Below are 287,532 nucleotides of genomic sequence, written 5' to 3'. Positions count from 1 at the left end.
CTCTGCTGGGAGAGCAGGCGGTGCCATGGGGAGGGAATTTGGGTCACGAGGCAACCAGCGGCACTAGTAGCTGAGTTGTTCTTATTGCCCCTGCCCCCTTGAGAACTGCCACAGGGCAAATGGGGGCTTCACCTCAAGGAGCCAGGTTCAAACCCTGTCCTGGTCCATCACTGACAGAGATGGCGAGTCTCATGCTACTCCCTAGTGGTCAGATGCCCACCTCCAAGCTGTGAGTGCAAGGAGGGTCTGCACAGCCAGCTCCCCACTACCTGCCAGCTAGCAGCAGCGATTGTTTCTTGCATCAGTGAATCATTCGTGAGTGGATAGAGCCAGGCCTCCACTTGGGAATGATGGACACAAGTTGTAGCTACACCCTTCTCAAGCCTCCTTATTCTGTCCCTTGCAGGGTATAAGTAACCTCAGGAGGTGGGGGAGGAGACAGGCCCTGTGCTAACTTCACTCTGATGTATTGATCATTATGGGAACACCTAGGCCCCATTGTGCTAGGTGCTGTACAGACAGTGAGAGACAGTCCCTGCCCCCAAATCCAGACAGACAGGCTGGCCAAAGGCAGCTGTATTATCGCCATAGGGCTGCCGAAACACAGAGAGGGAGGTGACGTATCCTAGGTCACCCAGGAGTCTGTCAGAGTTGGGACTTGACCTCCAGTCCCTTGAGTCCCAGCCCAGTGGCAGGCTGGTCAAGCCTGGAGCTGACAGTGTCTAGCAGGACTAGTCTCCCAAGTGCCCGCTCCCTCTCCAGCTTCACCAGCCCAGCGGAGGAAGGGCACCATCCACCTCTAGACAAGAAGGCTACTTGCTGCTTCCTGCTACTGATCGCATTTGCTCCTGGCTCCGAGGGGCTGAACAGGTGCTCCCCACCCCCGCACTAGCCCAGGCTCAGCCCTATGCTGCTATCAGGGCAGGTTTTGTTTCCAGAGTTGCTCTGTGATGGGTGGGAGTGGGGGTGGCGTGAGAGAGGCCATTTTCTAAAGCAAATGGAGACTTAGGAATGGTCATGCTACGCGCCCCACTTACACACTCCTGGGTGGGAATTTAATCCTGGTGAGATCTAAGTGTGGGTTGCAGCACCACTGAGTTTTATTAGCCTGGGGAAGGGGAGAAGTCCTTGAGACCGAAGCCATTTGTTGGGGTGCCCTTGTGAGCCAGCCACCTCCACAATAATTACCACTGTAAACCAACCACAACTATCCAATAAACGTGAACAATGTGCCTCTTCCAAATGAAATCGCACAGCTGGGGACTGCAGCGTCATTTGCTGCCCAGCGGCAGTGTTGGCTCAGCTGCAGGAGCCCTGTGCTATCTCTGAAAGGCTGGCGATCAGGGGAGCGCTGGAACAGAGCTGGTGGAGTCAGGGCCAGCCAGACGTCGCCCAGGTGAAAGCAGCATTCACAACACGTCACAAGCCAGAGGGGCACCCAATGGAGCAGACCCAGCTCGGTGGACACTGGAGCTCCTGGCGTGTGAGACCCCATCCTGGGCCAAGCTGCTTTTCTGGGGACCTGGGGGCTGCACGTCTGGGCTAGTTTTTAATCTCAGTGAATTCAGTGCTGGCGAAAGGTGCCGGATCAACAGCCCTGAGGGCACATGAAGCAGGTACAGCACAAATTCTGTCTGCGCAGGCTCCCCCTGCCCTGCCAATGTGCCCCACACCAGAGCCAGAGGGATCCCTGCTAGGGTGACAGGCTAGGGAACACCTGGTCAAAGAGGGACCCTGGTGGCTCCAGTCAGCACCATTGACCGGGCTGTTAAAATTCTGGCTGACAGCACAGCGGGACTAAGGTAAGCTCCGTGCCTGCCCTGGCTCTGTGCAGCTCCTGGAAGTGGCGACATGTCTCTTGGATCCTAGGCGGAAGCACCTCCAGGGGCTTCTGCGTGCTGTCCCACCCCAAGCGCCAGCCCCACAGCTCCCATTGGCTGGGAACCACGGCCAATAGGAGCTGTGGGGGCGGTGCCTGCAGGCGGAGGCACTGTGCAGGGCGGCCTGGACACTCCTGCACCTAGGAGCCGAGGGACATGCTGCTGCTTCCATGGAGCCACCTGAGGTAAGCGCTGCCTGGAGCCTGCACCCCTCACCTCCTCCCATGCTTCAACCCCCTGGCCCATCACTGAGCCCCCTCCCACAGTCAAACTCCCTCCTGGAGCCTACACCCCAAACCTGGTCCCATGCCCCAACACCCTGCCCCAGTCCAGAAGCCCCTCCCACAGTCCGAACCCCTCGGCTCCAGCCCAAAGCCCCCTCTTGCACCCCAAACTCCTCATCCCCAGCCCCACACCAGAGCCCGTACCCCCAGCCCAGAGCCCTCACCCCTCCCCACACTCCAAGCCACTGCCCCAGCTTGGAGCCCCCTCCTGCATCGTGAACCCCTCATTTCTGGCCCCATGCCAGAGCCTGCACCCCCAGCTGGAGCCCTCACCCCTCCTGCACCCTAACCCCCTCCCCCAGCCCGGTGAAAATGAGCAAGTGAGTGAGGATGGGGGAGAGTGAGCGACCGAGGGAGGGGGGGATGGAGTGAGCAGGGGGCAGGGCCACAGGACAGGGGCGGGGCCTGGGGAAGGGGCAGGGCAAGTGTGTTAGAAAGTTGGCAACCCTACATGGGCCTCTCTGCTGAGTCTGCGTTTAACTACAGAGTGGCACTTTCCCAGGCTTGCGATGAGGCAAGAGTCCTGCCCCGCAGCGTTGCCAGGGAGCTCCAACATGTGGGGCGAGGCAGTGTGAGCAGATGGGTGGAGGTGCCTTCCGGGAACAGCTGGGCCTGGCCACCACTAAAACCTCTGGTCAGTATAATAATGTTGCCTAGGGGTGTGAGTTCTCATGACACTTTTATTCCAGCAAAAGCCTAGTGTAGACACAGTTACACTGGCCCAAAGCGTTCTCTTGCCACTACAAGCTGCATCAACACTAGGAATCATCGCAGGCAGAGCTGTTGCCGTATAACCCTATATCTGTATAGCTGGGTAGACCTGGCCTGGCTTTGGAGGAGAGGGAAGGCTTAGCCCATGGGAAGTGGCGTGAAAGGAGGTGCAAAGCCAAGGGCAGAGATGCCCAGAGGTTTGAATGAGGGGTAATGAAATGTTGTTATCCTTCTTGTATGAGAAAAGGGCAGAAGAACTGGACTGAGCTTGTCCTGATTGAGAGGGTCACCCCTCAGCACTTAATTTTTTGCCAGGCCTGAACCCTGGCACATCTAGGCTTGGCAGTTCATAGCCTCAGGACCTCTGGGCTTGCCCCATTAGTTATGAAAGTAAAAAACTTGCTTGAGCCCCAGCACCTCTTTCATTACGAATTAAGCACTGGTCACCCTCAGCTGAACTGCACTCGCTGACCAAGAGGCTTGAATGGCAGATCCCATTGGAGAGAGAGAGAGCGGGTGGAGACAGGGGTTTTGCTTGGTGATGAGAGCTCTGCCTAAAAGTCACAGGCACTATTTGACCTGCCCCTTTCTCCTGTTTAAAGATAGAGCTTATTAGGCTCCATAGAGAGCCTTTTGGTTTGTTAAGTGACCCCTAGAGCTGAAATCACCTCCCACCCTGTAGGGGAGAAGGCACCTGGCTCGTTCCTCCAGCTGCTCGCCACTCTCTCTGGCTGCTCACTCTGGCTGCTGTTGTTTGTTGTGCCACCATTCATTCCACCACTCCATCGCCGATGGCCTTGTGCCATCACCTTCTGCTGCCACCAGCCCCTGAGACCTCTGAGTCGGTCTCTTGACGTTTCACCAGCTCTCAGCAATTTCAGCTCTCAGTGGGGTCGTGATGGGTTGGATCACAGAAACCCCCTTGGGAAATGCCACCTGATGTGTTTTGACAGCCTCTGAGTCTGTTTTCCTGTCAGCTTAGGACTTCAGTGCCCTGCCTGGTTTAAGCAAGACACGCTTGCCTGCTGCAAACACAGCCCCAGGACTGAACCATATCCTCCAACAGCTGCAGGCTTAACTGAAAACAGCTTAAGAAGTGTTCCTGTCTCTAACACTCAGATGCCCAACTCCCAATGGGGTCCAAACCCCTAATAAATCGGTTTTACCCTGTACAAAGCTTATACAGGATAAACTCATAAATTGTTCGCCCTCTATAGCACTGATAGAGAGAGATGCACAGCTGTCCCCCCCCCCCAGGTATTATACATACTCAGGGTTAATTAATAAGTTAAAAATGATTTTATTAAATACAAAAAGTAGGATTTAAGTGGTTCCAAGTAGTAACAGACAGAACAAAGTAGATTACCAAACAAAATAAAATAAAACACACAAGTCTATGCCTAACACAGTAAAAAAGTGATTATAGATGAAACCTTACCCTCAGAGTGTTCTAGTAAGCTTCTTTTACAGACTAGCCTCCTTCTAGTCTGGGTCCAGCAAACTCGGTCCAGCAAACACTCCTACCCCCGTGGTTACTGTCCTTTATTCCAGTCTCTTTCAGGTAACCTTTGGGGGTGGAGAGGCTATCTCTTGAGCCAGCTGAAGACAAAATGGAGGGGTCTTCCAGGGGTTTAAATAGACTTTCTCTTGTGGGTGAACACCCCTTCCTCCCCATGTGTAGAATGCCAGCTACAAGATGGAGTTTTGGAGACCCATGGGCAAGTCACATGTCCGTGCATGACTCAAAACTTATAGGTAGCAGCCATTGTTCCCATGCTACTTTGAACATCCTCAGGTAGACTTCTTATGTGGATTGGAGCCTTCCAAGATCCATTGTCCATTAAGTGTTTCTTGATTGGGCACTTAACTTGCAAATTTCTTTCTAAAGAAGCTGCCCAAATGCCTTACTAAGGCTACTTAAAATCAAACAAGTACAGAGCCCATATGCATAACTTCAAATACAAAAATGATACAGGCACACAAATAGGAGGAATATATTCCGTAGATCATAACCTTTTCAGAGATATGTTACATGGCATATGTAGCATAAACATATTCCAATTATGTCATATATACATTCATAATCATATTCCCATAAAACATTATGAGGTGCAACATCACAGGGGAAAACCTCACAGTGAGTGCAGGCTGGGCCAGCAATGTCTTCCACAGAATTGCTGTCCCGTAGCAGGTCTAAGAACGTAGACCTGATTATCACTTGGATCAATCAGAGAGAGATCCATTGAAAACGTACCGGAAGAAGCAAAGACTTCAGTTCAGAAGTTGACCAACTAAGGCACTTATATTGACTCCTTAAATGAAGAGGCTAGGAAGTGTTTGTTAAGCCAGCTGAAAAAGTAAAGTACACAGACTTGATTCTTACAAATCTAGAACAGCAACTTCTGGATTCTACTTAGCCTCTATGTAGGTTTTACAGATGCCTATCTTATAAAACACCAGCAGTTGAATGGAGTGGAGTGGAGTGGAGCGGAGTGGGGCACTACCTGCAATGGGGCTGCTATATGATCAGGACAGAATAGAGAATTTGAACACAGAGTGGAATATCATAAGAACAACATAAGAACGGCCATACTGGGTCAGACCAAAGGTCCATCTAGCCCAGTATCCTGTCTTGTGACAGTGGCCAATGCCAGGTGTCCCAGAGGGAATGAACAGAACAGGTAATCATCAAGGAATCCATTCCCTGTCATCCATTCCCAGCTTCTGGCAAACAGAGGCTAGGGACACCATCTCTGCCCATACTGGCTAATAGCTATTGATGGACCTATCCTCCATGAATTTATCTAGTTCTTTTTTGAACCGTGTTATAGTCTTGGCCTTCACGACATCCTCTGGCAAGGAGTTCCACAGGTTGACTGTGCATTATGTGAAAAAATACTTCCTTTTGTTTGTTTTAAACCTGATGCCTATTAATTTCATTTGGTGGCCCCTAGTTCTCAGGTTATGAGGAGCAGTAAAATAACACTTCCTTATTTACTTTTTCCACACCAGTCATGATTTTCTAGACTTCTATCATATCCCCCCTTAGTCGTCTCTTTTCCAAGCTGAAAAGTTCCAGCCTTATGAATCTGTCCTCATACAGAAGCCGTTCCATACCCCTAATCATTTTTGTTGGCCTTTTCTGAACCTTTTCTAAGTCCAGTATATCTTTTATGAGATGGGGCGACCAGATCTGCACACAGTATTCAAGATGTGGGCGTACCATGGATTTGTATAGAGGCAATATGATATTTTCTGTCTTATTGTCTATTCCTTTCTCAATGATTCCCAACATTCTGTTCACTTTTTTGACTGCCGCTGCACATTGAGTGGATGTTTTCAGAAAACTATCCACAATGACTCCAAGATCTCTTTCTTGAGTGGTAACAGCTACTTTAGACACCATCATTTTATATGTATAGTTGGGATTATGTTTTCCAATTTGCATTACTTTGCATTTATCAACATTGAATTTCATCTGTCATTTTTTTGCCCAGTCACCCGGTTTTGAGAGATCATTTGTAGCTCTTTGCAGTCTGCCTGGAACCTTATCATACGACGAACAAATGAAGATTTGACTTCAACTTCTTTATCATCACTAGTGATTTGACCCACCTTTGTGCTATGTTTCCTGGGGTGAAAGAAGTAGGAACTCATCCCTGTTATTCCCAGTCACAACAGCTATGGTTGAGCGTTCTTTTTCCTCATTGAATAATGTGAAGAATGAGAATATCCTCTGCTTATTGTGAACAGCTGGGGCCCAGTTCCCCTGCTGGGATTCCAGAAAAGGGAGGACTTGTGGCACCTTAGAGACTAACAAATTTATTTGAGCATAAGCTTTCGTGAGCTACAGCTCACTTCATCAGATGCATTTGGTGGAAAATACAGTGGGGAGATTTATATACACACACACAGAACATGAAACAATGGGTTTATCATACACACTGTAAGGAGAGTGATCACTTAAGATGAGCCATCACCAGCAGCGGGGGGGGGAAGGAGGAAAACCTTTCATGGTGACAAGCAAGGTGGGCCATTTCCAGCAGTTAACAAGAACATCTGAGGAACAGTTGGGGGTGGGGTGGGAGGTTCTAAGGAGGATCCCTTACAGTGTGTATGATAAAACCCATTGTTTCATGTTCTCTGTGTGTGTATATAAATCTCCCCACTGTATTTTCCACCAAATGCATCCGATGAAGTGAGCTGTAGCTCACGAAAGCTTATGCTCAAATAAATTTGTTAGTCTCTACGGGTGCCACAAGTCCTCCTTTTCTTTTTGCGAATACAGACTAACACGACTGCTACTCTGAAACCAGAAAAGAAAGTGACTCTTGGGGGATTGACTGGCAGTGAGTGAGCCTTTTAAGGTCCCCACTTCAAACACAGCCTAGGCTGAGAGAGTCTGACCAGTAGATGGGTGCCCAGTGTGAACTGAGTTGGAGGCTTCTCAGCCCATTTCCTAGGGGGTAAGCATCTAGCTACGGTAGTTATACAGCAGCCCCCATTAGCAGAGTCTCCCAAGTTGTAGGCAAGTACCCAAACCACTGGTCCATCCTTCCTCTGTACAATGGCTACATCACAAAATCCATCATCAGAATTTACACTAATTATCTCTCTTTCTCTTCCCCCATCCCCCATGCCTTTGTTGACAGTCTCAGCTGAGAAGCCAAGGACTGAATGAGCCCTAGTGGCTGAATATCCTTTGTCCCTGGAGGGGGTTTAGGCATGGGAAGGGTGAGGGACACTGCTTTGGGCTGAGGAATGGGAGCTTGCATTGACCTGCCTGCTGCCTGTACTCTCCAGAGCTCTTGAACCTGCACTAACATTCACATCCAAGTGTAACAACCAAAATACATTAATCTGGATCTAAGATGGCATAAATATTAACAATACGGTAACATGAATCTTGTGATTGAAAAGCTGACTAATTAAATCAACTCATTAAACCTCAACAGCCCCATGAGAAAGTGAAGGATATGCAGTGATCATTCACCCACTACTGAAATGCAGCCACCCCTAGTGTGGAGCACATCAGCTATGTAACAGCACACAGCATCACTACACACCAGGTGAGGACGGGACATAGAATCCTGTTTCCAGTCAAAGCTGCAGGCAACTGTAGGTGAGCAGCATGTAGCGACCCAAACTGGAATTTGGCTAGGACACTGAGGTTACAGAAAGCACCATGGGCTTTAATGGCCACAGGTGACAGGGATTCCTGGTATTATGTTTTTCCTGAAAGATGCCTCCTCCCGCAGGAGTGTGCCCTGACCACATGCTGGGGAGTCGGTCAGTACAGGGAACAGCGCTGCCTACTGACCCTCCATCCCACCAGTGCGTTCAACTCTCCGGGAATGGCTCCATCTCACTTCAAGAACTGAAGAATTGTCTCCCAGCCTCTGCCAAGCAGCCCCCGAAATGGATGGTGCAAGTGCAAGAGCAACATCTGCGGAGGAGGGGGACAGGCTATTTTACAGGCCAGGGGTCAGTTTCTGTCCTAGGCACTTCTCTCCTCTTTGATCAGTGCTTTCCCGGCTCTTATTTGCATAATCCTTAGAAGAGGGAGCATCCTCACCCAGCCCTATCAGAAGATCCCCCTCTGGTAGGAAGCAGCCAGGCGGTGGGTTGTCAGTGCTGAGGGGCTGCCTCGCTCCATGGAACTGGGACAGAAAAGGGGCTCAGCTCAGGCTGCCTCCTGAAAGCATCTTGCCTTTTGCCTTTCAGGGGCCGGAAGCTGCTCCCCCTGAAACCGGCAGCAGCATTTCGTATGACTCGCCACAAAGTTCAGCTGTGGACACGAGGACAACCATGCGTCAGCCTCCAGCCCTCCTTTCCCCTGGCCCTGCGTGTGCAATGGTCCAAATCCCAGCCCCTTTTCCTGCAGAGGGCCCTGACCCACATGCAGATTCTGATGCTGGAGAGCTGGAGGGGAGGGATAGAACCCCACAAGGGGTGTCCAGGCCTGCTGCCTGCACTACAGAGCCTGTGTTCAGATGAGGCTCGGCCCCGGGGCAGGGTTGAAATAATCTCCTGAGAGTCAGCAGCAGTGACAATGGCAATGCTCTGCGGCTGAGAATCCCCTGCCCCCTGCTCTCTTGCCAGGCGCCAAGGCTGGTCCCTATGTAGAGTGTTCAGGAGAGAGGAGAGCGGGTGGGGTTGGTGCCCATGATCTAGGATGTTTCTCCCCAAACTTGTCCTGAGTGTCTTTGGTTAAGAATCGCTGGGTTGAGGAGCTCCCGCAATCTGCTCCCAGACTGAAGCGTTTGCCTGCAGGAAACAAGCGCCTTGGCAAGGACAGGCTAATGGACTTGTAACCAATATACCAGTTACTATTATTCTGACGGGCCACCGGATGGTGAGCTTCGTATAGAACGGTGCTTCTCAACCTTGCCAGGCTAGCAGCCCCTTGTTGGAAGTCAAAAATGTTCGTGACCGAGTGGGTACAGCTTGTACGTTTGCTATAAAATCATAATAATGTCAGTCATAATAATGCTTAGCCCACTTCATTTATGTTTGTATGTGTTTCAAGGGGTTGACAGGGAGTACTGGACTTTGAGGGGTCAGGCTCTGTGCTTTAGATTGTAATAAAATGCAGATTTTCTTTGCTTTAGAGTGCAATAAGATGTTCAATACCTAGTAACCTCCTGAATGCCTTTTGTGACCCACCCTGGAGGTCATGACCCACTGGTAGAAACCCTGATATACACTAACTAATAGAGTTGGTTGGAACATTGTCAACTGAAGTTTTTCACCAATATGCTGTTTTGTTGAAAGTATTGATTTCAATTAAGTTTTTGACAGGAAGGTTTCTGGTCATTTCCAGAGAGAGAAAGAGAGGGAGATTGACAACCTGACCTTTTCGGTCCAAAAAATGGATGTTTCGACACAATTCCATTTTGTGAAAACATTTGAAGGTTTTGTTTTCAGTCCAATGCGGAACGAAAACAGATGTTGACATCTCAAAAGTTGTCACAAAATGGAACTGCCATTCTCCCGCCAGCTCTGCTATCTAAAGACACACGTTTCTGTAGAGATACTGCTTATGTTGCAACTCTCTGATTAGCGGTCTCAGAGAAGAGCTCTGAAACTTTTCTTCCTCATGGCTGTGAGAGCGCTGCACTTCACCAGTCTTGCAAGGCCAAATTTTATTGACACAGACTTTTGCCCAATGTAAATGATAGGCTAGCTCAGAGCAGTACATTCTGCAGTACTGATCAAAAAGTCCATGTGGGGCATGACCAGCTTAGTTCACATCTAAAAGTTAGGTTTTGTAAGACTGGATTTAGAAACATTTTCAATAATGCGATTTCAGTGGAAACTTGGTTTTTAATAGTTTTTAATGTAATTTCCCTCATGCTATTTGCAGTGTTGCTAACTCTTGTGATTTTGTCATGATATTTGTGATATTTGCTGTTTTTCTAAAAGATCCAGCCCCTGGAGTCAGGTGATCATGTGAGAATCTCAATTTTCATTTTTTTAAAAAAAAGTTTCTCGCCCTGGTGTGAACTTGAAAACGTGACTCCCAAAAGGCTCAAAATGCAAAAGGCCAATAAAAAGGACACACACACACCCCATATTATTTTTACAATCTCATGATTATTCAGGCAATCTCAAGATTTCTAGGGGGGCTGGCTCATGATTTTGAACATTTAGAGCACAATGCTGCTACTGGAACCGCAAAGGCAAGAGCACTGTGATAGGACAAGGGAACCAGCAAGTGATATTGTCTAGTAACTAAAGTGAAACTGGACACTTCCATGTGTGAGATGGAAATAAAATGAAACAAAGAGTAAGCAGCAGACTTGGGCAAAATCCAGGGTCGTTTTGATTTTGCAAAATCTTGTTAGTTGGGGGTTAGCTTTGCAAAGCCAAAGAGGGAGGGGTAATGGGTGGAAGACGGGAAGGCTGCAGCTTCTCTTGTGAGCTGCATTTTATCTGACATTCCTTCCCTGCAGATACATAAATAAATAAATTCAGGCAGTTCAGAGAAAAGGTTCTGGTTAGGGTCGAATACATTAGGGACTAGAGCCATGTCTGGTGCAAAGCAGCGTAGCTCCAATGAAGTCAATTAGATCAGTTTACACAGTTCAGGTTCTGGTCCTAGGTATTAAAACACCTTTCCAGTTTGCAGTCCAAGGGGCATCGTAACACAGGAAAAGACAATGGATCAAATCCTGCACTGAATTACTCCTGTGGAAACCTCTTCCAGTGCCAGGATTTTGGTGCAGGCAGGGGAATGATTAGACACTGTTAGTATTTCAGTGTCTCTTGACAGCATGTCGAATAGCAGACCCGACTGGAAAGCATCCAGAACCCCTAAATATCAGCCTCTCCTCCTCTCTTCCTGGTCTCTCTGTTCCTTTTAAATTCAGATTCCTGTTGCGTTGGTTCCCTACATTCCCCCTTGGAGCAGAGCACTATACACCAGTCCACCTTGCACGGCTGTCTGGGAGCAGAGATATGTCTTGGCTGTCATCCCAACCAGCAGCAGAGAAATCTCCAGGCATTACAGCAGAAAACTGTTAAATGCATAATCCTGGTGCAGAGAAAATTGTTTTCTTAAACAGGTTTATTCCTTGAAGGGAGGTATTTGCTTAAGAGATTTTCCACTATAAATTAAATCTGTCTTGGGATCCAGATAAACTGCCTTTGTGAAACAGAGCTAGTCCCTGCAGAGACTAGCTGCCGCTATCTCCCTGCTGCTTCAAGGGAGCTGGCTCTTTGTCCAGGATGAGCTGGCATTTCAAACTGAACACTCCCTCTCCCTTGGTATTCTTCCCCCTCTGTTGAGGGGCTGAGTACGGTCCCCGCTAGGGCTGGGTCTGATGCATGCACTGCATATGGGTCACAGTTGGAAAGGTAGCTGGCTTCTGGCCTCCTGGCTGTTCTGTTTCTCATGGGGTGGGCGGTATAAACAGTTCGCCCCATCCTCCCAGCTCAGTGAGGCAGTAACTGAAAGTGCCTGTTGGTTTCATTGCAGTCACCCGGCAGTGCCCATGGCTCCCAAAGGGGAGACTGCAACGGGTCCTACTGAAAGGCGAACTGTCAGGTTGGAGGGAGGTTACCAGTGGAGTTCCTCAGGGATCGGTTTTGGGACCAATCTTATTTAATCTTTTTATTACTGACCTTGGCACAAAAAGTGGGAGTGTGCTCATAAAGTTTGCAGATGATACAAAGCTGGGAGGTATTGCCAATTCAGAGAAGGATCGGGATATTATACAGGAGGATCTGGATGACCTTGTAAACTGGAGTAATAGTAATAGGATGAAATTTAATAGTGAGAAGTGTAAGGTTATGCATTTAGGGATTAATAACAAGAATTTTAGTTATAAGTTGAGGACTCATCAATTAGAAGTAACGGAAGAGGAGAAGGACCTTGGAGTATTGGTTGATCATAGGATGACTATGAGCTGCCAATGTGATATGGCTGTGAAAAAAGCTAATGCTGTTTTGGGATGCATCAGGAGAGGCATTTCCAGTAGGGATAAGGAGGTTTTAGTACCATTATACAAAGCACTGGTGAGACCTCACCTGGAATACTGTGTGCAGTTCTGGTCTCCCATGTTTAAAAAGGATGAATTCAAACTGGAGCAGGTACAGAGAAGGGCTACTAGGATGATCCGAGGAATGGAAAACTTGTCTTATGAAAGGAGACTTAAGGAGCTTGGCTTGTTTAGCCTAACTAAAAGAAGGTTGAGGGGAGATATGATTGCTCTCTATAAATATATCAGAGGAATAAATACAGGAGAGGGAGAGGAATTATTTCAGCTCAGCACCAATGTGGACACAAGAACAAATGGGTATAAACTGGCCACCAGGAAGTATAGACTTGAAATCAGACGAAGGTTTTTAACCATCAGAGGAGTGAAGTTTTGGAATAGCCTTCCAAGGGAAGCAGTGGGGGCAAAAGATCCATCTGGTTTTAAGATTCTACTTGATAAGTTTATGGAGGAGATGGTATGATGGGATAATGGGATTTTGGTAAGTAATTGATCTTTAAATATTCAGGGTAAATAGGCCTAATCCCCTGAGATGGGATATTAGATGGATGGGATCTGAGTTACCCAGGAAAGAATTTTCTGTAGTATCTGGCTGGTGAATCTTGCCCATATGCTCAGGGTTTAGCTGATTGCCATATTTGGGGTCGGGAAGGAATTTTCCTCCAGGGCAGATTGGAGAGGCCCTGGAGGTTTTTCGCCTTCCTCTGTAGCATGGGACATGGTTGACTGGAGGGAGGCTTCTCTGCTCCTTGAAGTCTTTAAACCATGATTTAAGGACTTCAATAGCTCAGACATGGGTGAGGTTTTTCATAGGAGTGAGTGGGTGAGATTCTGTGGCCTGCGCTGTGCAGGAGGTCGGACTAGATGATCAGAATGGTCCCTTCTGACCTTAGTATCTATGAATCTATGAATTACTGCAGGGTGCTCAGTCCTGTGAGGTGTGCTCTGAGTCGCTGCAGGTGGCTTGTCGCAGTTTCCATGCACTGTCCGTTCTTCCCACTGGAACCGCAGTGCAATGTCTATGGTTCTTGCTGCAGTCACTCAACCCAGCCCCTTGGAGCCACAGCCCCGACCTTCAGACCAGTGCAGCACCCCGGCTGCCACCCCCTCCTCAGAGACAGGGAAGGAGAGAGCTGATATGGAGCTTGTGCAGCTGCTCCTGGTTAAAGGAAAAGTGCTGCCTTTGTGGGACCAAAATCTAAACTGCAATGGGCAACCCGGATTTGGAACAGAACCGAGCACCTCAAGTCTGTGCCCATTTAGAGCGAGGTGACATTCCTGTTTGCAGGGCCAGGAGCCCTTTGTGTCATTGGAACTGCTACATCAGAGCAGACCAACCGTTCAGCTAGGCCAGAATCTCTCCCCATTAGTGTCCAGTATGAGTTGCTTCAGAGGAAGGTGCAAGAACTTCTCTGGTGGACAGTTGTGGAATAATCTGCTCATAGAGGAAGTTCCTTCCTGCCCTCAGGCAGTTGTGGCTGGCTTATGTTCTGAAGCAGAAGTATTTATAGCCCTCATAACTATTGACCTATGCTCACAGTGGGTATTATTGTTCATATACTTGTCTCATTCTCTTCAGAATCTTGCTAAATGCTTTGCTTCATTGCTGTGCAGTGGCAGAGAGTTCCACAAGTTCTGTATGTGTATTGTGTCAAAAAGCATGTTTTTACTCAGTTTAAAGTTTGTTGCTGTTCAGTTTCAGTGAACATCCCCTGGTCACATTTCACAAGACACGCTGACAAGGCTCGCCCTTGGCAGTGCCAGTCATTTCTTCATCTCTCCACAGGGGTTTGGTGACAACTCAGCCCCACCTGACTGGCTGAATTGTAAAACTCGGCAGAATGTTAATCTGTAAAAAACATAATAAAAACCTATGACCTCTTGCTGGGGATTCAGAAGTGTTGGGTCCCTTTTCCCCTCCCTCGCACCTCCTCCTTTCTGTGTGGTCCCTGGGCTGTGGCCATGACCAGCTGCAGAATAATTTAGTGCCATGCTGGCAGCCCGTTTCCTTGTGCTGCCCAAGCCCAGCTTGTGACCCAAGAGGTTTGGGGAATGTCCAATCATATTCAAAGCTGGTGCGAGGAGTCGGCCAGCCAGATAGCTGCCTAGGACACCTGGATATTTATGGGGACCTCCCACCCAGCCTCCCCCCTCAACCACACTAGGTAGGAGCAGCAGGGACAGCTGGGAACTGCTGCAGCAAGTAGCTTAGGCCTGGCCCAGTGGCCTGCACAGAATTTCCCTAAGGTGGGGGGAAGCGCTCTGTCATTTTAAGGGAAGTGGACCAGCAACTGCGGCAGGGGACAGGTATCGTCATAGCCAGCCCGCCATTCCTATGGCTCTGTGATAGTCGGCCTGTCTCAGCGCGGCTTTAGGGAGGTGTCTGCCCCTTTCTGGGCTGCTTCCTTTGGAGACACATCAGGTGTGTGGGGGGAGACGGGGTTGTTGCCTAGGGCGACAGAGTGGCAGCCCTGCCAGCAGGTGGGTATTTCCCAGGCTGCGATGCTTCTGGGCTTCGTCTAGAGAAAAGAGCCCAAGGAAGGGTCCACGCCGATAATGCTGTTTTGCCAACGGAGAGGCATTTTCTCCTGTAAATAACTCACTGCACAATCCTACAGGGGAGATGCCAGTGACACATAGCACTTGTGCAGTGACCCTCCCAGCAGCTCTCCCAGGCAAGCGAGTGTTGTTAGCTCCACTTTACAAATTCGGAAACCGAGGCAGAGAGGGTAGGCCATGTGTTCCAGACTCCTAGGTGACTTCAGCAGCAGAGTGAGGACTAAAATCCAGGTGCCCAGCCTACTAGTCTCCTACTGTACTCACTAGACCACACTGCCTGACCATGGAGCTCTGGGAGAAAGGGAGATAAAGTTGGCTCTAAAATGTCCCTTGGAGAAGGGACAAGTGAAAGCCACAAAGGGCACAGCTGAGGTACTCGGTGGGATTGAAAACTGGCCAGAAAAAGCAATGGGGGCCCCAAAGCAGGGATCATGTCACGGGTGCATGGCGGCATGTAGTAGAGCTGTCTTTCAAGATGCCATCTTGAGCTCCAGGATCTCCGCTGCCCATTAAAAAATAACAAAGGAAGTCTCTAGCGGTTAGAGTTGCAAATAGAGAGCCTTAAGGAGAAGTGAAGTGGGTGTGATCAATGCAGTGACATCTGCCTAAGTCTGCAGAGAGCCTGAAGCAAGAGCAGTCAGAGGGATGACCTGCCCTGTTCATCTCAGGTGCCCGGCAATGATAATTTTAATGTCAACATTATTAACAATCTCACTACTGATCACAGCATGGAAGGAGGGGAAGGACAAGGCTGTTATGAAGACATGCGCAGTCTGTTCTGAGTGACAGCTCATTTTAGCAAGCCGATTGAGTGGTGCTTGGGAGAGATACCAGCATTTGTATATTTATCCCCACTCCAGAAGAAGTCAAGTCCCAGAAGCCCTGCAGTGCAGCCAACCTCAAAGTTTCAAAACTCAAGAGGTTCTTTTTAATGCCATGATTTTGGGGTCAGAAAAGACTATCACACTTTTTTTGGACTGTTTTGATTTATGAACTCCCTCGGCCATCACCTGTGTGTGGGTGACAATTAGTGTTGCCCTCTCCCAAATGTATCGGGTAAGGGGATTTTGGCCCCTGCTGCAGGAGCTCTCACCTCACATCTGCCCATCCCATACTCAGCAATTAATCCTGTTCCCCAATCTCCAAAACTATCTTGTCTTCCCAGTCCCCACATTAGTTCTGCCCCATCCCCCCACCCATACATCTGCCCAGCCCTCTATGGCCCCCACATTTTTGCCCCACAGACACCACTCAGTTCCCAGATCAATTCTGCCCTCCCAGCCTCAACTCTGTTTTTCCTGGGGCTCTCCCCTCGCCCCGGGGTGCAGCAGTGGCTGTTAGGAACAGCATGGGAGCGCCGCTCACCTGCTACAAACAAATCTCAGCCGCTCTGCTTCAGGGCCTAAGCATTGCACAGCATATTGCCCTGTGCCTGCAGTGGGCTGTGGAAGCTGATTCAGAGCCATGCAGGTGATCCCGCTGAGAGCCTATTCAGGGATGGCACTACACCAGTGATGGGCAAACTTTTTGGCCCGAGGGGGAGGGGAGAGGAGGGCAGAGGGCTCTGTGCACTGCCCTCACCTGCAGGCACCAGCCCCCACAGCTCCCATTGGCCGAGAATGGGGAACTATGGCCAATGGGAGCTTCGGGTGAGGTTCACGCAGGTGAGAGCAGTGCGGAGCCCTCTGCCCCCCTCAAGAGCTGCAGAGACGTTGTGCCGGCTGGTTCCGGGAGTGGTGCGGGGCCCATCCTGTGGGCTGGATCTAAAGCCCTGACGAGCCTGATCCAGCCTGCAGGCCATAGTTTGCCTAACCCTGTGCTAAGCGTAAACAGACTAAGCAATTGCTTCAGACCCAATCAAGTGAAGGGGGCCCCCAATGTAGGACCCCTTTCTGGGATGCCACCTGATGTACTGGGATTTCACTAAGCCTCCCCAGCTCAACCAGCCTGGGTTCCCTCTCCCTGATTTGCCAAATTAGGCTCTCTGGCTTCTTGCCGCGCACACACACACACACAGGTAGGGCCACACCCAGCTGCAGACACAGACTGAAGTCTGCTCTGTGTGAGAGGACTCCCCCAGCACTCAGGTGCACACTCCTTTTTGGGAGATAAACCCAAAATAATACTGTCTTGCACTGTATAGAAAAATCTGCACAGCGCAAGCTCATAAAAATCCTCCCTCTTCCTCAACGTGAAGAGAGATATGCACACTTCTTGACCCCTGCCCTGTTAGAAATTGCATAAACTGGGTTTTATTATAAAAAAAGTTTATTAACTACCAAAGGTGGCTTTTAAGTGAATATAAGTGATACCAGACAGAACAAAGCAGATTATTAAGCAAATTAAACCAACACCCAAACTAAACTAGTTTCACTAAAGAAATTGGTTACAAATAGTATTTCTCACCCTAGATATTCTTGCAGGCAGATTACAGAGTCTTGAAAGGCTGGTGCACTGGTCTCCCTCTTGAGACCTGAGGTATTATTACTCACAAGCTAGACGACCTTCCAACCCTTCTCTCCTCAGTTCAGTTTTAGCTTCCAGGTCTTTTTCAGTGTTTCTTTGGGTGGAAAGGGAGAGGAGAAGCATGATGATGTCACTCCCCTGCCTTATATAGCTTTTGTGTAAGGCCAGAACCCTTTGTCTTCTAATGGAAAACTACAGGCATTCCAAAAGGGGAGGAAGGGTACCCAGCACCAGGTGACTCGGATTCATGTCTCTGCAGGGTTGTGGCCATTGCTCATAGGCTGTCTCCAGAGTCCACAGGAAGGCTAAGCTCTTTCACAGTCCATTATTTCTGCTAATGGCCCATTAGCCCTGTTGGCTTTTCTGTTGTTGTACCTGAAGGGCTGGCTGGGGTTGACACCCAAAGTAACACATTTAAAATACAGAAACAGAGTTAATATTCCTAACTTCAGATACAGAAATGATAAAGACATACAAATTGGATAATCACATTGAGTAAATTATAACCTTTCCAATGATCTCACATGAACCATCTTGCATAAAGTATATCTCAGTTATGTCATATTCATATCATAAGCATATTTGCCTAGTACTATTCATCTTATTTAACATGGCCATGTTAATGAGTGTAGCAGTCTGTGCTCAGTTGGTATGGTTTTAGTTTGTGGAAATAATGCAATTAGTATTTTTTAGGGGGTGGGTGAAGGGTGAGAGGGACAAAATATTCCTGCTTAAGACCGCCAGTGGACTAATACCACCTCTGCCCCAATCAGCAGAGATCGCCATGGGGGACTAAATTCCCCACCCCCACCCCGCCGCCCCAGTGGACAGGGTGTGGAGAGAGGCCGCCAGTTGTGTTCACCTTGGAACTGCATCACCGCCATCCCTTCACTGGCCTCCTCTCCACGCCCTCCATTATCTTCACCAGCATCCCACCGCCCCATCACCTTTCCCAGCCCCCGTCCACTTCCATCCCTGCTGCCTTCACTGCCTGCCCCTCTATTGCTGAATCCAGTTCAGGTTTGACATCAAGCCCCTGCTGCCCCTTCTCCTCCTGCTGCTCTTCCATTTTTAGGCCATTCCTGTCTCTGTGACCCTAAGAACTCCTCAATGCCAACTGGCCAAGGATTCTCTGATCTGTAACAGCAACTCCTGACAGGCCTGACAAACTCATTACAGCCAACACACTGCTTTCATGGTGTTTATTCATAAATGTCGTCATGTGAGGTCTCTAGGTCATTCTGATCCTCAGTAATTGCTGTGAGATTATAGAATCATAGAAAATTAGGGTTGGAAGAGACCTCAGGAGGTCATCTAGTCCAACTCCCTGCTCAAAGCAGGACCAACCCGAACTAAATCATCCCAACTAGGGCTTTGTCAAGCCAAGCCTTAAAAACTCTAAGGATGGAGATTATACTACCTTCCTAGGCAACTCATTCCAGTGCTTCATCACCCTCCTAGTGAAATAGTGTTTCCTAATATCCAACCTAAACCTCCCCCAGTGCAACTTGAGACCATTACTCCTTGTTCTGGCATCTGCTACCACTGAGAACAATCTAGATCCATCCTCTTTGGAACCCCCTTTCATGTAGTTGAAAGCAGCTATCAAATCCCCCCTTACTCTTCTCTTTCACAGACTAAACAATCCCAGTTCCCTCAGCCTCTCCTCATAAGTCATGTGCTCCAGTCCCCTAATCATTTTTGTTGCCCTCCGCTGGACTCTCTCCAATTTGTCCACATCCTTTCTGTAGTGGGGGGCCCAAAACTGGATGCAATACTCCAGATTTGGCCTCACCAGTGCTGAATAGAGGGGAATAATCACTTCCCTCGATCTGCTGGCAATGCTCCTATTAATGCAGCCCAATATGCTGTTAGCCTTCTTGGCAACAAGGGCCCACTGTTGACTCATATCCAGCTTCTCGTGCACTATAATCTCCAGGTCCTTTTCTGCAGAACTGCTGCCTAGCCACTCGGTCCCCAGCCCGTAGCGGTGCATGGGATTCTTCTGTCCTAAGTGCAGGATTCTGCACTTCTCCTTGCTGAACCTCATCAGATTTTTTTTGTTCCAGTCCTCCGATTTGTCTAGGTCCCTCTGGACCCTATCCCTACCCTCCAGCGTATCTACCTCTCCTCCCAGCTTAGGTTTCAGAGTAGCAGCTGTGTTAGTCTGTATTTGCAAAAAGAAAAGGAGTACTTGTGGCACCTTAGAGACTAACAAATTTATTAGAGCATAAGCTTTCGTGAGCTACAGCTCACTTCATCGGATGCATTTGGTGGAAACAAAAACCAACTTTTTTTTTTCCCACCAAATGCATCCGATGAAGTGAGCTGTAGCTCACGAAAGCTTATGCTCTAATAAATTTGTTAGTCTCTAAGGTGCCACAAGTACTCCTTTTCTCCCAGCTTAGTGTCATCTGCAAACTTGCTGAGGGTGCAATTCATCCCATTATCCAGATCATTAATGAAGATGTTGAACAAATGGTGGTTGAAGCATGAAAGGCAGGGCCATCCTTACCCATACACAAAGCACGCAGCTGTGTAGGGCACCAGGAAAGTTGCACCCAATTTCCTGGTGCCCTGCGCAGCTGCACGCTGCTTCAGCCCCTGCTCCAGCTCTTCCCCAGGGCCCTGCCCCTGCTCCGCCCCCCCTTCCCCTGGGCCTCCGCCCCTTCCCCGGTGAGTGCAGGCCCAGCCCCGCCACTGCTCTGCCCCAGCCCCGCTCCCACTCCCCTGAGCTCTGTACCAACAGCGGGAGTGCAGTGACCCAGCCTCAGCCACACCGCTGGTGAGTGCTGGGGGATGGTTCCTCCTGCCCTGCAAGCCAGCCCCGCCCCCCGTCCCATGGAGCCTGGGGCCTGCCCCCCCCCGCCTTCCCCCCTGCAGAGGTCTGGCCGCCTCCCCCGGCCTGCGGGGGCTGCATAGGGCCCCAGAATTGCTGGGATGGCCCTGATGAAGGGACATATGAATCTTTAGCCCATGTGGCATGTAAATATCTTGCAATGCCAGCTACAATAGTGCCATGCAAACACCTGTTCTCGCTGTCAGGTGACATTGTAAACAAGAAGCCGGCAGCATTATCTCCTACAATTTGTAACCAACCTTGTTTGTCTGAGCGATTGGCTGACCAAGAAGTAGGACTGAGTGGACTTTTAGGCTCTAAGTTTTACACTGTTTTATTTTTGAGTGCAGTTTTTTTTGTACATAATTCTACATTTGTAAGTTACACTTTCATGATAAAGAAATTGCACTACAGTACTTATATTAGGTGAATTGAAAAATAAATTTATTTTGTTTTTTACAGTGCAAATATTTGTAATAAAAATAAATATAAAGTGAGCACTGTACACTTTGTATTCTGTGTTGTAATTGAAATTAATATATTTGAAAATGTAGTAAACATCCAAAAATATTTAAAATAGATGGTATTCTATTGTTGTTTAACAGCACAATTAAATTAATCACGATTAATTTTTGTAATCGCTTGACTGCCCTAGTTTATTTAAAAAAGAAAAAAATAAAGGTGAGAGTTAAATTTGGTTAAAGGAATTAAATACATACAATAATTGCAAAGTTCTTGGATCAGGGTTGAAGCAGTGATGGAATAAACTGATGGCTTGATAAGTTTCTGGGTGCTTCCAGTAATTGGAAGGTCCTCTATCCCTTGGTTAGAATGCTCCCATTAGGGTAAGTCCATAGTCCAGAGATTATAGCAAGAAAGAGGCAAAATGGAGATGTTTCCAGGGCCTTTTATAGCTTCTTCCCTGTAGAGGGAAACCCATTGTCTCAGTTTGTGGAAAATATGCCCTTGCATGCGTTGATGCGTCAAAGCAGAGGCCATTACCCAACTAGAAGGTCCACAGAAAGGTCCATCAGGTATAGATAGGCTTCTTCCATGGTCCACTGTGAGTTAAGTGTTCTTTGATGGGCCATTCAACTTGAATAGTCCCTTCACAATGTGCTCACTCAATACCTTGTTACCCAGAAGCAAAACATTTGAAATACAGGTATAGGGCAAATATTCATAAGTTTAGATATAAAAATGATGCATGCATACAAACAGGATATCATATTAAAATCATAACCTTTTCATAGATACCTTACATGACATACTCTGTACAAGATTTGTTGCAATTATATAGCGGTGGTAGCAACAATGATTTACATGGTAATATTTTGATCATCTAACGTCACAGAACCATTAGGAAAGGGATAGATGATATGACCATAAATTTCAAAACGCTACTATGTAAATTCAAGGTACGCCCACCCCTTGAATATTGCATGCAGTTCTGGTCGCCCCATCTCAAAAAAGATACGTTAGAATTGGAAAAAGTACAGATAAGGACAACAAAAATGATTAGGGGCATAGAACAGCTTCCACATGAGAAGAGATTTAAAAGACACAGACTGTCTTTTGGAACAGCTTGGAAAAGAGACGACTAAAGGGGGATGTGATAGAAGTTTATACAATCATGACTGGCGTGGAGAAAGTGAATAAAGTGTTACTCCTTCACAAAATACAAGAACTAGGGGTCACCCAATGAAATTAATAGGCGGCAGGTTTAAAACAAACACATGCACAGTCAACTTGTGAAACTTATTGCCAGAGGATGTTGTGAAGGCCAAAAGTATAATTGTATTAAAAAATAATTAGATAAGTTCAAGGAGGATAGGTTCATCAATGGCTAATAGCCAAGATGGTCAGGGATGCTGCAGAGAAGCTGGGACTGGATGATGGGGGTAGATCACCTGATAAATTGCCTTGTTCTGTTCATTCCCTCTGAAACTTCTAGTACCACGGTCAGAAGACAGGATATTGGGCTAGATGGACCATTGGTCTGACCCAGTATGGCCGTTCTTATGCAGTGTCCCCTAGGGGATAGCAAACCACGCAATTTCTGTGAGCATCCAGGGACAGGGCTGGACAGGGCAGGAGTGCTCTGAGGACTTGGGGGTTGAAGTGGGCCTTTCACAAGCCTGCACAGAGAGAGTGAGCTCTGTGCAGGCCTGGAAGACAAGGCATGTGTTGCCGAACGCTGTTGGTTTCAGGGAGCTGAACTACACCAGGCACAGAGAAGACTGCTTCATGCTAAGAGCAAGGGGGGTGAGGTGCCTCACAACTGTGGGTACCGTCACTGCCTCCTCTCCCTCTGGCCCAGTGTGGCACTTCTGGGGGAGGGGAAAGCTCCTCCACTTGTGCGATCCTGTATGTCGGGAGCCCTCTTCCCCATGTCACTCTCCCATTTCAAATCTCCCCTTGAAGAGCTTCCTTTCCCTTTGGTTTGTGGCTGGCTCTGCGGGAAGCCAGGGAAGGTGTTCTGAGGGAATCCATGGTATTTCACTCTCTGCTCAGAGTGCCAGTGGATCTTTAATGAGCACAAAAGCTCAGGGATTTTGGTTCTACAGCTCTGTGAAAAGACAGTCCCCAGCAGGACCCAGCAGCTTTGGGATTATTATTAACCCAAAGAGAAGATGGTGATTTCCCATCTAAGTACTAACCCAACCCCAACTCTGTTTGCTTGTGAGTGCTAATAAGAGCATAGCTAACAGTCAGACATTTCAGGAACACAAAGGTAGGAAAGCTTTTTCTGTTGTGATTAGCTACACAACCCCTTGATAGCCTGACACACTGTGAATTGCTTCATCATGTTACCAACTCTGATGATTTTATCCCAAATAACACAATATTTGGTGACATTCCTAAAGCCTCAGCTTCTGGATTCAGGTGACTGCATGAGTATCTAGCGCTCATGGTGGTGGAGAAAAGCATGGCAGTGTGAACAGAGTGCTCCATAAAGGCTCAGACACCAGGAACCAAATACCAAGTGTTCCAACTGGTTTTAAACCTCGAGATTTTTAAGCCAACCTCATGATTTTGGGGGGGCCTGACTCATGATTTCTGAATGTTGGGGGCTGGCAATAGTGCAATGTTCATAAACAGAGGAAGACTGGGAGGTAAAGAAAGAGTTTGGAGATAAAAGGGAGAATTAGGAGGGATGCTGTTCATTATGGAATAATAAATGCTTTGCTCAGTTATGTTTAATGTTGGCTTTATAGTTTGGAAATAGAAACGTCTTTGTTGGTTTAGCCAATACCAAACTTCCTTCTGTTTCTTATGGAGCTTGTGTAAAGATACCCGTGTGGGTTGTCAGAGCAGTTTGAGCTTTCAACTCTGAAAGCATAGACCTTTACCACTTGAGCTGAAGGAGTTATTATTCTCCACCACTTATTCTCGGATGTGGATCAGCCACGAGAGGGACAGGTAAGGCATGAGATGAATGGGGCAGTTTGACATTTACCTATCCACTGCCCCCTCTGCTCTGGGGGATGTTCAGCAGGCAGCTGTGGTGTGGGGAGCCCCTGGGTTCCATTCGCGTGTGGAATAGTGCCCATGGGGGTTGTCAGATCTGGTCCAATATTTTGCTGAACAGAACTTACGGAAACTGGTGTAATGTGGAGCGGGGCCTGTTTCTAAACAAGGCAATAACTCTCCCCTGGGTGGGAAGGGAGTGAAAGGTCCTGTAATGATCTTGGGGTTCATTAAATAACAAACCTGTGAAGGAGAAAAGAATCAAACAAACTGGAGAGCTTCTGTAGTCAGCTGCTGCAGTGCACCCAGCCAAGAATTATTCCTACCCTGCCTCCAGGGCACATCTTACTGAATGAGGGAGGCAAGCTAGTGACAGAGGATGTGGAAAAAGCTAATGTACTCAATGCTTTTTTTGCCTCTGTTTTCACTAACAAGGTCAGCTCCCAGACTGCTGTGCTGGGCATCACAAAATGGGGAAGAGATGGCCAGCCCTCTGTAGAGATAGAGGTGGTTAGGGACTATTTAGAAAAGCTGGACGTGCACAAGTCCATGGGGCCGGACGAATTGCATCCGAGAGTGCTGAGGGAATTGGCGGCTGTGATTGCAGAGCCCTTGGCCATTATCTTTGAAAACTCGTGGCGAACGGGGGAAGTCCCGGATGACTGGAAAAAGGCTAATGTAGTGCCCATCTTTAAAAAAGGGAAGAAGGAGGATCCTGGGAACTACAGGCCGGTCAGCCTCACCTCAGTCCCTGGAAAAATCATGGAGCAGGTCCTCAAAGAATCAATCCTGAAGCACTTAGAGGAGAGGAAAGTGATCAGGAACAGTCAGCATGGATTCACCAAGGGAAGCTCATGCCTGACTAATCTAATCGCCTTTTATGATGAGATTACTGGTTCTGTGGATGAAGGGAAAGCAGTGGATGTATTGTTTCTTGACTTTAGCAAAGCTTTTGACACTGTCTCCCACAGCATTCTTGTCAGCAAGTTAAGGAAGTATGGGCTGGATGAATGCACTATAAGGTGGGTAGAAAGCTGGCTAGATTGTCGGGCTCAACGGGTAGTGATCAATGGCTCCATGTCTAGTTGGCAGCCGGTGTCAAGTGGAGTGCCCCAGGGGTCGGTCCTGGGGCCCGTTTTGTTCAATATCTTCATAAATGATCTGGAGGATGGTGTGGATTGCACTCTCAGCAAATTTGCGGATGATACTAAACTGGGAGGAGTGGTAGATACGCTGGAGGGGAGGGATAGGATACAGAAGGACCTAGACAAATTGGAAGATTGGGCCAAAAGAAATCTAATGAGGTTCAATAAGGATAAGTGCAGGGTCCTGCACTTAGGATGGAAGAATCCAATGCACCGCTACAGACTAGGGACCGAATGGCTCGGCAGCAGTCCTGCGGAAAAGGACCTAGGGGTGACAGTGGACGAGAAGCTGGATATGAGTCAGCAGTGTGCCCTTGTTGCCAAGAAGGCCAATGGCATTTTGGGATGTATAAGTAGGGGCATAGCGAGCAGATCGAGGGACGTGATCGTTCCCCTCTATTCGACACTGGTGAGGCCTCATCTGGAGTACTGTGTCCAGTTTTGGGCCCCACACTACAAGAAGGATGTGGATAAATTGGAAAGAGTACAACGAAGGGCAACAAAAATGATTAGGGGTCTAGAGCACATGACTTATGAGGAGAGGCTGAGGGAGCTGGGATTGTTTAGTCTGCAGAAGAGAAGAATGAGGGGGGATTTGATAGCTGCTTTCAACTACCTGAAAGGGGGTTTCAAAGAGGATGGCTCTAGACTGTTCTCAATGGTAGCAGATGACAGAACGAGGAGTAATGGTCTCAAGTTGCAATGGGGGAGGTTTAGATTGGATATTAGGAAAAACTTTTTCACTAAGAGGGTGGTGAAACACTGGAATGCGTTACCTAGGGAGGTGGTAGAATCTCCTTCCTTAGAGGTTTTTAAGGTCAGGCTTGACAAAGCCCTGGCTAGGATGATTTAACTGGGACTTGGTCCTGCTTTGAGCAGGGGGTTGGACTAGATGACCTTCTGGGGTCCCTTCCAACCCTGATATTCTATGATTCTATGATTCTATGATCTCCAAATTCCCACACTCACAACATTGTCCCTTCTGAGGGAGCATCTCCAAATCAGAATCTTTCATAAACATATCTCTACAGGCCCCTGGCCCCAGCCCTAGGGAGCCTCCCCACTTGGAAGCCTGCTAGGCATGGCCTTCTCTCTTTCAGTCAGCAATCACTCCTGAAAGAAAAGGAGGACTTGTGGCAACTTAGAGACTAACAAATTTATTTATTTTAGCATAAGCTTTCATGAGCTACAGCTCCCTTCATCGGATGAGTGACACCAGATTGCGCCGGCATGTTCCTGCCTGCAGCTGGGGACTGTTTGCCGATGGCTTAGGGGGAGCAGATGGGCCAGCACGGTTGGACACATCAGCCCTCAGCCTCGTGTGCTGCAGCAGAGGCCTGAGGACAGGGCAAGGGAGAAAGACGCCCCACGACAAGCCATTGGGAAGGAGGGGCGACTAGGGATGGGCTCCAGGCCCTTCTGCTGGGGTTGCTAGGTGAGTCCATCTCAGGCCAGTTGCACCCTGTCAGCCTCCCAGGGGAGCTGAATTTGGCAGCCTCAGCGCAGCTTCCAGAGGAAAAGGAATCCAGAGCCCACGTGCCAGCCCACCGCTGGCACCCTCAGCAGGTGCTGAGCTTCCCTAGCCCCCAGCAAGCTCCAGGCCCTTCAGCAGGGCAGCGAGTGGGGGGGAGTGGAGGGGGGAGGCAGGAGCTGTCTTGAGCCACAGCATGTGACTCTGGATTCCAAGCACCCCCAAGTCTGGATCTGGGGTTTGGATCAGGCCCGTCTGCACAGTTGAATCTTAACTTGTTGCTGCTCAGGCATCCTGCTGGAGGGGGCCAGTGTGTGTATATTGGGGGGCAGGGTAGCTTGCCCTGCCTGGGGGGGAATGATGTGGGGAGAGGGGAAGTTGCCCTGTGCCATCCCTGTTTGCGGGAAATGGGCATGTGTAGGGGGGAGCTTGCCTGGCTCTTGCCTGTGCTGTCCCTGCTCTGTCCCCAGAGGCCTGCCGTCTCCAGTCGGCCAGGCACCGTTCACAGGCCCAAGGCCGTGTCCATGAGTGACGTGCTTCACAGCAAGCAGGCTGAAGCCAAGGACCGAGGCCCCGGTGTCTGGCTCGTCTCTGTGTGGGGAGCAGCCAGGAGCCTCGCTCTTGCTGGCTTTCATCATTGCCGAGCTACAGCCGAGCCCCACGGCTCCCGGGCCGGCAGCTCTGGCTGTCAGGAGACTCAGCCAGATCAATTGCTCCATTTGTTTGGTCTTTAAGCTCAATAAGCAGCATTTTCTCTCTGGCCAAGAGGTCTTGTCACTTGCTGGTAACCAGACATTGCGGCTCACTAGCTGGGGCACAAGGGCTCCCAGCTGCACTGCAGAGCGCAGCAGGGGTGCTGGGCTCCTGCTTGGCGACAAGAGGAACCAGCCGCAGGCTCGTGTCTCACAGCAAATCCCTTGTCAAAGCAGCTGCTCATCTCTCCCGGGCGCCCTTTCAGACAGGATTGACCCCAGGGCCTGGCCACTGGACCCCGGCTGTGGGGAGCCACACGGAAAGGTACCCAGCCTCCAGTGGTGGAAGGGGAATGGGAAAGAGGCCTGTACTGCAGCTTTCCATGCACCCTCTCCTTTCCCATTTCTCCAGCTGCTGATATGGGGTATGGCTGGGCACTGTATAGGAGAGAGCGGTTTCCAGGCTCCCCCACACCATCCTCCCCTTCCTGGAATGATGGGCTCTGCAGCCATGTAGGGACGGGGTTTGTCACCTATTACCCACAGCGATAGTTTGTCAGGTACACTCTTTACCCTGGGTGTGAGTGAGAGATCGAGGTACATGGTAAACAGGCCCAGCAAAGGGAGGAAGATGGTCCAGGCGTTAAGCCACTCGCCTAGGACTTGAGGTCATTGCATTTCTCTGCCACAGCCTTCCTGTATGACCTCAGACAAGTCACTGTATCTCAGCTCCCGCCTGTAAAAATGGGGACATTAGCACTGCTCTGCTTCTCAGGGGTGTGTGAGGGTAAATGCACTAAGGATGGTGAGCCATGCAAGTACCATGGTAACAGGGGCCTGTTAAGTACCATAGATCCCAATGGGCCAGGCCTTGTGTTTTTTTGCTCACTCGAAACTGCCACTGAAGCTATCAGAAGATCTGAACATGCCCACGGAGTCCTGGCTTAGACCCAAGGTAGCTTGGCCTTTGCCTCGTCAAAGATTCATCCTGCCTCTTGTCCACCAAACAACCTCTCTCCTCCTTTCAGCACACGTCTGCCACAAATCCTTCCTACTCTGGTCTTTCCACCAGCAATCGCTCCACACCCTTCCCTGACTGAGCTTTGCCTCTTCTATCCTATCCTCTTAGACCATAGGGCCTGTGCCTTGTCCTGCATTTGACAACGTGCTATGAATGTTTTACTGTTCTACATAAACAGCCGTTATTATTATTAAATGATACCACACTTTTCATCGCCAAACTCCTTTGAAACCAGCTACACACAGGGATCCCCACAATAGCTGCCACCGAAATGCAGTCAACTCTGGGGTGGAACATGGTAGTTTAACAGTGCACAGCAACACTGCACAACAGCTTAGGGCAAGAAGTTAGACTGGATACAGTCTTAGAATGCAGGGGGAATTAGAGAGAGACAGAATGTAATTATTCAAGCTGGAATTTAGCCAGGGCTAAATCTACCCTATTGCCAATGTACCACAGCATCATTAATGACTACACATGGTCAGGGCATTGGTTTTAGATCCCATGCAAAGACAGCACCTGCCATGGTGGAGTAGCCCAGGCTGGTGGTCTGATTCAGTATTGTCATAGAACCTGAAGTACCATCTGCTGAGCCACTGCCTCCAGCAATACTGAGGTGTCCCCTACAGGTGTACCACCCAAGCAGTATCCTACGCTGGTGCTGGTGAGGTTAGGAGAGCTGACAGGCTCCTAAGAGCAAGGCAACACAGTCAGTGACTGACGGGGGGCAGCAGTCTGCCCCTTGCTGGTAGCAGCAGTATTTTATGATCTTTCTATTTTCTTTTGTAAAATAAAATTTGGCCATATGGCCGCCCCAATAAATGGTTCACTGGGCAATGAAAGAGTGGGGAGGTGGCATGCAAATCCATCACATTGATGGGGACTGATGCGGTCCCCAACCCCTCTACAATGTTTGTTTGGAGCAGCTAATTGTCCTGAATGAAAGGACGGTAGCAGAAGCTCTGGCTGTCAGGCTGCTCCGGGATCTCCCTCCCCCACCTTCCTTCTCCTGTGCAACTCCCTATGCTCACCTAGCCTGAGGATGGAGTTCTGCCCATCCATTGCCGTTGTTTCTCCAGAGCCCCTGGCATGAGTGCACTTGAACTGTTCTGGGGGATCATTCTGTTCTCTCTTTTTCTAGGCTTTTTACCTGCCTGCTTCAGTGAAGAGCTCTGAGAGAGGAGGCATCAGATGTGTAATTCAATGAATAATGCAGGCCCCCCTCATGAGGGGGCTGGTTGGAAGCTGATATATGAGCCGGCTGTTGGATCTCCCCCCAGACACAGCTGGCCAAAGGGGAGAAATGTGTGCTGGGCCAGCTGGATTAGTAAATCATGGCACTGTGGGTTCTCATCCTTCTGGTATTTGCACAAGGACAGCATGGAGCTGAACAGAAAGCAGCCCACTCTAGCCTGATGGGCAGTGGACAAGGGAGCAGCAGGCCTCCTGGGTTTTGCCATTGACTAAAGGCTTGTCTTCATACAGACTTTACTTGGTCTCAGCAGCTGGTTTCCCCTTTAATACGCTGTGTTCAAGCATCCACACGCCTCTGTCATGGCAAGGCAACCACCACAGCCTGAGCTACCGGGCAGGCCTCCAGGTAGATGTTAATGTGTCTTGCTATCCTAAGGTAACTGTAGTAACAACATTCAGCCATGGGGAATCACATTACTCGAGAAGTGATGGTCCTCGATCCCTCCCCACACCCTTCCCTACACACTATCAGTCTGCCTCTGCTCAGTGTCCCGCAGTTTCTGCCGGTTCACCCACCTGCAGGGTTTGAGGCAGCAGAACAATGCCCGCTACCAGGCACTGAACAATGCAGGGAGTGGTGGCACTATGAATCGTGGGGTACATACTGTACTGCTGGCCACAGCCAGATCCAGCACCAGTGCAGCTGCAGGGAGTGACAATGCAGTGATATGGTCACGCTCTCATGGGTCAGGCTATTGCATGTTGGCTAACCCCACGATTGCTTACCCAGTGGCTAGCATGCAGTGAAGACAGAGCATTAGTATGTGACTTTGGTCACTGAATCTTCCTGGGCTGCAGTTTAATGATATGGAAAGTAGATATCAGAATAATTACTTACCTCCCAGGGTTAATCAGTGTTTGTACTGTGCTTTGAGATTACTGGAGGAAAGATGCAAAAGAAGCACAAAATATTAGCCTTAAAAGCCCCAACAAAGTGAACCACATGGGATTTAAATGCTGGTTCTCAAGTGTATCTGAGAAGACTCCAACAAGAAAAGGAGTACTTGTGGCACCTTAGAGACTAACAAATTTATTTGAGCATAAGCTTTCGTGAGCTACAGCTCACTTCATCGGATGCATTCGGTGGAAAATGCAGTGGGGAGATTTATATACACACACAGAGAACATGAAACAATGGGTTTTATCATACACACTGTAAGGAGAGTGATCACTTAAGATGAGCCATCACCAGCGGGGGGGAAGGAGGAAAACCTTTCATGGTGACAAGCAAGGTGGGCCATTTCCAGCAGTTAACAAGAATGTCTGAGGAATAGTGGGGGGTAGGGTGCGGGGGAGAAATAACAATCTTGTCACCATGATAGGTTTTCCAAAGCAAAACTACTTCCCCATGTTATTTCTCCCCCCCACCCCACCTCCCACTGTTCCTCAGATGTTCTTGTTAACTGCTGGAAATGGCCCACCTTGCTTGTCACCATGAAAGGTTTTCCTCCTTTCCCCCCCCCCCCACTCCTGCTGGTGATGGCTCATCTTAAGTGATCACTCTCCTTACAGTAAAAAGAAAAGGAGTACTTGTGGCACCTTAGAGACTAACAAATTTATTAGAGCATAAGCTTTCGTGAGCTACAGCTCACTTCATCGGATGCATGCATCCGATGAAGTGAGCTGTAGCTCACGAAAGCTTATGCTCTAATAAATTTGTTAGTCTCTAAGGTGCCACAAGTACTCCTTTTCTTTTTGCGAATACAGACTAACACGGCTGCTACTCTGAAATCTCCTTACAGTGTGTATGATAAACCCATTGTTTCATGTTCTCTGTGTGTGTATATAAATCTCCCCACTGTATTTTCCACTGAATGCATCCGATGAAGTGAGCTGTAGCTCACGAAAACTTATGCTCAAATAAATTTGTTAGTCTCTAAGGTGCCACAAATACTCCTTTTCTTTGTGCGAATACAGACTAACACGGCTGCTACTCTGAAACCTGAGAAGACTCCCTGCTTTTCTATGTCTGGCATGTAAAAATCCCAGGAGCCCTTCCCGGAATAATCTTCTGGCTATTCTGAACTAAGTGTGTGATGAGTGAGCTCTCAGATAGTGAGGTGCCCCAGGACAGACACATTTACAAACTGCTTTGGATTAAGCAGGCTTCCCTGTAAACTGCTGCCATTCGCTTGTTCCCATCGCGTGTGAGAAGCCGATTACATGTGCATTGTGATTATATTGAGCTTGTCGCCAGCCGTGCTGTTTTCACAAGGATTCTGGTCCAAACCACTTCCAGCTTGAAAGCCAGCTGAACAGCAAGCCCCGATTCTGCTAACCCAGGTGGCACAAAGGGAGGGCATGCCCCAGACTGAGGGTCTGTCTATACTTGGAGCTGCGGGTGTAATTCTCAGCTTCAGGAGACAAACCTGGGCTAGCTCTGATCCAGTTGGCATACTAAAAGTAGAACATAGCTCCAATGATGTGCCACCTTGTCTACATATCTATCTGAAGTGCTAGGTTGGTACTCAGGGGGGCCAGTCCCTCCTGCCACTGGTACTGCCCTGGCCATACTCCATTTTTAGCACAGTAGGTTGATCAGAGCGGCTGTGGTATGTCTCCTTGAGGTGGGAGTTGTAGGCCAAAAGCCTAATGGAAAGAAATTGTCTCATGTAAATTGTACTTCATTTTGCTTATTTTGCCTTATACTCCATTTTACTAGCTTTGAATTAGTAAGAAGTAATTGTTCTGAGTCTATTTTTTGCTGATTGATGACCCTAAAGCAAAGGCATACACCCCAAGGATGAGCTAAGGAGCTGAGCCAAAGGGACAGACAAGAAACAGTTGCAGATTCTTCTCGTAACAACTCAAAATAATGCTAAACTGAGCAACCTTGAATACCTCATGATTGACAGCTCCAGTGTGACACAGTAAGGTCCATAGACTTGTGGGAATTTATCACTATAAAAGAAAGGTGTATTGCCATGGGACTTTGAGTTCATTCTGCATCAACATCAGAGCTTTGAACGCATTCGACAGTGGCCCAGCTTCTCTCCCTCTTGTGCAGCTTCAACTGGCCACTGAAACTGATGGAGCAACACTAAGGACTGGTAACTATAAAATCCAGCTGCGGAACATTTTGGGAGGTGTGTGTGAGAATGGAAGCATATGCTGATTTTAACGCTTCAACTGTACTCTCAATAAACACAGTGTATTGCCTTATCCCCTTTAAAAGATTCCATGTGCTTCTTATAAGCATAATACAGTCATGCCCAACACTTGAAGCAGAACCATGCTCTGAGACTCAGGAGATGTGGATTCTCCCCTGGCTCTGCCACTGGCTTACTGGGTGACCTTGGGCAAGTCACTTCCCTTTTCCGTGTCTCAGTTTCCCCATTGGTAAAATGGGAATAATGATAGTGGCCTGCTGATGAAGAGCACTGGCTAAGATGTGGGCCCTGAATGCAAAACAGGAGATAGGTGCCTAAGTCCCAGTATTAGGCTCCCCTGCGATGCACAAAACTCCCACTTAACTGTGTAGGTGCCTAAACTCACTCAGTGCCAAAAATTCCCTATGTTTCCACCTCTGGGTATGTGCTCTGCTGCCTCCTTCTAGGCATCCATCTGCCTATCTCCTATCTAGGCCCCAGAGCGATTCACAAACCAGGGGAAGACAGGTGATCTTCGTACACAGTACAAGAAAAGAGCATGTTCCTCCTCCACCCCCTGAGGGGTTTCATTTTAATCCTGGTTCTTATAAAAGCTGGTTTCTTTTGGTAGATGTTTAAGGCACATTGTCTTACCAATGCATGTTCACTACTCTCAAAAACATTATCACACTCCTTATGGTCCTTATAGTCCTCTTTGCTATAGAAAATTCTTTCCTGGGTATCTGGCTGGTGAATCTTGCCCATATGCTCAGGGTTTAGCTGATTGCCATATTTGGGGTCGGGAAGGAATTTTCCTCCAGGGCAGATTGGAGAGGCCCTGGAGGTTTTTCGCCTTCCTCTGTAGCATGGGGCATGGTTGACTTGAGGGAGGCTTCTCTGCTCCTTGAAGTCTTTGAACCATGATTTAAGGACTTCAATAGCTCAGACATGGGTGAGGTTTTTCATAGGAGTGGGTGGGTGAGATTCTGTGGCCTGCGCTGTGCAGGAGGTCGGACTAGATGATCAGAATGGTCCCTTCTGACCTTAGTATCTATGAATCTATGAATCTATGAATCAGGTCCTTGGGCAGCAGGACAAGGTATTTCTGACGCATTCCTCACTCACCTAGGGACCGTCTGAAATGCTAGACATGTGTCACTGGAATGTGGTGTGGCCACCAGAAAAAGGAAGGCCAGGCTTGGCATCTGCCAATGAAGACCCACGGCCCCTCCAGCCACCCCCTCTCCCACAGCTTTGAGTTTTCACACGCTACCTTTCCCCAGCCTCAAGTCCTGTCTCAGAGCACTTAGCAGTGATGCTCTGGGCTAACTGTGGTGTCAAGGTCCATGATAACAAGTGAGCAGCTGGTGAATCATATCAATATAATGGACCAAATTCATCGCTGCCGACATGCCATTGACTTCAATAGCAAAGCTTTGGGGATGAATGGGGACTAATTTCTCTGGCCTTTGTACAGATCTCTACAGCTGCTCCCTCTGTTCTGCTCTGAATTGGTTAAAGGGGCAGTTTCTTTTCCTTGGGGAGTTCTGATCATGAGCCCTCCTCGTCCCTTCTTATTGCAAGCACGTGGCCAGGAGAACATTCTGTCTCTCTCCACCCAACGACTTGGCTGTTTGGACGGGTTGTCATTGGATGTCTGCTCCAGTTCCTCCCCACCACTAGGGGGAATCAAACAGTCTGGGAATGTCCTGATGTTGATGATGCTTCGCCCTCATGTAGCACTTTTCATCCAGCGATCTCAGGGCGCTGCACAAAGGCCGGTCAGTCTTATTATCCTTAGGGGAAACTGAGGCACAGAGAGGCACACAAGGTCACACTGGAAGTCAGTGACAGCCAGGAATAGAACCTAGATCTCCTGACACCCAAGCCAGTCCATGCCGGGAATGGGGTGTGGGGTAGGAGAGGTGGCCTTCGCATGCAGCCCTCTGTTATTATTAAAACAAGAGCTTGCAGTTCATTGTTGTCCATGAGTTAACCCTGGGGAGTGGACACACGCTGGAGCACAGAACTGCTGTGCGTGTTCTCTGTGGTGTAATGGCTTTGCAATGCCCACCCATGCCCCAAAGAGCTGAGCAGCACATCCGTACTAGCCCTATGGGGGCATGAGCTAGACAAAGTGGGTGTTTTGAATCCCGCTATACTGCAGATCCAGCGTCTCTTGTCTTGCTGTTCCTTAAATGAAGTCCGTGTCAGGCAGAAAAGCTCTCCCAGCCTGGGGGAGGGGGCAGTGATGCAGAGCATCTAGCAGCCACCTTACATATGGAAGATGTGGAGACGTTTGGCAGATGGATGGATAACGTGAACATCCCTGCACAGAGATCTGCTAATGTAAAGATAGCAAAGAAAACATCAGCTACCTCCAACCTCAAGCTGCCTGTGGACACTCCCTGGAGGACAAGTTTCCAAGACCCCATGAAATCGGGTTGGCAGCTTATGAAAGATGTAACGCAGTTCCCAAATGGGTCTCATGCGAACACCATAGAAAACTTCCTCTCTGCTCTTTTCCGCTGTGTTTGGAAGCTAACAAAGACTCCCCAGTCAGCCTGGGGATGCCGCACATCAGATGACTGGCCCTCGTCCCTTACAAAGGCCAGATGGGCACCGTGAGCTCTTAACTGCTGAGGAACGCCAGGCACTAAGGAAACCACTGAATACCACCCAGAGCAAGGCAGCTTCCTACAGTGTAACATGCATAAGAAAGGCAGGCAACACACCTGATAGAAATGGCAAAGAGTCCTGTGGCACCTTATAGACTAACAGACGTATTGGAGCATTAGCTTTCGTGGGTGAATACCCATTTTGTCAGATGCATGTAGTGGAAATTTCCAGAGGCAGGTATAAATATGCAAGCAAGATTCAGGCTTGGGATAAGGATTAGTTCAATCAGGGAGGATGAGGCCCTCTTCTAGCAGTTGAGGTGTGAACACCAAAGGAGAGAAACTGCTTTTGCAGTTCGTGAGCCATTCACAGTCTGTTTAATCCTGAGCTGCTGGTGTCAAATTTGCAAATGAACTGAAGCTCAGCAGTTTCTCTTTGAAGTCTGGTCCTGAAGTTTTTTTGCTGCTATTGCTGTTTTTAAATCTGCTATTGTGTGTCAGCGAGGTTGAAGTGTTCTCCTACAGGTTTTTGTATATTGCCATTCCTAATATCTGATTTATGTCCATTTATCCTTTTACATAGGGACTGTCCAGTTTGGCTGATGTACACAGCAGAGGGGCATTGCGTATATTACATTGGTGGACATCCAGGTGAATGAACCAGTGATAGTGTGGCTGATCTGGTTAGGTCCTGTGATGGTGTTACTGGTGTAGATATGTGAGCAGAGTTGGCATTGAGGTTTGTATCATGGATTGACTCCTGAGTTAGAGTTACCATGGTGCAGTGTGTCATTGCTGGTGAGAATATGCTTCAGGTTGGCGGGTTGTCTGTGGGCGAGGACTGGCCTGCCTCCCAAGGCCTGTGAAAGTGAGGGATCGTTGTCCAGGGTGGGTTGTAGATCACTGATGCTGCATTGGAGCGGTTTTAGCTGAGGACTGTATGTGATGGCCAGTGGAGTTAATGTTGGTTTCTTTCTTGGGCTTGTCTCGCAGCAGGAGGCTTCTGGGTACATGGCTGGCTCTGTTGATCTATTTCCTTATTTCCATCATGCGGGTATCGTAGTTTTGAGAATGCTTGGTGAAGATCTTGTAGGTATTGGTCTCAGCGCTTGGCTGTAGACAACGGATCGTGTGGTGTGTCCGGGATGGAAGCTGGAGGCATGAAGGTAGGCATAGCGGTTAGTGGGTTTTTGGTATAGGGTGGTGTTAACGTGACCATCACTTATTTGCACCGTGGTGTCTAGGAAGTGGATCTCCTGTGTAGATTGGTCCAGGCTGAGGTTGATGGTGGGGTGGAAGCTGTTGAAATCATGATGGAATTCTTCCAGGGTTTCCTTCCCATGGGTCCAGATGATGAAGATGTCATCAATGTAGTGTAGGTAGAGAAGGGGTGTGAGTGGACAAGAGCTGAGGAAGTGTTGTTCCAGGTCAGCCATAAAAATGTTGGCATATTGGGGGTCCATGCAGGTGCCCATAGCAGTAGAAATAAGCTTAGGGGGTCTTTCATGTGGGTCCCCACATCTGTACCCTAGAGTTCAGAGTGGGGAGGAAACCCTGACACCACCTGATAGAGAGCATCACGCCCCCCCAGCTGTTACCTGCTCCTCGGAAGATACACAATCACAAAGCTTCAGTTATGAGACAAGGGCAATTCCACTTGCCTATATCGTGAAAAATGCTGGGAAGACAGCCGGGAAGCATTAGAGATATACTTAATCCTGCCTCAGTGCTGGGGCATGGACTAGATCAGTGGTTCTCAACCGGGGATACGTGTACCCCTGTGAGTATTCAGAGGTCTTCCACGGGGGACATCAATTCATCTAGAGATTTGCCTAGTTTTACAACAGGTTACATAAAAAGCACTAGAGAAGTCAGTACAAACTAAAATTTCATACAGACAAAATGCAAAAGTGAGCAATTGTTCAGTAACAGCATGTGGTGACATGTTTGTATTTTTATATCTGATTTCGCAAGCAAGTAGTTTTTAAGTGAGGTGAAACTTGGGGGTTGGCCAGACAAATCAAACTCCTGAAAGAGGTACAGCAGTCTGGAAAGATTGAGAACCACTGGGCTAGATGACTTCTTTGCGTCCCATCCATTTCTATGGCTGTATGATTAACATCCCCATTTTATAGATGGAAAATTAAGGCCCAGATCCTCAAAGGTATTTAGATTCTTAACTTCCACTGGTTTCAAATACCTTTGAAGGTCTGGGCCAGAGAGATCAACTGACCAGCCAAAGGTAACCTTCCTGTACTACAGCCAGGGCCGTCTCTACCCATACACAAAGTATGCAGCTGCGTAGGGCACCAGGAAATTTGGGGCACCATATTTCCTGGTGCCCTACACAGCTGCATGCTGCTCCGCCTCTTCCCCATGGCTCCGCCCCAGCCCCACCGCATCCCACCCCCACTCCACCCCTTCCCCTGAGGACTGCAGCAGGGATCGGGCCTGCCCTGCAATCACTGGGCGGCAGTAAGTGGAGCAACCTGGCCCCAGCCCACTCCGCTCCTCTGGCTCCCAGCCGCGCCACCGGTGAGTGCTGGGGGGCGGTTCCCCCCATCCCACAAGCCCCAAGGCTGGGAGCCAGGGAAGCAGAGCGGAGCGGGCTGGGGCTGGGTGACTGCACTTCCCGCCGCCCCATGACTGTGGGGTCGGTCCTGCCCTGCACTCACTGGGCAGAAGGAAGTGGAGCGGCTCAGCCCCAAACTGCTCTGCACCACCGGTGAGTGCTGGGGGGAAGTTTCCTCCCGACCCCCAAGCCTGCTCCTCCCCCACCTCCTTGTGGAGGCATGGGTATACCCCCAGCCCCACAGGGGGGCTGCATAGGGCACCAAAATGGCTAGGGACAGCCCTGACTAGAGCCAGTACCAGAACCCAGGGGTCCAAGCACCAATATAATCCCCTATCCACCAAGTCTCACTTCCTCCCATTTTTACCCTCCCTCCCTGCTCCGTTCATCAGTAATTACCACAATGCGTGCATTCGGCCCTCTCCCTTTGGATATTGCTCAGAAGGTGCATAATGAATTTGATAGCTACAATGAGTAACTGATAATTTCTAAAATAATGGAAAACAATTATTTGCTCTATTCCAGGATTAGATTATGTTTAGTCGCAATTTAATTGAAAACTAATTAAATTACATGAGAAAATGAATAGATTTTTTTTTTGTTAATTATGAAGTTTGCAAGCTACAAAGGCTAAATGATGATAGATTTTATAATCTGCAGGGCTTTTAGCTACAGGCTGCGATATGACGACAACTGAGAAAGAATGAAGGAGTGAATGCATTTTAATTTTTGTATTGATTCAATAACAACATGCTGAATAATGGTCCATTCATGATGGTCCACAGAAATCCACATTGATTGGGAGATGGGGAGCGAATTATATAAAATCAGTGAAATATTAGTTGGAATATTCATCTGTTTATTCATTGATGATGAAACTGTGCCATTCTGCACAAATATCCAGCCAGATTTTGAAACGTTAGCAGTGGTACTGGTAGGAATTTATAACTTCCTGTTCATAAGCATCTCTGCCGTTGCTGCTCTTCCCACCTCCAGCCCTCCTGGGCTGGGATTCAATGCAGTGTCTCCAGAAGATGCAGAACAGAAGTGCAGCCCAGGGCAAGGATGGCTTTAAGATGCCATGGGATCCTGAGCTGCTCCAGGGGCCAAGCCAGCTTCTGGTGTAAATTAAATTAGCCCCATTACAGCAGCCTTCGAAGAACAGTGTGCTCTGGAGATGACACCTCCCACCCCTGACATGCCTCTCCCTTCCCCCAGCTCCTTGCCGCTCAGTTCCAGCCCCTCTAAGCTTCCAGAGCAGTGAATAGGGTTGAGGGGTGGGGCCAGAACCCCTCCCTTGATGCTGGCTCCTTCGCTGTCTCCTCTAACCCTAGCAGAAACCTTGCCTAAAAGCTGGATTTGTGCTGGCCAGGTAAAGCAGGCCCGAGCATAGAATGGGTAATGAGGTCCTGCTGTATCGCTCTATCATCACTACGGCCAGAGGCCCATTAGCGTGTACTGCCTGATTCAGCAACACAGCCTGCAAATTCTCTGACCTGCTCCATTCATGGAAACAATAGCAGTGTGGGCTTGAACCCTGGGGCTCTTACGTCACCAGCCTCTACTGCTTGTGCTGATGGACTCTGCAGCAGCCTCGGTGCTAGCGGGAGACAGAGTCAGCCTGGCGCCGCGTGGGTTAAACACTCCTGCAGGACATAGACAGTCAATCTGAGCCACTGAGACCGTTTGTGCAGCAAGGCTCTACTCAGCAAGAGGCAGGATGGTGGAAACTGGCTGAAAATAAACCAGCCTCCCCTGTGTTACGAGAGTCCTCTCTACATTAAGATGCTGCTGCGTGTTGCTCCTGCCATGGGCTGTGGCAGCGCAGCAGAAAAATCCCCTCTCAGGAGCTGCCCGAAGAATTGCAGGCAGTGGCAGGATCCTGGAACTACCCGACTGTTTCAATGGCTTTTGTTTTCTGCTCACATTTAAGTGGCAAGGTACTTTGCAGATGGTTACTCTAGGCTAATCTGCATAATGGATCGGAATAAATATCTTTTTGCCATCACCGTAACCCAGAAGGATGGTTTCCCGTCACAGATTGGTTTGCCAATAAATGAGCCAACATTTCATCTTGTTCCAATAGGCTGTTTAATGCCATGTATTACCACCCGTGTTACTCAAATGCCCGTCCCAGCTACTAACCACCCCTTGACTATTGTCTTTCCAGTCAAGTTCCTCCCTCTAAGAACAGGCCTCCACCCTGCTGAGTACAAGATTTCCCTGTGGCTGGCTGCTGGCAGCATTATGGCCACCTAGCAGCCTGGGGGAAAGGGTAGCCACCAGTGACCATGGGATGCTGGATCTGAGGGGCCGGAGGAGGGTTTGGGGACCCGGCTATGAATGTTACTAGGAGTCATGGAGAGATGGTATATTAAGACCTGAAAGCAGAAAGATGATGGCTCCTGCTGCAGTGGGTTATAGCTGAGCATTTGGTTTGTGTCATTTCAGGGACCTTGCTTCTGTAAGCATGGAGGACCCTTAGGCTAGGGGACCAGTGCTCAAGGGGCAGGATCTGGGGGTCCCTGCAGAGCAACCCATGCACAATTCAGAGCTCAGCACGCAGGCAGCTGGCAGGTGTGAGCAATACTGGGAAAGCCACTGAACTGGAGCCAGCAGAGACAGATCCACAACCACTGAAAGGCCTGAGAGGGATTCTCCTTCCTGCATGTCACCCTTCCATCTGCCCAGCACCCAGCCCAGGCTGGGTACTGGGTGGAGAAGTTACCTCTCAATGGCCAGTCTGGTCTCCCTTTAGCAGAGTGAGGAAGGTTTTACAGAGTTGGGCCCTTGTAGTCTGACCCTGTGATCTTCTCCCTGATTCTGCCCAGTGGTTGCTATGTCTTGTCATCCCGCAACAAGGCTGGGGAAGCCAGCAGGGTGGCTTGGGAGCTATTAATGGTAGAAATTGTTGACATCTCTCTGTGGGAGAACTCAAGCCTCTGTGATGAAGGAAAAGCATCTTCTGTCACTAGCCAGTTACTGCCCAGTCCCCAGTTGATTCTCCATGGAGAACATGGTTAAGAAGGTTGGGATGAAACAGCTGTGATGCCATCTGGAGACCTCGATCTGCTGCTGGGCCTGGGTGTGATGCGGAGACTGCACCAGCCTCCTTGATCAACAATCTCTCACCATTATCGATGGACAAAGGTCAGGGGTCCAGACTGTTCTGTCCAGATCCATCAATACGATCGACCAGACAAGCTTGATGACTTGCCCATGAAGTCTGGTAGGAGTGGGTGGAGTTGTGTGCCGCTGGTCCCCTTCTTTCCTTGCCGGAAGAGCTCACAGAACGGTGTCAGGGGATCACTCTGCCACATGGACTCTCTTACACTGGCCTCAGCAGCGCTCTGTCTGCTCAGGGAGATTCAGGACTTTGGGACGCAAGCTCAAACCTGTCTCGCTCGGTCTTCTTCTCTGGGCTTTTCCTGTTCTGCTTTTCTGAGCCTTGTCCAAACTAGGGGCATGGATGAGAGCATGCTGGCTAGAGATGGCAGTGACACTCGTGGGCAGAGCAGGTTGGGAAAGGATTTCTCCTGCAAAAAATTCTGATCAAGATCAACCTTTGTTTGTTTTTGTCAACATTTTTCTTTGATGATTTTCAACTTTTCATTTAACAAAACATCCCCAAAACATCCCTCCCGCCCATTTTCTGCAACCGAAAATGGACATTTTTAGTGTCAATTTCCATTTAGTCAAAAAAGCCTTTTTCTGTCCAAAAAAAAAAAAAGTTTGATGTTTGGAAAAATTTTGACCAGGGAGAAACATAGGGAGGTGGGGGGTAGAGGTGAGATCTCCCCCCTCTATTGTTGGGGGCACACCAACCTATGGTGACTCAGCCGAAGAGCCTGCTTTCTTGTAATAGGCCTTAGATCCCAGTCCTTTGCCACAATCAGCCAGATTAATGGTTATGTATTAACCCACCTCCCAATATGCCTGGTGCTGCACAAGATACAAAACATGCAAAAACTGGGAGAATGGGCATCTTATAACTGTGTGTAAAAGCCTCACAACTTCCTTGGGAGGGACAGCAGAGTAGTATTGTTATTCCCATTGTACAGAGAGCAACACTCAGGCCCAGAGAGGTTAAGGCCAATGTGATATACTGAGGACTGTGTTGGAATTGCAAGCTATCACTTTAAATGGGATTGGAGCGGGGTTCCTAGTCCTGCTTGCAGGCCAGGGTCTCTGCAGGAAAGCATCTAATCTGGGCCTAGCAGCAAAAGGGAATAGGTTGAGTTGTGCCTCACTGCTCTAGGGAGCAGCCTGCTTTGTCTCTCTATTTGGGTTCTTGTGTGTTATCGTTTGGAATTCTAAGAAATAAAGTCATGCTACATTGCAAAGTTGGAGCAAGAATATTTGATGTTTTCATCTAACTTCTCTATGTGTATTAGGGCTGCCACCTGTCCAGGTTTTCCCAGGACCATCATTTGTTGAGGTAGCTGTCTTGGGAAATCTGTCAGGGTGCTCAGTGAACACAGCAAGCTGCCCAGCTTTATGGGCTCAGGATCATTCCAGATGCCTGGGTTTTTTGGACATAAGAAACATAAGAATAGCCATACTGGTTCAGACCAAAGGTCCATCTAGCGTAGTATCCTGTCTTTCAACAGTGGACAATGCCAGGTTCCCCAGAGGGAATAAATAGAACAGGGAATCATCAAGTGATCCATCCCCTGTCTCCCATTCCCAGCTTCTGCAAAACAGAGGCTAGAGACACCATCCCTGCCCATCCTGGCTAATAGCCATTGATGGACCTATCTTCCATGAATTTATTTAGTTCTTTTTTGAACCCTGTTATACTCTTGGCCTTCATGACATCCTCTGGCAAAGAGTTTCACAGGTTGACTGTGCGTTGTGTGAAGAAATACTTCCTTTTGTTTGTTTTAAACCTGACGCCTATTAATTTCATTTGGTGACCCCTAGTTTTTGTGTTATGAGAAGGAGTAAATAGCACTTCCTTATTTACTTTCTCCACACCTGTCATGATTTTCTAGACCTCTATCATATCCCCCCTTAGTCGTCTCTTTTCTAAGCTGAAAATTTCCAGTCCTATTAATTTCTCCTCATACGGCAGCCATTCCATACCTCTAATCATTGTTGTTACCCTTTTCTGAACCTTTTCCAAGTCCAATATATCTTTTTTGAGATGGGGTGACCACATCTGCACACAGTATTCAAGATGTGGGCGTACCATGGATTTATACAGAGGCAATATGATATTTTCTGTCTGATTATCTTTCCCTTTCTTAATGATTCCCACCATTCTGTTTGCTTTTTTGACTGCCGCTGCGCATTGCGTGGATGTTTTCAGAGAACTGTCCACAATGACTCCAAGATCTTTCTTGAGTGGTAACAGCTAATTTAGACCTCATAATTTTCGTATGTATAGTTGGGATTATGTTTTCCAATGTGCATTACTTTGCACTGAATTTCATCTGTTATTTTGTTGCCCAGTCACCCAGTTTTGAGAGATCCTTCTGTAGCTCTTCGCAGTCTGCCTGGGACTTAACTATCTTGAACAGTTTTGTATCATCTGCAAATTTTGCACCTCACTGTTTACTCCTTTTTCCAGATCATTTATGAATATGTTGAATAGGACTCTTCCCAGTACAGACCCCTGAGGGGACACTACTATTTACTTTTCTCCATTCTGAAAACTGACCATTTATTCCTACCCTTTGTTTCCTATCTTTTAACCAGTTACCAATCCATAAGAGGACCTTCCCTCTTATCCAAGACAACTTACTTTGCTTAGGAGCCTTTGGTGAGGGATCTTGTCAAAGGCTTTCTGAAAATCTAAGTGCACTATGTCCGCTGGATCCACCTTGTCCACATGCTTGTTAGCCCCCTCTAAGAATTCTAGTAGATTGTTGAGGCATGATTTCCCTTTACAAAAACCATGTTGACTCTTCCCCAACAAATTATGTTCATCTATGTGTCTGACAATTTTGTTCTTTAGTATAGTTTCAATCAGTTTGCCCGGTACTGAAGTCAGGCTGGGATCACCTCTGGAGCCCTTTTAAAAAGGGCTGAATGTGACCAGAAGCTGCTTTCATCTCCAATTTCTATGGTTCTTTAATTTTTAAAAATTGGCATCACATTTGCTATCCTCCAGTCATTTGCCTCAGAGTCAGCAACCTGAGTGTGTGCTATGAACAGAATAGCCATCGTTTCCACTGCTTCTGAGTGCCCTGAATCCGGGTGCCCCCCAAAACACCTGAGTCTCATTTTCAGAGGTGCTGAGTGTCCACAGTCTCCCTGGATTTCAGCTGTAGTGGAGGGTGCTCAGCATCTCTTAAAATCACATCCCCTGGACCCTGGGGATCCCCATTAGGCCACCCAAAATCAGCTGCGGCTTTTGAAAATGTTGGCCTTGGTGTATGACTGAGGTCACACAGCGAGTCAGTGACAGGATAAGAACCCAAGAGTCCTGACATCCAGTTTGCTGCTCTGACCAGTCAGCAACAATGCCTGAGTCTAAAATGCAAGCCCGTGAAAAAGGAGACAGAGAGACTGGGTGTTGGAGTGTCCCTATGGGCAGCCAAGAGTATGTGGTGTGGGAATTGAATGTGTGCTCGCATGGTCACATGTAAATCTCTCTCTGGGGCTCCGAGCTGGGATCCCAAGACCTGGCATTGGGTGAGTGACCGAGGCACTGCCTTAAGCACAAGCCATGCCAAATGGAGGGTGTGATGAACTCTATATGATTTTATAAAAATATGCTAATGAGTGTGAATATAATGTAACTGGAATATGCCTCATGCAAAAGGTCTCTTGTAAGGTATCATTACAAATCTTATAATCTACTGAGTGTGGTCATCCTGGTTGTATAAATGCATCATTCTTGTATCTGAAACTAGAAATATGAAATATAACTCTGAGGGCCTATTGTAATTGTGCAAAGTGTGGGCCATTAATGGTGGTTTGGAATCTTGATGGCTCCCATCAACAGGACAATTGACTGTGGATGGCTCTGTTTGCAGGCAGGCCTTCCTGTCAGTCAGGCTGGGAGGAATGAAGGCTTGGGGTCTTACAGTGCCATGTGATCATGTCACCTGAACTGGAATCCATCTTTAACCTGGTGCTTTTCTACTGAGAAGGAGGGGTGGGAACCCAGAGGAACAAAGGATTCCCGCCTTATGAAAAAGATATAGAAGTGGGTGGAACAGAACAAGGGGGAGGCCATCATGAGCTAGCTACCCTAGCTACCACCTGAGCTGGAACCAGGGCTGTACCAGGGAAAGGATTGTGCCCAAACTAGAAAGATGTCCAGTCTGTGAAAGAAACTTATTGAAACATCTCTAAGGATGAGATTTTACCTGTATTCAGTTTTTATTACTGTACTAGATTAGACTTGCATGTTTTATTTTATTTTGCTTGGTAATTCACTATGTTCTGTCTGTTACTGCTTAGAACCACTTAAATCCTACTTTCTGTATTTAATAAAATCACTTTTTACTTATTAATGAACCCAGAGTATGTATTAATACTTGGCGGCGGCGGGGGGGGGGGGGCGAATCAGCTGTGCATATCTCTCTATCAGTGTTATAGAGGGCGAACAATTTATGAGTTTACCCTGTATAAGCTTTATACAGGGTAAAATGGATTTATTTGAGGTTTGGACCCCATTGGGAGTTGGACATCTGAGTGTTAAAGATAGGCACACTTCTGTAAGCTGCTTTTAGTTAAGCCTACAGCTGTTAGGGGACATGGTTCAGACTTGGATCTGGGTTTGCAGCAGGCTATGGGTCTGGCTCAAACTAGGCAGGGCACTGAAATCCTAAGCTGATAGGGCAGGAAGGCAGGAGCAGAAGTAGTCTTGGCACATCAGGTGGCAACCCCCAGGGGGTTTCTGTGATCCAACTGGTCACAGAGGGTCCTTTCCAGGCAGATCTTCCTTTATTCTAGCAGACCCAAAGGGCGAGCATCATATGCTCTAGAGAGCCGCCCAGGCTGGGACAGAGCAAAGGAGCCCCAGCTCAATCTTCTTCCTCCACAGAATCTGCTGAGCTGAGGACATGGACCTTCCCTAGGCCTGCATTACAAACACAGCTGTAAGGGCACACCCTGAAATCAGTGGCCTGCTGGTGAGGGCAGGGGCATGTGTAACTGGGGCCAGGGCTAAGTGGTGCAGAGTTCTGGCAAAGGTGCAGGACTCAGTTTCTGAGAGGTTCCCTATGTGCTGATGCACAGAGGGTGGGAAGGATAGGCTGAGGGAGGAGCTGGGCCAACTGGTAGGGCAGCGGTAGATTGGGGAAGGGGCTTGGACAAAAGATCTGGGGGCATTTTGCTGTTGACACCAACGGGAGCAGTGTGGGGCAGATGTAAAAGGCATCTGCAAACTGATCTGAAAATGTGTTCCCCCTTCGTGACCTGCCGGGAGCTGAGTTCTCTGATCCCTCTGCAACAGGTGATGACATCACAAATACGCTATGCTATGTGTTAGTGATGTCATCAGTGGCTGTCAGGGAAACACAGCTCCTGGAACTAGGATCCTTGCAGATAAACGAAAGAGGAACTGATCTCCAGAGATTTGAGTTATCACGTGAGGATGAAATTCAGCCTGTGTTGAAGGCCACCGGGGGAATTCAGTGGCACTTTTGGGATGGGGGAGGCTGGCCCTCTGCACGTTCAGTGCACATGTCATTTCAAAGTCTACATACCTGGGATCAGCCTCTCAGCTGGTATAAACCAGTGTAGCTCCTCTGAAGTCAAAGCAGAAGTGCTGATTTACTCCAGCTGAGGATCTGGCCCCTGGAATCCTGTAGTCATTTCTAGGCACGTCACTACCAGAAAGATCTTGACAAACTGGCGAGAGATCACAGAAGTTCAGAAAAACGACCAGGCACCTGGAGGGGCTGATTTATGAGGAAAGATTTGGAGCTTGATCTCACATCCTTGAAATCAGTGAGTTTTGCCATTGACTTGAACAGATCAGGCTTTAAAAGAGCAAAATACGGATGGTTTGGCAGAGAGGCAGCTAAGCCATTTGCAGAGATCTACAAGATCTGAGGCAGGAGAGAGATTGTCTAGGCCAGTGCCAGGGGCTGCACTGAGGAGCAATGGGGCGTGAGAAGGAAGGTTTATATTTAATGGTGCAGAGCGAGATCCATGAGGAGGCTGCTGGGAAGAGGTTCAGATCTTTAAAACTCGGGTGGATCAAGCTGTAGTGACAGGATGGGTAGCTGTACCCAGCGAGTACCTGTAGTGGGTTGCAGACAGCTGGTTGCTCACATGGGCCTGGTTCCTCCTCCTGGTTTCCAGCTGCTAAAAACACAATTCCATGCATCCCCCACCTTACTTCTCCATTGAGGCAATCGCTGCATTTCTGGCAAGGGACATTGTGTAGCTGGGAATGGGAGAGGAAGTGCTCAGAGTCTTCTAGTTCCTCAGAAGCGAGCCACACAGTGAAAAAGTCTGCGTCCCCCTGCTGTAAGCAACAGTCCTGCCCTGGCAGGGCTGGGCTGGATGTGACCAGAGGCTGCTTTCATCTCCAATTTCTATGGTTCTTTAATTCTCTCACTGATGTGGGATCTGAAAGCAACTTTTTTTTAAATTAAAGCTTTGAAGTTCACCTTTAAAATCCACTCCCCGCCCAAGGCTGCACATTCATCACTGCTCCTCCTCCCTGGGTGCATTAGGACTCATCTCCAGGTCTGCGTAGAGACGTGGCCAGATACTGGATCAGAGCATCAGCAAAATTGAGGCTCACCCTGTGGGTAAACTTCTCCTTTTCAATCACCAGAGGTCACTAATGCTACTGTACAGCGCAGCTCGCAGAGCTCAGGAAGCGAGCCAAACTGTACGCTGAGCAATGCCCTTACTGAGAAACTGCACAAATGTGGAGTGTTTCATCGGTCCTGTCTCCAGTGCCTGAGAAAGGAAAACAAACTAATAGCCAACCTCCCCCATCAAAACAGCTCGGGCTTTACCTTCCTACACACTGGCAGGGATCAGAACTAAGGGGTCACCTGGCCGTGGGCAGAAGTTGCCCGAGAAAGACAGGAGAGTGTCCTCCACTTTTGTGTGTAAACGTGTGTGTGTGTGTGTGTGTTGGGAGGATATGAGATTGGGATTCTATTCTTGGGCTTCACTGCATCTCATCCACCCCCAGGTTCGTTCAGGGAAGAATTCATCTCCGTTTCTTTAATCTGTGAGACAGGCTCAGCTACACACACTGTTTAACCAGCGAAAGAGATTGAATCCAGGGACTGTATTTGCCTTCAAAATGGAAAGCAATGGAGCAAAGCGATAAGCCTGTTTCATGGAGAAGGGGCTTTGAAATAAGGCCACAGAGCCACTGCCTTTCTCCTCCATACACAAGCGTAACTAGTTATCCTATAAGCAGTTAAGAGAAATAAACAAGGGGAATATAAATAGATGCCAGGAATAGCAGGTGGCAAGACACATGTTCTATGGACTAACAGGCAGTTCCTTCTCTGGCAGTTTCCATTTCTCAGTCCTCAGGTACATTTACACTGAGTTTGGGGTATTTAGAAGCTGCCATCATTAAGATTGCTGCCCCGTTATTTTGTCCTTTGTAATAACAACCCTAGCTCTCCTAGAGCACTCTCCATACTTAGATTGTTGGCTCTTTGGACAGGGACCATCTCTTGGTCTGTGTTTGTACAGCCTAACACAATGGGTTTCTGGTCTAAGACTGGGATGCCTAGATACTCCAGTAATACATATAATAAATTAATGATAATAATGATGAAGGTATAGCACTTCACTGCCCTCCCTGTGAGACAGGGCACTGGTACTGGTATCCCCATTTTAGAGATGGGGAAACTGAGGCACAGAGTGGGGACAACTGGGTTTGTTGTGCTCTCAAAGTAGTGGGTTTGTCATTGCCATAGAGATGTAATGTCATTTGTTTGTAATAAAGTGTGAACTTAAAAGGCCTCCTCCCCAGCCTCGGACCCACTTCAGAGCTGTCTATTCTTTTGGACCAGGTCCGCAATCCCATATGATACGGGCCACTTTAAGTCTTGGATTAAATGACTTGCCTGAAACCCCACATTGAGCTGGTTGCACTAGGACTCAGACCCCAGGGTTCTGACTCTCGCGGAACGAAGCTCTCATGTTTACCATTCCTACAGCACTGTTGGTTCTGCCAGGTGCTCAGGCAATGGGTTCTAGAGATACAAGTTTTGACCAGGGCCTAAGGGAACAGTCGCCTTTCTCCCCTATATCCTTGGCTTTATTATTGCTGAACCATGTGCATTGTGGCTGAGCCTACAAGGTGCTGAACACCTCCAATTCCCATTAACTTCTACAGGAGCTGAGTGTGCTCAGCACCTGACCCCCCCCACAAAAAAAGCCCTCTCTTGCCCCTTACTCAGCTGGTTTGGTTGTATGGCCATGCAGTGTGGTCACAATGCAGAGAAAGAGGGAGAGAGACAGTTTGTGCACAGTTAGCATGGGGATCTTGGCCAAAGTCTAATATGGGTTGTTACCTTCAGCCAGCATAAACATTTCCCCATAGTTATGGGTATTTGTGTATGTCTAACGTCTTATATAGCGTTGCTGTGAGCTGATAAACAGCTTCTGTGCTTTACCCCAGAGGTGGCTGCCCTTCTGCTGTGGACTGATTTGGGAAGCATCTCCGCATCCTTGAGGCTGAAATTCAAGATGCCCATTACCTTAATCTGAAATGAATCAATGAAACTAAGTAAAGCATCCTGTTAGAAACCCGAGTGAAAAAGTCAGTCCAAAGGTTTTAGGTTTATTTCCTTCTGAATCAGACATTCTCAAGGCGTTCTGCAAATGAAGCATTCTTGTTCGCTGTTGTTACCTGCTTTAAAACCCCTGCCCCTCCCCAAAAGGAGATGGCCTTGAAATTCTAGGGTTCCTTTGGTGCCAGTGTGTGACTGTTCCCCTAATGAGCAGACAGCTGAAAGCAACGCTGTCATCTCCCGTGTGACACATTACCATTTGAAAAAGCCAGCGATATTAAAAAAGAATGGCTTTCCACAAACAATGTGTCTTGTGTACATCAAAGCACTTATCTTCACAGCTTCTTCCCATCTCCATGAATGAATAATGTGACCCTGATTTAATTTCCTCCTATTATTTCCCCCATAATTTGCATGTCATCCATTTTCTTCTTCTCAACATATATACATGTGTGTGTTCTGGAAGGAGGTTGGGGTTGGAAACCAAATGAGCAACGAAACCTGGAGCCCTTTTCCCCTCATTTACAAATGAAGTTATCTCCTTGCCTTCCAGTTAAGTGGCTTGACATGGTATATTGACCTTTTTAATCTAAAATTGATTCCTCACAACACTTTCTTCTCCCTCCACCTGGTTGAGAGCTGGCCAGAAACCGCAGTGCCATTGTGTTGGATTTATCACTTTTATTATTTTATATCAGGTGCCTTTTACATGATGATGATTAGAACCTTTCATAATCTTACAGTGCTGGAGACGGGGCAAGTTGGGAATTGCTCAAGAGGATGGACTCTTCAGTCCTTTTTCACCCATAAGCAGAGGACCAGTGCAAGGCCTATGTACCATTTACGTCTCATGGTCCTCGGCCTGGGGGTGAATTTCCACCTATGAAGTAGTACTTACTCCCATCCCATTGAAATCCATGGGAGTAATAATAATAATACCTAGTGCTTTTCATCAGTAGATCTCAAAGCGCTTTACAAAGGAGGTGAGTATCATTGGCCCCATATTACAGAAGGGAAAACTGAGGCAGGGAGGGGTGAAGTGACTTGCCCAGCGGCTGTGCCAGGTCTTCTGCATCCTAATCTAGCGCTCTATCCATGAGGCAGCACTGTGCCTAGCTGGATGTGAGTTCCAGCTATTTCCCCTGAGTAAGAGTTGCAGAAACAAACCTATAATATTTACTCGCTTTCAGGCATTTAATGAGGAGGCAGGTTGATGGGATGCAGATAAAGTGGCTCTGTGGCTGGGTGATTGCTAAGAAGAGGGATAGTCTTACTGGTATATGTATCAGCGGTCCATTAGGGGCCTGACCCCACAAGCACTTCGTCCTCTGAGTAGTCCTTGCTGATGCAAATAGTTTCCCTGAGGCCAGTGAGGTTGCTCACATGAGTAAGGGTGTGCAGGGTTAACCCTTTGGTGGACCTCAGTGGTGTTCCATGGGATTACAACAGGGGTCTGATTCAAAGCCCCTGGAAGTCAGTGGAAAAACTTCCCTGGCTCCAGCTGAGGATCTGGCCCATTGCTTCTCTGATTTATTAATCCTGGATGTAGGACAGGTGGTAGAAATGTTGTTAAAAAACAACTGTGACATGGACGAACACAATCTTGGTGTAAAGAAGCTATTGCTTGTTTTTTTTTGAAAAGTGTATATGTTCATAACTAATGATTTCCTTTCCACTTCTCATTCCACGGGAAATGGAGAGGAAAGGCAGTGTTTTCACCCACTAAACCTGCCCCCTTGGCCTGGCACTCTCATGTGCCATCTGTAGTTTAGTGCTCTCAGGTTGATGCCCACATGATATTTTTGTAGCCAAGTTTTTTCACATGCAGAAGCTGAGCTTTTACATGCGAACTGCATTTGGGCATGCAGAGTGGGCTGCTAAACCACTCCCGTACACAGGCAAAAACCTGTGTGTGTATGTGTGTAATGGCTCCCTGCACGGGTTATAAGCAGGGAACCTCAGCCCTTACCAATCACCACTTGAACTAACAGAGTAACTCCATTAGCCAGGAGCATTAGTGGGCTGTTATCCTCTAACACACCAGCCACGAGACTCGAGAGTATGACATGACACACACTCTGCCTTTGTGTTACATCTGCCAGCCTGCACGTGAAATGTTAGGCCTCCATCTTGCAAACATCAAGGCACATGAATCAGTTTATGCTTATTAGTCCCAGTGAACTCAGGTGAGTAAAGCTACTGAAGAGCACAAGTCATGTAGCATTGAGACCTTGGCTTGGCTGGGGAATCCCTGAAAATCTGGAGCTAATGGTTTGAGGTGGGCAGAAAGCTGAATTAAACCCAAACCAGCTATTCTGGTGTCTTTATCCCATATGAAGTTTAAGTGAGAGTTTTCTAAAAGGATTTAGAAGCACCATCCTATGGACTCCTTGCAAGACCCATACCCCTAAACCCTACAGCTGCCTTTGAAAACCTCCCTGGCTCCCCCTAAATCCTTTCCTTTTAAATAGGACAAATGACAGCAGAATTGGGTGTCAGACAAATGAGTTTTATTCATCCTGACTGCATGGCTCCCATAACCCAGAACTGGTGGGCTTGTTTTTTTCCCCCAACCATGGTGCCGCACTTTGTAGGGCTGGGAGGGGAGAATCAAGAGCATAAATCAAGAGCATTTTTTTTGCAAACCGTTGCTCAGTGACCTTTGTGAGCTCTGTGTCTCCTCTGCAGGAAATTTACAAATGCAGGGCTGATGACTGGGAAAGGGAGTAAAGTTGACAGGATTTTTCAGGGGGATTTCCATAGATTTCTTTTTAAAGGGCTAACTGGATTTCTCTTACCTACCAATACTGGCCAATATCCATGGTGATTATTTGCTCATAGCACTAACAATCTATTTGGTCTGCACCTCCTTATCAAATAAATCCAGCTCCTGAAACTGACCAGACAGTCCTGCCCCAGGGCTCTGAGTATATGGGGGCAGAATCCTTCATTGTGGATGATGTTTGAGGCAGTTTTAAAAGTCTCTGGGCAAGCTTCTCCTCACGTTTACACCAATGTAAATCCATTGCCCTCAGGGGAGCTACTCCAGCATTACCCCAGTTTGAGATCAGAGTGAGGCCTTCTCTTAGTAATGAAGGCTTTTGATCTCACTATACTCCTTTCTCAATGAGACAGTCACAGCTACATTTTCAAAAACCGGTTGCTGATTTTGAGTGCCTGATTTGCAACACCCAGAAAGCCTCTCACACAAAAACAAGTGGCTGCTTTGGGAAACGTTTGGTCTTAAAAAAATCTCCTTCTTTCCAATTGTGCCAGCTGGACTCAGGATTCATCCTGTGAATGAGGATCTGCACTTAAAAATATAAAGCGAGATAAGCAAACAAACAAAACCTCATATCCGCACCGTGCGTTTCTTTAGTAGCCCAGCCCCCCAGATGCAGACAGGGCTGAAGTTCAAGGCATGCAGAGCTTTTGTTACACAGAATGAAGAAGAAGAAGAAGAAAAAATCCATTCAGGTGCAGAACTCTGGTGTGGTCTCTCCACGCCCTGAGAAGAGCCAGAGCCACGTGGTCCTAGAGGGAAAGCTGCTTGAATGTATTATTTCCCCGGCTTTGATTGTTAATAGAGCTCTGAGCCTGGCTTCCTTCTCTGCCTCTCCTGCCTTTTCCAAGAGTCTTCGTTTTTTGCCCTTCCCTTTCTTTCCCTCTCCCTAGGGGCACAAATCCTGGTTGTGTCGGGGGCTGGAGGGAACAATGGAAGGGGCTTGAGAGCTCCAAGCCAATCTTCCATGCAAAATTGTGCAAAGCAAGGGGAGCTGCTTTTCCCGTCCCCCCTCCCCACCTCGCTCCTCTCTCTCTCTCAGCCATCGCAGAGCAGCTCCTGGGAGATGGATGGCAACATCTGATCATCCGCTGTTGTCCTTGCGTCTTGGAAATGTGGCAAGTCCAGACAGAGCTGTAGAAGCAAGGGGTGGGGAGACAAAAATGCCCCTTTCTGAGCCGCTCCTGCTTCTTTGCTATCCTCGCAGCATGCAAAAGCCAGGAGTGCTGCTCTGAAGCAAGTACTGGTCTGGCAAAGGGCTGGAGACCAAGGCGTGCTGCGGGTTTCTTCCTGATGCTCTCTGAGGGGTATTTTTATTGGCAAAGGGAGGATTGCTGAAGCTGGAGGAAGACAGCGCTCATCCAGTGTGGGGAAAATCCAAGGCTCCAGCCAGGAAACCATGGGGAAATGCAATGGACGATGCACGCTGGTTGGAGTCTGCTGCCTTCAGCTGGTAAGACCAGGGTTTGTGCCTGCTCATCATGCTTTATTGTGCTTTGTGGCTAGCTGTGCACTATCATATTCACCACTCTGTCTGGGATGTGACCTTGCTGCCAGGCCAGGCCAGGGGCGATTAAATACAACCCGCCAAAATGTGACCCTCTTCCCACACCCCGAATCAGAGGCGCTCCGGAGTTGCAGATGGAACCCTCTCGGAAGCAGTTTTCTGTATTGTGTGCTCAGTGCCTTGGAGTCAGTTTGGAGCAGGTGGGATCTTTGTTTGTAACTGAAATCTGGCCCCTTTGCATAACTGTCACCGAGGCTTTAGGTCCCAGGCTTCCATGCTCAGAACCTCTTATTTTTACGTGCCAGGAAAATGACAGGAGCAAAACTTAAGCTAATACTTTGTGAACTCTCTTGCCTGCTGTTGGGATCAATCTGACTGCACAGAGGGGCGGGTAGTTTTGGGAGGCACACATATTCTGGAGAGAGCCAGAGAGCAAATAAACAGATCTCATTTTAATAGGATTGTTGATATTTGCAATAATTATGTGTCGTGCTTTTCACCGTGCGCAGATCAATCTTAATCAGCCTGGTGACGGTGGTACGGTATCAGGGGCCAGCTGATGCAAGCATGTGGGATATCAGGAGGGTTTCTGATGAAAGGAAACTCAGGAAGGTAATAATTAATTACCCAGGCAGTTTCCTGGACAGATGGGAAACTCAAATGGAGAAAAACACCTTAGAATTTCGATCACCTCTGTGGCAATCCTGGGATTAACAGAGATTTGCCCAGGGCTAGGAAAATGGGGAAATTCCAGAGATTTTGGCCAATCTGCCTGCAACATTGCTGTTGATCACAGCAGTAATTTTACAAGATGCCTAATATCCTGCTTGCAGTAGGTATGGTCAATAAAAAGCATTGTTTACAAAGGCAATGTAGCCAATATATATCCATGACAGCAATGTTGTGAGGTTACATTAGCATTCTTGCTGCATTATTAGTTTTTCATCCCAAGAGGTTGTGCAATAGACACTGAAGTAGTTAATGAATTTTAAAATATAAGGGGAAGCCAATGTCTTCATGGTGGGTTATGGGAAACATGAAAGTGAATCATGTAACAATGATGTCTAATAGCTGGTGATTGTCTGGGAGGCTTACCTGGGTATTGTGTGCAATGCTCTGTGACACAATGTAAGACAGAAAAGGGTTTCTCATTAGAGTGGAACTTACCAGTGATGCTCCAATTAAAGTTCTGTCATTTCTATTAGAAACCACCTTTTCTTTCCCAGGCCATGAAACTTCCTCCCTGATGACATTTTGCTCTGCAAAGCCTTGATCTTTGATTTGCCTACATTTGGGCATGTTCATTAGAAAAATTGTGCGTGAATGTCTGTGTGCGGTTATGAAAAGAGTACAAAAAACCCACCTGGATATTTTCTCTTTGCTGGGGTCAGTCCCCTTTTCACCCATCCAGAGCTCCAAAAGAGCATTGCTGGTGTTTGTTTTCGGGTCAAATCTTACAGGTCGTTAAAGGGAGAAGAGGTTATTCATTTTAGAGGGGGAAAAGAAATCCATCTGCTCTCCTAGGGTTGGAAAAGATGCTGCTATGTCTGAACAGTAAAACTTTATGCTGGCCAAATTTGGGCCAAGGTTTCCAGTAGATGTACTTAGAGTGTGTCCCAACGCTGCTGCAGTGAAACCAAGTATCTCCCAATGGTTTGAGGTGAAAATCCACCCATCCCTTAGAAGGAGATCTTCAGTAGAGATTTACCCCACTGACCAAACAGGCTCTGTCTCAACCAACCTCTATTGTTTATTGGGTAATTTAAGAGACTCATCATATATATTTTAACCAGGACCAGGATGGTTTGGGAAGGCATTGTCACATACCTTGATGATACATGGTTTTAAAACTGATCCCAGGGAAAGGCCCCAAACAGGGAGTGATCTTTCTGAGATGCAGCGTTCAGGAACAGTGGGTGAGCTAAGGACAGTGGGTGACACTTATTGACTGTAAAAAGAAAAGGAGTACTTGTGGCACCTTAGAGACTAACACATTTATTAGAGCATAAGCTTTCGTGAGCTACAGCTCACTTCATCGGATGCATCATGAGCTTCATCGTGAGCTGTAGCTCACGAAAGCTTATGCTCTAATAAATTTGTTAGTCTCTAAGGTGCCACAAGTACTCCTTTTCTTTTTGCGAATACAGACTAACACGGCTGCTACTCTGAAACCTGTTATTGACTGTACGGTCTCTGTTGAGATCTTAATGTGGTTGATTTAAGATCTCAGAGAAGGAGTTGGGAAGGGCTGAACTCTACCAATGGCCATCACCAAGGTCCATTGCTGGAAGCCTCTGGCCCCTAGAGACATCCTCTGGCCCAGCTCCTGTTGTGAGCCCAGCCTCCACCTAAGATAGAATTGTTTGGATACACTCAGCTGGCCCTTCGCAGTGCTCTGGAGGAAGATGAAATACTCCTATGTCCTGTGGGGGAAATGTCTTCTCAGCCCGAGTGAGGAGCTACTTGCTGCGGGACGGCCCCTGTAAGGGATGAGCCCCAGATCCTCAGCACGCAGATCAGGAATCAGGGTGCTGTTCAGGAGGCGACAAGCCACGTGAATGGCAGCTGTAGTTTCCAGAGTAAACAGACTTATTAATGTCATGGGAGGTGCTGGGAGCTTTGCTGCCCGGAAGCTGGACTGGTGATGTGGTTGATAAAGCACAGCTGGGTTTGGTTTTGCAAAAGGCAGTCCATTGGGTTTTGGCTCTGGCGGTTCAGACCGGGGCTTTACTCAGTCCGGACCCAAGAGTGCAGGGGGAGGGGCGAGTGCACGCATGGTGCTGGCGGGTGCCCAGCCTCGTTGCTAATTATCTGATCGTGTTTGTTCGTTATCAAAAGGTCCTGAGAGAAGGGGGAATTGGAGATGAAAGCAAAAAGCGAGATGGCTCACTGATGCAGCGGCTCGGCCCTCCTGTGGCAAAGGGTGATGGGAATGTGGAGGTGACGGAGAGCCTGAGCAAGAGGGGGAGATGGAGGAAACCAAGCAGGACTGTGGAGTTGGAGGGAGGATAATGAGGTCCCCTCTCCTTGCCCCCATTGCTGAGACGCTCCTCACCATGCTGAGGTTTCCATTCGCCCAGTTCACAAGAGGGCATGGGAAATTAAACCACCTCATTGTGTTACGATCATACTGCTGCTCTGATTGGCCCAGAGTAAAAGATGGACTGTTTGTCCGGCGCCTAGCACCATGGGGTCCTAGTCCAGGACTTGGGCTCCTAGGTGCTACTGTAATACAGCTAATAAATACTAATCATGGATTGGACGCCTGTTCCCCTCATTGCCGAAGGGGGTGGAGCAAAACCAATGGCAAGTGTCAGATTGCGGGAGTGACAGAAATGATCTATGTGCTGAGGATTTGGGTGCGAGCCCCTCGGGAAGGGACTGTCCATTCAGAGGGAGCCCCAGCACCAAATATGAGCTCAGAAAGACATAGCAAGCTGGCAGACGGGAAGAGGCAGAAGCCGGAGAGGAAGGAGGATGGCTGGGCCATGCGGGTACCCATCGCAGTGCTGCTGATTTGAAGGTATACATTGTCCCCAAATGTGAAATAGTTATGGGTGAGGACAAAGTCACAAAGTTCAGCCACCAGGTTAGCCGTGACAGTATCGGGGATACTGTTCCTGACGGCTTGTAGTCCATCTTTGTGTGGAATGTTGGTGTAGAGGCTTCTACATCCATAGTGCTTAGGATGGTGTTTTTAGGAAGATCACCGATGGATTGTAGTTTCCTCAGGAAGTCAGTGGTGTCTCGAAGATAGCTGGGAGTGCTGGTAACGAAGGGCCTGAGGAGGGAGTCTACATAGCCAGACAATCCTGCTGTCAGGGTGCCAATGCCTGAGATGATGGGGCGTCCAGGATTTCCAGGTTTATGGATCTTGGGTAGCAGATAGAATACCCCAGGTCGGGTTTCCAGGGGTGTGTCTGTGCAGATTTGTTCTTGTGCTTTTTCAGGGAGTTTCTTGAGCAGATAGTGTAGTTTCTTTTGGTAACCCTCAGTGGGATCAGAGGGTAATGGCCCACCTTGATTATCACTACAAAAGGTTTTCTCCTCCTCCCCCTCTCCTCCGCTCCCCTGCTGGTAATAGCTCATCTTAAGAGATCACTCTCGTTACAGTGTGTATGGTAACACCCATTGTTTCATGTTCTCTGTGTATATAAATCTCCCCACTGTATTTTCCACTGAATGCATCCGATGAAGTGAGTAATGAAATATGTAGCCCATCTGAATTCCCTCTTAGCTGCCCCAGCCTGGGTTTTATTGTGTATGATATTAATCCTCCCCTACGGTGTTTTAACCCCTGCCTTGTTTCATTGAGTTGGGTTTGGTGCTGGTGGCCTGTGGTATACAGGAGGTCAGAGAGATGTTCTGATGGGGCCCGCAGGTCTTAAACTCTATAACTCATTGTTGGTATTATTTAAATCTTACTCCCTAACAGATTTTGGTATCGCTATGGTAACATACATGTTGTTGTTATTGTAATTAGATGGGAGTTTGTACCTGACAGCGTTTTGCTCACTTTCCGCTTCCCAAATGACACGGAAGAATTGGACTTTCCATTTGATTAAGCCATCTAACTACTCACCAAAGGTCTAAAGCACAGCGTTTTGTCAGTGGAGGCATCGGGGGTGAGGCAGGTGAGACGCAATGCATGAGGAGATACTATGTGCCGGGGGAGAAGCCATGCCCTGGAAGCATTCACCCAGGCGGTGAAAGTGATTGCCTGGCTTTATCCTCGGATGCCTGTGATGGCAGAGGTCACCAGGTGGCGCTGTCATACCTAGTCTTACAAGTTCTTTCCCTTCAGCATGCCTGCAGGGGACGGTCTTAGAAGAAATGCTGTATTGTTATCAGTTTTGTGAGGTGCAGTTTTTTCATGGGGAGCTGTTGCAAGCAGCAACAGGGCTTGTTCTCTGCCTTCCTCCTTCTATTCAGAGCCAGTTTTTGGGGTACAGCTGCTCCCTGGGAACTAGGCAAAGACATTTGAGCTGAGAGCCCGACAGAAAGAATTGCCTACGATGCAGCGCAAGTCTGTCTACCTGGGCTGGGAATCACACCTCCCAGCTGCAGTGTAGCCAGCTCTCATCCAATGGGAAGCATAGGTTCTGACTTCCACTGTTCCCGGTGGGTGCTCAACCCCACCCCCGCCCCTGCACCGCCCTTGCCTTGCCCCCATTCCACCCCTTCCCGAAAGCCTCCACCCCCTGCCCCCAAGTCCCCACCTCTGCCCTGCCTCTTGTCTGCCTCCTCCCCTGAGTGCGCCGCACCCCGCTCCTCCCCACTCCCTCCTGGAAAGTCCTAAGTGCTGCCAAACAGCTGTTTGGTGACAGGCAGCGCTGGGAGGTAGGTGGAGGAGCGGGGACCCGGTGTGCTCGTGGGGGAGGAGGTGGGGCCGGGGAGAGGGGAGCTTGGCAGCTGGTGGGTGTAGAGCACCCACTAATTTTTCCCCGTGGGTGCTCCAGCGCCTATGATGGGAAGTCCTGACATCTGCTACATAGCACCTTCCACCCAGGCATCTCAAAGCACCTTACAAAGTTCATTAGGCCTATTTTGCAGTTGGGGAAACTGAGGCCCAGAGAGGTGAAGTGACTTGCACAGTTGAAGTTACTGGGAGCTGTGGATGCTTAGCACCTCTGAAAAGCAGGCTGCAGGGTCTCATGTTGGATGCAGAAAAAACAGGCACCCCAAATGAGAGGTCACTTTTGAAAACTGTTATGAAGCTATTTACTGAATATGAACAGTCAACCAGGGCAGAGAAGCACTGTGACTCAGGGGAGGTGGCACAACAGCTGGAGTTAGGACTTGGGTCTGTGCCTAGCTCTGCCGCTCACTTGCTGTGTAACCTTGGGTAATGTTCCACTCCCTTTCTCCCCGTCATTAAGAAGCAATTAATGACACTCCCCCACCTTTGTAAACTGCTGTGAGATCAAGAGGTGAAAAGTACCAGGCTTTACCATGTGGGGGAAAATTTTAAATAAAAGGCAGAGGGCGAGAAAGCAGACAGTTAAGAGTAAAATACATAATACATTGTTTAGGCAGGAGAGGAGATGTGACTGGAGTGGACTGGCTCGAGAGAGCTAAGATCATGATGAGTGTAATGAAATCAAAACTTGTTTTGATGCTGTCCCAAAATTATTCAAGAACAAGGGGTCTATGAAATGAGTGATAAGTGGGAGTACTTCTTGATGCAGCTACTGTCCTGAATTCACTCAAGGGGGTAGGTTTTGCTGGTTCTTTGTTGTTCATTGGATCAGCACTTAGAATTTAAACTGACTTCAAAAAAAAATAAGTTGCTAGCCCTTGTGAATGAAAAGAAAGCCTGTCCACCCTGCCCTGATACTGTGTGCTCTGCACGCATCTGCTCACCAAGACGATGGCTCTGCTGGGTGTGGATGCTCCTTAGCCATTGCAATGGAGTATGTTGACTAAAGCCTACTGGTGGTGATTGAAGGTCAACACCATTGATCAGCCTCCAGGCCGACTGGAATTGTGGGCGGAGCTGAGGATTGTGGGTGGGAGTTTGGGATTGTGGGCGGAGTTTAGGAAGAGTTCCATCGCTTTCCCTCTAATATCCGAATTGAGTATTGTTGAGTCCCGTGCCGTGGCTGGGAAATGTTATCAACATGATGAACTTTTACAGACATTGGCAGATCTGCCAACTCAGGCAAAGGAACTGAATTTCATGCTTCCAGGTCTGTCCTGGTGACAGTGGTCCCAAGTGCTTTTCCACTTGCCCATGTGCTGCTCTTTGTGCTTGTCCAGGTATGTGAGATGAGGGCTTTCATCATCTCCTGAAGTATCACCATTGCTGGAGACAGGATACAGCCCTTGTGTACCCCAAACTCCCAGTGAAGTCACTGAAGCTCTGACGACACCAGGAAGAGGTCTTTTCTTTCTCTAAATTCTAGGATCAGGGCTCCTGCATAGATCAGTGGTCTGCCCAGTCTGGCTAGTAGATCTAACAGCTCAAGGAAATTCTATCTGTTGTTCCTGAAAAACGTCTAAAATCGGGCAGTATTTTGAAAGTTGTTGCCCCATTCTGACTGGGTCACTCAGTGCAGTCCCCAGCCTCTGGTGAGCGGGGTATGCAGCGTTTTTTTGCTTTAGAAGTATCAGTTCCTTTGCCGTGTGAGGAGCATTCAAGGACCAGATTGTGAGCTGTAGTACCAGATAGAATGGGCAGCCCCCCCACTTCCCCCAGTCCTAGGCCCAGACACTGCAGTGTGTCCAGAGCAGCAATTCCATTTCCTGTAGGACATTCCCATAGCATTCCCTGGAGGGTCCCTGGGCCAAGTTACTTCCTGTTCAGATTGATACCAGCAAGGTCTGCAGACTTTTGGAAGCCACAATCAGCTGGTACTTTTTTGAACCCACCCACAACTGAGGGCCCACCCACAAGGTTTGTCCTTAGGGCTTGATTCTGATCTCATGCATGCTAGTGCAAATCAGTAATAACTCCACCAGAGTCAATGGAGATCCATGGGTGTAAAACTAGTGTGAGAGCAGAAGGAGACCATGATTGGGGCCAGTGGAACAGAGCTAATCAGACCTTCGTTGCTAATGAGGAAGTGCATTGTCTGGGTCCAAGGGATGCAGCCTAAGAAAACTCCAGGTACCAGCAAGCCCTGCTGCCTCTCAGTGATACTCACTATAGCCACTGCTCCCATCCCGCCCTGCCCACCAGAGGAGAAAAAAATTACACAAGCAGCCCTCTAATGACCCCCCAATGCCACTCTATTAATCTAGCAGGTGCTCAAATCCTGTGGCGATGGGCATCAGTCCAATCTGTAAAATAAGTTATTAGTAATTGTATTACAGTAGCAACGAGTGGTTGCAACCGTGATCCGGGCCCCTTTATGCAGGGTGCTATACACACACACCAAGTGAGAGACATTCCCTGCCCCAAAGAGCTTACACTTTAAATAGGGAGGGAAGACAGAGGTGAGACGTAACTTGCCCACAGTCAGATGGCAGGAACTGGAAATAGAACCCGGGTCCACTGACTCCGTGGGCAGTGCCCAGTGCACTATAGGATCTGCTGCCTCTAGCTGGCGAGATTCTGGCTGCAGTGAGATGCGCCATTCATGGTGCTGCACAAAGCACAGATAGAACACAGGCTGTATGGCAGAAGTGGGCAAACTATGGCCCACGGGCCACATCGGCCTTCAGGATCCTCCTGCCCGGCCCCTGAGCTCCTGGCCCAGGAGGCTCACCCCCGGTCCCTCCCCTGCTGTTCCCCATCCCGCGCAGCCTCAGCTCACTGTGCCGCCGGCGCAATGCTCTGGGCAGCGCGGCGGTGAGCTCCTGGGGCCAGGCCTGACCCGGTGCTCTGGGCTGTGCGGTGGCGTGGCTGGCTCCAGCCGGGCGGCATGGCTATAGCGCCGCCAGCCACCAGCGCTCCAGGCAGCGTGGTAAGGGGGCAGGGAGCAGGGGGGTTGGATAGAGGGCAGGGGAGTTCAGGGTGGTGGTCCGGGGTGGGGATGTGGATAGGGGTCGGGGTGGTCAGAGGGTGGGGAACAGGGGGGTTGAATGGAGGCAGGAGCCCCGGGAGGAGTCAGGAAGGAGGCGGGGTTGGATGGGGCGGCAGGGGCAGGGGCAGGGGTTCCGGGGTCAGTCAGGGGACAGGGAGAAGGGGGTGGTTGGATGGGGCAGGGGTCCCAGGGGCCAGTCAGGAATGAGAGGAGGAGTTGGATGGGGAGGCAGGGGACAATCAGGGGAGAAGGTTCCGGGGGCATCAGGTGGCGAGAAGCGGGGGAGGGAGAAGGGGGGGGCACAGCCTCCCTTAACCGGCCCTCCATACAATTTCCGAAACCTGATGTGGCCCTCAGGCCAAAAAGTTGCCCGCCCCTGCTGTAGGGTGAGAGGACTTCGGGGGGCAACGAAGCACAGTGTTCTTCCTGGGCAGCTCAGCACGGCTGTGCTTGGCACTTGCCACGCCCAGGGGTAAATGGCCCCACGAGATGAGATGCAAGGCTTGTCCCTGATAAGGGCCTGCAGCACAGCTGCTGCGAGTGCTGTGGGTGCAGCTGGCTGAGTGGAGGCAGGCGGGACATGCTCTTTCCTTGCCAGTTTGTGGCAGCCCCTTGGTGTTGCTTTGATCCAGTGTTTCCTTTGTCTTAGTTTCTTTTTTAGCTGGACAGAAAGAAATCACCCTAGCCAGGCCCCTCCCCGTCCCGGACAGCGCCTTGAGCCCATCCTGAGGCCAGTGTGTCACATGTCAATCACCGGCTGGGACGGGGCTCAGTGAGCTCTTGCGGCTCATGACCTAGCTCCGTTGGGAAGGCCTCTTTGGCCCCGTTCCAGCACATGATCTGCATGGTGAGTAGTCTGTGGGCTGGGCCTTCCCTCCTTTATTCCGTAGGCTCCTGCCCTTGGGAGGCTGGGGGCAGGAGTGAGGATTAGATGGGCCGCGCCTCCTGACTGGCGTGGGAGGGCTTCTGCTTTTGTGGGCACAGCTCCGCAGACAGCGGGTAGCAGAGGCAGTGTGGCCGGCACACGATGCACTGTGACCAGGCCTGCAGAGCTGTCACTGGGCTGTTCGGAGAATAATGCAGCCCACTGAGAGCGTGGACTCTGGGGGTGGATCATGGGACGGCTTGCTCTACGTCACTGGGTGGGAGAAGCCTCATCACTTCTTCCTCCCTCACATGTAATAACCCAGCCCTTCCCCTCTCTCCTGACGCCTGACCCTGTCCGGTCTGTAAGTGCCTCCTGCTCCCATTGCTGTCACCTCCTCCTAAGGACTAATACGACCAGTGGGTGTATAATCCAGGGGAATCTGGCACAGGGCTAGGGAGGTTACTTTACCTCTGCATTTGGCTCTGATGAGACCACTGCTTAAATCCTGTGTCCATTCTGGGGCCCACGACTCCAGAAGGGTGGTGATAAATGGGAGAGGGGTCAGAGAAGAGCCATGGAATGATGACAGGGTTAGAAAACCTGCCTCCAGGAGCTCCAGCTATTTATCTTAACACAGACAAGGTTCGGGGTGACTTGACCACAGTCTGTAAGTACCTTCACGGGGAACAAATATTTGGTGATAGGCTCTTTAGTCCAGTGCAAGTAGAAGCTAGACAAATTCAGGCTAGAGCTAAAGGTTATATTTTTCTAGTGAGGGCAATTAACCATTGGAACAACTTGTCAAGAGTCATGGTGGATTCTCCATCACCGACAAGTGGATGTTTCTCTAAAGCTCTGCTCCAGTCAGACAGCAGTTAACTCCGGAAAGCCTTCTGGCCTGGGCTATATGGAGGGCAGGCTGGATGGTCGCATGGTCCCTTCTGGCCTTACAATCTGTGAACCTTCTCTGCCCTCCCTGTTACCCACATCTCTCCCGTGCCCTGCTGTCCAAAATGATCTCCCGGGCCCAACACTCAGACCCTGCCACTCCCTTCTGGGCCTCCCCCTTTGTCAAGTTCAGACTTTCCTTTGAGGCCTTGCCCAGCTCCGCCCTGGCCTACACCGCAGCCCTCGTCACCTGTTGGGCTCCCCAGCCCTCTCCACTCTGCTAGCAATGCCAGCCTTTCCCCCTGTGCATTTTCTTCCCCACTCCTGTGGCCTTCATTGGGCACTGACTGCTTCTCCCATCCATCGTCACCAATCCTGTTCTCATTCAGACCCCTTCTAAACTGAAGCACACTGCCCGTGTCAGCTAACGGCACTATCTCACCTTTTCACGGAGCCGTCCTGACCTGCGTGGACTGATGCCCCCTTGCCTGTCCTCACCCCCACAACACCCCTGCACATTACTCTCGCTCTGTGGCTGGCTCTGTGACGTGAGCTTTTTGGTCTCCCTTGTTCCATGGGCAAGGGTCCGTGGTCTCAGAAACCACCGCTGCAGCTGGCCCTGTTGGCAAAGTGGCTGGGGCCTGAGCAGGCCGGGCACACTGAACCCAATCTCCCCTTTCCCCTTTTGGGAGGTGCTTAGAGACAGACCAGCGGGAAGTGTGGGGAGGGATAGCTCAGTGGTTTGAGCATTGGCCTGCTAAACCCAGGGTTGTGAGCTCAGCCCTTGAGGGGGCCATTGGGGATTGGTCCGGGTTGGACTAGATGACCTCCTGAGGTCCCTTCCAACCCTGGTATTCTATGATTCTAAGCAGTTGCAGGAGGATGGGAGAGACCTGCTGGGTCACAGAGGCCCAGCTAGAGCCGGAGTCTCCCCTGGGGAGTGTAATGAGCCTGCCCTTTGCCTCAGATCTGCTCTCCCTCTGGGCTATCTGAGCCCATTTCCCTTTCCTCCGGTACCTGCTCTTCTGTGGGGCGAGGTAACCCGCCCCCCCAAGCCCCCGCGCCTAGGATCCACATGGGGATACTGAATGCCATGGTAATTGAGGCATCGGGTGCTGACAGAGGCAAGTGCTGCTGGCCCTGTGGCCCCCTGGGCCTAGCACCCATTGGGGCCTGAGAAGCACCCAGGCCCACAGCTCCAATGACCAGAGAAGCTGGCAAATCCCCTGTGCTCCATGGTTAGACAGCGACTGTTCACACCATGCAGTAGCCCCTGTTGAACACCTAGAGGGCCCCCAAAAGAGGGCTAGGGCTTCTCCAGCCTGGGACCTGAGACCCTTGTCGTTCATTCTTCTGTCACAGGTAGTTGGGTGTCCCAGCAGGCCCCCTGGCCAGGGCTCAGTCTCTTTGGGGGCCCCCTCTTGCTGCCCTTCAGTGCCTGCCAAGCTCCATGGCTGCCGCGTGGCTCCTGCCAACTGCTGCCCCTCTGCTCGTCTGGTGCCCAGCTGTGACGCCATCGCTGGGGCAGCTGCTCTCACCACCGAACTGCAGCCAAGCACCCCATTCCTCCCAGCTCCCTGGCATAGCTAGCCCCACTCTGGCCAGCCGCCCTCCAGAGAGCCTGCCCTAGCGCTCCTCGGCACTGCTCAGAATATGGCCATCACAGCAATGTCAGCATCTCCTCCACACCTCTGTACATCTCAGTCTGTGTCCTATTGCGGGCTCCCTCGCCCTCTCTGTGGGCCTGATCCTGCTTCCACTCCCCCTGGCTTGCTATCACATCCCCCTGACTGCCCGGGTTCACTCCTGAATCAGCTCCATCAGGCGCCACACGGCTCTGCCTCTCCCCCATAGCTCTGGGCTGGACAATGCTCACACCTCGCCGGTCAGAGGAATGTCAGGCTGCCCCCGCCTTGGGCAGCTGGGCAAACGGGGAGCGCCTGCCGTGTCGGTATGGCTGATGCACCAGGAGGGAGGAGACCACCTGCTTCTCGTTTCCCCAGGAAGCTTTTGTCCGCACGCAGTTTCTGTGGCAGCCAGTGCTTGACTGTGGGGCATGAATGGTTGCAAAGAGGTCCTGGCCCAGCACCACCCTGCGGCTTCAAGCTCTGCCCCCGTTGCCTTTCCCCATACATTGGAGGGGGGCAGGGAAGAAGCCCAGGCTGAACTCGGTATGTGGGTTTTCAATTACACAATTAAATGCACAATTAGGTATAATTACCAGTGCTCAGAAGCCGCGACTGTTCATAATAGGCATGTAATCTACTGCAGTCACTGTTTATACTGCTCAGCTCCGCTCCCTAATGATTATGAAATGCTTTCACATTTGCATTGTTGCCATGGAAATTGTGTTGGGAGCTGACAAATGGCATTATGGATGGATGGCCCTGAGATTTCTCCACGCCACATTCTTAGCCGGGCTGGGGTATGAGGCAGGTTTGGGGCTATTCAGAGACCAGACCTTGCAAAGGGCCGAGAGGTCTCTGTGCCATGGTCACTGGGGTGGCAGGAAGCAGAGTTCACACACTTAGACTGGGGAGATTGATGGTACCGTCAGCTCAGAAAGCGGGTTCCCCAGGAAATTCTGAGCCGGAGGACGCAGGGGTTATGTGGAAAGACCCTTAACTTCAGCAGGTGCTATCAGTGTATCAGTGTCATTGGTATTAGCCACAGTTGGGGTTACAGTGCCCAAGAGAACATACAAAAAACACATGGCCGGCCATATAGACAGGACTACAATGTGTGTGTATAGATAGACAGATAGATAGGGGTGTATGGGGATAGACAGATAGGAGTGTATGGGGATAGATAGGGATGTATGGGGATAGATAGATATATACACATTTATGTATGTATTATTTATATACAGATGTCTTGATGGTCTGCTGTAAAGGCTTTATTGGCATGTGTTTGCGAAGGGCTCATTACTCTTGAATGGTGACGGTATGAATGAATATGTAGACCCCACCCCTGCCCGTATGCTGCGTGCTCCAGAAAATCTGTTTTAGAAGCTTTATTAACATCGTTTTTGTCTCCTCTCCCTGTGAAGTCTTTAGACCAATGTATTATTAAGTAACTGTTCAAAATGGCCAAAAATAGCATTTCTCTACCTACTGCTGCCATGGCTTGAGGGTCTCAGAGCCAGGAATCTCCCCTCTCCACTGCGATTGGTAGAAGGCTTCTGTATGTAGCTCTGGGGGCTGTGAGATCTCAGGGTTTAAATCTGCTGCCAGTGCAGGATGAAGTAGGAGGCCGGTGACGTTTGGGGGAAATTTCACTCTTCAAAGGAATAAGGAAGCAGCTGTTGTTATTTGTATTACAGTCAGACCTACAGGCTTTAGCCAAGATCAGGTCCCCACTGTGCTGAGTGCTGCAAGAACCGTAGTCAGAGGCAGTCCTGGACCCAAAGACCTTCCAGCCTCACTAGACAAACGGTTTTCGCACCCACTCCCTGGTGACGGGGATAGATTTTTAAACAAGTGACTTTGCAAGAAAAATGTGTTCACTTTGCCTTAGGGAGCCCGTGCTGTGTGCTGGCTTGAGCAAGAAAGAGAATGTCAGGACTCCTGGGACTCCTCTATTCCCAGCGCTGCCACTGACTTGCTATGTGGGGCAGTGGTGATGGGGTGCTCACCCCACACTAGCCCTGGAGAGGTTAATATAGGCAAGAGAGGCCAGGTAGCCAATGTCTGCACCTGGAGGCTAGGATGCCAGTTCTAGGGGAAGAAGCTCACCTGGGCAGAAACAGGTGGGGCTGCTATGAAGCCAGGGCCCTGCAACAGGGTGTGTGTGGCTGTGATGTGGAAGTAGCAGCCTGTAACAGGCAGTGTAGGAAGCAGTCCAGGGAAGGAGCAGCAAGGGCTGGGAGAATAAAGCCCTGAGCTGCAGGGACGAGGGTCCCTGCATTGGTGTAGAGGAGGGGCCCAGGTTCCCCTTCAAGCCACAAGGGGCTCGCTAAAGGAGCCTATCTGAGGAACTGCTGGAGACATCTGCAAAGGAGACTTTGGTAATACCCCGGAAAGGGGGGAACACTGTGGGCTAGGCCATGGAGAGGAAAGTGCTGTGGCTCCAGGAGCCTGAGAGAGGTGAGTGAGTGGGATGATGAGCTGAGCAACCGCAAGATGGGGCGTGGGACTATGTGGTGAGCTAATCCCCCGACGGGCCACTAGGAGGTAGCAGAGTGGTACGAGAGCGCGCCCTGGTGCAGGTGGCCTGGGAGAAAGCAGAAAAGTGCTTGTCTGAAAACTTTGTGGGCGCTGGAGGCGGGACTTGACAGCTCAGTAGCGAATGAGAGCAGGTAGGTGGGGCAGGGATACACCTGGAAGGACCTTGAAAGGGAAAACAAGCCGCTTGTTTTTGACGTGAGAGGGAAGGGGGTGCCCAGAGACAGGACTGGATTAACCTTTTGTGGGCCCGTGCTCTGCCCTGAGGCTCGCTCCGCCCCCGAGGCCCTGCTCCGCCCTGTTCTACCCTGAGGCTCTCCCGAGGCTCCGCCCCCGAGGCCCTGCTCCGCCCTGTTCTGCCCAAGGCTCCGCCCCTGAGGCCCTGCTGCGCCCTGTTCTACCCTGAGGCTCTCCCGAGGCTCCGCCCCCGAGGCCCTGCTGCGCCCTGTTCTACCCTGAGGCTCTCCCGAGGCTCCGCCCCCGAGGCCCTGCTCCGCCCTGTTCTGCCCTGAGGCTCTCCTGAGGATCCGCCCCGAGGCCCTGCTCCGCCCTGTTCTGCCCAAGGCTCCGCCCCCGAGGCCCTGCTCCGCCCTGTTCTACCCTGAGGCTATCCTGAGGCTCCGCCCTGTTCTGCCCAAGGCTCCGCCCCCGAGGCCCTGCTCCGCCCTGTTCTACCCTGAGGCTATCCTGAGGATCCGCCCCGAGGCTCTGCTCCGCCCTGTTCTGCCCAAGGCTCTGCCCCCGAGGCCCTGCTCCGCCCTGTTCTACCCTGAGGCTCTCCCGAGGCTCCGCCCTGTTCTGCCCAAGGCTCCGCCCCCGAGGCCCTGCTCCGCCCTGTTCTACCCTGAGGCTATCCTGAGGATCCGCCCCGAGGCTCTGCTCCGCCCTGTTCTGCCCAAGGCTCCGCCCCCGAGGCCCTGCTCCGCCCTGTTCTACCCTGAGGCTCTCCTGAGGATCCGCCCCGAGGCCCTGCTCCGCCCTGTTCTGCCCAAGGCTCCGCCCCTGAGGCCCTGCTCCGCCCTGTTCTGCCCTGAGGCTCTCCTGAGGATCCGCCCCGAGGCTCTGCTCCGCCCTGTTCTGCCCTGATGCTCCACCCAAGGCTCCACCCCCAAGGCCCTGCTCCGCCCTGTTCTATCCTGAGGCTCTCCCGAAGCTCCGCCCCGAGGCCCTGCTCCGCCCTGTTCTGCCCAAGGCTCCGCCCCCGAGGCCTGCTCCGCCCTGTTCTATGCTGAGGCTCTCCTGAGGCTTCGCCCTGAGGCCCCGCACCCCCTACGAGGCTCCACTTCTCCTGCTCCCCCCTGCTCTGCCCCACAGACCCCGCTTCCCCCTGCTCTGCCCATGCTACGCCCCAAGGCCTCACCCCTGCTCAGCCTCTTACCCCCGAGGCCCTGCCTGCTGCTCGCAAGGTGGAAGGGCGCGGAGAGAAGTGAGCAGGGAGCAGGGCCTCGGAGGGAAGAGGTGGAGTTGGGCCTCAGGTCAGAGTGCAAGCAGAGAGGGGTGGGCAGGACCAAGGGGGGTCCTGAGGCCCCTTCTGAGTGTGGGCCCGGCACCATTGGTGTCATTGTAAACCTGGTACTGCCCGGAGAAAAATGCAAAGAGATGGGTGACGTGGTCAAAGTGACGGGCCATGACACTGGGCTTTGCAGCAGCTCTCTGAATGGATGTGAGCGGGGCAAGATGGCCTTTGTCCCGGCCAGGGAGACGACTGTTGCTGTAATTGAGCTGCGAGATGATGAGAGCGGGATGGGACTTGTAACTGTGTGGATGTAGGAGAGGCCATATCTCAGACGTAATGCAGAAGGAATCATCAAGTTTTAATGCAGCCAACCCCTGAGGACCTAGAGAGGGACCTGAGTCGAAGGTAATGCCCAGGTTACGGGGCTGAATGCCAGACAGCATGATGTTGTTGTCCACAATGCCTGAGAAAGGAGGTAGCAAGAGGGACTTGCGGGGGAGATTAGGAGCTCTGATTTAGCCACCTTGATCTTGAGCTGATGGCTGGATCCCCCTAAGGGGATCTGACAAAGATGGACTGAGATTTTAGTTTGAACAGCAGGAGACAGGTCTGCAGGCGGGAGGTAGATCTGTGAGCCAGGAGTTGAGCTTGTGTTTGTGGATGAGATTATGCAGAGATAAGGTGGAGAGAGAAGAGAGGGGACCAAGGCCAGAGCCCTATGAAACCCCACCCAAGAAAGCTGGTGGGGGTGAGGAGGATTCTCCCAGGGAGAATGAAGGGATAGTTAGAGAGGGAGGGGGAGAACCATCAGAGGAAGGAGTCATGAAAGCCAAGGGAGGACATGGCTGACTGTCTCAAAGGCAACTGACAGGTCAAGGAGGTGAGGATTGGGAGCACTGGTTCTGGGCTTTAGCGAGAAAGAGGTAACTGGCAACCAGCTGACGGTTTCAGTGTAGGCCGGAGGTGGGAGCTGGACTGGAGAGGGTCTAGGAGGGAACTGGGCGGGAGGAGCTCCAGACAGCGATTGTAGACAGCACGTTCAATAAGTTCAGAGAGGAGAAGGAAATGGGGCGGTAGTTGCAGAGGCCAATGGTGGGTTTTCTATTGTGAGGGGAAGAGCCAGAGGAGAGGGCAAGGTTAAGAAGAAGAGTAAAGGAGGGAGATCAGGAGATGGGATGGGATCACTGGAGCAAGCGGAGAGGTTAGTGGAGGAAAGCAGACAAGAAACTTCTATGTGCGTGAGATGGGAGAAGGTAGTGAGAATTGTAGGGGGGATGGAAATGGGGAATCATCATCCAATGGGGGTGTTGCTAGAGTGGTTCTCAGGGATCTGATCCCAGGCAAGTGCTAGTCAAAATCTTTATGAATGAGCTGGAAGAAATTATAAAACCTGTGCTGGTAAAATTTGCAGATGACACAGAAACTGGTGGAGTGGTAATTGATGGGGACAGGTCAGTTATACGGGACTGATCTGGATCAGTTGGTAGAATGGGTGTTTAGAAATTAACACAGCCAAATGCAAGACCACACATCTGGAACCCATGCATGATGAGGGACTGTATGCTGGACAACGGTGACTCTGAACAGGACGGGGTCACAGTGGATAACCAAGTGAACATGAGTTCCCAATGTAGCTAAGTGGGTGAATGTGATCCTTGGATGTAAAAGCAGGGGAATATCACGTAGAAGAAGGGAGATGATATGACCTCTGTATATGGCATGGGGAGACCATCACTGGATACTGTGTTCAGTTCTAAAGTCCTCACTTCAAAAAGGATGTTGAAAATTGGAGAGGGTCCAGAAAAGAGGGTCCATTTGGGGTTCGACAAACCTGCCTTGTGATGAGAGACTAGAGAAGCTCAAATAAGTTTATCCAACAGAAGGCTCAAAGGTGACTTGATCACGATCTACAAATTCCTATGTGGAAAAAAATTTCTGATAGTAAACGGCAGAAAAAGACAGAACAAGATCCAATGGCTGGAAGCTGAAGTGAGACAAATTCAGATTAGAAATAAGGTGCCCGCTTCTAACAGCAAGGGTAATTAATTAACGGCACAGTTTATCTAGGGATGGGATGGATTCTCCATCACTTGAATTCTTTAAATCAAGACAGCATCTCTTTCTTAAAGACATGCTACCATTCAGACAGACGTTATGGGGCTTGATGCAGAAATCACTGAGTGAAATTCTCTGGCCTGTGCTCTGCAGGTGGTCAAGACAAGATGATCATAAATGCTTCCTTCTGACTTTTAAATCTATGAATCTACATTCCACCTGGTAGTTTTTTCAGCTCTGATTTCTTGGTCCTTAAGGTCCCCAGGGCTTGGGGCCTGGCTAGTTATCACACATCATTACATTGCTGTGAAAGTTAAGTGTAAGGGTTTTAGAAATTAAAAATGTATTTTATTAGTTATTGGCATGGAAGAACAGCAATCATGTTTGTTTGTTTTGCTGTGGAGTAAAGCGGGAACTAAAAGGTTTGTGGATCAATAAACATCTTGGCCTGTATCCTCTGCATTTTATTTATTCACTAACTCTGAACTCTGCCTCCTGACAAACTCCTGAGAAGGAGATAATTACTGCTTAATAAAACTAGATAAGAAGCAACCCCCAAGGCAAGGCCTGATTGGGGCAATTTGAGCAGAGAAAGCTCATTGTCAATGAGCTCTGAAATGCTAGAAGAGGAATTTTTTCCCTTTGTGCAGCTAGTGCATGCAGAAACACTGTTCAGTGGTTAGAAGGGGGTGGGGGGGGGAGGGAGATCAGAACTCCTGGGTTCTGTGCCTGACACTGGGAGGAAGTGAGGACTAGTGGTTAGAATAAGGCACTGGGAATTGTGTGTCTGGGGATCAATACCTAGCTCTCAGGGCAAAGTGTGGTTTACAAGTTAGAGCAGGAGGGAAGGAGCCAGGATGCCTGGGTTCTGACTCTGGGAGGGAGCATAGACTGGAGGTTAGAGTAGGGGACTGGGAATTTACACTCTTGAGTCTTACTCTCAGCTCTCACATTGACTTGCTGTGCAAGTCTTGGGCATGTTGGTATCTGTATGCCTCAGTTTCCCCAGCTGTAAAATGGGGATAATAATACCAGCCCTTCTGTAGAGTGCTTTGAGATCTTGGTGGAGAAGAGGGGCTCTTGCCTATTCCCGCTGGGTTTTTTGAGGCTTGCCTGCCTGCCCTGTTTTGGGAGTGGTGCTCAGTGTTCTGGCAAATACCGATTGCACAGTTGTGGGTGTTTATGTGGGAGGTGAAAAGAAAAGGAGTACTTGTGGCACCTTAGAGACTAACAAATTTATTAGAGCATAAGCTTTCGTGAGCTTATGCTCTAATAAATTTGTTAGTCTCTAAGGTGCCACAAGTACTCCTTTTCTTTTTGCGAATACAGACTAACACGGCTGCTACTCTGAAACCTGTCATTATGTGGGAGGTGCTGTTCCTTCTGACTCCATACTAAACCCACTGGCATGGGCTGTTAATGCGCTTTGAAATGTGGCTCCGGCGCCAGCCAGAGCAGGGATGGTTTTTATGTATTGATTGCTGCAGCGCCTCTCGCAAGCAGGCCGGTGATTTTCAGGAGTGCCGTGTGTAATGATTGCTTCGCCCAGCAGGGAGACGCAGCTGCCTCTGGGGGTTGGAGAGCAGGGCAGGAACCTGTCATTACCCCATTAGTGACTTGGCACAGCGAGTTTAGGACAGGAAGCGAAGGCAAAATATTCTCTCCCATTTACCACAGGCCACTTCATAAGTGCTGAGGACTTTGCTTTGATAGGTCCTCTGAAAGCACAGTGCATCTTACCCTGGCTCAGAATGGGTTCAAGAGGAAGAGCACATCTTACTGCATCACCTGCACTCTGCATCTCCTTAGAATATATCTACACTGCACACTGAGCCCAGGTTCTGACTCTGGTTCCATCCACACACAAATCAGTCTGACTCAGGTCAGCAAGCACATAGGTCCTAGGAGCCTGCTAGGGGAGGAGGGTCAGAGCCCGAGCCATGCTGAAATAAGGGCCCAAGCCCTGCTGCTTTGCGTCCGCAATTCAAGCCACAGACCTGAGTCAGATATGGACACGTTAGCACGGCGGGGAGACCAAGGCCCAGCAGTTGTAAGCCCGGGTTTACAATGGAGTGTGGATGCTGACGCGTGGGGTTGGAAACACCGTGTCCACAAGCCCGGGGCCCCGCAGATCTGGGTTTACGATGCAGTGCAGACACACCCTTAGAGGCCTCCCAGCCAAAAACTGACCACCTGAGTTTTTGCATTGGAAACTGCAGCTTTGGCGATGCAAAACGTTTCCCAGAAGCAGGTCGATCTTGAAATTTTGTTATGAAAAAAAATTGGACTCAAGCACTATGATAAGGCGAAAATGACTCGCCTCGGCCTTTTCTTGGGAACATAACATTTTGATTTTCCCTTTAAAATCGGCTTTCCTTTTTAACAAAGATGTTACACCCCATAATGTAAGCTAAAATGGGAAGGGAACATTTTGTTTCTGTCGAAATGCAGCACTTCCATTGCCCCAAACGCATCGTTCTCCAGCCTTTCCTGGATGTTGTTCTTTTTCCTTCCTGATTAGGAAGAGAAACAAATGTCAAAACCGCAGATTTCCCTGCGTAATGAAAACTCCACTTCCTGCCCAGCTGGATGGCCTCAGCCCAACCTGCTGGCTTGCTCCTGGGCTCCCTCCACCATCCGAGGCTTTGGGAGAGAACAGAGCCTGGGTGTGAGCTCAGCAGGCTGGGCGCTGGCTGCATAGGGAAGGCCAGGTGGCTGGCAGGCTATGGGGCTGGCCCTGGCTGGAAAGTTCGTTGGCAGGGCACCAGCAGCAGCAGGAAATGGGAAGATCTAGCAGGGGGCAGTGGCGGGGACCCCCCCGACAGGCGGCTCTCAGAAGTGACTGTATATGTTGCAGCGTGGGGACGGGTGGCTCTGATCTAACCATGTGACAGTCCCAGGCAGGAGCAGGGCACGTGTGATAGGGATGGTAGAGTTGCACGGCTTGTGTACCCCCCTGTGCACAGCTCGCAGCAGATGGAATCTGTCACACCAAGGGAGAGCAGCACGAAGAGACACCAGGAATCCAGCCCAAGGGAACAACAAGCTGATCCCCTAGTGCCCCCGACAGAGAGACGGATGAGGTTGGGCAGCTGGGGTACCAGCCCTGAGGAGCTTGGGGAACACGCTTACCCCTCCACTGGGCTGCCCCTAGAGTCTGAGTTGGGAACTGCTGGGTTTTGTCATTTGCAGTAAGTGATTGAACCCTTGGTCCGAGGGTATTTGCTCTTTGCGTTCGGCAGCTCTCGTCAACAGTCGTCACACTGACCCATGTGCCTTGGCACATATTGGACCCAAGTCATGGTGCACCTGGCACTAGCAAATAGCTCAGGGAGATTGGGGCCCTGGGACTCCCAGCAGCCCGTGGGCTGGGGCTGGTTACACTGAGATGCTTGTGAGATATGCTGGGGTGTATCTGGGCCATGGAGCCCCTGCACTAACGCCAGGGGGCCTGAGTCTGGCTCTATATGTGCGGGGGGTGTTTTCTTCTGATTATCCCCTCTTCTGTGTCCCCTGGCTTGCATGCCACCTTTGCCCATGGAGCTGCCTGTCTGTAGACTCAGGCAGGCAGCACTGTGCTGGTCCAGGCCGTGTTTGGACCCTTTTCTCCATTGCTATAAGGACTCTCCAATGGAAGCTTGAATTCTGCTAAAATGTCAGGCCAGCCCCGCCTCCTTGGCCATGGGAAGCTTCCAGTTCACCATGGGCAGGGCAGGGAGGGTGCGCATGGATTGGCCTGGACAAATGCATGTGTGGATGGACAGACGGACACATGCACACAGACAGGCACCAAATGGGCTCATTGCAATAATCGACCCAGGCCTCCCTGCCCAGGTCTAACTATTTGCCTTCGGAATTGGGAGCTGATGTGTGGCCCTGTGCATCCCCAGGAGGGCAGCGCTCGTGTCCCCACTGGTGTAACTGGTCTCCAGTGCTCCCTCGGGTAGCTCTGTACAGTAAGGGCAGCCTGGTGTTGGAGCTGGCTGTTGTCCCCTCCCCTTGCTCTCCCGTCAGTAGGGCTGGCACATGGCTCCAGCATGTTTTCCATTTCCCTGACGAGCAGGAGCAGGTGTCGGGGGGAGGGGGGCTGGGCAGGGGACTTGGGGCCCATGCGAGAGGCACAGCCCCACCACGCATGTCTGCCAATGCACCCCAGCTTCTGGCAGCAAGAAGCTGCACCCCTGTAGAGACGGCAGCACCGTCTGACTAGCACTTGCCGCTCCCCCAGTTGTGCGAGGAGAGGCATGGAGGGGTGCTTGCAAGCACTTGGGGGTCATTTGACTTCTGGCCTGGTGGGGAGTTCGAGGGGGTTAGAGAGTGGAGAAGCTGGAGGAAGGTTAGCACCTTGGAGCTCCATGTCTGGGGAAGGACATGGCCAGCTGAGGGCTCGGGTGTGTGTTGGTGGAAGGTGGGAGGGGGCAGCAACACAGACTGAAACGGAGCATTTTTTATTTTTCTCGCCAAAACGATAAAAATCTAGAAAAGCCCCTCGTCTTGAGTTGAACAAAAGATTGTGTTTGACCTGAAACAATTTCTTGGAGGGGGAAGGGGATTGTTTAGTTTCGAGTCATTTCAGGGGGTTTTCACCCTTTTCTTTGTTTTTTTTTAATTCACTAAATTTCACGATAAAGCCTAAATGCTTTCCATGTAGAAGTGGCAGAAAGGAATTGCTTTGACCTGTTTCAAACATTTTTTCAGCCCAAACTGTCAACCGATTTTGACCCGAATTTGCAACTCGTTTCGGAGCCCTGAAAAATGCCTTTCTTTTTGGCAAATTTGCGGCTGGCCAAAACAATTTCACCCAGCTCTGCTTGGAACCAGGCCCTGGCTCTGCGGCTGACTCTCTGTATGACCCTGCAATTGACTTCGCTTCTCTGGGCCTGCTCTTCTCTAGCTATAAAAATGATGAGGATCTTGATTTTTCTCTGTGAAGCACCTGGAGACCTGTACGTGAAAAGCACCAAGCTATACCAGTATTTACCAGTTGGCCTTTCCTGATACAATGTCATGATGCAAATGCTGTGATCCAAGCTTGACACTGTGATGTCAAGACTCTTGATCAGGGACCCTTTGATGTTCCTGTGAGCCTTGTTTACAGGACACAGGGTCTGACTGACCCATTGATGTTGGCATGATCCCCCTTGAAATGGGCAGGTAGGAGGGTGCCATTCATGGGGAAGGGAGGCTGGTGTGAAAAATGTCCCATGATAATAATTTTGTCTATAAATCCCCCCTCCGCCCATGCCCCCTGAGGATTCTGAACAACAGTAAATAAGACAATCTCTCACTCCTCAATGAAAGAACGTCAGGCCACAGCAGCACTACAGACAAGGTGGTTAAATTAAGCCAATCAGAGTGGAGCAGTCCAGCAAAAGTGGCAGTAATTTAAAAACATCTCTTGACAAAATAACCAGAAGATTTTGGCATTTTTTAAAAGGGAGGAGACAGGCAGGGAGATGGGTTTCAGGAGAGAGCAAGTCCCACCGCAGCAAAAGCTCCGTCATTGCCCGAGTTCAGGCACGATGGTGGAGGCTGAGTGCCAAAACCTGCTAGGAAACAGCTCAGAAATCTGTTCTCTGGTGCACCGCGCCTGACAAGCTCATCCATCTCTGTTGGCTGCTGTCGCCCTCCTGGCCTTGGTTGGCAGATATCCCCTGAATCAGTGTGCCTGCCGTTCCCACCTGCTGATGAGCCAGGCACCAATTAAACTCTCAGCGGGGGATGGCGCAGGGGATTCAGGAGACATTGCAAGATGGTGATAAACGGGACTTGTTGTGCTACCGTTAATTAGAGGAGCCACAGGTCACAGCAGAGGGCTGCAGTACGCATTTCCAGTTGCCATCGTTAAACTGCAGGGCTGTGGGATGGGGGATGATGGAGCCCCTCCATACATGCTAACCGGGTTCTCCCTGGGGATGGATAGTGCCACAACACTCCAGGAGTCAGTGGGTGCAGGGGTGCAAGCTCTGGGGTAGAGCTGGAGGCATGAGGCTTTTTAGCATTATAAGCCTGGGGCAAGCATTTCTGTTACATTGCAATAAATAATTAGCTTGGACCCCAATCTGGCATTCAGCTCCACTGACCCTTGTTTGGGGATTGCCAGGGTGAAGCCCCAGTGGAATTATAGATGGAAAGAGATGCTAATAAGGCTGGTCTCCCTGTCCCAGTTGAGTGACCCTAGCAGTCCTGGTTGCAGGAGCAGGGCCTTTGGGGAATGTGTTCTGAGAGATGCCAGGGTTACAGTATGTTCTCTCCTGGTTTCATAATCACATCACGAGGCAAGGATGCTGTTGGGAGTAAAAGCAGACATGCAGGAACATTTCCTCCTCTGTTTTCCTAACAGCCCTCAGCTTCACCACAACGGGAAACAGTTGGAAAACTGAAGGGATTTTTTGTCAGACACGGTTGTGACAGGTTGGATCGCAGAAAAACCCCTTGGAAAATGCCACCTGATGTGCCTAGACTATTTCTGAGTCTGTTTTCTCTTCCATCTTAGAACTTCAGTACCCAGCCTGGTTTGAGTCAGACACGCTTGCCTGCTGCAAACACAGCCCCAGGTCTGAACCATGTCCCACAAACTGCAGGCTTAACTGAAAACAGCTTAAGAAATGTTCCTGTCTCCAAAACTCAGATGCCCAGCACACAATGGGGTCCAAACCTCAAATAAATCCATTTTACCCTGTATAAAGTGTATACAGGATAAACTCATAAATTGTTCGCCCTCTATAACACTGATAGAGAGATATGCACAGCTGTTCCCTCCCCCCCAGGTATTAATACATGCTCTGGGTTAATTAATAAGTAAAAAGTGATTTGATTAAATACAAAAAGTAGGATTTAAGTGGTTCCAAGTAATAACAGACAAAACAAAGTGAATTACTAAGCAAAATAAAATAAAACACGCAAGTCTAAACCTAATACAGTAAAAAAACGGAATACAGGTAAAATCTCACCCTCAGATGTTTCAATAAGCTTCTATCTCAGACCAGATGCCTTCCTAGTTTGGGCACAATCCTTTCCCCTGGTACAGCCCTTGTTCCAGCTCAAGTGGTAGCTAGGGGATTTCTCATGACTGCAGCCCCCTTTGTTCTGTTCCACCTCCTTATATATCTTTTGTACAAGGCAGGAATCCTTTTTCTCTCTCTGGGTTACCACCCCTCCTTCTAAATGGAAAAGCACCAGGTTAAAGATGGATTCCAGTTCAGGTGACATGATCACATGGCACTGTAAGACCCCAAGCCTTCATTCCTCCCAGCCTGACTGACAGGAAGGCCTGCCTGCAAACAGAGCCATCCACAGTCAATTGTCCTGTTGATGGGAGCCATCAAGATTCCAAACCACCATTAATGGCCCACACTTTGCATAATTACAATAGGCCCTCAGAGTTATATTTCATATTTCTAGTTTCAGATACAAGAATGATGCATTTATACAACCAGGATGACCACACTCAGTAGATTATAAGCTTTATAATGATACCTTACAAGAGACTTTTTGCATGAAGCATATTCCAGTTACATTATATTCACACTCATTAGCATATTTTTATAAAATCATATAGAGTGCAACATCACAACGGTGAAATTCACCCCTGTGCATGGGGCCTGCCCAAAGCTGAGGAGCCACTAACGGCCCATTTCACCAGGGTTTAAGTGGTGCTTAGTCCTTGTGCTGGGCTAAATGTCACCCTTGATGTGATCCGTTTCTATTTTCCACTTCACCCAGCTGGGACAGTGAGGCCATTGTGGTTAGTTTCCCTTTGTGTTTATAGTCAGTTTCCCTCTCTTGTTCTCTCGTCTCGGCTGAATGTGGTGCTCACTGATCTTCTCATGTTATAAGGCAACATACAAATCCACTGACTCATCTTCTTTTGTGGATATGTGTTTTAAAGGTCAGGAAACTGTTTTTATTAATATATTTAAAAATCCTTTGTACCAGCCTCCTAGTTTGCACCTAAACTGCCTAATGGTAAGGTAAGCCTAGGACCTTCTGGGTGGGGCACGGAAAGAGGAGCTCTCCATGTTTGTCACCCCCGCTCAGAAAGAACATTGGCAGAGTTTGGACTTTGGTGTCCTGTCCTCCATCAATGGAGACCGACAGGTTGGCTTGGTGGGGGAGGGGAGACAAAGAGTTAAAAAGGGAGGGGCCCGAGAAAGACAATGAGGGAAACCAGAGCTGAGCTCAGCTCACTAGGTGCTGAATTTTCATACCCCGGAGCGAAGTAGTTGTACTGAAGTAAGTTAGTAGTGTAGACCTGGCCTACTTGACAGGATGTCTTTAAAAGGGGGGTGGGGGTGAGTAGGAGGGGAACAGATAAAAGGCACAGGCACCACACACAGTGCAGAAGAGGCAAAGGGTTTGGGGTGCCGTTATCTCGCAGAAAACCATCAACTGCTCCCCAGGACCATTCGTGGCTGTTGTCATGGTCAAGCTGGAGTCATGCGCAGGGGTCATGCCCAGTTGTGTCGCTTCTCCTAAGCATCCCGAGGTTCCATGCGCCCTTTAGGTGTGAGCCTGTGCCCGCATTAGCATAACGATCTCTGATCTCCCCAGGCAGGAGGGGGACCTGTGCCTGTCCGAAGCCGGCTTCAGGGATGGCGCAGGGAAGTTGGTGAAACCACCTGGCACAAAGCGCTGTCAGATGCACAAAGGGGGGGAAAAAAAAAGGAAGAGACATTCTTTTTCCCTTCTGTCTCTTTCCTTTGCAGGCATCTTAAGTGTGTTCCCTGGAGCCCTACCAGGTCTGAATGTTAGAAAGGGTGTCGATTTTAAGCTAATGATTCTCCTCTCACCTGCTGTTATAAGAACAAGGACATGCAGAAGGCACTTTCGCAGAACCATGGTGGGGAGAAGATGGAAGGTCTAGTGGTTAGCGCACAGGCCTGGGCACCAGGTGAGGTGGGACCATGGGGACTACCTGCAAAGATTTAAGACTGTCAAGGGAGGAGTGGAGCAAGGGATCAGTGGGGTGGTACTGAAGTCAATGGAGCGGGTTGATTTTCACCAGCTGAGGATACGGCCCTTTGAGCACCTCTGCTGTCAAGCTCTGCATAAGAGCATAGTTTGATCTAGACCACCCTCCCTGTCCCATGTAGGCCTGCACCCTGTGCTGTAGTCCCCAGGCCTTCCTTTAGACTCCTCTGGACCATCCCAAGTGCCAGGGCTTCCACCCTGTCCTTCAGGGAGTCCAGCCCCCAGCGTAAGGTCTGTCTACACGTGGAGGCAGGGTGCAATTCCCAGCTGGAGGGGACATCCCTGCGTTAACTCTGATTGAATGGGTGTGCTCAAAGCAGAGCCACTCCTAACATCTCGAATGGGGACATCCTCGGGGCAGCTGCTCTGCCGGGCTATGGGTGCACTCTTTTTGGTGATCAGAGCTAGCCCAGGTGCATCTCCTTGAGGTGGGACTCACACCCCAGCTTCCCTTCTACAGCACCTTGAGAGGGCCAGCTCTGTCTTGCTCATGATCCAGGTTATTTACTGAGCCTACGATCCCTGTGAGAGAGGGTGCAATGAATTAGGCGCAGAACCTCATGTCCCTGAAGCCTTGGCACCCAAAATTCACCCCTACTCCCTCTCTGGTGAGGGTATATCGGACGGGAAGGTGCAGACTAGTGGTGTTTTCATCACCTGCCTGCAGTGACAGAGGCTTGTTTGCTGTTATCTGAATAAGGACAATTGGGCAGGCAGAGAAGTGGAGGGAAAAGCCCTGCCCTGCCCCCTAATGCTAGGGGCTCTCTGCTGGCCTGGTGGCTGCATTTAAGGGCCTGTTGATGTTTTGTCTCAGGAAAGCTCACTCCTCGGCTCTGCTCAGCTCTGAAGTTGCCTAAAGAGGGAGGCACCCAGGTTCAGTGGCTGCTTTTGGAAACCTGCCTGTCAAAGGATCCAAAACATACAGGACTACAATGATCACTGGTTTTCGCTCACTGTGAGAGGGGATGTCATGCCCTCCTCCAATGGCTGCTTTAGAAAGGGGCTTGCTCTTGCTCCGCTCGCTCAAATAATCAGGGCCCAAGCTAGGGAGCTGAATGTCCGGGAGCGTCCCCCAGCTGTTGATCTATGGGACAGAGATGGCGTGGTTCACAGAGAACAGACCCCTTGCTGGGGGGGTTGTGCTTTAAAACGATGAAAATCTGTAAACTTGGGTGTGAATCACCCAGATCAGTGTGTTTCCCGTTTTAGTCAGTTATCGGGCACTCTGCTTGTGCAACTCACCACATGTGAGTGGTGAATGAGACAGCGCAAGAGAGGTGTGTGGGCCCCCCAGGGCTTTATCCAGAGGAAGCCTGAGACAGCACCTAGCTTTGAGAGGCAGGTTCTTCAGGTGCAAGCTATAACAGCTTGTGCTTCTTGCTCTGTAGGTCATTGGTTTGATTCCTGCTCTCAGCCAAGAGGGTCTAAAACTTTTGCGTGAGGTGCAGAAGCTGGGGGCTGGATTGCCTTGGGGCTGGAGGTGGGAGCGAAAGCTGCTGGTGCATGTTACAGTGAAGGTGCACAGGAATATCCAGAAATCCCCCCATGACGCATTCCCAAGCTGCTATGGTTTTGGGGGCGTGGGGTATCTCCTGCTGCCATCTGCACTGCTGCTAACCGCAGCTTTGGTGGGCTAATATCCCTCCCATCTCCCTGGCAGGCGGGAACACAATGGAGCAGAGAGCAAAGCAGCCCATGCTACACGCTGCCAATGCTTGCTCAGCTGCTGCCGGGGAAGGCATTAGACCCCAAAGTTTTCTGAGGCAGCCTGGGCCCATGCACTGCGTCTCTTGGGGCCTGCCTGTCACTTCTGCATGTTGAGCTGATGCCTGTCCCCTTGTCACAGTGCTCGTTTGGCCTGTCACAGGCTGTTTGAACAATCGAATTCTGCTTCTCCGGCTCCTGCCAGCTTTTTGTTTCCCGTGTTGTACACGGGCTGGGAGTTGGCGAGGGCTGTCATCTCCGAGATTCACTGGGTTGACACAGGGATTCTCAAATGTAACAGAGAAATTGCTCCGTGGGCCAGACACGGACGAGCGCAGGGAAAATCAGTATGTCACTGTCACACCTCTGGCAGGAGCAGGCATTCCTTGCCCGCTAAGGGGCCAGGCATGTGACTCTGGGAAACTTCATTTGGGTGTGTGGAAGTTGTGTGTTTAAATCCTGGCTGATGATCCTGATTGGTCTTCACACCTGGTGTCTTCGGAGTCACTCCTGCCCAGCCCAGCTCTGACTGTGGCCCCGGTGAGTGGATCGGTTCAGAGTTGTTAGAGCTCTTGGTCCTGCGTGTCCTAGAGAAGGCCAGGACAGCAATCATTGCATTTCCAGTCATGTACCAGGGACCTGGGGGCGCAGGGAAGTAAACTCTTTAGCAACAGGACCCAGTTCTGCAGCTCAGGGTGGCCTGTTTTCCCCTTCCTGGCTGGGGATGCAACCAGTGGTCTGTGTGTAGCTTAGAACGCCAGCAAACCAGTGTGGAGAAGTCCCATTAGCTCCTCTCGAGTCAGCTCCCTGCCTGTGCAGGATAGTTCCCTACAGCAACAAGGGTCTACAGGTGGCAACAAATTCTAGTGGTCTGGAAGGCAGGACTTCTGGGTTTTGTTCAGGACTCATGTGACCTTGGGCCAGTCACTCAAACTCTGGCTTTGTCTACGTTGCAGTTAGACACCCGCGGCTGGCCCATGCCAGCTGATGCAGGTTCGTGGGGCTTGATTTAAGGGGTTGTTTTATTGCTGTGTAAATGTTCGGGAGGTGATCCTTGTCCACATGCTTGTTGACCCCCTCAAAAATTCTAGTAGATTGGTGAGGCATGATTTCCCTTTACAAAAACCATGTTGACTCTTCTGCAACAAATTGTGTTCATCTATGTGTCTGATAATTCTGTTCTTTACTATAGTTTTAACCAGTTTGCCTGGTACTGAAGTCAGGCTTACTGGCCTGTAATTGCCAGGATCAGCTCTGGAGCCTTTTTAAAAAATAGGTGTCCCATTAGCTACACTCCAGTCGTCTGGTACACATTTCACAGTGGATGGCTACTGTGGCTTCACTGCTCTGGGACATGAGCTAGCTTTAATCTAGTTAGCTTGGATATGTCTACGTGAGGTCCCATCACACCCCATGATTACCGTGTAGACATACCCTATAAGGTGCTGTGATTCCCTAGTATGCAATGCCCTGCCAACCTGCCCACCAAAGCTTCTTGGGTCATTTGATTATTATGTGGTGTGAAGACCCTTTGCAGCCATTTCTGCAGCCTCTTTAGACTGTAAGTGCAGAGATTGCACCTGCAGGGTCCTTGTCTGCACTCAGCCCTTGGGAGTAGGTGGGGCGAATGGATGATCCCTGGGCCGAATGCTCCAGCGTGACGGGTGGTGGGAGAGATTGAAGCATTGACTGGCTGCTTAATTGTCCAACTGTCCTTTGTTCAAGCTGTAGAAGGAATTTGTGGCTTCAGGAATATCCCAGGATCCTCCCCAGTGTTATATCCCAGGATCCTCCCCAGCTGGGAGCCTGAGGTCAGATTCTGCCCAGTTAAACGGGGAAATACACCGTCTCCACTATTAGTAATAACAATAATGATTAGGGTTTGCCACGAGAGCTATATATATACACTGGTAGAGCAGTATGGATATATACACACCAGTATAGCTATATAGTACCATGAAAACCTTCCTGGAGGCGAAGCTGATATCAGCAAGAAGGGGCTTTTCCCAGTACAGTTTATACCGATTTGGTGAGTGAAACAAAAACCTGGCCAACAAAAGCACAATTATGTTAGTAAAATTCTGTCACATTAGTGCTTTTGCCAGCACAGCTATGTCCCCAAAATCGTACCCCAAACTGACCCAGCCACACCCCCAAAATCATACCCGAACCAACCCAGCTGCATCCCCAAAGTTGTACCCAAAACTGACCCAGCTATGTCCCCAGAATTGTCCCCAAAGCGACCCACATACATCCCCAAAATCATACCCTAACTAACTCAACTATGTCCCCAAAATTGGTCTTCTAACTGACCTACCAATGACAACAAAACTGCTAACTGTCAATGTGGCCTAACTCTGGTAGAGTCCATGGGCCAGACCCTCTGCTGGGACAAGTCAGAAAATCTCCATTGACTTCACCGAAGCTACCCACATTGGTGTAAATGCATAAAGATTGATGCCCTGAGAATTCTTCCATCACCTGTATGAAAATCCTGGTCTCAGATCTGGCCCTCTGGAGTGGGAGAGGTGGCCTCATCTGTTTGCATCAGATGGTAGTTGGTTCATGACTGGGGTGTATTTGTGACACTCCAGTATCAACACCTAAGCTGGAAACCAGGTTTTGTGTGGCTGTCACATGGCTTTGTGGGTGGGCCTGGGAGAACCCCAGGTTACTCTAACCTCCATGAGGTCCTGGGCAGGAGGTGGAGTTTGTGTGGTCATGGGAATCCCCGGGGACAATAAGTCTTGCAACTCCAACCCCAGGCTTGACCCCAGCTCTGCTGGTTCAGATGGAGGAGATCTGACTTGTGGGAAGGGCTGGCTGGGAACTGTTTTCCTGTCTCATGAGAATTTTCAAGATTTTGACATTTTCTCATCCCCATTTGGGACAAAATCAAAATCTCCAAAAATTTTTGCAAACGGACAAAATGAAAAAAAAATTTCAGTTCTGGTCAATTGAAAATCCCAATTTTCACAATTTTGAAATGTTTCATTTCTAGCTCAACCTTTTTCTTCTTTCTTTTAACCATTTTTAGATGAAATCTATGAACATTTGAACATTTCTAAACTAAAAGTTGTTTTGATTGGAAAACCCAAAACTTTTCATTTTGAAAATTTATTTTTTTACGTAGAGACTGTCCAGTTTGACCAATGTACATGGCGGAGGGGCATAGCTGGCACATGATGGCATATATCACATTGGTAGATGCGCAGGTGAACGAGCCTCTGATAGTGTGGCTGATGTGATTAGGCCCTATGATGGTGTCCCCTGAATAGATATGTGGACAGAGTTGGCAACGGGCTTTGTTGCAAGGATAGGTTCCTGGGTTGGTGGTTCTGTTGTGTGGTGTGTGGTTGCTGGTGAGTATTTGCTTCAGGTTGGGGGGCTGTGTGTAAGCAAGGACTGGCCTGTCTCCCAAGATCTGTGAGAGTGATGGGTCGTCCTTCAGGATAGGTTGTAGATCCTTGATGATGCGTTGGAGAGGTTTTATTTGGGGGCTGAAGGTGATGGCTAGTGGCATTCTGTTATTTTCTTTGTTGGGCCTGTCCTGTAGTAGGTGACTTCTGGGTACTCTTCTGGCTCTGTCAATCTGTTTCTTCACTTCAGCAGCTGCTCCGAGCCTTCGTTGGCACTTTGGCATAGATAGATATATCACTGAAGAATGTGGTGCAGTGTCACAGGGTGATCTAGTAGGTATGATACACTTAGATTTTCAGAAAGCCTTTGACAAGGTCCCTCACCTATGGCTCTGAAGCAGAGTAAGCTGTCATGGGATAAGAGAGAAGGTCCTCTAGTGGATTGGTAACTAATTAAAAGATAGGAAACAAAGGGTAGGAATAAATGGTCAGCTCTCAGAATGGAGAGAGGAAAATAGTGGTTGTTCTCCACGGATCTGTACCAGAAGCAGTACTGTTCAGATCATTTATAAATATGCTGGAAAAAAGGGTGAACAGTGAGGTGGCAAAATTTTGCAGATGATACAAAACTACTCAAGAGAGTTAAGTCCAAAGCAGACTTCGAAGAGTTACAAAGGATTCTCACAAAACTGGGAGACTGGGCAACAAAATGGTAGAATAAATTCAATGAGAAATGCAAAGTAATGCACACTGGAGAACATACATATAAAATGGAATCTAGATTAGCTGTTACCACTCAAGAAAGAAATCTTGGAGCCATTGTGGTTGGTTCTCTGAAAACATCCACTCAATGTGCAACTGCAGTCAAAACTAACAATGTTTGGAATCGTTAAGAAAGGGATAGATAATAAGATAGAAAATATAATATTGCCTCTATATAAATTCATGCTACACCCACATCTTGAATTCTGTTGTCCAGATGTAGTTGCCCCATCTCAAATATGTGCTTGGGAAAAGGGCAACAAAAATTATTAGGGGTATGGATCAGCTTCCATATGAGGAGAGAGAATGCTGGGACTTTTTAGCTTGGAAAAGAGATGACTAAAGGGGGATATGATAGAGGTCTATAAAATCATGGCAGGTGGAGAAAGTAAATAGGGAAGTGTTATTTACTCATAACACAAGAATTAAGGGTAGCCAAACAAAATTAATAGGCAGCAGGTTTAAAACAAACAAAAGGAAATATTTTTTCACACAATGCACAGTCGAACTGTGGAACTCTTTGCCAGAGGATGTTGTGAAGGCCAAGACTATAACAGGGTTCAAAGAAAGACTACACAAGTTCATGGAGGCTAGGTTCATCAATGGCTATTAGTCAGGATGGGCAGGGATGCAAAACCATGCTCTGAAGTGTCCTCAGCATCTGTTTGCCAGAAGCTTGGAATGGGCGAGATGGAGTGGATCACTTGATGACTATCTGTTCTTGCCCATATGTTCAGGGTTTCTTGCCCATATGCTCAGGGTTTAGCTGATTGCCATATTTGGGGTTGGGAAGGAATTTTCCTCCAGGGCAGATTGGAGGCGCCCTGGAGGTTTTTCGCCTTCCTCTGTAGCATGGGGCATGGGTGACTTGAGGGAGGCTTCTCTGCTCCTTGAAGTTTTTAAACCACGATTTGAGGACTTCAATAGCTCAGACATAGGTGAGGTTTTTCGTAGGAGAGGGTGGGTGAGATTCTGTGGCCTGCGCTGTGCAGAAGGTCAGATTAGATGATCAGAATGGTCCCTTCTGACCTTAGTATCTATGAATCTATGAAAATGTCAAAATGGGACATTTTGACAATTTCAAATTCCCCGTCTTCCACATTTTGTGCGTTGGGAAATTTGGCCAAACTTCTTCTTCTCAGCGTATGTGCAACATGCCACAGGTGGCACCTGACCAGGATTCGTCACTGAATTTGGTCCGCTGGTTGGATCATTAGCTTCCCTGGGCTGGGCAGTGACCCTGTTCCACAAAGATTTGGTTCAGATGAACCAGTGTTTTTTGGTGAAAAAATGGTTTGTTGTTTTCCTGCCCAGCTCCGTTGAGGGTGGTAGAAAGCCCAGAGCAGGATTTGAATGTCACAGGGGTTGTCTGTGCCACCTCACCACTGGAGACATGCAGAGCTAGTGCAGGCCTAACTGCTTGGGCCATCTCAGGCTCTCTAACATGTCGGAGCTGGAGACCTTCACCTGCGAACATAAGATGGATGGTGCTTGTCTCCTTGAATCCTGGCCTTGGATTGCTTGAGAGTAATCATTGCCTTCCCTGCTCCCAGCGGAACAGGAGAGCAGAGAGATCAGCTGGAAGTCTCTGAGGCAGGACTGGCCCTGTCCTGCTTTGCCTAGCCCTCTCTGTTGTAACTGCATGAGGCATTTTCCCCTTAAATCCCTGTATTTCACCAGAATATCCGTAGAAATATTGCACCAGATCTGTGGCCGCGTTCGATTTCACAGCTGTCACTGGGCTGCACGTCACAGTCACTCAGAACGCCATGGCAACAGGTGAAACAGAACACAGGTCTTGCACAGAAAGCCTAGCCCCTGCCACTGGCAGTGTAGGGGCTAGGACACGCAGCTGAGTGTTCTGATCCCATCGAGCAGAGGGAGTGGTCTCTCTCTCTCACACACACACACGCACACAGTTCATTACAATATTGCTCACTTCTTGTTTTCTAAATTGCCCCATGTGGAGGCAAAAGCAGGGTTTTCTGCCCCTGGTCCTTTCCACGCAGTGCACCTGGCACCATCTCACGTGCCCTGTCATGTTAGTGAGGCAGGTTTGGGCCAGGCCTCGCTGGCATCAGGTCCGACTGCGCTGAGCTTTTCCTGGCAGCAGCCTGGGGTTTCGTCTGTTGGAAATAACGAGTAAGTGACCTCCTGCCCGTCTTGTCAGGGCAGCTTCTGATTATCGAGCTGTCAGTGGCGCTTGTCACCGCTTGGCAACTGAGCCGCAGCTGCTGCAGGGAGCTGCTGGTGCCTGCAGATGAACCACAAGCTCCAGAAAGAATGCACCTGGGATGCTGCACTCCGACCAGGGCATCTCGACCCTGAGCAGACCCTGGCAGATGGAAGGGAGCTCAGGGGCTTGAGGGGTAGATGTGTGGGGAAGGAATAAAAGAGCTGATCTAAGGGAGACTGAGCAGTTTGCAGATATCCAAAGGGTGGGAGCCCCATGCGCTGGAGCGTGTGATCAGCCCACAGAATGTCACTCCCTGAGCCAGGCCATGGGCTTGGGCTGATTACACCTGCCATCCCAAACCCAGTCGCTATTGATTGGGAGCGATGCTGCCTCTCCCCAGGGGAGCTTTGCGAGCTCTTGCGGAGAAGCTTTTGTTATTGGAGTCACATAAAATGCGGTGAAGCTGAAGTTTGGCATATGATTTTCTTATGAAATATTAATAAAAGTTCTGACAGCTGCTGGTGGCCCCGGGGTCTGCCTGGCCAAGCTGCTGTCCCTGGGGATCTCAGCTGCAGATCCCTATGGGCTTGATTTATCTGATTGTCTTCCAACATGAATCAACAAAGATTGATGCAGTTTGCTGAGAGAGTGGGTTTTTGATGGCACTGAGAGCCTGTCTCTTCTGTGGGGCTCGGAGAGATTCCCGGGTTACGTTTCATAGAAGTGAGGCTGTGTCCTTGGTCAGATTTCCCTTCCTTGCTTGCTGTGCCACATTCCTCCTGTGTCTAGGGCCTGACTGTCCCATCACACTGATGTAAAGCAGGAGGAACTCACAGGAGTTACACCAGCCTACTGGGGTGAGAAGAGACTCAGACTCCCCTGGCTAGTCAGTGCTTTGTGCGGGGGCTGGATGGCTGGCTGTAGGTAAGGGTTGGGTGTTACTTTAGTGTAGTGAATAAGGGAAAGCCCATTTGAACCTGCGCATCAGAAAGAACACCAGGGAAGGAGCTTGCTCTGCCTGTATCTACAGCCTGCATAGGTCTTCTTAATGGGAGCGCCACACACGCTGATACAATAGATAGAAGACTCCCGTGTGGTGTATATGACCTGGCATGCTCTTACACTGAACAACACGGAGTCCACGCATACCATGACGTGCGTCTGATCAAATCTTTTGCGTGAACACATTCATGTCAGTTACATTGTGTGTATACATCCACACGGATACCCACATGCCCAGCTCCTGCCCTGGCCAGCACTCTGACACACCCAGCCGCAAAAAGACACGTCCCCAGACCTCCCCCCCCACCCCCACCCCTGCACACCAGTAGAGACTAGGCATGGCACACATATCACACACACACACACTCACACACACACAGAGGCCTCTGGGTTTATTAGTGGTGCAGGATCAGATTTCTGAGGTTACCAATAAGCAGGGGAAGGGGTGCGTGGGCAGCTTACACCTAAGAGCCCCCTTGGCTAGGAGAGTGGCAGGGGGAGCAAGGGGCACCTGGCCAGAGTACGACCTACCTGAAGGATGCAAGAGAAACCTGAGAAGGGGGTTCAGCCTATACAAGACCAAACGGGCGCAGCAGCCTGGCCTATCTCTCTGATAACCTGCCTGCCCACAAAGCCCAGAGGAGAGCTCCCCTCTAATCCCCCTGAGCCAAGATTAAACTTCCCCTTTTAAGAAAAATACCTCTGAGTACTGGGCCCATAATGCACTGACCTCAGGTGCCCAGGCTGAGCCTTTCAGATCCAAAGGGTCTAGAGGGGCAAAACTGCACTGTGCCTGGAGGAGCTGGGTTCCCCGGCTCCATTTCCCTCTGCCAGGCGCTCCCTGCAGTGCAGGGGGGGTTCCTGGCCCGGCCCAATTCTGCACATTGGTACTGGAATCTCACAGGAGCCAGCTGCTCCTGGAGACAGGCTGTTGGGCTAGACAGATCTGGGTGTGAGCCGGCAATTCCCATGCTCTGTGAGGCCGTGCTGCCCGTAAGCAGCTGGCTCCAAATGCTGGCTAGGGGAGTGTGCCCCTCCTGTTCCTCCAAGCCAAGGACAGACAGGTCAGCTTGCAAGGCAGCTGCTAACCGCTGCACTGGGACACATCTAGCGCTCCAGAATGGGGTGGGAGGGCAGGTACCATAAACTTTGTAGCACTCTAACTTCTTCCTGTCTAAGAGCTAGGAGAGAACTTAGTGCAGCACCGACAGCCAAGGGCTAACATCCTTGAGTTCTGGGTTCTTGATTCACAATGTGAACCTGGGCCAGTGTTGTCACTCCTGTGCCACAGTTTCCCCATCCCTGAAACAGAGGTAGTGCTCCTTCCCCACCTTCATAAGGCCCTTTGACTCCTTTAGATAAAGGCTCTTTGGCCCAAAGAACTTGAATCTCATGTAGGCAGCAAAATAAACATATGGACTGGGTCCAGAATGGTTTGTGTTGGGGGTCCGGGTGGGAATGTGGCCATTTGGGGTTGCTGCTGGGTGCTGAGCTCTTGGGAATCTGGCCTGTGTACGTGCAGAACAGTATTTGACAGTAAGTGCCTTGGCCATAGAGAGGGTCAGGATTAGGTCCTGATTCCCAGTCATGCTCCCTGGCTACTAGTCGTCATCCTGCCCTCTGGTGATAATTATCTTTAGTATGGTTCATTTCTGCCCTCCCTGCTGTTCCCAGGCACTGCAGCCCATTGTAATAACAGGGACAATAAAATGGACCCTTTAAAAATAACGACAAAGAAAGGCAACATGTGAAGCAATGAGCATTCCCAAGGAACTGCCCCAGCAGTAACTCCACCCCGGGGTACGTCAGGGCCACTGTCATGTGGTATGACAGGCAGACAGGCAGGGGTCAGAGAGCCAAAGAAAGGAGAGGGGAGACTGATAATAAATCACTATTAGGGCATGGAGAGCCAGCCTGGGTTAATGAGGTTAAGCTCCGTATCCTGAGGCTAGTGGACTTGTTAGCCACATAGAATTTGTCTGTGTGAGAGGGGGAGAGAGTCTGGGTGGAGAAGCATCTACCAGTGCAGAGGGGAAGGCACGGCAGCCTTGTTTCTGGACCATATTGAAGTCCAGGGGACCAGGCTGTGTGGACTAGTGGATACAGCACTGGTTTCGGACTTTGGAAACCTGGCTTCTATTCCTGGCCCTGCTGCTGGATGATTATGAGCAAGTTAATGCCTCACTCTGTACCTCAGGTTTCAGAGTAGCAGCCGTGTTAGTCTGTATTCGCAAAAAGAAAAGGAGTACTTGTGGCACCTTAGAGACTAACAAATTTATTAGAGCATAAGCTTTTGTGAGCTACAGCTCACTTCATCTCAGTTTCCTCATCTGTAAGGTGTGGGTAATGTGATGAACTCCTGTGAAAAGTGCTCCATAGGAGCTAGATATTATTGTTATTACATTCCACCACTCTAGTTTCAGTCAGATACAGGCTATTTCTTCACTTCCTGCTGAAAATGATTGCGTAGCATTGCTGCGCATGGGTAAAAAGTCACTTTACGTTCCGGCCCAGAAGTAGCGGCTTTTTAGAGATCGGGTAAGGGAGGTGAGGTTCTTGAGCTGCCAGCAGGATATCACTCTCTTATTTCTGGAGCTCTTCTTATCCACGTAGTAGTGGAGCGTTCACAAGATCCAAACCAAAGTGCCTGGAATAGTGAAGGGAGGGGAAAAGAATGAGAGAGGACAGGAGCCTGGGCACCAAACATCACCTCTCTGCTCATGTGTAATAATGGCCCAGATTAATTGTGCTCTTCAGATATTCTCTGTAAATGTCAACTCGGGAGGCTTTATCCCCTGTCCTCATTAATCCCCAGCTCCTGTCTTGCTGTGACACTAGCTCCTCCCACTGCTCCGCTCCTCGTTTGCTCCAGAGAAATGCACTTGGGCGTGGGTGTGTGGGAAGAGTGAGGCTTGGCTGGAACGGCAGCCTGAGCACCTGTCAGCTCCCCGCGAAATATTCCTGGCACGCTGCTGGCACTTTCATAAATCTACACCCAGGTGGCAGGTGGATTTGCCTCTTGGCCTCTGTGCAATGCCTTAGTCACGGGGAACATGCAGGAAGAAAAACTCAGCGAGTGGGTTGAGTGGACAGCCGGAGAGCCAGGCTGCGGGGTGACGTGGAGCGGGAGAGTGAGTGGAAAGCAGGAAGGGGGGAGTACATGCAGTGGTTGATTTGTTTGCTGGTGAGCTGTCAGGGATTTGAGCATGCACAGGTGACTGGTGAGAGGGTCTTTTGGGTCCCAAAGCCACACCAAAAAGCAGCGACGGGAGGGTTCAGTTGGCAGCCGACAGCCTCGCGTTATCAGTGGTGGTGAAATCTCAGCCTGGGGAATCCCACAGTTCCCAACCCAGGGAATCCTGTGGCCTGCCTCACTCTGTGTGTCCTCAACATGGAGAATCCCATAGCAAAGCCCTGCTCTGCGAGCTCTCAGCCTGGGAAAGGCCTAGGAGCACCCTGGAGCACCTCGAAGCAGGGCCATTTGGTACATGCCTTCCCAAAGGTGCTGATTGATTAAGAAGGAGATTAAACCCTCTCCACCTCCTGATTCCTGCACCAGCCCTGAGACCCTTCATCTTGGACCCTCCAGCCCGGCCCCTGGCTGCTCCTATGCCTACGCCATCTGTCTGAGATAACCCAGCTCCCTCCCGCAGAGGTGGATGCGTTTGGAAAGCTGATCCCCACCCACTGGTGCCCTCTGATCAGAACCCCGGCTCTGTAATCCCGCCTCCAGGCCTCCGCTTCTTGTCCTCTTCTCTTCTCTTCTCTTCTCTTCTCTTCTCTTCTCTTCTCTTCTCTGCAGCCCCAAGTAATCGCTGCAGCGTCCAGACAAGCCAGGCTCCATTGCTCACTTCCCCTGCGTCCGGGGTAATTTTCCATTAGCAGCAAAACTTGCCACCTAGACAGAGGAAGGATTTTCCACTAGCAGAAGCTGCGGCTTTTGGATGGAATTGAAAGGAGAAGGGGCCAGGCAGTTAGGCCAGGGTCCAGGCTGTGCGTTCTCAAACCACTCGCTTCCCCACTCTAGCTCATTGCTTGAAATCTCGGCCAGGTCAGTAGTGGGCTGGTACCCCGGGTCTGGCAACCTGGATGGAATGAGTTTGGTAGGTCTCAGTGACGGGCGGCTGTTCCGAGAGCGCGACGTCTGAACGTGCAAGCGGTTAGTGACTGGAGAAGGGGCAGGCAGAGGGTGCTGGAGAAGGGCTGTAGGGTGCCTGGGGTTTGTAGCTGGCTTTGGCTGTGACACTCCTTCCGTCAGCGTATGACTGAGTCTGCATGACAGCTACCAGCTTGGCCGCTCGGCGGCCCCTTGCTGGCAGCCTCAGCAAAGAGGCCAATGGGTTACTGAGTGGCTTCCCCTCGCCCCTCCAGGACAGGTGGCTGAGGCACATTGGCAGGGCAGCTTGTGCTGCAGGGAAATGGGTTGGGGAGCAGGTGCCCTTTGCCAGCCCTTTAGCTCAGTCGCTCTCTTGTGTGAGCCCCCGTGCTCTAAAAGGGAACTCACAGAACTGACGTGCCTCCCCTCAGTTCTGTTATCCCTGGGGCATGTTCCCCCCTCTCGCTGTACCATGCGGCACCTCTCGCGGTAGAGAGGAGACAGGAGTTGGCTGTAATGAAGCTCTGGGGGAGTCTTTACTGGGGCGGCCAGCCACAGACAAACCCTATGGTTCTCCCCGGCTGGGTGCTGCACAGGGTTCCCCTAAATCCAGGCCTGGACCGAATAGTCATGGGAGGGAGTGCTGACCACACTCAGTCACTTCCCAGCCATATCCCTTGGCAAGGGTACTGGGGGAATGGCATGGGAGGAGGAGGAGCTGGGTACCAGGGGCTGCATCCCTCCATCAGTGGAGAGAGCTGGAGCCCGCCCTCTTAGGAGCCCTGGCCTTTGTGGGGGTCGTGCAGCACAGGCTGGGCTTTGCTGCAGTAAGCCAAACTGCACGTTACCCACCCAGAGGATATTGCACCAGCCCCTTTTATGTCTGTTCCCAGGATGGTGGTGAGGGTGGTACCAGTGCTGGACAGCCACCTGCAGCTGGCTGGGCCAGTGGGGCAGTCACAGGGGAGCCCCTGCCATCCTGCAGCACTCTCATGCTAGCTGTTGCTGTGGTCACTGCCACTCTGCTGGACAGTGAGCCGTGGCTCCCGGGTGGTGGCGAGGGGCAGCTGAGTAACGATCTCCTGTCTCCAGGTGGCGTACTCTCCCCCAGAGGCAGCTGCAGCCAGCTGGACGAGCGATCAGCCGGCCCCACAAAGGGGAGACTGTTAATGATGTGGCTGCGGGGCAGGAGGGGTACCAACCTGGACAGTGAGGGGGAGTAATTAGCCCCTGCAGGGGAAGCCTTAAAGCCAGGCCATCTGGCAGAGCTGGGCCAGAGCCTGCCCCTCAGGAGCCCCAGGGGCTGGCATGTGAAAGCAGCTGTAGCCAGCTGTCCTCGCGTAGTGTGCTGAGAAGCTGGTTGGAGGGAGATGCTAAGGACCAATGCCTGGCCTATGGGGTCACTGCACCTCTGCATGGCAGGTGCCTTCTCACCCCCTGCCCCACTACCTTCCTTCGTGAAAGAGCCTTTTAAAGCCATTTTTGTCCTCCCTTAACCCTTTCCTCTCCAGACTCTGGGGCAGATCGGCCCTGGGGTGAGCAGAGGCAGTCAGTGTCACCTCACTGGAGCTGCCATGCTTCGCAGTGCCGTAGGGGTCTCTCAGCTCCTCAGCTGCCCTGCTCTGGACTCTTTCCCGGTTCCCCGTGTCTTTCCTGGCGTATGGTTTCCAAACCAGAACTCAGTTCTGAGCTGATTGTATATCTGGGAAATGCAAGAGCCTAGTTTGATGGGTTGGATCACAGAAACCCCCTGGGAGGTGCCACCTGATGTGTGAAAACTATTTCTGCCCCTGCTTTCCCTGCCAGCTTAGGACTCCAGCACCCTGTCTTGCTGAGCCAGAAACACCAATCTGCTCCAACACAGACCCAGGTCTGAAACACGTGCCCCAAAACTGCAGACTTAACTGAAAGCAAGTTAAGAAGCGTTCCTGCCCTTAACACTCAGATGCCCAACTCCCAATGGGGTCCAAACCCCAAATAAATCCATTTTACCCTGTATAATGCTTATACAGGGTAAACTCATAAATTGTTCCCCCTCTATAACACTGATAGAAAGATATGCACAGCTGTTTGTCTCCCCCCCCCAGATACGAATACATACTCAGGGTTAATTAATAAGTAAAAAGTGATTTGATTAAATACAGAAAGTAGGATTCAAGTGATTCCAAGTAGTAACAGACAGAACAAAGTGAATTACCAAGCAAAATAAAATAGAACATGCAAGTCTATGTCTAATCAAACTGAACACAGATTAAAAACCTCACCAGTTCCAGTAAGCTTCCTTTTACAGACTAATATCCTTCTAGTCTGGGTCCAACAATCACTCACAGCCCCTGTAGTTACTGCCCTTTGTTCCAGTTTCTTTCAGGTATCTTTGGAGGTGGAGAGGCTTTCTCTTTAGCCAGCTGAAGACCAAATGGAGGGGTCTCCCATGGGCTTAAATAGACTTTCTCTTTTGTGGGTGGAGACCCCCTCCTCTCTCCTATGCAAAGTCCAGCTCCAAAATGGAGTTTTGGAGTCACCTGGGCAAGTCACATGTCCATGCGTGACTCAGAACTTATAGGGGAGAAGCCATGGTTCACATGCTTCCTTGATTCAGAGTAGCAGCCGTGTTAGTCTGTATTCGCAAAAAGAAAAGGAGTACTTGTGGCACCTTAGAGACTAACAAATTTATTAGAGCATAAGCTTTCGTGAGCTACAGCTCACTTCATCGGATGAAGTGAGCTGTAGCTCACGAAAGCTTATGCTCTAATAAATTTGTTAGTCTCTAAGGTGCCACAAGTACTCCTTTTCTTTATGCTTCCTTGAATGTCCTCAGGTAGACTTCTTATGTGGATTGGAGCATTCCAAGATTCATTGTTCTTTAAGTGTTTCTTGATTAGGTACTTAATTTGCACATTCCTTTCTCCAGGAACTGACCAAATGCTCTACTAAGGTTATTTAGAAATCAAGCCAGTCCACAGCCAATATTCATAACTTCGAATACAAAAATGATACATGCATACAGATAGGATTAATAGATTCAGTAGATCATAACATTTACATAGATATGTTACATGGCATGTGTAGCATAAAACATATTCCAGTTATGTCATATATATTCATAAGCATATTTCCATAAAGCCTTATGTGGGGCATCATCACACCTATGAATTACCAGATTGCATCACACTGGTGGGCCAACCAGTCCAGGGTCCTATCCCAGCTGCTTCGGAGGCAGGTGCAGATATGCGCACTGTGAAGAGTCATGCAATCACCTGCCTACATGAGAACCATCTCTTGGACCCCAGGCATTTAGTGTTTGTGCATGCCCTGAAGCAGCTGGGTTTGTATCCTCTCTCTCTTTTTTCTCCTATTTAGTGTAGCTCTGGATGTTGGGATCCTTTTTTGAATCTTGGTGGGCTATTGGCATTAATGATATCTTGTGGCAATGAGTTCCACAGGCTAGTTACAGCCACCATTTTCTGTAATGATCCATTGACAATATACAAAACTGAAGGTAACTAGAAGTATCTCTTTGGATTTAGTTGGGCAGCTGCTGTATGTACTAATTGGTCAGTGTCCTGATCCGTAGAGCTTCACATTTGTATCACTGCCCTGAGCCCAGGTGCCCACTCGGAGTCCCCTTCTAACATGCGTAAGGTCTCCCGGGAGTCAGTGCTAGAGGCAGGAAAGGAAGCCAGCTCTCTTGGGTAGAGCTGAACGACATTCATCAGACAAAACTTGTTTTCGGGGCAGAATGCAGATTCAAGGACCCAGCGGGATGGCACGAATTTGTGTCAAATTTGCCAGAATGTTTCAGTCAGGAAAAAAAAACCCTGACAAATTTCAAATGTCTCCATTCAATGTTTTCAGAACAAAACATTTCGTTTTTTTCAATTCAACTTGATGTTTCTTTTCAGTTTTTCCTTTAGTTTCAGTTTTTAAAAAACATTTTAAAATGTTCAAAATTGAGTCAAAATGTTTGGGTTGACTTGAAACACCTTTTTTTTAACCTTTTGATGCACTGAATTTTTTTTTTTTAATTTTCAGTTTGGACCAAAATGATTAAAATATAAATATATTAGATTTGCCAGACAGACAAAGAATCCCTTGTTTCAGAGTAAAAAGAAAAGGAGTACTTGTGGCACCTTAGAGACTAACAAATTTATTTGAGCATAAGCTTTCGTGAGCTACAGCTCACTTCATCGGATGCACGAAAGCTTATGCTCAAATAAATTTGTTAGTCTCTAGGGTGCCACAAGTACTCCTTTTCTTTTTGCGAATACAGACTAACACGGCTGCTACTCTGAAACCTGTCATTGTTTCAGAGTAGCAGCCGTGTTAGTCTGTATTCGCAAAAAGAAAAGGAGTACTTGTGGCACCTTAGAGACTAACAAATTTATTTGAGCATAAGCTTTCCCTGCCCTGAGTGCCAGTCAGGGTCCATCCCATGGACCCAGGCCTGTCCTGCTGTTCCTTAGCCACCCATCAACCCCTCTGGAGTCCGAGGGGATGTGGATGCACATGGAGTGCAGGATTGTGCCTTGGGAATTGGAATATGTTCTAAACAGACCCTCTCTCTGCTCTCTGTCCCCCACCCCCGTGGTCTTTAAGGCTGGAGGCAGCAGTTACCCATGTGCAGAGCCACTGAAATCCCTGCAAGCAGAGGGTGACTGCTGGCTTGGGTTTATTTAAAGGGATGGTGTAAGGGTGGGGGGTCCACAGTGTTGCCTCCCCTCTCCCCTCACTTTGGATCTGGCTCCACAGTCTGTAGTTTTTCCCTGTCTGTGTTTTTAAAATAAATGATCCAATGTATTTAAAATCTGGGGATGGAGTATGCCCCTAGTGACCAACCGAACAAGAACAAACCAGTTTGCATAGCTAAGTGACATGGAGAGACCCTACAATAACAGACCAGTGTGGGTATCCTGTGCTCCTGAGCAACCCTACAATAACAAATCAGCATGTATGTCCTGCCTGTAATAACATCATGGGCACAGCCCAGTGCTATAGTGGTTCTCAACCCAGGAGTACATGTAAAAAGCACTAGCAAAATAAGTACAAACTAAAACTTCCTTCAGACAGTGACCTGTTTATACTGCTCTGTGTTTTCAGCGGTGCTCAAGCAGTGTGTCGCGATCCCACAGTGAGTCATGGAGACAGTGAATCATGGAGTCGTCAGGGCCAGTGTTAGACTTGCTGGAGCCCAAGGCAGAAAGCCGAAGCCCGAGCCCCACCGTGTGGGACTGAAGGCAAAACCTTTATTTTTAAGTGAGATAAAACTTAGGGGTAGATGAGAAATCAGACTCCTGACAGGGGTATCATAGTCTGCAGAGGTAGAGAACCACAGTCAGAGAGCAGCATGTGTGCTACTAAACCAGACCAGTCTCTGCACACACAGTGTCCAGAGTGAGTCAATTTAAGGAATCTTCTCTCCGTTTTCAAGTTTCCCAGGGGCTGGTGTTATAACTAACAGTGTGTTCAGACAAACAAGCCCTCCCAGGCCATGCGCATGCTGCTGCAGCAGCGCTAATTGAAAGTGTTACCAAACCCCTTTCATCTTCCTCTCCCTTCCCCGGTGGCGTTCAGGGGCACATTGTGATGCCTGATCAAAAAGGGCAGGTGCGGGGGAAGCGCTTTGTCGGCTCTGTTTACTCAGAGCCCCGGTGCTTCGTTTTGCCAGTGCAGGTTGTTAAGCCGGCTGGATTTCGCTGCACCGAGGCCTATTTTGGGGCAGCGGGATCAGTGGGAAATCTCCTGCACCACCACCGCTGGAGCGGTCTCCATTGGCTCTAGGCAGCAATTATTTTTAATTCAGCTACCTGCACAAAAGGCTGGCACGTGGGAGAGGTCGGGGGCCGCCTCCCGGGGAGAGAGCACTTGTCAGACAAAGCGAAATGAAAACTAACACTAGGGAAAAAACCCCAAACCCAGCGCCATGAATATACATGGGGCACCCGAGGCCTGTTGTCTCTCTTCCGTTTGCACTTTGGTTCTGACTTTACTCAGGGTGGGCCGTAGCAGGAATACCCCTTCCCGACCCACCTGTGTGCTGCCCCTCACGCCAGGGCTCAAAGACCCTGTCACTCCTTACAATCACCCCACTGAAAATGGTTACCGAGCTGAGCTCTGTCAGATCCCAGGGGATGGAGCAAATCTCCAGGAATGTTCAGAAGAGAGCCCAGGAGTCCTAACTCCCCCTCCAGGGCACTGCGTGTGTTTCTTTGAGCCCACAGCTAGAGAAGACATCAGATATTGGTAGGTGAGCTAGCCAGTCCTATGGCTGGGGTCCCAACAGTTGCCCAGGGCCCATCGCCTTCTCAGGAGCAGCAGCCCATCTGGATGGTGAGTCACTGAAGAACAGCTAGTGGGGTGACAAGTTCTCTTACTGATTTCTGTTGCCATCTTTAGTTATGGAGTCAGTGGAAGACACTCAGGCCTGGTCTACACTGCGAGTTTATGTCGGATTTAGCAGCGGTAAGTCTGAATTCACCCTGCATCCGTCCACACAACGAAACCAATTTTTCAACATAAAGGGCTCTTAAAACTGATTTCTGTACTCCTCCCCAACGAGGGGATTAGCGCTGAAATCGATATCGCCGTTTCGAATTAGGGTTAGTGTGGATGCAATTCGAAGGTATTGGCCTCCAGGAGCTATCCCATAGTGCACCATTGTGACCGCTCTGGACAGCACTCTGAACTCAGATGTACTGGTCAGGTGTGCAGGAAAAGCCCCGGGAACTTTTGAATCTCATTTCCTGTTTGGCCAGGTGAGCTCATCAGCACAGGTGACCATGCACTCCCAGAATTGAAAAAGAGCTCCAGCATGGACCGAATGGGAGGTACTGGATCTGATCGCTGTATGGAGAGAGGAATCCATGCTATCAGAACTCCATTCCAAAAAACGAAATGCCAAAACATTTCAAAAAATCTCCGAGGCCATGAGGGACAGAGGCTGCAGCAGGGATGCAACACAGTGCCACGTGAAACTTAAGGAGCTCAGACAAGTGTACCAGAAAACCAAAGAATCAAACAGACACTCCGGGACAGAGCCCCAGACATGCCGCTTCTACGCTGAGCTGCATGCAATTCTAGGGTGGGCCGCTACCACTACCCCACCCCTGTCCGTGGACTCCGATGATAGGGTACTCTCCGCCATGGCTGAGGATTTTGCAGATGGGGAAGATGAGAAGGAGGAGGACAAGCTTGAGGAGAGCACACAGCATACCGTTCTCCCCTACAGCCACGATCTTTTTATCACCCTGACTGAAATACCCTCCCAACCCAACGAAGCCGGAGAAGGGACCTCTGGTGAGTGTACCGTTTTAAATATAATACAAGTTATAAAAGCAAGCGTTTTTTAATGATTAAGTAGCCCTGAGGACTTGGGATGCATTCGTGGCCAGTACAGCTACTGGAAAAGTCTGTTAACGTGTCTGGGGATGGAGCGGAAATTCTCCAGTGACATCTCCATGAAGCTCTCCTGGAGGTACTCTAAAGCCTTTGCAGAAGGTTTCTGGGGAGAGCAGCCTTATTCAGTCCTCCATGGTAGGACACTTTACCACACCATGCTAGTAGCAATTAATCTGGTATCATTGCCTGACAAAGCCTGGCAGCGTATGGTCTTGGTGTTTACTGGCATTCAAGCAACATCCGTTCTTTATTTCTCTGTGTTATCCTCAGAAGAGTGATATTGATCATGGTAACCTGGTTGAAATAGCGGATTTAATTAAGGGGACATTCAGAGGTGCCCGTTCCTACTGGGCTGTTTGCCTGTGGCTGAAAAGAAATCCTCCCCGCAGTTAGCCACGCGGTGGGACGGGGGGGGAAGGATGGGTGCTGAGCTGTTCACGTCTGGCTAGCAGGGATCTTCCCTGATATCAGCCAGGCAGTGGGGGGAGGGGAAAAGCCATCATCCCAGAGAATTGGATGGGGAGGGGATGAGTCTGGTTTCTGCTGCTGCACGTGAATGGGAAAACCACAGCACTAAATGGCCAACTCAACGGGCTTTGCTTGGTATGGGAGAGGAGGGGGCTGCTGTTATGCAGGCTGCAGAAGCCGAAAGACTATGGCTTACCATGGCCGCCTGCAAGACGAATTCTGTTGCCTGCCCTGCGTGTGTGATCTCTAACACCAAAGCCGCAGGCGCTCAATATTAGATGCAAAATGCGACCTTGTACCAAAATCACGTGTGCTATGTAATGTGAATAGCGTTGTTCACCGTGAAAGAGTATAGACATTGTTCTGTAAAATGTATCTTTTTAAATACTTTACTCCCTTTTTTCCTCCAGCAGCTGCAAATGTTTCAAGCAGCCTCTGGGATGGAAGAGGGAGATCTCAGATAAGGCAGAGGAAAAAACGCACGTGCGATGACATGTTCTCTGAGCTCATGCAGTCGTCCGGCACTGACAGAGCTCAGCAGAATGTGTGGAGGGACGCAATAGCACAGTACAGGATGGTGGCCTATGAACGTGAGGAGAGGTAGCAGCAGGAAGGTCAGAGGAGGCATTAGGCAACTGTGGGATCAAAGGGACATGCTCCGGCATCTGGTGGAGGTTCATGAACGGTAGCAGGATCACAGACTGATGCTGCAGCCCCTGCTTAACCGCCCTCCCTCCTCCCCAAGTTCCATAGCCGCCCCACCCAGACACACAAGAACGCGGGGTGGGAGGTTCCAACCACTCCACCACAGTGGACAGCCCAAGCAACAGAAGGCTGGCATTCAACAAGTTTTAAAGTGGCCTTTTCCTTCCCTCCTACCGTCCTCCCACACCCCACCCAGGCTACCTTGTGAGTTATCGCCCTATTTTTATAATCAATATAAAGAATACATGTATTTTTAAATGATAGTGACTTTATTTCCTTTGCAAGCAAGCTGTGATCGAAAGGAGGAGGGCAGGTGGCTTACAGGGAATTTAGAGGCAACCAAGGGGGCAGGTTTTCATCAAGGAGAAACAAACAGAAGTGTCACACAGTACCCTGGCCAGTCATGAAACTGGTTTTCAAAGCTTCTCTGATGCACAGTGCTTCCTGCTGTGCTCTTCTAACCGCCCTGGTGTCTGACTGCGCGTATTCAGCGGCCAGGCGATTTGCATCAACCTCCCACCCCACCATGAACGTCTCCCCCTTACTCTCACAGAGATTGTGGAGCACACAGCAAGCAGCAATAACAATGGGAATATTGATTTTGCTGAGGTCTGAGCGAGTCAGTAAACTGCGCCTTTAAAGTGACCCTTTAAACGTCCAAATGCACACTCTACCACCATTCTGCACTTGCTCAGCCTATAGTTGAACAGCTCCTTACTACTGTCCAGGGTACCTGTGTACGGCTTCATCAGCCAGGGCATTAAGGGATAGGCTGGGTCCCTAAGGATAACTATAGGCATTTCAACATCCCCAACAGTTATTTTCTGGTCTGGGAAGTAAATCCCTTCCTGCAGGCGTTTAAACAGACCAGAATTCCTGAAGACGCGAGCGTCATGTACCTTTCCTGACCATCCCATGTTGATGTCAGTGAAACGTCCCTTGTGATCCACCAGTGCTTGCAGCACCACTGAAAAGTACCCCTTGCATTTTATGTACTGGCTGCCCTAGTGGTCCGGTTCCAAGATAGGGATATGTGTTCCGTCTATAGCCCCACCACAGTTAGGGAATCCTATTGCAGCAAAGCCATCTAGTATGAACTGCACATTTCCAAGAGTCACTACCTTTGATAGCAGCAGCTCAATGATTGCTTTGGCTACTTACATCACAGCAACCCCCACAGTAGATTTGCCCACTCCAAATTGATTCCCGACTGACTGGTAGCTGTCTGGTGTTGCAAGCTTCCAGGGCTATTGCCACTCGCTTGTGAACTGTGAGGGCTGCTCTCATCTTGGTATTCTTGCGCTTCAGAGCAGGGGAAAGCAAGTCACAAAGTTCCATGAAAGTGTCCTTACGCATGCAAAAGTTTTGGAGCCACCGGGAATCATCCCAGACCTGCAACGCTATGTGGCCCCACCACTCTGTGCTTGTTTCCTGGGCCCAGAATCGACATTCCACGGCATGAGCCTGCCCCATTAACAACATGATCTCCAAATTGCAGGGGAACACAGTTTTAGAGAAATCTGTGTTCATGTCCTTATCACCGTGCTGCCGTCGCTTCCTCGCCTGGTTTTTCAGGTGCTGGTTCTGCATAAACTGCACGATAATGTGCGAGGTGTTTACAATGGTCATAACTGCTGCCGTGAGCTGAACGGGCTCCATGCTTTCTGCGCTATGGCGTCTGCTCCTGCTTGGGCAATCCAGGGAAAAGGGCGCGAAGCGATTGTTTGCCATTGCTAACAAATTTATTAGAGCATAAGCTTTCGTGAGCTACAGCTCACTTCATCGGATGCATCCGATGAAGTGAGCTGTAGCTCACGAAAGCTTATGCTCAAATAAATGTGTTAGTCTCTAAGGTGCCACAAGTACTCCTTTTCTTTTTGCGAATACAGACTAACACGGCTGCTACTCTGAAATTTGCCATTGCTCTGACTGAGGGAGGGGCAATCGACAACATGGCTTACAGGGTTGGCTTACAGGGAATTAAAATCAACAAAGGGGGTGGCTTTGCGAGAAACAGAATGGCCCCCTCAAGGATAGAACTCAAAACTGGGTTTAGCAGGCCATTGATTTCACGGAGGGAGGGAGGAGAAAATGAATACAAAACAAATCTGGTCTATTTCTTCTTTTGATCCACTTCATCTATCTTTATACATCTTGCTGGCAGCAGACTGTGCAGTACGACCGCTAGCCATCGTCATCTCCTGGGTGCTCGGCAGAAGACGGTGCAGTATGACTACTGGCCATCGTCTTCTCCTGGCTGCTCATTAAAAGACGGTGCAGTAGGACTGTTGGTAGAACTGAATCGCCATGAGATGAAACTTAAAAGGGAAATGACATGGCTGCTACTCTGTGACCTGGCTGAGTCACTGCCATGTTTGCCCAGGCGCCCCTGACCTCATTGAGGTCGGTTAAAAGAGCACGCTGGACTACGTCGATGACGGCTACCAGTCATACTGCACTGTCTGCTGCCAAAAGGCAATGAGCGGTTGCTGTGTAGCAATGCAGTGTCTGCCAGCACCCAGGAGACGTATGGTGACAGTGAGCTGAGCGGGCTCCATGCTTGTCATGGTATAGCGTCTGCACGGGTAACACAGGAAAAAAGGAGCGAAACGATGGTCTGCCCTTGCTTTCATCGAGGGGGCGGGGGGCTGACGATATGTACCCAGATCCACCCGCGACAATGTTTTAGCCCCATCAGGCACTGGGATTTCTACACAGAATTCAAATGGGCGGCGGAGACTGCGGGAGGTCGATGGTTGCCTCGGTACTGTGGACGCACTCCGCCGACTACATGCACTTAGAGCATTTGTGTGGGGACACGCACATTTGACTGTATAAAAAAGGTTTCTACAAAACCAACTTCTATAAATTCAGGTTTCAGAGTAGCAGCCGTGTTAGTTTGTATTCGCAAAAAAGAAAAGGAGTACTTGTGGCACCTTAGCGACTAACAAATTTATTTGAGCATAAGCTTTCGTGAGCTATAGCTCACATCGGATGAAGTGAGCTGTAGCTCACAAAAGCTTATGCTCAAATAAATTTGTTAGTCTCTAAGGTGCCACAAGTCCTCCTTTTCTTTTTGCGAATACAGACTAACATGGCTGCTACTCTGAAACTTGCATGTTCAGACACTTAATAGAAGGCTCCTTATTCCCTTTCTGAGACCAGATTTCTGAGAGTCCCTGCTGGTGCCCAGCACCTGAGTCACCAGGTTTTGGGAAAGGAGGAGCTGTACTGAAGTCACATCCCTGCAATTGCAGCCTCCTTGGAGAAGTTAGGACACCAGTCACTGTCGATGTCGTTTGCATTTTACCACCTGCAATAAAAGCTCTGACAAGGAAACAGGCTGGAGGCTCTGTGATTGACAGGACCACCCTGCAGAGCTAGCGCTCCCCCAGACCTGCTGATCCAGGGACTCTTCATTTTATGATGCCCTCTAGCTGGTAGCTATAGAAGCTTCTTATCGTCTTATGTGGACAGCCTAGAGAGGGGACATGTAGTCCAGGCTGACCAGTGGCCCAGCACAGCTTAGTGTGGCTCTGCCACTTATGTATGGTGTTGTTCTGGGGAAGTCCCTTCACCTCTCTGTTTCATTTAGAGCTGGGTGACATTTTTCAAGTACAACACTCTTCCCCCCCACCCCCCTTTTACTTTTTGGTCAGAAAATGAAGATTCAAGTTGATGGAAACAATTTGCAAATTCAGCTCGATTTTGGCAAATTGTCCCAGTTGGGGAAAAAAGAGAAAAAACACCCAGCAAGGTCGAAACGGTTCGTTTGAGCACTTCCAAAACGGAGCGTTTCACCTTTTCGTTCTGGGAAGATGGTTGGTTTGGAATTTCCCTCCATTTTATTTAGAAAGGTAGTTAATGATGTTTTTAAGAGCTTTGGAATGGAAATGAACGTCTCAGTTTTGTGCCGACTGAAACGTTTTGGTTGCCATGAAGTGAAACCTTTTTTGATGTTCTGTTCGCTGAACATTTTAAAATGTTTTTGTTTTAAGCTGACCTGAAATAATTTTGTCTGGTTTTTCAGACCTGCACCTGAACCAAATACACAGCTAGTTGGAGACGCACAGTTTTAGCCCCACCTCTATAAAAGGAAGAGGAAAATCTCTAGTGTCTCATTCTTTCTTTGTGCTCCCCTGTCTGTCTGTATCCACCTGCTGCTTTTTGCCTTATCCTCAGATTGTGAGCTGGTGGGGCAGGGACTGTATTTTTGTTCTATGTTTGTACCACACCTAGCACAGTGGGGTCCTCGTCTGTGACTGGGGCTCTTAGGTGCTACCATAATATAAATCAGAAGAAGGATTCCCTACCTCACGGGAGTGGGACGGCTGTGAATAGAGGTGGCTGAGCAGCCAAGAAACCTGCTACTAAACAGAGTGCTGAATGAGAAACCAGGTCTGGATGCTGGCCTGCTCACAGCCCACTGTGTCCGTGTCTCCTGAGAACTTGGGCGATCCGTGTTTTGCTTGCAGGAAGCCTCATCTGAAGCAAATCTGGGGGCCTGATGCTGAGATTCATGCAATCAAGCTGCAGAATCTGGCTCGTGCCATTACAGAAGAAATTTGTTTCGGGAGCATGTAGTTTGGCAAGCTCAGTGCCTTCCAATCAAGAAACAAAGAGGCCAGGTCATGTGATATCAGTGAGAAGTCACAAAGCTTAGACAGGTGAAATTCGTCTCTGTGCAGAGACATAGGTTTGTCACCTTTCTAATTGCTGGTACTGGACTCCTGAGGCCCTTCCCCCTTCCTCGCCCCTTCCCCCTAGGCCCCGCCCTGCTCCCCCTTTCCCCCAAGTCCCTGCCCCCATTGCTGCTCCTCTCTTCCCTTCCCTCCCCCCATCACTCGCTGAAGGCAGGGGCTGTCTCGGGTTAGGGTGACTAGATGTCCCGATTTTATAGGGACAGTCCTGATTTTTGGGGCTTTTTCTTATATAAGCACCCATTACTCCCCACCCCTTGTCCTAATTTTTCACACTTGCTGTCTGGTCACCCTATCTCGGTTTAATGACCTGATGCCTCCTCCCGCCCCACGTTAACCAGATTTTTGGTTCGGGTCGGGGATGCCATTTAGGGTTGCCAGGTCCCCTTTTCGACCAGACTTTCCAGTTGAAAACCTGGCCACTGGACACAGAAGCCAAAAACCAGACCGTCCCTAGCAGAGAGCCAGCATAAGATTTATGGGGCCTTGGCACTGTGTTGTCTCTATAGTGCAGTGAATTCCACCCATTAGAGAATCACAGCTGAACGCAGACTCGGGCTCCTGCACTCCAGTAGGTTTGTACTGATGATCTGTACGATTCTGAATGTTATGATTAACATTACTATTCATTATTTGTACTACCAGAGCATCTGGGAGCCACAGTCAGGACCAGGACCAGGATCCCCAGGTGCTGAGCTGTGTACAAACAGAACTAAAAGGCGGTCTGCATTCTGAATGGCCAGGAATAACAAAGGGATTCATAATAAAATCCTGATCCATTTGCTGGCAATCGGCTACCAGCCAAAGGGTCAAACAGACCCTTGGTGAAGTGCAGGGTGTAAGTGGTTACTGGATCTTTGTAAAGCCTTGGTACGTGCTGCTGTTATTGTGTCAGCTTTATGCGCCAGGGTAAAGAAAAGAAATAATTGATTAATAAAAACAATTTTTATGGAGGCTGGAGAAGTCTTTAACGAGCTCCCATCCACTGCAGCTGTTAATTGGTGCTTTTAATAACCTGTTGGTGGTTACATGGCATTCTGCTTAACACACCTTATTAAATTTATGCTCTTATTAATGGGGAAGGTGGCATCACATTTAATAGCCAATTTTTATTTTGCTAGCACACAGTAACTAAAAACACTCTCAAGTTTTATTAGACCAGTTTCCATTAATATCGATATTTAATATGCCAATGCAATTGGTTTTTCTTTGTATACAGACATCCATTTCCAGTGTCTGTCATCCCCACACTGCAGCCTTATTCTAGTGCAGTGATTCTCAAACTTTTGTACTGGTGACCCCTTTCACATGGCTAGCCTCTGAGTGCGACCCCACTTATAAATTAAAAATACTTTTTTATATATTTAATACCATTATAAATGCTGGATGCAAAGCGGGGTTTGGGGTGGAGGCTGACAGCTCACAGCCCCTGCATGTAATAACCATGTGTCCACCTGAGGGGTCCCAACTCCCAGTTTGAGAACCCCGGTTCTTGGGCACATGACCCAGGGAGTGAAACTGACAACTAGAAAGCAAATTAAAAGAGACACAATATCTTAGACATCACAGGCCTGATGCAGGAATCTCTGGGTGGAATACTAGGGCCTGGATTATGCGGGAGCTCAGCTGAAGCTAAGGGTTCTGTCTAGCTATAAATGGTTTGTCTAATGGACTGAGCAATAGCTGAGATGTCAGGAAATTTGGGTTCAAATCCCAGCGCTGCCACAGACTGGGTGTGTATCCTTGGGCAAGTTGCTCTTTGGCCCAGGGTTGTAGAGGAGAATTGCCCCATTCAGCATTGCAGGGGCTCCCACCCACCTCCTGGGAATTAGGCATTAAATACCTGTAGGATCTGGACTGAAGAGCAGCATAGCTCTTCCTGTATTAGTGGAAAAGAAAAAATATGGGATGCTTCCTGTATTAGTGGAAAAGATTTTTCTGGTGCACTGGAGGCAATCCACCTGTCTGGGAGGAGGTAGCTAGGTCAACGGGGAAAGAGTTCTTCCATCAACCTACCAGTGTCTACCCTGGGGGGTTAGGTCGACCTGTCTGCGTTGCACAGGGCAGGACATTTTCCCCAGTCCTGAGAGATGTAACTAGGTTGACTTAAGTTTTAGGTGTAGACAAGGCCTAAAATGTCTCCATCCCATTTTTGGAAGTCTCAGACCTGGTCTGCAGCTAAGATAATGTTGAAATAAAAAGAAAACGGTACAGAGTTTAGGCATAGAAGTTTCTGGTTATCCGGGAATAAGGTACAGATTATCAAGGGGTGCGAAGTTCAGTTTAGGAGCGGGTGGCGTAAGGAATACATAATCTGCAATCTCTCCGATTGGGGGTAAAAGTTTAACAGGTCAAAGTACAGACATTGAGATATGGGGGTATGTTGTCCATATAATGGCTGTGTTCAGGTGTGGAGTATAATGAGTGGGTACGATGATGAAGATGGATCTACCCTCATTTGGTGGGTTTTAATGTTCAGTGAGTTTATGGTTCCAGTTCATATGGTCCAATGGAAAAAAAAAAAAGTCTTTCAGTCCCTTTCCCATGGTTGATGTACGATGTTGTACTGGCATACACCTCCTGGTACTGTCGGTGGCTGGTGATATGTTCGATGTAGATGTCCCTGGACCATCGGATTGTGTCCAAGACCATGAGGCACATCATGAGCCGTGCGTACCGTTGACCGATCCCGCAGGTCCGCAGCACACGCTCGTTGCAGGGGTCCCAAGCGCCCAGGGCTCCGACAATCAGGGCATCCATCTGCATCTTGTAGCCCTTCACTCTCAGGGTGTCAGCCAGGGGGGCGTATTTTTCCAGGGATTCGCGGAAGGCTGGGGTCCTGTTCTCAAAGGAGACCGTGACGTTGACGAGGACGATCTTTTTCTGGTCCTTGTCGGTGACTACCACGTCGGGTCGCAACTGGCTGTCTGTCCCGGGGATAGTGGAATTCACGGCGACCTCCCCCAGGCACGGTGTGATGGCTTTCACCAGGCGGTTCTGGATGACGTTGTGGCGCAGGTGCCAGGCTCTGGAGTGGGGCTTGCAGTTGCACAGGACGTGGGGCAGGGTCTCGTTGGAGTAGCCGCACTTCCTGCAATGCTTGTCTCGGTTCCCATGGCAGACGGCTCCGTTGAGCGGGACGCAGTTGAGCCAGGCACGGTGGATGAACCGCCAGTCGGCGAAACGGGTGAAGCTGCCCCCGGCGAGGAAGTGGTTGCTGGCGTCCCACTTGCTGATAAGTTCGAAGACTTTACCCTGGTCTGGTTTACGCTTCAGGGTTTCCATGTACAACGAGTGGATGGCTACCTTCAGGGTCCTCTCCAGCATGCCCCTGGTGCTCAGGGTGACGATGGTGTTGTCGTCAGACCTGATCTGCGGCACCAGGACTCCCAGCTCCTGGCGCTCCTCGCACCACTCCCAGCGGCAGCCGATGCGCTTCTCCAGGTGATGCGTGGCATTGCAAGCACGGGACCACAGTGAAGCGATGTCGCCACCGTCCCGTCCAAATTCGCCATCCTGAGAACCGCTCAGGAATCTGGCGGTGTCTTGGTTGGAGGGGGCTCTGCCGATCTGCTTCTTTGTTGCGTCATGGAGGGCGTTTGCTGCGATGTTCCTTACCATGGCGTCGGGACACATCAGCAGGTGGAAGGCGTGGGTGATCACCGCGATGTCACACAGGTCACCCATGCGGGGGACATTGGCACCGCCATGTCTGTGGGCGATATAGACCAGCTCGTTGCTGGCTCTCTGGGGAAGGAACAGCCACTTCTTCACCAGCTGCCGGACAATCTTGTCTGCCTTGTTGAGAGGTACCTTCGCCACGGCGGCTCCCCTTAGGACGAAAGAAATGCAGGGGATCAGGAAGGTGTTCAGGGCATTTATCTTCTGCCATGGTGCTAGCAGGGAGGCGTCGATCTTGGCGGCATCCTGTAGATCTCCTGGATGGTGTCCTCGGGTGTCTGTCAGACACGGAAACCCGTTGGCGTGCCGAGGTGCTGGTATGCCTGCCCCTCTGCCAGGGGGATGATGGGCTCGCCCTGGATCTGGAGCCCTGTCGTCTGCACTGAGTCCCTTTTGCTGCCGTCGATGTGGAGAGATGCGCACTTCTTTGCATTGAAGCAGAGCCCCATCCAATCGGCAGCTCGACTGGTGGCATCTAGCATACGTTGGAGGTTCTCTGGGTCATCTGCGGTCAGGACCAGGTCATCCGCATAAGCCAGGATGCTCACCCTCTCGCCGTGGAGGTCGAAGCCATCTGTGTCGTTGAAGATCGCTCGCAGCAACGGCTCCACGGCGAGGTTAAAGATGATGGGGCTGAGGGGACAGCCCTACTTAACTCCGCTCCGGATCGGGATCTCGGCGGTCTCCCCTTCGACCGAGTGAATGGTTGTGCTGCATCCCTCGTACACCTCTCGGATCACACGGAGGAAGTTCTCTGGCATCCCAAACTCCTGGAACGTGGCAAAGATGTGGTGGTGGGGCATGAACCCAAAGGCATTAGCCAGGTCGAGCCATGCTACTGTGCACTGCCTCCGCGCCCTTCTGGCTGTTTCGATGGTGGTTTGGATGACAAAGTTGTGTTCATAGCAGCCCTCACAGGACATGAAGCCCTTCTGGGTGGAGCTGATGGCTCCCCCGCTCACTGACCACTCCGTGATCCTCAACGCCAGGCAGCTGGCATAGAGCTTGTACATCGTGGAGCAGATGGAGATGGGCCTCCAGTTGGTGGGGTCATCCCGCTCCCCCTTCTTGTACACCAGTACCATCATGGCCTTCTTCCAGGAGCTGGGAGTCCGGCAGAATCGCTTGCACTGGTTGAAGAGCGTGGCGAGGACCAGGCAGCCGGGATCTCGCTTTTTCAGGAGGCTGTAGGGGATGCCGTCTTTCCCAGGAGCTATGTTTCTTGTTTTTGAGAGTCTGGCCATCTCTTCCTTGGGTGTGAAGCCAGTTTCCAGGACACCTGTTTCGTCAACACGGGGCAGGGAGTGGAGACAGTCTGGGCGCTGCGCGTCATTCTGGGCTATGTGGTTGAATACATCCTTGAAGGAGCTGTAGAGATGCTCAGATGAGATCGTGCAGTAGGGTGAGGGCCCATCTAGGATCCCCCTCATGGCGTTGGAGCAGTTTGCCCGGTACAGCTTTTGGATCCTTGAAGCCGCTGCTGGATCGTAGCGGCGGCTGGCATCTCTACTTCTGGCTCCCCTGGTGGTGGTGTTGAGGTTTGGAGCAGGCGTTCTGTGGGCAGGAGGGGCGTTTTCCTGGTTTGAACTTCTCCTGGGAGCGGTTTCAGCAGGCAGTTCTTGGGTGAGCCTGTCTACGAGGAGGTCAAAGTCATCAAAGGAAGCTGTCGTTTGCAGCTCCTCGGTCCAGGCAGTCTGCCACGGAGTGGCAGCCCTCACCACCGGCTGCTGGCCCTCATGGTCCTCGACCTCGTCTGGTGCAGGCTCAAAGCCTGCATGGTCGGCCTGCCGTCTATCTTGTGGCTCAGGATTCCCATTGGCTGGGTGCTGGGGTGGGATCTCTGGCGGGATGCTGGCGTTGCTAGCGGTCAGAGAGACAAGGTCTGGCTCGGGGGTTGCTGGGACACCGCTGGTCCTTTTAGGAGTGGCTGCTGTCTGGGCGGTTGCTGCTGGAGCGGGAGATCTCCCGTAGGCAGTGTCCTGCAGAATGGACTCTGGTGACGAAGGCCCTGTGCTTTGAGGCTGGTCTACTCCAGAAAGTTGGATCAACCCAGCTCTGTTGCTCAGGAATGTGAAAAGTTCACACACACCCGTCCCCCAGGGATGCAGTTAAGTCAGCCTAAGCCCCACTGTAGCATGAGGGTAATGGAAGAGTTCTTCTCTCGACCTAGCTACCGCCTCTTGTGGAGGTGGATTTACCACGGCAATGGGCAAACCCCTCCCATCACGGTAGGAAGGGCCACGTGACAGTGCTACAGAGGCACAGCCACAGCCGTAGCTGTGCTGCTCTAGCTGCTCTAGTGCAGACTCCCCAGAGTCTCAATGAAAGTGACCTTTAGGCTCCCAAGAGCCAGACTTTCAAAGGTGTTTAGGGCTTGTCTACACTACAGGGGCGTGAGTTCTAAAGCACTCTAACATGTTGTGCATTCATTGGTCTGAGTAGACCATGCTGGTGTGCTTTAAAGCGCACTAGAGAGCCTGCAGTGCACACCAGACCAATGAATGCGCAACATGTTAGTGCACTTTAGAAATCATCCGCATAGAGCACATCTCCATGCCATGTAGACAAGCCCTTAGGCAACCAGTGAATCTCCCAGGCTCCTAGTGGGATATAAAAAAGCACCTAATGCCCATTGAAAGGTGAAGGGCAATGCCTAAATACCTTTCCAGATCTGGGCCTTAATCTCTGGGCCTCGGGTGCCCTGGTCTAAAATGGGGAGAAAATGCCCCTACCTCCTGATGTGGCTTGGGGGTGATGCTCAGTCCCTGCTGGGATGAGGGCCCTGTAGAGCTTGTTACTGTCCCAGGCCACAATCCAAACTCCATGATTGGTGAAGGGTCAGGTAGACTGAAAACCCCCTTTCCCTGTTCGTAGCCCATTGTATTATTGCTAGCACAGGCCAGGGAACTGGTGTTTAAGAACATATCTGTGGTTAGGGCTGCAGGGTCCCTTTGGCTGAGGGCATGTTCATGGGGAGCCTGGGTCCGGGGGAGACGGGGATTTTACGGCGCAGGTTTTCCATAAGTGATGCAATAACTTCCTGACACCTGGAGGGAAATAACCCGAGCAGAGTGGAATGATCGCTCCCTGCTCCTCTTCCTGCCCATGGGCAAGGCATCCTGCCTTTCAGACCTGTGCGGTTCACGGTTCTAGAGAATGAGATTGTGCTGATCTCTATGGAAGGTGGTCAAACCACAAATGCTCTAAGCAGCACTAAGGACTATATAATGCCTCTTATCCCAATGAACTTGTGGAAGAAAAACGCAGTCTTCACTCTCAGGTTGTTTGCAACAAGTCAGAGACAATTTATTCTCAAGCAATTGCAAGGGGGAGAGTGCACACGGACAGGGATTCCCCCTTCCTAGGCAGGTCTCTGCCAGATAAACAAGTAGGGCAAACATTTATACCTTTTGTTGTATACAATAATGATCAACAGCTGCGTCTTGTTTATACATATTCCTTCCTGATATCTCACTTTTCTCAGCAGTTCCTGCAACAGTCTGCTTCCATTCTTATTCAACACAAGGTTAAAACAGCAGCTCTTACAGTTTTTCCACTCGCTTCCCACTTGCCCAGGCCCTGCCTTAAAGTCTTGCGTTATTAGAGTTAGAGTGAGCCTGACTCTTACTCTATTCCTAAGAAAACTAAGATGTCTGCATTCAAATCCCCTTTATCCCTTTTTTACTTTCACAAACTTTACAGACCAACCACCGCTTCTGCCAGTGAAATACAGCCACTGCTGGAGTGAAACACAGACACTGGTTAACAGCCACCCAGCAATGCTGGTTAGAGGTCAGATCCTCCAGCACTGAAATTCAGCCCCCTCTGGAGTGGAATGGAACAGCTGCTAAACAGCCACACAGCATTGTTGGTTAGAGGTCATACTCCCCAGCACTGAAATGCGGCCCCCTCTGGAGTGAAATGCAGCAGCTGGTTAACAGCCAGACAGCAATGCTGGTTAGAAGTCATATCCCCAGTGCTGAAATGCAGCTTCCTCCGGAGTAGAACAAGGCAGCTGTTTTACAGTGTGCAGTAATGCTGTACAGGGGTCACTCACCTAGAACTGAAATGCAGCCACTTCTGGAGTGGAATGCAGTAGCTGGTTAACAGCCACACAGCAATACTGGTTAGAGGTCATACCCCCCAGCACTGAAATACAGCTGCCTCTGGAGGGGAATATGGAGCTGCAATGTTCCACAACAATTCTGAACGGCTAGCAAAGAGCAGGAAAGCCAGGGGGATATAGAGACAAACAGCAATTACCTGCATTGGCTTTTGGCAGGTATTCTGGGGATGATTTAGGGGGAAATGCCAGATGGAATCTTTACTACTCTATTAAATAATAATCATTAACACTAATGGTACCTTTGATAGATGCCTTCATCTAGAAGGACCCCAGCTTCTGCCTCCTCCTCCACAGCTGCAGCAGGGCCTCATCCTGCGAACCTGGGTGGCTCTGATGTGGACAAAGCGGGAGGGAAAAAATTTGGAGTCTCCAGAGAGATTCGTGTCATGGAGACACTCAGATGTTAGGGTGAGGAGCGAAGGTGTTCACACTTCAGAGCTGTGACCAGGTGTGGGGGGACTCTGTGTGCCCCACTGTGCAGGCGAGGAGTGGGGCCAGGGCTACATGACTGTACCTCTAGCAGCGTCTGCAGAACATCTCTGCTGGGGGCTCCCCACTGCTTGACTCCCATATCCTGGCTGCAGGCACAGTTTGCAGGATTGGGCCCGAAGAGGGATCCCCCATCCTGTGTTCCATCCCAGTACACAGCTGTCCATTCGCCCTGGATCTCCCCATGCTTCACAGCCAATCACCCTCACAGCACCCTGTGTGGCATGTGGGGGTCACCCAGCTCGGGGGTGGAGTCCTGTCCTTGGCAAAGGAAGGGGAGGCACATAGCAGCTCCACCTCCTCTGAGCTCTAGGCACCAAACAAGGCCTGGCACAGGCGACTAGACTTCCACAGAGCTGGTAACACAAAGACCCGCAAAGACACAGCCAGGTCATTCATATGGGGGAGCTGACCTGGCGCAAAACCATACTGGCCCCAAGAGAACAAATGACCAGCCCCAACGAGACCTATCCAGAGCCCTGCTGGGCAGGTCATTTCCCAAGCATCAAGGCCCAATGGGGCCAGACTGTGAGCCAAGAGCAGGGGGAGCCTTAGGCCCACCTGGCCTGCCCAATGCAAGGGCCAGGGACAATAGCAGTCTTTGTAAATAGGGGTACAGAGGCTGCTTCCTCTGTGTGACTTGGGGTGCAGACTGTCTCAGCGGGAGCAGGAGGAGGTGTGGGCATGGTCCCAAGGAGCACATGGTAACATCCCAGAGCTCTGGAAGGACAGAGCCCGTGTGCTGCCCCTTACCCAGGGCTGTGGGTGAGTGCTACCATCTTGCCTCTATTCCTAAGCCCCCAGCATCTCTGGCACAGGGACAGGCCTGGCGCTGCCAGGCTTCACATTTAACCACTTCCTACTGAATTATCCTTTTGCGTTCTGCCCATGTCAAGATTTATTGACCCACCAGCACAGCGTCTACCTACAGAGGCCATCAATCTCCCCGGCTGACAGTAACTCGCACTTAATACATGCATATGAAACCCGTAACGACTGTCATGCCGCGTATTAAGTGGGTTGAATTAGAGATGTGAAAAATGAACCAAAGCAGCTGAGCCCAAACGGTGAGTGAGGGGATGCCGGCGGATTGTGGCTGACAGGGAGCAGATGGGGTGCGGGGGTTATTGATGGGGTCGTTAGGAGGAATCCATCAGCAGCCCCAGGCCCCACATTCCTGGCATCCGGGTTGGATAAATTGGGTGACAGCCCAGGCAGGAAGGGAAATTGGCTCCTTCCCTTCAGCCTCCATCCTGCGGCTTGTTTCCAAGAGTTGCTAGAAGCCTTTGACCCCTGCAGACTCTGGTGGCCATGGAGGGCGCTCTGTCATTTTCACCAGTAGCTCCTTACCTCTGAAGATCTGAGTTCAGAGTATCTTTGTCACTTGGCAATGCCTGATTGGCACCCCAAGTGACCAGAGCAGGCGAATCCCCTGCGGTGCCCATGACTGCTACAGCAGCATCAACTCTTGCAGGTGGGAACAAGCCAATCCTGAATTTACATCCTGGAAGATAACCACCGAGATTCTGGCCTTTTAACTGTCTGCAGAGGGTGTTTTAAGTTGCAGCTTGCCCACAGTTTTCGGGTACCCAGTCAGGATGGGAAGGCAGCTTTTTATAACATTGTATGATGCTCATGCACCTTACAGGGTTTTCAATACATAGTATCATCTCAGCGCATCAGTGCAGCCGGCTCAATGGAGACCTCCGCTCCATGGGCAGCTGTGGTCCAAAAAGATGACAAGTTGTTCTAATGCCTTTATATAAGTCAATGGTGCAGCTCCGTTGAGTACTGCAGGCCTGAACACCCCATCTCTCAAAGGATTTTGAATTGGTGGGGGGCCAAGGAGGGGAGATGAGACGAATCAAGAGCCTGGCAAAACTCTTCTCTGAAGCGAGGTTGAAAGGATTGGGATTGTTACAGGAAAGAGGAGATGAATGTGTGGGGATATGATTCAAACCTATAAAATACTGATGAGTCTAGAGAAGGGATAGTGGGACCTTCTGTTCTGTCTGTCTCCTAACACAAGAACAAGGGGACAGCCAATGGAATTGGAGTGTGGGGAGTTCAAAAGCGATCAAAGGAAATTCTTTTTCACATGACGCAGGATGAGGCTGTGGAACTCATTGCCACAGGAAATCACTGAGGCCAAGATGATAATAAGACTCCAAAGGGACTGCAGATTTACATAGATATCAGGGATATCCAGATCACAATTAATCACATCACATTCTGGCAGGGATATTAGACTTTGTGCTTTCAGGGGTAAGCCATGTTCTACCTATCAGAGGGTGAGATATGACCTAATGTGCCGGAGGGTGGGGGGCAGGTTATCCCACCTCTGCCACTGCCCCACTCTCCCACCTTCCTCTAAAGCACCTGCTGCTGGCCACTGTCAGAGATGGCCTTCAGGGCTGATTCAGTCTGGCAAGCCTTATGTTCCTGAGAAGACTTATTACGATGTAAAGTCCACAGAATAGCCACAGCGGGATATTGTCGCATTGACTGTGTGCCCCGTGGCTGATCCGGATGGTGAATTCGGGCCCCAGGACTGACTCAGCCAACGAGCTCCACCCCCGGGGGTTGGTTTTAAATCCAGGGCACGTCTGCACTGCAATCTGAGGTGTGATTGCAGCTCGGGTCGACATAGCCACGCCAAAACCAGCAGTGTAGCTGCGATGGCACAGGCTTCCAGGATGCTCCTCGCTATAGCTGCTCTGCTATTTTTAGCCAGGTTGGCATGGGTATGTCTGCTCAAGTCGTATCTCAGCTTGCTGTGTAGATATACCCACAGACACCTGCTCGCAATGCACAAACTGACCCACCAAACGTACTCCACATAGGCCTCCAAAAAGCCATCAGCTGCTAAGAGCGTTCACTTTTACCGCTCCGCATTGGAAAAAAGTGTCTCTGTTGTGCTAACAAACCCCTCCCACCCCCCACCTCCAGAATGCCAGTCTGAGAAGGGAACAACGATATGCAGTGGACTCCTAACAGTGCCTGCAAAGGAGAAAGAATGGATGTGGGCCTCTGACTGCTTCTTTGCCACACATGTAGAAGGCTGGAAAGGGGAATTGTTTCTGACGGGTGGTTTGTGCAGGTATTTAGGGCCATGTTTCCTGGCCTGTGTTCTGCAGGACGTCAGACTAGATGACCAAGGCGATCCCTTCCCATCAACTCTATTATCCCCAGCCTGGTGTTGCTTGAGCACTCACTGGAGGCGCTAGAGATGGGGGTTGTGAGCAATGTCAGTCTTCCTGTGAAGGGGTGAGAAGGGTTGAATCTAGATGGAGCTTGGCTGCTCAGTGGCAGATGACAGAACAAGGAGCAATGGTCTCAAGTTGCAGCGGGGGAGGTCTAGGTTGGATATTAGGAAACACTAGTTTACTAGGAGGGTGGTGAAGCACTGGAATGGGTTACCTAGGAAGGTGGTGGAATCTCCTTCCTTAGAGGTTTTTAAGGCCCGGCTTGACAAAGCCCTGGCTGGGATGATTTAGTTGGGGTTGGTCCTGCTTTGACCAGGGGGTTGGACTAGATCCCTCCTGAGGTCTCTTCCAACCCTAATCTTCTGTGATTCTATGTAACAGAAGAGCTTTTCTCCCAGCTGTGTGGCAAATGTTTGAGCTAGTGGGGGTCAACAAAACCAGAGTCTGAATCAATCTGCAGTGTTGCCAACGCTGGTGACTTTATCTTGATTCTCACAATTGTGGGAGGTTTCTTAAAACTCCAGCTGCTGGGATCAAGAGAACCTGATTTCCACAGGAAAAAAAGGAAGTTTCCAGCCCTCCCGATGGCCTGGAAAAGCTGGAAAATGTGATGTGTGTGCACCTTAAACGCGCAGAAGCTGAATGCAAAACGGATTGTTTTTTAAAAAGCTCATGATGTTAAAGCCAGTCTCCTGATTTGGGGGGCTTGACTCCTGATATGTGAACTCTTGGGGTGGAGGTACTGAATCTCATTAAAAGCCCCTCCCTTTCTTAATCAATCAGGTTTCACCTCCTTGGCCATCATGATGTTATAATTCTAGCGTCTTTTAGAGTCCTCCAGGAAAACAGGGTAGGCAAGACCTAATTGCTAATGGAGATGACAAGCAGAAAACATCCCCCATCCCCACTAAAACACACACACACACACACTCTGTGTGTGTCACAAAGAAGCAGGTCACAAGCAACCCCCGTTGGTTTTCCTCCGTAGGCCACCTTTAACTTGATCCCACAGGCAGCAGTTCAACCAGCTCCCAGCAGCATCCACCCCCTGTGAGCAGGAATGTCCGCATCCAACGCTCCGAGGTAATATCCCCGTGGGACCCCTTGGGAGCATGCCTTCCACCCGGCTCTGTGTGTCTAATGACTGGCTATGCCTTGCTCTGCTCCCTCCTGGGGGCAGTCGAAAGAAAACAAACACAAAGAGCTTTCAGCTTCAGGGCTAATGAGGAAACCACGTTGTAGGCGCCCCAACGGCCTGCATCCTGCCCTCCGCCATCCTACCGGAGTGCTCGCGTCCTGTTGCGCCATATGAGCGCTCTTTGGAGGAGTGTGCAATTGACGAGCGGAGATAAGTGCTAAGCACTGGCTCTGGCAAGGCAGTTAAGCGAATGGAAAGAAAAAGAAGCTGTCATATCACGGCTGTGACCATATGGGAGGCCGATCTCATCAGCACGCTGCGGCTCTCCCAGCACATTTGTTGTCTCTTTTCTGGGGCTGATGTTAGATTGCTTTTCAGGGCAAGAAACTCAGGCTGGGGTTTTCAAAGCAAGTTTCCACTGAAATCCAATGGGGTTCAGGGCCTTACGCACCTTTGAAAAGTGCAGCCCTGAGCCTCAGATCTGATCTGCTGTAACAGGGATCATTGGCAATCCCCAGCCCAGCCTGCAGCTCACGGTGAGTTGTGCAGGGAATAGAGCTGGAGAAGGAGAGAGCCAGTGGGGCTAAGGTGGATGAAACTTGCCTTGAGAAGGTCGGGAACTGTATCTGAGGGGGTTAGGGGTTGTTTCCGGCAGCCCTGCCACTTATGTCTCCGCCAGTTCCCTCTGCGCTACGGGACTCCAGCACGATGCCAGGAGCGGCTAGCAGCAGCTTCAGAGCAGAGGAGTTTGTGCAAGGCTGCGCTTCGGCAAGCTGAGCCCCCGCTTCAGAAGCTGAATGCAGCTGTGCCCCTCCTGCAGCCCTGCCAGGGGTGTATGCACCATCCACGCCCCCTGCAGAAGATGTGCCCATTATTAGCAGTTGTCATAAAGATGGCTAGCGTTCCATACCCTCCCTCCCAGGAGGCATGCCTCACAGCTTGGGGAAGGCTGATGTAGCTCTTTGTATTCTGGCCCTCACACTCTCCTCTTACATGCTTTGGGCAATTAGTTAACACTGGTGCAATCAATGGGGCATCTCACATCTCTCTGAGCTATTGGTTCAGGCTCTCTGCAGACTCAGGCAGACGCTGCTGCATCATGTACATGCACTTTGTATTTTCAAGGTTTTCTTTGTGAGCAGAACAGCTAGAGACTTTTCCTTTAAATGAAAGCTGGGCATCTGGAGAACAATTGCAAGGACTGTCTAAGTTCCCAAAGCAAGTCCTCCCTGAGAGAGGCTCTGGAGAAAGGAAATACTGAGAGAAAGAAATGCCTTGTTAACGCAGACTCACGCCTGGCTCAGGGCATGTGCATGCACTGCCCTCTACCGGATAGAAGAGGAAGATGGAAGAGCCATACTGCCGTGCATGGCTTTCATTTGCCTTCTAGAATCTGAAAACCCACATAAGCTATGAGCCCTGATACACGGCCCACGACAGTTCGGCTCTGTGGTTCTGGAGCAGAATCCGTTCTACCCTGCAAGGGTAATAAACTTGATGGCCCAGCATGTCTCCCTCTAGCGGTGGCACCAGATTAACTACAACAGCTTGCTACCTGCAGCTAAGAAGTTTACATCTGTAGTCCAGCTGGCAGGGCCTTGTGCTTTTCAGTGTTTGGTCCCTCCTGTCGTCCTGTTGGACACACACAATGCACAGACAACCTGTGGAACTCCTTGCCAGAGGATGTTGTGAAGGCAAACACTATAACACGGTTCAAAAAGAACTAGATAATTCATGGAGGATAGGTCCATCAATGGATATTAGCCAGGATGGGCAGGGATGGTGTCCCTAGCCTCTGTTTGCCAGAAGCTGGGAATGGGAGACAGGGAATGAATCACTTGATGATTACCTGTTCTGTCATTCTCTCTGGGGCACCTGGCATTGGCCACTGTTGGAAGAAAGGACACTGGGCTAGATGGACCTTTGGTCTGACCCAGTATGGCCATTCTTACGTTCTTACGTATGTCAGGTTTTAGGCATGGGTGTGGGTAGCTGATGACTGTGGTGTCTGTACTGCGTGCCTGTGGAGTCAGCACATCTCATAAGGGCAGGAGTCCTTTCCTGGAGTGGGGAAGCCGGGACGGCGGGTGCTGTGTGCCGTGCTATGATGAATGTCTCGTTTCATCTCTGGTCACGTGCAGCGCAGTGACTGGCCAAAAGGAGGGGGAAAGGAATCCAAGGTTAAAAAGTAGCCCCTTCTGGTGTTCAACAAATGATCCCTTGCTGCCAGACAGTGCAGAGCGCAGCAGCACCAGGGAACGTGCCTGTCCCTGGCCTGCACAGGCAGGGCTGTCACTGAGAGCTCCAGGGGCTTGGGCTTGGGATCTCTGGGAACAGGGCGCAGGGAAGGGGGCCGATGGCCATGCTAGGCTACAGTGGGAGGGCTGGAGCTGACAGGTTAATGACAGAGCAAATCATCCACTTGGTTGTTGCAGCAGTGGGCTAAGTCGGAGAACTAGAAAGCTGAGCTAGCAGATACAGCAGAAATATGACAGCATTGGACAGGCAGCTGGAGGAGGGGTGTCACCTGGGAGCCAGGGCTCCTGGTTCTCTTCCTGACTCTGGGATGGCCTCGCTAGTGGTTAATGGGGGGAGAGGGAGAGGATTCCTGAGTTCTGTCCCTGGCTCTGTCATTGACTTGATCTGTGCTCTGGAGCAAGTCACCTCACTGCTCTGTGCCTCAGTTTCCCCATCTATGGCATAAGGGTAATAAAACTGACCTGTCTTGGAGCCCAGTTAATGGGCCAAAGCCTGTCCCTGGGAAAGCGTGCTGTACAGTGGGGAGTGATTAGTTCTGAGCACTGATCTGGCCCTGTGTTTCTGAGAGGCTCCCAGACCCTCAGACAGAAGGAGTGATAGCAGAGTGATGTGTTAATAGGGTGAAAGCTTGAGGTTCCCACTGGGCTCGGAAGCACAAATAGGATACGCTTCGCTCCTACTGGCTGAAGGAAAACCCAGCACAGGAACCCAGAGGACCCCTGGTATGTATCAGGGGAACGTGCTGCTAGTGCTGTGTGCTGGGGGGTCTGCATAACCATGTCTCAATGGAGCAGTCCCTGTTCCCAGCTGGGGGACAGCTAGCACTGGTGCCTTCCCTGCATGGCATCTGCAGGCGTCTCCTCTCGCTGCCAACCCCACTGAGTTCAATTGGCTCATCCTAGTGGAGCAAACCAGGATTTGGTCCGGCATCGCCGAGCGCGTCTCTGGAGCACCAAGATACCAGCTGGAAAAGCAAAAGGGAGCTGAACTAGTTTGTAGACACAGGTGGGGAGTGAAGGCCTCTTCCAGCCAACCTCAAAGGAGCTTTTCAGCGGCTGCTTGACTTCATGAAAAGCCCCCGTGTCCTTGGGAAAGGGTTGGGCATTATGGCTAGAGGTTATGGTTTGCATTCTGCGAGGGGCTGCCTATCCACATGGTGGTCAATGGGCCTGATCCCCCACGAGTGTAAATCACTCCCTGATATCAATGGAGCTACACTGATCTGGCCCACAGAACCTGCTCCAAGGAGCTTGGTCTGAGCAGGCAAATACCACACAAAGAGTGTGGGGAGCAGGGTAAGACACGGGTCTGGATTGCGCTTTCTGTTACCCTAGTGTAAATCTGGAGTAAGGCCATTGAAATCAGTGGGATTACACAGGATATGTCTACACAACAGTGTCATGGTGTAGGCGCTGCCTACAGCGACAGAAGGGCTTTTTACATGAATGTCCCCGCGAGGCGATAGCTAGATTCTTCCATCAACCTAGCTGCATTGACAGCGGGGGGTAGGTCACCTACCTATGTTGCACAGGCCAGGACATTTTTCACAGCTCTGAGCGCTGTAGCTAGGTCCATCTAATTTTTAGATGTCAGAGAGTCAGAAAATTTGAACGTAAATTCAAGTGTTACCAGCTAAACCGCAAGGGGCAAACTGCAATGATCACTGCTGCCCTATGGATAAAGTCCAGCTGCACTGTTATGTATGAATTTGTATTGCCGTAGAGCCCTGCTCATGGTCCAGGAGCCCACTGAGCTAGGCGCTGTACAAACACAAAACAAACTGCCCAAAGAGCTTCCCATTGAAGTGTGAGAGAGGAGAGAACAGGTGGAGACAGACAGGCTGATGGGGGAGCACAAAGAGACAATACTGGTCAGTACAATAGGCAGTGGTCTCGTGTAGCAGCAGTGGGGTCAGATTTGTTTTCAGGGTTCTGCTGGAAAGTGTGAATGGCTGTTGCCCAGTGGGTCTTGGAGCTATAGACAATTACAGAGCTGGTTAAAGTTGATGGGTTACTAAGCACTTTTCATTCAGGCTACATTGAAGGAACAATTAAATGTCCCATTGTGTAGTGGCAGCTGATGCAATCATAAGCCACTGCACAAGGCAATGGGCCACATGGCGAAGCTGATCAGAAGTGAAGCTGTGTGGGTGGTGGGGTTTCCCTGGGACTAATTGTGAAATGCAGGAGCTAGGGGATTGATTGGCTGCAGATACGTGTAGTCTGAGGGACAGGAAACTGGCAAACAGTGAGAAAGTCAGCCGTGAGTGTGGTCCCGAGAGGCAGCTGGGAGACAGAGCTCCTTGGGGCACAGAACTGGCTGGAAAGGCAGGCTTGGATATTGTGAGCAAGGAAACTGCCTCCTGGTGTGTGTTCCATCTGTGTCCAGGGGAACGAGACCTCGAGCACATTATACGTAAACATGAGAACGGCCAGACTGGGTCAGACCAACGGTGCATCCAGCCCAGTATCCTGTCTTCTGACAGCGGACGTTGCCAGGTGCTTCAGAGGAAATGAACAGAACAGGACAATTAGCAAGTGATCCATCCCCTGTCATCCACTCCCAGCTCCTGAAATAGCAGGCATGTTGACAAAGCAGATTTAAGGCACCCCAAGGCACCCAAGCAGTCTCCTCCACAGCAGTGGCACACCTCGCCTAGACTAGTCTCAATCATCAGATGTTGGAATGCACCCAAGAGAAAATGATCAGTGTATAGAGAAATCTTCATACCACTTCAATGATGCAATCAGCTGCTGTGCCTTCAAAAATATCATTGTGTGTCCAGGTCAGTTTACAGGCTCCCAACCAGGAGGCAACGGCCAGAAGCTTCGAGGTAACTCTTAGCTGAATGAAAACTGCAGCCTGGCCTGATCCTGGGATTTTCTAGGTGTCTGAATATGACAAAGAGCGTCAGAGAGTTGGGCAGTCTAGATGCCTGACTCCCCTACATTCTTTTGAAAATCCCAGCCTCTCTGGCTTAGGTTTTGTAAGTCTCTGTGTTAGCAGGTGGGATCTGTGGGGCAAGATGATGGGTGCTCAGCTGGGCTGGGAGGTGCGTCTTGTCCCCGTCTTCTCAGAGGCGGCAGTCACCCCCCTCGAACCCTGGTGGATCTGCCAGCTCTGCTTTACCTCTGCCAGCTCTGCTTTACCTCTTGCCTCTGGTTGGTAGTGTGGTCACAAAGACTCAGTCAGCAAACTCTCTTCTTTGCTTGTCTGTCTGCCAGGGCCCTCATGCTTCAGGGAGCAAAGCTGGCCTCCAGCTCCCCATCGTGGCTGTAATGAGCTGCCTGGGCTGAATCAGGTCTGCAGGCAGATAGTTGAAATTATAGAGAGGTAAATAGTTTTTGCAAAAACACTCCTGATTTTTTCAAAGTTTTGTGAACTTTTCAGTCTGTCCAGATAGTTCACGTGTGCCCATGACTGCCCTCTGCTGGATGGAATCACAAACACACAGCCATGTGGCAATGGCCTTTTCCGGGCAACAGCACTGCCCTTTGAGGTAACTGGCAGGGGTCTGCCATCTCAGAGCCACCTCCCTGAAGTCCTAACTGGCCACTGGTTTATTACAAAGTACTATTGCCCCCGTTAGGTGCATTCGCAGGGGCAGAGCCTTCCTCTGAAGCATCTGGCCTGGCCTGTCTCAGGCCACAGGCTGCTGGGCTAGATGAATCCCTGCCTGTTCCTCAGTGGCATTTCTCACGAGCCCTACAGCCCCATGGAGCTGAGAGAAGAGCAGTAAAGTTCCAGCCGGCTTTCGAACGCGGGAGCCATCCAGAGCATTTGTGTTCCCAGCTCTGGCTAAGACTAAGTGAGAGGACTCAGCGGATTTCACAGACACCTTCCCCAGGTCAAGGTGCCTCTTCAGAATAATCCATTAGTAATTCTTCCAGCACGACAGCTCCCGTTTCCAGCTCTCACTCAAGCGGCGCTATTTATTGAGCAGGCGGGGAACGACAAGGCCAGAGAAAGGAGCTGGAGGCGGGGCGGGTGTCACCCCATGGAGGTGAAAAGTCAGATGGCAGCCAGAGGTCATTATGACCATGCTGCTCGAAGGATCCCACATCCTCCTGCAGTGGCATGTGGCTGATGAATGACACTGCTCTAAGCAGCCATGCATTGGAAATCTCTGCCTCATTCCATTGTGCACCAGCCTGGATAACAGGGTTGCCCATTTTGGTTGGATGTATTCCTGGAGGTTTCATCACGCAACATAATCATTAATGGAAGATTAATCTTTAATTCCTGGAGACTCCAGGACAATCCTGGAGGGTTTGCAACTCTACTGGATACTCAAGGGGAAATTCCATCAGACAGACCTCCGTGCCACCGGCCCATCTGGGCACCCTCCACAGCTGCCCGTTGCAGATGCCTTGGCCAGCCCGTCTGTTTCTGGTGACTACCAGCCTCAGTGTGCACAGCAACATCTCTGGCTCTAGAACTTAAAAGGAGATTTTGTTGCTGAGAGGCTAGGAAACGGTTACACTGGAAGGACCGCAAACACACAGCCATGTGGCAATGGCCTTTTCCTGGCAACAGCACTCCATTCTCCAGGCCACAATATGATCAGTTTTCCTTTCTCCAGAGTGGTAGTGAGAGAACCAATAAACAGTGTGTCCACACTGCAATTAGACCCCCACCACTGGCAGGGCTTGGGCTAAGGGGCTGGTTAATTGCAGTGTAGATGTTCGGGCTTGAGCTCTGGGACCCTCCCACCTTGCAGGGTCCTTGAGCTGGGCTCCAGCCCGAGCCCGAACAGCTACACCGCGATTAAACAGCCCCTTAGCTGAGCCCCTTAGCCCCAGTCAGCTGGCATGGGCCAGCCGCGGGTTTTTAATTGCAGTGCAGACAGACCCGAAGTCTCCTAAGCGTTTTGTGGAGGGTGTTCGGTTACTGCTAGATTCCAAGGGTCAAGATAATAAATAAAAAATAACTCTGGACTAGACAGTCATGCTGAAGTCATAAACAATCAGAGCGAGCAATATGGCCGTGTTTATTATAACCCACTGGTGTGGGTGTTGCAAGTGCCCCGTAGAGCATTAGCTCAAGCTAGAGAAGCTCTTGGTTTTAGCTCTGGAGGCGCCCAGTTTAATCCCCAGTTGGCCAAGAGGGTGGGTGGCAGGTTCACACAGCATGAACATACAGGGCTTGGTTCTCCACCTCCCACCACGTGCTTTGGGTGGCCATTTACATGGATGTGAAATGCCACTGCTGGGGTGAGTACACGGAGAGCCATGAGGTAGAAACCTTTACCCCACATCTCCCAGGTGTAAATGATGACACAAGGTGCACGATGGCCGCTCCTCTCAGTATTGTGTGGCCTGCGTCAGGGGGAGGGGGGATGTTATTATCCCCATTGTACAGATAGGCAAACTGAGGCACAGATCGGGGCAGTGATTGCTCGATAGCTAGCTACACTGGTGTCTCCAGCACACCCAACAGCCCAGTAATGGTCCCACAGATGGCGGTGGGGCTGTCAACCAGTGGCGGAACTGAAAGTAAGATCCCATATCCAAATCCTGAGGCTGCAGAGTGCATGGGTCAGCTTGGCAGTGGGGGCCTCCTTGCGCTCGTCCAGTCCCAGGCCAGCTGTTTCCTGGGCTGGCCTGGAGTGACTCAGAGCACCTTTCAGGGGGCAGGTGAGGCAGCTGGGAAACAGCAGAGCATAGAGAAGACCTGACCAGAGTCCTGCACTTAGGACGGAAGAATCCCATGCACCGCTACAGACTAGGGACCGAATGGCTCGGCAGCAGTTCTGCAGAAAAGGACCTAGGGGTTACAGTGGACGAGAAGCTGGATATAAGTTGCCAAGAAGACTGGAGGGCAGTACATGGTGCAGTGAAAGGATGAGGGCAACCAGTCGTTACAACCTATAACGATGACGCAGATTCCAAAAATTTCAATGAAATGCAGTGTTTCCCTGGCTTGCCATTTACATGATCTGCTGTTAATGAAGCCTGCAATTGCAACAGTTCCTCCCGCAGGGACATCTGGGATTCCCCTTTGCTTAGGTTGGGAAACAATGTTCCCCTTTTAATGCCACCTGTTGCACCTTGTGTGGTTTTTAAAGGTACCCTTGATGTTGTCCAAAAAGGAATCAGAACTTTTGGACTGGATTCTCCATGGCCCTGTACCCAGTATCGTCATTTAGAGCAGGGCAGAATGGGTGCGAATCAGAAATGGCAGCATTTCACATCTACCCTGCCCTGGCACAAATGACAACACAAGGAACAGGGAATGGAGAATCAGGCTCTTTGTGTGTTCAGTGCCAGCTCCTGCCTTGTCCTGGATCAGGCCAGGGCTGCCTTGCTCAGCTGCTTTGATACTCCTGTGAGCGAATCTGCCGGCTGAGCTCCAGAACTGGAGATAGCTTCAATTTGGGCTGGGTTCTTTTCATGGCTGAACTGCCCCGTTTTCTCAGCAAGATCTGGCTGCTCACAGGTGGCAGAATTATGGGCTAATGCTGCATGAAAGCTGCTGTGTTCGGGGCTGTGAACTGCTGTATCTTAATGCTACATGACTGCCTCTTCTTTCAGATCCCTGAAGAACGGCATTTTGGGCTGTATAAGTAGGAGCACTGCCAGCAGATTGAGGGACGTGATCATTCCCCTCTATTTGACATTGGTGAGGCCTCATCTGGAGTACTGTGTCCAGTTTTGGGCCCCACACTACAAGAAGCATGTGGAAAAATTAGAAGGCGTCCAGTGGAGGGCAACAAAAACTGGGATTGTTTAGTCTGCAGAAGAGAAGAATGAGGGGGGATTTGATGGCTGCTTTCAACCACCTGAAAGGGGGTTCCAAAGAGGATGGTTCTAGACTGTTCTCAGTGGTAGCAGATGACAGACAAGGAGTAATGGTCTCAAGGAGCAGTGGGGGAGGTTTAGGTTGGATATTAGGAAAAACTTTTTCACGAGGAGGTAGGTGGTGGAATCTTCCTCCTTAGAGGTTTTTAAGGCCCAGCTTGACTAATCCCTGGCTGGGATGATTTAGTTGGGGATTGGTCCTGCTTTGAGCAGGGGGCTGGACTAGATGACCTCCTGAGGCCCCTTCCAGCCCTGATATTCTATGAGTCTATGATTTTTACAGGTCTTATGCTGGCACCAGAGCAGCTGCATTGGGAGAATTTGGGCCCAGGAGTCCTGCCTCCCAGCAGTAAACTCTAGAGCACACTGTCTGCAGAACCAAGCTCCAGCAGGGCCAGTTTCCTGGAGGACGGGGAGACCTGGAGGATTCCCTTGCACAGTCTTATGCCATTGGGAATATTTGCACATTATGTGTGGGGAAAGCCTCTGAGACCTTGCAGTCTGTTAAAGCTGAAATACAAAGCCGAGGTTCCTGAGTTATCCAGCCTGGGTAGAAATGCCCTCTGCCAGCCCATCTAAGCTGCTACTTTGCAAGAAATCACCCTGATTAGAAAGAAACCTGACAGGGTTTATTGTATAAATTCCTTTTGGACAGCCAGCTCCCTTCTTGTGGGCTGTAACAGACTAGACCTGTGCTGATGTCGGTTAAGTTAATCTCTTAAGCCCGTTTCACAGAAGAGTTCTATCCAGTATTTTAATGCTAAAAATTGGATAAATGCTGACAGGGACAAGAGCACGCACTGGGGCTGGAAGCACTGTCCCAGCGCAGTGGCTGAGTGCCTGTCGCTTGCAGGTTTGCAGAGCCGCCTCCCACCTTATGCAGTCTGGGAGGGGGGTCACCTGGGAACAGCTGCTGGGCTCTGTATGTTCCTACATCTTAATTTGACATCCTGTGCTAAGAACATAGCAGTCCAGCAAATGACTTACTGTGAAGTCCGAGGCCTGGTCTTCACATAAAAATTAGCTTGACCTAGCTGTTCACTCAGGGCTGTGAACAATTCTGTGCCCTAAGCACAGCCATTAAGTCAGCCTGGCTTCCAGTGTAGACCTGGCTAGGTCAGTGGAAGAATTCTTCCGTCGATCTCACTACGGCCTCTCGGAGAGGTGGATTAACAACAGTGATGGAAAATCCCCTTCTGTCGATGTAGGGAGCATCTACACTACAGTGCTACAGCCGCAGAATTGCACTGCCATAGCTGTGAGGGGTGTAGCTGTAACGGGTGTAGCTGTGACAGGTGTAATATGGACATGGCCTGAGAGGGGGTTTGGCCTTTGACATGGCTCCTTGTGTGCAACAGCAAGATACTGAAGGGAGATGTTCTGTTCTGTTTAGGTTTCTACCCTGCCCATTGCTGTGGTAGCTGAGGGCCTCGGATCTGTTACCTATCACAGTTGTATCTGAGGGCCTGGTATCTATTGCCCATTGCTCTAGCTTGAGCTAATGCTCTACGAGGCACTTGCAATGCACACACCAGTGGGTTACAGCACGTCCATATTGCTCGCTCTGATTGTTTATGACGTCATCATGATTGTCTAGTCCAGTCGCCGATCACCATGGTACTCAGTGGTCTCACATCAGTCACCATTACCATGGTACCCAATAGCCTCACATCAATCTCCCATTTCCATGGTACCCAGAGGTCTCACGTCAGTCACCCATCACCGTGGTACCCAATGGCCTCACATCAGTCGCCCATGGCTGCAGCCACTATGAGTCTTGCACCAATAGCTGAGGGCCTTGTGTCACAATAGTGTCATTTTCCTAGGCCATGCATGACAATGTGAACTGGCAGGCCAAGAACATCTCCACTAGGCAGGTCTCTGGCAGTCTGGAGCGTGCTCCTGAGACAGCCCTTTCGCATAACACAGCTCGTCCTCCCTTCTCAGCCAGCTCAGCAACTGACCTGCTCTGATCCCATTTCCCCACCCCCCGGGCCTGATCCGATCCATTTCTGCTCCATCATGTCCTGCCTGGCACCACATCTCCCCCTTCGCACTCCTCTTGTGTAGCTCACTCTGTGGCCCTCCTTGTGCCATTTCCCTCCTCTCTGACCAGCTGAGCGGGAGGGGCTCAGCACAGGCATCCGTTGCCATGGTGATGTTTGAATTTGCTCCCCATCCTAGCTCTGCTCTGAATCTGTGGCTGGCAAATGCAAACGCCAATGTCTGGGCCACAAGCTGCCATGATGGCCCCGATTCCTCCATTTAGATGGAATTCATTCCTGTCAGTAAAACAAATATTTGCAGAGCCACCCCTGGCCAGGCCTGGGATTCTCACTCCCAGTTGCAGCCCAATAGCCTGGGGTGCCACTGTCATCACAGCTCCTCTTCAAGGGATGGTTTTTTTGCTCTGTTTCCCATTCTCATTAGCGCCCTTGTTACTAGGCAGATTCCTTGCCCAATTTTCTTTTCAGCCTTCAGGTCGTGGGAGGAGGGACTGCTGGTTTCCATAGTGATAAGGTTGGCAGTATTTCTTTCCTGGGAGAATTGATTGCGAAAGGTGCCCCTAAATAAGTCAGTAAATTGGATTCCCCCACCCCCCATCGGATCATATTAACACCGTCTTTGGCTCGGAGTCGCTATTCAAGATCTGGGGGAAATTACCTCGTGCTGCTTGCAGAGGTCAGACTAAAGAATTTATCCAGAAGAATTAGCATCAAAATTGCCTGCAGCTTAATCCTTGTCCAAAGGCTCCCTTTTATTACCAGCCAGAAGCGAGGGGGAAATCTCCCCCTTGCTATTCAGCACTGGGCACTGCAGGGCAGATAGCTCCAACGGCTTTGAAATCAGCTCCCTTTCCAAAAGGGTGGGGGACCCGTGCACAGTCAATGGGTTCAAAGCCAGCAATGGTTACCCCCTGATGCCTACGATCAAGAGATTGAATCTCACCTGAGGCGCACCGGAGCAGCTCACAGAGCCCAGCTCAATGGAGCGCCTTGAAATGTGAATGGCTGGCGGGTGGACTGGAATGGGGGTGAAGGGGCTCGTTGCAGTTCCCATGAGTCAAAGGTCATTCGTAGCCACTTGTGCTGCTCCAGGGAATAGGCAGGGGTGGCCTGATTGGAACGAACCCTGCCCCGCACAGCTGGCCGACCCCTATCATACTAGCTCTGGCAGCAGCAGAGCTTTGTATAGCACTGGTGGGGGGCAGGGAAAAGGCTTTCAAGGGTCACCGGGCAGTGGCAAGGGGCAGGGGCAGTAGCCTCAAAGCAAAGATGACTGGGCACCACGCACAGGACTAATCAAAAGCAGATCATGCATCTGATAAATGGCAGGGGAAGCCCAAAAGGAATATCGGGCTCCAACCAACATCCTGCGGGAACAAGGTTTGTCCCCTATTGGACCCGTTCTGAGGGGAGTAACCCTTGAGGCAGGCAGGTCTCTCCTAGTCTGTTGTATCCCCAGCAGGGGCGTGTTAGCCTGGAACACAGAGGAGCTGCAAAATTACACACAGGTAGCTCCGCTCCAGACTTCTCCCAAGCCCAGCTCTGAGCAGAGGTGCCCAGGCATGTTTTGCTCTCCCTTCCCTCAGACATGCTTCAAAGCTGTGTTCTTCTTGGCTGGAGTGGGGGATATGTCACTCAAATTCACTTTTCAAAGACGCACTCCCTCACAATTTTTAAAAGAGATTTTATCAGGAAAGCAGGCAGGGTCATGCTCACTTCTTGTGGTTGCTCAAACCCCCTCCTCTCCGGCTTGTCTAGTTATGCTAAGGGAGCTGCAAAGCCTGATATCTAGGTGCTTTTTATTAATAAGCAATACAATTGATATTCCATTCCCGGTACTGGCAGTGGCTTGGGCATCCTGCTGGCTGGCAAAATCGCCCCTAACAGCTGCAGGGCATGTGGTGAAGAAGCTCTGTGCTGATGGGAGAGAGCTCTCCTGTCGGCATAAAAACCCCACCTCCACGAGCAGCCGTAGCTGCGATGGCAGGATAAGCTCTCCTGCTGACGGGCGAGAGCTGTGCACACTAGCACTTATGTCGGTGTAGCCATAGCCTAAGTATTAATGACTGAATAAATGGAAACCCAACCGGAGTCCTTCCTACCAGGATGTAGGATAGGACACAGCCTTTGGAAATGAAAGCTGGCCCCTGGTCTTTACTGGGTTATCTCAATGCAGGTCAGATTGGCAGAGACCTTGGGTTTTTTTGCCTTCCTCTGCAGCATGGGGCATGGGTCACTTGCAGGTTTAAACTACTGTAAATGGTCAGTCCTCGGTGACTTGAAGTCTTTAAATCATGATTAAAGGACTTCAGTGACTCAGCCAGAGGTTCTGGGTCTATTATAGGAGTGGGTGAGGTTCTGTGGCCTGTGATGTGCAGGAGGTCAGACTAAGTGATCATGATGGTCCCTTCTGCCCTTAAAACCTATGAGCTTTTACCCAGCTCCCCCAGCAGGCAGTGGCAGAGGGGCAGGGTCCACACACAGGGTTGATGGTGATTTTATCCGCACTGTGAGTTGATCTCATTTCTGCCTGTTCCTGGATGTCACCAGCCTCTGCGAGTCCTGGTAGCCCCATGCCTGGCACAGCATCAGCAGCCCATTATTATCTGGGGAATTAAGGGCAGCCAGGAGTTATTTGTTTCCATGCACTTCAGAGAGCTTCATGTTAATCTGGTGATGAATGCAGGGTTTGCCTGGCTAGGGAGAAGGACTTTTCCCCTTGTCTGGATTACTGCATGCCATGCTCTGAGCTGCTGTTCTGGATGGGTTGATGCCATGAGCTCACAGGTAAGGAGAGGGACCCAGACACTTGCAGGGATTATCAAATGGGAGTGTTATTCCAGGCAAGCTGGCACGGAGGAAGCAGAGAACTTGAGCCCGCCTGGCTGGTGCATTGTGAGAGCTGCACATCGGGGCCTCTGGGCTGGGACTGAATGCGGCATTGGCACATGGATGAGATGGCCACGCAGCCACGGCTCTCTGGGGCATTCTCCCCATTGCTCTGTTCAGCTCAGGGGGGCAGGAAGACTCTTCATCAGCCAGCAGTGAGAGTCACTGAGCTGTGTAACCCCCGGGGGGTTTGGTTATCTGTCCTCCCTCCCAGCGCCCGATCCAGACGATGTGGGTCTGTTACAGCCCCAGTTGCGCTGCCTGTCTCATGCTGTGGAGACTCAGGTTCTCAGCTCTGGAGGGCTCCGGTTTGATTCCTGATCTCCACCAGGGTGGCAGCTATCACCCTACCCAGTGCTGGGAGCAGTGGCCTGGCCCACGGCTGAGGGCCCCAGTGTGCCAGGTACCTGAGTCCCCTTCAGCTGCTCAAAGGCAAAGACACCCTCGTGTCGTGGGGAGAAGCCCAGCCCAGGCCGGGGGGAAGGGATGCAGCTGGCCTGGTGCTGCCCTGAGCCATTGTTTTCATGGCAAATACTGACCATTTTTCATTTTTTTTGGAAATTTGCTGCATGTTTTTTTCTTTTTAAAATGAAAAGGCATCCCTCTGAAAATGATGGGTCCCTCCTTACATCTTTTCTCCCTTCTCTCCCATCCACCCCTTTTCTGGTAGCACAATGAAAAAATGGAGAGCGGAAAGGGGGGGAAGTCCAAACACCAAATGTTTCGAGTGAAGCAAACGTTTTCTTGTGAACGAGTTTGTGCAGGAAAAAAGGCCATTTTCATGGCAAAATGATTTGGAAGGGAAAAGGCTGCTGCAGTCTCCTGTTCTGGGGCAATATCTGGAGCCTTGAAGGCGAGGATGAGGAGCCCAGGGCGTAGGCTTTGGCTAAGAACAATCCCCAGCTCTCAGGGCACTTTTTATCAGGAGATCACAAAGCCCTTTACAAAGGACGTCCGGCTCATTTGAGCAAGTGTTTACAGAGCAGGTGTTTGGAGCCAGCAAGAGACACTGGCACTGGTTTCACAGGTCCCTCCTGCTGGAGCACCCTTCAGACACCATCCTGAGGATGCCAAGCGTTCCCCACCCTAGCAGCACCCACACTCCATCCTCCCAGTGGGTGAGGCTGCAGTCAGCCGTCCCTTCTACGACTGCCCAGTGCAGACTACATCTGAGGGACACCCTGGCTGGTGATAAGAGCTGGGCAAAATGTTTTGACTGGACCTTCTTCGGAGAAAATATGCAGATGGATCAATTGATCTTATCTGGTCCCCATTACCTGAGCACCTCACCATCTTCAGCAGCTGTTTGGTCCCTGATCCATTTCAATAGCCAGTAAGCACCAGGCCATTTACAAAGCAGCCTACTGAAAAGGCACCCGGTGTGGGAAGTTCTTATGGCCCATGGATCTAAACGGTCCTGATCCTGCTTCCACTGAAGCCAGTGGGGACTCTCCCATTGACTTTCAATAGAATAGGGTCTGGCACCACCTGTGTTTTATTGATAACTTCCTTGTAATTTAAAATCCAGCTCCTATTAATAATTTGAAAGCGCCTTCCTCTGTCATGCAAACGCAGGACAAATTACTTCCTAGGCAGCCTGTGGTAATGGTTGCACAGCTCAAGGAGAAGGCTGCGTCTCTCCCAGGCTCAGACAGTAATATTTCCTGCATTATCACTGGTTACCGGGATTGCCGTGTGCTCTCATGTGAGATCACTGCTCTTTGAAAGCCAATGGTAACGGGCTCACTCCTGCACCCACTGTAGCCAATGGCTAAGGTTACGATTTTACGATTTTCTCACAGAGGGCACAGATGCCGTGAATTTCCAGGGCCTCCAGGACTTCTTCTGGGGTAGGGCTGGAGCAGTTCTCAGCCCCGGGGCTGCTGAAGCTGTGGCCAGGTTTGGGTCAGCCCCCCTGGCAGCACTTTATTTGTCCCCGCTCTCTGGTATTTTTAGTCAGGGACAGGTCATGGACTACAAAAATTTACAGAAGCCCACAACCTGTCCCTGACTTTTACTAAAAATACCTGGGACAGAATCTTAACCTTACCAATGCCTAAACTCCCATTACACAGGATAAATCTTGTTCTCTGTGTCGGAACATTTCCCCTCAGCAAACTGTGCTGGATAATTTCTGGAATCAAACAAATTCAGTGTGGCCCTGAATTGACTTCCTAAGCTCCCCCAGATCTGAGCAAGTCCAGATGCGGGGGGAGTTCACATCTGGGACTTTGGGGACACATCCCAACATTTGGCACCTTAGAGACTAACAAATAAATTTGCTAGTCGCTAAGGTGCCACAAGTACTCCTTTTCTTTTTGAAAATACAGACTAACATGGCTGCGACTCTGAATCCCAACATTTGTGGCTCTGGACAGAGTTTGACAAGAAATTTGCAAAGCACCAAACAAAATTACTAATAGACTCTGCAAAAACGATGTGAGCAGCTGTAGCCAGGACACACTGATGAAGCTGGTTTGTCCAGGGGGGACATACTCATATAAGTGGCAGCCCTGTGATACACTACAGACAAGGCGCTTGCTGAGTGATATTTACGCTGGCAAGTACAATTGTTTGCACTGAGCTGAAGTGACTGCTTTACAGCCAGGGAGAGATCTAGGCTCTGGTGCTGGGAAGTGTTAGGGCAACAGACATAGACCGAAGAGGAGCCGCAGCTAGATGAAAGCGAGGCCTTTGCTGGATTGCTCTCCTGTTGTATGCATACGTAGCGGGAGACCTTGGGAAAGGGAACGGGCCCAGCAGCGCAGTTGGCCAATGTAAGTAATTTCCCCACACGCACAGCAAACTGCTGCAGTGGCATGGGCAGAGCCTGATTCTGATCTCCCATGCGCTGGTTTGAATCCATTGCAAATGCCTCCTTGCCTTGCATTTGGGTCAGCATTTACATCTGTGCAATGTAGGAATGAAAGGCTGGCAAGCCAGGCCTCTCCTCCCACGCTGAGGCTACGGTTTCAGACCCACTTTTCCTGGTGAAAATCACTTCACCAGGGGAACAGCGGTCACAACCAGGCCCATGCACTTTCCACCCCCTGCTGGCAAAGAGGAGGAAGTGCAGGACTGCTAAACATTTCCCATTTTAGTGACTTTTAAAGTTTTTTGCTACTTCTTAATTAATTCTCAGCATCTAAGTGCTCACGCCACTATCATGCTTTCTGAGCTGTAGCTCACGAAAGCTTATGCTCTAATAAATTTGTTAGTCTCTAAGGTGCCACCGGTACTCCTTTTCTTTTTGCGAATACAGACTAACACGGCTGCTACTCTGAAACCCATGCTTTCTACTGCGAGTGTCTGACTTAAGCATGTGCCACAGCTCATCGTACTTAATTGAAGAGTTTGATTAGTCACAGTTTTATTTACATGGAAGCTCATTTGTCTGGAGCTGGCTTTACCCTAGAGAGTGGAGTTTCTGCAGAAGTTTCATAGAATCATAGAATATCAAGGTTGGAAGAGACCTCAGGAGGTCACCTAATCCAACCCCTTGCTCAAAGCAGGACCAATCCCCAATTTTTGCCCCGATCCCTAAATGGCCCCCTCAAGGATTGAACTCACGAGCCTGGGTTTAGCAGGCCAAGGCTCAAACCACTGAGCTATCCCTCCCCCCCATCCTCGGCTCTCCTGCCTTGGAAGTGGAGCTGGTTCTACCAGCAGTTGCTTGTTTCATGTCGTTAATGTGGGTTCAACTCCCCTTCCCCCGCAAACGCTTCTTTCCCCCCTTGCTCCAAATCAGACAGTGGGCAGGAGGGAAGGGCAGATGTGTGGGGGAGGTCACATCTCAAGGTCTTAGGCTGCTCCTGAGCATAAGTCATTGTCCCCCCAGATGACTAGATCATGCATAGGGGTGATGAGTCTTCTAATGCCTCCCCTGCAACAGAGCTGATCCTGTAGCTCAAGTGGTAAAAGCTCCTGTTTTGAGCTGTGGGTTGAATCTCTGTATACTGCCAGGCCAGCACTGCTGTTACATAAGTACTGGCTCCATGTACCAGGTGGGATTAGGAAAGTCCACACCAGCTCTTGAGAGCAGGTTCTGTCCCTTTAATTATCTTGAACGTGGTGGCTCTGCAGGCTGACACTTTCAAGAGTGACTAGAGGTCTTAGGAGCCAGACGTGAGAGCCGTTAGCAGGGCCTGGTTTCCAGACAGCACTGAGCACCCATCCTCTGGCCTCGTTAGTGTGCCTCCAGCTGGACAGCGAGACAACCACAGTCAGCAGTCTCCTTGGCCCCCAACCTGGGCCAGCCGAAAAGGGGCACCAGGCTGGCCAGTGAACTAAAATGGCATATGCAGGTCCAAATTGGTCTGGACAAGATTTAACCCTTGGTTTGTTGGGTTGGCAAAGTGGCTTCCTGGCCAGCTGGAAGGAGTGTGAGCTGAGGGTTAGAACGGGGCGTGGGTGTCAGGATTCCGGGGTTCTCGTCCCGGCACTGGATGGGGAGTGCTGTCACATGGCCGAGATGGAGCGTAAAGAGCACTTCTGGGTTCTGTTCTTAGCTCTGCTTTAAGACGTTTGGTGAATGGTGTCACCTCAGTTTCCCCAGCAGTAAAATGAGGATGATGATAGTAACCTTCCTCCTGTGGGGTTGGGACCTTTGCTGCTATTTATTCCTGGGAGTCTGCTTAGCCATCCCCAGCCCCTGGTGCTGTCACTCTCAGTTGGAAGCCACATGGTTAGCATTAAAATAAGCCGCTTTGTTAGACATTGATGGAAGCAGCACTCAAATTACCATAGCTCAGTCATGGGACAGTAACCAAACCAAAGACCCTCCAGAGCGCTGGCTGTGTCTGGCGCGCAGCAGGGGCAAGCTGAGTGCATAACCCTCCCCAGAGAACGGGGACAGCTTATGCCAGTCCCCAAGGGAGGGGGACAGAGTGGCCTAGTGGACAGAGCATTCCCCTACACTATACGTCTACACTGTAGTCAGAGGTGTGATTGCCTCTCAGGTAGGCGCATCCCAGCTTCTCGCCAGCATGACTAAAAATAGCAGTGAAATGGGCTTTAGCACAGTCTATAGAAGCCTGCCTGGATCGCTGGGACCATACTCTGGTTGCTACCTGCGCTACCACATCTTCACTGGTATTTTGAACTGCATTAGCAAGATTAAAGCTAGTATGGGTACGCCAGCGAGCTGCAGTCCCACCTCTGACTGCAGTGTAAACCTACCCTCGGAACTAAACTTTGCCTTTCCTTTCTGAGGAGGTGACAGCCCCTGCTTGCAGCATCTCCGGCTTTGGGCCTCGCTTGATTGCAGAACCCATGTGCTGTTGCATTCTGTAGTGCTAATGGAGGGTGTCCCTTCCCCTGGGCCGTGTTCTGGCTAACTGGGTAAAGAGCCCCGGAAAAGTTGGGGGTCTGCGTTCTACAGCACAATCAAACTCCTCAACACTTTCCAGTTCATGGGAATTTGAAACCATCTTGTGTTGTTGGCCCAATTCTCTACCTCAGCCAAGGGCATCCCAAGACAAGGGTTACCCCCTACCAGCTCGGAGCAACTGGGACCAACTGGAGCAGAATATAAATTGCCATTTGCTCCCAGACCAGAGGGTAAGCAGGCTGCAAACTCACCAGTTAGAGGCAGTCAGACGTTCTGCTCCTCCTTATAATATATGGATAACCCCCTGAGGTCAGTGGAATTGCACATCTCTCTCTCTGTGCCTTCGTACACATCTGTCTATCCATCCTGTATCCCAACCCCTGTTATTATAATCAGAATGAGCCCCAGAAACTGCAGCCTTCAGGATCTATGCAGCAAGCCCCACTTATAATTGTTCCATCCACCCAATGAGCTCACAGAACTTTACAGAATTTAATGGATGGAAGCTTTTAACCCTCTGATGAGGCAGTTATTATCCCTGTTTCAAACTGGGGAAACAGAGGCACAGAGAGGCCACATGGGTTGCCTCGCATCCCACACAGGCAGCAGATTTCCACTTGACATGCATCAGTGGCACTGAGAGTGGATTTAAGTTCAGTGGCACAGGCAGGTAAGTGCATCTCAGCCTGGTGATGTACTCCCTACCCTGTCCCTTTTCCCCCGGCCAGTGAAAACACAGGAACGATGGTAATACGCAACACTTACCTCGTGTTTTTCCATTGTCACACTTGATATTAAGGTTACATTTATAAATAGTTTATATGGTTAATAAACGCTCACTAGGTGTTTCAATAAATGGACAATCAGCCAGCAGTAGATTGCTCATAACCATCTTGTGATGGGGTAGACTAGGCCTAAAGGCCCCCTGCTCGAGGCCCCTGGGTTCTGCCACCCCCACCCCAGGAAAGGAGCAGTGAAAGCGGGCTAGGGTGGCTGCAGGGGAAGCAGCCAATCAGGGCCCAAGAGGGCCATATAAAAGGAGCTGCAGAGCAGAGCAGAGGAGAGCAGCAGTAAGTTGCTGCGTGGAGCTGGAGAGGAAAGGACTGTGTGCCTCTGCTGGCCAGGACTGGGGGAGTGAGAGGCTCCTGGCTGGCAGTCGGGACTGAGCCTGGGGAGGGCCATAAGAAGATAGTGTCTCTAGGGAGGAAGCCCTGGGGATATGGCCCCATTCCAGGGCTGGACTACTTAAAGACCAAAGCCCAGGGAGGGATAGAGAGACACACCAGAGAGGTACTGAGAGAGGCCCTGGTGGACTGTGTACCCCAAAAGGGGCCTGTTCTGGTTAGCATGCAGACAGTGTGTGTCACTCGGCTTTGGAGGGCTGCCATTGAAAAAAAACACCTGAGAAACACTGAAAAGGGTCACCAGAACTGAAAGAACGCAGACACACCCAACCAGAGGGGGGGCTCATGAGAGGGGGGTGCCGACCCCATTACACACCTCTGGCACCTTCTGCTGGTGTGCTTGTAGCCGGCTAAGCACACACCGCCTGTGGCCTTGTCATGCCTGTCACAGCTAGCCATTCTCTAGTGTCCCTTTCGAAACAGACGTGTTCTGAGGCAGGTCCTTTTGCCCTTGGAGTGGTCTACCAAGAGGGGTCAGTGCTCTTAGCCCCCTTGCACAGAAGACAAGGGGAGCGTCTTAGCCAAGCTCATGCAATGGGCTAGTGGCAAAGCTATGACCAGGACCCAGCAGTTCTGACTTGCCGTGCCATGCCCCTGTCCACTAGACCACACTGTCTCTTACTGGACTGGACTGACAGGAAGGGAAATATGCTAAGGCTCTGGAGGGAAATCTAACTCCATTCCCCTTTCATGGCTGCTCCCGAGAGTGAAAAAGAGTCTTTGGCTGTACCGCCACAGATCTCAACCAGCTCCGCTCTCTTTCCCTTTAAAAGCCACTTAAGAAAGTTCGCTGGCTCTTTCCATCTGCTGCTGACTCCCCCGTGATTCACCTGTGACCCATGGTCTGTGCAGCTGTGAAAGTCAGGCCGGTCCAGTGTAATTGTGTAGCAGGGAAGTGTGCTCAGCAAAGAGGCAGGCCTAGATTCATTTCCTAGGATGCCTGTGTAATATTTTGGGGATCACCCAGACCAATAAGGGGTTCTGTCACCACCTGTCTTGGAACTTTGGGTGCCTTAACATGATGCTGCTATGGCTCAGCATGCCCAGACCAGTAGCCAGCCCACAAACACACAGTCCCACCGTCTTCCACCACCTAGTTATTTCTTGCAGGGCATCCTCAACAATCCCTTCTCGTCCTGAGTCCCCCAAATCCGTCTCCCCGAGCTCTGAACTACCTGAGACTCAGCCTGTTCCTCTGTGGGTCACCACCCCTGAAGGTGTGAATGCATGCCCCAGCTATCCGCTCCCTTTGGCACACCCATGCCCCATGGTTTGCACAACAGAGACCAGCTTGAGGGAAAGAGAAACAATTTATTAACTAGAAAAATCCTAGCTTCAAAAATGAAATAGTGAGGAAAAGCAACACATACAGGTTGAATCTAAAGAGGCCATTGCAGGCTTTATACATCTACATTAGCTAAATTCCCTTTTCTAATCCCATTACCTATTGCCTCTGGACGGTTTCCACAGGGGATCCAGCCCCCTGCTTAGATGCTGACCCTTTAGCTTCTGGATAGCCTTCACTCCCCAAACCCCACCCCTTCTAACAGGTTTGCAGTCCCCTGCCCCTTTTCTGAGACTCTTGTAATTCATGGTTACACAAAGCAGTAGGTTTTCCAGTCTGGGATTTTCATTTCATTTTCAAGTTGTTTCAATGTTTCCCCATTAACTTTAATGGCCCAGCATTGTCTCTTCCTGGCTGAACAATGCTCAGAGTTTGGAGCCTGGTTCCATGTGAACACCTGGCCTGGGAGGTGCTGTCTCTGCCTGACAGCCTCCCCACACTGCTGGGAGATGATGCTGTAGTTACAATTACAATTTTCTACACGTACACACAGGCATGTATTCATAAGCATAACCTGGACAGAGACCTCCTACCAACCACCAAGTTCAGGACATTACAAGCTTTCATCAAGGACCTTACTTGCCTTATTTTGTATACACAAAAACATTCTTTACATCCAGTTGATTCATTTGTGGGTTTTGGGGGGGAGGGGGTTCAGATTCTCTGCTCTCCCCACCGGGTGGCTGGACCCTGATTGTCACAGCCTGGTACAATTCAGTCAACCCCCACTTTGCAACCCCCAAACTGGCTGCTATAGTATGAGCATCTCTCCCTGCGACTGGCCTGGGAGTAGAGCCCTGCGGTGGGACTGGGATCCCACGGGTCCCGCAGGACCCGCTACCCTCACAGCAGGAGTGGGCAACATGTACTTTGTTGTGTGTGGGATTGGGTGGGCAAAAAAAAACAAACTGCAGGAATTTGGGGGAAAACAAAATGCAAGTTTAGCAACACCTGCTCTTTACGTTGACCTTATTATTGATCACTTAGTTTGAGCTTCTATTTAAAATTAATTTCTGTCAAAAACCTCATGCTGTGAGCAGTTTTTCCATTAAATGTTTTTCAAAAAGCAATAATTATTCTGACATTTAAATAACTTGAATGGCTGGTTTCAAAGTTCTAAAAACAGTGCTTAAGCAGTTTAAAAAATTCCAGATTTTTTAAACAACTTTTAAAAGAATTTTAAAAAGCCTGCACCTCTTAAGGCAAAAAGGTGGTGCAATTTGTTTTGACGTTCTGTGTGATATACACACGACACACATGCATCCGATGAAGTGAGCTGTAGCTCACGAAAGCATATGCTCAAATAAATTTGTTAGTCTCTAAGGTGCCACAAGTACTCCTTTTCTCTTTTACATGACAGCAGTTTGTCATAAATAGAATTTCAGCAACATAAAGCAGTTTTTCTTTATTTTGCAAAGAAAGGTTCTAATATTTAAATATAAGTGAGGGATAGAAATAGATTTAATGTCTATTATAACAGGAGTTAAAGTATTTTTACAAGGTTTAATCATGTTTTATTCTTTTAGTGGTAAAAATTGTTTCTGAATTCCATTTATATAGGTAATGTATTAACCAACCAGGTTTTTTTGTTTGTTTGTTTAGTAGCATGGGGAAATCTGTATCTCTTGCGGGATTTGCAGGATCTAAGGTTTTTGCAGGTGGAAGTGAGATAAAAATGCAAGAAACAATGCTGGAGGAGCGGGTGGGAGTGGGTATGGGGGGCGGGGGTGGGATGGGAGCGGGATTAAAAAAATAGCCCCACACTGGAGTGATCGGGAAGGCGCTGCCAGGGCTCCGCTGCCCCTTGGCGGATGTGATCAGCCATATGGGACTGATTGCATCTTGGACCCAGGAATCAGGAATTTGCAAATACAGCCATCAGCTTTTCAGACTGACTGTAGCAACCTGGGTAGGCTCTGCCCAGGTGTGTGCTGGGGGAGGGGAGAGATGAGGAGCCAGTCCCCGATCCAGGCCGGTCCTGCCCAGGTGTATACTGTAGTGGCAGGGGGAGGGCCAGTTCCTGATTTGGGCCGGTTCTGCCCAGCTGTTTTCTATGGGGACGGCACGGCTTAGCCCAATGACTTACTTGTAGTCAAATGCCCAGGCCGCCCCGGGCTTTTCTCCATCCCTCAGTCATGTTGGCTGGAGCTACAGATGTTCCCAATGTGGGAGAAAAACCTCTCTGCTCAGCACAGGGTGTGGGTGACGTGGGGCCTGGCTGAGCAAAGAGCAAACCTGTCCCAAGAGGGGATGCTGCTGATGCGGACCCAGGGCCAGGGCTGTGCAGGGTGTGGGGCAGAACAGCCACCCTCTCAGACATGTTGTTAAGGCAACAGATGTGGCTGGCTCTGTGTAGATGAGAGTTGGATACAGTGCTACTGCTGCTGCTGAGGGAAACCTACAAGAAGACAGGTGCTCGTGGGGCTCAGGTCTAGTAGTAGCAGAATTAAATGATCAGGGCAATTCTTCTCCATGGAGACAGGTCAGTCCAACGGGACTGAATTCTGCCTGGACGCAAACTGACACTGCTCCCAGATCGATCGGTCAGAGGACAGCTCCGTGTGTAGCTGAGGCTCTCTGCTGAACCATCAGCTACTGTCTTGTGCAGGGGCACTGCACAGCCTCACCCCATCCCCAGCTGGCTGCAGCAGGGAGCATACTAATTTGATCCCAATGAAATCCCCTCCCAGGGCCTGATTTCCCTGGGAGACATACTAGGAATTTGCAAATAAAAAAGGAGGACTTGTGGCACCTTAGACTAACAAATTTATTTGAGCATAAGCTTTCATGAGCTACAGCTCACTTCATTGGATGAATGCATCCAATGAAGTGAGCTGTAGCTCACGAAAGCTTATGCTCAAATAAATTTGTTAGTCTCTAAGGTGCCACAAGTCCTCCTTTTCTTTTTGCGAATACAGACTAACACGGCTGCTACTCTGAAACCTGACACTAGGAATTTTTATAGCAGGGAGCATATCGGGGGGATGCAGGGCTCTGGAGACTAGGCAGTCAGAGGACAGCAGTGGCTGGAGATCACTGCCATCGGATGGTGCAGAGATGCTCCAATGCTGGGCACCTCGGAAGCGCCTGATGGCTGTCTGCTTGGTGGCCTCTGTGAAAGGCATTGGCCTGAGACCAGGGGAGGCAGGAGTTCAGCTTGCCAACCTGTCTGCCAAGCTGTCATCCCAGCCAACACCAGCCTGTCTCTTCCTCCTTGGCAGTCTCAGCCCATGAGCCAAGAGGCCTGACCTCTTCGCTCATGAGTTCTCCAGGACAGGGCTGAGTCACAGGGCCAAGGAAACTTGCCCGATGCTGCTGCAGGAGCTGGGGGCTGAGGCCTGGAGGTACGGTGGGCCAGCAGCGAACTCATTTCAGAAGAAACAAAAAGGGAGCAGGGGCTCACAGATTCTCCCCCGCTCACATGGCTTCACTGGGGCAACGGATCATTTGTCACTGGCGGAGATTTTATTGGGCCTTTCATATGGGCCAGTTGATGTTTTGCTACCTGTCAAAGGAGGACGGGTGCAGTAGTTAGGGTACCAGCCTGGGACTGCGAACACACTGGTTTGAGACCCTGCTCTACCACAGGTTTTGTGTGTGACCTCAGGTAAGTCCCTTATTGCCTCTGTCCCTCAGTTTCCCTTCTATACATGGGCATAAGAGCAGTGCCCTGCCACACAGGTGTGCTGATAAATAACTTAGGAGGTGTTCAGATATTACAGTACTGGGGGCCAGAGAACGACCTTTGATAGAGAGATAAAACATCCAGCATGCTGGGTATTATCTCGCGATGGAGCCTCTATCTCTGCAAATGCCTCCATAACTTCCCTTCAGCCTCAGGCCGCGTCTCTCAAACAAAACCCACTGCTGAGTCCGTCACACCTCAGGCCCATGGCAATGCTTGTGCGGGCAAGTGCTGCACTGTCTGCGGGTGGGCCCCTGAGGCCAGGACTTACTGATTGGCTACTGGCCTCCCATCCATCCCCAATACCATCAGCCTGGTACTGCATCATCCCACCAGCCATAGGCTTCGGGGTGCTTTGTGATGGGGAGATTGTTCTTACCCCATTGGCTGCTGGCCCCTCGTCACATCTGCTCTGCTGTTGTCGACTGTTAAAGTGCCACCAAGCTCCCTGGGCTTAACCTGGAGCACCAAGACAGGGCAGGTGCCTCGGCTTAGGGAGATGCTCAGCAACAGAAAAGGTGGGAATAACCTAGCTCCTGGAGAAGACAGAGCCACTAGAGAGACAGAGGCCCTGTCTACTCCCATTAAACTAAATCAGTGCAACTCCCTTGTTGGACAATTCAATCAGTGTGTGAGAGCCTTCGATCGATTTAGCTTACGTTGATTCCTCACCAACTTCAGCTCAGTAGGTAGAATGAGAGCTGCTTGAAAGATTTTCAGTGGAACAGTTTTTTTGTCAGAAAACTGCCGTTTTGTTGACATCAAAATATTTTGCAAAATTTCAACTAAATTTTGGGTGGAAAAGTGTCAAAATGAATCACTTTGACTTTCTTGTTTCGATAAAAACAGTTGGTTTTGACTTTAGCATTTCATTTAATCTTTGATATGATATAATGTTAAATGTAATATTGAGATATTTTATGTATAGAGTATATTTAATATCGTATAATTCCAGTTATCTGGAATCCAAAAATCCTAGTTTTCCAAATCCACAATGTGGCACCCATGTAGCCCTATGTTAGTTAAACTTCCATTTATCCAAATGCCCAGGAGTCTGAAAGGTTTGGATGTCTCCCTGGCCATTTGGCTAACTGGAACAATACTGTATTAGAGATACTGTATTATCATATTTTGACATTATCAGAACAAAAGGATTTGACATTTTTGAACCAAAACATTTCAATGGTTCCCAATCAATTTTGTTCAGAATTTTTGTTCTGTGGTCAATTTTGACATTTTGTCTTCCTGGTCTGATTCAGAACGAAAACAGATTTTGAAATGTCGGAATGTCCCAGGGGATGGAAATTCCATTTTCTGAGCTGCTCCAGTGCTGACACCCTTATGCAGATCTAAGTGTGCACCCAAGGGGGCTGGAAACCAGCTGAGTTACATGCATAGATAGTGACAGAGAGACTTTAGTGGCAGAGAGCCAGCTACCTAGCTATCTTTACTTTGAGCTAACATGACATTGCCGTAGTTCCTGCAGAGCTCAACCACATCCCTCCCTGGAAGCACTGACCCTGGCAGAATCAGGTCCTACAGCCACCCTACAGCAGGGGCCATTTCCCCTGGGGATTTCCCTATAGTCCTAGTGGTTTGGAGCTTAGGGTGCCAGGCATGCAGATACCACCTCTGGCCACAGCTTTATCCCTAGCTGTACCAGGCTGTAGAGCAGGAACTGCTGAGGACGTGCTAGGTGCTGTACAAACAGCATGTCTCTACAGCCAAAAGAAACCCCATAACTGCGAATCTCAGTGCCTGGATCAACTGACTCAGGCTCACAGGATTCAAGTTATGGAGGTAGCAATCACAGGGTAGACGTTTGTGCTTAGGCTGGAGTCCAGGCTCTGAGAACCCTCCCCGCTCTCTGTGCTACAGAATGCAGGCCGCAGTCCAAGCGTCTATGCTGCTATTTTAAGCCCTGCAGGCCCAAGTTAGTTGACCTAGTCTCTGAGACTCGCTGCCATGGGTCTTTTTTTGCTGTGTAGATGTACCTATAGTGTAAATGAGACAGAGAGCAGTTTGGTAGCTAGCCCAGGAGAGCTAGCTAGCATGGGAGAGTGGAGCCAGCCTGTCACTATTCTCATGCTATGCAATCCTACGGGCTCATCCGGCAGGACTTAGGTATCATACGTACATTTAAGGGCACAGCATTTCCCATTTACTTAAGGAACCAAACCTCGGTGATGTATTCCCAAGAACCAGGGCTGTTCTTCAGCACAGTTCTTAGGAGACTGTTAGTGGGCTTTCTCTTCACCCTCTCCCCTGGTTCTTGTCACACAGATAGAAAGCAGAAAACCAGAAGTCCAAAGTGCAGGCAATGAGATGTTTATTGGGGTTGGTTTCCAGCAAGCATGGATACCATAACTCTGTCGCCTCAGAGCCGTGTTTCCCAGTGTTTCCCCCTCCTCAGCAGGCATAATTATACCTGAAATGCACACTCTTGGTCCCACCCCTTACAACTGGTCTTGTTCCATTTTGGGGGGTCTGGGGTCTTTGTCCCACCTCTTTTGTATCCCATGGGTGGGGTAAGGAGTGAGGTTGTGCTATGGTCAGGGGCAGGCATTTCTCTGACCTTTTAGTATTTTATTTTCCCCCTAATTCCCTTCCCCTCCCGACTGGTTGCTTGACCTTGCCTTGAGATAGGTGCTCATATTACAGAAGATTAGGGTTGGAAGAGACCTCAGGAGGTCATCTAGTCCAACCCCCTGCTCAAAACAGGACCAACCCCAACTAAATCATCCCAGCCAGGGCTTTGTCAAGATGGGTCTTAAAAACCTCTAAGGATGGAGATTCCACCACCTCCCTAGGGAACCCATTCCAGTGCTTCACCACTCTCTTAGTGAAATAATTTTTCCTAATATCCAACCTAGAGCTCCCCCACTACAACTTGAGACCATTGCTCCCTGTTCTGTCATCTGCCACCACTGAGAACAGCTGAGCTCCATCCTCTTTGGAACCCCCCTTCAGGTAGTTGAAGGCTGCTATCACATCCTCCCTCACACTTCTCTTCTGCAGACTAAATAAGTCCAGTCCCCTCAGCCTCTCCTCATAAGTCATGTGCTCCAGCCCCCTAATCATTTTCGTTGCCCTCCACTGGACTCTCTCCAATTTGTCCACATCCTTTCTGTAGTGGGGGGCCCAAAACTGGACGCAGTACTCCAGATGTGGCGTCACCTGTGCTGAATAGAGGGGAATAATCACTTCCCTCGATCTGCTGGCAATGCTCCTACTAATGCAGCCCCATATGCCGTTAGCCTTCAGGGCACACTGCTGACTCCTATCCAACTTCTCGTCCAGGTAATCCCCAGGTCCTTTTCTGCAGCAGTGCCGCTTAGCCCGTCAAAAAAGAAAAGAAAGATTTGTGGCACCTTAGAGACTAACAAATTTATTTAGCATAAGCTTTTGTGAGCTACAGCTCACTTCATCGGATGCATTCCAGTCATGCCCAGTAACATTTTAACTGCTCTTATCTGTTCCCATTATACGAACAAACCCATCTGGCCAGGCAGAAGCAACACACACAGTATCTTTGTTCTTTGTTCACAGGTATTAGTAGGAATGTAAGAATGTAATCAAACAGGCAAGCAAAACTCAAAATACTATCTCAGGTGAAAATACAGGCCAGAATCCTACATTGGCACTAGCACTCCTAACAGAGATGATTTGACCAAGTCCTACAGCAGGCTCTACAGATGGCAGTTTGGGCTGTGGGGGTCCTCTAGACACAGCTTTTCTAGGTGGCCTTTGGAGAATTGTCCCAAGTACAATATGAGTGCAGGAAGATAAGGAGATTTGCAAGAGGCGAGAGCCCTGATGAAACACCAGGGCCTAGGTCTGAAAGTGAAACGGCTTCATGCATATGTGGAGCTGCTTGGAAAACTCAGATGATTTTCTGCAAAAATGTTCACTGACTCCTTAATCCAGATTTCCATCTTTTCTTGGTTTGTTTTGTGGTTTTGGAAAATTATTTTTGATGCAAATTTTCTGTCTATGTATCTTCTCTGTGCCTGATTCTGCTCCCAACCTCACCATGTAAATCCGGAGTAACCCCATTGCTATCAGTGCAGTTACATTGGGGTAGAACTAGCATTGGTGAGAGGAGAAACAGGCAGCTCCAGCACACCTTGGTCTCATCGTCTCTTGGCATCACAGTCATAGCTGGATGCACACTGGAAATGAATGGCTGTGATTTACTCTTTTAAATGAAATTCTTCCTGCAAACACCATTGCCTCTCAGTAGCTGCCTGGTTTCTCGGGAGCTTCGCTTGTTCGTACCTTTCTTGGCAGTATTCAGCTAAGAGCTCTGTATGGAAACTTCAGCGTCTAGAGAGGCTGCTCTGGGGGAAGGCTATTAATAGAAGGTTTTATGGGCAGTGTAGTTTCCACCTTGTCTCTCTAATGGACAGGTTTGTCCTTTTGCTCAAGTATTTGTGAAATAGTATCCAGATTGCTCTTCAGAGAGATCCTTCAGAGTAATCCGGGTGCGGCCAATGACAGTGTTGGGGCAATGTAGCTCTGTGTGCACTCTGCAGCAACCGTGCTGATTCCCAAGGCAGAAATGGGGTTTACAGCAGCTGCTAGGCTGCTGACCAGAACAGCCAGAGGCAGCTGAGTTTCAACGGTAGGCGAATTATCCCTTAGATAATATCCCTTATAGAAAGGCCAAGGAATGGAAATTTTACTGGTCAAGGGTCTGTGATTTGCTATACTTAGTCCTAGGGCAGTGCCAAGAAAGTTGCCCTAGACTGAGACACCACTAACAGTTTAAAGTCTGATATTTCATAAACTCTTAGGGAATTAAATGCATGTTTTATGCCACTGAAAAGCTGGCAATCTCGGCTTTCTGATGCCATATGACATCTGCTTCTAGGCCTAGCACATCATGAAATATTGATCTGAGAATTCAGGTTTCAGAGTAGCAGCCGTGTTAGTCTGTATTCGCAAAAAGAAAAGGAGGACTTGTGGCACCTTAGAGACGAACAAATTTATTAGAGCATAAGCTTTTGTGAGCTACAGCTCACTTCATCGGATGCATTTGGTGGAAAAAACAGAGGAGAGATTTATATACACACACACAGAGAACATGAAACAATGGGTTTATCATACACACTGTAAGGAGAGTGATCACTTAAGATAAGCCATCACCAACAGCAGGGGGGGGAAGGAGGAAAACCTTTCATGGTGACAAGCAGGTAGGCTAATTCCAGCAGTTAACAAGAATATCAGAGGAACAGTGGGGGGTGGGGTGGGAGGGAGAAATACCATGGGGAAATAGTTTTACTTTGTGTAATGACTCATCCATTCCCAGTCTCTATTCAAGCCTAAGTTAATTGTATCCAGTTTGCAAATTAATTCCAATTCAGCAGTCTCTCGTTGGAGTCTGTTTTTGAAGCTTTTTTGTTTGTTTCATGTTCTCTGTGTGTGTGTGTATATAAATCTCTCCTCTGTTTTTTCCACCAAATGCATCCGATGAAGTGAGCTGTAGCTCACAAAAGCTTATGCTCTAATAAATTTGTTAGTCTCTAAGGTGCCACAAGTACTCCTTTTCTTTTTGATCTGAGAATCAATTTTAAAATTATGTTCTTACGATTACCATCATGCACTGCTTTAATGCCAGTTTAATGTTAGTGAGCACTGAGAGAGCTCGTAACCAAAGTTTATACCCCCTGAGTTCAGAATACTGTGTGCACCTAACCCAGATGGCTGCTAACCTCACGGTACAATTGATGGAAAGAAAACTAAACAAGATTGTAATCTGAATGACATGACCAAGAGTTTCAAAAATAGCTAGTTAGTGATTTTGGGCACCCAATCTGAGACTCCAGAGCAGGCCTTGGTTTTCAGAAAGTGCAGAGCTCTCACCTTTGGAAAATCAGGCCCACGCTGACACGCCGTGTGACCTCAGACACATCACTCCTTGTGCTCTGAAATGGGGATACCTTCCTACCTCAAAGAGGGTCATGATCTTTGATTCATTGCTTGCCTAGCACTTTGAGATCCTCTATGGGGTGTTGCTATAGAGGTTGAACGTTTTACGTTGAGGTTATCCCTAGGCTTGGTTTCTCAGAGCCCCCTCAATGCGCTGACTTTGGCATTGCTCTGTGAGGTGGTTGATGACATTGCAAGAAAGCATCTGGAGCTATGGACAGTTTCCTTGCTAGGGAGGGCTAGAGTGTAATCAGAGCTTCACCTTGTATTGGAAATGGAGCAGATCTGGGGTAAGATTTTTAAAACCACCTATGTCCTGATTTCAAAAGTGACTTAAGAATTTAGGAGCCTAACTCTCATTGACAATAAATGGAATTTAGATTCGTAAGTGCCTCAATCACTTTTGAAAATGAGATTTAGGCTCCTGGCTCAGTTAGGTGTGGCAATGCTGGGCACAGTAATGCCTAAAAAGCTTTAAAAACCTGAGCCCAGGTTCCTGTCTGAATCTTCAGTACCTTTGTAAATCGGGCCAAAGTGCCTATTGTGGCAAATTGCCGCACTACTATGATGGGTCCCGTGCTCCCGCTTCTTGAGGGAGGTGGGGGAGGGCGGGGTTCAGGGCACCGTTTCTCGCCCCTGATCTGGGGTATCAACTGTCCCACTAGTATCCCAGAGAAGGGGAGTGGAGAGGGAGGGACCCGGGTCTGCCCTCTACTCCGGGTCCCAGCCCGGGGCCCTAGGGATAGCGGCAAAGCACTTGAACTAGCGATTCCTTCCCCTGGGCTACTTCCCTCTCAAGCCCTTCAGCTTGTGGGGCTTCCTGCCCCCTCTCTGCTTGGGCCAGGTTTCTCCCAACCCCTTGTGTCTGTGGAGTGCCTCTGCTCTACACAAGCCGGGTTTCCCTTTACCTAGGGTCTTGGTCTTCTGGCCCGCCACAGCACTTCTCCAAACTCTCCTCTGCTTCCCTTCAAACTGCTCTCTGCTCCAACACCAAACCACCCTGCTTCAACTCCTCCAACTGTCTGATTGAAGCAGGGGGGTTTTATCAGGTGACTGACTTCAGGTGCTCTAATTAATCTATAGCAACCTCTCTTCCTGCTACAGGGAATAAGGCTCTCATCATCCTGGAGCTTACATATCTCCCCTCTATCACCCTCCTGCTGCCCTCCGGCCATGCCGTATCACACTATGATGATTTTGAAACTCCTAGACCTGGGCTTCTTCGGTGTGATCCTCTTGGCTAACGGAGTTGGTCTTTGAAATAACCCTGGAGATGGACATGTGTGCTTTGAGAGCGAATCGGGATCCTGGTAGTTCTCCTTTGATGGATGGTTTATAGCCCCTCTGAAGAACATTCTCTCTACATCCCCTGGTCAGTTGCTGAGATTCCTCCCCATCATTTACCCATGGGAAAAGGAACCAAAGAGACAGACCCACTTTCCCCTGTTATGTTTCACCCTGTGTCCAGACACACTAACTGGATTAGGGCTGAATGAGAGACAAACAGGGAGTTGGAAATTGCAGGGAGAGGGGCTCTTCACAGCCAGATAACAGACAATTTTGTTTCAGTGGTTGTAGAGCTGGTGGAAGGTCCCTGGTTTCTCAGCTGAGGCTGCCGGCCGCAGGACTGAGTGTCCTGGCTGCGAGAAGTTTATGTGTCACCACCACCCCGATGCAATCTGGGAATCAGCTGTCATAGAATCATAGAATCATAGAATATCAGGGTTGGAAGGGACCCCAGAGGGTCATCTACTCCAACCCCCTGCTCAAAGCAGGACCAAGTCCCAGTTAAATCATCCTAGCCAGGGCTTTGTCAAGCCTGACCTTAAAAACCTCTAAGGAAGGAGATTCTACCACCTCCCTAGGTAACGCATTCCCGTGTTTCACCACCCTCTTAGTGAAAAAGTTTTTCCTAATATCCAATCTAAACCTCCCCCATTGCAACTTGAGACCATTACTCCTCGTTCTGTCATCTGCTACCATTGAGAACAGTCTAGAGCCATCCTCTTTGAAACCCCCTTTCAGGTAGTTGAAAGCAGCTATCAAATCCCCCCTCATTCTTCTCTTCTGCAGACTAAACAATCCGAGTTCCCTCAGCCTCTCCTCATAAGTCATGTGCTCTAGACCCCTAATCATTTTTGTTGCCCTTCGCTGTACTCTTTCCAATTTATCCACATCCTTCTTGTAGTGTGGGGCCCAAAACTGGACACAGTACTCCAGATGAGGCCTCACCAGTGTCGAATAGAGGGGAACGATCACGTCCCTCAATCTGCTCGCTATGCCCCTACTTATACAACCCAAAATGCCATTGGCCTTCTTGGCAACAAGGGCACACTGCTGACTCATATCCAGCTTCTCGTCCACTGTCACCCCTAGGTCCTTTTCCGCAGAACTGCTGCCGAGCCATTCGGTCCCTAGTCTGTAGCGGTGCATTGGATTCTTCCATCCTAAGTGCAGGACCCTGCACTTATCCTTATTGAACCTCATTAGATTTCTTTTGGCCCAATCTTCCAATTTGTCTAGGTCCTTCTGTATCCTATCCCTCCCCTCCAGCGTATCTACCACTCCTCCCAGTTTAGTATCATCCGCAAATTTGCTGAGAGTGCAATCCACACCATCCTCCAGATCATTTATGAAGATATTGAACAAAACGGGCCCCAGGACCGACCCCTGGGGCACTCCACTTGACACCGGCTGCCAACTAGACATGGAGCCATTGATCACTACCCGTTGAGCCCGACAATCTAGCCAGCTTTCTACCCACCTTATAGTGCATTCATCCAGCCCATACTTCACACACGAAGGGCCAGCCTGTGCCTCTGAGCTGCCCCGCTCAGGCTCTGGGCCTCTGCTTCCTCTGACCCCAGCAGCCGTGGAGCTGCAGGCACCAGTCTTTGCCCCTGCATTATTATTTTGTAGCACCAACCCCTGATCTCAGTGGAACTGGGGGGCTCAGGGCAGGGGCTAGGAGGCCTGGATCCCTTCCCCTTAGGAGGCTGGCTCAAGTCCTGCCCAAGCAGGCAGGGATTGGATGCTATTGTGTAACCCCTGGTGAGTGTGTGTTTCAGATCCCCCACTGTGCCAAGCCGCAGAGGGTCCCAGTCTGTTACAGCCCCCAGCTGTGGAGCGATGGCTCTTCAGCTCACACTGTAGACGCTTATGGTTTTAGCTGTGGGGGTGCCTGGTCCTTCCCCAGCGTGTTGGCCAAGATGGCAGTCGTGTGTGCCTGGAGCCTGTCATGATTTCCATGAAAGAAATGGCTGGCACTACGCATGGGCATATGGGAATGGCCGGTGTAGGGGCTGGGTAGTCAGAGTGGCCGGCATGGGGGCTGGGTAGTCGGAGTGGCCGGAGTGGGGGCTGGGTAGTCGGCGTGGCCGGAGTGGGGGCTGGGTAGTCGGAGTGGCTGGAGTGGGGGCTGGGTAGTCAGCGTGGCCGGAGTGGGGGCTGGGTAGTCGGAGTGGCCGGCGTGGGGGCTGGGTAGTCGGAGTGGCCGGCGTGGGGGCTGGGTAATTGGAATGGCCGGCGTGGGGGACTGGGTAGTGAGAGTGGCTGGAGTGGGGGCTGGGTAGTCGGCGTGGCCGGAGTGGGGGCTGGCTAGTCGGAGTGGCCGGCGTGGGGGCTGGGTAGTCAGAGTGGCCGGCGTGGGGGCTGGATAGTTGGAGTGGCTGGAGTGGGGGCTGGGTAGTCGGCGTGGCCGGAGTGGGGGCTGGGTAGTCAGAGTGGCTGGAGTGGGGGCTGGGTAGTCGGCGTGACCAGAGTGGGGGCTGGGTAGTCGGAGTGGCCGTCGTGGGGGGCTGGGTAGTCGGAGTGGCCGGCGTGGGGGCTGGGTAGTCGGAGTGGCCGGCGTGGGGGCTGGGTAGTCGGAGTGGCCGGCGTGGGTGGCTGGGTAGTCGGAGTGGCCAGCATCAGGGGCTGGGTAGTCAGAGTGGCTGGAGTGGGGGCTGGGTAGTCAGAGTGACCGGCGTGGGGGCTGGGTAGTCAGAGTGGCCAGCATCAGGGGCTAGGTAGTCGGAGTGGCCGGCGTGGGGGCTGGGTAGTCGGAGTGGCCGGCGTGGGGGCTGGGTAGTCGGAATGGCCGGCGTGGGGGCTGGGTAGTCGGAGTGGCTGGAGTGGGGGCTGGGTAGTCAGAGTGACCGGCGTGGGGGCTGGGTAGTCAGAGTGGCCAGCATCAGGGGCTGGGTAGTCGGAGTGGCCGGCGTGGGGGCTGGGTAGTCGTAGTGGCCGGCGTGGGGGCTGGGGAATCGGAGTGGCCGGCATGGGGGCTGGGTAGTCGGAGTGGCCAGCGTGGGGGCTGGGTAGTCGGAGTGGCCGGCGTGGGGGCTGGGTAGTCGGAATGGCCGGCGTGGGGGCTGGGTAGTCGGAGTGGCCGGCATGTGGGCTGGGTAGTCGGCGTGGCCGGCGTGGGGGCTGGGTAGTCGGAGTGGCCGGCGTGGGGGCTGGGTAGTCGGAGTGGCCGGCGTGGGGGCTGGATAGTCGGAATGGCCGGCGTGGGGGCTGGGTAGTCGGAGTGGCCGGCATGTGGGCTGGGTAGTCGGCGTGGCCGGCGTGGGGGCTGGGTAGTCGGAGTGGCTGGAGTGGGGGCTGGGTAGTCGGAATGGCCGGCGTGGGGGCTGGGTAGTCGGAGTGACCGGCGTGGGGGCTGGGTAGTCAGAGTGGCCAGCATCAGGGGCTGGGTAGTCGGAGTGGCCGGCGTGGGGGCTGGGTAGTCGTAGTGGCCGGCGTGGGGGCTGGGTAATCGGAGTGGCCGGCATGGGGGCTGGGTAGTCGGAGTGGCCAGCGTGGGGGCTGGGTAGTCGGAGTGGCCGGCGTGGGGGCTGGGTAGTCGGAGTGGCCGGCATGGGGGCTGGGTAGTCGGAATGGCCGGCGTGGGGGCTGGGTAGTTGGAGTGGCCAGCATCAGGGACTGGGTAGTCGGAGTGGCCGGAGTGGGGGCTGGGTAGTCGGAGTGGCCGGCATGTGGGCTGGGTAGTCGGCGTGGCCGGCGTGGGGGCTGGGTAGTCGGAGTGGCCGGCGTGGGGGCTGGGTAGTCGGCGTGGCCGGCGTGGGGGCTGGGTCGTCGGAGTGGCCTGCGTGGTGGCTGGGTAGTCGGAGTGGCCGGCGTGGGGGCTGGGTAGTCGGCGTGGCCGGCGTGGGGGCTGGGTAATCGGAGTGGCCGGCATGGGGGCTGGGTAGTCGGAGTGGCCAGCGTGGGGGCTGGGTAGTCGGAGTGGCCGGCGTGGGGGCTGGGTAGTCGGAGTGGCCGGCGTGGGGGCTGGGTAGTCGGAGTGGCCGGCATGGGGGCTGGGTAGTCGGAATGGCCGGCGTGGGGGCTGGGTAGTCAGAATGGCCGGCGTGGCGGCTGGGTAGTTGGAGTGGCCAGCATCAGGGACTGGGTAGTCGGAGTGGCCGGAGTGGGGGCTGGGTAGTCGGAGTGGCCGGCATGTGGGCTGGGTAGTCGGCGTGGCCGGCGTGGGGGCTGGGTAGTCGGAGTGGCCGGCATGGGGGCTGGATAGTCGGAGTGGCCGGCGTGGGGGCTGGGTAGTCGGAGTGGCCGGCATGGGGGCTGGGTAGTCGGAATGGCCGGCGTGGCGGCTGGGTAGTTGGAGTGGCCAGCATCAGGGACTGGGTAGTCGGAGTTGCCGGCATGTGGGCTGGGTAGTCGGCGTGGCCGGCGTGGGGGCTGGGTAGTCGGAGTGGCCGGCGTGGGGGCTGGGTAGTCGTAGTGGCCGGCGTGGCGGCTGGGTAGTTGGAGTGGCCAGCATCAGGGACTGGGTAGTCGGAGTTGCCGGCATGTGGGCTGGGTAGTCGGAGTGGCCGGAGTGGGGGCTGGGTAGTCGGAGTGGCCGGCATGTGGGCTGGGTAGTCGGCGTGGCCGGCGTGGGGGCTGGGTAGTCGGCGTGGCCGGCGTGGGGGCTGGGTCGTCGGAGTGGCCTGTGTGGTGGCTGGGTAGTCGGAGTGGCCGGCGTGGGGGCTGGGTAGTCGGAGTGGCCGGCGTGGGGGCTGGGTAGTCGGAATGGCCGGCGTGGGGGCTGGGTAGTCGGAATGGCCGGCGTGGCGGCTGGGTAGTTGGAGTGGCCAGCATCAGGGACTGGGTAGTCGGAGTGGCCGGAGTGGGGGCTGGGTAGTCGGAGTGGCCGGCATGTGGGCTGGGTAGTCGGCGTGGCCGGCGTGGGGGGCTGGGTAGTCAGAGTGGCCGGCGTGGGGGCTGGATAGTCGGAGTGGCGGCGTGGGGGCTGGTAGTCGGAATGGCCGGCGTGGGGGCTGGGTAGTCGGAGTGGCCGGCGTGGGGGCTGGGTAGTCGGAGTGGCCAGCGTGGGGGCTGGGTAGTCGGAGTGGCCGGCGTGGGGGCTGGGTAGTCGGAGTGGCCGGCGGTGGGGGGTGGGTAGTCGGATGTGGCCAGCGTGGGGGCTGGGTAGTCGGAGTGGCCGGCGTGGGGGCTGGGTAGTCGGGAATGGCCGGCGTGGGGGCTGGGTAGTCGGAATGGCCGGCGTGGCGGCTGGGTAGTTGGAGTGGCCAGCATCAGGGACTGGGTAGTCGGAGTGGCCGGAGTGGGGGCTGGGTAGTCGGAGTGGCCGGCATGTGGGCTGGGTAGTCGGCGTGGCCGGCGTGGGGGCTGGGTAGTCGGAGTGGCCGGCGTGGGGGCTGGATAGTCGGAATGGCCGGCATGGGGGCTGGATAGTCGGAGTGGCCGGCGTGGGGGCTGGGTAGTCGGAGTGGCCGGCGTGGGGGCTGGGTAGTCGGAATGGCCGGCGTGGCGGCTGGGTAGTTGGAGTGGCCAGCATCAGGGACTGGGTAGTCGGAGTTGCCGGCATGTGGGCTGGGTAGTCGGCGTGGCCGGCGTGGGGGCTGGGTAGTCGGAGTGGCCGGCGTGGGGGCTGGGTAGTCGTAGTGGCCGGCGTGGTGGCTGGGTAGTTGAAATGGCCAGCATCAGGGACTGGGTAGTCGGAGTGGCCGGAGTGGGGGCTGGGTAGTCGGAGTGGCCGGCGTGGGGGCTGGATAGTCGGAATGGCCGGCATGGGGGCTGGATAGTCGGAGTGGCCGGCGTGGGGGCTGGGTAGTCGGAGTGGCCGGCATGGGGGCTGGGTAGTCGGAATGGCCGGCGTGGGGGCTGGGTAGTCGGAATGGCCGGCGTGGCGGCTGGGTAGTTGGAGTGGCCAGCATCAGGGACTGGGTAGTCGGAGTGGCCGGCATGTGGGCTGGGTAGTCGGCGTGGCCGGCGTGGGGGCTGGGTAGTCGGAGTGGCCGGCGTGGGGGCTGGGTAGTCGTAGTGGCCGGCGTGGCGGCTGGGTAGTTGGAATGGCCAGCATCAGGGACTGGGTAGTCGGAGTGGCCGGAGTGGGGGCTGGGTAGTCGGAGTGGCCGGCATGTGGGCTGGGTAGTCGGCGTGGCCGGCGTGGGGGCTGGGTAGTCGGAGTGGCCGGCGTGGGGGCTGGATAGTCGGAATGGCCGGCATGGGGGCTGGATAGTCGGAGTGGCCGGCGTGGGGGCTGGGTAGTCGGAGTGGCCGGCGTGGGGGCTGGGTAGTCGGAATGGCCGGCGTGGCGGCTGGGTAGTTGGAGTGGCCAGCATCAGGGACTGGGTAGTCGGAGTTGCCGGCATGTGGGCTGGGTAGTCGGCGTGGCCGGCGTGGGGGCTGGGTAGTCGGAGTGGCCGGCGTGGGGGCTGGGTAGTCGTAGTGGCCGGCGTGGTGGCTGGGTAGTTGAAATGGCCAGCATCAGGGACTGGGTAGTCGGAGTGGCCGGAGTGGGGGCTGGGTAGTCGGAGTGGCCGGCATGTGGGCTGGGTAGTCGGCGTGGCCGGCGTGGGGGCTGGGTAGTCGGAGTGGCCGGCGTGGGGGCTGGTAGTCGGCGTGGCCGGCGTGGGGGCTGGGTCGTCGGAGTGGCCTGTGTGGTGGCTGGGTAGTCGGAGTGGCCGGCGTGGGGGCTGGGTAGTCGGAGTGGCCGGCGTGGGGGCTGGGTAGTCGGCGTGGCCGGCGTGGGGGCTGGGTCGTCGGCGTGGCCGGCGTGGGGGCTGGGTAGTCGGAGTGGCCGGCGTGGGGGCTGGGTAGTCGGCATGGCCGGCATGGGGGCTGGGTCGTCGGAGTGGCCTGTGTGGTGGCTGGGTAGTCGGAGTGGCCGGCGTGGGGGCTGGGTAGTCGGAGTGGCCGGCGTGGGGCTGGGTAGTAGCTGGCATGGGGCACTGAGAGCAGCTGGCACAGATCAGACGGGTACAGCTGATACAAGGCACCGGGCACCTGGGAGCAGCTAGCATGGGTGGCGCAGTGGCTGGCATGAGGCACTGGGCATGCAGGAGTGGTTGGCGAAGGGTTGCCGGGGGCTCATGCCTTCCTTCTCTGGGTGACGCAGCCCAGCCGCTCCCATGCCCGCTCACGCGGAGCTCATGACACTGCGAAGGTGGGAGTGGCTGAGATGGGCATCAGGCGTAGAGGAGGAGCTGGCACCTGGACCATGGGAGCTCCCTGCCTGCCAAAGAGTTGCCCATTTGCATTATTAATTTGAGCCCTGCCCTGGCTCCTGGGGCTCAGCGTCTAGACAGACAGAGCGTCCTAACGAGCGGGTCGCCTGGCCAGGGCTCCGGGCTGCAGCCATCCCCATGGCAACGCTGGCAGATCAAGCAGCCAGAGATAAAAAAAATAAAATAATAAAGCAGGACAAAGAGCAGGGGGGGCACGAAGGGGGATGCTGGCGAAGAGCAGGAGGGAATGGGGATTACCCAGAGAGGCTTCAGGGTCCCTGGGCAGCTAATCCCCCCAGCCCAAGGAGCTCCGCTGCCCGGTTCAGAAACCCCCAACTCAGTCGCTCGGCGCCTTGTAAATACTGTGGTGGTGGAGGCATTAGAAATGCCAGAGATATGCAGGAGAGCGGGAGCGAAGGGGCTGTCCAGTGATAGATAGATCGATAGTAGGGCCGCCAATTAATTGCAGTTAACAAGTTAACTCAAAAAAATTAACTCGATTATAAAAATCAATCACGATTAATTGCAATTTTAATCTTTTTACAAAAATTTTAATTTTTTATTAGAAATATTTGCTCTGTAAAAAGATAAATAAAAGAAATAGTAGTTTTCAGTTCAGCTCATAAAAGTACCGTAGTGCAATCTCTTTATCGTGAAAGTGCAATTTACAAATGTAGAATTATTTTTTTTAACACAACTGCACTCAAAAACAAAACAATTGTAAAACTTCAGAGTCTACGAGTAGCCTCAATCCTACTTCTTATTCAGTCAGTCACTCAGACAAACTAGTTTCTTTTCATTTACTGGAAATAATGCTGCCTGCTTCTTATTTACAGTGTTACTTGAAAGTGAGAACAGGCATTTGCATGGCATGGTTGTAGGCATCGCAAGGTATTTACCTTCCAGATATGCTAAACATTCATATGAGCCTTCATGCTTTGACTTGTTTATCTTTTTTACAGTACAAATATTTACAATAAAAATAATAATATAACGTGAGCATTCTACACTTTGTATTCTGCATTGTAATTGAAGTCAATATATTTTGAAAATGCAGAAAAACTTCCAAAATATTTATAATAAATTAACATTGGTATTCTATTATTGTTTGATAGTGCGATTAAAACTGCGATCAATCGCGATTAATTATTTTAATCTTGCGATTAATTGCAATTAATTTTTAGACAAATAGATAGGGTGTACGGAATAGATCAGGGGTGGACAAACTATGACCTGTGGGCTGGATCCGGCCCATCAGCCATTTTAATTCAGCCCTCAAGCTTCCGCTGGGGAGCGGGATCTGGGGCTTGCTCCACTCCGATGCTCCAGCCAGGGAGCAGGGTTGGGGGCCGCTCCATGTGGCTCCTGGAAGCAGCAGCGTGGACCCCCCTCTGGCTCCTTCGTGTAGGGGCAGCCAGGGGGCTCCGCTCTGCACGCTGGGAACCACGACCAATGGGAGCTGCAGGGGTGGTGCCTGCAGATGGGGCAGCGTGCAGAACCACCTGGACGCGTCTCCATGTAGGAGCCGGAGAAGGGACATGCCACTGCTTCCAGGAGCCGCTTGAGGTAAGCGCCGCCCGAAGCCTGCACCCCTGAACCTCCCCCGGTGCGCCCAACCCACTGCCCCAACCCTGATCCCCCTCCCACCCTCCTGCACCCCAAACCCCTCATCTCCAGCCCCACCCCAGAGCCTGCATCCCCAGCTAGAGCCCTCACTTGTGGCCTTGCTTGGGCTACCGATCCAAATGAATGGGTCTCACTTGGGCTGCAGATCCAGGGTGCAAGGAGAAGTGGGTCTGGCTCTAGGTGGCTGGGGTCTGTCCTTTTCTTTCTGCTGGGCAGGCCCTGACGATGGTGATGCCCATAGGCTAGGAGGGCAGCTGGCCTGCTCTCTGGGGAGAGGTGCAGTAAAGTGCTTCCCATGGCCCAGCTGCCTGCCCAGCCCTGGTGATGGAGGAGACGTTCTCCTGACACTGCAGGAGGTTGCAGAATGACTTAGCGAGGCCAGTGAGCTGGGCTGGCACCATTACTAGGACATGCTGGGCCAGGACCTCAGCTGTGGTAAGTCAGCCCAAATCCAAAGGAGAAGTGTCGGTTGATGCCAGCTGAGGATTTGGCCCTCCTCTGTGTTTATACAGGACCTCAATTCGTGGAGCTCAAAGAACTTTACAAACAATAAACCCTCCTGTGTGTCTGCCCACCCCTGGCACACATGCAGGGGTACACATGACTCGCTGGTGCAGTGTTTCCCTGCCTCAACCCCACCCCCAGCACTTCACACCTCAATCCCCCCCTCCAGCACCTCACACCTCAATCCCCCCCAGCACCCCTGGCCTCAACCCCCCCCCCCAGCACCCCATACTTCAACCCTGGCCCTCCACCCTATAGCTCCACCCTGGGGGTGTTCCTCACTCTCCACCTCCCAGCCCCAGGTAATGGCTGGGTAGGGCTGGTGCAGTTCTGGGGCTCTCTGGGATCGCTGGTCCTGTGGAGTCAGCATGGAGGGGCTGTCAGCCTGGCTGCAGCGCAGCCTTTTGTGACAAAGATGACCTTCCACAGGGGCAGTAAAAGGAAAAATAGTCCCATCCAGGAGCAACGTGGCCTTTCCCCCCTCATGTCTCAGAGCCTCAGCCCTTCCCACAGCACGGCTGATGACACAGTGGTGATGGCACCTGTGTACCTGAACCTGGTGTTCATCAGCTGTACCCAGCTGACGTCCTCCAGAGCTGTCTATGTGGGCAGTAGCAGGGCAAGCCCGCCCCAGAGGCTCTAGGGTCCTTTGTGCCAGGTGGCAGGGACCTTCTTGTAAGATTCCTTGGGAACCAGGCAGAAGCCAAACTTCCTATCACAGGGCCCATCTCTAGGGCTTTTTCAGATTGGAGAGAGCTCTAGAGAATACGCTGCAGAGAACGCTGGATCTGGCTCTGGCTATGGTGAGAGGGGAGACACGCAGGATAACCTGGAACAGCTCCTGCCTCTGATTTGAACAGGCTCCTTGTTTAGCTGCTTAGACATTCAGGGCCAGTCCGGCGCCCAGCATGCTGCTGCTGTAGGAACAATAGTATATTCGTTCATTCATGGTGATTCCTGCCCTAAGTAACCGCTTTCCTCATACGTTCTCAGAAAACCTGTCCCACGCTGGGAGGAAGTGCTGTCGGTTTGGGGAGGGTACGCTGGATTCTTCACACACGACAGAGGCTGATGTCCTGTTTTAAGTGCAAAACCCAGCTCAGCCTCAGTGATGGAGCCTGGTGCTTCGCTAATGACTAATGAGAAATCAATGAAAAGGTGCAAGAGTTTAAGGTTTGAAGGGTTATGGGGTTACCTTGTGATTCTCTCGCCCCTCTATCTAGCCAATCTATCCAGCTTCACTGTAATGTCTGGATGCCTGGATACCCATGGCTCACTCCTATTTTCCCCGTGAGTTCCTGTTCCTTTCCACTGGCCACCTCTCTGCTGGAGGAGGCAGCTCCAGGAATTGAGCCATGGAAAATCTGAGCTTGTCCAGGAGGAAGGGGATGGAAGTGTTGCAAAGGGTTAAGGCTGCAGGTGACATCTGCAGCTCAGTGTGAGATGGCCGGGCCCAGTGCAAATTCCCCCCCACTTCCCGGATTGTTGCCAGGGAGGGTGATGCATGGATGGAATTAGCCTGGATCTTTGGGAGACGGTTTGACACCATCCACACGGCAGATTGATTCTGAGTGTCAGGCCACATGGCACAGAAGGAGAAAGCAGGGGAAGGGGCTGGCCCGAAGGCCCGAAGCCCAGTGTCTGACAGCAGCGCAGGCTGGAGCAGGCAGGTGGGGAGGGCATGGTCAGGCTCCCATTTGTTCCCTTCATGCGTGATCTGGAGGAGCCAACTGATCTCACTGCCAAAGTGGCCAGGTTTTCTGTTACACACAGAGCCCGTCAGAGGCTGTAACTGCAAGGGACCCAGGAAACACACACAACATGCTTGGTAAAAAGAAAAGGAGAACTTGTGGCACCTTAGAGACTAACAAATTTATTTGAGCATAAGCTTTCATGAGCTACAGCTCTCAGCACATTGGAGACACTAACAAATTCAGCTTCATAACATCCCCGGGAGGTGGAGGGCAGCAGTTTAGCCCTGGTTTGCAGATGGGGAAACTAAGGCACAGGGAGGTAAAGGGACTCCTACCCAATGCCAGGCAGTGAATCTGGACCTGCTCTAATTAACAAACCACACTCCCTCCAGGAGCCAGGAACAGAATCCAGGAGTCCAGACTCCCAGAATCCCCACTGATCCCTTGTGTCCCCTTTGTGGGGAGCAGCAGATGGGAGGGGGTCAATATGCCCAGTGGGGGAGAGGAAGGAGGGTGAGGAGAGCAGGGCGAGAACATCCGTAGGCATGCATAGCCTTGGTACCCCAATCGTGAAGGGCCTGATTCTTCCGCCCTCACCCAGCTGAGTAGAACCTTACGCTGCAAGTAGTTCTGTCCATTGCAGCAGGAATATTCCATGGGAGCAGAGGCAGCCGGTCCACCTGCAGCGTGGGCCCGGTTGCTCGTAACGGACAAATGGCCCAGCATTCCTGCAGACAACACTCCCTGTCCAGCAGCTCCAGGGTCCTTTGCAAAGGCGTAGGACACTGGGACTAACCCTTGGACACTGTGCCCAAGAGACAGTCACTCCGTGCCCACATGCGGCCGGAGAGCAGGAACTCGGGAGGGGAAAGGAAACTCAGACACAATGAGAGAGATTAATAAAAGTGATCCAGAGGCCAGACTGCTCACAAGCTGGCAGCCAAGGTTAATCATGAAACCAGGCAAGCCCATCAAAGGCCGATGCCCCCTCCTGGCACTTCGTCTCTCTTCTAAAAATCAGCGAACGCTGCCCAACGGCAGCTGCTTGCAACCCAAACGGGTGTCAGTGGACTCGCCCGGAAAAAGAGCATGATGTATCAAAGCTGCCCAGGCATGCACAGATTCCACAGCTACGAGGCAAAGTCTCACTGTCAAGAGAACAAAATGACCTCTGAGCCCTGTGGTGGGAGAATCCCAAAGACTTGGTCTGGCTCGTGCCCTAAATCACCCATTGTTTCATGTTCTCTGTGTATATAAATCTCCCCCACTGTATTTTCCACTGAATGCATCCGATGAAGTGAGCTGTAGCTCATGAAAGCTTATGCTCAAATAAATTTGTTAGTCTCTAAGGTGCCACAAGTCCTCCTTTTCTTTTGTGGATACAGACTAACACGGCTGCTACTCTGAAACCTTTAACTGACCCTATGGACCACTCCCCGAACCCTCCCATGGCAGCCTGCAGGCTGTGTCTTGGGAGCATGTGTCAGCTTTGTGTCAGGAGTGAAAGCATGACATGCCTTCTGTACTATGCCCAGCCTAGCCCTGAGACCCAGGAGCAGGAGCCTGGGATCCTTTCGCTCCAGCAGTAGAGCCTTATACTGTGAAGCTGCAGGATCAGGATCCTAGGCCCGCTCCCTTCCTTGAGTGTGCCTGTGTTTGTACACTGACCGCCCGGCATTGGGGGAGGCCCACAGATCAGCCCCCTCCTCTAGCATCTTGGGCGGGGGGGGGCAGCCCACTCTCCCGTTCCCCCCCCAAACTTTTTGTCTGCTGTGGGAGACAAGAGTCTTCACGAACATCACGAGCAGCAGCCTCTAATGGCCAGAAATGAGAAATGCAGTGGAATTACTTCCCCCAGTCCCGTGACCTGGGGAAATCGCAGGGACCCCAATGTGCAGGAGGTCACCCTCTGACTGATGTAACGATGCTGGCCCAACACCCAGCGTATGCTGACAGAAGAATGCTTCCATCAACATAGCCCCTGTTGTTCAGGGAGATGGGATTCCTACACTACGGGGCTATGCTGTCCCACTGTAACCAAGCCACTATAGTGTCGAGGGTGTAGACATACCCACAGCTAGAGAGAATATCCTTTATTAGCATCACCACAGCTGAGTCCTGTCCTTCTCCAGTGAGACACCCGAAGACCGTTCGTGTCCCCTCATTTCAGTGGGTACTTTCCCCACTGCTGTGATGCACAAATGCTCCCCCACCCCCCAAGTAGCTTGCCTGACCTCACAGACCTGCAAAACTTTCACATCCTGCTTCTCAATGCTTTGCTGCACAGTAAATGCAGGTTTCCTTGGCTAGGGGGCCGGAAAAGCAACCTGCCTGCAATTGTGTATGCACGGCTGTTTATCGTGCCCTCCCCACCTCTCTAGTCCTGGGGAGCTGGACGGCACATTCCTTTAATTAGGTTGTGCAATTATGGGTGACAGTCTGCAAATGCTTTCGCAAATTGGAAGTGGGTCAAGAATTTGTTTCCAAGTCATTAAATGAAGCCCCTGAGATGGCAAAGCTGTTTTCACCTTGTTAATAGTCAATCCACTTACTCGCCATCATTTCGATAGCAGTCAATTTCCCTAAGTGGGGATATGTCTGGTCTGGGAAAGGCTGCTAGGGGCCTGGTTAAAAGAGTCTTTGGGAGGCTGGAATAAGAAACTCTCCCCATCTTCCCCTGGCAGCCCCTGACTGAAACCCGATTGCAGGAAAGCCCCTTATGTTCCAGGGGTGAAGGAAATTGAATTCAGTGCAAACTCAGACCCTCTGCTGTGCAGAGAGCATAACGGGGCTCTAAGCCCAGCCCCCAAACAGCTCTCATTTTACCCCAGGAATGAGGGTATTGATTAATATTGAATGGGGCACACACACCCAAATTGCAGTGCTCTCGATTTCCCCTGCCAGAAAAGGTTTCAAGAACCGTTTATAATGAAAAGTGGTAGACAGCCTAAATATAGGGTTCATTATGAGCCTTCCTTGTATAGCTCCAGTCCTAAATGCTAACCACTAGACCAGAGGTTCTCAGACTGGGGGGGCCAGGGGATGCAGAATGTATTCTGAGAGAGCATAAGAAGCTTTAGGGGAAAAAATGTACTGCGCACGTTCAGAGCTGGGTGACTGGAGAGCGGCAGCTGCTGGCCGGGCGCCCCAGCGGGGGGGGGGGGGGGGGGGGGAGAGGGCGCGTAAACTACTACAGACACAAAGAAAGGGTGTGTGGTCAAATAAGTCTGAGAACCACTGCACTAGTCCATGGTGCAAGTATAGATGTACAGGGCTATAGAATAATAACGTGCACTCACATAGCATTTTTATCCTGGTTTTACAGATGGGGAAACTGAGTCATGGATTGATTAAGTGGCTTGTCCACGGGCACAGGAAGTGGAGGCAGGGCTGGGAATAGAGGACAAGAGTCCTGAATCCCAGCACCCTGCTCTTTTGTTAGACATGCTGTGCTCTACCAACATTTCCATGAGGTGTGTGTCCGCAGCACTGCCTTAGATCTCCTTCCGGGTGTTTTGTGGGTGGTTGTGTTCCTTCTGTGTTATGTACAAAGCACAGGCAGAGACGATGGCAACGCAGGAACCAGGGAGTGCTGGGGAATGTCATCGAAAGTGCTGCTCCTCCACCAAATACCAGAGATTCCCACCTCGCCCCTGTCTGTGGGCCAGAGGCTGGCTGAGCCCGGGGCATACAATCTGCAGAACTGATCAATCAAGGGTGATAATCAGCAGGCAGGAGTCTGCAATTAGTGCAGATAGAGGCTGCTGGGAGGGGGCTAGTTAGGAGGAGGGGATGGTCCTGGGGCCATGCTCCTGCACTAGATGTTTAAGGAACAGCTCCTGTTGTGGATGAGAGGCAGTGTTATGAGTAGATAGCATCTTGGGACTCAGTGGATCTGGACTCTGTTCCTGCCTCTGCCATTGCCCTTCTGGGTGACCTTGGGCACGCGTATCTGCCTCAGTTTCCCCATCTGTAAAATGGGAATCATGCCACTGACCTCCTTTGTGAAGTGCTTTGAGAGTGACTGAGGAATAGTGCTGTATGAGAGCAGGGTGTTATTGCTGCAGGGGCACAACGCTCACCACCCCGGGGCTGCTTTCCCCATCTAGCCCTGCGCAGAGCCGGGCCCATCAGGACCGTGCACTCCCAGCATGCTGCATGGCGCGCGAGCTCTCTGCGTGGGAGGAACGAAAGCGCCGCTCCCGCCTGCAGCTCCCGGCGCAGCCCTTCCCTAAGGCTTAGTGAAAACAGCCCTGCCCTGCAGGAGACTGCTGTGGATGGGATACCAACTCTCCAAGGGGAGAGACTTGCCAAGGCACTGCGCTTTGGGGGGAAAGGCTGCCCCCTGTGCCCCACTCCCACAGCCTGGCAGGTGGCAGTGTGTGGGGTGCAGGCCCCGTTGGCTCTCGTGGAGACATGGCACCCGTGGGGTTCATGACAAAGCCACAGGGGTAATGCCACCGCACTTGTGCTGCTTCCAAGAGGCGGCCCGCGCCACATGGAGATGTAATGACTGGTGGGCCTGTGCCACGTCCGCTGCCCCCTGCTGGATGGCATGAGACCTGCTGCTGGGTGTGTGGCCATGTCACCCTCTAGTGGCTATGGGTACTACAGCTCAGGGAGAATCCCCTTACCCCGTGACATGTGCTCGCTTCCCACGGGATCCCCTGATCCTTCTGTCCTTCCCTGGCTGCCCCTGGGCTCCTGGCAGTGCAGGTAGCTGGGATGAAGGACAGAGCAGGGAGATGGCTCTGGAGAAGCCTGTTGTGACAACCCAAGGCAGTGGCAGGCTCTGTGCCCAGGAAAGATCTGTCCCTGTGACAGGCATCTCACTGAATGAACGGTTACCACACAGGGTCTGAACCAGCCAGCAAAGCAGCTGTAAAATGTCTTGTAAAGAGCAGCCTCGGGAATACTTCTGCCAGCTTCTTCGCCTCTAATGAGAGCCGGGACTTGCTCAGCCAGTACAGCAGGCGCCGTCTTCCCCCGGCTCCTCGTCCTTGCCCTCCTTCCCCATGATGGATTCCCATGCAGTGAAGAACCAGCTGAGGTGCAGAGCTGCCCTGTTTCCCAGGCAGTGCTGCAGGGAGAGGAGAAGCTGGGAGCCGCTGCCGAGATGCTGTAGGATTCCACTCCAGCTTGCGGGGGCTGCTGGGGCGACAGCCCCGGTACAACATGGACAGTGACCATACAAGCTTCCTCACCCACCACAGCCTGCAGGGACCCGCCCGAAGGGCTATGTAGGGAATCCAGGCCTTCAGCTCTCTGTTGAGACGGACAGCAACACAGGGAATCAATTAGCACCGACAGTGACTGGGGATGATGGGGGAAAGCTGCAGCACTAGGAAGCAGACCGAGATCCACCAACCACTGCACATATGTCACTCACTGGCCATTTCTTTCTTAGTTGCTGTTTTCCAGGGCTGGTTTTGAAGCAGTGATCTAGAGATGAAATCAGGCAGTAACCTGGCCACAGCCGTTACAGCCACTTCGCTCTCTATAGTTGGTTGATAGCAATTTGGGGAATGGCGGGGAGGGGGGAGCAGAGGGAAGGCAGCAAATAAGATTTCATTATGTATGTGTATTTTCCAGCCATCAAGGATAAATGGGGTCCCTGGCACCTTCTGTATGTGGGGTTCCTGGGTCCTCTGACCCCCCCACCCATATGCACAGAATCCCCCACATGCAAATTCTCTGGTTGTGTCCTGATGTCTTTGTTGAGTATGAAAAGTCCCCAACCTGGGAGTCCCTGGACTGGATTCTCCACTGCCCGGCATTTTCTGGGGTCATTCCAGTGTTACCTGCTGCCATTCTGTCTGGATCCCGCTGTGCACTGGGATGAACAGCTGCCCAAGGGGCTGGGTGTCAAGGTTCCTTCCCCACTCTGAACTCTAGGGTACAGATGTGGGGACCTGCATGAAAACCTCCTAAGCTTACTTTTACCAGCTTAGGTTAAAACTTCCCCAAGGTACAAACTATTTTACCTTTTTTCCCTTGGACTTTATCGCTGCCACCACCAAACGTCTAACCAGTATATTAGAATCATAGAATCATAGAATCATAGAATATCAGGGTTGGAAGGGACCCCAGAAGGTCATCTAGTCCAACCCCCTGCTCAAAGCAGGACCAAGTCCCAGTTAAATCATCCTAGCCAGGGCTTTGTCAAGCCTGACCTTAAAAACCTCTAAGGAAGGAGATTCTACCACCTCCCTAGGTAACGCATTCCAGTGTTTCACCACCCTCTTAGTGAAAAAGTTTTTCCTAATATCCAATCTAAACCTCCCCCATTGCAACTTGAGACCATTACTCCTCGTTCTGTCATCTGCTACCATTGAGAACAGTCTAGAGCCATCCTCTTTGAAACCCCCTTTCAGGTAGTTGAAAGCAGCTATCAAATCCCCCCTCATTCTTCTCTTCTGCAGACTAAACAATCCCAGCTCCCTCAGCCTCTCCTCGTAAGTCATGTGCTCTAGACCCCTAATCATTTTGTTGCCCTTCGCTGTACTCTTTCCAATTTATCCACATCCTTCTTGTAGTGTGGGGCCCAAAACTGGACACAGTACTCCAGATGAGGCCTCACCAGTGTCGAATAGAGGGGAACGATCACGTCCCTCGATCTGCTCGCTATGCCCCTACTTATACATCCCAAAATGCCATTGGCCTTCTTGGCAACAAGGGCACACTGCTGACTCATATCCAGCTTCTCGTCCACTGTCACCCCTAGGTCCTTTTCCGCAGAACTGCTGCCCAGCCATTCGGTCCCTAGTCTGTAGCGGTGCATTGGATTCTTCCATCCTAAGTGCAGGACCCTGCACTTATCCTTATTGAACCTCATTAGATTTCTTTTGGCCCAATCTTCCAATTTGTCTAGGTCCTTCTGTATCCTATCCCTCCCCTCCAGCGTATCTACCACTCCTCCCAGTTTAGTATCATCCGCAAATCTGCTGAGAGTGCAATCCACACCTTCCTCCAGATCATTTATGAAGATATTGAACAAAACGGGCCCCAGGACCGACCCCTGGGGCACTCCACTTGACACCGGCTGCCAACTAGACATGGAGCCATTGATCACTACCCGTTGAGCCCGACAATCTAGCCAGCTTTCTACCCACCTTATAGTGCATTCATCCAGCCCATACTTCCTTAACTTGCTGACAAGAATGCTGTGGGAGACCGTGTCAAAAGCTTTGCTAAAGTCAAGAAACAATACATCCACTGCTTTCCCTTCATCCACAGAACCAGTAATCTCATCATAAAAGGCGATTAGATTAGTCAGGCATGACCTTCCCTTGGTGAATCCATGCTGACTGTTCCTGATCACTTTCCTCTCCTCTAAGTGCTTCAGGATTGATTCTTTGAGGACCTGCTCCATGATTTTTCCAGGGACTGAGGTGAGGCTGTCCGGCCTGTAGGTCCCAGGATTCTCCTTCTTCCCTTTTTTAAAGATGGGCACTACATTAGCCTTTTTCCAGTCATCCGGGACTTCCCCCGTTCGCCACGAGTTTTCAAAGATAATGGCCAAGGGCTCTGCAATCACAGCCGCCAATTCCCTCAGCACTCTCGGATGCAATTCGTCCGGCCCCATGGACTTGTGCACGTCCAGCTTTTCTAAATAGTCCCTAACCACCTCTATCTCTACAGAGGGCTGGCCATCTCTTCCCCGTTTTGTGATGCCCAGCACAGCAGTCTGGGAGCTGACCTTGTTAGTGAAAACAGAGGCAAAAAAGCATTGAGTACATTAGCTTTTTCCACATCCTCTGTCACTAGCTTGCCTCCCTCATTCAGTAAGGGGCCCACACTTTCCTTGGCTTTCTTCTTGTTGCCAACATACCTGAAGAAACCCTTCTTGTTACTCTTGACATCTCTTGCTAGCTGCAGCTCCAGGTGCGATTTGGCCCTCCTGATATCTTTCCTACATGCCCGAGCAATATTTTTATACTCTTCCCTGGTCATATGTCCAACCTTCCACTTCTTGTAAGCTTCTTTTTTATGTTTAAGATCCGCTAGGATTTCACCATTAAGCCAAGCTGGTCGCCTGCCATATTACTATTCTTTCGACTCATCGGGATGGTTTGTCCCTGTAACCTCAACAGGGATTCCTTGAAATACAGCCAGCTCTCCTGGACTCCCTTCCCTTTCATGTTAGTCCCCCAGGGGATCCTGGCCATCTGTTCCCTGAGGGAGTCAAAGTCTGCTTTCCTGAAGTCCAGGGTCCGTATCCTGCTGCTTACCTTTCTTCCCTGCGTCAGGATCCTGAACTCAACCAACTCATGGTCACTGCCTCCCAGATTCCCATCCACTTTTGCTTCCCCCACTAATTCTACCCGGTTTGTGAGCAGCAGGTCAAGAAAAGCGCTCCCCTAGTTGGCTCCCCTAGCACTTGCACCAGGAAATTGTCCCCTACGCTTTCCAAAAACTTCCTGGATTGTCTATGCACCGCTGTATTGCTCTCCCAGCAGATATCAGGAAAATTAAAGTCACCCATGAGAATCAGGGCATGCGATCTAGTAGCTTCCGTGAGTTGCCGGAAGAAAGCCTCATCCACCTCATCCCCCTGGTCCGGTGGTCTATAGCAGACTCCCACCATGACATCACTCTTGTTGCACACACTTCTAAACTTAATCCAGAGACACTCAGGTTTTTCCACAGTTTCGTACCGGAGCTCTGAGCAGTCATACTGCTCCCTTACATACAGTGCTACTCCCCCCACCTTTTCTGCCCTGCCTGTCCTTCCTGAACAGTTTATAACCATCCATGACTGTACTCCAGTCATGTGAGTTATCCCACCAAGTCCTCTGTTATTCCAATCACGTCATAATTCCTTGACATCACCAGGACCTCCAGTTCTCCCTGCTTGTTTCCAAGGCTTTGTGCATTTGTATATAAGCACTGAGGATAACCTGTTGATCGCCCCTCATTCCCAGTATGAGGCAGGAGCCCTCCCCTCACAGACCTTCCTGCCTGTGCTTCCTCCCGGTATCCCGCTTTCCCCACTTACCTCAGGGCTTTGGTCTCCTTCCCCCGGTGAACCTAGTTTAAAGCCCTCCTCACTAGTTATTTTACTTATATTATATTACTGGGAAAGGGTCTATTGGAAACGTCTTTCCCCCCAAAATCCTCCCAACCCTTACACCCCAGTCATTCCTGGGGAAGACTTGATAAAAATCCTCCCCAATTTGCATAGGTGAACACAGACCCAAACCCTTGGATCTTAAGAACAATGAAAATGCAACCAGGTTCTTAAAAAAAGAAAAGAAAAAGTAAAAGAATCACCCTTGTAAAATCAGGATGGTAAATACCTTACAGGGTAATTAGATTCAAAACATAGAGAATCCCTCTAAGCAAAACCTTAAGTTACAAAAAGGCACAAAAACAGGAATATCCATTCCATTCAGCACAGCTTATTTTCTCAGCCATTTAACGAAATCGGAATCTAACGCATCTCTAGCTAGATTACTTATTAAGTTCTAAGACTCCATTCCTGTTCTGTCCCCAGTAAAAGCATCACAAAGACAGAGAGAGCCTTTGTTTCTCCCTCCCTCCAGCTTCGAAAGTATCTTGTCTCCTCATTGGTCATTGTGGTCAGGTGCCAGCGAGGTTATCCTGGCTTCTTAACCCTTTACAGGTGAAAGGGTTTTTCCTCTGGCCAGGAGGGATTTTAAAGATGTTTACCCTTCCTTTTATATTTATGACACCGGGAAATGGACAATCTCGTGTCCTGCCTGGCCCTGCATGCTGCTGCTTCGGTTCTTGTGTCCCCCTTGCCCCGCAAGGGTCTTTTACTGAGCCTAGCAGGGTTTGTATAATGGTAGCGCCCAACCCTCCAGACACAGGGCGAGCAACGCCCTGCTCCATAGAGCGTACAAGACAAACTGGGAGGGAAACTGAGGCACAGAGAAAGGAAGTGCCGTGCCCTAGGGCACCCAGCAGGCTGGTGAAAGAGCTGGGACTATAATCCAGCTCTCCCCAGTGCCATGCCAGTGCCCAACTCCCTGCACCAGCTGCAGCTCTCTGTGCCATCCATGTGCCAGTGGAAACATGCACCCCATGCAGTCGCATTTTTGCTGCAGCGCTAGACTCAGCGCATCACATTGCGACAGGGGGAGTTGATGTGGACCCATGGGCAGGCGGGTTGAGTTACTCAGGAGATCTGACATCCCATGCTGTTCCCACCCACCTACTGGAGCCAGTGATCAGAGCATCCCAGCCTGTTGAAGGGGTGTTTGCTGCAGGCAGCAGCAGCAGCCTGCGGGGGGATAGAGGGCCCACTGCAGACACCAGAGCAGCAGGGGAATTGCCCCAGTGCGCTGCAGCAACTCCATGGTGTGAGGTTGAAAAGGCAGGGCTGGGCAGGATCCAGGCATCCCAGCTGCCCGTTTCATGGGGGCCTGGCGTCGGGTCCCACCAGCTTAACCCTGTGGCAGGTGGAGGATCTGCCAGCCCCACTGGTGCTCATTAGAGCATGCCAAGGTCTGTGCAAGTGCTGCCATTGCAGGGAAGGGAGCCACTGGCAGCCCAGCCTTGCCACGCTGTTGCCCTGCTGCCTCGGCGGGCAGTGATCGTTTGATTGGGGATATTTCTCTGAAAAGGCCTTGCTGTGATGCCTAACCACGTGCCCTGGCGTGTGAGTGCATGACCTCCACACCAATACATCAGCACCCAGGGGTTAGAGGAGAAAACAAATCGATATTTATACCCTGGCCGAGCTACCTGCATGAGCCCCACGGCCGGCCCCAGTGCTTAGTTCCACCCCCTTGCCAGACTTTGGTGGGCCCAGGGGGATGGGAGGACAGTCAGGAAGACCAAGACCACATCCTGTGGGCCTGCCTGTCGCCTCTCTGGCTGCTGGTAAAGAATCAGCCCTGGAAGTAAGGTTAGCATGATGCAATCGGGTCATGCTGCAGACTCATAGGGCTTGAGAGGCAGTGTGGTCCAATGGATAGAGCACCTGCCTGGGCACACGAGAGGCCTGGCTTCTGGTACAGCTGTGCCACTGATTAGCTGGGTAGCATTGATCAAGTCACTGCCCCTCTCGTTGCTCATTTCCCTTTCCACTTCTTGTCTACTCAAGCTCTTTGGAACAGGGACTGTATCCTACTATATGCACATACAGTGCCTAGCACAGTGAGCCATGAGGTCAGCTGGAACCTCTAGGTGCCATTGTAACAACCCTCTGACGCATGTGCCAGTACCAACAAGGAGCATTGGTTCCATGTCCTGGCAGGTTACCCAACTGTCTCCCTCCAGCTCTGCTGGCTCAGATCAAAGCTCCAAGGCTCTATACCCAAATCAGGAGGCTGGGGGAAAGAGAGGAAATGGTTGCTTTTCACTTGGCGGACAGCCATTTTTCTATTTGCTGTATTGCCCTGTAGAAATTATCCCTCGTTCCTGGACTAAGGCTCTGTCATCATCATAGTTTAAACGTGATCTCTACTGGGCTTTGAAAAGAGGAAGGTGTAGTGCCAGTGTTTGCCTTAGAGATAAATGATGCTGTGTGCTTCTGTAGCACAAAGATCTTTGCATACCAGCCACCGTGTTTGTGTGTGTGTGCGCGCGCATACACCCCTCTGCTCACAAGCAGAACCGCTCACCTGTGCATCATAGGCCCAATGCTGCTAAGCAATCATGGCACTTCTGCTGTAGCTCAGTCCTGGGCTTTCAGCACACAAAGCCCCGAGTTACATCCCAGCTGTTGCCATGGAGTTGTGAGGGACCGTGGTGTGCAGCAAAGTGACAGCTGCGAAGTCCCCAGCATGCAAGGATTTTATTGGCCAAGCTATGCGAGCTCTGATGCTCAATGCGATGGCATGTCTCCGACTGCCTCGATGTAACGAGGCCAAGTCAGCACCATTCCCCCAGCCAGGGCTGAGCGCGACTACTGCCTGCCAGCTTTTACAGCGAGTTAGTGATCTCCGTGTGAAAACACCTGGGCTGTGCGGTGAGGAAACAGCCTGAGGCTCCGGGTGCTGCGCCCGGGAGTTTAGGTGAGCAGACTGTTGCTAACTGAGCCAGGACTTAAGCCTCTGCCACTTGCTGTCTCAGCCCGAGGGGCAGCGTCTGCCGAACAGCTCATTGATTGGTGCCTGGGGAGAAGGTTCCTTCCTCCCCTGCCATCTCCCCTGCAGCCCCTTCCTCCTCCCCCTGCATCCCTGCTCCCCCTCCCTGCCCTCCATGGCCAGCCATCAGTGGCTGAGAGGCGTGTGTGCTCAGAGCCCACAGGCTGCCCATCCTTCTATCTCGGAGTTAAATGGAGCCCCCATGAGTCCCTTTGCGCTTCCTCCTTTGATCTCGGCAGTGCTGGTGACGGCCAGCAACTGGGACTTGGCTGGCACAGGCCTGCCGCCGCAGAGCATGTGGTAGATCACAGGCACAGGTGTGCGGGTTGCATCAGGTCAGGGCAGTTGGGCAAGGGGCTAGGCAGAACTGGAGGGGTGACAGCATCTTTAATTTCAGAATAAAACGTGCTTTCTACCAGGGCCTTAAAGGTGGTGCTCATCCCAAGGCCTGCCGTCCGGGGCAGCGTAACCCAGGGGGTAAGGTCCAGGACTCCTGGGTTCTATTTCTGACTCTGCCACTGACTCACTGAGTGGACTTGGGCAGGTCACGTCCCCGCTCCTTGCCTCAGTTTCCCCCTCTGTAAAATGGGGCCAGTAAAACTCCCTCACCTTTGGAAAACGCAAAGTATTATGCTGCTGCAGTGTCAGTGAAGGGGGGATCCAACTGTACTACCCACCATGGGCAGAGGACTGAACCACCCGGCACAGATTGGTGGGTGTTTCTAAGACGCCCGGACACCTAGCAGCTCCTCAGCTGAAACAGGATGACACCACCGGGGACAACAAACCCATGGACCTGCTCCCTGCTCCAGTGCAGCGGAGAAGGCAGTAGCACTAGACACAGGGCTGAGCCACCACGTTTCGACCTGGAAGCCAATCTGAATAGCGCTTCGCTTCAGGGGTGTTTGGACCCACAGTTCTGGTTTGGTCCAGCAAGTCTGGACCTTGCGCTCTCCAGGGCTCAGGCGTGTTCAGACCTGGGCCCGTCTCTATCAGGGCAAGACAGACACTATGAGGATAACACTGTGGGCCTGCTTGTCCTCTCGCTGACCATGGGACAGCGGGGAGATGGCTCCATCCTAGAGATCCTGGCAGCGGGGAGGCTGGTTGGATTCCTGGGGGCAGGAAGCAGGCCCTGACTCAGCTTCCCAAGGCAATAGCCTATGCTTGGTACCATCCCAGAGCCATTTTCACTCCAGCAGCCAGAGGGGCTTTCACCCCCTCAATGTCTCAGCCCGGCCCATGGTGAAGTGACTCTTCCCAGCCACTTCTCGAACTGTTGGGGAGGGCTCAGGCTCATGGGCAGGGCTAGTGATAGGAAGCTACCTCCTGTTGGAGGCCCAGACCTGGCTCCTCTCAGGATGGCTGTGGAGCAGATCTCGCTTCATTAGCGCCAAAGACACTCGGCCCCTGCCATCTGCTCTGTGTACACAAATCCCCCCAGTCCTCTCAGCAATGGAGGAGAGTCCTTGGCAGCTAGCTGGCCCCCTCTCCTGGTCTGTGGCTCTGGGATCTCCAGCAGGACGCCTAGACAGGCTGGCGGATTGCAGCCTGCTTTGAGACCCTCAGCTCTTTGTGGGGAGTTCCTCCCTGAAGGCCAACCAGGCCCAACAAGGATTTTCCTCCAAGCCCCTGGCAGTTTGGGGGTTAACCCCAATCAGGCTTGGCAGTCTGCTCTGAGCTCCTTATGTAGCTTCTTCCGTGGCTCCAGAAGGGGCTTTGCTGTGAACAAAACTCCATTCAAATGCGGCTAAATGAAAGGAAGTCCCTGGTGAGCCCAAGGCATATGGTGCTGGAAATGAAATAGCCTAGCTGAAGGATAATGGCCCATCAGGGTGCTATTAATCTGTGGGCTCTTCTTGTGCCAAGCAGCAGTGACAGTGCGGAGGCGAACGAACGACTTGGATACAGATGGGCTCCCGCAACGCCCTGCCGCATTGTTCCAACGGATTTAGGGATAATGATTCCACACGTCCCCGACAAACACACGGCACTGCCAAGATCAAGAGCAGCATCTCTGTAATGTGGGAGATGCTTTGCCCAGGGGGCTTCTCTCCTGCCCCGGCTCTACCCGGGCTGTCACCTCTGGGATCAGACTGGGTGTGGCCTGCTCCAGACCCCTCTCCTAGGAGGTCACCTCTTGAGATGAAAGTGCTGGCCCAGGGTGGCACTGAGAGCAATTTGCTCCAGGCTTTATTAGATCATCCAACTCCAGGTCCTTCAGTGGTCATTCCGGACAGCTTTCACCGTGTGCGTGTGCATCTGTACATGCCTGTGTATGTTTGTGCATCTGTGTGTGTGTACACGCATGTGCATCTCTAAATGGGCCTTAAAATAGACCAAACAGATCCCCTGGACATGAACATTTCTGGGATTTGGGGATGTGCAAAATATGGATCCTGATATAGTGCACACACGCACAGACACACATTCACACACGCACATGCACAAAGTGTAGATCCAGGTCTGAGTGTCCGGTTTTTGACATTAAAAGTCCAGTTGGCGGGGCTGGAAGGCTCCCTACCTGGCTCCACGTGGCTCCCGGAAGCAGTGACATCTCCCTCTGTCTCCTAAGGGGAGGGATGGCTAGGGGGGCTCCGCGCGCTGCCCCTACCCAAAGTGGATGTGGGCAGAGGCAGCGCACACTGCATAGAGTCGCCTGGCAGCCCCCACGCCTAGGAGCTGAGGGACGTGTCACCACTTCTGGGGAGCCCCCCGAGGTAAGCGCCGCCTGGAACCTGCTCCCCGCACCCCCTCCCACATTCCAACCTCCTGCCCCAGCACGGAGCCCCCTCCCGCACCCAAACTCCCTCCTGGAGCCTGCGCGCCAAACACCCCCACACTCCAAACCCCTTCCCCAGCTTGGATCCCCCCTGCACCCTGAACCCCTCATTTCTTGCCCCACCCTGGAACCCACACCCCCAGCCCAGAACCCCTACCCCCTCCCACATCCTAGCCCCTTGCCTCAGCCCAGAGCCCCCTCCCACATGCCAAACCCCTTGGCTCCAGTCCAGAGCCCCCTCCTGCACCCCAAACCCCTCATTTCTGGTCCCATCCAGGAGCCTGCTGCACCCCCAGCGAGAGCCCTCATCCCCTCATGCACCCCAACCCCCAGCCCCAGGCTGGAGCCCCCTCCTACACCCTGAACCCCTCATTTCTGGCCTCATCCAGGAGCCTGCACCCCCAGCAAGAGCCCTCACCCCCTCCCACACCCGAACCTCCTGCCCCAGCCCGGTGAAAATGAGTGAGCGAGTGAGTGAGGGTGGGGGAGAGCGAGAGACAGAGGGAGGGGGATGGAGTGAGCAGGGGCGGGGCCTCAGGGCGGGGGCGGGGCAAGGGTATTCGGGTTTTGTGCGATTAGAAAGTTGGCAGCCCTACTCTCGCTGCTGACTCTGGGCTCTGGATCAGGCCTCGTGGATTCCTCCCATGGGCCAACAGCAGGAAGGCAGCAGCCCTCGCCAGGTTAGCGAAGAAACTGACAGCCCATCTTTCGCTAGGAACCGTGCCGGACAGTCCTACTAGCCACGTCCAGACAGAGGATCCAGCCTGGCTGTGAAAAGCTGCCACCCCTTCCGCCTGCCATCCTGGGCTGACTGGAGGACTCCTGGGGAGAGAGTGGGTGAAGGAGCCCTGCAGTTCTAGGGCGCTGGCTCCCGTCTAACCCAGCTCTGACTCCGACTGGAAATTGGTACTGTCTGGCCCGTGAGAGAAGTTGGATTGTCACGAGCCCTGTTCTGAGGGGTGAATGCCCATGACGCCCAAACACCGCTGCAGTGGAGACGAATTGGCTCCCTCGTTGGCAAGCTCAGCAGAGGCCAGGGATTGAACGGGCCTCCGAGACTGATCCCCCTCCTCCGATCCCTGGAGGGGTCCCCTCCACGTGCCTTGGAGGAGGATATTGGTAGCTGCTGGCCCTGTTGCTGCTCTCACTGACCCTGTTCTGTGCACAGAGAAAGCCCATCCCTGGAGCCGTCATACACTCTCATAGCCCTCTCTTAAGAGGGGAACTCAGTGATGATTCCCGAGACAGGGGGAGCAGCCAGCCCCTAGCTCCTGGCTTTGGGTTAGAGTTACACTGTACTGATCCAGGGTGGCTATTTATTCATCAGTGGCCCAAGCTATGAGTCTGCAGACAGGACGCCAGTGTGCGTTGTGTCTTCCTGAGGATTCCTTTGTTGCCCTCTGAAATTTAATGAACCTCCTGGCTCCAAGCAGCTGCTGCTTCTCCTTCGTCAGCAGGTTTTGCTGATGTTTCTGGATCTTGCTCACCCAGCCTTTGATCCAAGAATTACGGCTCCAATTAACAGCAAGGAAACAGGCTCCCGCCCCGTCCCGCCCTCCCATGGGATCCATCGCCTGCCTCCAGCCTGGCAATATTGACGGAGGGAGGTGGTGGCTCTGACCAGCCAAACCTCTCTGCGAAGCTCCAGTCAGAACGGTTCGGGGGGGAGCAGGAGCGTTATACTCTTGCTATCACATCGCTCCTGTCCCCCAGCTCCCCCTTCCCTCTCCATTTGCGGGACAGACTGTTATCTGGTTCACGAGGCCTCTGTGTGTGTGTGTGTGCGTGTGTGCAAGTGTGTGCACGTGCGTGCGTGTGCGTGTGCACGTGCGTGTGTGTGTGCATGTGTGTCTGTGCGTGTGCACGTGTGTGTGTGTGTGTTGCAGCAGCAAACTACCTTTTAATACAGAGGGAATCTCTGGCAGGTGAGGGGAGCGGGTGCAATGTGTGAACAGCAGGCTTGTTCCACTGACTCCAAACAAGAAGCAAAGCAAGGCTGGCCCAGGGCTTAGGGTGATACTTGGGAAACCTGCATTCAAGGCCCTATGCGACGGGGGCCAGCCCCTTAGCCATTGTCCCCCATCAGGACAATGGGGATAACAGCGCTGCCCTGCCTCCCAGGGGCGTGTGAAGATCAAGACATTCAAGCTGGTGAGAGGCCCAGATACTAGGGTGACAGGGCCAGATAAGAGCCTAACACAAGAGGTGGGGTGATGAAATACTGAAGGGCAGCCCTATGGGTCTGTAGCATAACTTGGTGTGAATATGCATGTGGAATTGGATCTACTCCTGGTTTTGTAATTCTATCCCCCTCTATCAGCTAGAATATAAAGCGTAGCCGCCAGGCCGCCGTGGCCTCCAGGGCATTTGGGGATCATGAGGTCAGTTCTGAATGTTATGATGATTTGTATCCCAGCAGGGCCTAGGAGCCCTCGTCACGGACCAGGCCCCACAGGGCGAAGTGCTGGATGGAACCAAGGGCTGGTCAGCAACCTGAACATCTTCCCGTGACTTGTTCCGAAAGGCGACTGCCTGGTTCAGATCTCCCTGGGGGATGTTTCACCTTTTCGGTTTGAACTGACATTTCAAAATGGAGAGGAAACTTTTGTTTCAATTGCACCCGTTGGGTTGGTGTCAAAAAAGTGACGCAGCGACCATCGAAACCGCAAGGGGAATTTCCACTCTGACGGGAAAAATCGTTGATGTTTTCCTGCGAAGAATGCATGCTCTGCCAAAATGGTATTTTCCCCTGGAAAATGTCCCTTGTCACAGACGTGGACTCGCTGGGTGTGAAATGTGACCTGTCTGATCATGTGACCACTGGTCTGTCCTGCCCTGTTAGCTCTGGTTCCCCTCCCCTGCATACACGAGGATGTGGGTGTGCCCCACGCTCGAGAATGAGCAATGGGGGGTTTAAAGTGATGCAATTCCCCGGCAGTCAGCCAGCCAGGGGCATACTTCCATGGTCCACCATGCTGGTGGCTGCATTTCCTTTCCCTCCTGTTTGCTCATTTCCTTTTCTAATTACAGGAAGATGCTACTGTGTGTACAAGCTGGCTGCTATCTAGGTGCGTGTGGCAGAAGCAGGGCCAGAAATGGGAGCTGCTCGCACCGCTGAGCTGGGTCAGCTTACAAGGAGGCCAGACATCCGGCCCTCAGTGCTCAGTGTCCCAGGCTGCCCCACTGAGGGCTTTCCTGGCTGTGCTCAAACGTTAACTGAGCCGATGGGCCACTCATGCAGAAAGCTCTTTAGTAACTGGCCAATTAAGCACAAGTGTGTGCGCTCCGGAGTGCCGGTTAGCCCAGCGTGAAGAATACCAATAAAGTAGGAAGGTGCTGGGGGGCAGGGAAGGGACCACTCAGGCTCCCCTCAGCAGGGACCCCTGAAACATGCCCCCTCCCATGCCGCAGTGTAATCCACTCCTTTCGTTGTCCCCTCCCTGCGCAAAACTAGAACCCCTCGAGGTCCTTGCCTCTTCTCCCTGGCTTGTTTCAGAGTAGCAGCCGTGTTAGTCTGTATTCGCAAAAAGAAAAGGAGTACTTGTGGCACCTTAGAGACTAACAAATTTATTTGAGCATAAGCTTTCGTGAGCTACAGCATCTGATGAAGTGAGCTGTAGCTCATGAAAGCTTATGCTCAAATAAATTTGTTAGTCTCTACGGTGCCACAAGTACTCCTTTCCCTGGCTTGTGTGATCTATTGCATCAGAGCAGGGCACCTGTAGCCAGGACTCCTGGGTTCTCTCTTTGTCCCTGGGCGGGTGCGTCATCTTGTGGTTGGAGCAGAGACTGGGAGCTCTGGAGCTGGAGCTGGACGGCTGTAACGCCACCGCATTGGTGTGTCCTATGTGGAGGAAAAGGGTTTTTCCATTGATGCATCCGATGAAGTGAGCTGTAGCTCACGAAAGCTTATGCTCTAATAAATTTGTTAGTTTCTAAGGTGCCACAAGTACTCCTTTTCTTTTTGCGAATACAGACTAACACGGCTGTTACTCTGAAACCATCCACTGATGTTGTTAATCCACCTCTTGGAGAGAGGGGTACCTAGGTCAACCTAACCCAATCTACACAGGGGATGGGAGAGGTTAGGTCACTGGGGCAGGGGAGGTTAGGTGCACAGGGCATGATATTTTTAAGTATAGACCAGGCCACCAGAGTGCTATCCAGTGATTGGAGCAGGGAACTGTCAGTCAGGACTCTTAGAACCAGATTTCTTGGTTTCTATTCTTTCTAGCTGGTAAGGGAGGTGAAAGCAGCATTGTCTAGTGGTTAGAACAGAGGCCTCGGAGCCAGGACTCCTGGATTCCCTACCTGTCTTGGGCACCGATTCAGCAAGGTACTTAATCACCTCAGTGGTCTGATTGACTTCGGTGGGACTGAAGTTAGGCTCGTGCTTAAGTGCTTTGTTGTGCCGGGGATCTTGTCACTGATTTGCTGGGTGTCTTGCAGGAGGTCACTTCCCCTCTCTGTGCCTCGGTTTCCACACCTGTGGAATGGGGATAATCAGAGCCCCATTTGGGAGCTGCTTTGAGATGCTGAGAAGAAAGGGGCTAGCGAAGCGAAGCCCTACCATGGTTTGTGTCTTTTTTGCCGGCTTCCTCTCAGTCTGGTTTCCAGCTCACTGTCTCATGGGCCATCAATAGCCCAGCCTCCAGCCCATGTGCGGCTCTTCCAGCCAACCACACCTCCTGTGTGTCCCAGGACATTTCCTGTGTGTCCCAGGACATTTCCTGTGTAAACCAGGCGGGAGAAGCCGCTGAGCTGTGAAGCAGCTGGCCTAGAATTTACTCACTGAAGTGTCCCAAAGGGGCTGCACTAGGGAAAGGCCTAAATTATTCACTCCATTTAAATTCATTTGCATTTCCCTGATGTCAGCAAATGCTCAGCCCTTTGAGTCTGCCAGAGCCGGGGCAGCCTGAATACTTCATCGCAGGGAGCTGGTGGGACCAGCCCTTGTGAACAGAGGGTCCTATGGCCCCACATTACAGGTCCTATGGCCCCACCCCTCAACATCACGGGTTCCTATGGCCCCACCCCCAACCCTGTAGGGTCATTGCAGCCGCTCTGATTGGCTGCCCTTTCCCCAGGGGCGGGACGAGTTATACAGACACAAGCCTTGGCAAGGCTGAGTAGCTGACAGCGTTACTGCAGCGTGGGGTACTCCAGGGTTAGCATTGCTGCAGCGTGGGGTACTCCAGGGTTAGCATTGCTGCAGCGTGAGGTACTCCAGGGTTAGCATTGCTGCAGCGTGGGGTACTCCAGGGTTAGCATTGCTGCAGCGTGAGGTACTCCAGGGTTAGCATTGCTGCAGCGTGGGGTACTCCAGGGTTAGCATTGCTGCAGCGTGGGGTACTCCAGGGTTAGCATTGCTGCAGCGTGGGGTACTCCAGGGTTAGCATTGCTCTGCAGCATGGGATACTCCAGTGATTCTTTCGGGAGACAGCTACTTTCCCACCAGGGAGATCCTGAGAAGTAGCGAAAGAATAAGAGAAAAGGTGGGGGGGGGAGTAAGAGAGCTAGGTGGGGAGAGGAGATGGAAGGGATCAGAGCGAAGGATGGAGAAAGCGGGATGGTGGCTTCTGTTCCCGGCTCAGACACTGCCTCATTGTGTGGTTGGGACCAGACTCTTCCCTCCTCTGTGCAGTGATAACGGTGCCTCAGTTACAAGGCCAGAGCTGGGCAGGTCAGAAAGTCTGCCCGTATTGTGCTTTCCATTGGTAGGTCTCAAACATTTTATAAATAGGGGTCACTGTCATTAGCGTAATTTTACAAGTGGGGAAACTGAGGCACAGAACAGGGCAGTCACTTGCCGTGGGTCGGTGTCAGGTGTAGAACGCAGGAGTCCTGACTGCCAGTCCTAGGAGCTACCTATTAGATCATGCAGACTCCCACATGAGATTGCGATTACCTACAGGTATGTGAACCATTAGACCCAACGTCCTGAACAAATTCCATTGTGATCAATTACCTGTATATTCTGCCTCCTCCCAGGAAGGGACAAGCTGGGTGAGCAGGGAGCACATCAGCCGGAGGGGGGCATGGCAGCTTCAGGCAGACGAACAGAGTGGAGTGAGCTGGGTTTCAACAGCCGTCATGCTGTGGCAGTTGGTTTGCTCTTTTATTTATAAAGTACATAAATACATAAACATGTACCTTTAAAAAACTGCTGCTATTTTCTCCATAGCTGCCATCTTCCTTGGAATTGGAGTAAATACAGGCGGGCAACTTTTAAACACATGGAATTAGTTGAGGGGGGGCAGGGGAAGGAACCAGCATATTATTTATCTGTTTATCTGAGTGAAATGTAGAGCTGTGATCCCATGAATGGCACGGTCTGTTAGGCAATGATGATTTACATCACCCTAGGACTGGAAGGTTCACAAAGAGCTTTGACAATGATATGGAATCGTACACCCCAGGGAAATGCAGCCACCTCTGGAGTGGAATGCAGCAGTCCTTTAAGCAGTTAATAGTGCTGCTCGGCTGTTTAGGATAAGAGGTGAAGGAAAATCTGGATGGTAGTTGAAAATGCTGGCTGGATTTACATCAGTGGGCAGTAATTGCTCAGAAATGGCATTTGTGTACCAGGGAGAAGGGTGGATCTTTTGCACCCAAGGCTGAATATATGTATCTCATCTGCGAGGCATCGCGTCCAGGACATCCTGGCATCACACCAGGCATGAGGCTCAGCACTGGCTCACAGCACGGACTCATCCCCACTTTCCCTGCAGCAGCCAGCTTTTTCACCAAAGTCTCTTATCCGGGCTCTGACCCAAGCCAGCTTGTGCAATTTAACACGAGCTCAGTAGAAAGTGGAGGTGACACACATGTGGGGCAGCTCTAGAGATGAAAGGGCCAACCCCCTTGCCTGCCTCGCCACGTTTCTGGCACAAGTAGACATGCAGCTGGAACTGACGTAGACCGGTTGCTAGGGCTGCAGATTTGTCTCGGAAAGTCACAGGTTACTGAGCGTCCTCGCTGCCCAAGGCAGGACCCTGAGGTCTGTGGAGCAATGGCTCTCTGTTCCCGAGATCAGACCATAGCTGTGCTGTATCAGGGCCAGCGTGTGCCAGGGTAGCCTGGGCTCTGTTGTGCCACCGCACAGCTGAGCAGTCCTGCTGGCACCCATCAGAGGGCAGTGGTGCACGCACACTCAGTGGCGGGTTCATTGCCATGTTCATGCACCGCCCCGCATGGTGCCCACTGACAGGTGATGCCACTTTGCCCGCCCTATGCTCCTGGGAATCCTGATACTCCGAGATTCTCAGGTGAGAAGGATCTGTCTGACCATGAGCTGCCAGATAGCACAGACCTGGCCCAAAACACCCCTTAGAGCAGACCTTGTAGGCAAACATCCCATCTTGATTTAAACATTGTTACCACAGCCCCAGTAAATTGGTGAATTACGCTCATTGTTTTAAATTGATGCAAATGAGCACAATGGGGTAGGGACGATTGGCCCTTCCTGGGATGCTAATCACAAAGGACTGTTCCATTTCCCCTCCCCTTCTTCCTGGGGATGGGGGTTAATCCAATGTTTTTCCCCCTTGAAGCAAGAATGCCTGTTTCTCTGCTGCTGGTTAATTATTGAGGCTCCCGGGCTGTGATAATATATTTATGCATCTCCGTCGGCGCCCCTGTCATCCCGATCACAGCTCAGGCGAGAGGACAGCCCTCTTGGGGGAAGGGTCTCGCCTTGGGCTGGGCAAGGGTTGCTGCTGCCAACCGCCCTTTTAAGAGCAGAGCTCCCGGGGGCAGGGGGGAGGAGTGCATTATGGATGCAGCTCTGCTGGATGTGGGGGGTCTGTTGTGCAGCAGGCCCAGATGTGGGCTTCGCTAGAACAAAGAGACCCCTCCCCCTCCAGAGACTCAGCAGGACGAGAGTGCTAATACATAATGGATAATAATGCTCTGCATTAATGCACTGGGGATTTCAAAGCACTTGGAGAATGTAATCCATGGAAGCCCATGAGGTCAGTAGGTAAGAGCTAGGCATCGCTTCACCCGGCACAGAAATGCAGCCATCTCTGGGCTGGGACACAGCAGCGGTCTGCCAGCTACAGAGCAACACTGAAACTGCAGGGGAAATGCAGGGGGGCAGAAAGTGTAGCCACTTGAGGTGGAAGGTGGCCAGGACAGCCCGGGATAACACTGAATCTCCTGCAAAATGTGCCATGAGCACAGCGGGGGTGGGGATAATTAGCCCTTGTTTGGATGTGTTGGGCTTTCCATTTCCTGTCCCCAGGGCTGGGGATGGTGATTCAAATGCTTTTCTTACGGGGTCTTTAATGACCAAAGGGGGTCAGGTGAGGTCCACAGCGCAACAGCCTTTAGCATCCTGCTGGGACATTGGTTCAGTACTAGGAGGAGAGCACCCCCTACTGACTCTCCTGCAGCACCTGCAGTGAGGTGCCATCACTCTGAGACAAGGGGAGTTTTACCAAGTGACCCCCAGGTCTCTCCTCTGGCTATCAGGCTGCTCCCCAAAGAGCAGGGGCCCTGAGTCCTGGTGCCATATGGCGCCCTAGCATGCATGGCATCCTACAGCAGGCCCCCAGGACAGCTTCCCCTGCTGGGCTCCTGCCTGCAGCAATATTAACAGTGTGGAGATTCGGCAGCAAAGTGTCTTGTTCTTCCCCTGACTGGGGCAGTGCCTATCTGGAGAACAGCCCCTGAGCAGCTAGCTGTTCCCTGGAGGCCTCTCATCCACCTCCTGGCCCAGCCCATGCAGCTTGGTGGCGGAGCGGAGCAGGTCCCAGTTCCAGAGCCTCAGAACACAGCACCAGCCACAAGGGCAGGGGCATAAGGGGGACCTGCCAGCCCCAAACCTTTTAGCCTCCTGTTGGTGCCCTCTCAGTATCGCTGCAGGACTTGAGCATGCTCACCCAGCCCCCTCCCTTTCTTATGTGGTTGCATCCCTGAGTTAGGGCGGGGGGCAGCAAGGATCAGATCCTCCCCAGCTCTGAGCTCCATCGAGGGGCACCAGGGAGTTAGACCCCCTGGAGATCCCTAGCGGTGCACTAGGGCAGGCGTCCGTTTGCAACCTGGTGCCGACAATCCCACCCTCGGGTGCTATTCACATTACAGGCCCTGCTGCTGAGACAGTGGCTGTTTGCTGGACTACGGCTCCTGCTGGCAGGCGCCCCCCAAAGGCAAATGATGCCTGGCCTTCAGCATTTGTGCCTCGGTCTGACCACGTCAAGTCCGGGAGACTGCACTGGCAAAAGAGAAACGGGTTTCAGGGACACTCGGGGCAGCATGATTGACAGGCTGTCGTGCTGTTGGATGACTCCACCCACTGCCGGGGTGGTACCAGCATTTCGTCTGTCGCATCCAGCCCTGCTACGCTCACCTTCCTTTCACTCTCATTGCGTTATGGGCATCAGCCACTGCGGCAAATGGATCTCACTGGCGAGTGTGGTTAGGACAGGCCTGTGCGTGGTCAGCAGGGGCTGAGAGCTGCTACAAGCTCAGTCAGGGAGCTGTATGTAGGTCGAGCTGTAGCCGCTCATACTTTTAGCTCTAAGGTCCCCAGTTCAATCCCTGGTGCCTCAGCCAAGAAAGCGGTCCCCTAAATGGTGGCAGATCAGGCATGGAGGAATCATGCATGCTTGCCAGTGGTAGGGTGACCAGACAGCAAATGTGAAAAATCGGGATGGGGGTGGGGTGTAATAGGAGCCTATATAAGAAAAAGACCGCAAAATAGGGACATCTGGTCACCCTAGCCAGTGAGTTATGCAAATGTTTTGAGGAAGAGGGGTAGGACTAGCCCCTCCCCTTTATTGCTAGGAGGAAGAGGAATCTTGAAAGTATTGGGGATGAAATGGAAAAGGTTTCAAAGCTCTGGCCTTGAGGGTCATTCTGGGCCGATTGCACATGCACAGAGCATCAAAAGCCGAACAGTCCTTAGGGCATTGTGCGTTGTGCAGGTATGTGGTAGGCTGCCGTCTAGTGGGCAGGCCACAGGTAGGATAACTGACCTACAGCTAGTACCACCCTGCGTGGTCCCTGTTAGCTCAACAGTAGAGACTGTGATGGCCACAGTCCTGATTGTAAGGCTGAGCAATGTGGGTTTGTGCAGCCACTCTAGTGGGTGTGTCAGTTGCATGTCAGCTCCTTCCAAATAAACCCCCTTGTGAAAAGGGATCTTGGCAGGACAGGAGGATCATCCATTTTTTTGCCACTGGAAATGAATTTTCCTGGCAAGAGCAACTGACACACCAGTAAATCATCGGTGCTGACAGCATCACCTCCCAGATTAGCCTAATGAGGCTCCCCGCAGCCCCGTTAAACACCGATCTGATCTCCACAACCGTAGGGTAGGAGAGTTCAAAGCCGGCTGGGCCTTCCTCGCAAGGCCCTTCCCTGGAGCAGTTTAAAGGGACAGTGCAGGCAGGCTTGAGAGCCACCCTGCTGGGAGTCTGTGACGCTTTGACTCTAACAGGCATCAATTTTAAGGCCAGAAGGAGGTGGTGGAGTAGCATTGTATATCAATGATGAGGTAGAATGTAAAGAAATAAGAAGCGATGCAATGGATAAGACAGAGTCTGTCTGGGCAAAAATTACATTGGGGAAGAAAACTAGTAAAGCCTCTCCTACGATAGTGCTTGGGGTGTGCTATAGACCTCCGGGTTTTATTTTGGATTTGGATAGAGCCCTTTTTAATGTTTTTAATCAAGTAAATACTAATGGAAACTGCATGATCATGGGAGACTTTAACTTTCCAGATATAGACTGGAGGACCAGTGCTAGTAATAATAATAGGGCTCAGATTTTCCTAGATGCGATAGCTGATGGATTCCTTCATCAAGTAGTTGCTGAACCGACTAGAGGGGATGCCATTTTAGATTTAATTTTGGTGAGTAGCGAGGACCTCATAGAAAAAATGGTTGTAGGGGACAATCTTGGCTCAAGTGATCATGAGCTAATTCAGTTCAAACTAAATGGAAGGATTAACAAAAATAAATCTGCAACTAGGGTTTTTGATTTCAAAAGGGCTGACTTTCAAAAATTAAAGAAATTAGTTAGGGAAGTGGATTGGACTGAAGAACTTATGAATCTAAAGGTAGAGGGGGCCTGGGATTACTTTAAATCAAAGCTGCAGAAGCTATCGGAAGCCTGTATCCCAAGAAAGGGGAAAAAATTCATAGGAAGGAGTTGTAGACCAAGCTGGATGAGCAAGCATCTTAGAGAGGTGATTAAGAAGAAGCAGAAAGCATACAGGGAGTGGAAGATGGGAGAGATCAGCAAGGAAAGCTACCTAATTGAGGTCAGAACATGTAGGGATAAAGTGAGACAGGTTAAAAGTCGAGTAGAGTTGGACCTTGCAAAGGGAATTAAAATCAATAGTAAAAGGTTCTATAGCCATATAAATAAGAAGAAAAGTAAGAAAGAAGAAGTGGGGCCGCTAAACACTGAGGATGGAGTGGAGGTTAAAGATAATCTAGGCATGGCCCGATATCTAAACAAATACTTTGCCTCAGTCTTTAATAAGGCTAAAGAGGATCTTAGGGATAATGATAGCATGACAAATGGGAATGAGGATATGGAGGTAGATATTACCATATCTGAGGTAGAAGCGAAACTCAAACAGCGTAATGGGACTAAATCGGGGGGCCCAGATAATCTTCATCCAAGAATATTAAAGGAATTGGCATCTGAAATTGCAAGCCCATTAGCAAGAATTTTTAATGAATCTGTAAACTCAAGAGTAGTACCGAATGATTGGAGAATTGCTAATATAGTTCCTATTTTTAAGAAAGGGAAGAAACGTGATCCGGGTAACTACAGGCCAGTTAGTTTGACATCTGTAGTATGCAAGGTCCTGGAAAAAATTTTGAAGGAGAAATTAGTTAAGGACATTGAAGTCAATGGTAAATGGGACTAAATACAACATGGTTTTACAAAAGGTAGATCGTGCCAAACCAACCTAATCTCCTTTTTGAAAAAGTAACAGATTTTTAGATAAAGGAAATGCAGTGGATCTAATTTACCTAGATTTCAGTAAGGCATTTGATACCGTGCCACATGGGGAATTATTAGTTAAATTGGAGAAGATGGGGATCAATATGAACATCAAAAGGTGGATAAGGAATTGGTTAAAGGGGAGACTGCAACGGGTCCTACTGAAAGGCGAACTGTCAGGTTGGAGGGAGGTTACCAGTGGAGTTCCTCAGGGATCGGTTTTGGGACCAATCTTATTTAATCTTTTTATTACTGACCTTGGCACAAAAAGTGGGAGTGTGCTTATAAAGTTTGCAGATGATACAAAGCTGGGAGGTATTGCCAATTCAGAGAAGGATTGGGATATTATACAGGAGGATCTTAGATTCATAGATTCATAGATACTAAGGTCAGAAGGGACCATTCTGATCATCTAGTCCGACCTCCTGCACAGCGCAGGCCACAGAATGTCACCCACCCACTCCTATGAAAAACCTCACCCATGTCTGAGCTATTGAAGTCCTCAAATCATGGTTCAAAACTTCGAGGGAGCAGAGAAGCCTCCCTCCAGTCAACCATGCCCCATGCTACAAAGGAAGGAAAAAAACCTCCAGGGCCTCTCCAATCTGCCCTAGAGGAAAACTCCCTCCCAACCCCAAACATGGCAATCAGCCAAACCCTGAGCACATGGGCAAGATTCACCAGCCAGATACCCAGGAAAGAGTTTTCTATAGTAAATCAGATCCCATCCATCTAATATCCCATCTCAGGGGATTTGGCCTATTTACCCTGAATATTTAAAGATCAATTACTTACCAAAATCCCATTATCCCATCATACCATCTCCTCCATAAACTTATCGAGTAGAATCTTAAAACCAGATAGATCTTTTGCCCCCACTGCTTCCCTTGGAAGGTTATTCCAAAACTTCACTCCTCTGATGGTTAAAAACCTTCGTCTGATTTCAAGTCTAAACTTCCTGGTGGTCAGTTTATACCCATTTGTTCTTGTGTCCACATTGGTGCTGAGCTTAAATAATTCCTCTCCCTCTCCTATATTTATCCCTCTGATATATTTATAGAGAGCAATCATATCTCCCCTCAACCTTCTTTTAGTTAGGCTAAACAAGCCCAGCTCCTTAAGGATCTGGATGACCTTGTAAACTAGAGTAATAGTAATAGGATGAAATTTAATAGTGAGAAGTGTAAGGTTATGCATTTAGGGATTAATAACAAGAATTTTAGTTATAAATTGGGGACGCATCAATTAGAAGTAACGGAAGAGGAGAAGGACCTTGGAGTATTGGTTGATCATAGGATGACTATGAGCTGCCAATGTGATATGGCTGTGAAAAAAGCTAATGCGGTTTTGGGATGCATCAGGAGAGGCATTTCCAGTAAGGATAAGGAGGTTTTAGTACCGTTATACAAGGCACTGGTGAGACCTCACCTAGAATACTATGTGCAGTTCTGGTCTCCCATGTTTAAAAAGGATGAATTCAAACTGGAGCAGGTACAGAGAAGGGCTACTAGGATGATCCGAAGAATGGAAAACTTGTCTTATGAAAGGAGACTTAAGGAGCTTGGCTTGTTTAGCCTAACTAAAAGAAGGTTGAGGGGAGATATGATTGCTCTCTATAAATATATCAGAGAGATAAATATAGGAGAGGGAGAGGAATTATTTAAGCTCAGCACCAATGTGGACACAAGAACAAATGGGTATAAACTGGCCACCAGGAAGTTTAGACTTGAAATCAGACGAAGGTTTTTAACCATCAGAGGAGTGAAGTTTTGGAATAGCCTTCCAAGGGAAGCAGTGGGGGCAAAAGATCTATCTGGTTTTAAGATTCTATTTGATAAGTTTATGGAGGAGATGGTATGATGGGATAATGGGATTTTGGTAAGTAATTGATCTTTAAATATTCAGTGTAAATAGGCCTAATCCCGATTTGGGATATTAGATGGATGGGATCTGAGTTACCCAGGAAAGAATTTTCTGTAGTATCTGGCTGGTGAATCTTGCCCACATGCTCAGGGTTTAGCTGATCGCCATATTTGGGGTCGGGAAGGAATTTTCCTCCAGGGCAGATTGGAGAGGCCCTGGAGGTTTTTCGCCTTCCTCTGTAGCATGGGGCATGGTTGACTTGAGGGAGGCTTCTCTGCTCCTTGAAGTCCTTAAACCATGATTTAAGGACTTCAATAGCTCAGACATAGGTGAGGTTTTTCATAGGAGTGGGTGGGTGAGATTCTGTGGCCTGCGCTGTGCAGGAGGTCGGACTAGATGATCAGAATGGTCCCTTCTGACCTTAGTATCTATGAATCTATGAATCATGATCAGCTAGTCCAGAGGGGCCGACGCTGTGGGTGCTCTGGGTCTCAAGCACCCATCGAAAAAACAGGGGGGTGCTCAGAACCTGCAGGGCTGGATTAATCATTTATTAGCCCGGCACCTGGACTGTGGCCCTGCTCTCGGCTCTGTCCTTCCCCCACTCAGCCTCATACCCCCAGGACCTGCCCACTGCTCTACCCCAAGGCCTTGTGCATTGCTTGCATGTGGGGGAGAGGAGCACCCACCAGCCAAAACAAAAGTCAGTGCCTGTGATCTAGTCTGACCTCCCTAGTCTCTTCTGCCCTAGATGGGCCTGCGCCCCATGTCACTTCAGAAGCGAGTGCCCCAGCTACTAGGCCATAGGAGCTAAACAGAGGACCTTGTTCATATTACAGCTTGTCCACGATACCATGGCCTGGCTGCACCATTGTGCTGTAACTTTTCCGCCCCATCGTAATGATCTGGAGTCTCTGGTTCTACCTTTCCATCACATTTTGAGCCAGCACACACAGCTGTGGCACTCAGCAGTTGGGAAAGATTCAATCCTTTTATATTAGAAGCTGCGGTACCTAGAGTGAGATGTCTGTCTAGTGTGTTATTACCTAGCAGGGTGGTATTTTCTTTTATCTCAAAAATACAGGGTTAAATTCAATAAAAGAGCAAAAATTGCCGCTGGCGGGCAAAAAGATTTGTTGTTTAATAAAGTGGCTCTATTGGGACTGAGGGATGGGTGGTCCTGAGAAACCTATTCCCCTGCAGTAATTAGGTTTCAGCCCACCTCTTTCCAAACTCAGCTGTGCTGGGAAAGCTTCAGAGAACAGCCAGGATGTTGCAGCAATCAGTAGGTGGTGCTCTTCCCCCTTAGTCAGCATTGAGAAGAGATGAACAGAGCTGATCTGCATAGAGCCAATTTTTGCTGGGTGAATTTAGATTCTTCTTCTCTTAAGAGTGAAATCCCACCTTGTGCAGAGTGGCAGCATGTGGCTTATGCACCACTGAAGTCCTTCTGCTGACCCTCTGCATGGGAGTGATTTGTTACTTTGAGATTTGATCATGAGCAACGGAGGGTTGTTCCCAATGTGTTGGTTATGGGACGGTATTGGCCAAATGGGTCCTATGAACAAGGCTCAGTTTAGGCATTGAGCATGAGCAGCACATTGCAAGTATTCACTCTCCAAGCCATGTTGCTTAGTTCGGTTTGGATATGGCGGTCATGTGCCATGTCCCTGCCCCCTCCCCATGGGAAGAACAGAGCTCATTTAGAACCCAGTTTCCAAGGAGAATAGCACTTGCGTTTATGAGATCAACATGCGCTTTCCCCCCGTATTGGCTTCCAGGTTGCTGTTTTGATAAGGCCCCCTGCCAGGAAACTCACTTAGCAGAATAATCACAGGGAGCAAAGACTAAAGGGGCGTGAGTTGGGGGAGGGGGATTTCTTTTATTTGAGGGAATATTTCCAATCACTTTCTAGTCTCCCAGCATTAGGGTCACGAATTCCAAAGTGACCTCGAAAGCTAGTGAGACCTAGAGCTCGGCTCCACTCAGAAAGTTACACCAGAATAACTGTGCCGGTTAGGAGTGGGATTCTTTACCCCACAGAGCTTGCCGACGCTAGCAAATTTTGTTGCTTTTACTAGATTCATATACTTAACGATGCAAAAACCCCTCGTGTCCACATGGTTATACCAGTATAAAAGACCTCATGTGAGTATTGCTTAGATTCATAGATACTAAGGTCAGAAGGGACCATTCTGATCATCTAGTCCGACCTCCTGCACAGCGCAGGCCACAGAATCTCACCCACCCACTCCTATGAAAAACCTCACCCATGTCTGAGCTATTGAAGTCCTTAAATCATGGTTTAAAGACTTCAAGGAGCAGAGAAGCCTCCCTCAAGTCAACCATGCCCCATGCTACAGAGGAAGGCAAAAAACCTCCAGGGCCTCTCCAATCTGCCCTGGAGGAAAATTCCTTCCCGACCCCAAATATGGCGATCAGCTAAACCCTGAGCATATGGGCAAGATTCACCAGCCAGATACTACAGAAAATTCTTTCCTGGGTAACTCAGATCCCATCCATCTAATATCCCATCTCAGGGGATTAGTCCCATTTACCCTGAATATTTAAAGATCAATTACTTACCAAAATCCCATTATCCCATCATACCATCTCCTCCATAAACTTATCAAATAGAATCTTAAAGCCAGATAAATCTTTTGCCCCCACTGCTTCCCTTGGAAGGCTATTCCAAAACTTCACTCCTCTGATGGTTAAAAACCTTCGTCTGATTTCAAATCTAAACTTCCTGGTGGCCAGTTTATACCCATTTATTCTTGTGTCCACATTGGTGCTGAGCTGAAATAATTCCTCTCCCGCTCCCATATTTATCCCTCTGATATATTTATAGAGAGCAATCATATCTCCCCTCAACCTTCTTTTAGTTAGGCTAAACAAGCCAGGGCTCCTTAAGTCTCCTTTCATAAGACAAGTTTTCCATTCCTCGGATCATCCTAGTAGTCCTTCTCTGTACCTGCTCCAGTTTGAATTCATCCTTTTTAAACATGGGAGACCAGAACTGCACACAATATTCTAGGTGAGGTCTCACCAGTGCCTTGTATAATGGTACTAAAACCTCCTTATCCTTACTGGAAATACCTCGCCTGATGCATCCCAAAACCGCATTAGCTATTTTCACAGCCATATCACATTGGCAGCTCATAGTCATCCTATGATCAACCAATACTCCAAGGTCCTTCTCCTCTTCCGTTACTTCTAATTGATGCGTCCCCAACTTATAACTAAAATTCTTGTTATTAATCCCTAAATGCATAACCTTACACTTCTCACTATTACATTTCATCCTATTACTATTACTCCAGTTTACAAGGTCATCCAGATCCTCCTGTATAATATCCCGATCCTTCTCTGGATTGGCAATACCTCCCAGCTTTGTATCATCTGCAAACTTTAGGAGCACACTCCCACTTTTTGTGCCAAGGTCAGTAATAAAAAGATTAAATAAGATTGGTCCCAAAACCGATCCCTGAGGAACTCCACTGGTAACCTCCCTCCAACCTGACAGTTCGCCTTTCAGTAGGACCCGTTGCAGTCTCCCCTTTAACCAATTCCTTATCCACCTTTTGATGTTCATATTGATCCCCATCTTCTCCAATTTAACTAATAATTCCCCATGTGGCACGGTATCAAATGCCTTACTGAAATCTAGGTAAATTAGATCCACTGCATTTCCTTTATCTAAAAAATCTGTTACTTTTTCAAAAAAGGAGATTAGGTTGGTTTGGCAAGATCTACCTTTTGTAAAACCATGTTGTATTTAGTCCCATTTACCATTGACTTCAATGTCCTTAACTAATTTCTCCTTCAAAATTTTTTCCAGGACCTTGCATACTACAGATGTCAAACTAACAGTTGTGCCAGCCTTGATCCTAGAAGTCTATTTCCTTCCCTACTCAGATGAAGTCCATCCCGAGAGAACTGTCCTCTGTCTGTGAATGCCTCCCCGTGGCCATACATCCCAAAGCCCTCCTTATAGCACCACTGCCTAAGCCATCCGTTGACAGTCATAATCTTGTCAGACCTTTGTTGCCCTTCTCTAGGAACAGGAAGGATCCCACTAAAGATCACCTGAGCCTCAATTTCCGATGAAGTGAGCTGTAGCTCACGAAAGCTTATGCTCTAATAAATTTGTTAGTCTCTAAGGTGCCACAAGTACTCCTTTTCTTTTTGCGAATACAGACTAACACGGCTGCTACTCTGAAACCAAAAATTTCCTTAAGCATCTTCCCCAGCCTAACATAGTCTCCCTTAATACTTTCCAGCGAGAATCTAGCCGTATCATTCGTTCCCACATGAAGGATAACTAGGGGATTCTTTCTCGCTCCCTTTAGGATCCTTTTCAACCTCATATCTACATCCCATATCTTAGCACCCGGAAGACAACACACCCTTCTATTCTCTGGATCAGCTCTAGTTACAGGCCTGTCTATTCTTCTCAATAAAGAGTCCCCGATCACATAGACCTGCCTTTTCCTGGTGACAGTGCTATTCTCCAGTCTCTCCCCGTTCCTTCTGGCTGCAAGTTCTTTCTATTCCTATTTTCCCTTATAAACCTCTTCAACCCATCCTGTGTCCTCCTGGGGCTCATATTTGGTGTAGTCTCCCTTGACTCTTCCGCTTTTCCTATAGGACTAGCCTCTCTTCTCTTCTTCCTTACCCTTCCACCTTCAACAAGTACCTGCCGAGCCCCTTCTTCATTTTCCAACTCTGCAAACCTGTTCCTAAGCTCTATTTCTCCTTCACTAGCCCGTCTTTTCCTCTGCCTGGTCCTTTTAGTCACATGCTTCCACTGCCCACTTTCCTCACCCAGTCTCCCCTCAGAATTCCTCAGTCCCACTTCCATCTGCAAGTCTGAGCTTTTCCCTTCAGATACCTCATGTCTTTGCTCCATAATCTGCTTGAACCCCTTTCTAAACTCAACCAGACTTTCCACCTGCATCTCCAAGCCTCGGATCTTTTCCTCCATCAGCTCTATCAGACGGCATTTCATGCAGAGAAAACTCTTACCAGGTCCCCCCTCCAGGATCATGTTCATACCACAGCTTCCACATCCAGTCATCCTCAATGTGTCTTCCACCACATGAGTCACTCCCACAGCTGCCTCCGTATCTTTCATCACCTTCCCGCCTAAATCCTGTTAATCTGGGAAACACAAGTCACACCAAAAAGACCCCCCCCCCCCCAGCAAAAGCAAACCCCAAACAAGCACCACAATACAAACTCCCCTTTCAAACTCCCACTCAAACTCCCCTGTTTACAGCTCTGTTTGCTAGCTCCTGTGCCGCTGCAGCTGTTGTATTCCGGTTCAGGAAGGGGAATAACTATACTGGTTGAAGGAGGCCCCTTTATACAGGTATAACCGGGTCCACATTAGAGATTGTACAGCTATACTGGTAAAAATCAAACCTCTAACTGAAATAGTGATGCCCATTTGACTTGTCTAGTGTAGCCCAGCCCCTAGATGTACAGTACAACCCCAGCACAGGAGCCCTGATCATGCACCAGGGCCCCATTGTGTTAGATGCAGTACAGACACAGAACAAAAAGATGGTCCCTGCCCCAAGGAATTTGCAACCTCCATATCAGACAAGAGACAACAGATGGAGACAGCCAGGCTGATGGGGGAGCACAAGGAACAATGAGATATGGTTGGTTGGCATGATGGGCAGTGGTCTCAGCGCACCAGCGGCCGAACTGTTCTCAAGCTTTTTGTTGCCTTTGTGCCAAAGGAGAGATCTAAGAATAGATCTGAAGGAAGGCAATGTGGCCACTCTGCAGCTGGTTAGAGAGCGCTTCTCCCGCGTGTGGGGAGTAGTGGGGGAGAAAGCACTCAGGTGCTCGTTTGAAAGTTCACCAAGTGGGCGATGGAGGCTGGCGTTGTGGCCGATTGGAGGCAGGAGCTGACATTTCAGCAGTGAATGAGAGACAAGAGTGAGGCTGGGGAGAGGCCTTGAAAGTGAAGAGAAGCCGCTTATGTCTGATGTGCTAGAGAAGGGGGTGGGGGGAATGGAAAGAGAGGGGTGGGGTGACACAATCACAGCGCAGGGCTGGGGAAATTATCTTTACAGCAGCTTGCTGGATGGGGATGAGCACGGCCAGACTGCTTTTGTCAAAGCCAGAGAGAATATAGCAGTAACTGAGACTCAAGATGATGAAAGCCTGGATGAGTGTTTTATCTGTGTGACGAATCGGAAAGCTGTATCTTAGAGATCTTACACAGATAGAATCTGCAAGAGTTAGACATAGCCTAGCTGCGAGGATCTCAAGAGATCCGAATCGAAGACAATGCCCAGGTTTGGGATGCCATGTTTCATCCCAAAGGTCATTGCATTTCAGGGGTATGAGAAGTGATCCTCATTTATCTGGCTTGTGAAATGCTTGGGTCCCTTTAACCTAGCAATGCTAGTTCCATTATTAGAAATGGATGTGATGCATGAAGCTTGGATCCAGAGCTGGGGGTAGTCCTGGGGCCAGTTTTGTTCAATATCTTCATTAATGATCTGGAGGATGGCGTGGATTGCACCATCAGCAAGTTTGCAGATGACACTAAACTGGGAGGAGAGGTAGATATGCTGGAGGGTAGGGATAGGATACAGAGGGACCTAGACAAATTAGAGGATTGGGCCAAAAGAAATCTGATGAGATTCAACAAGGACAAGTGCAGAGTCCTGCACTTAGGACAGAAGAATCCCATGCACCGCTACAGACTAGGGACCGAATGGCTCGGCAGCAGTTCTGCAGAAAAGGACCTAGGGGTGACAGTGGACGAGAAGCTGGATATGAGTCAACAGTGTGCCCTTGCCAAGAAAGCTAACAACGTTTTGAGCTGTATAAGTAGAGGCATTGCCAGCAGATCGAGGGACGTGATCGTTCACCTCTATTCGACATTGGTGAGGCTTCATCTGGAGTACTGTGTCCAGTTTTGGGCCCCACACTACAAGAAGGATGTGGAAAAATTGGAAAGAGTCCAGCGGAGGGCAACAAAAATGATTAGGGGACTGGAGCACATGACTTATGAGGAGAGGCTGAGGAAACTGGGATTGTTTAGTCTGCAGAAGAGAAGAATGAGGGGGATTTGATAGCTGCTTTCAACTACCTGAAAGGGGGGTCCAAAGAGGATGGATCTAGACTGTTCTCAGTGGTAGCAGATGCCAGAACAAGGAGTAATGGTCTCAAGTTGCAGTGGGGGAGGTTTAGGTTGGATATTAGGAAAAAAATTTTCACTAGGAGGCTGGTGAAACACTGGAATGCGTTACCTAGGGAGGTGGTGGAATCTCCTTCCTTAGAAGTTTTTAAGGCCTAGCTTGACAAAGCCCTGGCTGGGATGATTTAGTTGGGGATTGGTCCTGCTTTGAGCAGGGAGTTGGACTAGATGATCTCCTGAGGTCCCTTCCAACCCTGATATTCTATGATTCTATGGTCTTTGGGCATCAGGTGGTTTGATTTGGCCACATTGTAGACATAAGAACTACGCACAAAGTTTGTATCCAGGCCAAACTTCCCAGAAGTTCAGGTGTGGTTAGAGCCAACGAGGTTGGTTCAGGCCTGTCTAGGATATAAACTTGAGGATTTTATCATTGGCCTTGGCAGTTTCTGTCCCTCAGAAGTGCTATAGATTCTGTCCCTGAAGAGGTTAATTTGTCAGGGAGAGGAAACATTGGGTATGTATGTCCTTCTTGACCTCTGCAGCCAATCTTAAGCTTGAACTTAGCTTGCAAACCTATAAATGGGCCGGATCTGTGCTGAGCTCCCCTGAAAAGCCAGCAGACATGGCAGGTTCTCAGGATCTGACCCTATGTGCTTAAAGATCATAAACATATCTAGTCCTTTTAAAAACCCAGCTCTAACACTCACCATCAGTCTAGGCCAGGGACAGAATCTATGACCATGGCTGCTCAACATGCCTCTTGCAACTCTCTCGGCCCCTCTAATAGAGAGCAGAGACTCCCGGCACCTGGACCTTGTTCTTGTCCGATTCCATTTTCTGATTAAAATAAAATCATTGCAGCAAACGCATTTCAATTAGCAGGGACTCCAGTGCACATCTGGTCTTGACTAATTGATATGATTTGCTGCAAGAAGAACTTTTGGGCCAATCAATAAACTATAGAGCATTTAATTAAGAGGGAGCCCTAAAACTTGCTGCATTGATCAACTGCAGGGTTATCTTAATTAGCAACTGGCTGGCGTTCGACTCCGCTGCTCTGGAGCCCTGCATGGACCCAGGAGATCACCTTCACTGTCAGAGCTGCAGTAAAAGCAGAAGATGGACAGTGGGTTGTAAATTGGGGCTTTCATAAGGGGTTTGGGGGTTGGGCTGTCTTTCAGACCATTAATAACCTATGAAGGGAAAATGGGTTTGGTGGGAGATCCCCAGCTGCCTTTTCCAGACCCAATACGCTCAGCACATCCAGATCATGTTCCGCTCACATGCAGAGCTCTGGTCCAGCGTAGCCTTTAGAGGCTGCCATTAGCTAGGCAGGATACTAGAACCATAACTACGCTCGTTTCTGCCTAGGCAGGCTGGGGTGTCATGCCGCACACCTCCAGGGGTCATCAGCCAGAGGAATCAAATCTAGAGTCTCCAGGTACAAGCCACTGCTGCCCAAGCTGAGAGATCCGGCTTATTAGCCAGTGCAGCCCCAGGCCCATGAAGCTTGAGCAGTGTCCCAGCCACCACTGGATGAGGCAGAGCTCCACCCCGCACGGGGGGTGGGTTCCATGCTCCAGATTCAGCACGGGTGTAACTCAGCTTCAGTCCAGTCCAGGGTCACTTCATTGGCTTAAGCAGAGTGACTCCAGGGATGAGTCTGAGCTCCATGATCTCACTCAGAACCATAGAAATCAGAGAGGAGGAAGGGTTTAGGACCCTATGCTCTGATCTGTGAGGACCAAACCAAGGGGATGCCCAGACACTAAGGACTGAAGGGACCATTACGATCCTCTTGTCTGACCTCCTGCAGAACATAGGCTCGCAAATGCCCCCCACTGAGTCCTGCAGCCAGCCAATAACTGTACTTCAATTACTGACCGTTGGCGAGTGTTTACTCCAGCCAGGTCTGGCAGGCCCCGGCTCCCACCCATCCCTTTCCAAGGCTCTTACTGCTTGGAAGGTTTTCCTGGTTTTTGGCCTGAATTTACCATTGCTTTATTCCACCCCATTATGCCTGCTTCCACCCTCACTCACCCTGAACAAACCAATGAAGTTTATATGTGACTCCGCCACCCTAGCCATGGTCCAGTGATATTATAGCCGGTTACCAAGTCCCCTCTCCTTAGCCGTTGCATGGTAACACACTTTAGTAGCATGCTCCATTGGTTAGTGTGCTGGCTCAGCCGTCTGCAGCTGTGTCGTCTCTTCCCAGCTCTTCCACCAACCTTGGGTGAGTCCCGCTGCCCATCCTTTGTTGTTATAAGCTCTGTGGGGCACTATGTGTGTCTATACAGCACCCAGCCTGATAGGTCCTGATCTCAGGAAGGATCTTTATGTGCTGCCATGCTAATAATGGAATGCAAATCAAAGCAAAGCATCCTTCTTATTGCTGAGTTATATAGCCAACATGCAGCTCAGAACGTGGACGTGCAATACTTAATTTGTAGTATTAGACAAACCTTAATTACTTTGCTGTTCTCCACAACCACGCTGCTCTTACACCACCGGGAGAGGGCCACTTTAACAACACCTGTAATCCAGCAGAGTGACCACTGGGTTGGGAAAGAAAGAACCTTAGTGCCTCTGCAACTGATTTGCTGTGTGTCCTTAGGCCAGACCCTGCTCTGTGCCTCAGTTTCCCCATTTTTAAAATGAGGATAATGATACTTTACCTTCCTTTGTTGAGTACGTCAAGATTTGCAGCTGGAAAACATTCTGGCCCTGATTCTCTATTGCCTGTGTCATCATTTACACCTGTGCAATGTGCTCTCCAGTCATTGGTAATAATTGACATTCACTTTGCATGTGCGAATGACGACACCCGGTGCCGAGCAATGAAAAATTTGGCCCTATAAGCATGCAAAGTACAGAAATTCTATACCATGCAATCATGTTATACAAAGGCTTATATCTCCAGCAATAGCAAAGGGAGAACAGAAAAACCCCACAAGTTTTCCCCAAGTCTTCTGCATTGGGAGATTCGCCCTTGAAAACCCCTGGATGAATTGCTCTTGGTAGTAGCTCAGGCAGGCACGCCCCATCCAGCCAGAGATGACATAGGGATGTGTTTTGCTCCCAGCCTATGTGCCTCTGGTTCCTGCTGCATGGAGGAATTATTAGCACCTGTTCCAGAAATTACAGGATGCTGTCCCCAATTTACAGCATCAGCCCAGCATCTGCCACCTCCGCTTTTACAGGACATAAACAGAGGGATGAATTTAAAGCTGCCCGGAGCATCAGTGAATTTAGGACTGAGTGAATATATGCACGAGGATGTGGGCTGTCGAAGAAAGAATTTCCTGGAGAGCTAGATGGTGACTTACTAGCGGAAATCTCTGTCGAAGGAGCGAGGATGTTCGAGATAAATGAGACCAATTTTGCAAAAGAATGTGTTCTACTGACGGGATGAAATTCAAGCCAGGACATGAGTGGGTGTGGAGAGATCTGAAGTCAGTTGGAATAATATTTGCGCTGGATTTGACCCACTGGGGCAGATGTTAAAGAAGCTCCACATGGTGGGAACAGATTGGAGGCTGAGCTCTTTAGAAAGTCTGGCCATAATTGGCACAATGGGAGGTGCTGAGTGCTTAGAAATATGGCTCTCTGCGTTTATCCATCTAAAGGAGCAAATATACCAGGAGTTTAACCCTGTGTGGAGATCATTAATATATGACACTGAGGTCTGTTTGGCTGTGGGCGGAGAGTGTTACAATAATGAGATATTGAAGTGATAGACCAAATTGGAGATTTTGATTACAAACCTAGCGAGGGTTAATTACCTTACCTGTATGGTTGGAGTGTCTGGTCCCATTTGTCTGGCAAGAATTTCCCTCCAACCTATCCTGCATTCAGAATGGCCAAACTCTGGGCCATAGGCCCAGACCTGCCCAGCACAGTGTGGGGCATTTATACCTAAGGTTACCAGGTGTCTGGTCGAAAAGGGACCCTGACCACTCCTGTCCGCACCGCTGACCGGGCCATTAAAAGTCCAGTTGGCACAGGGTTGGCAGGCTCCCTACCCGGCTCCGCATGGCTCCTGGCAGCGGCCATCATGTCCCTCCGGATCATAGGTGCAAGGGTGGCCAGGGGGCTCCGCATGCTGCCCTCATGCCGAGCGCCAGCTCTGCAGCTCCCATTGGCCGGAAACTGTAGCCAATGGAAGCTGTGGCGGCGGTGCCTACAGGCAGAGGCAGCATGTACTGCACAGAGCCGCCTGGCCCCGCCTCTGCCCAGGAGCCAAGGGACATGTCGCCGCTTCTGGGTGCCACCTGAGGTAAGCACCACTGGCAGCCCGCACCCCGAAACTCCTCCCGTGCCCCAACCCCCAGCCCTGAGCCCCCTCCAGCACACAAATTCCCTCCTGGAACCTGCACCCTCTCCCGCACCCCAACCCCCTCAGGCCCAGCCCAGAGCCCCCTGCTGCACCCCAAACCCCTCATCCCTGGCTCCACCCCAGAGCTGACATCCCCAGCCATACCCCTCACCCACCCACATCCCATAGGGTTGAAGGCTATCAGCTCAACATACCGCTGCAGCTGCTGCCCCCTCTCCCACCCCAAATCTGATTTTGTATGGCTGCTGATTCAGCTGGGCTCCCAGCAGCTCCTGCATCTAATTGCTAATGACCATCCTTGAACCTGCGGCAGGTTCAGTTGCTATCTCTGTACTGGCAGGCTAGCAGCGACATGGCTCTAATCTCACTCCCAGCTCATGGGGGTGGAGGGTGAAGTCACGTCCGGACTCTGAGCAAGGTCAGCGTCAGTTGGCTTCCTGGGGGCAGGGGATGGAGGCTGAGCACTGCTGGGGGATTGTGAGCTGCGGGGGTCTCAGGCAGCAGCTGAGAGGGTCCCTACCAATGCCTGTTCCTGCTAGCGGGGAATGTGTTTGAGTCCCACTTCTGTGCCAAGTGGGATGTGCCAGCCTGGAGCAGGCTGCTGGTCATGATCCCACCCTCTGCTGCAGTTAGCCAGGGACAGCAATAAGGTCAGCAGCTCCTGGGTAGAGAGCCCTGTCTCCCCTTCTCCCTCTGCCTGCATGGGATACTGCAACGCCCACACAATCTCAGATCCCCCATGCATCATTTGGCTGGACAGCTCCGCTCTGCCCAGGTACAAGAACGTGGCAGATTCTGCAGGGTCAGGGCTCCCCAGCCAGCAAGCTCCCTGTCCCTATAGCATGATGGAGCTAGCCACAGAACTGCCTTGCCTTTGGTCACTGTGGGCCATCCCTGTCCGTTGCTGATGACTCAGCTTGGTCGCAGGAGCTGTGGCCATGTTTTGTTTCATTTCACCCTGTGCAGGATGCCACGAGGGGTGATTCATGGGGACAGGGCACTGGACTGCATCTCAGGAGGCCTCCCTGTGTTGTATTCCCAGCCATGCTGATGACTTGTTTGGTGCCCGTGGGCAACTTGCACTCTGCCTCTGTGCCTCAGTTTCCCCATCTGTAAAATCCAGGTAATACTGCACACTCACCTTTGAAAAGTGCTTGCAGCTTCATGGATGAGAAGTGTCATATAGGAGCTGACTACTCCTTTTATTAGGCAGCATATTACAGAGCAAGCCAGTCACACTCACTAATGAAGACTTTATATTCGTTCTTTCTCTGTCTGTTATTTTCCTTAATCTTAAACAGACTTTAGCCAGGCTGAAAGACACATGCTTTGCTCTTGATGTTGTAACTGTACTGCACACCACTCAGCATTTACCTGTCAGGCAGATGCACTGGAAAAATTTGTAGATGCAATTAACAGACTTCACCCATCCGCAGGGAGACTGTCTCATTAGCTGCTAATTTTGCTTCTCCCTGTAATGAAGAGGGATTTTTGCTACGTGTTTCAATCAGACGCTTCTAATCTCCCTAGAAATCTCATTTTGCCACCTTCAAACTGTTCTAGCTTGACAGCCTGGAATTAAGGAGTCCTGCTGAAATGGAGCCTGTACTGACCGCATGTAAGCATACTCACCTAGTCTAGCTGTTCATAGTGAAATCCCTTGGAAGCCCTTCCTAGCTCCAGCCCCAGTGTCGGAGGCTTATGTGATCACCAAAAGCTAGCAGCCTTTTGGTCTAGCTGCTTGTAAGCAGCTCTGTCAGCAGCCCCCAGATCGATGGCTGGCTATAAACCGGCGAGTGCCACGCTCCTTGTATCATTTATTATTTACATTCCTCAATTGAAAAGATTTATAGCCCGGCTGTGTTTCCGACAGCCCTTTCCTCGGTGAGTGTGAACAAGGCAGAAGTGAATTTGGCTACAACGCAAACAGCCCTGGCTGTGTGTGGCCGTTTGGCATGAGAACCCTGGTTTGTTCCACTGCCTGCAAGGTTGCTGAGCAGCCATTTTCACTGAAATCTCAGTCGTGCCTGCCAGGCAATGCAGATGCAATACACAAGGCACACGCCATGCCTGGGAGGATAGTGCAGACTAGTGGTTAAGGCAGCCAGGCCTCCTGAATTCTGTTCCCATTTCTGCTACTGGCTTGCTTTTTTGCCTTGGGAAAGTCACTTCTCTTCCCTGTTCCTCGCTTTTGCCCATCTGTAAATGGGAATAATATGGGTGTGACGTTCTACTGCACTATGTCAAGAGCTAGCTGTATGAAGAATGCCAAACAGAACATTGCCCCACGCAGTCCCTGCCCCATGCATTGGCAGTCGCAGATACTAATGGACAGAGGCATTCATTAAGCCTCAGATAACAAGAGTTGCTCTACCTGGTTCCTTGTGAGACAGGAGAAAGTTACATTTTATGGATGGGGAAAGTGAGCCTGGAGAAGCGGAGTGACTGGTGCAAATCAGCAGCAGACCTAGGAAGAGAACCCAGGAGTCCCCACTCCCAGCTTCCTCGTCATTGCATTAGCAACGTTCCCCGGTTTGTGATGATGGGGACTGGGATGGGTCTGGGACAGGAAGAGCCTGGGTTGTGGTGAGTTAGCAGTCTGTGGAGAGACAAATCCAGTGGATTATAACCTCCATTCCTCTCACTGCACCCCGGTACCAAGATGAGTCTGGCCCCGCCCTGCTTGTGAATAATCCCAGGGAGTTCCAGGATCCACGTGCACTAAGTCATTCCTGGGCATGACCCCTTGCCAAATTGGGGCCACAGTGACTTGTGCACTTTAACCACAGCCTGGAAGAATTGTGAGCAGGCAGCCCAGCACCCGGAGGAGACAGGCCAAGACGCTGAGAACAGCACTCGGTGTTTGAATGCCCAAGGAACGTGGCTGATTTGCCAGGCTGGAGGAACCCTTTGTCTCTGCAATAGGTCTTTGGTGGGGACAGGCCTGAGCTGTCACTCTCTCTGACAGCTGCTTGGCTGTGCACATCTGGCTCTGTGCTCCTCTGGCAGATGTTGCCCCCTGCCCCTCCCTGCAGAACACAGGATGGGTGAGTGGCTATGTTAACCCATCAGCTCAAACAGGGGACCACCACAGCAGAGTCAACTTGGGCTTGAAATACCTGGTTCTGAGAGCAGGGCAGGCAGTGCAGATTCATTAAGAGTTGCTTCTCTTACCCTGTGCCCATTCTAAGTGCATATTGGATTCTCCTAAGGAGGGGCATCATGGACCCCCTTGGGGATCTGCCTGGGGAGCTAGAGAAATGGAAGTGAGGGTGCCAGCAGCCTTTGGGAAAAGGGAGAGGAGCCACAGAGTGGGCAGGGGTGGTGGTGTCTGGAGCCAAAGGACTGAGCCAAGATGAGAGTGGCTGAAGGCAGAGGCCGCTGGCAGGTTTGCTGTCCGGTGCTGCAGCCGAGAGCAGGATCCAGGATGTTACAAACAAGGTCAAGGCCATGGCTGGAGCCAGGCAGGGTAGTCAGGTTTGGGGAGAGGGGTCAAGCCCTCCTGTCTGAGCAAGGCAGCTCAGGCTTATTCTCCTTTCTACTTCATGAGTGCCAGAGGCTCCACGCGAGATGAAGGCCCCAGGCGCAGTCCAGACACATTGCAAGCAACAGACCCTGCCCTGAAGCATTTGCAAAAGCCCTGATCCAAAGCCAAGTTAAGACAATTGACTGAATCTCGCTGAAGAGTCTTTCCAGGGGCTCTGGATCAGGCCCTGCACAGAACAGACAGAACTACTGTCCCGGTCGAGATCCAGTGACTCGCCCAAGGCCACACAAAGTCTGTGGCAGAGCCAGCCATCCCGATTCTGTATCACAGAGGCACTTACAGGCTCCAGCTGAGATCGGGGCTTCCTCATGCTGGGCGCTGCACAGGCACACAGCGGGAGCCAGGCCCAGCTCCCAAGAGGTCCCCGTCTGAAGAGGAGATGCAGAGAGATGAAGTGGTTTGCCCAAGGTCATGTAACAGGTCAGCAAAGAGCCAGGAATAGTACCCAGCTGCTCTGAGCCCCAGGCTCTACCCACTAGACCCTGCTCCCTTTCCAGTTGGGAGTCACTGTTAAAGGGATGTGACTTTCCTTCCCCCACCTAGGACTGCTACCCGTCCAGTCTGGGTTTTGGCTTGTTTGTCCGGGTTCCATTTGACAAGCCCCAATGTCTGGTTTTTTTTAATCTGCCCGGGGAAGGGGGAGGCGGAGAAGGGGGCGAGGATTCAAGCGAAGAGGTGGACTCAAGAGTCCCATTTCCAGCCATTAGAAAGGTGGCAAGCCTACCCCCACCAGCCCAATCTTCCTTCCTCTCAAATGAAGCTGCAAATTAACCCGTTCCAGGGAATGTCCCCCATCACCATGGAACCCCAATAACTGGTTAACATTCCACTCTGGGGTCTGCTCACCAGGCACCACAACCAAGATCAGCTGCTGCTTCATCACAAGGGGCTTGAACCCTCACAGGCCCATTTCTCCAGGCGGGAGACTTCACTTCTCACCTTGGATTGCTGAGTGGGGGAGGAGGGGCACTAAATCCCAGTAGCCCAGCTGATAAAGGTACCACTAACCTGAAGCCTAAATAACCCTTGTTAGCCAGTGACACACGCATTTCAGTCAGCCCATTAAATGCAGCAATCTAAAGCAATAAAGCTTGCGTCCCTCCAACTAATGAAATTGGCCAACGCTCTGTTTTGATTTTTGTCTGAGTCGTTTTGGTTTGCAGTAAATTCTCCTCAGCAGCACTGTCCATGATCATTCCCATGCTGAACTTCACTTTGCTTGGAGCAATTGCCTGATAGGGCCACTTAGAAGCAAGAGGGGATTTGGGGGCTCGTGTCCCATTGGGCTTTTCATGATAAACTCATTGTTTACTGCACAGTTATAATTCAGCTATAGAAAATGCTCATTCCAGCCAAATGAGGTCTGAGAGATGGGGAGGTTTGAAGTGTTGGTTTGAGAAGTTATATGGGGTGCAAAGTAACAATAACCCCTAGCCTCTATTCGGTGCCATTCACCAGAAGTGCTCAGCGCACTTTACAAAGGAGGTAAACCTGATTTTACTGGGGAAACTGAATCACTAAGCAAGGCAGCGGCTTGCCCAAGGCCATCTAGGACTAAGGTGGGACTAGATCCCAAGAGTCCTAGTACAGTGTCCTGTCACCATGCCATAATGCCTCCATGTATAGCTTGCCAGACACGTAATATAGATCCATACAGAAACACATCAAAGCCTGTGATATTGAGCAGGGTAAAACTGGGGTGTAGTGAGATATATCTGAGAAAGTGGAGAGACAGAACTGGACTCTGATGCATATAAATGTAAAGAGGATTCTTTATTGAGGCTGCTGGACATAGACAGACTCTGTGGTTCTCCCTGGCTCCTAATGTCACTGCACAGGGTCTCCCTTAGTCCTGGCCTGGACTCAGCTGTTATGAGAACACTCCAGCACATGTGACAGATGGATTTTGTTGGAAGGAAAGTGCTTGAGCAGTATCTAGTGACCCCAATGTACTTCCTCTTTCAAAATGGGCTGCAGAGAAATGCAAAGGGAGATCCTTTGATGTACTGCCCGCTCCAAGCATTCAGAAATCATCTCTGGCCCCAAACATTAATGAAATTGTCTTCAAAATCATGAGATGAATATGTTTCTGTACTTTTAAGTTTCTGAGCCTTTAATGTTCATATTTGCCAGCTTTTCTCTGCAGCCACAGGGGCTAGAAACTTGGGGCCAGGTCTACAAAGGGATTTAGTAGAGATAGGCAGGAACTGGAATTGCCATTTCATGGGAAATTCTGCCATTTCTAAATTCACTTTCATTTCAGATCAGAACTAAATACAAAGAATTTTGAAATGTCCTGCAAAGTGAAATGAAAAAAAAATCATTTTAGGTCAATCAAAACAGTTCATTGTTACTGTGACATGTTTCAATTTTTAAATGTTTTTATATTAGAAAATAAAATAAAATTTAAAACAAAAAGTGATTTTGAAATGAAAAGTTGAAATGGGCCTTGCCAAAAATGTACAAACGGAAGGTTTCAATCCTATGGAAATGCTTTTTTTAAAAAACAAAAATCAAAACAAAATTTAATTGAAATTGACATGTTTCTGCTGGTAGTTTTGGTTTCTGTGAAATGGCATTTTCCCTCTTGGTGCTGACTGGGAGTTACAGATGTGCCTATAAAGAAAAGGAGTACTTGTGGCACTTTAGAGACTAACAAATTTATTTGAGCATAAGCTTTCGTGAGCTACAGCTGGAATTTTGTACCTACCTCCAATCAACTTTCAATGTGAAGCAAGCCCCCAACCTGCTTAGATGTTTGTAAATCTCACTAGATGCCTGTCTGAACCTTTAAGTGCTTAAATACCTTTGCAAAGCTGGCCTTTACTCTTCTTAAATGAAACAGAGAGTCTCTCATCTCCAAATCCCGGACTTTAAGAACAACCCCAAATTCGAAACATGTGATAAAATTGTGGTAACAATGAGGTTGGGCTAGAACTGGGAGTGGTCTCTGGCAAGCAGTAAAGGGGTGAAAGAGCGCCTGGAAGTTAATTTAATCCATCTAGGTGATCGTAAATGTGGAACTGCAATTCATTCCTGTACACGGTAGCAAAACCCATCTGAACAGAGCCCCTGGGCAGAACTGCCTTCATGCTTCTGTTTGCTGAGCAGACACAGCAAATGTATTGCATGATCTGCATGCAGCATATTCACTGGGACAGGGTTTTGCAGTGGAAACCTCTTTGCACCCTATTACTCCATCACCAAGAAAAGCTCTTTGGTTCCATTTTAAGGGTATTGTTATTTATTATTTGTATTGCAATAGCGCCTAAGGGCCATGGACCAGGGCCTGACTGTGCTAAGACCTGTACAAAACCAGAAGAATTGTGTTTTAAGAGTCTGTTCTCTGCATTTCCTTGCTACCTGATGCTGCATGTCATTTATGAAGCAATGCAGGAGGTTTGCAATAAATTCAATGCAGCTCTGATAGACTCAGGATGTGTGGGTGGGTGTGCATGCATGTGTGTGTATTATATACCGCTAGTTCTCCATTAGATCCAAAATTGTGAAGTCTAAGCATATTTTCTAGAGCTGCCCAGAAAATGACCCAAATGAAGGTTTTTGGTTTTTCAATGAAAATCCAAATTTTTTTTTTTCAAAAACATGTGGGGAGGGGTTTGTGAAAATTTTCACTTTTGACAACACCTCTTTTTTTGAATGAGAAACATTTTTGTGCAAACAGTGTTGACCGGCTCTAAGCGTTCCTTATGTTACAAACCATAAACAATATAGGGAAGGGGAAATTATTCGCAACTGCCTGGAGAGACCTGTGCAGTCCCTTACACAGAGCTAGCTGCTCCTGGGGCAGTTGCAGAATAATAATAATCCCTAGCTCTTATATACCACTTGGCATCAGTAGATCTCAAAGGGCTTCACAAAAGAGGCAATATCATTGTTCCTATTTTACAGATGGGGAAACTGAGGCACAGAGAGGGGAAGTGACTTGCCCACAACTGCATCCCCCTAATGATGGGGTTGATCCAGACACTTGCATTTAAAAATCTCAGGCTGCAGCTCAGGGAAACACATTTCCAAATGCCCCTTTTCACTTTAGCACAGTCATGGTCGAGAGTACTGGGTGTCAGATGCTCCTGCCCCACATAATTGAAGGCTAAGGCCCAATTCCTGCCACTTTTTGCATGTAGGCGCTGCACTCTTCCAGGTTGCAAGGAATTGCAGGATCAGGGTTTAAAGCTTTTCAGCAACACGTATAAGCGTCAGTGGGGACACTTGGATAGAGAGATAGAGAAACAAACACAACACCAAATGCCAGGAATCGTGGCCAAAAAACATAAGATTGGCTTAAAATCAGTAAAGTATTTATTTTCCTTGCACACGGGTATTTGAACCTTTAGGAGTCATGTTTTCAAGCTTTTCTCTACAGCCACCATATGTATATATATGAGAGATGTGATTCCCATCTAATTCCGTGACTCCAGGTGCTGGGGTTTTAAGAAAAACACTAAGTATCTGGTGATGAAATCAGGGAATTGGCAAGGCTGCCCCCTCTTTCAAACCTTATCTAAAATGAATTCTGTAATTAAAGATAATAGGCCTGAAGCCAATAACAAAAACAGAGCTAAATAAAGAATGGAATAGTAGGCAGAGAAACAAATACCGAGACGGTCTTAATTTTACATGCATGCAGAAATCACTATGCAATATTTAAAACCGCATCAAAGCCTTATTTATGGATTATGACAGACAAGTTCCATTAAAAAATCATGGTGGTAAACAAAGAGAATTCTATACTCAAAGAGCAATGAATCATGAAGTAACAGACTGATTTGGAGGTAAAGGTGGCACAATTCGAATTTTCTACTGTCCCGTAAAGGACCCTCGGAATACCAGCTGTTCTGCTGTATTGATTTCACAGAAAGAAAAGGCGTACTTGTGGCACCATAGAGACTAACAAATTTATTTGAGCATAAGCTTTTGTGAGCTACAGCTCACTTCATCGGATGCAGATGCATCCGATAAAGTGAGCTGTAGCTCACGAAAGCTTATGCTCAAATAAATTTGTTAGTCTGTAAGGTGCCACAAGTACTCCTTTTCTTTTTGCGGATACAGACTAACACGGCTGCTACTCTGAAACCTGATTTCACAGAGTTTCTCTCAGTCTGGGCTAGGAAATTTTCCCTGAAGCAAATTAAACTCAGGGATGAATCTGGCCCCGGCAGTTCATTCCGGGTTTTCCCATTCGTCTGTGCCAAAGAGACAAGTTCAGTGAGAGACCCTAGTGCCAGTGCACTGGATGAAGCTGGGGAGAGCAACTAGTCCTCCAGTGCTGCAGAGAGGCAGGTAATTGAAGGACATTTCGATAGAAGAATGAACTGAGCTAAACATGACAAGTCTCACTTCCATTATTATCCCCTTGCTTGAGTCTCCAAAGCCCAGCCCTACTCTTGGCCTGTAACCTAAGTCACAGGCTAATGCCCAAACCGCTGTCATCTCTGTACCCTGCTCAGCTGCCTGTGGGCCCAGACCTGAACCAAATAGCTTTGCCATTGTCTTCACTAATACCACGGTTGCGGTGGTTCTGAGATGGAACGCAGCTTCCAGACCTCCTTACACACCTCCTGTCCTGCTGGCAGGGAGAGTCCTTCTTGCTATTCAATGCAATTCACTGCAGGACAAACGCCATCATAGATTCATAGATTCATAGATACTAAGGTCAGAAGGGACCATTCTGATCATCTAGTCCGACCTCCTGCACAGCGCAGGCCACAGAATGTCACCCACCCACTCCTATGAAAAACCTCACCCATGTCTGAGCTATTGAAGTCCTCAAATCATGGTTCAAAGACTTCAAGGAGCAGAGAAGCCTCCCTCCAGTCAAACATGCCCCATGCTACAGAGGAAGGCAAAAAACCTCCAGGGCCTCTCCAATCTGCCCTGGAGGAAAATTCCTTCCCGACCCCAAATATGGCAATCAGCTAAACCCTGAGCATATGGGCAAGATTCACCAGCCAGATACCCAGGAAAGAATTTTCTATAGTAACTCAGATCCCATCCATCTAATATCCCATCTCAGGGGATTTGGCCTATTTACCCTGAATATTTAAAGATCAATTACTTACCAAAATCCCATTATCCCATCATACCATCTCCTCCATAAACTTATCGAGTAGAATCTTAAAACCAGATAGATCTTTTGCCCCCACTGCTTCCCTTGGAAGGTTATTCCAAAACTTCACTCCTCTGATGGTTAGAAACCTTCGTCTGATTTCAAGTCTAAACTTCCTGGTGGCCAGTTTATACCCATTTATTCTTGTGTCCACATTGGTGCTGAGCTGAAATAATTCCTCTCCCACTCCTATATTTATCCCTCTGATATATTTATAAAGAGCAATCATATCTCCCCTCAACCTTCTTTTAGTTAGGCTAAACAAGCCAAGCTCCTTAAGTCTCCTTTCATAAGACAAGTTTTCCATTCCTCGGATCATCCTAGTAGCCCTTCTCTGTACCTGCTCCAGTTTGAATTCATCCTTTTTAAACATGGGAGACCAGAACTGCACACAGTATTCTAGGTGAGGTCTCACCAGTGCCTTGTATAATGGTACTAAAACCTCCTTGTCCCTACTGGAAATGCCTCTCCTGATGCATCCCAAAACCGCATTAACTTTTTTCACAGCCATATCACATTGGCAGCTCATAGTCATCCTATGATCAACCAATACTCCAAGGTCCTTCTCCTCTTCCGTTACTTCTAATTGATGCGTCCCCAACTTATAACTAAAATTCTTGTTATTAATCCCTAAATGCATAACCTTACACTTCTCACTATTAAATTTCATCCTATTACTATTACTCCAGTTTACAAGGTCATCCAGATCCTCCTGTATAATATCCCGATCCTTCTCCGAATTGGCAATACCTCCCAGCTTTGTATCATCTGCAAACTTTATTAGCACACTCCCACTTTTTGTGCCAAGGTCAGTAATAAAAAGATTAAATCAGATTGGTCCCAAAACAGATCCCTGAGGAACTCCACTGGTAACCTCCCTCCAACCTGACAGTTCTCCTTTCAGTAGGACCCATTGCAGTCTCCCCTTTAACCAATTCCTTATCCACCTTTTGATGTTCATATTGATCCCCATCTTCTCCAATTTAACTAATAATTCCCCATGTGGCACGGTATCAAATGCCTTACTGAAATCTAGGTAAATTAGATCCACTGCATTTCCTTTATCTAAAAAATCTGTCACTTTTTCAAAAAAGGAAATTAGGTTGGTTTGGCACGATCCTTTTGTAAAACCATGTTGTATTTTGTCCCATTTACCATTGACTTCAATGTCCTTAACTAATTTCTCCTTCAAAATTTTTTCCAGGACCTTGCATACTACAGATGTCAAACTAACTGGCCTGTAGTTACCCGGATCACTTTTTTTTCCTTTCTTAAAAATAGGAACTATATTAGCAATTCTCCAATCATTCGGTACTATTCCTGAGTTTACAGATTCATTAAAAATTCTTGCTAATGGGCTTGCAATTTCAGGTGCCAATTCCTTTAATATTCTTGGATGAAGATTATCTGGGCCCCCCGATTTAGTCCCATTAAGCTGTTTCAGTTTCGCTTCTACCTCTGATTTGGTAATATCTACCTCTATATCCTCCTTCCCATTTGTCATGCTACCATTATCCCCAAGATCCTCTTTAGCCTTATTAAAGACTGAGGCAAAGTATTTGTTTAGATATTGGGCCATGCCTAGATTATCTTTAACCTCCACTCCATCCTCAGTGTTAAGCGGCCCCACTTCTTCCTTCTTAGTTTTCTTCCATCAGATGGCTCAGAATCAGAAAAATGGCTCCAAGCCTCTTCCATCTTTGGGGAAGTTTGGACCCTGATCTGAACTTCACAGCTCCGGCCCATCCCTCTGTCTCTCATTGCCACTGTCAAGCTCCAGCTCCTTTCCCTGCAGCCAAGAAGGGCATTCTGGAGCATCCTTCTTTGCCGTCAGCTCAGTGTGTCTGTGCACCTGGCTTGCTGCTGGAGAGCTGAGTATGAAATGTGCCAGGAGAGAATGAATTGCCAGGAAAGTGTCACAGACTCTCTGCAGTTCATTTTTATAGATTCATAGATTCCAGTCCCAGAAGGGACCATCACAATTATCTGGTCTGACCTGTATAACTGTGTAACTTGTCTGACACGGGCCAGAGAACTTCCCCCAAATCATTCCTAGAGCAGAGGTTTGAGAAAAAACACCCAGTCTTGATTTTAAAATTGCCAGTGGTGGAGAATCCACCATGATCCTTGGTAAATTGTTCCATTGGTTTTGCTATTCCAGTTTTGCTAGGGAGGCACTTGCTCACAGTCTCTTAACAAATCAGGAGTCTGTGGCCTGCAGTTCAACATGGGGAGAGGTTCCTACCTGCTGACCCTGTGAGCTCTTGGCTACCCATTCCCCTGACTCAAGTCTCCCCAGTCCCTCCTTCTCCAACTCCAGCTGGTGATTATTCCTAATAAATCCTCCCTGCGGTGATGTATTTGCCAGACGCTGGATGATGAATCATGCAGACATTTCAGTCTATTGTAACTAATTGTCCATGGGATTTCCCATTAATTACAAGATACGCTTTGCCTTTAATGTCCTGCGAGCTGCTGTGCAATGAGTAATTCTCTGCTCTGTCCCCCTTTGTTCTTTTCCAGATAGCAGCGCTGGAGAGGCAGATCTTCGACTTCCTGGGCTATCAGTGGGTGCCCATCCTGGCTAATTTTTTACACATTATGGCTGTCATCCTGGGCATCTTTGGGACCATCCAGTACAGATCCAAATACCTCATAATGGTAGGTCCAAGAGGCCGGCCGGTGCACCCTGCCGGCTAGTGCATCTCTTTCACTTCCGGCACTTTGGCCAGCACTCCACAGGGCTCACTGCAAATACTGTAGTGAGCAGGGTGCCGAGCGGCTTTACTGCTCGGCGGCTATCGGCTGGCACCAGCCAGCACTCAACACTAATGATGATAATTTGTAGTGGCCCAGATTTGGCCAAGGAGATCCAAGCCTGGAGAAGCCCTGCATGCCCCCCGAGAAACGGGGAAGTCAATCACATCTGCATCACCATCCCCCTCTGCTCAGCACCCTGCTGAGGGCTCATCGTGATCCTCATGGAGGAGAGGGTGGGACGAGATGCAGGCCAGGGAGCCTGTGTGGTCCTGGAAAGACTGGTCAGAAGCAACAGAAAGATCCCTCCCATTGGGTCACAGAGGCAGCTTGTTAATACTAAGGGTCCCTGTGTATATATAAGGGTTCCCAGCAGGCCTGCCCCTGTCTGCTATTATGAAGTGCTGTGCGACCTCACCTGGCTCTGTGAGCTGCTCCAGCAGAGAGAGAGAGCCCTGTATCAACGCTGGAGAGAGAAGAGGGGGCAGTGGAGGTGGCCAGCCTGCTTGGAGTTTCATTGCACACTTAGGATTCAGCCCAGTTCATTAATATGTTCATTAAGGCTTTTCAGTCCTTACAGTGGCCATAGGTGCAGTTTTGATGGACCCCACCTGAGTTAAAGTGAAGTTCTGAGTGACCATAGGTCAAGGTATGATGCAGTTTCCAGTAGCTGCAGGCCACCTTATGGTGCAGTTTCAGGTAACCCCAGGCTGAGTTAGGGGCAGTTTCAAGTGACCCCAGGCCAAGTTAGGGTGTGGTTTCAAGTGACCCTGAGCTGAGTTATAGTGATGTTTCGAGTGACCGCCAAGCCAGGTTATGGCTCCATGTGGGATCTACTGTTTCATTTGGTTTAGACAGAAAATTGGGTGAAACTGGCCGTTTGAGCAGAGTCTTATTCTGAGATTTGAGGTTCACTTGAAGCTCAGGGAGAGTGACCCCCTTGTGAACGGCCACAAAGAAAATGAGAAAAGATGGGGGCGGTTGGGGGAAGAAGGTGACAGGAAGGGGAAGCTGATTGAATGTGGAGCAGGGTGGGAATGAAATGGGGATGAGGTTTTCCTTCCAGAATCCCTCCCCCGTGCCCGCTCCTGGGAGTGGGCGGCAGGAGCAGAGGAGCTGAGGAAACCAGCCACACAGCGGCGCAGATAGTTGAAAAGCTACTGGTGGAACGTCTGATGCAATGAAATCACACCATTTCATGAGCCCAGACTGATTCTGCTGAAATGTTTGACAAAAAAACCCACCACCTTTTATTTCAATAAAGTCAAAGGGCTCGGATTGCACCTGATTGTTGGGACTCTCATGTCATATGATATTGAACTCCAAGCTAGACAGTCAAAGTGAAGTGTTTGCACTGCAGAACAAGGAGCAATGGTCTCAAGTTGCAGTGGGAGGGGGGTCTAGGTTGGATATTAGGAAACACTATTTCACTAGGAGGGTGGTGAAGCACTGGGATGGGTTCCCTAGGGAGGTGGTGGAATCTCCTTCCTTAGAGGTTATTAAGGCCCAGCTTGACAAAGCCCTGGCTGGGATGATTTAGATGGGGATTGGTCCTGCTTTGAGCAGGGGGTTGGACTAGATACCTCCTGAGGTCCCTTCCAACCCTGATATTCTATGATTCTATGCTGAGCTTTGGTAAGTTCCTTTTGATGTTTCGTGGGAAATTTCAAAATGCCGATGCTTTGTTCCAGTCTGGGCAGAACGGCCAGCCCATGCTTTGACTGGCTCTGCATGGCCGAGCTTTGGCCTTTTCCCCCAGGGCTCCCGCTTCCTAGTGCTGGGAGATCAATAAATTCAGGGACCTTAAATGTTACTGCCCCCCTTGGTGCTGTGCCCAGGCATATCCCCACCCCCAGCTGCTAACCCTCTGTGGGGTCCACACAGGCAGGGGTCTGGTCTGTGCTCACAAACCATTCCACCTCCTCCATCCACGGGAACCTCGCCACCCCTCCACCCGCCAAGGTCTGTGGATTTTGCTGGACAGTCTCTCCACCTCCCTTGGGCCAGAAACTGAGGGCAGAAATTCGGGGCTGCAGGAGGAGGGGAAGGGAGGAGCTATGGAAAGGAGGCATGAGAAAAAGGAGATGTGGCTAGAAGGATGAGATCTAAGGCTTGTTACTGAGCACCATTGCTGGGCTGGCTGCTCTCCACAAAGAAGCAGAAGTGCATAATAATCCCAGGCTGACCTACATAATGCCGCACAGGGCCCATGCCTGCCGCATGTGTCCCTCTTGCTTTGCCTGCCCTGTGCACACTCTTTTTCCATCTCCTCGGAGGCCTGGTCTGCACTGCGGGTTTTCACACTGAGGTAGCTGCAGTCAGGGCTAACCCCTAGTGTAGACATGCTGCAACAGCGTAAACAGTGACCCTCTTGCGCTACAGTGTTTTACACTGGTTTCCACCAGCCCCTCCCGTGCAAGCCACTTTTTACACGGGTGCAACATATCTATCCAAGGGATTTGCATCAGTGCAGCTGTACTGGCAGAGCTACCTCAGGCCTGGTCTGCACCTAAAAACTGTGCTGGCATAAGTAGGTTGCTCGGGGGTGTGATTTTTGTCATGCCCCTGACTGATATTGCTGGGCTGGCAAAAGCCCTAGTGTAGACACAGTTATACCTGAAAAAATGTCCTTTTCCCAGAATAGTTTAAACCAGTTCCCCAGTTCAGGGACCTGATTTAAACTAGGCCAGCACAACAATTCTTTTGCCAGTATAAATTGCATCTCCCCTAAGGGGGGTCACTGGTACAGCTATATCAGCAAACCCTTTCTCGTGTAGGCAAGGCCCCATATAAATAATCCCAGTGTTGACAAGCCCCGAAGCTTTCTTAATGATGCTGTAATTCCCAGCCAATTATCAGGGAAATGTGGTCAAAAGACTGTAGCCAGGGCCAAACATCAGCTAATTCATCCTATCTAATTCTCCCACTTGTCTGCCCCAGGGGACAGTTCAGTTACCATTATTATCCTTGTTCTAAATGGTGTGAATGACTATGCAAGGCACTGGGAATCCAGACTCCTGGTTCAAGTGACAGCATTGCCCCTAATTTGATGCATGGTCTTTGACAACTCACACCAACTCTCCATGCCTCAGTTTCCTCACCTGTGAGACAGGGAGAACAGTCCTGCTGTAATGCGCAAGAGGAAATGGGAGGATATTCCCAATGTTTATGAAGTGCGCCAACATCCTTAGATGTCAGGTGCTATAGACTTGCATGGTATTTTTGTAGAACAAGTTCTGTTCTCAGCTGCACAGATGGAATTGCTGCAAGATGATTTCCTCTGGTGCATCTGATGAAGTGAGCTGTAGCTCACGAAAGCTTATGCTCAAATAAATTTGTTAGTCTCTAAGGTGCCACAAGTCTTCCTTTTCTTTTTGTGAATACAGACTAACACGGCTGCTACTCTGAAATCTGGTAATAATATCACACTTAGCTCTCAGAATCTGTAGATCTCAAAGCACTTTACAAAGGAGGGTAGGATTTATTATCCCAACTTTACAGATGGGGAAACTGAGGCACAGAGCGTATCAACAACTTGGCCAAGGTCACAAAAGAAGTCTGTAGCACAGCCAGAACTAAGGGCTGAGGTTTCTTGTTCCAGCCCATGGGTTGCACTGCCTTTCTCTGCTGGCGCTCTGAATGATAGCACCATAAATGCTGTCATGTGACATCCTGACCTGTACGGTAGAATTCACAGTCAGTATACACCAAAGTCAGTGTCTTGTTCTGTGCCAAAGAGCTCTGGAGAAGTCTTGAGCATTTCCTCTCCCATCCTATTCTGTACTAGGCCCTGGTGAGAAGGTGGAAATGCCTCTACAGGGGCAAGGCTGGTAAAGCTGGGCTTCAGCATTGATTTTAATTACTGGAACCACTTCTTTATCATAGGGGTTTTCTACCTTCTTAACCCCTCCTGGACCCTGCCTGTGATCACCCCACACCTGGCTCGGGAGGAGTGGATGAGTGTGTTTACTTTGACTTTGTCTGGTCTCTGTCCTTGAGCTTCAATGTTCAGATCCCATTCAGGCTTTCCCTGAAGTCTGGGAGCATTTAGATGGGAGAGGAGTCGATGCTGGGGAGAAGGTTGGTCTAGAACCCTTCTCTGGTTGATTCAATTGCAATTTATTAGCATAAAGCATAAAAGCGAGTAGCTTAATCTAGTGTTCTGAGTCCTGACCACAGATCTGGCAGCCAGGAAATTTCATTTCTGATACTGACTCATTGTATGACCTTGGGCAAGTCACTTTGCTTTGTGTGCTTCTGTTTCTCCATCTGTAACAGGGGGATAATAATACCTATGCACCCATCCTGGAAGTTTCAGAGTAGCAGCCATGTTAGTTTGTATTTGCAGAAAGAAAAGGAGTACTTGTGGCACCTTAGAGACTAACAAATTTATTTGAGCATAAGCTTTCGTGAGCTACAGCTCACTTCATCGGATGCATCCTGGAAGTGTGTGTGTGGCATTATATGGTTAATTAGCTGATATTTGTAAGGTGCTGCAGGTATGTGATAAATTATAACAGATTTTCACTTCCAGAGCCCCGTATGCTTTTGGGGCCAACAGATTATAAACACTGGGCCTGATCACCTTGTCGCTGCTGCTGGTTTAAATCAGGAGTGACCCCACTGAAGTTTGGTGTAAATGTGGTGTCCATGAAAGCAGAGCTGGGCCCAATACTCATTAAACGATACAATTGCTTGTGCGTGCTGGGTAGCTGCAGGCAGCGATGGGAGCCCATGCGCCAGTCCGGGTTCTGCATGCCCAAACGCATGGTGCAGGCAGCTGTCTCTTTCTGCAAGGCCCATGTGTGTAAGGCCTGATCCAAAGCCCCTTGAAGTCAGCAGAAAGACTCCCCTTGACCTCAGTGGGATTTGGCTCAGGGCAGAAAGCGGGTGCAGGAGAAATCTCAGTGCTGTTGGGTCTCTTTCAAATGCCCTGTCCGAGGGCAAAGCCCCCTAGCACAGCCTCACGCCACCCAGCTGCTTCTCTCTCCTGCTGCTAAGGGCTGTTTTGCCCTTCTGCATTTCTGAGCCTCTGTCTCTTTCTCTCCCCAGTACGCGGTGTGGCTGGTGCTGTGGGTTGGATGGAACGCATTCATCATCTGCTTTTACCTGGAAGTTGGACACCTGTCACAGGTAATTACCTCTCTAATGGCACTGAGCGCTGGCTCCTCCAGAGCCATTGATCAGCCTGGCAACCCTGCCTCTTGGGTTTCACGTCCTTCCCCTTACGGCTGGTACTCCTGATGCACATGGAGGTCATGGTGCTGGGGAAGAGCAGCGCTGGGGTGGGAGGGCGCAGGGCATCTCCACTTGTGCCGTTGCAGCTGCTTACAGGTTTGCAACTTTCTTTCTTTCTTTCTTTCTTTCTTTCTTTCTTTCTTTCTTTCTTTCTTTCTTTCTTTCTTTCTTTCTTCACACTGTAGCACTGCAGAGACTGATGAGCCGATAGCTCTTGCTTGGGGGAGGCGGTGGGGATAAGTGATCTGCATGTTTCCCTCAAATGCAGCTCAGCTGCTGTTTGAAGGACAGGGTAGTGAATTGGGCGTTGGACTGAGGCTCTGGAGACTGGGTGTCCTTGTGTGACTTTGGGGAAGTCACTTAATCTGCCCTGTGCCTTGGTTCCCTATCTGTAAAGTGGGATGATACTTCCCTACCGCACAGCGGTGTTGGGAGGATAAAGTTCTGTTGATGGTGGTGACATGCTCAGACTCTGTGGGAATAAGGATTTTGCTGCACCTCAGTTGTCACCTGCAATGTCACCTGGCCTCCTCACACACAGCTCTGTTGGTTTCCCTCGGCTCTGACTTGCAGCACCGCCAGCTATCCCAGTCCTGAGTTGCAGCTGGTCAAAACATTTCCAGCGGAACATCTTTCATTTGGAAAATGAGAGACAAGGTGGGTGAGGCAATATCTTTTATTGGACCAACTTCTGTTGGTGAGAGACAAGCGTTCAAACTACACAGAGTTCTGGGGAAACGTGAAGCGCTCTGTGGTGCTCAAAAGCGTGTCTCTTTCACCAACTGAAGTGAGTTCAATAAAAGATGTTTCCTCTCCCACCTTGTCTCTCTCAGATCCTGGGACCAACACAGCTACAACAACACTGCAAACAACAGTTGGAAAATGGAGATTCGATGAATTTGGAATGTTTTGTGGGAATGTAGCAATTTTGTCAAAATTTTTGTGGGAAATTAACTAAATATTTCATTTCAATAAGGTCAAAATGATTTGTTCCGATATAATCATTTTGACTTGTATATTATGTTGTATGAGCCAAAATAATAAAGTCAAAACCTTTTCGATTTTGAGAAGGTCAGAACAAAATATTTTCAGAATATTTCTTTTCGTAAAAAATTCTGAGATTTCAGGTTTTCAGCCAAATTTAGGGTGAGGCTGAATTTCAAAATCGTGGAATTTGCTGCGGGATGGAAATTCTGGTTTTTGGCCAACTCTATTCTGAGTCTCTCTTAGCGGAGCTTTGTGGCTGTGTGGGGAGGGGGACAAGGGTTGTCTGGGTGAATATGCCAAGGCTCCAAACTTGGTTTCTACTTTTAACCTCACCCAGATTTGCAGCGGCTGGGGTGAAATCCTGGCTTCACTGAAATCAATGGGAATTTTGCCACTCACTTCAAAGGAGTCCAGATTTCATAGAATCATAGAATCATAGAATATCAGGGTTGGAAGGGACCTCAGGAGGTCATCTAGTCCAACCCCCTGCTCAAAGCAGGACCAATCCCCAACTAAATCATCCCAGCCAGGGCTTTGTCAAGCCTGACCTTAAAAACTTCTAAGGAAGGAGATTCCACCACCTCCCTAAGTAATGCATTCCAGTATTTCATCACCCTCCTAGTGAAAAAGTTTTTCCTAATATCCAACCTAAACCTCCCCCACTGCAACTTGAGACCATCACTCCTTGTTCTGTCATCTGCTACCACTGAGAACAGTCTAGATCCATCCTCTTTGGAACCCCCTTTCAGGTAGTTGAAAGCAGCTATCAAATCCCCCCTCATTCTTCTCTTCCACAGACTAAACAATCCCAGTTTCCTCAGCCTCTCCTCATAAGTCATGTGTTCCAGTCCCCTAATCATTTTTGTTGCCCTCCGCTGGATGTTTTCCAATTTTTCCACATCCTTCTTGTAGCGTGGGGCCCAAAACTGGACACAGTACTCCAGATGAGGCCTCACCAATGTCAAAAAGAGGGGAACGATCACATCCCTCAATCTGCTGGCAATGCCCCTACTTATACATCCCAAAATGCCATTGGCCTTCTTGGCAACAACAGCACACTGTTGACTCATATCCAGCTTCTCATCCACTGTAACTCCTAGGTCCTTTTCTGCCTAGCCATTCGGTCCCTAGTCTGTAGCGGTGCATGGGATTCTTCCGTCCTAAGTGCAGGACTCTGCCCTTGTCCTTGTTGAACTTCATCAGATTTCTTTTGGCCCAATCCTCTAATTTGTCTAGGGCCCTCTGTATCCTATCCATACCCTCCAGCATATCTACCTCTCCTCCCAGTTTAGTGTCATCTGCAAACTTGCTGAGGGTGCAGTCCACACCATCCTCCAGAGCATTTATGAAGATATTGAACAAAACCGGCCGGAGGACCAACCCTTGGGGCACTCCACTTGATACCAGCTGCCAACTAAACATGGAGCCATTGATCACTACCTGTTGAGCCCGACAACCTAGCAAGCTTTCTATCCACCTTCTCGTCCATTCATCCAGCCCATACTTCTTTAACTTACTGGCAAGAATACCGTGGGATACCGTGTCAAAAGCTTTGCTAAAGTCAAGGAACAACACGTCCACTGCTTTCCCCTCATCCACAGAGCCAGTTATCTCGTCATGGAAGGCAATTAGATTAGTCAGGCATGACTTGCCTTTGGTGAATCCATGCTGACTGTTCCTGATAACTTTCCTCTCCTCTAAGTGCTTCAGAATTGATTCCTTGAGGACCTGCTCCATGATTTTTCCAGGTTTCAGAGTAGCAGCCTGTATTTGCAAAAAGAAAAGGAGTACTTGTGGCACCTTAGAGACTAACAAATTTATTAGAGCATAAGCTTTCGTGAGCTACAGCTCACTTCATCGGATGCATTTGCATTTGCAAATGCATTTTCCACCAAATGCATCCGATGAAGTGAGCTGTAGCTCATGAAAGCTTATGCTCTAATAAATTTGTTAGTCTCTAAGGTGCCACAAGTACTCCTTTTCTTTTTATGATTTTTCCAGGGACTGAGGTGAGGCTGACTGGCCTGTAGTACCCAGGATCCTCCTTCTTCCCTTTTTTAAAGATGAGCACTACATTAGCCTTTTTCCAGTCATCCGGGACCTCCCCCGATTGCCATGAGTTTTCAAAGATAACGGCCACTCGCTCTGCAATCACATCCGACAACTCCTTTAGCACTCTCGGATGCAGCGCATCCGGTCCCATGGACTTGTGCTCGTTCAGCTTTTCTAAATAGTCCCCAACCACTTCTTTCTCCACTTCTTTCACTCCATGTCTCCAGAATTGAAGAGCTGGTGTGTTTCCCCTCCTCCATCTCTGCCCTTCTATGTCCTTTCCTCTTCAGTGCTCCACTCGCTTCATATTACAACTCATGAAAACTGCAGACTTCTTCACTGTGTGTCCAATGGCACCAATTCCAGGCATTGGAAACACAGTGCAGACTTCAGAGCAAGGGACGGGTCGTGGGAAGATGGGCTAGAGTCCAGCGTCACAGGGCTGGAAGGTCTCTGCCCCTCGGACTCTGTGTAAGAATGTGAACTACGCCCTGGCGGGTGGGCAAGCACTCTGTGCAGCAGGGGAGCCCAGGAGCCCTGGACTGCGCATAGTGGCTTGTTATTGTCAGGTTTCTCCTGAGCACAGAGCTGCACACGCTGGCTTTTGGGGTAGCTCCTGTAGACTGTACAGCACACGCTGACTTGTTTTTGTCAAGCTGTCTGTAAGGGCTGGGCACTGCCCCCTGATTTTATTATTAATTATGATGATTATTACTGTAGAAGCTGGGAGCCTTAATTAGGGACCAGCACCCCATGATGCTAGGTGCTCTAGGAACATAGAACAAAGATGGTCCCTGCCCCGAAGAGTTTCCAGACTAAGTATAAGACAAGAGACAACAGATGGAGACAGACAGGGGAGTACATGGAAACAATGTGACGACAATGGTCAGTATGACAGGCAGTGGTCTCTGTCCAAGGGTTGATCATGAGTCTTGTTTTGGTCACCATTTTTCTCCTCACAGGTTCTGGGTGTGATGGTGTCTCCTCATGGTATTTTGATCTCCTCATGGCGTGCAGGCAGCAATGATTTCTCCTCACAGTGATTTGTATGCAGCATTATTTTCTCACAATGGCTGCTCCTTGCAATTCTTTCTTTCTGGGGCATTCTGGTTGCTGTACCTTTGTCCGGCAACAGTTTCTCCTCACACGACCCATACTGTGATTCTTTCAGACCAGAGATGGTCTCTGCTCACCAGGATTCAACCTACATGATTTCACCCCGCGCTGGTTGTTTCCACCGCACATTGACATGACCCCGGTGCTCGCACCTCAGAAAGAGCAACTGGGACATGTTGCTCTTTGGTGCTCGCTGATGCCTCTTCTAACGGCACCTGGAGAGCCACCAAACGGGGTCACTCCCACGGTGTTCTACAGGGACTCATTTCTGGGTCGCAGGGAAGGACGGCGGCATCTCAATGGATATAGAAGAGCCCCCCTGACAACCTGCTCACCATCAATGGGGCCGAGCCGTGCATTCCTTCCCTGTGACAGCATAGCATCTGCATATCTGGCTGGCAGCATGCAAGGAGGGAGGCATACAGAGTAATCTCCCATGTAAACACCATGCAGGGCGACTGTTGCTTCTTTATCTCTTCAAAACAACCAAGGTGCCCCCTCCCCAGCCTGCCCTGAAAGGCAGTGAGTGACACTTTCACTAAATCTAAAGGGATGTGTGCATTTAGTGGCAATGGGCGAAATCACTCTCTGAAACACCAGCTCCATTTCCCCACCCGACAGAGATGGATAGCGCTGCTGGCTTTCCATTCTGTTACTTAGATCCATCAGCGTCCCGGGAAGGGCAGGGTGGCGAGGGTGATGGGGTGGACGGCTTCGGAAGGGAACTAGGCTGTGGATTCTAACGTGGAGCGTAGAGGAGCAAAATTAATGAGACTGATTAATTGGGAATTTCAGGGCACTCGTTAATCACTTAGCGCCACCTCAGCTTATGGATTGCATGAATCCGACAACACAATTTCATAAGCCAAGGCTGCAGCTCTCGCTGCAGCTGCTGCAAGATCCATCCGTGTGTCACTGTCGTGAGAAACAGGCGCTAAGTTACAGCCAGAAAAGGGGCTGTGTACAACTAGCTTCATGTCACTCAGCGCAGTGACTCCCTGGGCATCTCTGAGGCCTGGGCTACACCCAACTGCTTTGCTGGCACACCTACATCAGTTAGGGACTAGAGCGCTGTAGCTCTGCCGGCACAACCTTCTAGTGTGGACACAACCTGCAGGGATGGAAGGGGGTGTAGGAACACCATGGAATCATTCATCCATCGACCTAGTTGCTCTACACTGGAGGGTCGGTCTGGACCTCAGGGGCCTGATTCTCTTGTGCTTTGTACCTAGTGTCATTATTTACATCTATCAATGCAAAGTGGGCGTACGACCAGATCACAATGGTAACATTTTGCTCTGCTTTAAATGACTGCACAGGGCACAAGGCAATGGAGAAACAGGCCCTGGGATCTCACAGAGAGGAAAAGGAGCGAAGCAAAAGTGCGTATTGTGCAAAGATGTGGCACTGCTGCTGTTTGCACGAAAGCTCTCAGCTCTTGGAGCAATAAATCTCAGCAAAACCGTTATGAGAACATGAAATTATTAATAAAAGTTTGTGTTGTTAAAATTAACGGTAGCAGGGAGAGCTGTAAACTGGTGTTCAGAAGAAGCCAGGGAATCTTATGCTGTCAAAGAGCTGGAATACAGAGAAACAGGCAATGAGTGTCCAGAGACCAGGGTCTGCTCCACACCAGCCCCCATGTGTAGCTGCAGAATGCCTGGAGTGGTCATTCCTCTCTTTTGGCAATCGCCAGAAGATGCTGCCAAGATGATATTTTGAAGTTTTTAAAATTTAGATTTTTCATGAATCCCTCTTAGATGTTGGAAAGTGAAATTTCTCTTTGTGGGATTTTTTCCTCTCCTGCAGACTGACCCACTGTTTTGCTATCGTAGGGCTGCCTATGAGCACTGTGCCGTGCAGACTTGAGAGCAGGCTAGAGTTGCCAAGGAGCCTCAGGAAGTGCACCTGCCAGTTTGTTATTGTAGGGTTGCACTGGGATGTGGAGACGGGATGCTTGTTTGAAACTCTCTGAGCCTCCTGAGTCTGCAAACCTGGGTTATTGATCCTCTTTGCTAAAGAGGTGTCACTTCCCTGAGATTTCTGCTCTTTTCACTTGGGCTTGGGCTGTGGCTTGCTCTCTTGTCTCTGTCTCATTCTGAGCCCGGCTCTTCCAGTTTCAGTCGTGGATGGGGCAGGCTGTGCAGAAGCCCAGCAGACATGGAAACCAAGCTTGCCAAGCTTTCCCAAACATCCCAAACATTGGGTGCCTATTGTGGGCATGTCAGCTGCATCTGCAGAAACATGAGGGGCCCTTTGGGCCCTCTTTTATGTCCTCCAAATAGCATTGTTATTATTATTAAATAATAAAAAGAACCCCCTAGCTCTTGTCTAGTGCTTGTCATCAATAGATCCCACAGTGCTTTACTAAGGAGGTTAGTATCATTTCTCCATTGTACAGATGGAGAAACTGAGGCACAGAGGGGTGAAGAGCCTTGGTCAAGGTCGCCCAGCAGCAGAGCGAGGAACAGACCCTGGGTCTCCTATGCCCAGTTGAATGTTCTGTCTTCAGGTGTCCCTGTCTATTAATCTCCCACCTGTTGCTGCTTGGGAAATTATTTCGTTTCCCCCATGAAAATTTTCAGTGAAAATGAGAAAAGAAAATTATCTGCTTTTTACTGCAAAACCAAAACACCGACTTCTTTTTTTAAATAAATACCCATTTTTTGGTCAAAAACTATTTTCTTCACAAAACAATCCTTTTTGACAAAAACCCTGATTTTTGTTACACAAAAATTAAAAAGTTTTGTCAGCGCACTGTGGGGCTGCTTTTTGCCAAACTGTCCTGGGTCCGGACCCTGCAGTCGGGGTTTAGTGCCGCATGTTCGGTGCTCCTGGCAGTGCTCAGAGAGATGACTGTGGTTTGATATCAGACGCCAGCAGAGCTGGGAGATATGCATGGTACTGAAGTGGCTCTCTGCTCCTGAAGCGGTGCAGCCACTCTCCCCTGTGCGCTCGATGCTGTAGAGGCCTTTCTGCTTTTTGGGGAACCTGCCCACAGTCATGCTTTCAGATGTGAGCACTCCCTGCGGCTCACCCAAAGAAAGCATGGCTCAGGAGCGCTAAGTCTTTAAATCCGATCTGTACTTCTGCTCTGTAAGCAGGGGCAGCTGTGTTGATCGTGCCATGTGTTCATTTGGTCACTCTTGGAAGGGAGCCCCGGCCCACATATTGCTGGCTCAATTAAATTTCAGCTTTGCATCTTGCAAGTCTGCTATCAGGCGGGTGCAGGCGCTGGGCTGGGAGGATTAGAGGAGCAGCATCTTATCCTTCCAAGCCATGTCTTGCAGGGGCAGGCCTGCTGTGTATGAAGCAGAGATCTAAAAGCTCAGGGAGATCAACCATGAGAGCTCCAAAGCCTGTCAATGGGTTTACCAGGCAGAGATATCCAGGAGCAAAGCCTTCGTGGTGGGGTCTGTGTGTCTGTCTCGCTGGCAGTGCTGCCCAATGCAATCAAACCGTGCTGGGGAGAAGGAGAATCCATCTGCATCTCAGAACCAAGAAATGGACTTGGCCAGGGGCTTTGCTGGAGTGTTATAGTGCTGGTTCTCCAGGTGCTGAGTCCATGTGTAACCCACACACCTTCTGGGGTGGGGTTCTGTCACATCTAGTGGCACCGAGATGACCTAGAGAGAGTTAAATGAGTCTGCTCTACATCCTGAGCTAAGAGCCAGTTGGCTTTTAGCTCATGTGGTAGAGGCTTATGCAGTAAGCTCCGGAGGCACCAGGTTCGATCCCTATGACGACCGGGGTCTGTCGGCATTACACATGCTCTGGCTATCTTGTGAGTTTCGCATGGTGTAGCCAGTGCTGAGAGAACCTGCAGCAGTCCCATTGCACATCCGGAGGTACAGGTGCTGCTTGCGCAAAGGAACCAATCCTGGGGTTTGCAAAACCAGGCTGGGATCCCACAGGAACCTTAAAGATGCCGCAGCATCCTCAGCTCACACGCGCTTGCATGCACAGGTGATTGTACAGCATGCAACTGCCCCTTCTGTGATGCTGTAGCCCTTTGGGAGGACATGGAAGCACAGGGCTGGCAGGCTGGAGAGACGTGGGGCTCAGTCCTCAGCTGGTATAAATCAACAGAGCCCCATGGAAGTCAGTGGAACTCCTCTGATTCTCACCAGCTGGGGTCCCTGACTCTCGTCTCTGCTGTGCCTTAGATTTCCAGTGTGGCCTGGGGCAAGTCAGCTAACTTCTCTGGACCAACTCTGTGCATAAGTAACGTGTGTGAATGTGGAGTCACTCCAGGGAAGTAACTCTAGATTTACACTGATGGGACGGAGAGCAGAATGTGGCCAGTTTCCCCATTTGACAGAGATTATAAAGCTAAACTCCTGAACCGCTCTAAAATGCTCTGAGATCCTTGAATAGAAGATGCTAGAGAAGAGCCAGGGGTGCTGCTAATTATTAATAAATCAGATTGGTGATGCAAGGAGAGACGTAGTAACGATGTGCTATACAAATACAATTCATCGTTCCGTGCAGAAGTACGTGTGGACTGTAACTTAACGCCATGCCCTGTGGGGCAGGGTGTGGCATCGGTGGGGTTAGAATGTGGGATTTCTGGATCTTAATGCATGAGCCACTATTGCCTGCACTAAAAGGCCCAGGTCTGCTGGCTGATGCTGTAGCAGGCTCATCAGCCCGTCCGCGACCCAGCCACTGCATGAGGGGACAGAGCACTACACTGAAAAAAGAAAAGGAGTACTTGTGGCACCTTAGAAACTAAAAAATTAATAAATTAGTTAGTCTCTAAGGTGCCACAAGTACTCCTTTTCTTTTTGCGAATACAGACTAACACGGCTGCTGTTCTGAAACCTAGCACTACTCTGAGTGTCCCTTCCCCTGTGAAGCCTTGTTGCTCTTGGTGCTGCTTTGGGGAGTGGACCTGCAGCTCCCACTGACTTCACCAAGAGCTGGGAGGGCTCCATACCTCTGAAAATCAGGCCTTTGATGGTTTGTTTTGGGTGTCATTGTCTCCATATGAAGACGTGGGTTCGAATCCCATGGCTGACACCATGTAGCAATTACAGAGACCCAGGACACAGTGGTCAGGGTGAATGCAGGACTGTCTTTATTTTCTGCTTACACAGATCCTTACTTCCTTGCTGTGTGCTTCCTAGTGGTCACCCTGAATAGAGGCTCTAAATGTTCACAACCAACACCATCACACCCCGGGAATTGGGAGTGCCCTCTCCTGGGGAACGGTTCCTATAGAAAGGGGGTGCCTCACTCTGTGCTTGTGTTCCCATGTTCCTCTCCCATAGGACCGGGACTTCATCATGACCTTTAATACCTCGCTGCACCGCTCATGGTGGATGGAGAATGGGCCAGGCTGCCTGGTGACGCCGGTGATGAACTCAGACCTGGCCCCGGAGGACCATCACGTCATCACTGTCACTGGATGCCTGCTCGATTATCAGTACATTGAGGTAGTGAGCAGCGCCATGCAGATATTCCTTGCGGTAAGGGGATCCAGATCTTGTGTCCCTCCCATGTAATTCCTGAAGGTGCTAGAATGAGGAATAGCAAAGATCCTGGGTCTGATGCACATGCTTTGACTCCATTGGAGTTACTCCTGGTTTCAAGTGAGAAGAGAATCAGGACCACTGGGTGTAAACCTAATGTAACAGCACCAGAGTAAGGGTTTGTCTTGGTGCCACTGCAGCACGTGTCGCCATACCCAAGATAGCTTGGATCTAGCCCCCTCCAATAACAACAGCAGTGAAGCCACAGCAGCATGGGCGGCCACGGCTTGAGTAGGTACCCGTGGTCCTGGCTGTGTGGGACTAGCCTGTGCCCCCCAAGGCTTCACTGCTGTTGTTACTCAACCTTGTTGATCAAATCACAGTCATATGTGTGATTGCAGTGTAGACATGCCCTAAGTGGGCCTAACACTCCATTACCCTGCACTTGTACTCTAGTGCAAAGTGGGTGAAAAGAGCTGATCTGCAAACTGTGCCATGGGTACATTCCTGTGTTCCTAGATGGCTACACCCAGCGCAGGGCAATGGAGAGCCAGCCGGCTCACTGAGAACATATCCCGACCAGTCATCTGTTACTGACTTTCCTAGAAATTATTGCGTACCCTTGCTAGCACTGAATGGCTGTAACACTGCAGCCCAGAGTCAGCTGTATTTCAGGGGCTCCCTGTCGATGGGTGCAGGACCCCTATAGAAATACAAAGTTAGCATTATTTATGAAGGCAGAGGAGGCTAAGACGTGGGATTTGGGTCTGAATCCAAATTTTCCCCAAAGTTCTGGAGCATATGGATTCAATGTGTTCTAGTTCTGGCCCATGCTAAAGCCAAGCCTAGAACTGAATCTGGATCAGAACATCCTCAAAAGACAAAGGAGACTTTTCCCTCCAGATTTGGGATTCTGGGCCTGTCTCTATTAATGATCCCCTTTAACTGTGCATAATGCAGCTGTGATTCCATTCAACATAAACCAACAGGGTGAAGTTTGACACACCAGGATGGCCCCCAGAGGGGGTCGCGCTCTTAATGGATGTCCAGTAAAACTGGACAAAGCGTTATGCATTTTTTTCAAAAATCTTTTTTTTTTTTACATTTAAAAAAAAAAGTAAAAATCCTCTTTTTTCTACTCAGCTGCGATGTACTGTTCAGGGGCCACTGTTATTGTATGATGCCCTCGCACCTGTGGCATCCACAGAATCCACTCAAGGAGCTGAAATGCTGTAGAGCCATCAGCCCACAACCTCAAAGGTATTTAGACGTCTCACTCCCATTGGAATCAGTGGGAGCTAGGCACCTAAATCACTTTGAGGATCTCTGGGCCACCAGCGCTGGATGAAGTCATTTCAATCCCTTGCCACTCCCAAAAGCCACCACTTAGAGGCTATTGGGACTATGTTATTTTCAAAGTGAAACGGGGAGGTTGGTGGGAACTGGTGCTGATCTTTAAGAAATACTAAAAGAGCAATCCTGGGTGTTCTTATCATAAATTTATCTCTAGTTCCTAGTTAAATCATGGAATGAATAATAACAAGAGGTGTGGGGGAATCACTTAAAGATCTAGGGTGAAATTCACCCTTATGCAGAAGGCCATCACAAAGCACACTTAAGTCCTCTGCACCTGGTAAATTTCACCCTAGCAGATAACAGAGCCATGAGCATTAAGCTGCCTGGGCTATAAACCACCAACTTCGCTCCTTTCCCTTTGGTTTGAATTGTAGAATGAGTGGAATAAAGGAATGCAGCCGGATATATATAGATATATATAGATATATATTCTAATATACCTGGGGGAGCTAATCTGGCACATTCCAGCTGGTGACCTCCCAGTGTGTTAACGTACATTAGCGCCTTGTGCTACAGAGGAGATGTTGATAATATAATGTGTAATATCAGCTCTTCTCTGGGCTGGTGATGCTCGAGGTGTGAACAGCAGAGGAGCAGAGCAGACAGACTCTGTGCCTGAAAAGCCCCCCTGGAAATGTGATGTTTTGTGTGTGTAAAATATTGACTCAGAAATCATACTCACAATGAGAGCCAACAAAAGAGCTGAGCGACACATTCCCAGAACTGTGTGGACTGAGGCCACTGCTCTCATCTCCCTGTCTGGCAGCTTCCTACACAAGAGGCTGCTAGTGAATTGTCAATAGGCAGAAAGATGCCAGGAGTTTAAGCAATTGTGAACGTGTCCTTGGCTGGGCTGGAAGCAGAAATAATTGCCAGAGAGACACAGAAAGGGGATGCTGGAGGGGAAGGTTTTAAAGGAGAGCTGCAAGGCAGGGTTTAAAAACAGGGGTGCACTTTTATTGCACTCACACAGCCCTCCCCCATGTCCCGATTAATAACTGCAGGACTCCCTCATGCAGCATCTTGAATGACAAGCCCAATAAAATAAAATAAAAGGTTGAGTGCATCAAGTGCTGATTCACGACACTGCCTGGCAATGGGGGAGCTGGATGGAGCTGGCAACAGTGTGGACCCAGTCCAAGTGGAACACCAAACATCTGCCAGACATGACTTGGGCTGGCTCCTACCAGCCTTGGCAGCAGCAGTCTTTGGTTGGGGGTAGGGCCAGGACTTGGAGGGAGTGGGAACGGGTCACGTGAGCTTTGAGAAGGGCCTGCTTCCCATCAGCCTCTGCAGCTTGATGTCTCTGAGCTAATGGCAGGCTTCCTGTCAGGTCAGTTGGCCTCTCATGCAGGCAGGGTGAGTGGCCTGGCAGGGTCTGCCAGGGGAACAAGGCCAGAGATATCTCTCTCTGCATAGTACCTGCGAGTTCAGTCCCAGTCTCCAGCACACACCTCCCACAGCAGCACCGCTCGAGAAATTCGCTCCTGCCTTTGCCACACCATGGAGCAAAGCGCATCTGGTGCGGCAGGCCACCTCTGAGGACTCTGGGGGTCAGTGACGGGACCATCTTCCATTTGGTCCAGGACCCCAGTGCTTTCTCCAGTCCAGGTGTAAGTGACTCAGGCAATGGGGCCTTCTGCAGACAGAGCCCATGAAGTGCAAATATTGGAACCAAAGATTTCCACCTTTGTTCCCCAGTTCCAACTTCATAGAACTAATTGGAGGGATTTGAAGTGCGGGGGGCAAGGGCAGAACCCTTCCAGCTCCAACAGAGCCCCATAATCCTGTCCCAAAAGAGCTTTCCCCAAATGCTGTCACCACCAGTATGGACTGATGTCACAGAACCCTTCTGGCCAAGGTGCTAGGACATATCCCTCCCACTCACCTGCTGAGCGCTTGTCTAAACATACAAGTTGAGCCGGTTTGTCTTAAATTGGTTTCTGGACATCCCATCAGAGGCCAGGACTAATGCCATGTGATTTAGGTGGCCTGTTACCTGCCATGAACAGAGTTGAAAATAGAGCCAAAGGGTAAAATTCGTCCCATGCAGAAAACCTGCACCAGGCCTATGCACCACTTACACTTTTGTGCAGCACCTAGCGCAATGGGGCACCATTCTCAGTTGGTCCCAGACCACTGCCATAATAAACATGGTTGATAATAGTTAATCACACTTTAGCCCATAGGGCTGAGGATGTGCTGGCCCCTCTGAATTTCACCCAACAGGAACAGCTTGTGAAATTGAAATTTACGAAGAAATTTGTAACCTTCTAAATCTGTTTGCAGGTAACTGGTGAGCAAAATAAGGAGATTAAATTGACTTGATAGATTATTTGCTCTGGATAGTCTGCCCATGTCCACTGCTGCTACTTCCGACCCTGGCTATCTGTCTGGTTTCACATGTCTTGAGTTCCAAATAATTGGTTTTTCTCTCTGTTTTGTTTTGAAGCTCTTTGGATTCGTCTATGCCTGCTATGTCAGCAAAGTGTTTATGGAGGAAGAAGACAGCTGTAAGTGCTTTTGCTATTAGTCACAGAGAGTGAGCAGCAGCATTGCAAAAGAATCAGGGATAATATGGTACCTTGGTTTGCACAGCCAGTGCTGGGCGCAGCAGAAGTGTCGGGATGAATGAGGGGGAAATAGACCTTTTTCCTCTGGGCTCCACTTCCAAGGAGGCTCCAGTTCTAAGGCTGAGACCTAAGCTATCAGATGACACAATCCAAGATCCTTAACTTTGATCCTTTCCCTCCAGCCCGCCCCCCCCGACCCCTCAGTTTTAATGATGCCCTGTCACAGGGTGACTCACCCCTTTAAGGGGAGATGGGTCTGGCCCCACACTATGACTGCCTCGCTGCCGGGCAAGCTGATAGCCTGAAGAGAACCTGCTCCCTATAGAGGCCAGAAAGACAGAACTAGTGGCCATCAGTTACTGAGAGCTGTTTAACTAATAAATGATGGCGGGAGGCCAGGGCCTGTCCCAGACTCTGGCCTGGGGTTGCTCCTGCAACACCTCCTGTTGCTCTTGTGTAGTGTTGCCCACTGGCATACATGCCCATTGAGGAAATGATTCTTTGTTTTTCGGTAGCACCTAAAAGCCCCAGCCAGGTTTGGCTGCTGCATGCACATGGAATGGAAGAGGTCTCTGCCTCGAAGATCTTACAAATGCAAATAACAAGACAGACAGTCAGATATGGACAGACAACAAAAAAGCAAAAGTGCAGGCCTTGTGAGCTCCAGCATGATTTCTTCCCCATTTCCCCCTCGCAAAAATGCCCCTTCCCTCACCTTCTCAGCCACCAACCTTCCCCATCTCCAGCATTCACCACAATCTGGATTCCCCAAGCACTGGTTTATCAGGAAGGCAGTGTAGTCTAATGGTAAGCGCAGGGAGTCAGAGCCCCTGATTTCTATTCTGCAACTGACTGGCTGTGTGATCCTGTGTAGGTCATGTTGCTCTATGGTTTAAGCAGGAATTACAGTCTATGCGTATAGATTTATATGCATAGTCCTAAGGCAGGCTCTTTGCACAGGGTGGGTTTCACCCACTGTGCCCCAACCCCAAAGCAGGGAAGTTGGCTAATAGGACAGCTGGGTCAATCAGTGCTGTGTTTGTTAGCTTAAAAGAGAAATACAATGGGAAAATGATGGAACAATCAAGTGCTTGTCGGAATAAGCCTTCTGGGCCAATCCTCTGTCCTTTGATCAACCTTCCGCTCCAGCTCTGTCTCTGATGAAGAGGCTGAGTGAAGCTATAGGTTAATGATACATAGGAGGTCTATAGGAAGCACCACCATGGCATTAGACCCAATCCAACGCCCATGGAAGTCAGTGGGACCAGAAGTCTTATTTCAAGGGGATTTGGGTTGGGCCCCTGGTGAGGGACTGCCCAACACATGAGCAGTGTGCAGGATAAGCATCCTTCTGCTTTTCTTCAGCTGACCACGCCCCAGATTCTGTGTCACGTTTTCAGGCCCGGCGATGACAGACGGCTAAATTAACTGATCAGTGCGAAAACCTGGACATTTAGTTCACTGTCTTTTAAAGCCCAGTGCTGTGGTGTCTGGCGCAGCAAAGTGCAACCTAAAATATCAATATGGAGCAATAAATAGCAGCTGAAGACATGGAACTTCCAGTGTATTTTTGTCTGTAGCAGGATCAAAGTTTATGCACCTATTCATTTAGGAGACTTCTCCTGTAAATCTCAAACACTTCCTTTTATGAGGGGAAGTGGTTTGCTGATGGATTTGGAATCTGAGAAGAGGTGTGGGGATGCCTGGAGTTCAGGATTTTAGAGTTAGTAGGAGCAACTTTATAGCATCCGGGAACCTTTGGCTCTGGATAAAAGCATGGGTGAAATGTTAGCCTGAGTGCAGATCAACCAAAGGAGTCTCCCACCCGATGCCTTCTAGGGGAAGGGTCTAACCACAATGAGCTAGGGTGATGCTGGACATGACACCATGCAGTCATGGTCAGCATCATATTGACTAACTCTGCTCTTCCCAGTTGAGTCTTAACACAAGAGGGTTTTGTGGTGGAGCACAAAACCTTCAGGGAGAACCTGGGTACAGAGATTGGCCACATGCCATGCTCCGAACAACCCTACCTCCAGCATCACAGTCATGCCGAGGACTGAACCAGGTCAGCTATGAGTCACCTGGACGCTCTTTGGGGATTCATGGATTAGAAACATGTGACAGCTGCTAGTTAAGTCACTTAATGCGCTTCTGGAAAGTGCTCAGATCCTGTGGTGATAGGTACCACATATGAACCTGAATAAGGGAGAATAGAACCAAAACCTAAGACCTCATCCAGGAGCCTAATCAGTTCTGAGTTCACATAGGTTCTCTTCTCTCTGCCTGAAGTGCCACTTACTGAGTGAGCCACCATGCTCAACACCAGCTGACTCTTCCAAGAAGTGGAAGGCATTGGCACTGTCCCATCTGGAGGAGGCAATGGCTTGAAACACTGTAACGAGATGCCACAGCAGCAGCCACAACCTTCCAGCCAAGCCAGCCAAGCACAGATGGAAAAACACAAAGCCATCTGCGCTAAAGTGTCACCCGGGCATCCAGAAGCAGTCAAATGTCCAAAATGGCCCTACTGAATAATACCCAGGATGGACATGATGACAGATTGCCAAAACTCATGCTGGTCTCAAATAATTCAGCATATCATGTTACTATAGGACTTGGGGCCATAACTGTAGGTTTTTATTAATCTGATACAAATCATATGAAATGGTGTTGGTTTTGTTATTGTAGGTCTTTGCATGATGAAGGAAGGTTTTCAAGAGATAGAGATGTTTACACACACAAGTGCTTTTAGCAAACCTTTTTCTACAACACGAAGACCTACAAGAGCACCAAGGAGCCCCCAATATAAAGGATTAATCAACATAAAGAACACAGGTCTTTCTAGCCATCAGCAGAACTTTGGCCAAACATTCATTTCAAAAGGGTATGTCTATACAGACAGTGCTGCAGTGGTGTAGCTGCACCGATACGGCTGTGCCACTGCAGCGCATCTGGTTAAGATGCTCTATGCCGACAGGAGAGATCTCTCTTGTTGACATAAAGAAACCACCTCCACGAGCAGCATAAGCTATGTCGGCGGCATATGTTCTCCCACTGACAGCACTGTGCACATGAACAGTTATGTCAGTGTAACTTACGTCGCTCCAGAGGGTTGAATATTCACACCCCTCTCCCCGAGCGATATAAGTTTTGCCGACATAGGCTGTAGCGCAGCATTTGCCCCAGTATTACAGGCCTTAACAACCCTTCGTCCCAGTTCCGTTTTAAGGGAATTTCTTAATAGCGCCTTTTCTACATAACGGCAGGCTGTTATACTGCTCTTTCATTGTAGGGAAAGGGGGATTTGGATTCATGAAACAGGGATAATTGTGGGAGCAGGTATTTCCTTTAAAAGTTTCACTGCACATTGCTGTTCTCTTATGGCTCGTCTACAGGGGGCATTAATATGTGGCAAGCCAGGGCGTGACTCTATAGCGCAGTCACTTGCTGTACAGTAATGGTCCTCATGGATGCTTCCCACCGCGCACTAAAAGTATTGTAGTGCGCTTTGTCATAGTTGTGTTTCCAACAGCAGCACACCAAAGCACATTCACTGTGCTGTGGCAGTGTCTGCGCGTGGTGTCACTGCCTGTCACACTGTACATTCACATCCCATATAGCAAGCCCTTAGCCACAGTGTCCTGTCATTCTTAAACAGCTCCCATTACCGTAAGTATTGGAGAGCCTCCCAGTCTTTGACGCGGTGATCCCCATTTTAGAGATGAGGCACAAAGACACATGCCTGGGATGTTTGTGGCAGAGCAGGACTGAACTCGGGTCAGTGCTCTAACCACTGAAACATCCTGCCTCTCCCCTGGCTTCCACCAGAGAAGGCTCTTTTACCTGCTTCGCCCTTCTATACAATACTCAGTTACAGTAAATATGAAATATTATCTTCCCCTAGCCAGCTTTTGAAATGGTAGCAGCAATACCAGCAGGAAGAATAGTATGGGAGTGGCAGTACCCTGTGCAGAAAGATAGATACCCACAGAGCCATAATCACAGATTGTTACCGATCCAACCTACTCCATTTATGTGTAACCCAACAGAGGAAAGGAAATGTAAGCACAGCTATAGGAGAATTTTTTTTAAAAAATCTATTTCATTTATTTCCATTGAACAATATTGCAGACAGCCACATACCAGTGCTGAGTGCTCAGCCAATAATTAAACGTACAATCACACTGATAACCATCCAGTGGCATTTACTACTCATCTGTAAATCATTAATTCCAGCCAATTGACAGCATCGAATAACCCAACGGAGACAGTGATTTACCGCAGCCAGCCAATAAATCAAACAAAAAGCCCCAGCAAGGAACATCCCCACAAACCACATCAAATAAGTGACTCGTGTAGGAGGCCTGTCACTGATAAATTCCTTCTATTTTATGTACTCACATGGCTCCCATCACCATATTATGTGAGTGCCTCCAAATCTTTCATGTATGTAGCCTCACCCAGCTCTGGGAGTCCCTATTATACAGATGAGAAATAGAGACATAGAAAAGGTAAGTGACTTGCCAAAGGCCACAGAGGAAGAAAGAGATGGAGCAGGGATTTAAACCCCAACGTCCCAAGGTGCACAAACCACTGTGCCATCTTTCTGCTTGCTTTAGCTGCCTTCATTTCATCATCCAAGGCTGCTACTGCAGCAAAACTCAGTCACCATGTTCTTAGATCTCTCCTAGTTTGTAACCAGATTTTTTCTGGGGTTAAGTTCCCATCGCTTTCCCTTAGAATCTCTGTCTGCTAAAAGTCCCTGATGCAGGGCTGCCTTAGGGTATGTGGGCCACACAGCATCCTGGTGGGAGCTCTTTTCCCAAGCGCAGCCAGCTGTGACAGGCTTAGGTCACTGAGGCAAGCATTCATTCACACCTTGGTGCAGTCGTTTCCACAAGACGTTTGGATGCTGGCACTTTGTGTTTGGGCTCCTCATGCTTTAGCTGCTCCATTGCAGCACCCCAAAGGACTCCTGAAACCCTCTCTGCAGCATGCTGGGCAGGAAAGCAATGGGGGAAAGGGAGTACTTGGCACCCTTTCAGGGGCAGGCTCAGATCATATAAGGTTGTCAAACTGGGAGGGGTCAGTCCTGGGTCCAGTACAATTCAATATTTTCATTGATGACTTGGATAATGGAGTGGAGAGTGTGCTTATAATATTTGTAGATGACACCAAGATGGGAGGGATTGCAAGCACTTGGGAGGACAGGAGCAAGGGAGATTTAGGCTAGTTAGTAGGAAAACCTTTCTAACTCTAAGGATTGTTAAACTATGAAATAGGATTCCAATGGAGGTTGTGGAATCACCATCAATGGAGGTTTCTAAGATCAGATTGGACAAATCTGTCGGTCTAGGTTTACTAGGCCCTGACTCAGGTCAGATGGCTGGACTAGATGACCCCTTGAGGCCCCTTCCAGCCGTACATTTCTATGATTCTATAATGGCCGCCTCAAAAGACCCAGGTTTCCAAAATGGCTGCCCAAACTGCATGTGCGAATCCCACATTTCCCCATGAGTGCACAAGTATGTATGGTTTAGACCCTGCTGCACGGGGGAGACTGGGCCTCCCCTCCGATCTCCCTTTGGCCGTATTTCTTATCGCTGTGATTGTGAAGGAGGGACGAGCAAGAACTGCCCCCAGATTCAAAGCTGATCTGAAACTTCAGACACTTGAAAAAGTTCTGCTAACTTCGGACTCTCCCTGTGGTTCCGCCAGCCCACCCTGGCGATGTATCTCTCCAAAGAGATTCTGAGAAGCATTCCAGCTCTTGCTTGATGATCCAAATGAAACCTTTGATTCTGGCTGTCTCCACGTGCTAGTTATAGTACCTGGGTTAGCAGTTACTAACTGTGGTGTCTAAGGTTTGGTGTACACTAGAAGATTAGGTTGACTTAACTATGTTGCTCAGGGGTATGAAAAATCCACACCCCTGAGCGATGGAGTTAAGCCAGCCTAAGTCCCTGTGTAGAGAGCGCTAGGTTGACAGAAGAATGCTTCCATTGACCTAGCTACCACCTCTTAGGGAGGTGGATTATATGCACTGACGGGAGAACCCCTCCAGTTGGTAGGGATGCCAGATGTCTGGTTTTCGACCAGAACACCTGGTTGAAAATTGACCCTGGTGGCTCTGGTCAGCACTGCTGACCGGGCCATTAAAAGTCCAGTTGGTGCGGGGTTGGCAGGCTCCCTACCCGGCTCTGTGCAGCTCCCAGGAAGTGGCTGGCATGTCCCTCAGGCTCCTAGGCGCAAGGGCAGCCATGAGGGCTCTGTGCGCTGCCCCCGCCCTGAGTGCCGGCTCCACAGCTCCCATTGCCCGGGAACTGTGACCAGTGGGAACTGTGGGGTGCAGCACTTGTAGGTGGGGTCACTGAGCAGAACCACCTGGCCGCGCCTGGTGCCTGGATCCAGAGGGACATGCTGGCCACTTCCGGGAGCCACCTGAGGTGAATGCCACCCGGAGCCCACCCCCCACCCACCCCTTAACCCAGGCCTGAGATCCCTCCTGCACTCCGAACCCCTCGGCCCCAGCCCAGAGACCCCTCCTACACCCCAAACTCCTCATCCTCGGCCCCACCCCAAAGCCCAAACCCCCAGCCGGAGCCTGTACCCCCCTCCCACACCCTAACTCCCTGCCCCAGCCTGTAGCCCCCTCCCACACTCTGAACCCTTCATTTCTTGCCCCACCCCAGAGCCTGAACCCCCAGCCCAGATCCCATACCCCCCTCCCGCATCCCAGCCCCCTGCCCAAGCCCAGAGCCCCCTCCCACACTCCGAACTCCTGGGCACCAGCCCCTTCCTGCATTCTGAACCCCTCATTTCTGGCCAACCCCAGAGCCCACACCCCCAGCGCAGAGTCCGTATCCCCTCTCACACCCCAAAGCCCTGCCTCATCCTGGAGCCCCCTCCTGCACCCTAAACCCCTCATCCCTGGCCCCACCCCAGAGCCCACCCCCCCCATCCAGAGCCCTCATCCCCTGCCACACCCCAACCCACTGCCCCAGCCTGGTGAAAATAAGCGAGTGAGTGAGGGTGGGGGAGGACAAGTGACGGGGACGGAGGGGTGGAATGAGTGGGGGTGGGGTCTCGGAGAAGGGGCAGGGCCTCAGGGAAGGGGTGTTTGGTTTTTGTGCGATTAGAAAATTGGCAACCCTACCCATTGCATAAAGTGTCTACACTGAATGCGCTACAGTGCTGTAGCTAGAACGCGGCAGTGCAGGAAGAACTGGCTCAGCTGGCCTCTAACATTTGCTTAATATAGAAGTATCCAAACCTGGGTAAACAGAGGCATACTGGCACCTTGCTGGATGGTGCTTACAAAAGTGAAGCAGACTGCAGCTGCCCTCCTCTTTAATTACAAAGCTGTGCCCAGAGGAGACTACGGGTCCCAGAATGCATTGCATTGGCAGATGTTCAGACCTGTAGTCACAGTGGGCACCACCTGTACTGGACAACCATGGGCCACATCCCAGAGCAGTTTGACCCTGGCTTTGGCCACCTCTGCCTTAGTATCAGCACAAGAGTGAATTGCTGCCCAGACTTTGTTAGGGGAGGAAAGAGATCTACATTCTGGCTTGCGCTCTGCATTTTCCTTCCACCAGCATTTCAAACCGATGTAGTGGAAAATAAAAATCTCCATGTGAAATTGGACACCGCCTGTTGTAATAAGTTGCTTATGTATATTTAGATTTGGCAAGGAGCTTATCTGCCTCTGCTATCTTTGAACTGTGTTTGCATTCCACACAGCACATGGCATTCAAACAAACTCATGCATTCAATACACTTTTAATATTAATGCCACTATAGCTGAGATTCAAATGCATCTTTTTAATGGAATATTTTATTAGATTTGGAAATGGATGGATGCCGTCAAAACTGAGAACTCGTTGAATATTAAGTTAGAAAGACAAATAGGCCTGGAGGATGGCCCCCTTGACTTCACTCTGATTTCCAGAACACTAATAGGATAATCCATGGCATTCAATGGTTCTTAAATGATTTATATATTTATTTCCGGGAGATTGGCCGCACCGGCCCCCTCGGAGTGTCTCGGAGGCTCCGCTTTGCAGGGAGAGAACCTAATTTGGTTAAATATAGTTTCTCTGTCCAAAAGCTGCCTTATGTTCACATTGGGTAGTGGAGTGGCTGCCCACTTTGCAGGGGATTCACAGACATCTCATAATTCCTCCCAAGAATGTCCGTAGGAGGGTTTAGGTGCCAAGTGCATAGAAAACTTTGGAGTATAATTCCTCCCCAGCATTTCAGCAGGAAGAATTAAGTGGCAAAGCTGAGAGCGATTATAGGAATAACAGTGTGGCTTATTTTGCTGTAGCACCACCAGTAGGCGTTATCGCCTGGCGCTCAGCCTGGAGAGACAATCGCAGGCAAGAGGGGAAAGGGAATTTGTCAAGGGAGATTTAGAGGGATGAAGCGACTCAGTGGTTCAGAAACAGCTGTGGGAAGCTTAGAGACTAACAAATTTATTAGAGCTCACGAAAGCTTATGCTCTAATAAATTTGTTAGTCTCTAAGGTGCCACAAGTACTCCTTTTCTTTTTGTGAATACAGACTAACACGGCTGCTACTCTGAAAGCTGTGGGAAGGTTGCTCCAGAGAGATGGAGCAAATTCAAGGGACAAAGGGACCCTTCCTGCCCCTTGCCCCAGATGTGAAGAATCATTGGGAGGGAGGTGAGGGGGCTGGAGTGAGCAGCTCGGGGAGTGGGTGGGTGTAAGGTCATAGGTCTGGAGGAGCAAGCTCTTGGGCAGTTCTGAAAACCAGGCAGGCAGTTTTGTACTGGAGTCAGAGAGGGATGGGGAGGCAGTGAGGGGATGGAGAGGAACATCTCTGAAAGTGTCCGCGGCTGGAGGGAGGGAGAGGAAAGCAGTAAAGGTGACAGGGAGGGGAGCAGGGGGTGAGCAGATGGACAGTCGGCGAAGTTGCTGGAGGATGAGGGGAATGCATGGCGAGTCAATAAAGGAATGAAGGGATGGCTAGGAAGCCAGGGTATGTGACAGAGAATGGGGATGAGCCAATCCTGGGACAAGACACTGCATCTGCTTTTGCAAACTTTGAAGAAAATGGAGCCCTTTCCCCCTCTTGACTCGAGAGCCCAGGGCTGGTGGATGGAAACCCTGCTGGTCCAGGGCAAAAAGCGGAAAAGGTCACCCTGACCTGTGATTTGAAACAACCCGGGGGATAATGCTGGCAGTATTGCCCCAGGACAGGCAGCATTGTGGGTGGGAGAGGCAAGTATTTGCCCTGCATTGGATTTTTCAAATAGTCACAGTCCCTCATGAAAGTGTCACTCTTCAGGGGTGAATCGGCTCCAGCCTGGAAGTGCTAGCGCCGGCAGGCACCACTGGGCGTGCTGTGATTACTAGAGAACATTTACCGAGCCACCGAAATGTACACGGCGCTTTGCAGATCACAGGTAAAGTCATGTCTCCTGCCTTCATCTGTAAGTGCTTTGGGGCAAGGACTGTCTTTGTTCTGTGTTTGCACAGTGCCTAGCACAATGGGAACCTGATCCATAGGGGCTCTCCTCGGTGCTCCTGCAATATAAATAATAAATAGTAATAATATAATAAAGAGCCTGTCATCTTCCCTGTCTTCAGTGAGGAAGAGTGGCTACAGGAGAGGGATGGGAGCCGGGATTCCTGGCTGTCCTCATAACTTCCTTTATGAGCTGGGAGAAAATCCTTCCCCTCACTATGCCATGTGTAACATGGGCATAGTGCAGGCTGGGGGATTAGCTTTGTGACCATCTGTAGAGCACTTTCAAATCCTGGAAGTGGCTCGATAAGCACAAACTGTGAGTAGCCGAGAAAGGTCTTGACTAGGTAATGAGATTTTTGATAGAATAATGCTTTCCCGCCTGCTCGACAGACTGCATTTGCACTCACCCCCCACCTGTGATTTGGCTTTATTAACACAGTCAACAATCAGGTAACAAAGTTCAGGTCAAACCTCCTCCCAGTCGCTGCAGCTCCTAGGGGCTCCTCCTTCATGACTGCTCGGCCTACATCCTAGATCCTCTTGCCCCAGAAAGTTCCTCCTCTGTATCCAGGTGGGGTAAGGAGCCACCTGCCTTGGTAAGTCAGCAGAATTCACTTGGCCCTTTCCCAGCAGGATTTGCACTTGCCAACAGTGCCTGTATGTATGTGTGTGAGAGAGAGAGATGGAGGGGGGCATCTGGCAGCAGGCAAGCAAACACTGCTAGCCTGTTAGCAACACAAAAAAACAATAGTGCTTGCAAACATTGGGCAGAAAAGATCTTGACTGAGAAGATTTTGTTCACCTAGTAATAGATGCCCATATTGCAGGGGGAGCAGAATATCCAGGTCAAGATGTGCTCTGGGGAGCAGAGGCCAGCAGTCTGCCCACTTATCCAGGTCCAGTGTCTCCCCTCAGTACCTCCCACTTCCCATCGCCTCTGGACACCGTGTGTGCTGAAAGCCCCCCTGGTTTGCACTGGAGGCAGGCCACTCACTTGGCATGTTTGCATGTCCCTTCTGCTCCAGAGTAGGCCCACGCATTGTTTATTCTGGCGAGTGCCCCCTGGGGCTCATAGACCAGGTATTGGACTCTAAAACAATAACCAGTCTCCTTGTATTAATGCTGTCTGAAGGGGGATTAATCTGTCGGAGGGAAATCACAACCATCGCAGAAATGAAAACTGATCTATTGGTGTCTGTAATTCCTCTAAATTACACCCTTTAAATGAGACTTAAATCACCCATAATTCTCCTTAAATGCCCACTTTGAAGATAACAGTAGGGTAATTTTACCCACTTTGTCCAGTGTGAAATGCGAGGTCTATTGTGTTGAGTAGAAAAGAGCCAGGGGGATCTTTTTAAGTCAGTCTGGCTCTTCCTGCATTTATCTTCCGTCTGGGCAATGGGAAGGCGGCTGGGACACACGTACTGAGCTCACAGGCCACGAGCTCTAGGTGCACGAATGCTGGGCTGGAGTCTTCTCTCGCTTACCCTGGCTCTCCTGCTGGGATGCTGCACTGACTTCCGTGGGGTCACTGCGGATTTCCACCGCTGAGAAAGAGGGATCAGGCCCGGGGCCTCCTCCAGGCTCCGGGGGACACGCTTGCATGCCGATGCACTCTCTGCCTGTCGTGCATTCACACAGTCCGACACACTCTGTCTCCGACACACACCTTCTCCCCCTCAGCCACTCAACACGAGCATGGAGGGACCCTGCTGACTCTCCCCATTCTGAAATGGTCACCGGGGGTTCTGTTGCTGGGGGTTTGGGCCGTTAACCTAGAGTGGGGGCGGGAGTGCAGAGAAGAAGGAAGGAGTCTAAAATCCACTGCCCTGTCCTGCTCCAGCCGCGTCTGCCTGCAGTAGCAGCTGGAGCCCCTGCTGACACCCATCTTCTGTTCTTTCCTCTCCCCAGTTGACTTCATCGGAGGATTTGATTCCTACGGCTACCAGGCCCCACAGAAGACGTCACACTTACAGCTACAGCCTTTGTACACGTGAGTCTCACCTGCCTGCCCACGGGGATGCGAGCGGGAGCGGTGAGCCGGGGCCGCTGTTCCGTGAGGGGCGGGATGGCTCCGGGGACCGTCCAGGGTCATCACCGTGCCGCTACGGGAGCAGACTGAGTCCTGGCCACAGCACAGCGGCTGGTAGGCAGGTGGGCGCGCGATGGCTCGGAGCCTGGTTCCTAGCAGGACACGAACCGCCAGCACAATTGGCACCAAATGGCCCCCTTAGCAGAGAGTCCTGCACGGACCTTGGTGACCCAGCTGCCCTATTGTCCCTACAGGGGCTCTCTGCACATCTGGGTGGGGCAATGTGGGGAACAGCATGCCCTGCCCTGGCCGCTCCGGAAACCGGGGCCTGGTCACTAAGGCGAAAGGGGGCGTGGCCGGGGGGAGGTCGTCCCCCCCGGTCAGCTCCCTTCAGCATGCCCGACTAAGTGCCAGTGTGTCTCATGGCTCCCTGCTGGGCTCACTGACAGCGGGGCGAGCTGCCCCGGGCCCCTTGGGATGGAGGTGAACGCAGTGGCTCCAGAAGCAAGGCACCAGAAGGGACATAGGCCACAGCCTAGCCTGAACCCGCACAGCCACATGCCACTGCAGAACTGAAGGGCTGGGGGAGAATGTGTGGGACGTGCAGCCAAGCTGCCGGGGGATTGGCAGGGGAGGATAGAGTCGTGGGGGGGGGGGTGAGTTCCCCCTGTGAGATGGCGAATTGGGGGTCAGGGCTTCCCTTCAACAAGAGCTGATGCAGAGGGGAGGGGAGCCTGAAGTGGATGGGGGTCTTCCAGCTTAGCGGTGAGCTAAGTCGGATGGGGGGTATCTGACTCAGAAGCCCGGAGTTGTGCTGTGGGAAGAGATATATGGAGACCCTCACTCCTATGAGTGAGAGAAGGCTGAGTGCTATGCTGACTCACAGCCCCCCTGCTCGTCCTGTCTTGAGCCCCCATGCAGCTGTGCCAGCACAGCTCAATCCTGACCCACAGCCTGCTGTCCTGAGCCCCCACACAGCACTCCACTTACAACACAGGCAGTTTTAACCTGCCACCTCCCCAACTGCTCTAATCCTGGGTTGTTTCTATTGATCGAACACTGACAACAGTACCAGAGTTCGATCAATAGAAACACGATCAGACTCATCACATTCATTTTCACTTGCGATCCAATTCGATTCTGCACTGAGAACCCTAGAGGTGAAAGGATGGTGCAGAAAACCCCACTGCACCCGCTCTTTCCTCTCTATGGCTTTCCACTCTTCCATTCTGCAGCCACTAGGCCTTCTAAACACTGAATATTTTCCAGTGGGAGCAACATCTCTTCAGATAAGTGCAATTGACTTTCCCCTCTGCCCATTTAAGTTTAACTAGATAATGCCAAAATGAGATAATAATTCAAAATCTAAAGGGATTAGTCTCATTCGGGCTTTGCTGGCTGCCAAAAATTAATTGTGTTTTAAGTCTTGTATGTAAATTCAAGGGCATGCAGTGCAATTATATATGCAGAGAGGAGACGGCCATGAGACAAATGCATCCAGAGTGCTGCTGTACCCTTCCTCAGCGCTCTGTCAGAGACGTGCATTTTCACATGCAGAATTTACTTCCTCCTTTCCTCTGACCCCATCTCTTGGCTAGAAAGAAAGTGCCCCAGAGATCCCCTCACCACAGCAGATGAATAGGGGGATGGCTATTGCAAAGGGGGCTGCAGCATAAATGGGGGAGAGGAAGGAATGGGTGATGGGGTGTGAAATCAGTGGAGCTATGCCAGGGATCAATTGGCTCCTGGCTCCCAGGAGTGAGATGGCAGAGATTGGGGAAGTGTTTTCCAACATAAATCCCACATGAAGGCTTCTACCAGGCTTCTGCGACATCTCTGCTTTGCTTCCTAATGCTAACTTTATTTTAGACTATAAGCGCTTTGGGGCAGGGACTGTTATTTATTTCATGGCTGTACAGTGCCTAGCACAACGGGACCCAGCCAGGGTGACCTGTAGGCATGGCTGCAGCAAAAATGTTAAATCATGTTAAATAACTTGGAAACCTGAAAACTACTGATCATCTGTCTTGTAAATCCCTATGTGATGCAGCTACTGGAAGGGGCTGTGGCAGGGGAAGCCCTAATCAGCTCTTGCCACTCCTGCCTCAACCAGGGGAAATGGGTTGGGGCTGGCCCACTATCTAGGACTGGCTTGGAAACTGGCCACACCTGCCAACCTCGTTAACAGGGGCTAAAAGCTTCCGAGGGAGGAAGCCTGCAGTGGGGGCAGGCTCAGAAGGAGCCAGCAGCCAGCAACCCTGTTGCCAGTGAGGCCTGTGCTAGGCCAAACGTGTACATAATCTGTAAATAATTGGAGCTTGGTGGTGGGGATTGGACACAGGAATAAAGAGCAGCGGTGTGGCACCAGCTTGAAGTGGTCCTGACTCATTGGGGAGCGGGGCCTGGAGGCTGAACCCAGCGGGGTGCAGTGAGCGCCACATTACAGGGACCAAGAACCACAATGTGGTAAAGTACATCCGCTGTAAAGCAGTTGTCCCAGTGTGATGCTAGGGAGTGCTGTGCTGCCCTGCCTGTGGAGATGAGAGACCCAACGGGATATCAGATGTTCTCTTCTCAAGAGAAAATGTAATTCTTGGCACTTGGCCATGGTTTTGCTGGCTAAGCAACCCCACCAGCACGGCTATTGTCATTAAGTGAAAAGAGAATGAATCACTGGGGTTACTGACCCAGCTCAGTGTGGTGTTCCACAGCGGTAGCCGAGATCTGATGGCAGAGGGGGCCTATGAACTATTATCAGAGGTGAAAGTAAGTCAGTACGGTACGGTAGCCATACCGGCAAGAGCCAGTAGGCCATGCCGGACCGGATCAGTTTCCCCAGGCTGGCACTTTAAAGAGCCCGGGGCTCCCCGCAGCAGCTGGAGACCTGGGCTCTTTAAAGCGCTGCCCGAGCCCTGCTGCCGGAGCCCCGGGGTAGCGGCAGCAGGGCTCCAGTGGTGATTTAAAGGGCCCGGAGCGCCGCTGCAGTAGCGACGGCTGGAGCCCGGGGCCCTTTAAATCACCCCTGAGCCCCGAGGCCACCAGCCGCCTCTGCAGCTGGTAGCTCTGGGGGCGATTTAAAGGCCCCGGGGCTCCCAGCTGCAGCCAGAGCCCTGGGCCTTTAAATCTTGATTTAAAGGGCCCGGGTACTTAAAGGCCACGCCTCTTCCGGTAGAGGCCACGCCCCCGCTCAGGACTCCGGAGTACCGGTAAGTCCTTTAAGTTACTTTCACCCCGACTATTGTGGCAGTGCTGAGAACAGATTCGGTGCCGGCTTTGGGGCAATTAGTCAAACAGGCATCCGCCAACTTTGGAGTCGAGTGTGTGTTTCTTGGAGTTTGTAATGAGGACTGAATTTCTTTACAAGCAACCAAAACAGCTGCCTGGCTCAGAATGGCAGCAGTAGAGCATTATAGTAGGGCTAACTGGGGATCAGGACCCCATTATGCTGGGCACTGAACACACCCCCAAAATGCACAGAGCACCCTGGAATTCTGCTTCCTTTATCCTTCAGTGAGCTCTTGGGCTGGTCAGTAGCCAGTATGTGAGCAATGTCCCACCTGTATTTTACATAGTGTGTTGTGGTGTTATTGGGCAAATCCTTGTGTGACGACCCAAAGCACTGAATTCAATGTGATTTGGCACCAGTGTGAAGTGGCCGGAACAGGCCTGGATCCCCTGTGTTCCACAGTCAACAGAACGGTGTTTTACAACAGGATGTAGTGAATTGAATTTGGCGGGATTCACCTGCAGCTGTCTAATGACCTTCCTGTCTTGTGCCAGCCCCCGGGAAGAACAGCAGGGAGGAGCAGGGAGCACACAATGTCCAAACAACTCTCTCGACATGGAGTGATCCTAACGCATTCTTGCAAAGATGAACCAAAAGGCTGGCTGGGAGTTTTAAAGATGTTTATGTTTATCTCAGATTAAAGCCCGAGAGAGCTTTCTCCTTCCACGTTAGGCTTTATTGCCATCAAACAGTGAGTGGGGGGATCTTGACAGTTCATCTGAGTGGCTAAAAGTCAGAATCCAGCATCCCCTTTCGGTTGTTTTGAAGGCCGACTCATTTATGCTACGCTTGGTCAATGCTGGATCGATTGCTTCAGGCTGGGACTCATTGATGACCCCAACCAAAAAGCAGCCTGCTATAAGGTTCCCCGAAATACCAGATCAGCAGCATCCTGCAGTAATTGCCCAAAGCTGGCCGTATCAGTGCTATAAGCTACAATGTTTGGGAACACTACCAGCGATTTCTGCAGAGGTGTTTCATAGGAGTTATTGAAGCCACAAGAGATACAGGGTACTCCAAAGCTGATAGCACTTAGATGCTGTGGTGATAGGTGCTACAGAAAAACCTCAGCTAGATAGAAAGGCCTTAGTTATGTTTTGCTATGGCTTCGTTTCTGTACAATGTGTAAGCCAGGTGCTGGGAGCTGGTCAGCTTTCACAAGCTCAGTAGGCCTAGAGAAGCAGTGGCTGTGTGTGATCCTGCTTCAGCTCTGTGCGGACTCGCTTAAGTCTCTTCCTCCTTTTCATTAAGGTTAGAAATCGCATGAGCACCACGTCCTGACCGGTTATGTGGCTGTGTTGTGTCCACTACAGAAAAATGAGCTCCACACACTTGATTTCTTTAAATTTCCATCAGCCCCAAGCTGCAGGGCCCTTGGTTAATTTCAGACACATCTCCCCCAGTAAATACAAAGCTTTGGCTCCTCAGTTCTCATCCGTTTTTTTGGACACAATGAAATCAAATTGCGCGTTGTTGTGAATGGCGCTGACCATTACTGTTGACACACGAGCTGCTCAGAGTGTGGGAAAGCTGATGGAAGTTAAATGGAGAATTAGATCCACTGCGCAGTCTATGACTCGCCTCCCCTCGTCTGCACTGAATTGCTTGGGAAGAGTGTCAAGCACAAGGTGTTTTCCAATCCCGCTGGTGGCTTGGTGCACTCCAAGTCACAATGGCACGGTGGGGCATCCCCACCGGACAGCGAACGCCTGCGGGGGTTTAGGCTAAGGACTCGCTGCTCATCTGGTGGTTCCAGGATTCCTCTGCTTTTCCTGTCTCAGTGATGTATCTGAGCACCTCTCGTGCACTAATGGCTTTAGCTTCCTGATGCCCCCAGGAGATGGGGAAACACACGGTCCAGGTGTCCCTGAGCCTCTGACTGCCAGAAGCTGGGACTGGATGACAGGGGATAGATCTCTCAATAATCTCCCTGTTGTGTTCATTTTCTCTGAAGCATCTGGCACAGGCCACTGCTGGAAGACAGGATACCATTGGTCTGACCCAGAATGGCCATTCTTATGTTCTTATTATGTCCATTGTATGGATGGAGAATGGAGGCACCAGAGACAGGATTCATCCATGGGCTGGCATCTGTGTCTGTCCTTTTCAGAGGTGGCTGAGGGCCCTAGCCCTGGGTCTGGCAGCACTGAGGTCCCTGTGGCCCTTTGCAGGGCTGCTCCTGCTACCTCCCTCTTCCAGGCCACTGCTCCCTGCTTCTGTTCTGCCCAGAGCTCTCCCTGCACCCAGGGCTGCAGCGCTGTTGGGGCTATCATAGAATCATAGAATATCAGGGTTGGAAGTGACCTCAGGAGATATCTAGTCCAACCCCCTGCTCAAAGCTATGTCTGAGCAAGGGTGGGATCTCAGGCCTGCCCTATAGCCCTTGACATCAGCCTCGATACACAAAGAGGGTGAATCAGGCCTGCGGAGATTCAGTGACTTGCCCCCAGTCACGCAGGAACCCTGTGGCAGAGCAGGGAACTGACCCACTCCACCGCCTTACCCACAAGGCCAGCCTGCCTTTCTTGTCTGTCCAGAACGGTTGTTTATCACATACAGCAGTGACCGGCCCTGGTTTTAAGACACATGCGTCATCGGCGCTAACAATCGCTCAGATTTCTAGCCCCTCTCACCCAGGAGTTGGGATTCTGCCCCCCAAATAAACAAACAAGCCCCAATGTCATGAAAGGTTTTTCCAAAATGCACCTCAAAGAAATACAGCCTCTTGCGATTCACCCTGGGAGCAGATTTAGTCCTCACGCATTAATGGGTCCATGTTGCACAAAACCAAAAGCTTGCAATTCTGCAAGCAAAATGCCAGGCCATAATAACCGAATCCCCAGGCAGCTGGCTTACTAGGGTTGCCACTCTTTAGTACCTGCCCTTAGAGACCGACACGCCCTTACCAGCTTACTTCTTTTTTCAGAACCAGGCCCGTTTCAAAGCGTCAAGCAAACGAATGTGAGTGAGCTACAAACCCGCTTGATTGGTGCTGAGTGGGCTGGCTGGGAAGGCCGAGCTTTTAAAAACAGGCAACATTCTGAATTCATCTGTTCTGTGTTCCATGGTTTTTCTGAGTGTGGTTTCTCCACTCTTACCATGTAGGGTCCCGCTTAAACGCCAGCCAAGACTTTGTAGGGATGGAACGGGCTGCTGGTGACACGGCGAGTGGGAGAGTGGTAGCCAATGCCAAACACACCAGTGTTGGCCAGGGATTGTCAACCTCCTCCACTTCTCTGTGAACTGCCCCAGAGCTCTTTAACCCAGAGCCACCCAGCAGCTGTCCTGAGGTTTCCTCGGGCCGATAAACACTCAGGGATGTATCGAGAATTCAGCTCCTCTCTGGACAGTGGGGCTAAATCGGCCTTGGTGGGAGCTCGCCCTAGGATTCTAGAGGGAGCAGGCAGTCTACACCTGAGGGTTAGGCCAGTGAGTCACCCTCTGTTGACGCTTCGGACATTGGGCAAGTTGCTTTTTCAAACTAAGTATTTTTTTGTTAGTTTCATAACTCGGGAGCCGACCGTGTCCATGCCCAGTCAGGGCAGACGCAGCTTTGCCACCAGCCCTGTATTAATAACAGTCATTATTGCAGGGTTGCGGGATTTGACAGCAGTGTCCTTGCTGGACATACCTCATCTGGAACCAGCGTCCCTCCCAGCCCCCCAGCTGTGTCTCCGCCTGCCTGCTGACTTACTGCGTTATGCCTCACTTCAGTCCAATACCAGAGAGCCAGTGGAATCCTGGTGCCATTGTCCCGTTCTTTCTGAAGTGGTCAGGACCCCATTTCTAAACATGGCTGCCTGGCCTGCCCCTGTAACCACAAAGCCCCAGATGTGTGTGCGAAAGCCTGTGAGAGCGCACACGTGTGTGAGAGAGCTGAAGTGTCCCTAGTGTTTTAGCACAGACTGGACTTGGTGTTAGTGATTCTAAAGAGGATTCTTCCTTGAGGCTGCTGGACACAGGCAGACCCTGTGGTTCTCTCGGGCTCCCAGTCTTTTCTGCCTAGTGTCACCACACAGGGTCTCCCCTGACCTGGACTCTGTCCACACTCATGGAAGAGGTGGCTGGGTGCACTACGGAGGCAATCGATGTGTATTCAATTTAAACACCCACCTTTGCAAAGGAGGCTGTGTCTACACGACAAACCGCAGAGCAGCAACCATGCCGCTGCCCAGTAGACACGTCCCACAGCGATGAAAGGGGGTTTCCATCGCTGCAGTAAATCCACCCATCCGGAAGGCGTACAGAAGAATTCTTCCGTCAACCTTGCGGCATCTCCAGTGGGGGTTACGTCGACCTAGCTACGTCACACAGGGCGTGACACTTTTCACAGCCCTGAGCGATGTACCTTCCTAGACCGACTTACGTCAAAGCTGTGAAGAGAGCTGAGGGAGGCCCAGATTTCTGGGCTGACTCCCCGTGCACCAGGCTGTCCAGCCAGCCAGCATCAGACTCAGGGTCCATTCGTCTGCCACTTCCAATTCTCTCTGCCTCGGCTGGTTTGCTGGCACCGTCCCAGGGCAGGACGCTGCAGAGAGCGGCTTGCATAGGCTGTCAAGAGACTTTTGCAGTCAGTGAGGCCATGGACCGGTGCATTCTGGGATATTGTTAGTGAATCAGGAAGGGAGGGAAGAACAGGAGCAGGGCAGGGATACTTTGTAGAGCCCCAGTTCCCAAACACAGCCTCCTCTGCCACTCCAGCTCTAGGCTTCCCCCACAGCTCTGCCAATGCACTGACCTGCAGAATCTCCCGGCTATTCCTGCCCTGGGCCTCTGTTGAGTACAGGCCACCCACCCTGATGAAGGCAGTGATTGCTTTATGATGTTGATAACCATTCACCCGAGTCCAGATTGAGAACCCCAAACTCATTCCATTGATGACCTACAACTTAAGTACGACCTACTACCTACGAATAGCCTAAGCCCCTCAGATACTATGGAGAGGAGGGCAGTATAAGAACCTGAATACATGTCATTGGGAAGCTTACTGGTCCCAGTTAGACACATTGTCTTTTTAAAGCCATCACACCTGGCCTGAGGCAGAATCTCAGAGCAGCCAGGACATACTGTGACATTCCCTCCAGATGCATCATCAAACAACTGCCTGACCATGCCCATGTCCCCGGCCATGGTCTATGACCTGCTCGCCTGCGGAGCAGCTGGGCTTTGCATGCCCACAGCCGCCTCGTGTTCTGAACACCCAGCACATTAATTCCCTGAGACATAATTACTCCTTGTATTATTTACAGCGAGGCATGTCGGACTTCCATCATCTCGACAGCAATGTTGGTTCGAGCTCATTTCATCCAAATAGACCTGCTCTGGATGGTCGGGCTGAGAGACATTTCTCACCCTCTTTCCTGGGAAGGCTCACCCCCAGCGAGCCACTCACCCACTGCTGCAGCCTGGGGGAGCTGGCCTCTGACAGCTCCTCCGGAGCCCAGCCAGACATGATCCCCCTTTTGCGCTCAGGACTGTGTGGGGAGAAGCTCTTTGAGAAGCACCAATAGAGCTGAATCAGACTGCCTCTGCCTCAAGGCTGCCACGGCAACTTGACTCTTCCCTCACCCCCTGCACCCAGGCCAGCCCTGCCGAAGGGCACCAGTCCGGGCAGCCCCCCCTTCTAAACTCATGAAGGCTCCCAGCATGTCTGCGAAAAAGGTCAGTCACCGTAGCCCTCTGTTATGGGGAGGCAGCGTGACCTAGTGGGTTGAACACTGGCTTGGTATTCAAGAAACCTGGGTTTTATTCCTGTCGCTGCCACTGGCTTGCTAGGTGAGCTTGCGCAAGTCACGGCCCCACTCTGTGCCTCAGTTTCCCCATCTGTAAAACGGGGATAGTGATTCTGACAACCTTTGTAAAGAGCTTTGAGATCTAGTGCAAAGCACTATTGAAGAGTGAGGGATTATTATTTTACAGGTGGGGAAGCGATCAGAGAGGGCAAATGACTTGCCTGAGATCACATATAGTCAGTGGCACACAGCTGGCAATAGAAACTGGTGTCCTGAGGCTGAGTACCAGCCGAGCACTTCGTTAGCAAACTTGATTGATCAGAGCAGCCTGTGAACAATGCCATGCCGAGAAAATCCATGGAGTTTACAAGGCATCCACTACATGATATGAATTTGCATTAAACCATCTCCCTGCTATGGCCTGAAACAATCTGTGACACAGTGAGGGCTCTGCAGGGGCCCTTCCGTCAGCTCTGATTAGAAACACAGAGCCAATTTCTGCTCTCAGCGACACCGCTGGGAATGCAGAGCAGCTCCACTGCAATGCATGGAGTTCCGCCGGATTTCGACTGCTGTCTTGCCGGGCAGAAGCTGGGCCAGACACTTTAAAAAATAAAAATCAACCCCAGAAGAACTGGCTGGAGTAGGTTTAACCCTTCAACTGCTGGTGTTTTCCAGACTCTGTTCCTGTGCACTTCTAGCCCCAGACATGCCCAGGACCGTCATATACACCAGCCTACACCTTCTGTGTGTGATTGTGGACTGCTGTCTCCAAAGGGCACTGCAGATGAAGATCTGTGAGGCTCCTGAAATGTACCATGTCCATCAGCACCAAGCCATTCCCGGGAGTGTAGGAAGGCACATGCTGGATCAGACCTGTATCCCTCCCAACAGTAAGGAGCTATGGGGTGATTTTCCCCTGGGAGAGTTTCTTCCTGACCTTAAGAGCCAGCGAATGAAGCAGGAGAGTCTTTCCAAAACCTGCTCGTTACTAACGCTGGACATTTGCATTCTGTCCAGAGTACCCCGCAATGAGCTGATATAATTTGCCACGGTCCTCCTTTTCCAAGTGCCCACCACGGGTCACAGGCCCCGGTCATCAGATGTTCAGCTGCATGTGTGTTCTCCCTGTGTGTTGTCCCAGCTCTGTGCAGACAGCTGGCACAGTAGATCTCTAGGGAACCGCCCAATGACCACAAGATCCATTAAGGTGCGAAGGTGCCCGGCCAGGTTTACTGTCAGCAAAGCACGGTCCTAGCTCCCTGGATCAATGTCTACAGTTACACTAGCACATGGATATCCATGACAATGGACGCAGCTCAGTCAGTGGCGGGACTTTCCACTGCCCCCTTGGCTGGACAAAGACACTCCCTCTGAGATACATCTTTATACACGAATTCAAACAAGTGACGTATCACCCTCAACATATCAGGGTGCCTCCCTCTGATGTATTAGGGCACCACCCATTGCCTTGTACCTGTAGGTTCGATCAAAACATCTTTATTCATCATGCTGTCATCCTGACCTTATCCTTAAGCTGGGTCAGCAAGTTCCTGTTATCTTTGGGGAATGTATTTATCGGGGTGTTCTGGTACCACCCTTTTGGAATGTGCTTGCATGAGTGTTTTGTGCCTAACTCCTCTTAGGAATATGTGTTTTTACAGTATCAGCCCTATGTGGAACCAAATTCTGTGAGCAGGGCCTGCCTCTTGCTCACAACTTAACTTTGCTTTATATAAGCAAAGTTTTGATTACTTTAGCTCAGGCCTCTGATACAAGGGCTTATGTCTCAGGCTCTCTTCCTACTCCAGCCCTTACAGTAGATCCTGCCCTCAGTTCCCAGGCAGGATTCCCATGGGTGTAGATGGACATTACACTCACAGAGTTATTGCAGACTGTGGGCCATAGCGCCACAGGCCATCCTGCGAGCTGAAGAACTATCATGCCCCTTGTTTTCCAGAGGGGAAACTGAGACAAGAGAAGGGCTGTGACTTGCCCAATGAGTCAAGGATGGAGCCAGGTCTGAAACCCAGGAGTCTTGACTTCCCATCCTCTACTGTAACCACTGAACTCCCTCCCAGGTACAGGGCTTGCTGCAGCGGCACTAGAGGGTACTAGCAACAGATATATAGCTGTGTGTAAACTGATAGATGCTGTAAATGTGCAACCTACGTATACAGGAGAGAATAGACTAAAGAGCGCTGGTGCCTTCTCAGTTTAGTCTGAGTGGCTCTGGATTTGCATTAACGATGTGCAGGTAGGTGGTGAGGACTGTAATGGAGAGGAAACTTACGCTATAATAAAATTGTCAGTTCCCATTTATAATCTGGTTAGCAGACAGTGCAGTGTAACCAGAATTTCCATAAATCTGAGCGCCCTGTGTGGGGAGCAGTTTAATTCTGCCTTTGGTCTCTGGGAAGGGCCTTTGCTGAGACGGATCGCACGAGGCAGAGCGCTGGAGGGTTCATCTTTCACTGCATGCCAGCCGATGTCCTTGTCCGTCCTCACTGCACCCAGCATCAAAGCAAGAGAGCAGACATGGAGGGTTTCAAGTGGCACCTTCAAAGCATGAGCTCAAAGCACAGAGCTGCAGTTCTAGGAGGCAGTGATCAGCACACAAACACCTTTTGCTTCTGGGTTGGTCTCTGAACTACCACTGAGTGGAATCTGGCCTGGGTGATCTTAGCTCCTGGGCTAGTGCAAGCTGCCAGTCCTGCCCTACCTGGATCAATAGCAGGGACTGGACTTGTGACCTCTAGATCTAAAGGCTGAAGCTCTTATTGCTGGAGCTAAAGGATAGCAGTGTTACCTGGAAGCAGCAACAGACTCATAAACCACTTATATGGCCTAGCCATTAGAGGGTAACAAAGACCTGTATGTCTCACGTGGCGTTGTGCAAGGAAATCATAGACTCACAGAAAAGTGGGGCTGGAAGGGACCTCGAGAGGTCACCAAGTCCAGCCACCTGCGCTGAGGCAGGGCCAAGTAAACCTAGATCCTCCCTGACACAGGTTTGTCCAACTTGTTCTTAAAAACCTCCCATGACGGGGATTCCACAACCTCTCTTAGGCAGCCTGTTCCAGAGTTTACCTGTCCTTACAGCTAAAACGGTTTCCCTACGAGCTAACCTAAATCTCCCTGGATGCAGATTAAAGCCCATTACTTCTTGCTCTACCTTCAGTGGACTTGGAGAACAACTGATCCCCATCCTCTTTGTAGCAGCCTTTAACCTATTTGAAGACCTATCAGGTCCCCCTTCAGTCTTCTTTTCTCCACACTAAACATGCCCAATTTTTTTAACCCTCCCTCACAGGTCAGGCTTTCTAAACCTTTTATCAGTTTTGTTGCTGTCCTCTGGACTCTCTCCAGTTTGTCCACATCTTTCCTAATGCACAGCGCCCCGGTAGCTGGGGAAAGGCCAGTCACAGAGGAGGCGGTGCGGCTGTCCAGAGGAGCTGAGGCAGGGGGTGTGGCTCTTGCCAGGAGGTAGCCTGTTCTCCTGGGTCTCTGCAGCACCCCAAACCCCTGCACAAGATGAGGAACAGTGTGGGGATCGCATAGGGCAGCACAAAGCAATGGCCGCTCCACAGGAGTGGCTCTGAGGGGAGCTGCAGAGAAGCAGCCTCTCTCTGCGGTGAGGAGGTTCTCTCCTTTTCCACCCAGAGGCGACTTTCCTTCCTGTTGTGACTTTCCCACTGGACCCCTCTCACGGGGACACAGGCTTCTTCCCCCTACTACAGAACTGATGCTCACATGAGCAGGGCTCTTAGCCCAAGGCCCCAGGGCCAGGAGGTTCTGATCAGCCTCAGGGGGCTTCTGAGAACAGGAGGAGATGGGTCCAAGCAGTGACCCAAGCTGAGATCACAGCTGTCACATCCAGTCCAATATCCCCCTTCTTGCTGTGCAGATCAGGCCAGCAGTCCAGGTTCTCTGGCATCCTGCCTCTACCTATGGTCAAACCCTGATGCTTCAAAGGGAGCTGACACCCTCTTGGCTCTATTCCCCAGCCCCCATAAATGCACCTAGCCAGTTCTGCAATGCTGCACCTGGAGGGCTGGTGGGGAATCCTTCCCGACTCCTCCAGGGGGTACGCTGATGCCCAGAAGCTTGAAGTTTGAGAACCCCAAATACTGGAGTCAGCATGTGCATTCTGGAGCAGTTTCTGTTCCTAGCGGGAATGCTGTCCCCACTCATCCACCTATGAGTCTTCGGTGAGCTTGCCAAAGGTTTGATTTCACCTCCTTGCTGGATTGTTACGTGTAGTGTAGAATACTCAAAACAGAGACAGCTGTACTGGGCAAGCGGGTTGGTACACAGCTATAGGGTCTTGCAAAACATATGCCCTGGAGAGGGGCTGGGGGCTTGTGGCCCTGCTATGTGAAGTGCTCTATCCTGATCACCTCGAAACCCTGCGGCAGCTGCTACAGTCTGGCTCTCTGACGTGCTTCCAGCAGCATAGAGGGAAGGGCGGGGGCTGGGTTTTGAAGCTCCTGTCTTTTTAATGAGAGTATCTCAGCTGCCTGGGCAGATGCAACACAAGAAAGTTATGAGCCTCACTTAATTCACTTTCCGCCAAGCAGGTCTGGTAAATGGAGTCCCCGTGGATTACTAAGGCAAAATGAATCTGGGGAGAGCCTGCAGGCAAACAGAAGCTACCTTAATAGCCTGTGAAATTAAAGCTCCTTATGTAGTTACCAATTAGCCGTAATTGGATTAAAGGCAGGAGTGTGGGAGCACTTCCACATGGAGCCTTAGAGAAGTACAGAAAATGCATTTGCCCTGTTGCCTCTTCCTGTCTTTCTTTCTCCCCCACTCTGCACAGCCGCTCCATCCACAGGCCATTCCCTGTGGCAGCTCACGCCAGGGCACTCTCCTGACCTGACCGGAGATGAGCCACCGTGCCTACCCGGAGCAGCAAGCCTGCAGGCTGCCATGCAATCCCTGCTCTCCAGGGGCCTGTGCTGGGCACCCCTGCTGGTCCTGTCCCTCCCGGGAACGCAGCAGCCGCCCCCCTGCACATGTTCCTGAGCTCCAGCAGGCAGCGGGGCGTGAGCCAGGAGCGCAGGGTCTCCTGGGGATGCTGCACAAGCACTCGATGTGCTTCCCCACTGGGCATTCAGACCCTGCTACACACAGGAGCACCCCAGCTAAGCTGCACCCCCATGCCAACGGGCACAGAACTCATGAGGGCCTGATTTTCAAAGAGCTTCACACACTGAACTCATTGACACTGAACTCATTGACCCGCTCTACAAGTCAAGCCCTGCCCCGTAGGCAGAACAGGAGGGCGCTGTGCTGGTGAAGAGGAGGGGCTGGTACCACTGAGCAGGGGGCGAGGTATTGCCTCCAACGCAGTGTGGTGGCCCCCGCGCTGAGGGGACATCTGCACAGCACCAGCAGGGCACAGGCTGGCCAGGCTGAGCTAGCCTGAATGCAGCCTGCATGGGGAACACTAGCACTGAAGGCAGTGCAGCATTGGTAGCACAAGCCCAGCACAGAGCCTGGTACATATTCACCTTGCTAGCCCGAAGCTGCCCTGATCTCACTGCTCTTGGGTACGTCTACATGGCAATAAGAGACCCATGGAACAGCTGCGGCTGGCCTGGGTCAGCTGACTCGAGGTTCAGGCGCAAGGCTATATAACTGCAATGCCTGGGGGAGGTGGGGGAGGCCAGGCGGCAGCTTGAGCCTGAATGTCTACACGAGCTTGAGTCAATTGACCTGGGCTCTGAGCCTCGGGCCGCAGATCTTTGACTGCAGTGTGGACATACCCAGTGTGACCCATACCAATCAAGCTCAAATGGGCTAGGCCATGCACAGCTTTTGCTGTATAGACGTACCCTGAGACATGGACACACACTGTGACTGAGAGACAGGCTGACATATGCCGAGATTCAGACACACGCACACAGTGACACAGATACACCACACAGAAATGCACACACAGTAACACAGATATACCACACACACACACACACACACACACACACACACACAGAGAGAGTGATTCAGATACATCCCACAGAAACACACACACACGACCCTCTATACTGACGTTTCTGATTGGTTAGTTCACTCGTTAATATCATATGAGAACGACTGGAGGAAAGAATTCAGTGGTGTGCATTTGGTGTACGTCTGTGTGTTCAGGACTGAGAGTGTGTGAGTGTGAGCCTGACTGTGTATCTGTAGGTCTGGTGTGTGCCTCACTGTCCTGTGTGAGGGGCGTAGAGCTGATTTATATTAATGTGCATCTGGGGCTATGGGGCAGGGGGTTGTGTTTGTCTCTCTCTCTCTCTCTCTCTGTGTGATTACATCTAATGGGTGTGTTGTTTGTATTGGGCCTATGCTTCTGGGGGGAGGGTGCCTGTGTGTGTGTGTGTGTATTGTGTGCCAGTGTCACTCCCTGTGATGTGCATCTGTATGTGTGTTGTATGTATGTATGTAACTAAGAGGAAGTTGCAGGTGTGTCCCTGGATGTGTGAGTGCATCTGTTTCTCCATGACTCCTTGTGATGGGCATTTGGGTGTATTGTGGGTATGTGTCGGGTGAGGGTGCATGTGCATCTCAGGGTGTGTGTGTGTGTGTGTGTCTTTGTCTGCATGTGTCACATAGCGGAAGATATTCTCTAGCTCTCACATACACACAGAGAGTCACACATCCATTTCCCTGTTGCTGCAGGCAATATCAGGATAGCAGCTGTGATTTATGGTGGAGTTGTGCTGTATGAAGTCACAAAACAACATTTTGTGGTCAGATCTGGAGGCCCTTACAGAGTGAAAGTGAGACAATGAGCTGACCCTTCGATCCATTCCTTAAAACGCCTGCAGTTCCTGTTTCCAGACAGGTGAAACAGTAATCAAAAAAGGAGCAAAGAAAGTCATTCAGCAGCTGGAGCATTTTAAATAAGGTGGAAAACAAAGACAAACCCGCTGGCTCTAGCCAGCTCAGCTTTGATGAACTTCTGTCTCCGCTAGGAAGCTGCCTCCCCATGATTCCCCCACACTGCACATCACCTTTCGTAAGGAGAATCGTTTCTACTTAGGCTTGGTCTACACTCCAGAGTTAGGGCGACGGAAGTCGCCTTGTGTCAACCTATTCACGCACGTGTCTATGTTCAACTTTGTCTCTGGCTGATGTAAATGCCCCATTCTAGCAGCACAGTAGAACCACCCCTCAATGGCACGTTTGACCTGCTGCGTTGGCTCAGTGCAAGTATAGACACTGCATGACCTGTGTCAATCCTAACAGTCCTCCAGCAGCTGTCCCACAATGCCCCATTCCCCACCCTGGCCACAGTTTTAAATTCCTCTGCCCAGGGGTCACAGAGACAAGAAGAGGCTGAGCAGGGCCAGCTATGAACCAGCCATAGAAACATGGACCCCTACGAGCAGATTGCTTGGGGGATGCAGGAGAAGGCGTACGGCAGGGACCAGCAGCAGGGCCACATGAAATCAAAGGAGCTGCGGGCAGGCCTACCCCAAAGCCAAGAAGGCCGACAACTGATCTGATGCTGAGCCACAGACCTGGTGCTTATACAATGGACCGCAGGCCATACTTGGCAGAGACCCCACCAGCACCAGCAGACCACTGCAGATACCTTGGAGGAGCCTGAGACAGAGGCCCCTGCAGCGAACAGTGAGGAGCAAGGGTGGGGAGATGTGGTGGGAAACGCCAGCCATGCCGCGAGCCAGGACCTGTTTGAGACTCTGCCACAGTCCAGCCAGTCTGACCAGGCAAACGCAGATGAGCCTGCTGAAGGGGAAGGGGCCTCAGGTAAGTGTGTGCCTGCATTTTTCCTTAAAATCTTTAAACGTAAAGATGGCAGCCGCCGGGACCAGTGTTTTACCCATATGAGAAGGGCTGGAGCTGTTAGCATCTGCTTTTCACTCCCCTCTTGGCATAGGCAGAGCCGGGAGGCAGGCAGAGCAGTTTGTTTATGCCCATGGGCATGGCCCTTTGATCCTCCTAAGAGATCTTGATGAAGCTTCCTTGGAGGCACTCTGCAATCCTCTCTCAAATGTTTCTAGGGATGGCTGCCTTGTTTCTTCCTCTGAGGTAGGACACTTCCTTGTACCACTCTGCGATAAGTTTGGCTGGCATCATTGCAATAAACAGGCTAGTGGCATATGGGCCCAGGCGGTTTTGGGACACCAGCAGCAGCTGTGGTCTCTATGCCTTTGTGACCCTCAGGAGTAAGACATCAGCTAAAATCACCACCGTCTGTGGCAAACAGTGCCAGTATTCAGTGCCATTGCCCCATGCTCATCCCCATGGAATGGGGACTGAAATTTTGTAGCTTCATGCAAAAGAAAATCCTTTCCCTCTTCCCCCATCATCTCTGGTGGGCTGTACTCACCATGGCTGGGGCTGGACTGCAGTGCTGTGCCAAAGTGCTCCAAAGCTGTAGTGTCAATAAGCATTTCTTGTTCAAAGTGTTTATGGGAATAAGGGAAGGGAGTTTTGAAACTTATCTTTCCCTTTCCCTTGTGTGTGTAAATTCATCTGTCAATTTTAATCAGCAGCTGCTTCTGATGCCCCCTCCATACCCACAGAACTCTTGATTCTGATGAGGAGGAGAGAGAAGAGGATTCGGGAAGACATGTTCTGTGAGATCCTGCAAGCCAGTGCTACATCACACTGTGAGGTTGGAGGGCCAATATGACTAACAGCCTGGTGAAAGGCAGAAAGGACAGGAAAAAGGCCTGGGACTCCCCACAGGAAAAGGAGAACGAGATGCACCAGGACATAATGGGTCTTCTCAGGCAGCAAACCCAAATGCTGCAGACCCTGATTGACCTACAGGTCCAAAAATTCTGGACTTCCCACCCTTTGCAGTCCTGGGAGAACTCCATGGTCACACACTGCTCCTTACACTCCCCAAAGATGGCATGGTTGGGCACATCCTTACTCCTACCACTCGATGCTGGAAGACAGCAAGGAAAACCAGAGCGTCACAAACAGTGACTTACAAGAACCACAGCTGGTGAAATGTTTAGCCACAATGGCCTACATTTGTTACTCAGATGGACATGAATGCAGCCTTTCTAGTTTTAAATTTTCACCCCATTAAGCTTGTTAAAAATGTATATAACATTGCCTCTGGGTTTTTTGTGCACATTGATTTTCTACGCTGTTTTTCCCCACTCAATAAAGTTCTATTTTTGGAGAATCAAATTATCTTCATTAGTTCATAACAAATATTGCCAAATACATAATGATAGTCAAAGCAAATGGCACTTGTAAATCCACACCAAGCACCACAGAATTCATAGCTTTGGGAGAACACCTAGTCATATTTATAAATGTACAGCAAGCCCTACACAATTCTTAGCAGTACCCAGAGCTCCCAGAGAAACTCCAGCAGAGAATGTGCCTGTGGCTGACCATTAAAGTAGTGTTTCCTCACCTGGATAGCTCCACACTGAGCTCTTCTAATGGCCCTTGTGTCTGGCTGTTCAAAGTCAGAGACGTCTCCTCCACCTCAACCTTGGTGGTAGTTTTTCCCCATTTGCCTCACAGATATTATTCAGGACACAACAGGCATGGGATGTTTTTCTCATGGAGATCCAAACAAGTGAGTGAACACTGCCAGCATCCCATCAATCTACCAAGAGCACATTCAACTGTCATTCTGCATCTGCTGAGCCAGTAGTTGAATATTTCCTTGGTGCTGTCAAGGTGGCCAGTGTATGGCTCCAGAATCACTATTGGCATATCAGTATCACCAATGGTAATCTTCTGGTCAGGAAAGAATGTCCCTTCTTGCAGCTTTCTGAACAGTCCTGTGTTCTTAAAGATGTGAGTGTCATGCACCTTCCATCACCAGCCACGCTGATGTCAGTGAAGCATCACCAGTGATCCACCAACACTTGCATAACCAGAGAAAAATAGCTCTTTCTGTTGATATACTCTGTGGCAAGGTGGGCTGGTGCCAAAATAGAGATATGCATGCCATCAATCACCCTAGCACAATTCGGGTGCAAATCCATCCACTATGTCCTGCACACTGCAGAGAGTTACAGTCTTGCATAGTAGAAGATGATTAATGGCCCTATACATTTGCATGTCAACAGTCTCCACAGTGGATTTTCCAACTTCAAAATGATTTCTTGCTGACCAGTAGCAATCCAGCATTGCAAGCTTCCAGAGTGGAATTGCCACTTGCTTCTCCACTTCCAATGCTGTTCTCATTCCAGTGACCATGCACTTGGAGACCTGGAGTGAGCTTGGCACACAGGTCCAGGAATGTGGCCTTTTGCATCTGAAAGTTCTGCAGCCACTGCTTGTCATCCCAAACTTGCATTATGATGTGATCCCACCATATGTGCTCATTTTTCGGGCCCAGAAGCAACACTCCACCATCTGCAACTGCTCCGTGAACACTATCAAAAATCTTGAATTGGTTTTCGCTGTGTCCCTCCGCAAATTGTCCATGAAAACATCCTCATGTCCCTGGATGTTGTGGTACTTCCTGCAGATCTGCAAATGCAGGAGAATCATGCATCCTGTATTTGCAATGTTCATGAGAATAGTGCAGAGCTGTGTTGGCTCCATGCTTCTATCAGAAATGGTGGATACTAAAAATGCCTTGCAAATTTGTGGGATTTTTAAAAAAAAATATCAAAATTTTGGATTATGGGTGGCATTATGGGATGGAGAAAATTGCATGCTGGAAATTTGACCCCTCTCTCTTGATCCCTGGGTAAGTCATTACTATCCTACAACACATTTTGCAAAAAATTTTCCAGAAGGCATTGCACCAGAAAGTGGCATGTGGCACTCTGGGATACGTACTTGTGGTGCACCACACTTTGCATCAACACAAGCACTCCTGATGAATACATGCAGTTTGCACATGCCCGAGCAATATACTAACCTCAGCAGCTGAACACAGACCACAGTTGTTAGTGTAGACATGGCCTTAGACCAGGGGTAAGCAACCTATGGCACGCGTGCCAAAGGCGGATTGTAAGCTGATTTTCAGTGGCACTCACGCTGCCCGGGTCCTGGCCACCGGTCCAGGGGGTTCTGCTGCCGGCCTGAGGTCCCAGCCACTGGCCCGGGTCTCTACAGCCACCCCCAGCTGTGGCCCACTGGCCCCAGCCTGGGGCAGTTAGGGGTGCAGACAGGGGCAACAGGGGGCACACCTCAGCACCCCCACCTTAAAAATTGTTCCAGCGCCACTGTGCTGGGTTATTTTTAAGTCTTGATTTGCTGCTTACATCACTATCATGATACATGGAACAGCGCACTGCATTTGACATTGAGATTAAAATGTACATAAAGAGTTGGAATCACAATTTTCTGACAGATTTCAAGATTTCCAGTGATTTGGCCCAACTTTTCTAATTAAACCCGAAAAGTTCAACGAAAGCAACTTGGATTTGTCTGTATTTCGGTGGATGGGTGTTGAAGATTTTGAAATGCTGCTCATTCAGTTTAAAAGCTCAGAATTGTGGGCATCAAAGTTTGGAGATCTGTGGAGAGCACTTGAAGCTACCAAGAGAGATCATGGGGCCTCTATTCTGACCTGCTGGACGTCCCTGCCAGTGAAATTTAACAGTTTGAAGAAAATTGAGTTTGCAATGCTTTCAGCATTTGGATCCACATACCTGTGTGAACAGGTATTTTCACACATGAAATCTGTCCTCTGTCCCGCCGGTTAACAACTGATCACTCAGAAGCCTGTGTGCAGCTTAAAGTATCCAAATACCTGCCAGACATTGGAAAACTCAGCAAGGAAAAGCAAGGGCAAGGATCACACTAAACTGATAAGATCTGCATTTTAATTTAATTTTAAATGAAGCTTCTTAAACATTTTAAAAACCTTATTTACTTTACATACAACAATAGTTTAGTTATATATTATAGACTTGTAGAAAGAAACCTTCTAAAAACATTAAAATGTATTAGTGGCACACGAAACCTTAAATTACAGTGAGTAAATGAAGACTCGGCACACCACTTCTGAAAGGTTGCCGACCCCTGCCTTAGACTGCGGCTAGGTATTGAAGCTCTGTAGAGATGGTAAGTAACCAACCCTCCTGATTACCCTGTTAGGAGATGAGTATTGATATCTCCTCCTTGTCCAGGGGGGAAAAAGAGGCTAGGTGATCTATTTAGCCTGTAAGCTCTTTGTGGCAGGGAATGTCTACTATTCTATTTGTACCACGCCTAGTGCAATGCGGCCCCTTAGGCACTATTGTAATAACCGTGATTATTATTAAGGGTACAATTTGGTCATGGAGGTCACAGATTCCATGACTTTACCAGACCTCTGTGACTGCTTCGGCTTCAGCCCTGGCCGCAGGAGCAGCCCCCACCGCAGGAGCAGCGGCCGGGGCTGGAGCAGTCCCGGTAGATGGGTCAGTCCCCAGGGCTGCATCATCCCCTGGGACTGGGTCAGTCCCCAGGGCTGGGTCAGTCCTCGGGGCTGGAGCAGCCCCCGGGGCCGGAGCAGCCCCCGGGGCCGGAGCCGCAGCTCTGGAGCAGCGGCCAGGGCTGGGCCTTTAGTGCATCCACCTGCTATTTTTAGTAAAAGTCAGGGATAGGTCTATGACTTTGACTGAAAACGCCCATGACAAAATCTTAGCCTTCAGTACTATCATTCCTAGTATAAATGACTTGCCTCAAGTCAGTTGCAGGACCAGAAAGAGAGCCCAGGCGTTTTACATCCCAGTTGCCCTGCCCTAACCACTAAACTGCAGCAGGATATTACATGGCTTGGTGAAGCAGGATGGTCCAGTGGTTCAGGCACTAGCCTAGGACTTAGTTCAAGTCTCTGCTCTATCCCAGGCTCCCTGTGTGCCCTTGGGCAAGTTGCTTTGTCTCCCTGTGCCTCAATTCCCCATCTGTACACTGGGGTTAATAGCACTTCCCTGCCTCACGGGGATTGTGAGGATAAATGCACTCAAAGTTAAGAGGTGCTCTGATGTTGTGGTATAAGTACCTAGACTAGAAGCCATGTGTGTGTGGAGAGCTCTGCACTTTCCAGACTGTTTTCCCACAGGGCACGCAGCTCTCTAGCTGCTGTAACTTGGTTGTTGGTGGCCTTCGCCATCCCACTGCTGGCTGGCTGTGCCATTTTGTGTGCAGCTGCAGCATGCAGCTGCAAAATGGGGATGCACACACCGCGCTCTCTCGGGGAGATGTCACTTTTGTTCTTTCTTGTTATTTTCCTTAATGCGATAAATCCTTCAAACAGACCATCTCCGCTTTTTCGCTGTGTGTGGAAAACGTACCCCTTCCTGAAGCTAACAAATTTATTAGAGCATAAGCTTTCGTGAGCTACAGCTCACTTCATTGGATGCATGAAGTGAGCTGTAGCTCACGAAAGCTTATGCTCTAATAAATTTGTTAGTCTCTAAGGTGCCACAAGTACTCCTTTTCTTTTTGCAAATACAGACTAACACGGCTGCTACTCTGAAACCTTCCTGAAGCTGTTTGCATTTACCCAATGGGCATTGCTCCCACATGACCCTCTACCCCCCTTGTGCTCAGCCCCTCCAGAGACATGTCTGGGCCAAACCCACCATCACAGAAGCTGTTGTGTAAGTGGCATGCTGGGTGATCAGGAAATAGATATAAGTGGCAAACTCAGGTAACTTGTGTAACACCCTTGAAATATGTGCATTGTGTCCCATCTGATGTCTGCGCTTCATAGAGGATAACAGCCTACTATTGCTATCACCTAATGGAGTTACTCCTTTCAGCCAAGTGGGACTTGAACTCTTGTGGGCCCCAGATGTTGCTCCGGGTAGGTGACCCCTGTTGGGAGGAATTGGGAGGTAACATATTTACAAAGTGTGTGCCATGTCCCTCTGATGGCTAGTCCCCATATCGCGCTAACAGCCTACCTCAACCACCAGCTAATAGTTAGTTAGGGTTGCCAACTTTCTAATAGCACAACACATCCTTGCCCCGCCCCTTCCCAGAGGCCCTGCCCCCCGCTCACTACATTCCCCCTCCCTCGGTGGCTCGCTCTCCCCCACCCTCACTCACTTTCACTGGACTGGGGCAGGGGGTTGGGGTGCGGGAGGGAGTGAGAGCTCTGGCTGGGAGTGCGGGCTCTGGGGTGGAGCCCGGGATGAGGGGTTTGGGGTGCAGGAGGGGGCTATGGGTTGGGGGTGCTCAAGGCTGGGGCAGGGAGTTGGGGCTCAGGGTTGGGTTGCAGGCTTTACCTCAGGCGGCTCCAAGTCAGTGGCACAGCAGGGCTAAGGCAGGCTTCCTGCCTGTCTTGACTCCGCACTGTGACCCAGAAGGGGCCAGCAGGTCCAGCTCCTAGGTGGAGGTGCGGCAGGTAGTTCTGCGCACTGCTCTCACCCGCATGCACCATCCCCACAGCTCCCATTGGCCGTGGTTCCCGGCCAATGGGAGTGCAGAGCCAGTGTTTGGGGCAGAGGTATTGCATGGAGCTCCGTGGCCCCTCCACCTTGGAGCCGGACCTGCTGGATGCTTCCAGGGCACAGCGCGGAGCCAGAACAGGTAGGGACTAGCACTGACAACCGGGACTTTAAAAAGCCCGGTCAGCGGTGCTGACCAGAGCAGCCAGGGTCTCTTTTCGACCAGGCATTCCAGTCAAAAACCAGACACCTGATCACCCTAGTAATAGTTACTTTGTTAGTTTAAGCCAGGGTTTGTCATCCAGTGGGTAACAAGTGGTAGGAACACAGGGCATAGGACAACTGGTAAGTTTGGTCATAATGGCAATCCTATTTGCAGAAGATGCAAGGAGCTGGAACATGTGGAAAGAAGATGCATTTCTGAGAATACTAATGCCGAGGCTTTAATCACAAAGTCTCTTGGATTGGGGGTCAGATCTTGGGGAGACAGAGGGCAGATCCAAATGACATAAAAACGCAGGCTACTGCTGTGGGAAGGTGCCCAACAGTGTTGGTTAAGATTAATTGGATAGAAATGTGGTCCTTGTTACATACCAGGTCTCAAGTCACCACCTTGCAGAGCTGACATTTTAGGAAACATTGGACTCAAGAGGGGTTGTCGACTACCAAGAACAGGGTAAAATCAGTAGCAGGAAGTGGTTTGCGTATTTCATGTGCTGGCTAAATGGAAGCTGAAGCTCAGATTGGAACATCTAAATATCCAGATCAGGGCATTTTTGTTGGCAATCTCAACATTGATTATTTACCCCCAGTAGTCATAGGTATGAGCCTACTACAACATAGTTATGAGGAGTTGTTGCAAGTATTATGATCAGAGCAGCAGCTCCCCAGTCATTACAAGAAGGTCTGGCAGAATATGATTCGACATGCAGTATAAGAAAGCTATGAAAACTTTGCCAGTCAATACGGCAAGATTGGGAAAGTGAGAATAACAGATCTGCATCCCATCAAGCTGCACCCAAATACTGAAACCTTTCTGATTTGTAAAACAAAAGTTGGTTTTATTGCTTTACTGGAACCTTGCTGGGGTAAAGAAGGGAGATCCCACAATAGTGGCAAAAAGTGTTGTCATGGTGAAAAAAGGATTAGTACCAATTAGGATTCTGATTTATGTGGCCAGACCTGTGACGCTATATAGAAATCAAGTGTTCGGGCGTCTGGTACGCATAGGTTGGGAAGACAACGTAGTGCTCGATGAATAGTTTGGGAAAGTGGGACATCTGCAGATAGTGATCCAGGATGATGAGCTAGATCCATATGTATGGACGAAGGAAGTAGACTTGGGAATGCCTTCAGCATCTGCAGAGCAGGTAGAAAGGTTAATACAAATGATTAAGGAACATGGAATAGCTTTCTCGCAACATCTTTTGGATTTTGGGTGTGCCACCCAGATACAGCACACGGTGCCCACCGGGGGACATCCTCCAATTAGGGCTGATTTCAACCAGTTGCTCTAGCTCCGTATCGGCTGGTGAAGGAAATGATAAAAGAGATGTTGGAAGTGTCATCGTCCAGGGGCAGTGCCCATTGTGCTAGTTCAGACAAAAGATGGGAAACTGCGCTTTTGTGTAGCTTACTGTAAGTTGCATCAGGTCACCCATAAGGACACCTGTACCTAGAACAGAAGATTCCTTAGTGGCATTAAAGTTAGCAAGTTTCTTCTCTAATATCAGTTTAGCAAGTGGGTACTGGCCAATTCCAGTGGCACCAGAAGATCAAGAAAAAAAACCACCTTTGTGACACCCATGGGATTTCATGAATTTACAAGATGGACTCTGTAATGCTCCAGGGACTTTTCAGAGATGGGTGGAGTATTGTCAAGGCTCTGAGAACTTTGATATGATTTTATTGTGTCTACATGACATCATTGTGTATTCAAAATCCTTTGAGGGACATTTGCAACACTTGGCTGTGGTATTTGATAGGCTCACACAGTATGGATTAAAAGTAAAACCTTCAAAATGTCATTTCCTAAAAGAAAATGTGAACTTTTTGGGACACATAGTGTCTGTGACAGGGGTAGCTCCTGATACAGAGAAACTGAAAATGACAGAGGAGTGGCCAATACCTGCCACGGTACAAGAGGTCTGGTAGCTCTTACGATTTGTTGATTAATATTGTTGATTTATTAAGGACTTAGCTAAAGTTGCTCTGCCATTACCTGAATGGTTAAGAAAAACTGGAGATAAGAACATTTCTAAAGCTGCCCAGGTTAAATGGAGTGCAGAGTTGCAAGCAGCATTAGAAGAATTGAAATCTCTCCATCCTTAGTCCCATCCTGGCCTATCCAGATTATAAACTACCTTCTAGAGTGTATATAGATGCCAGCAACAAAGGATAGGGAGCCCCTCTGGCTCAGGAGCAAGATGGTAGGGAGCGAGCGATTGCTGATGAAGTTGGAGCTTAAAGGGATCTCAAAGAAATTATGAGAAATAAATTCAAACTGGAATTCTCTGAATTAGCCTGGGCAGTAATGGAAAAGTTTCAGCATTATTTTACAGCAACCTCATTTGAAGTGTTTACAGATAACAACCCATCGACATATTTGCAAACTTGAAAACTAGGGGGATTGGAACAACGGTGGGCTTCTTGTCTGGTCAATTATAACTTCACCATCAAATACTGACTGCCCAGTATTAATGTGAATGCTGATGTATTATCTAGGCTGCCACAAAAGGTGATTGTAAATGAAGGCTCAGATGAAAAGGAGGATTTGGAAATGCCTCTGTTTCTGAGTGTTCCTATCGAGAGGTACAGGTTTATTGCTAATCCTGTGGTTGGGAATGAAAAGATAGACCTTGACATACAGTAAGATCTATGGAAGGAAATTCAGTTATGGAGTCTGGTAACCCAGGAATTAAGAAGACATCTAAGAAAAGATCAAGTGCTGATGGTTGATTGCTGGGAAAAGTTACCAGCTAAGGTAGTGAAACTGCAGAGACAACAAAAATATCTCCAAGAAATGGAAGGTTGGTAAGGAAGGTTATAGATTCCAAATCTAAGGAGGAGATGGTACAGATTGTCTTGCCCAGACAGAGTGTAAGGATGGTATTAGAAGCTTATCACAATGTATTTGGACATTTTAGAGATAAAAAGACAGAACCAAACTTGAGAAAGAGGTTCTATTGGATTGGGATGAAGGAGGACATTGTACAGTGGTGTCAGAAATGTGAAATATGTAACTTGAAAAATAAAGCTGGTAGTTTTGATAGAACCTCCTTGCATGCTACTGATAGCAATGGTCTATTGGCACTGGTGATGTTAATCATTTAAAATTGAAATTACCTATGTGCTTGTCATGACTGATCATTACACTACATTTGTGGCGGCAATTTCTGTGAAGGATTTGTCAGTGGAGACTACAGCTCAGGTCTTCTGACATATTCTGTAAGGCCGTATGGGTACCCAATGAACATGCTGACAGATTAGGGAGCTGCTTTTGAGTCCCAGTTGTTTAAAGAACTTTGTACACTTTATGGCAGTCATAAAAAGAGCTATTATGTGCCAATGCAAGGCTTCGAATCCTTTTTCACCCATCTGGCTCCAAATTCCCTGGTTGTGACAGCAGCAAATGAGTGAGTGAGACAGGGTGGATACAAATCTGTGCCCAAAGAAAAAGAGTTCAGAAGACTAGATCCCATGGGGAGAAAGGTCTACTCAACTTCCTCCTTGCCGATGCGCATTGGAAACCAGCAGGGTCTGTTATCAAAATATGATTTTGTGAACGGGGACACTATGTCCAAATTTGTGGACAAGTTACCAGAATCCTCCAGGGAGGGGATTCATTATGGAATGTTATTTAGTGGCCAAGACATCTGCGCTGGATATGGTTGATTCTTCATCCAGGCTTGTGGCCTCGGCTGTAATGATGTGAAAAATGTCATGGTTACAAAACTCTGGTGGAGTGCCTGAGATCCAGCAAAGCATAGAGGACTTGTCGTTTGATGATCACCTCTTACCCTCAGAGAAAACTGATGAGCCATTATACTTTTTCAAAGGCTCCCGGGTCACCTTATGTTCATCGGGAATTTATATCCAGGCTGCAAAGAGATGGCATTCTGAGAACCAACAGCAAGAGCAGCAGCAATGTCATCCTGAGCAATATTTCTGTCAGCCGTCCTGCACTGCGAGGCAGGCACAAATCACGGAGGAAACCTTCTGTGCCTACGTTTAGGCAGTCTGTTGTCACTGTCATATCTATGCCTCAGCTATTTGCGGGCAGGCGGTCTCATTTGTCCAAGCAAATCCAGCCTATGTTACTGCGGATTCAGGACATTTTGGAGTAGGTGCTGCATTTGAAATCTTCAGGCCTCAGTCCGAGATCCCTGAAGTTTCACTTGGAGGTGCTCTCAGCTTTCCATCCTCCCAGGCAAGGAATTCTCAAACCCTATGATGGTGAGCATGTTTTAAAGGTAATATCTGTCTTTTTCCACTGGCTGTATGCAGTGTTGATGTAGCCTTGTTGGTCCCAGGATATTAGAGAGACAAGGTGAGTAAAAAAATATCTTTTGTTGAACTAACTTCTGTTGGTGAGAGAGACAAGCTTTCGAGTTTACACAGAGTGACCTGAAGAAGATCTGTGCGTAAATTTGAAAGCTTGTCTCTCTCGCCAACAGAAGCCGGTCCAGTAAAAGACATGACCTCACTCTTTTTCCACTGATGAAAGAAACGGTGCCATTGCGGGACCTTAACACTGGTCCAGCTGATAGCAACTTGTTTATGGGCACTCATCTCTCAGAAGACGGCCTTCCTTGTGGCTACAACATCCGCAGGACGAGTTAGCGAGTTGCAGGCCTTAATGGTAGATCCTCCACACATTCAATTCTTCAAGGACAAGGTGGCTTTAAGACCACACCCAAAATTTTAATCCAAAATCGCATCTTTGTTTCACCGTACCTGTGTTTTTCCCCACACCACATTCAAGTGCAGAGGAGCAGTGTCTACATAGCTTAGATGTCAGGCGGTGCTTGGCATTTTATTTAGGAAGGACTAAGTATTTTCATTCATCACCTCGCCTTTTTATCTCCTGTGCCAGTGGTTCTCAACCAGGGGTACATGTACCCCTGGGGGTACACAGAGGCCGTCCAGGGGGTACAGCAACTCATCTAGAGATTTGCTTAGCTTTACAACAGGCTACATAAAAAGTACTAGTGAAGTCAGTACAAACTAAAATTTCATACAGCCAATGACTTGTTTATACTGCTCTGTGTACTATACACTGCAATGTAAGTACAATATTTATATTGAAATTGATTTATTTTATAATTACAGGGTAAAAATGGGGAAATCCGCAATTTTTCAGTAACAGTGTGCTGTGACGCTTCTATATTTTTATGTCTGATTTTGTTAGCAAGTAGCTTTTAGGAGAGGTGACACTTGGGGCAGGCCAGACAAATCAGACCCCTGAAAGGGGTGCAGTTGTCTGTAAAAGTTGAGAGCCACTATCCTACGCTGCAGATGAAGGGACAGCCAGTCTCCATGCAGAGCATTTCCAATGGGTAACTGCTGCATTACCTCCGCTTATGAAGTAGCTCAACAGTCATTCAGTTATGAGTTCATTCAGTGAGCACTCAGGTGACATTGGCTGCATTTCTTAGCGATATCTGCAGGGCTGAAATATAGTCTTCTCTGCATACTTTTGCTAGACATGATGCTGTCAACACGGCCTCGAGATCGGATGCAAACTTTGGAAGGCAGTTCTGCACTCACTCCATCGATAGACTCTGAGCCCACCCCTGCTGGAACTGCCTATGAGTCCCCCGAGTGGAACACACGTCTGTAACCACTCAAAGGAGAAAAGACAGTTACGTGTCTGTATCATAATAGTTGTTTTCCAAGATGTGGGTGCAGACATGTGTTTCCTAGCCCACGCTGTGCCCCTCTGCATTGGAGTCTCCAGCCAGCGATTTCAGTGTGAAGAAAATGAGGGGGTCGGGGCAGCACCACCCTTATGGAGCCCTGGGCGGGGAGTGAGAGCTGCCCCTGTGCGTACTGCTAGGCAAGTCTCCATCTTTGGTGCTCCAGGCATGGGACATGGCTGCACCCACATCTCAAAGAACAACCATTACGATACAGCTAAGTAACCGTCTTTTACCGTCAGGTGGCGGAAACAGGCATGGGAAGTGACTTGCCTAAGCTTCCAGAAAGCTTGTCAGTTTCCTGGTTCTGAGTCAGGAGCTTTTTGGATTTTGTCTACACAGCAAAGCATAGGTGCCAACTCCATGGGTGCTTCAGGGCTGGAGGGGAAAAATTAATTGGTGCTCTGCACCCACCAGCAGTCAAGTTCCCCTCTCCCCCACCCCACGTCTTCCTCCTCCCCTGAGCGTGCCACGTCCGCCACCCCTGCACCTACCTCCCAGCGCTTCCAACGTGGCCACCGCCAAACAGCTGTTTGGCAGCATTAGCACACTCCAGGAGGGAGGAGGAGGAATGGGAACATGGTGTGCTCAGGGGAGGAGACGGGGAAGAGGCGGGGTCGGGGTGGGGATTTGGGGAAGAAGTTGGAATGGGGCAGGGAGGGGGCAGAGATGGGGCAGGGATTTTGAGGAAGGGTTTGGAATGGGGGTGGGGCAGGGTTGGGAAGAGGCGAGGCAGGGGCCCGGCCTCATGGAAGGGGTGGAGTGGGAGCGGGGCCGGAGGCAGGGGGGGGGGTCGAGCACCCACGGAAAAGCAGGGAAGTTGGCTCCTATGCTGCAAAGGGTTTGGTGTATAGCAATCCCGACATAGGGCTAGGCTGGCAAACCCTCCATGTGGGGATGCAGCTCATACAGTCACCAGAGTGCGTTTGCCCCAGAGCTCATACCACACAAAATAAAGTCCCCCAGCACAAGGCTGGTCGTACGGGAGTTTGGTGGCATGGGCGCAGCTCTGGCCAGTGTGATTTTGTCACGCTCCTCACTGGCAGAGCTACGCCAGCCCAGTTGCTCAGTGCAGGGCAGGCCCCAATCTGCTGCAGGGAGCTGTCTCTCCCCTGCAGACCTTTGGCTCTCGGGCTGCATTGGCTGTTTAGCAGAGGGGTCGGCTCAGCAACAGGCAGCCACCACGAAGGGAGGCAGTTTGTAGCAGCCCTGGCCCCAACAGCGCTGGCCTCCCACACACTGTGATCAGGGGATGGGGAGTCACGTGTGTCCCAGCAGCTGCAAGGAGGGGCAGCACAGAGAGGCAGTGCCCAGTCACAGACTCCGGCTCTCCCCACCTCCCTGCCAGGCCTCCGAGGAGAAGGGCTGGAAATGGATTGGTGATGAAAACTGAGAGTCTCTCTTACATTGTGAGGGCTTCAGCACCCCAGGAACGGGGGACACCTGTGGTGAGAGCAGTGAGCTGGGTTCAATAGCCACCTCTGTCAAGGACTCCTGTGTGATCCTGAATCTCTCCGCCTCAATTCCCCCTCTGTGGAGTGTGGATGATCATCGTCTCTCCCCTCCGGCCTTTGTCTGCTGGGTCTGTTCAGTCTGGGAGTGTTCTGGGGCAGGGACTGTCTCTTATGCTGTATCTACGCAGCACCCAGCACCATGGGACTCAGGCATCCATGCGGGCCTTCAAGTACAAATAGCTGGTGGGGGGAGGTATCCCATGCCGAGTGAGGGAGAGGAGGGCAAAGTTGCATGCCCACAGAGCTCTTAAGCTGCTCTGATTAGGAACATTGTCTCCTGTCTGGCAAGCACAGAACCCACCTGGGGCCCTACCTAGATAAGTTTCATAGTAGCAGCCGTGTTAGTCTGTATTCGCAAAAAGAAAAGGAGTACTTGTGGCACCTTAGAGACTAACAAATTTATTAGAGCATAAGCTTTCGTGAGCTACAGCTCACTTCATCGGATGCATCCGATGAAGTGAGCTGTAGCTCACGAAAGCTTATGCTCTAATAAATTTGTTAGTCTCTAAGGTGCCACAAGTACTCCTTTTCTTTCTACCTAGATAACAAATCTTTGTCTCTAGTGCTAGGTAGGTCAGTGCCAGTCCCAGACTCCTTCCTAACTCTGTGCCTTTGTTTGTTCCCTTAGATCTGGGTAACTCTCTTGCGCCCTGGAATCCGCCCCCTCCTGGATCTTTGTGGAAATGTGAGGTGGCGGGATGCCCCGAACGATTGCGAACTGTCCCGAAAGCAACAACAAAACACGCCAAAGGCGAGGATGGCACAGAGCCAATGCCCTGGGTTCATCTTGGTTTCCTTTTATTTTCCTTCTGGGCAGTTGCACAGTTTTCAGAGACTTGCTGCGCACGCCTGCGCGCACACACATACACACACACACACACACACACACTCTCTCTCTCTCTCTCTCTGAGGGCCCAAAAGAGGTGCAATGGCTCCACCTGCTGGCTAATGTTCAAATCTCACTAGTAGCTGTAACTCCAAGGAGAGCAAGGACCACTGTGGAAAACCAGTATTTTCATGGAGGATGGGGAGAAGATTCATTCTAAGGAACAGCTTTATTCAGCAACACCCTGACTGGACTCCTGCCGTCCATCCATGAAGTGATGTCAGCTGTTCTATTCTGAACCCCTGGTGCCATGGCTAGGCAATACGGATGGTGGATTGAGTAGCTAGCAATGCATCAGGTATCTGTTTAAGGCAGGGTGAAACTGACCAGAGGGGGGTAGGTAGGATCTCAATTGACTATTTTCTTTTTTAATTTTATCCACATCTTTATTTGAATTAGTGTGTCCCTTTTCAGCGTAGATAAGTGCCAATCCGAAAGGACATTTCATGGGGTGGCGTGGGGGGGGGGGGATATTCTGCACTTAATGAATTCAGTGCTGGTGGGAGGAATACACTCTGTCAGCTGGCTGGCAGTGAGAGCTGGCTGCTTTTTGCCTCTGGCAAACAGCCACAGCACCCCTCTGACCCCTGAGGCGCAGCAAGAAGCTGCCGTGTTGCCAGCTCTTGCGATTTTATCACAAATCTCACAACATCTGGTTAGTTTCTTAAAGCTCCAGCTTCTGGAATCAAGAGACTGCAGGAAAATCTCAGCTTTCATGCCTAAAAAGGGAAGTGTCTAGCTCTGCTGATTTCAGAGAAAAGCCTAAAATCTAGGGCTGTCAAGCAATTAAAAAAATTAATTGCAATTAATCGTGTGATTTAAAAAATGAATTATGATTAATCGCATGATTAATCATGCTGTTAACAATAAGAGAATACCATTTATTTAAATATTTTGGATGTTTTCTACATTTTGAAATATATTGATTTCAATTACAACACAGAATTCAAAGTGTACAGTGCTCACTTTATATTTATTTTTGATTACTAATATTTGCACTATAAAAACCAAAAGACATTGTATTTTTTAATTCATCTAATACAAGTACTGTAGTGCAATTTCTTTATCATGAAAGTTGAACTTACAAATGTAGAATTATGTAAAAAAAACTGCACTCAAAAATAAAACAATGTAAAACTTTACAGCCTATAAGTCCACTCAGTCCTACTTCTTGTTAGCAATGTTAGCAGATGCCTGATGCAATTGCTAAGACAAATAAGTTTGTTTACATTTGCAGGGATAATGCTGCCTGCTTCATGTTTCACCTGAAAGTGAGAATAGGTGTTCGCATGGCAAGATATTTATGTGCCAGATGCAGTAAAGATTCATATGTACCTTCATGCTTTGACCACCATTTCAGAGGACTATGTCCATGCTGATGATGGGTTCTGCTCGATAACAATCCGAAGCAGAGTGGACCGACACATGTTCATTTTCATCATCTGAATCAGATGCCACCAGAAGAAGGTTCATTTTCTTTTTTGATGGTTTGGGTTCTGTAGTTTCTGCATCAGAGTGTTGCTCTTTTAAGACTTCTGAAAGCATGCTCCACACCTCTTCCCTCTCAGATTTTAGAAGGCACTTCAGATTTTTAAACCTTGGGTCAAGTGCTATAGCTATCTTTAGAAATCTCACATTGGTACCTTTGTTGCGTTTTGTCAAATCTGCAGTGAACGTGTTCTTAAAATGAACAATATGTGCTGGGTCATCATCCAACACTGCTATAGGATGAAGCATATGGCAGAATGTGGGTAAAACAGAGCAGGAGACATACAATTCTCCCTCTGAGGAGTTCAGGCACAAATTTAATTAATGCATTTTTTTTTAAACGAGCATTGTCAGCATGGAAGCATGTCCTCTGGAATGGTGGCCGAAGCATGAAGGGACATATGAATCTTTAGCACATCTGGCATGTGAATACCTTGCAATGCCAGGTAGAAAAGTGCCATGCGACCGCCTATTCTCACGGTCAGGCGACATTGTAAATAAAAAGCGGGCAGCAGCATCTCCCGTAAATGTAAACAAAATTGTTTGTTTTAGCGATTGGCTAACAAGAAGTAGGACTGAGCGCACTTGTAGGTTCTGAAGTTTTACATTGTTTTGCTTTTGAGTGCAGTTATGTAACAAAAAAAAATCTACATTTGTAAGTTGCACTTTCATGACAGAGATTGCACTACAGTACTTGTATGAGCTGAATTGAAAAATCCTACTTCTTTTATTTATAATTTTTACAGTGCAAATATTTGTAATAAAAATGATAATATAAAGCGTGCACTGTACACTTTGTATTCTGTGTTGCAATTAAAATCAATATATTTGAAAATGTAGAAAAACATCCACAAATATTTACTACATTTCCATTGGTATTCTATTGTTTAATAGTGGGATTAAAACTGCGATTAATCGCGACTAATTTTTTTAATCGTGACTACATTTTTTGAGTTAATCGCGCGAGTTAACTGCGATTAATTGACAGCCGTACTGAAAACATGAAGGGAGTTTATCCCAAAGGCTCTGACAGCAGGTGACAAGAAACAGAAACACAAGTGTATTATTGAGTATTTTTAAATCTTGTGATTTGTAAGCCAGTCTCATGATCTTTAAATACGATAATGAATGTTATTGTATAAGTGCCTGAATCTAAAGTGACCCAGCTCAGTCTCTCCGTACAAGGACAACATTGTTTTCCAAAGACCAAGGAAATGCCAAACAAAGTGAAATCCCCCAACCCTGCCTATGATATTACATTACATATCAGAAAGTCAAGGCAACCGAGGCCAATGTTGTGTCTTCAGGTGACACTGCTGGGCCTTTCCCACGGTAGGGGTGTATGAGAGAGACTTTTGGTGCTTAAGAATGGTGCTGGATGGGCAATCATGAAGTCGCCCTATATATCCTGGGTCAACATGGCCCGTGTTTCTTTCACTCTTCCCCAGCCCATGCATCCCCACTGATGATACGCATGAGTGCCCTCTCGTGGGGAAGAGGCATGGCTAGCCCTCCGCTGAGATAGCAAACAAGTGGGCTTGTCTACACATGGAGTTGTTCCTAATGAAGTGTTTCTGATTCACTCCATGAAAGGGGTAAGCCAAAATCAAGGCACACTCATTGTTGCACAAGGGAGGAAAGAGCCTGGAGAGTCTTCTGATGCTTTCTGAAGCCTTGTTACATCCTCATCTCCAAGGCTGCATCTGCACTAGCAAACCTGGGAGCCGGAATTCCTCCGGGTAGTAACAGCAGTGGAGACAGGATGCTTGATCTGGAATAAGAGTGTCTACACACGGAGCTAATCAGGAATAACTCCATCTGTAGTTAAGCCCTTAGTGCCAGCTGCAGTGGCAATGTCTCTGATGTGGAAATTTGTCCACATGGAGCTGCCACTAGGCCCATCCACTGCAGTCCCAGCGAGGGTGAGATGAGGATGGGCGCATGACTTTGTGCCCCATGGTGGGCTGCAGATGCAGTTTTGCTATTGCTGAGACAGAGTCTGATCTCTAAGGGCCAGATTCTCAAAGGTGTGGAGACAGCTGACTCCCTTGGAAGAGCTGGGCCTAAGTTTCCAGGCCTTTAATTGATTGTCTGGCTCCTAACTCCTGCACCATGTACAAAAGGCGCTAACAAACTGGGGTCTGACTGGCAGAGGTGCTGAGCACCCGGTCTCCCAGTGACTTCAGGGGGCACTGCTGCCACTTTGAGCCTTGCAGGCATTTGCTACTTAGGGCTTCAGGAGTTTAGCCAGCGAGCATGAAATCCACTGTCAACATGGGCCAGGCCAGCCCTCTTCCTTGGCTTGTGCCTGCAGCATCAGGGAGCACATTGCTTTCTTACTGGAATCCTAGATCCCAAGAACCGCAAACTCAGAGCAAGTTCAGAACCCCCTGGGGACATTCTAGCCCATCTCTGGTGGAATGGGCAAGCAGAGGGGTGTAGGAGACTGGAGAAGCAGGAGAATTGGAAAGCATGACGCAGTGCAATCCTAGAAACCACATTCCCCATTGGATGGAGACAAGGAGACCTAGGTTGTTTTCGCGGTGGGGCTGCTTCCTCTCTTGCTGCCTGAGCATCCCTGTCTGTACAAGGGGGACGGTAATACTCACCCACCTTCGTATGGGGCTTTGGAAAGCACCAGAGCAATGATAGTGGGAAATGAAATCGTGATGATGTGCTTGGAACAGCCGGGCTCATATCAGGGGAGTTAAGTGGCTTCACAAAGCCAGAGGCCATAAGGCCACAGCAACGAGCCCAACCTACTCAGTGCAGAATTTCTCCCTGCAGGGTAGGGAGGGGCTGGTCTCCAGCAACAGGGACTTTCTGAAGAGATCAGAGCTGATTTAAGGGGACATTTCCAGGAGAGCTTCTGAGGCTGCTCTCTCCAGAAGACGTCCTCTTCCCTGTCTTCGTCTCGCTGTTGCCGAAGGGAGGAAAGAGTGTGAAGCGTTTCCCGGTACCTCTTGAACTGTGGCCAGATCCTCATCACTACAGCTGTGTGTGCTCTAGCAAACTGGGGAGCTGGAATTCCACCCCGAATTCCAGGCATTTTTACTACAGGCTCGCACGTCCCTTTCTAGAATTCTCCATTGCTGGCCATTGTTATATCAAGATGGGAGGTTTTTCAACGAGATCTGCTCTAGGAATTATTCCGGGGCAGGTCCCTGGCCTGTGCTATACAGGAGGTCAGACCAGATGATCACAAAGGGCTTTTCCGGCCTTGGAATCTATGAAATCTGCCCCTTCCATAGTCCCTGACCTACAGCATCAATCCACACCAACATGCCTCCTCCCACCCCATGACCCCCTGCCCCATGCCCTGCCCAGCTCCTCTGCCTCCCCTGTTTTCCAGGCAAAGAGCCTTTTGCTCTCAGTGCCATGTGTGAGCACCAAGTCTGTCTTGTCAGCCTTTAGACCCAGCAGCCGCAACCTGGGGTTCCCATGGCTCCCTTGCACGCTACCGCTACACACAGCTGGTGCTGTCGGGGCAGGTGGCCGGAGAGTGGCATGTGCTTTGGTTTTAATATCCTCTTTCTCTGTGACTGAGACCCTTTGGCACTACGTTCCCCTGGGACCACAACTTTCTACTACAGCAGTGAACCATCCAACCCAAGGGTTTAGAAAGGAAAAGCTGACGGAACCTTAAGTCCTCCGGCCCACGTGGAGGCGCTGTTGTAGCAATATGGGATGCTGTGAACGCTGCAAATGTTTGAGTGGATCATGCATCACCTGCTTAAAGGGACCCCGTTAAGTAGCTTAGGCCTGAAATTTGACCTGCCTTAAATCCAGTAGGGAAACAGCTGTGCATTCAAAATTGCCTCAGGGAACTGGGGGAGCGTGAGGGGGGGTGCAATTTTTCACCAGGTCACTGGGGAGTTACAACAAAAAACAATCATCATTGTTTATACAGGACCTACAATATTTACTCTGCTTCCGCAGTGCAGCCAGCCATGTGCAAGGCAGCTAACAAAGGCAGAGTATAGTGCTTGCTACAGGCTACATTGGGGACTTCTCACAAACGCTGGGGAAGGGCTAGCGCCTAGTTACCCTGGCCCAGGCCCAGGGCAGGGACTGAACTGTGACTCAGATAGTCACTGTTTGCTCCCTGCTTACTGCAGGGGTAAAGTAATCTTTTAGCTGGCACAGCGGACTCCCCCGCTCCATGCCAGCTGTGCTGCTCTTGGCCAGTGCCTTGCAAAGGGCAGGGTCAGCCCTGACCACTCCCCACCCTTGCCAGGCCAGTCTCTGCTCACCTGCATGGGAAGGGGAGTAGCGGCCTCACACCCACTGCTGTCTCTGCATCGGTGTAAGGAGGCAGCTTGCAGGGTACCCCCCGCTCACACACGTGAGTAGCCCATGTGGTAGTCAGAGCTCTGGTCAGCAGTCAGCGCTGTTCAGCAGGGTTGGGCCCCATATCAGCAGAGCAGGCCAATGCACAGTTTAACAAGGAAGTAGCCGACACAAAGAGATTCCATGTTAATTTAAGAGCCAGTGAAAACCCTGAAAGAAAATGAGGGCTTCCTACCTGGCAAGGGGCCTCTTCCTGCCACTTGGCCTGGAGCCCCCCGCTGGGTCAGGTCCCTACTTGGGAGCTGTGTTTCTCAGCAACAGAGAACAAGGAAGAAACTCTTTGGAAACAAACCATTAAAAACCGCGCTAGGCTGCTCTGAATGTTGAAGAGCAATCTGCAGCTGCTGTGTGGAAAATACCTGCAGGTGTTTGCATCCTGAGACCCAGGAGCCTTTTACAGGCCCAGATCTGCACAGGGTGTGGATTAGCAGAGACATTAGCCATTCGTGAGCTGCCTGGGAACAAAGAGGCCACAGGAAGGAGGGACACATGATCCTTTGCCTGTCATTATCCCTCCGGAAATGGCCCCGGCAGCCCCCTTGCACTCCCATCTCCTTCCCTTTGATTCTTTCCATTTCAGGAGGAATCTGTCCGGAAAAACCCAGCTTGTTTGAAATATTTCCCATTTTGAAATCAAAGGATTGTCACTCCTAGAAAGCCCCAGCAGTCATGGAACTGTGACAGCTCTTCCAAACAGCGAACCAGCCAGGGCCTTCTGCCTGCCGCTCAGCCGCACGGGCTCTAACCCGCCATGGGGCGCAGGCAGCAAGGAGAGGGGTTGGAGCTAACAGGTGGGATGAAATGTGTGGAGCTTCAAGGGAGGTGGCCAGCAGCTCCCAGCACAGAGGGGTTGCTCAGCACGTTAGTCACACAGGTCTGAATCCTACCCGTGCCAGACACTGGGAGACACGAGTGTCTGCCTGGATCTGCTCTTTGCTCTGGAGCAAATCTGGCTCCTATTAAAAACTGCAGCTGACCCAAATTGCCTGGCAAACCACTCTGGGTCCTGCTGCAGCTCATCTCTTGACCCTCCCCCAGGGCAAGCGGAGTGAAATGTCCCTCTGAGCATTGTGCACCAGGCTCTCAGCAATGGCATGATGTGGTTCCCCTAGTGTCCCATCCGTCCCCTCCAGCGGGCGCTGATCACTGGGTCAGGGTTATTGCCCTGCAGAGGATGGGGTGGGTGCCTGAAGCTAGATGGGGAAGGAGGGGCTACTTTCTAACATCCATCGACCTTGGAGGATCTGGGCCAGGGTGCTTAGTGCAGGGGGCATGGGGAGTGGGAAGGGCAGTGCTGGGGCTTGGTGGAAGCAGAAGGCCTGGCTGGGACAATATCTTGCTGGAGAAAAAGAGCCCTTGGCTGTAACAGACCCTGCGGTTCACACTGGCTCCTAGCCTGTGCTGCCACGTGTCACCGCACAGGGTCTCCCCTGGCCTGTGTCACAAGCCACAGGGCCCCTCCGTGGGCCTCCACTGCTTCCCACTCCCCCTTCCCCGACAAGGCAGGGAACTGGCTGCTCCTACCCAGGGAAGTTTGAAACCTTTCAGGCAACAATTTTGAGTCAAAATAGCTGTTTTCTAAAGAAAAAAGAAAAGAAAAGAAGTAGTGACTGGCTCTGTGGGTGAGATCCCACCTCCCCGCTGAGCCTGGGCAAGTCAGCCAAGTCAGCCATGCTCAGAACGCAGCGGGATGCCGCTGGACGAGCCTCCCACCGACCCAGCAGGGACAGCAGTGGCCACATCTCAGCCCCACTGGCCTTTCTGTGGTGCTTTTGATTTATTAATTTCTACCTGCTTCCCACCCTATCCTGAGCTACCTGTCAAGAGCACTTAGGCCAAGCTCCTCAGAAGTCTTTAAGTGCCTAACTCCCATTGATTTCAATGAGAGACAGGCACCTAAATACCTTTGATGGTCTGGCACGTATGTTCCATTGAGGGAAGCATGCCTAATCAGGGCAGACAGTGCTAAGTACATGCTTCACTTCATACATGTCCCATTGAAGCATATCATGAAAGTTAAACACATGCTGAGTTGTGGTCTTAGGTGCATGCTACTCTTACGCCCCAGAGACGTCAATGTGGAGACTAATGTTCAGCTTTAGTTTAAAGTTTTGCTTAGCTGCTGCTACCAATCTGGGCCTGACATAGGGAGTGCACCCCTTCTGTTCTCCCCCAGATGGAAGCTCCTTTGAGGACAGGCTGGACCATCCACTGCGGAAGGGGATGCAAACTGGTTATCTCACACGGTGGAGTGGCTGACAGAAGATAAAGATTGCATCCAGATCTAACACAAAAAGCCCTGTAGACTTGGGTAAACTGCACGGACAAGATCTGCAGTTCTATTCCCTGCTTAAGAAAGAAACTAAAGCCTGGATGAAATATAATTCCAGGTTTCAGTGTAGACCTGTAAAAGAAAAGCTCGCATCCTCCTACTGGATTGTCACTGGCGTGGGTATTTATTCAAGAAAGAAAAAAACCTGTTATTTAAAATTTGGTAGAAAGAAATTTCACTTCCTAACCCCCTCCTTCCTGCCCTCCCCCTCTTTTTAAACTTGAAGGATATAGGCACTGGTGCTTTGAGATCTTTTTTGAGTTGGTTTGTTTTTATAAGACCATATTTGTAATGTGAAACAGGGATTTGTTTTCTATTCTGTAATTATAAAAGTCGGAGAAGTTTCATCCAATGGGTGTTTTGGTTTTGTGTATTTTCCTTTTTTGTGCAGTTGAATTGATTAAAAAGTGTTGGGTTTTTTGCCTTTTTTTTCCTTTAAGAAAATGCTGCATTCTTGCACTGCTGGGTCTAAGATCTGATCAACACTTAAAAATTAGATTGGTTTAACTATGTTGCTGAGGGCTGGGAAAAATGTCAAACCCCGAGTGGCACACAGCAAGGTTAAAGGAAGAATTTGTCCATCCACCTAGCTACCGCTGCTCAGAAAGGTGGATTAACTACAACAATGGACAAACCCTGACTGCTGTTCCATAGCTGTAGTAGCTGTAGAATAGACAGGGGCTTTTAACCAAGGACTCATCCATCTTTTTGTCCCATGTAACTGAGTGCTTCTTTTTAAAATGACCACAAAGAGGCTGGTAATCACAGCCTGAAATGCCGAGCTGCCGTAGCCAATCTGTAGCCTTTCCCCCTCAAGTGCCAGCGAAGGTAATTTTCTCCCTTTACAATTCACATTTGAATAATTTCCCCTCGCGAAACAAAAAGCAGCTTCTCCAGAAATCAGAGCTGGCAACTCCCAGAGCTGCATTCACAACACATTTGAGAAATGACAACTTAAAGAGCTCTAAGGACATGGCCCCGATCTGCAAATCATGTGCACACATGCTTAGCTTTAAGCACATTGAATAGCCCCATGAAAATCAGTGTTCAAACTAGCCCCATAAAGTCACATGCTTGAATGCTTTGCTGGATCAAGGCTTGGCTATGCAAGTGTCTATCTGACTCAGGATTAGAGCTGGGAGATATTTTTCAGTGGAAACTTTTTCTTTTTGGTGAAAAATGAAGATTTGGCAATGCCAAAACATTTTGTGAATTGTTCATTGCAGGGAAAAAAAGTCAAAACGTTTAATTTTAACATTTTCATAACAAAATGTTTGGGTGTTTTGGTTCAAAATGACTTTGTTTTGAAATTTCCTTAAATGTCATTTTTTTAAAAATTCAAAAATATTTTAAAATGCTCAAAATTTAAACAGTTTTTAAAAAACTTTTTGATTGGCTAAATATATTTAAAAAATTGTTTTCAGTCTGATCTGAAGTTGGGGATTGACTAGATGACCTCCTGAACTCCCTTCCAACCCTGATATTCTGTGATTCTATGAAACAATTTTTTCCCCAACTTTTCAGAGTTTTCAATGATCCAAAAAATCATTTATTCACCCAGCTCTAACCAGGATGTAGGATGTCTACAGCTGAAAGATTTATGAACAAACACATAAATTCCTGCAGAGTTTACACTAATTGCA

General features: G+C 50.2%; 1 protein-coding gene and 1 long non-coding RNA gene across 2 annotated transcripts; both read left to right on the top strand.

The window, feature by feature from the left end:
* Nucleotides 1-52,062: 52,062 nt before the first annotated feature.
* NKAIN1 (sodium/potassium transporting ATPase interacting 1) lies at nt 52,063-278,589 on the top strand. Its single transcript, XM_038378022.2, has 7 exons — nt 52,063-53,485; nt 215,474-215,611; nt 220,760-220,840; nt 230,374-230,571; nt 234,383-234,443; nt 245,918-245,999; nt 277,462-278,589. The coding sequence occupies exons 1-7, from the start codon at nt 53,432-53,434 to the stop codon at nt 277,469-277,471; spliced, it is 624 nt and encodes a 207-aa protein (XP_038233950.1). The 5' UTR covers nt 52,063-53,431; the 3' UTR covers nt 277,472-278,589.
* On the top strand, nt 92,905-102,284 carry LOC122458291. Its single transcript, XR_006278270.1, has 3 exons — nt 92,905-92,915; nt 93,404-93,406; nt 101,826-102,284. It is a non-coding gene; the product is annotated as an uncharacterized LOC122458291 (long non-coding RNA).
* Nucleotides 278,590-287,532: the final 8,943 nt, after the last annotated feature.

This window comes from Dermochelys coriacea, chromosome 19 (assembly GCF_009764565.3).
Source record: "Dermochelys coriacea isolate rDerCor1 chromosome 19, rDerCor1.pri.v4, whole genome shotgun sequence".
Classification (NCBI taxonomy): Eukaryota; Metazoa; Chordata; order Testudines; family Dermochelyidae; genus Dermochelys; species Dermochelys coriacea.
The sequence above is the reverse complement of the archived record's forward strand: the minus strand, read 5'-3'. Positions and strand labels throughout refer to the sequence as shown.

What these genes read in the sequence shown, in the direction of transcription:
- NKAIN1 (XM_038378022.2), top strand. Translation starts at nt 53,432, where the DNA reads ATGGGGAAATGCAATGGACGATGCACGCTGGTTGGAGTCTGCTGCCTT. An exon ending in GATCCAAATACCTCATAATG is followed by an intron (nt 215,612 to 220,759) that starts GTAGGTCCAAGA and finishes TTCTCTCCCCAG; the next exon opens with TACGCGGTGTGGCTGGTGCT. An exon ending in TATGGAGGAAGAAGACAGCT is followed by an intron (nt 234,444 to 245,917) that starts GTAAGTGCTTTT and finishes TCCTCTCCCCAG; the next exon opens with TTGACTTCATCGGAGGATTT.